At 40.8% G+C, this 288,358-nt stretch overlaps 1 protein-coding gene, 1 long non-coding RNA gene and 1 pseudogene across 3 annotated transcripts; 1 reads left to right on the top strand and 2 right to left on the bottom strand.

The window, feature by feature from the left end:
* Positions 1 to 85,566: 85,566 nt before the first annotated feature.
* MME (membrane metalloendopeptidase) lies at positions 85,567 to 220,965 on the top strand. Of its 2 annotated transcripts, none has more exons than XM_036754638.1 (23): positions 85,567 to 85,760; positions 92,661 to 92,830; positions 93,896 to 93,931; positions 133,684 to 133,845; positions 135,761 to 135,841; positions 135,981 to 136,076; positions 136,194 to 136,312; positions 139,193 to 139,258; positions 150,723 to 150,857; positions 154,556 to 154,657; positions 158,969 to 159,105; positions 159,216 to 159,309; positions 161,319 to 161,447; positions 164,310 to 164,408; positions 168,522 to 168,602; positions 173,521 to 173,624; positions 189,278 to 189,336; positions 205,718 to 205,837; positions 208,299 to 208,432; positions 208,549 to 208,614; positions 212,015 to 212,110; positions 212,645 to 212,721; positions 218,957 to 220,965. In XM_036754638.1, exons 2-23 carry the CDS (start codon positions 92,671 to 92,673, stop codon positions 219,054 to 219,056), a joined length of 2,253 nt encoding a protein of 750 aa, XP_036610533.1. In that variant the 5' UTR covers positions 85,567 to 85,760; positions 92,661 to 92,670; the 3' UTR covers positions 219,057 to 220,965. The 2 variants fall into 2 exon arrangements, with proteins under 2 accessions (XP_036610533.1, XP_036610534.1); XM_036754639.1 differs by lacking the exon at positions 85,567 to 85,760 and adding an exon at positions 92,325 to 92,417.
* LOC118846284 lies at positions 198,758 to 199,514 on the bottom strand (annotated as a pseudogene).
* LOC118846285 lies at positions 219,042 to 228,053 on the bottom strand. Its single transcript, XR_005010184.1, has 3 exons — positions 228,027 to 228,053; positions 221,696 to 221,771; positions 219,042 to 219,123 (listed from the first exon to the last, which is right to left on the bottom strand). It is a non-coding gene; the product is annotated as an uncharacterized LOC118846285 (long non-coding RNA).
* Between the last annotated feature and the right edge of the window lie 60,305 nt (positions 228,054 to 288,358).

A 288,358-nucleotide genomic window follows, 5' to 3' on the forward strand; every position in this document is an offset into this window, starting at 1 on the left:
GTAATCTCTTTGCTAGTATTTTATTGAAATTGATCTATAATTTTCTTTCTGTTTTGACTCTTCCTGGTTTGAATATATGTACCGTATTCATGTCATAAAGTGAATTTGGTACGACTCTTTCACCTATTTTTCCAAAGAGTTTATATAGCACTAGCATTAATTATTCTTTAAATGTTTGGCAGAATTTGCTTGTGAATCCATCTGGTCCTGGAGATTGTTTTTAGGAAGTTCATTGATGGCTTATTCAATTTCTTTTTCTGAGATTGGGTTATTTAAATATTTTTTGTCTTCTGTTAATCTGGGTAGTATATATTTTTGTAGATATTCATCCATTTCATTTACATTTACATTCAAATTTATTGGCATATAATTGGGCAAACTAGCTCCTAATAATTGTCTTAATTTCCTCTTCATTGGTGGTGAATTCACCCGTTTTATTTTTGGTACTAGTAATTTGGTTTTCTTCTTTCATTTTTTAATCAAATTAATAAATGGCTTATCTATTTTATTATATTTTTCATAAAACCAGATTTTAGTTTTATTTATTAGTTCAATGGCTTTATTACTTCTGATTTCATTGAAGAAAATGACAACAATGAAACAACATAAAATTTATGAGATGCATCCAAAGCAGTACTTGGTTGAAAGTTTGTACCTCTAATTGCTTACATCAATAAAATAAAGAAAAAGCAGATCAACGAATTGGACATGCAACATGAGTGAGTACCTCTACCTCGATTGTTAAGAGTTACAAATATTACCTTGCCATATAGAAATATAAGCAGTTTAACCTTATTGAATTTCTTATGTTCTCTATTTCTTGTTTCTTTTTTACCTTTTTATGTTCCCCTTGAATCTCGTATCTGGAGGTATTCAGCTTTGGTCTTTTAAAGTCCTTGAAAGTTCTCTATTTCATTAAATTTGATAAATTATATTCAGTTTTGCTAAGTAGATAATTCTTACTTGTAATCCTAACTCCTTTGTTTTCTGGTGTATCATATTCCAAGCCCTCCAATTCTTTAATGTGGAAGGTGCCAAATCTTGTGTAATCCTGACTGTAGTTCCACGATATCTGAATTGATTCTTTTTGGCTACTTGCAATACTTCCCCCTTGATCTGTTTGGTTATGATATTCCTAGGGGTTTTCATTTGGGGATCTCTTTCAGGTGGTGATGGCTGGATTCTTTCCATTTCTATGATAATTTCTTGAAAGATGTTGTCCAGGCCTCTTTTTATCGTGCTTTCAGGCATTTCACAAATTCTCATATTATCTCTCCTAGATCTATTTTCTAGGTCAGTTGTTTGTTCCAATGAGAAATTTCACATTTTCTTCTTTTTTTTACTTTCTTGATTTTGTTTTATTGTATCTCAATGTCTCAAAGAGTCATTACTTTCCACTTGTTCAATTCTAATTTTTAAGGAATTATTTTCTTCAATGAGCTTTTGTACTTCCTTTTCCATTTGACCAATTCTATTCTTTAGGGAGTTATTTTCCTCTGTGATTTTTGTATCACTTTTCCTATTTATTATATCTTTTTTCATGATTCTCTTGTATTACTTTCATTTATTTTCCCAATTTTTCTTCTACTTCTCTAAATTGCATTTTTAAATCCTTTTAAAGTTCTTCCAGGAATTTTTGGGGGGCCTGAGATCAAATTACATTTTTCTTTGAGGCTCACATGTAGTCATTTTCACACTGTTGTCTTCTTCTAAGTTTACGCCTTGATCCTCCCTATCACTATAGTAACTTTCTATAGTCAAGTTCTTTTTTTGTTTTGTTTTTTGTTTGGTTGGTTTTTGCTCACTTTCTGCCTTTTTGTGACATGGTGTTTTTGTGTGAAAGTTGGTCTCTAGACCTACACTGTCCCAAGCTTTTTGTGCTAGTGCTCTGGGTCTTATGGCTGGCTTTCACTGGGCTTCAGGGCTCTGCTGTTGCTTTCTCTGGAGGGTAGGCTTCCCTTCGGGCTTGTATTTGGGAGCCTACTTCTTGTCCTCCCCTGGGTGTGGGAGTTAGCTGCTGGCCTGCTTCATGGGTGAAGCCTTGTTGCTGGGTTGTGATGGTAATAGAGTCTTTCTGGTAGCTCTCCCTGGAGGAAAAATTTTGTTGCTTGTCTGCCCCAGGGGTATGGCTTACTGATGGGTTGCTATGGAAACAGGGTTTTTTCTACTATTAGTCCCCAAGGGCAGGGTCTCACTGTTGGCTAGCCCTGGGACAGGGCTTGGTTATTGGTCAACAGTAGGGTCAAAGCCTTGCTGGTGGCTTGTGCTGGGGATAGGGTTGCTGGAAGGCCTTGCTGAGCTGCACAGGCTGCTCACTTGATTAGGGGGTTGCTGGTTTTCAGGAGGGTAAGGTCTTGCTGGTGAATTGCCCCAAGATTGGAACTTTACTGTAGTCCCCCTGCTTTGAGGCCAGCTGCTGCTGCTGCAGCACTCCCCTCACACCCCAGTGAGACCAACTTTTACTGTTGGACTAGTAAGCTGCTTCCCTATTCCTAGACCAATTTTGAGGAAATTTTCTAGTTGTTTGGAAGGGAATGTGGAAGGGCATCAGAGGCTTCCTTTCTCACTCTATCATCTTGGCACTGGAAGTCCATAAAGAAGTTTAAAAGATAGCCTTTTTAATTAGCCAATGTCCCATTTGAAAGGCATAATATCCCTGAATTTAACGAGAGAGTACATATCCAAAATTTCCTTTTCAGATAGGGATCCCAAAGAATCATGTCAGTAACAATGACTGGCTGTCTTTAGTGACATATGGAGAGGCAGCAGAGAAGGATGAGAGATGGGAGAACAAATCAATCCACAAAAGCAGTGAGTGCCTATGAAGGGCTAGATATCAATCAAAGCTGTGGATCTGAAGGACTTTATACTCTATAGTGTGGGTTATATAGAAAGGTAGATAGACAGATAGATAGATGACAGATAGATAGATAGTGAATGGATGGATGGATAATAAATACAAGATAAATTGAAGTAGAGGTACTCACAAATGGTAATATGAGTGAAGGTTTCATGTAGGAGGTAGGTTTCAAACTACATTATGAAGGAGATTATGGCTTCTAAGAAGCAGAGGTGAGAAGAGAGTGTATCCGAAGCATGGGACACAGCCTGCACAGTGACATGGAGATAGGAGACAGAATGACATGTGTGTGAAGGCCAGCAATGCTGTCCTTGTGCTAAGCACATCTACTTAGTACATATAAACATGTACTAAGGAGGCACAAGACCTAAGTCCAGGGCAGATGTTCCTGCCCCTCCCCGCCTCGTTGCTATGGGTTTATGGTTCGTTTATCCAACGTAGGAAAGACTGGAGACTTTGATGCCCTTTGCCACTATGTTTCTCCAAGACACTGAGAAGCTACACAAAGGGTTCTGTGAACAGGGTCCTGATCCCCCTGTGGTGACAGGAGAAAGAGGTTGCATAATGAGAAAACTGAAAAAATGAGATAAGAATGCCAAATAATCAGGAACAGATCATCTGAGGATTAGTAATTTTGATGCAACTCTGGTCCTGGTGGAGGAAGTCAAGAATGACTCATCCCCTTTTAGCTGGCAAAGGAAATCTGCGACCTATCTCAGAAAGATCATCTGTTTTCCTTCTTGCAACATGGATCTGACCCTTGCACCAGCCAAACCAAACAAACCTTCAACTTTGAACGTGACATCCTTTAGAGCAAAGGGTTGCCACTATATTTTTAGTGCCCACATTCCAACTTGGAGCATCTCTGAGAAATAACTTTTAAAAAACAGATCATTTCTGGATAACTATGGGAATGTAGGTATTGCTCATGACTTCCAGGCAGCCTTTTGTGGGTTCAGGTCTGTTCCTTTGTAGCATCTGTTTCTAGGAGGCAAGTGAAGAGCTTTTGTGGGGATCAGCTAACTTTTTCAGGCACCCATAGTCATCAACTAACCCCATCCACCCCTTATATTCTAAAAACCAAACAAACACCAGAGCAAGGCAGAAAGCTGACAATAACACAATGATCACCAGTGTCTGTTATTTGTTCTTATTTCAATCAGGCCCATATGTAGATGTGAGAGGGGGCTATGATACAGATACAGACACATCCAAAATTTGTACTGGTGGAGATACTAAGAATAGTTCTGATCAACCTTATAAATTCTACTGGACTGACTAACTGCCTGACTTGACCCTCAGGGCAATCAGGGGGAAGATTTGCTGTAGAACCCAGTAAGTTTTCCTTGTGGATGTTGGGCAAAGAATAACAGGACCATCTTGGAGAGCCAATGTGGGAGCATGGCTTTGGCAGTCATGCCACCATGCTGTTGCCCATCAACAGGCTGCATCTCCTTTCCAGCACCTTTCTCTGAAGGTCGAAAGGGGATTTATGAGCATTAATAACCCAGCACACAAGGCAGAGCGTAGATAGCTTTAGCCTTGTTTTTCAGCAAATGAGGACTTGCAAAGGTCATTCTGTAAGCTTGGCAGAACTGGAGGTGGGGGGAGACCTTTTTTTAGCTTCCAGATTAATGGTTTTTCACTAGACCATACTACCTGCCAGAGGCTTTGAGAAACAACCAAAAAAGAAATACAGTCTTGAAAACCGATGCTTGAGGGGGAGAAAGATTGTTTACATTGCAACTGATGCAAAGTCCACATCTGGGCTTTTAGGGGAGGGTCCTGGAGCCCAGGTGCCTTTTCACACAGCGTTGGAAAAGTAAACTGTATTTTACACCTCCGGATTTTACAAGCTCCCACATCCAGCAGCACACTGGACCAGCCCTGGAGACTAAGCAAACATGTGGCTTACCTCCCAAGGTCCTTCCCCTGCTTCTATTATCACTGGCAACTGGTATTGTAAGACCACGGAGAAGTGGGAAATTCTCACATGGGTTTGGCCTTTTTTCCCTTCCCCACTGTGTGAAACTGCTTATGTTGGGCTTTACTTCATGGCAAAAGTAATATTCAATAGCTGTTTGCAGATGCTTGTAACATCTGCACCCATTTTGGGTCAATCAGGAAAGAAAAGATCTGCTAGGAGAAATAAGCCGCCCGTGCAAAAATAAAAACAGGAAATACCAGCTGCATAACAAGCCGTTACTGAAGTCCCAGAAAGGCTGGGAGTTCTGGCAGAGGCTCAGATTGGACAGAGAGAGCCAAGAGAGGCAGGGGAAACTGAGGCCACTGTAGTGGTGGGCTTAGAATGAGCCTGAGGCTGGGGTCCCATGGGGAGGGCCCTCAAGGAGCAGAACTTCCACAAAGGCCATACCAGGTGATACCCAGGGAGAATATTTATATTTTCCATTGACTTGTGGGCTGAACATTTGTTGTTGTTGTCAAGTTGTTTCAGGCATGTCTGACTCTTTGTGACCCCATTTGGGCTTTTCTTGGCAAAGTTTTGAGTGGTTTGACATTTCCTCCTCCAGCTCATTTTACAGATGAGGAAACTGAGGTAAACAGAGTTAAGTGACTTGCCCAGAGTCACACAGCTAGTAAGTGTCTGAGGCCACATTTGAACTCAGGTCTTCCTATCTCCAGGACCAGTGCCCCATTAGCTGCCTCACCTTTTAAAGGAAGTTCAGATATCAGCAAGCAAGTAGAAGCTTTCCAAATGAACTTCAAAGTTCAGCTGAGGTACCAGATCTAATGGGTGTCCTTTCCTGGTTTCCCCGGTTCTTCTTCCTCTTCTTCCAACCCTCTAAAATTACTGCATGTCCACACGTATACACAAGTGTGGATATACGTGTGCTCAGATTGCTGCTCCTGCTTGTAGCACCATCCCTCCCGGCAAAATGGAAGCTCACTGAGGGCAGGCACTTTTTCCTTTGTAACACTGGTGCTTCCCACAATGTCTGGCATGTTCACTTTTTGGCAAGACTCAGATTTCATTGGTGGAGGAATTTCCAATTAGGAAAACCCATCTACCGGTGCAAACTGACACCTTCTTGGGGGCTTGTAGTCTTAGAGAATGGCTTAATCTGTGCTCAAGCAATGCTTGTGAAAAATGAATTGAATTGACTATGACCTTGGATCAGCTACTGGGCCTTGAATTCCTAACCTACAAAGTGAGGGCACTAGAAGTAAGGGGAAAGACTGTGAGATTGAGGGGCAGAGGATCTACCTTCAAATTCACTGTCTGGCCCTCACCAGCTGTGTCACCTTGGAAGAGTTATGTTCCCCTTCTCTGTGAAACTCCATGCCCATGAAGGTTACTCCCTTAAGGGGAAAGCTCAGTTCAAATGTTTCATTTCCTCACTGGCGGCATTACTTTGGAACTCCTCTGACTGACTTCTCCACCATGCCCCTGTATCGGGTACCTTCTCCCCCTACACACACACACACACACACACACACACACACACACACACGTCAACTTCCTTGTGTATGTAGTCTTCCCATATTAGATTATAAGCTCCTTGAGGGCAGGATTCTTTTTTCTTTCTTTTTCAAATTTGTATCCCCGGTGCCTGGCACATAGTAGGTACTTACTGAATGTCTTCTCACTATTGGATTTAAATCCACAATTCTCTGATCTCTATGTTCTCTCAGGCTGCAGCAATCTATATTCCTCCTTACAAAGGGTTTTATCATTAGGAAGTTCTTTATACATGCTAATGGAGTACTTTCCCTCCTCTCCACCCTGTCCCAGTAGATGTCTCGAAACAAGGTATCACAAATTTAACTGTGACTTTTTCCTCTCCTCAAGTTGCTTTTTGAAGGCTAGTCACAACTTCTCTCTCCCTGGCTATCTCTGTTCTAGAAGGTAAAATTTATTTTATTAACTCACTGACTTTTTTGCTGTTTGTAACATTCAGTCACACTTAATACCCAGGCATGAGACATTAAGAATATGTCTAACATCTGGATGAGCCAGGAGGCTCTTACAGCGGCTGCCCAGAGTCCCACACCAACACTTCCCCAAGAGTGAGAGCCTCAGCAAACAGCTCTATTCTCTCTTTTGATACACTCTTTAGCCATCACCAAACGTCATCTGAGCGACTTAGGCTCCTACTATTGGCTCTGGTCTTAGCAATTCCCCTTAGGACCCTGAGGGCTTCAGGCCCACATAAACTTAGCACCTAGTAGATAGGGGTTTGGACCTGGGGCTTTGCACCTAGTAAGGCTCAATCAAAGACATTTAATTATCATTCTAAAACAGTAAAAAAAAAGTCCCAATTTAATTGATATTACATCTTCGGGGACCTAACCAACACAGCATGTATAGGATTTGAAGGATCTTGGGATTGTAGATAACATGCTGATCAGTAAACCATGAACAAGAGCAGTGCATGAGTGGTCTATGAGAATTCACGTGTCTTTCTAACTGTCGCACTCTCTGGGAGTAGCCTAAAGAAACAGATACACCTGTTGAGATCTTAGGTCTTCAGACCTAAGAAGGTTATTCATGTCCTAAAAATAGCTTAGCAAATCTATTTTAATAAAATAGCTTGGTTGTTAACAGCTTGGTTAGTAAAAAATAGTGCTTTATAGATACAAAGCTCTTAGGCATTCATGATCTCTTGTGGTCCTTACAAGAGCAGCTTGGTATATAGAATATAAAATTGGTCTTTGAAGTCAGAAAGACTTGGCTTAAAGTAGCATCTCAGACACTACTGGTTTGTGTGACACTGGGCAAGTCACATTCTTTTAGACAACTCTCTATGAATATATGTGGGGGAGAGAGACAGAGAGAGAGAGAGAATCAGAGACAGAGAGAGAGACAGAGAGAGAGAGACAGAGAAAGGGAGAGACAGGGAGAAGAAGGGAGGGAGAGAGGTAGACAGAGAGAGACAGAGAGGAAGAGACAGAGAGACAAACAGAGACAGACAGAGGCAGAGAAAAGAAGAGAGAGAGACACACAGAGAGAGAGAGACAGACAGAAAGGGAGGGGGAGGCAGAGACAGAGAGAAGGAGGGAAGGAGAGAGAGAAACAGAGACAAAGAGGCAGAGAGACACTGAGTGAGAGTGAGAGAGAGAGAGAGAGAGAGAGAGAGAGAACATAGTAGAAAGAAAGTAGTCAGAGGATTTGAATCTTGGTTCTTCTAGTCACTGCTTTTGCTACCTGGGTGAACTAGAGCACCATTTCATCTTTTTTGAGGCATCAGCATCCTAATCTATAAAATGAGAGAGTCAGCAAATGACATCTGAGTGCCAAATCTGACCCACCATATGTTTTTGTACCCACAAACTAAGAATGGCTTTCAATTTTAAAAAAATATTTACTTTAAAAATGCAAAAACCCATTCTTAGTTCATGGGCATACAGAAACAGATGGGAACCAAATCTGCTGTAGTTTGCTGACTCCTGGACTAAATGCTCTTCAAAGCCCCTTGTAGACATAAATCCATTGTCCTATTGCCAACCCTGTGAGTCAGGTAGTGAAGGCACCATGATAGCCTTTTGAAAAGTGGGGCATCTGAGGCTCATAGACAGGTATTGAATGACCTGTTCAATGTCACACACTAATGAGTGGCCAAACCGAGATTCTAAACCAGATCTAAGTCAGGTCTCCTGACTCCAAACCCAGTATTCTTTCAATCTCACCAACCAAACTCTTACGCTCTTGTTTGAAAAATCTGGCTAGCAGCTTCTGTTGGGGTGTAAGATCCACCCACAGTCAGCACCCAGAAAGCTGCCAACAGCACAGGTTCTTTCGATCTGCTTAATTATGGAAAGCAAGATGAAGGGGTTGACAAGCTTACTTTTAATTCAGCATTCAAATATCATTCAGTTAGTTCAGGGGGAAAAAGCCAACACCCTAAACTTCAAAACAAAATGCAAACGAATTACAAACATCAACAGACTTTGTCTGATTCAAATCCCAACACATAGTTACCAGAGTTCAGCGGAGTCTCAGCATCCTGGTTTATAAGCTGGAGGGCTCCTTAGCTACAGCTGCCCAGAGTCTCCTCATCAACACCATCTCCAGAGCCCTGCACAAATGGCTCTGTCCTCCCTTTTTATAGGGCTTCAGACATCATCAAACTTCATCTGAATCACCAGAGGTCAAGCTCTGGTGATTGGTTCTTGAGTCGGCCCCTCCCCTTAGGACCCTGGGAGGTTCACATCCACATGGATTAGGTTAACACCTAATGGGGTTTGGGCCTGGGGCTTAGCACCTTGTAAAGCTCACTGAGATAAATTGAGTCACTCAAAGAAAACAAAGGCCATTCTGGTTACAGCTCTTCCTGAAATCTAAGAGCCTCCCAGGTTTGTAAGTAACAGTTAGTGCGTACACTTGGAGTCTCTTCATTCTTTTGGTCAACCTTTGGGAAACTGCAACATTTGACCACAAAATTCTCCTTGAAACAAAAGCTCGTGTTTCAAAACAAAGACCCAATATTTTTCTGTCATATGGCTTCAAATACTCCAAAATCTCCAAAGAATTAAAATGGAGGCTCATCCAAAAGGCAAAGGAGAAGTGCATTGTGTTTCTGAACAGTCTGCAACACATAATAATAAAATAAGGAATTGAAAAAGAGAAATGGGAAAAAAGGATGTCATTAAAAATAATGCAAGATGGGAAAAAATGAAGATAAGCTGGTTCTGTGGTAAAAGCAAGGGATAAATGATAAAAGTAGCCCATATGATCCATTGTCATTCTCATGTTGTTAAGAAAAAAAGGAGGGAGGGCCCTATCTATTTTAGTATCCTTCTGGAAGGACATGGGCAAGAGATTTCCAAGACAGTCAATAAACATTTAAAAAACACCTACAATGTACCAGACACTGTGCTAGACATTATTACCAAGGACTAGTGGATACTACTATGTGCTAGACATTGGGAATAGGTGGACATGTACGGGTTGTACCGAGTGTCATTGGAGGGAACATCCAGGTGGATGAGAGGACAGATCCTTTTGCTGATTTCAGTGCTGTAACAATGTCCTTTCACAACTTCTACCATTATCATCAGCTAATGTTGTAAAGGAAGAGCTTAATTCTGCCTATCAGACATCTGCTATTGAAGATGTCTGAAGTTCAAGGACACTGTGGCAGGCAAACCAACACAGCAGCCCTCTGTCTGGCCAGTATTCACATTCTGCCACATGGATGCCTCAAAGGACTTGCAGAGAACAACTTTCAACTTTTCTTTTATTCTTTTCAGATGTCAAAAAGAGTGAATGCATCTGTTGCCCAATAGTCTTGCCTCTGGCCAGGTCAGTAGGACCATGAACCTTATGAATAAAAAGGGCTTGAGAGTCAGCACTGACATGTGGTCTCCATCAAAAATGCTGATGACATTCCCAGACTTAAAACTTGACTTTTAAAAGGTGATTGGGGTCCCTGAGTCCTTTTAGTTGTCTTACAGATAAGCATCCCAAAACTTTCCCAAGGAGTGAAAATGACTGATCCTGGGAAGCTGCTAATAAGATCATAGGCCAACAGCATTGATAAGGCAATTGGCAGGATGGTTTTATTTTGTTTTGTTATGTTTTATAGGCTTTTAATAGAAGAGCAGCTGAAGCTACATTTAAGGGTATTTGGTACTTTGGGAAGGCAAGAGACAGAAAGCAAAGCTGGGCTCCTGCTCATTTCAACAATAGTTGTCAGAATTCACTTTCTTAAGGCATTAACATAATCTATTCCCAGAGACCTGTCCAATCTCTAGTCACTTTGGTAAATAAGATTTGGCAAAGATCCAACTTGTATATGGAGAAAATCCATCATCTCCTAATGAGACAAGAAAATTATAGTATTCAACATGATTGCGAAGATAATTCTTCAATGATCGTTGCAATTTTAGCGTCTGTAGAGGAAAGATCACCACACTGCAGGTTAAGAGACTGAGACTTAGTCCCAACTATTGCACAAGTCAGAGGTGTGAATTGGATGAGTCCTTCCCCCTTCAGGGTCTCAGTTTCCTCATCTGTCAAATAAGAGGATTGGACACTGTGAAGGTCCTTTCCAGATACGGTTTTTCATAAGAGAACAGATTAGCACTGCAACTTCGATGAGAAGATCTGGGTTCAAATCTTGACTCTGTCACTTATTTCCCATATAACCTTAGGCAAGCCATTTCCCTTTTCTGGGCCTCAGTATCTCTATCTGTAAGATAAGAGAATTGGAACCAAGTACAATGGGCTCAGTTTCAAATGGCACATCAGATCTTTTTATCTGTGTGACTAGACAAATTCCTTAATTTCCCTGGTCTCCTTATCATTATCTTTATCTGCAAAATAAGTAGGTTGAACCAAATAAATTTTGAGGTCTCGTCCAATTCTAAATCTCTGTCCCTAAGATCTAACTTTTCTTAAGCCTCCCCCCACAGCAGAACCCCCTCTTCCCAGCCTCTTAGCTGAGGACTCAGTTCAGAATTCACGAAAATCTCCCTCCTCCTCTTGAAACATCCCTCAGATGTCTTCCTTACCATCTCTTTCTTCACTTCCATCTTTGATGAAGAGGTGGCCCTTCTCTTTTCCAATAGCAACCCCTCTAGGTGAACCCCTAAACTCATTTTCTCATGTCTTTTGCAGCAAATTGCACCAACTCTCATCCCCATTTCTCACTTTAATCTTCCTGGCTCCTTCCCTACTGCTTCCCAACATGCCCACATCTCTTGATCCTTCAAAAACCCCACTTGATCTGACCACCCCTGATATCTATTCTCCCATATCTCTTCTCTCCTTGACTAATCTCTTTGAGAAGATAATCTATGCCAGGTACCTTCACATGCTCTCTTCTCACTTGTTTCTGAATCATCTGGTCTCCCTCCTCATCCTTCAACCGAAACTTCCATCTCCATAAATTATCAGTGACTTCTTTTTTAATTAATTAATTTTTTTTTAGCTTACAACACTCAGTTCCACAAGTTTTTGAGTTTCAAATTTTCTCCTCTTTCCTCTCCTTCCCCCTTACCCCCACAAGACAGCATGTAATCTGATACAGGTTCTGCATATACCTTCACATTAAATTTATTTTCCCAATAATAAAGTTATAAAGAAGAAGTATAACCAATGAAATGAACCATGAGAAAGATGTAACAAAACTGAAAAGGAAAGAAAAGAAAAGGATGTGAAAGGAAAAGAAAAGAAAACAAAACAAAACAAAAAGAAAAGAAAAAAGAAGAGAGAGCAAATAGTTTGCTTCAATCTGCATTCAGATTCCATAATTCTTTTTCTGGGTGTGGATAGCCTTTTCCATTATGAGTCTTTTGGAGCTATCTTAGAGTCTTGCATTTTTGAGAAGAGCTAAGTTTATCAAAGTTAGTCATCACAGAAGCAAACTGTCTGTGGTTGTGTACAATGTTCTCCTGGTTCTGCTCCCTTCACTCATCACCAGATCATATGAGACTCTCCAGGTTCTTCTGAAATCCATCTGCTCCTCATTTCTTATAGCACAATAATATTCCATTACATTCATATACCACAATTTGTTTAGCTTTTGCCTAATTGATGGGCATCCCCTTGATTTCAGATTCTTTGCTACCACAAAAAGAGCTGCCATAAATATTTTTGTACATATGGGTCCTTTTCCCCGTAGTAAGATCTCTTTGGGATACAGCCCTAGAAGTGGTATTGTTGGGTCAAAGGGTATGCATATTTTTATAGCCCTTTGGGCATAGTTCCAAATTGCTCTCTGGAATGGTAGGATCAGTTCACAACTCCATCAACAATGCAAAAGTCTTCCAATTTCCCCACATCTTCTCCAGCATTTATCATTTTCCTATTTTGGCATGTTAGCCAATCTGACAGGAGAGACGTGGTACCTGAGAGTTGTTTTGATTTGCATTTCTCTAATCAATAGTTACTTAGAGCATTTTTTCATATGACTATAGAAATCTTTAATTTCTTTCTCTGAAAACTGCCTGTGCATATCCTTTGGCCATCTATCAATTGGAGAATGACTGGTGTTCTTGTAAATTTGAGTCAGTTCCCTGTATATTTTAGAGATGGGGTCTTTGTCAGAGACACTGGTTATAAAAATTCTTCCCCAGTTTTCTGCTTCCCTCCTAATCTTGGTTGCATTGGCTTTGTTTGTACAAAAACTTTTCAATTGAATGTAATCAAAATTATCCATTTTGTATTTTGTAATGCTCTCTATCTCTTGTTTAGTCATAAATTTTTCCCTTCTCCATAAATCTGACAGGTAAACTATTACCTTCCCTCCCAAATGGCTTATAGTTTCAGCCTTTAAATCTAAGTTGTGAATGCATTTTGACTTTATTTTGGTATATGGAGTAAGATATTGGTCTATGCCCAATTTCTGCCATACTCTTTTCCAGTTTTCCTAGCAGTTTTTGTGAAATAATGAGTTCTTATCCCAGAAGCTGGATTCTTTGGGTTTCAGTGACTTCTTAAATGTAAAATTTAATGTCTTTGTCTATCTTGACCTTTCTTTGTCCTTTAACACTACTGATCACCATCTCAACGTTTCTTGCCCCTGGCTCTCTTCCTACCTGTCTGACTACTGTTTCTCAGTCTCCTTTTCTGGATTAAGCCCAGTAACCATAGGTCTGTTCCAAGCCTTTTTTTAAATTTTATTATTTCTTTATTATTTTATTTTGTTGTTTTATTAAATGTATGTGTGTATATGTATATGTGTGTATACATACATATACACATCAAGTTATTTGCATATTGTCTCCCCCATCGGATTGTAAGCTTCTTGAGGACCAAGATTAAGTTTTTTACTGGTCAGTAGTTAGCACAGTGCCTGGCACATAATGCTTCAAAAATCTTAAACAAGATGTCTCAAAAACGTTAATAAACTAAAATTTTTATAACTTAAAACTATGCCAAGACTTTTGGAAAACCCTGTATATCCTAGGGAAATTTTTTTAAAAGTTTTAAGATGCTTCTCTCCAGTCCAAATCCTAATTAAAAAAAAATAGCATAAACACTTGGTTTTTCTGCTTTCAACAATCAGTCAGAAAGCATGTTTTAAGTGCCTTCTAAGCCTTCCACCCTCATTCCATGCTCTGCGTTAGGCTCTGGGGACCCAAAGACAACAGTGAAAGAATCTGGGCTCCCAAAAGCTTACCTTGTATCATGGAAGACAACACGCTTTTAAATAAGCACAGACATGAGATATACAAAATAACAAAGCAAATTGGTGGGGATGGCGATGGGGTGGGAGTAGAGTGGGGGCATCTGGAAAGGCCTTGTGTAAGAGAGAATTGGCATTCTAAGAAGTAGAGGTACTAGGAAATGATCTGGAATTATAATAGATAACAGTTTCTAGAATTAAAATGAGGAAGAATGAGCTAAAATAATTATGTCAGTTCTGCTGGCTTTCATTAAAAAAAATCTTAACTGTTCTGTGAGCTGTGAGAGGGGGAGGAGAGTACAACCATTTATTAAGTGCCTACTATGTGTCCAACACTTCGCTAAGCACTTTCCAGATATTATTTCATTTGATGATGAGGAATGCATTGCAATAAACAGGGGCTACCACGAAACTCTACCAGGCTTGATAGGGAAATGTGGGCTGTTTTTCCTGCTCCCCGTTTCCCAGTGAAGCTCCCAGCTATCCTCTGCAAGGACACAGGTCAAGTACTTGGGATTTATCCCACTGACAATATTTCCTCATGAACCTTTCCCTTTTGGCGGTGAACTTGTACCTGCAAGACAAAATAACGAAAGTACAAACACTCACACCAGTTGGTTGGCTCATCTTGTCATTTCTGTTTCCAAAACATTTCCTTCATCCTTCCCTTTCCCTCCACCCACACACCCTCCATCCTTGTTCAGGGCTTTATCACCTCTCACTTACTACAAGAAGTTCCCCGTTGGGCTATTACAATAGGGCTTCCACTCTCTCCTTCTCCAAACCATCCTACACCCCCACCCACACAGCTGTCAAAGCGATTTTCCTAAAGTGAAGGTCTGTCTCATGTCATACCTCCACTTAATAAATCCCAATGGTTCCCAAGACCTCTGGGAGCAAACATGGTTTTTTTTCATTTAAAGACTTTCTTAAACTACATTACTCCATTCATGTACTCTGTAGTCACCAGGTCAAATCAAGCACTTAAGAACCTACTATGTGCCAGAAACTGGGGATATCAGGAGAGGAATAAAGAGTCCCCATGAGCTATTCAGACTGACCTTCTTCCTCTTCCTCAGCCAGCATGTTCCATTTACTGTCTCTATGCCTTAGATTCCTTAAAAATTGAATTCATGGAACAAATTCTACATGAAATCTTTCCAAATCCTTATAGTTACTAGTGCCCTTCCCCCACCAAATTGCCTCATATCTGCTCTGAATATATTTTCTATATACCCGTATTGTTGTTGCTGCTGTTTTCCAGTTTTTTTAAGTCATGTCTGACTCTCTGTGACTCCATTTGGGGCTTTCTTGGCAGAGAGACTGGAGGGGTTTGTCACTACCTTCTCCAGATCATTTTACAGAAGAAACTGAGGCAAACAGGGGGAATTGACTTGCCCAGGGTCACATAGCTAGAAGTGTCTGAGGCCAGATTTGAACTCAGGTCTTCCTGACTCCAGTGCTGGCACTTTGTGCATATTGGTGCCACCTAGCTCCCCTATATACCAATATATGTATCATTTTCTCCCTAAACTAAATTGTAAGTCTTGAGAGTTGGGAAAGTCCTTTCTTCTTGTTTTCTCACTTAGCACAGTGCTGGGCACAAAGGAAATGCTTATTGAGTACTTGCTGAATGATTGCTGTTACAAATAATGAACAATGACCGCTCACAGTCAGGAAACACACCACTGACCTTTCTTTTCTTCAAACAGAAGAATGATAATCTTGTTTCAGAACTCAACCAGAAACAAATCTTTTCAATCATATTTAGGCTTTTACTCTATGTCTAGTTTCCCAGCATGCTTCATTAAAAAAAGGATCTGCCTAAAACTTTGATGGTAGTAATAGCCGGATTAAATTCTTTCTCCACTTGGTAACGTTTCAGTGGAAAACACGTTATGTCTGCCATCAGAGGACTTAGGTTCAAATCATGCCCACTGTCTATCTTTTGTATAAACTTAAGCAAACCTTCACCTTAACTCCTCTGGGACTCAGTTTTCTTACCTCGAAAACTAATTTTTGACTTAGATGGTGTTCATGGTACTTTCCAGCTTTAAATTGGATGTATTTCTGAAGATCTGCTTTTTTGCCTTTGTCTGTATCCTCAATGCTTAGCACGGTGCCTGGCACATAGTAGGTGCTTAATTGATGCATAGCTTAATTTTACTGAACTGCATCTATGTACTATAATATTATCTCTCTTCTACCTCTTTATTTTTCCAGGAAAAGAATATTAGCTGCCCTGATAAATGTCATGCTAATGCTAATGAAATGAGCCACTGTACCTTCTCTCCATCATCCATTATCAACATCTTCTCCATCCTGAGCTAGAGTTCTAACCCTCCTTTCATCTTCTCCTTGAAAAGAGGATTTTAATCCTCTTTTCATTGGACTAAGTGACAAGCATAGAGTCAGGAAGACTTGAATTCAAATCTAGCCTCAGACACTGCCTAGATGTGTGACCTTGGCAAGTCAATTAACTGGTTTTTCCCTCAGTTTCCTTATCTGTGAAATGGGGATAATAATAATAGTAGAGCTCTCACGGTTGTTGTAAAGATGAAATGAGATAGAAAACAAATGCTAGGGAAGGAGGCCTAGCCATACCAGACATTAAACTGTACTATAAAGCAGCAGCAGTCATCAAAACTAGCTGGTACTGGCTAAGAAATAGAGTGCTGGATAAGTGGAATAGGTTAGGCACACAAGACGCAGTAGTCAATTAATACAGTAATCTACACTCTGATAAACCCAAAGACTCCAGCTTCTGGGATAAGAACTCACTATTTCACAAAAACTGGGGGGAAAGCTGGAAAATAATGTAGCAGAAACTGGGCATAGACCAATATCTTACCCCATATACCAAAATAAAGTCAAAATGCATTCACAACTTAGATTTAAAGACTGAAACTATAAGCCATTTGGAAGAAAAGAGTATAGTTTACCTGTCACACTTATGGAGAAAGGAAGAATTTATGACTAAACAAGAGATAGAGAGCATTACAAAATGCAAAATGGATAATTTTGATTACATTAAATTGGAAAGTTTTTGTACAAACGAAGCCAATGCAACCAAGCTTGGAGGGAACCAGAAAAATGGAGAAGAATTTTTATGACCAGTGTCTCTGACAAAGACCCCATCTCTAAAATATACAGGGAACTGAGTCAAATTTATAAGAATACCAGTCATTCCCCGATTGATAAATGGTCAAAGGATATGCACAGGCAGTTTTCAGAGAAAGAAATTAAAGATAACTATAGTCATATGAAAAAATGCTCTAAATAGCTATTGATTAGAGAAATGCACATCCAAACAACTCTCAGGTACTACATCTCTCCTGTCAGATTGGCTAACATGTCAAAACAGGAAAATGATAAATGCTGGAGAAGATGTGGGGAAATTGGAACACTATTGCATTGTTGATAGAGTTGTGAACTGACCCAACCATTCTGGAGAGCAATTTGGGACTATGCCCAGAAGGCTACAAAAATATGCATACCCTTTGACCCAGTAATACTACTTCTAGGGCTGTATCCCAAAGAGATTTTACAAGGGGGGAAAGGACCCATTCGTACAAAAATATTTATGGCAGCTCTTTTTGTGGTAGCAAAGAATTGGAAATCAAGGGGATGCCTATCAATTAAGGAATGGCTAAACAAATTGTGGTATATGAATGTAACGGAATACTATTGTGCTATAAGAAATGAGGAGCAGATGGGCTTCAGAGGAACCTGGAGAGACTTATATGATCTGATGATGAGTGAAGGGAGCAGAACCAGGAGAACATTGTATACGAACACAGATGCTTCTGTGATGAATAACTTTAATAGACTTTGCTCTTCTCAATAATGCAAGGTTCTAAGACAGCTCCAAAAGACTCATAATGGAAAAGGCTATCCACACCCAGAGAAAGAATTATGGAATCTGAATGCAGATTGAAGCAAACTATTTGCTCTCTCTTCTTTTTTTCTTTTCTTTTCTTTCATTTTTGGTTTTGTTACATCTTTCTCATGATTCATTTCATTAGTTATAATTCTTCTTTACAACTTGAATATTGCGAAAATAAGTTTAATGTGAAGGTATACATAGACCCTATATCAGATTATTTGCCATCTTGGGTGGGGCAGGGAGAGAGGGGGAGAAAATCTGGAACTCAAAACTTAAGGAACTGAGAGTTGTAAACTAAAAAAAAAAACTAATTAATTAATTCTTAAAAGATGAGATGAGATAATTAAAAAGTGCTTAGCACACTTCCTGCCATATACATGTTGTTGTAGTTATTATTATTATATATAGTTCAAGCCCCAGATTTTACAGATGAACAATTTGAGGTCCAATAAAGAAGTCAATGATTACAGAAATTCCCACAGATAGGAAGTCAGGACCACTGGCTTCTAGGTCAGAATTTCTATTTATTAGTTACAGGCAAGTCACTTTCTTTTCTCCCATATAACCGTGAACTCCTTTTCTACTAGATTTAGTTCCTCCCTAATCTCAGCTCATCCTGTGGTCGTGCCCTGACAATATTCATTTGTCATCATCTTCTATAACCTACCCATCTCTCTTCTTCTGCATTTGTCTTTAAAAAAACCCTATGTTCATCAATGAGTTTCCTGTACATTAGATGAGATTTTTGGTCAGTTTCCTCTCTTCCTCATTGGAACTGATTCTTTTTTTTCTTCAAAATGTTACTCCTAAGGGTTTCCCCATGCTTAGTAACCTGAATTGCCCTGTTGAATTTTAGTCGATGGGATCCTCCCACCTATCTTTTATCTGGACCCTTTGAAACCAGCTCTCTCCAATTTTGGAGCTGCTCTCAGACTGTCCTGGGTTTTTTTCACCATCTATATTAAAAACTCTAAGACAAAATGATCTCTTCTCTCCCCAAACTGCATTTCAAAGCCAAAATTCACTTCTTGCATAAGCTAGTTCATCACACTAGCCATTTTCACCATCCAAAGCTACTCCTCTAGTTTTCCCTTCCTCCTCTCTTTTGAAGAGAGAAAGGATGTTCTGAGGGAGAAAAATCAGAAGAAATTCAACTTTGGGAAGAGGACAAATATAAGTTAGTAAGTCTGTCAGTGAGCATTTATTAAGTGCCTACTATGTGCCAAACACTATGCTATGCACTGGGTCGTGAAGCAATCAATGAATCGACATTTATTGAAAACTTACTATGTGCCAGGCACTGAGCATCGGAGATGCAAAAAGAGGCAAAAGATAGTCCCTGCCTTCCAGGAGCTTACAGTCTAAGGGGGAAGGCAACATGTAAATGAATATTTACAAAGCAAGCTATCTATAGGATAAATAGAAAACAACAAAGGGGAAACACTAGAATCAAGATGGGTTGGGAAAGGCTTCCTGTAAAAGGTGAGATTTTAGCTGGAACTTAAAGGAAGCCAGGAAGGTCAGGAGGTAGAGTTGAGGAAGGACTATGGTTGATCCAGGGATGGAGATAGTCAAGAGATCAAAATGTCCTTAACTGTTGCAATCCTGTGTGTCTTCAAAGGCACTCTATGTCTTGCCCTTTTCCTAAACTCATCTTCTCCTGGGTATTTGGGAATTCCAGAATTACCTCATGGGATGAGGGAAGGATGAGAAGTGCCACTCAACCTGTGGGCTCTGGCCAGAGGCCCTGTTGTTGCTTCCTCTCTTTAGTTGAGTTCTTCTCTCTCCAGTGCACCATCCTCTGGCCCAGATGCCCAGCTGATGATCTTTCCTCTGACGCCACAGCCACAGTTGGGATGACCCGGTGAGAATTCTTCAGTCCTCATTATCTCTGCAGTTCCCCTTGGCCTTTTGAAAGCTCATTTGCCCAAGAAGACGGTGGGTGCTCACTGTGGCTCAAATGGCACAGTTATTTCCTAGCACCTCTTGAGAATGAGAGTTCAGCAGGTGCTATAGAAATGCACAGTGGGACACTCAACAGGAGATCGCTGCCCTGCTGCTGCTGAGGGAGCCACCTGGCCAGGAGTATCCTAGATAATGCAGGAGGTCACTGGGGAAGCTGGCTGCCTCACCATCCAAGCACATGCTTAGGGATCAGAGGGGCTGTAGGCACTGCTTTGGTAAGTGCTTAATAACCAGGAAAAAATAAATCGTATTTCACTTGAACAAATTAAGAGCTGATTTTGAAGAAGGGAGAAAAGGGTGATTTATATTCTGAGACAGAAGTATTGAAATGAAGACACAGTGAGAGACCAAACTAATAGATGTTATGGATGGTATGTGAAATGCTTTTCATATAGCACATTCTTTAGGATTATACATTTAGTACTGAGGAGGATTGTAGAGGCTGCCTAGTCCAACCCCTTCACTTTACAGACCCAGAGAGATGGAGAGATTTGCATAAGGTCAGGAGCAGAGGTAAGATTCAGTCACATGTCCTCTTACTCAAAATTTAGTCCGTTCCCACTATTAGGATGTGGCTTCTCTTTGAGAAAGGTGCTGTCATTAATCCCATTTTACATGTGATAAAATTTATGGGGAGAGAAGGTAAAGGACTTGCTTAGAAACACAGAGATAGTAAGTAGCTGAAGCAGGATTCAAGCCATTCTTAGTTCTGGACCATTATTTTATCCATTAGGCTAAAAGTTCTTAATCTTTGCGTGTGTGTGTATGTGTGTGTGTGTGTGTGTGTGTTTTGTGGGTCCCTCTGGCCATCTGGGAAACTCTATGGATGCTTCAAAATAAATGTCTTTAATGCACAAAATAAAGTATATAGAATTACAAAAGGAACCAAAGGTCAGTGAAAAGGAAGATGGAATTGTTCTTCCCATCCAAGCTCACAGACCTGCAGCACTCTGTGTTTTCTCTGTAAAAATGAACATAAACTCTATGTACTTACAATGACCAATGTGAGCCCCAAAGATGACATGAGAAAACTTGCCTTTTCCCCCTTTCTTTGAAACATGAAAGAGTATAACTGCAGAACATCGCCTGTGTTACCAGTCATGTGACTGCCTTTTAATTTTTTTTAATTCTCTATGCCCTGAAAAGGAGGGAGATACTCAAAAATGAAAGTAGTGTAAAAACAAAATATATAAATAAAAGTTTTAATTTAAAAAAATACTGAGAAGAAATTTGTTTTCGGTAATCTTCTTTACAGAGACTTCCCAACATCAATGAGGTTCCTGGATAAGGAATTAAAAGACAGCGAGCACATAAGAAATAATGAACTCCAAAACTCCCATGGGGCTGTGGATAGAACACACTGCCCATGTGCGGTAACTGCATGCTCCCTTCCCAGTACTAACGCCAAGAATGCCATTGACATTCAGTTAACCTCAGCTACTAAATGAATCTTCTGCATTATAAAGACTCAATACAATTTCATTTTGAATACTCACAAAATAAATGATTAGAGGCCCCTGATTCCAATTAAGGATAATAATTTGCAGAAGTCTTTCCTAAGATTTCCACTTTGGTAATAGTTTATCTCACATGAACATGTGGCCTATTCTTTTATGTCTTCTCTCCTAGGCCCAAAAAAGGGTTGGAAGGGGAAAGTAAAAATGCTCATTGCTTGTGGAATTTGGCAGAATCAGAAAGTGAGGCTTCTTTTATTTTGGGGTGCTCCTACAGAACCTGACCTCCTAGCAAAAGGCCTACGTAAAGACTAGATATTGTTGATCTGAAGGCATTAGGGGGTCATATGTGCCCCTGGGAAAGACCATGGAAACCACCTTTTCCTAGAATGTGCCAAACACAACCTAGGCACTGTGACCCCCTCCCCAAGCATCCCTTCATTATTCTCTTGCATTTCTACTTCCACCTCCTGACCGTCATAAGCCCACTCATTCATCTTTCAAATGGAAACCTCCATATCTCATCTTCTGGATTCAGTTGCGTATTCCACTTGAGACAAGATCATTCCTTTAAGTCTTATTTCTAAAAGTAGCTAGTGCCATAGTGCACAGGGCACTGGACCTGAGTTCAAATCCAGCCTCATACTCTTACTAACCTTGGGACCCTGACGAAGTCACTTAACCTCTGTTTGCCTCAATTTCTGCAGCTGTAAGATGGAGATAGTAACAGCATCTACCTCGAGGGGCTGTGGTGAGGATCATGTGAGATAATATTTACAAAAGGAGCTTAGCAAAGTACCTAACACATAGTAGGTGCTATATAAATGATTATTCTTTTCCCTTTTTGCTTGTCCTTAGAATGATTCTGTCCTTGTTTGCACAAGAAATAAAAATATTTTTGCTGAACAAGTCTGGCCCTAAAGAAGAGACATGAGAAGAAATTGCACCCCTTCCCCTCCTTTGCAGAGGTGAGGGGGTCAATGGATGAGGAAAACTGCATATATTTTCAGACTTCCCTTTTTGATGTATTTATTGGTTTCACTGATTTTCCCCTTTTTCTTAAAAAAAAAAAATCTTTGTTATGTGGGCTGGTTTTCTGAGAGGGAAGAGGAAGACAGATTAGAGAGGGAAAATATAGGCTTTTGCTTTTAAAAATAAAATATGACAATAAAAATGTATTTTATAGCAGTGTTTTGGCTAAGCCAGAGAAATGCCAAGTACTGAGCCAGTGTTCCAGCAAAATGAAAGTCTTTGAAAAATGGTCTCAGCATTAGTTGATCTTATCTCAGGGGCAATTAGTCTAGTGCCTGTCTAATGATTAGCAGACCAGTGGTCATTTTAGCAATAAAATACGGGTGTGCCTTTTGACAGATAGGTAGTACACTGTTGATGTGGAATGAGGAAAAAATTGTAAGGAATGGGCAAGGTGTTGAATTGTTTAGCTTGGCTGTACTACGCTGGTAGGAAGGGTCTTTGGGGGAAAGTGACAATGATGTAAAGTAAGTCAATAAAAACATTTTAAAGCAAAGTTAGACATGCTCTGTTTGATTCCAGAGTCCAGAACTAGGATTAAAAACTGAATCCAAATCCAGTTTATGGTGTGTCAGACACAAAAGCTAATGAGCCTTGGGGGGGGGGGGCAATAGAAGAAGTATTGTACAGTAACCTGGCTCACACCAGGACTGGGCTTTTTTGCATTCTTTGTAGGCATGACCGTAAATTGCTAAAAAGAACATTGACTATGGAGGAATGCCTAAAGGTGCAGTTGGTTCTTGAGCTTTGGAGAGATGAGACATTCTTCAATCAGTCAGCCAGTACACATTTATGAGTGTCTACTATCGTCCAGGTACTGGGACAAACGCTGAAGATATAAATATGGAAAGAAAGACAGTCCCTGCCCTCACAGAGCTCAGAGGAAAGAACACACATAGACACACAAACACAAACACACAAAAGGTATCTGGTGAATGGAGAAGTCCAAGGGAAGATGGCCAAAAGGAAGAGACTCATGGAGGAGAGACAAATTTTGGAAATTGCAGATGTGCAGGCTTTTCAACATGCCCTGTGTTTCCAGCTTCCTTCCCTAGATACTTCTAAGAATTTCCCTTGACTGAGATAGAGGCCCCTCTCTTGTTCGAGCTAAGATCTCATGTCACTCCCATTTAAAGGGCTCATTCATTCTATGTATTTTCTAGTATGTCCTAATCTGTATAACTTCTCCACCTTCTGTTTGCAGTTCACTTGGATCAACGGGTTTAATTATTCACTACTTTTTGATGATCTGTCATGTAACCAGTATTCTGTATTAAATCTACAGGTATTAAATTGGAGTAACCCTCCCGTTAAGAGCAATAAGGGAAGTTGCTTTTTTAAACCAAAATTGCATCCTCATACCAACAATATTTAAGGAAACAGGTATTATTCTAATCTACTATCCCCCTCAGAGCCTGGAGATCAAAGCTTCAAAACCTGAGTTCTTTCTCCTTCCCTCAAGTCAGAAGTCACAGTCTGCCTTGGGGAGAGAGAGGCAAGATTCTGGAGATACATATTGATGTCTATCATGAGTTACACTTAGAAAACCCATGTGAACATGCATCCTTACTTGGGCAGCACTTATCTTAAGTGATCTGGTATTAGGAAGGTGATGGTGCTACAGTGCTATGTCCTGGTTATCTGGAATATTGTGTTCAGTTTGGGTAGCCACTATTAAAGGGCATTCATAAGCCAAAGAGTGTTCTGAGGCAGGCAATCAGTCAAGCAAAGTCCTTGAGTTCATGTCACATGAGAACTGGTTGAAAAGAAAAATTGCTATATTTAGTCTGGAGATGAGAAGACGTGGGGGGTTAGGGTGGGGTGAGGGGGAGAAGTCAAAGTATGATAGCTTTCGCCAAACATTTGAAAGGCTATCTCATGGAAGAAGCGTAATAGTTTTGTTCTACTATGCCCCAAAAGGCAATGGAGCAGTGGATGGAATTTGCAAAAGGATAACTAGAGGCTTGATGTCAGAAACAGCTTCCTCGAAATAAGAATTGTCTGTAAGGCAGAGGAACCGCTGGGGAAGGGAATTGATTCACTGGGGAGCTTCAAGGAAAGACTGGATGAACACATAGTGGAGGATGGTTGTTCAGATGGGGGAGTGGATTAGAGAGTCTCACAGGCCCAGGGTTACTCTGAGAAACTGAGCTATGATGTGATTTTCTGGAGATGACTGGAGGCAATTTCCAAGGTTGTTTGTAATTAAATGATCCTTGGTCTCCCTGCTTGAGAAGAACAGGAAAGGATTTGATGAAAGTTTTTCTACAATTCGGCTTAATAGCAAGGATGAAGAGTTCCTAGGAAGTCAAGACAGAAGAAAGAATCTAAGGGGGAGGAGGGAAGCAAAAAAAAAAAAACAACCAACTGATTTTAAGGAGGTAGAGGGGAAAAAATGTCCATATCAAGAGGTTTGAATATGGAAGAAGCATAGAATGTTAGGCTCTGTGGAACACAAAAAACGAAGGTGGGAGGGGAAGAGAAGAAACTAAATCATGGCAGCTATTCCACAGCCTCTTCCTTCCCTTTAAAAGCTCATCTGTACATTCTGAGGAAGAAACAGCATCTCATGCTTCATGACATAACCAGACAGGATCCACAGGTAACAGCAGGTGTAAAGGGATTTGTGATTGGCCCTCAGAGAAAAATACTTCTTTTAGAAAACTAATTCCATTAAAAGCCAAATATCTGGGAAATTCTCAAATTGCCTTGTTAGTGATACTGATTGTTTTATGTTACCAAAGAACAACAGAGAACTGTTACTCTGGACCCAACTATAACCAATGGGAAAATTGGCCACTTGGCTGGTGAAGTGAAAGACATGTGAACTTGGTAAAAACATACTTGCATCAATTTAGAGTTCACAGGATTGAAGAAAGGGAACAATGTGTATCTTCAGAATGAACCCTAGGCTATTGGAAACCAAATTTCTAAAGTTCAGAGAATGGATAAGGATGATCTGATAACAGAAAGCTCTAAAAGGGACAATGACTCAATAGGAATAGAATCGTTTTAAAAATGAAATGATGACACTATACTTGCAAATTTTAAAAAGAATTGAAAGAAGAAAGTTGTAAGCATCAGAAAGCAACCTGGGTTAACTAAAAAATCATAATCAAAATAACCTCTTTTTTCTTTTTTGATCTTGTTACCAGCCAGCCAGATATCATAGAATCACACAATCTGAGAGAAGAAAAAGACCTCAAAAGCAATCTGGTGGAACTCATATATTGGCATTTGAACAAATATCACCTCAACACAATCTAATGCGGGAGATCCCACTTCTTTCCAAGACAGTTCATTTCACTTTTGGGAAGTTCAAATTTTTATTAAGGTTTTCCTTGTCTACATCCAAAATTGGACTTTCTACACCTACTATTTCTAGTACTAGGCTCTGTGGACAAGTGGAAAAAATCTCAACCCTCTTTCACATGTTAGGCCTTGGAATATTCAAAGTGCTATCAGGTCCCCCCCTCATTCTTCTCCCTTTCAGGTTCAAACTCCTCTTTGTATGGCATGAACTCAAGCTCCTACAGCACTCTTGTCACCCTTCTCCAGGAGAAGGAGATATTAGAGTATTTCCTAAACTATAGAACCTGAAATTAAATACAATATTCCAGATATGGTCAAACCAAGGCAGAGTACATCAAGATTGTACCTCCTTTCTGTAGGCTGATTGTATTTGCTTTTTTGGCTGCCATATTATACCACTTACTCATATTGAGCTTACAGTACACTAAAATCTACATTGGTTACCCATGCCTGTGGAATTGGCTTTTTGAGACTGAGGCTAAGACTTTATGTCTATTAATCTTCCTCTTCTTAATTTCAGCCCAGTACTCTAACCTGTTGAGCTCCTTCTGGACTCAGACTTTATTTTCCGCAGCATTAGCTATTCTTCCTTCCCAACATTATGCCATTTACACATTTGATAACCATGCTCTCTACGCCTGGATCTTGAGAACTGATAAAAAAAAATTAAGTGTCATAGAACGAAGGACAAATTCCTAGCACTTGGGAGTTCTTGGCAATTTGAAGTTGATCTATTAATCAATTTCTTTGGAGTCTGCTCATTCAATTAGTTCCAAATCCACTGAATGTACTGTGATCCAACCCACATCTTTCCATTTTGTCTATATGGAGAGCACAAGAGATTTTGTCAGCTGGAAACTAGGTATACACTATCTACCACGTTTCTCGGATCTATGAATTTAGCAACCCTGTCAAAAAAGAATGAAGTTTAGTTTGGCATCAATTGTTGTTGATGGAACCATGTTGGCTCTTAGTGACTACCATTTCTCTTTCTAAATGCTCGCAGCTTTCCCATTAATAATATGTTCTAGAATTGTGCCAAGAATCAAAGTCAAGCTTACTGGCCTATATTTTGCAGGATCTACTCCATTCCTTTTATTTTTTCTTTAATCTAGATAACTAACAATTGACCTTTGACAGGTCAGTAGCACCTCTCTTGGGGTGCTCAGGGAGGACTAACATCATTGGTGTGAGGGCTTGCTGAGCCCTTTTCAGAGCTGCTCATCTACCTTTGGTGTCCACCTTTCAGCCATCTCTCATCTGTGGCTCCAAGAAGCCAAGCATGTGCAGCAGCCACACCCTACTAAGACTATCTAAGTAGACAGGCTAAACCAGGTTTCAGGGGTGGGGAAACTGAAGCCTCGAGGCCACATGTGGCCTTCTGGGTCCTCAAGTGTGGCCTTTTGAATCAGTCCAAGTTTTTTTGTTTGTTTTTTGTTTGTTTGTTTTTTTACAGAACAAGTGCTTTTATTAAGGGGATTTGTTCTGTGAAGTTCAAATTAAGTCAGAGGGCTACACCTGAAGACCTAGAGGGCCACATGTGGCCTCCAGGCCACAGATTTACTGCCCCTGGATCCAACAAGCCTCAAATCCATGGGTGAGTTATGGGAATGGGTAGATGAGAACAATTTGTTCCAATAGCCATGAAGGCAACTGAAACAGGTGCTGTGGAACACTTAGAGCTCAAAGACGCCAAGGTGATCCACTGCATCTGGGGTCATCACCAGTCATTCTGACTTTTGTCTTGCCACTAGACTTCAGTTACTCAGGAAGTGAGAGTGAAGCTGATAACTTTGTGCAACTCTGACTCACTTAAACTCAATTTACATGAGAGTCAAGTCATCACCCCATGATGTCATCGGTCTTATTCAAAAACAAAGGAAGAACAACAATACCTCTCCTATTCTCCTATCATCTTTTTGAAGATCACTGACTGCCAGCAATCACACTTGCCAGATCTTTGAATGGTTTGGGATAAATTAAACAGGTGACTTGAACTCCTTGAGGGCAGCTAGGTGTCCTCTTCATTTCTCTTGGGTTCCAATTTCTTATTAACCACATTTATTCTAGCCTTTCCTGTCCAAAAATCATTCTCTTTAACAGAGACCATTAGGAAGCAATAAGATAAGATGAAGGAATGATGTGGGAATAGTGTACCTGGACTTCAGCAAAGAATTGAATGACCTTTACTATATCATTGTGGCTAAGCTTCAGGAAATTACATGGATTTATGACTGGTTGAATGCCTATCCCCCTGGACTGATGCCATCTTTGAGTGAAGTCTGTAGTATCCACAACAAAATTCTGTGTTTGGCACTATCCTGTCCAATGTTTCTTTTTTTAATCAATAACTTGGGTGAAGATATAAATGATGTCCTTATCAAATTTTGGGGGGGCATGAAGCAGGGAAGGATAACTAAAACCCTCAATAACAGACTCATAGAGCAAGGAGAAATGACAAACTGGAACAAAATTTATTAAGGATGAACATAAAGACCTGTTATTAGACAGAAAAAATCCTCTATCTGATTCTAATTTAGAGGAGGGAAAGTTTAGAAGAAGTTCATGTGAAGATTTTATGGGTTTGATAGATGCAATAGAATTTTTTAATGTAGCATAGCTACCCCCTCAAAAAAAATTGAAACTTAATTCAACCATTGGGGGGGCAGGACTAGATCTATGGTTTCATTAGTGTACAGAACTCCAAGGAAGGATTCTCTCTGTATTAGTGCATGGCAATACCTGCTCAGCTACTTGTTATCTTAGAAATTGCCTTGGGGCACTTCTTGAGGTCCAGTGGCCTGAGTTGACACAGTCAGCATGTGTCACAGACAAGACCTGAATTGTAGTCTTCCTGACTGCAAGTCCATTTTCCATGCAACATTGTCTCTCAAACACAGGCTAAATGAATAGAATTATAGGGTCACAACTGAGAAATTATTTTTGTTTGTTCATTCTGGTAGGATTGTTGGGCTCTGGGAGTCACACCCTAGCAGGAGCATTGAAAAACTGGAGTTCATTCATGAGAGGGTGGCAATACCTGCTCAGCTACTTGTTATCTTAGAAATTGCCTTGGGGTACTTCTTGAGGTCCAGTGGCCTGAGTTGACACAGTTAGCATGTGTCACAGACAAGACCTGAATTGTAGTCTTCCTGACTGCATTTTCCATGCAACATTGTCTCTCAAACACAGGCTAAATGAATAGAATTATAGGGTCACAACTGAGAAATTATTTTTGTTTGTTCGTTCTAGTAGGACTGTTGGGCTCTGGGAGTCACACCCTAGCAGGAGCATTGAAAAACCGAAGTTCATTCATGAGAGGGTGGCCAGGATGATGGGAGACTAGAAATTATACAATATAAAGAACTGGGAATGCTTAGATTGGACAAGAGAACTAATGAGGACATACATGATTGCTTTCTTCAATTATGTGAAGGGTTCTCATCCAACTTCCAATTCAACAATAGGGAGTTTACTGAATTCTTTTGAAGTGAGAGGATTTAATTCTAAAAGGGGCCTTCAATTCTTGTTTTCCTTCTTAAGCTTGGAGGGAGAAGAAAGAAATTTGGGAGATGATCCAAAGTGAAAATGATGTAAGGAAAATGTTAAGATGGAATTCAAGATTTGTTGTGGAAAAGGCCAATATAGCTTATTTTGATGTTGATAAGCAAGGAGTAAACCTATTTCTCATCTTTTTTCCTGTTCTCTGCAGTGCTGCTATGAGTTCAAAGCTTCCCTCTGAAGTCAATTAGAGTTATTCAGTTGGATCAGCTCCACAGGACACAAAGAAAAGTAATGGACCTTTAGCATACCTCAAGAAAACAGTGGGAGGAAAAAAACATACCTATGTGCTTAATCCTTTATAACTTGGGTCAAAGGCATATTTCCTATACATTTTTCATTGGAAAAGAATTTGTGATGTTTAAACAAAGACAGTCTGATAACATATTGTAAAAGTCTGGTTGTTACTACTAATTTATAAGTCCTTATAAGTTCCTTGCTCTTTCTCATTTAGCCAAGAAAAGCAGGCTTAACATGTCCTGAGCTTCCTCCGTGGTGCCATGATTTTTCTGAAACAAAAATATGGACTTTCTGCTTTTCCCTAAACTCACCTTAATAAACTCCCCACTCTTGGAATTGCTATGTAATAGGATATACTCATTAATCACATAATTGGTTGAAAAGAGTTACCACATAAACCAAAAAAGGAACAGGGATTTTTACTGAGAACAAAATTAAAACACAGTGAACACAAGTGCTATCCTTCGATGATCCAGTTGAGCAATGATCTTGCCAGTGTGGGTAAGCTCTCAATCTATATATCTCATTCCATATGATTGCCACCCCTGCCCCCATCTTTCTGAGAAGCTTTCTTCCCACCCACTCACTTCTCAGCCCTTTACAATATGGCTTCCAGTCAGTCCTGCCATGTTGTTGAAACTGTTCTCATTGGTCAACAGTGGCCTACGAATTCAATGGCCTTTTCTCAGTCCATCATTGACATTGACCCTTCTGTCGATGTTGAGACTGTTCTATGTGTCCTCCTCCTAAAGTCCAGCTCCTTTATTTTTACTTCTTGACAGCCATGACTGTTTGGTTTCCTTCAGTATTTCAACATACTCCTACTACTCTCTAAGTGTGACTAAGGCAGGGGTTCTTAACTTGAGTGCCATGATCTTTTTTTTTTAATTTTTGATGATGTTTCAATATAATTGGTTTTCTTTTTAAATCTATAAATTTTATTTAGTGTATTTAAAAGCATTAGTCTGAGAACGATCCATAGGATTCATCAGACTGCCCAATAGGAGTTCAGGCCACAAAAAAAGGTTAAGAAGTCCTGCCTTAAAGCATCAAGCATTTTTACTTGGTCTGCTTTTCTGCCCCCACTCTCTCAGTGATTTTGTCCCATGGACTCTATTGTGACTTCCATGCAAACCACTCCCTTTGATGTCTCATGGTCAGGATGTCTAAGAGTGGACTCATAAATGCCTCCCACCCCTTGTCTTCACTAATTTTATTGACAGAAAAGCCATAGTCATCTTTGACTTTTCCTATTCCCTTATTTTCCACATGCAATCAGTTATCAATTTCTTCCACAAACCTCATATTGTAGCCAAAATGGACCATAAGCTTCTTATCCACAATGCCATTTCCCACTTCTGCATCTTTGCAAAGACTATTTCTCCTCCCTGGCATGCACTCCCTTCTTGGCCCCACCCATTGTATCCTTCTTTACTGCCAAGGACCAGCTCAGGGGCCATCAGGTCCATGAAGCCTTCCTTGATTCTCGCCTGCCCCCTGCCCATTCTCCCTGTGTCCAAATAAAGCATCCTCCATCTCATTTCAGTTTCTCCAGATGGCCTTTTACATCCCTCTCCCTTGCCCTTGTATTGTATTTATTTGGATCCACATCAGATACCTCCAAGTAGGCAACAGGCTTCTCAAGGGCAAATCCCACCATTTTTCATTTTGGTATTCCCAGGATCTAGCACAGGGTCTTTGAACAGAGCAGGCCCTTTTCTGAATGTTTATAATGGAATTTTGTTGAACCAAACATCCATCCAATGAGCCGAAATCCTTTCTCTTGCTCTTTTAATATTCAATCAATACTAGTGAAGCACAGATCTGTCCTGAACCTAATTAATCTTTCTTTGATGAGTCAAAGGCACTTCAGAACCTCACAGTGAAGTAGGAATATCACAGAGTCATACATCAGACCTGGCAGAGTCTTTGGAGACTAATCCTAGCCCAACCTTCTCATTTTGCAGACAAGGACTCTGAAGCCCAAAGAGTCCAGTGACCTCCCAAGGTTACACAGTTTGAGTGGCAGAGCCAGAAGAAGCCAGGCCTCCCAAATCTCACATATGTATTCTTTCCCTTCTGCCAGGCTGCTTCTTGTTGTTTTTGTACTGTTGCTCAGTTCACAGAATCACCAAAGCTTGGAGCTAGAAGGGGAATGCTAGAAATCAGATGGCAGATTCCTATTTAGGAATGCCATCAGGGTTGTCCCAGTAGATATTTGACAACCATTTAATACACATCATTTGTATGAAGAGGCAAGAGGCCTAGTCAAAGTTTCTCTTCCATGAGTTTGAAAATAAAATAACTGTGAACATAGAGAATCCTCACTTTTTATTATGTTCTTTGGGATGTGTACTTGCTTTTTTTGATTACCAGGGAATGTATCCTTCTCCAATGATTTAAAAACTGTGTGCATGGATATAAATTTTACAGGAGGAAATTAATAGGTTAAATTTTGTTGTCACTAAACCTTGAAATACTGTACTGAAACTAAAGAAAAAGCACTCTGTGTGTGTGTGTATGTGTGTGTATGTCTTTAACAGCCATAATGTATTTCTTGACATGGAGTTATCCATGTATATGTGGCTATGCAGGTTGGCTTACTATGCCTCCAAAAAAGAAGGCATCACTTCCCAAACAGAAAATGATTGGGGGTGGGGGGAGGGCGGTAGTTCTGTGTTGGTGCTAGTATCTTTAGATTACAGTACCAGCAATGTGACTCCAATAGTCTATGAGTACCACAGGAAATGAAGGTTATGACCAGACAACAGAAGGAATGCAAACTTTCTCTTGGTTCTAGGAATGGAGAAGAGCAGGCCCTGAGGCAGGAGCCCCATGTTCTGCTAACAGTTCTGCCAGTCATTACGTCAGCAGGGGATAGGGAAAAGAACACTAGCGTAGTGCAAAGATGCACTGGCAAATGTTTAAATACCAGCTCTTGGTGCAGGGGGTGGGGGCGCAGGGGGAGGACAGAGGAGGCAGGATACGCAGTTTAAGTTTAACCTGCATTATGGACACCTTTTCCGTCACTTTTTGAGTCTAGACAATAAACAAAAAAATAACTCAAGCCCTAATTTGTAGCATTGGCCAATATCTGAGGTATAAAAGCTCACACTGAAAATGGAACAACCAGTTCTTATCAGCAGTATGAGCCAGCACCACCACGCCTCTGGTAGGAGTCAGGCAAATGGAGGTTTAAAGCTTGCCTCCGAAGCTTACTAGCTATGGGCTCATGGATAATCTGTCTAAGGCCCCACCTTCTTCATCTCTAAAGTAAGCATGAATAATGCCTGTGATGTCTATCCTGCCAGACTGTTGTGAGGTTCATATGAGGTAATGTAGGAAGAAAAGTTTTATAAGCTTAAAGCATTCTGTAAATGCCAGTTATTATGATTACACATAATATATCATATTATTTTAAAATTCGATAATAATAACCTAATTCCAACATCCCGTGGTTCAATACATCACATGCTTATTCAATCAGTATCAATCCATAAACATTCACGAAGCACCTAATATGCACCAGGCAAAAGAGGCCAAAGACAGTCCCTGCCCTCAAGAAGTTTGCAGTCTAAGGGGGTAGACAACATGCAAACAAAACTATACAAAGCAAGCTATATACAGGATAAAGAGGAAAAAAATTAACAGAGAGAAAGCACTGGTATTAAGGGGAGGATGGGAAAGGCTTCCTATAAAAGGTGGGGTTTTTTATTGGGACTTGAGAGAATCCATTAGGTGGAGTTGAGGATTCATATCATTTATTTGATATAAGTCATATAAGAATTACTTCACATTTTTCCTGGTCACTGAGGTTTTCTATTGCTTTGGGTAGATGAAAGCTTCCTTCAGTGAGCCCTGATAGAAAGGGAATGACAAGGACTCCCCTGCACACAGCTTGACAACATTCCCCTTCTATCCACAGCCACAAAGTGACAGCAGCAGCAACGGAGTGGCCTGACGTGGACCAGAGTGCCAAGCTCTCTACGGAGAGAAGAATCGATACCCAGAAGCCCCAGCATTCACTGGGAAAGTCACCTCAAAGAGAGCGGGCCCAGGGTGGAATGGGACTGAGGTCAAATCTGTGATAATTTGGCTCAGCCTGACATGGTCAGAAGCGTCTTCTTTGCCTGCTTTTGATAATGACATGAAACACATAGTAGCAGTGTACTGAGCTCAGACTGGCAGCCTGGATTCATGTCTTGCCTTGAATTTCACTATCAATCTAACTTTCTAGATGGACCTGGAGTCAGAAAAACCTGAGTTCAAATCCAGCCTCAGACACTTACTAGTAGTTGTGTGACCTTAGCTGGGCGGGTCACTTAGCTTCTACCTCTGTTTCCCCATCTGTAAAATGGAGATAATAGCACCTGCCTCTCAGGGTTGTCGTGAAGATCAAATGAGATAACCATTGTGAAGAGCTTAGAACACCCTGCCTGGCCCAGAGGAAGTGCTATATACATGTTAACTCTTAAGTTATCTACCTGCTTACCTACCCGTCTGTCTATCTATCCATTTATCATCTATTTCTATCAATCTGCCTCTGTCTATCTGCTTCTATCTACCTACTTATCTCTATCCATCTATCACATACATATCTGAAATGACGTATTTGATGTAAATGATGAGGACCTTACAGGTATACACAAATGGGAGCTTTCTTATATCTACAAACACACACACACACACACACACACACACACATACACACACACACACACACACACACACACACACGTATATGAACAAACCCCAAGCAGTAAGGATGATGCAGTGGGTAGCGCTCTGGAGTTGGAAGCAGAAAGACAGGGATTGAGATCCCTCTTTAACATCCTCTCCCTGTGGATGGAACCGTAGGGAAGTGATTCAATCTCTCAGCTGTAGGCAACTCTATGAGTTTTATCTATGAAGGTTAGATGGACCCTGATCTGCATCGGTGGGGGGATTTCTCACCCCTACAAATAAGAAAGACCTCTCAGCATCTCACAAGAAAACATGAGTAAAATGTTGGCAAATCTGCCAGTCTTCCTCATCCCAAGTCTGAATTCTTTGTCATTTTATTTCATAACACAGGAATGGCATATATATGATCTGCATGACTCATTTAGCCTCTCTGAGCCTCATCTTTTTTATCTGTAAAATGGGCACATAAGTGGTCAGTCGGTCAATAAACAATTATCTATAATCTAACCTAATAAATGTAGTATAATGAGAGCTATAAATAGCTCACCGGGGTTTAAAACCTCTCTCAGACACTTACTTACTTTGAGTAGGTCACAACATTTATTTGCCTCAATTTTCTCATCTTTAAAATAAGAATAATAATAACACTTCTGTTCCAGGGCTGTCATAAGGGTCACAAGAGATAACAGGTGTAAAGTGCTTGGCCAGCCTCAAAGTGAGACATACAAATGAGCTCTGATCCTTAACCCATTTTGTGTATAATTGCTGCTGTTTTCAGGGTCCCTTTCCTAATTTCCTTAAGCCCGATCAGTCTCCAAATGCTTCCAAGTTCCTAGTGCCCCTACCCAAACTGAAATGAGTCTCTTTCTTTCTTACTGTCTCAGCAAAGGTCCTGGCTTTCCAAAGATAACTTTTGCAGAGTCCGTTCAGGTTTGGCACACAAGGATGGTAATTTGGGATGCATTCTTGTTCCCAAGCAGGCATCCTCTTCGGGAGAGGCCTCAGCCCTCCTATTTCTACTCTGGCTCTGGTTCTGCAGCTTTCATTTTGACCGAAGCCCGTCCTTGTAAGAAAGCCTGGATTAAATGGAGAGACTCGATCTAATTAGCCAGGCCTGTACCCCTCGCCCCCCCATACCTCTCAGCAACTTCTCACACAAAGGATCCCAATCATGGCATTGTATCGCAGGCAGGGAGCAGAAAGCAGAGTGGTTTTCACTGCATTCATTTGTGCAATGAAAAAATGGTGCTTTAATAAGAGCAATGAAGCTGTTTCTGTAGGGAGAAATGAGTCCCATTGTCTGGGGCAGGCACCAGACGCCCAGTACAGTAGAAACAGACAAAGCTCCAAGGGAAACCACCCAGATTGAGAGCAACTACTCCAATAGGGTTCACTGCTCCTTTTCTGTCTGTTAGTGGAAATGATTCCAAACCAATGGGGCGCGAAACCAAACACAACTCCCAAACAAATGGTAGGAGTATGTCATCCTTGGAGTAATTGAAATAAAATGGCAAATAATCCAGACTCTGGAGGAGGGACATTAGTGGACGGGCTTTAATTTTATTTGTTTTCTTTTGAGATGCTGGGAGATTTTATTGAATCTTCTCCCTCTCTCTCTCTCTCTCTCTCTCTCTCTCTCTCTCTCTCTCTCCTTCCCTCCCTCCCCCCCCCCACTCTGTTTCTCCTCCTTCACCTGCTCTCTCCTCCTCCTTTTCTTCCTCTTTTTTCCTTCATGCCCTCCACCCTCACCCCACAAAAGCAACATATATATAGTGGATAAGAATTCAGAATCAGGAAGATCTGCATTCAAATTCTATTTCTGGCATATACTGGCTTTGTGATCCTGGGCAAATGGCTTAGCCTTCAATGCTCCCCAAATCTCTCTAAGACTGTAAGTAGCAGAGTAGGAACCACCTTATACCTATAATGTTACAAGTCTGGAACAAAACATATACATATGTGTACACATGCACATACACTATATATCTATATATAAATATATACACATATGTATACATATATGGATCATGTGGATGTGTATCTACCTCTGTGTGGAGATAATATATTATGTGTATACATACACCTGTTCATGTGTATCTCCATGTATGTTGTACATGTGTACATATGTATAAGGTATGTATATGCATAATATATACACAAACACAAATGAGACAATGCAGTATGATGACTGGAATTTTGGATTTGGAGTTGGCAATATTTGGGTTTAAAGCATTTATTAAGTGCCTATTGTGTACCAGGCATGCTGCTAAGCACAGGAAATACAAAGAAAGGTAAAAGACACTCTCTGCTCTCAAAGAGCTCAGTCTAATGATGGAAACAACATGCAAACAAGTATGAAAAGATAAGATATAGGCAGGATAAATTGGAAGTAATCAACATACTGGAAGTAAGGAGAATCAGGAAAACTTCCTGTAGAAAGTGGGACTTTAGTTGAGACTTGAAGGAAACCAGTGAAGCTAGGAAGTGGAGATGAGAGGAAGAAACATCCTAGGCATAGGGGAAAGGCAGAGAGAATGCCTGGAATTAGGAGATGGGGTGCCTTATATAAGGGATAGCAAGGAGGCCAGGGTACATAGCAGAGTACATAAAGGGGAGGAAAGTGAAAGAAGATTATAAGGGTAGGAAGGGGCCAGGTTTTGAAGGGATTTAGAAGCCTATCAGAAGATTTTATATTTAATCCTGGAGGTGATAGGGAGCTAGCGGAGTTAATCCAATTGCGGTGGACTGTGACATGGTCAGGCCTGCACTTTAGGAAGATCAATCTGACAATTAAATGCAGGATGGACTGGAATGGGGAGAGACATGAGACAGGCAGACCCCTCCCCCAGCAGCTATTGCAATAGTCCAACTGTGAGGTGATGGGGGACTGCACCAGTATGGGGGCAGTGTCAGAGGAGAGAAGGGGGTGTATTGCAGAGATGTGCAGAGGTGAAAGCCACAAGAGATGTTGCACAGGTGAAATCCGCAAGAGATGCTGCACAGATGAAATCCACAAGAGAGGTCACACAGGTGAAATCCACAAGAGAGGTCCCACAGGTGAAATCCAGAAGAGATGGCACAGAGGTAAAATCCACAAGAGATGTTGCACAGATGAAATCCACAAGAGAGGTCACACAGGTGAAATCCACAAGAGAGGTCCCACAGGTGAAATCCACAAAAGATGTTGCACAGGTGAAATCAACAAGCCTTGGCAACAGCTTGGATATTGGGAGTAAGAGATAGTGAGGAGTCCAAGATGACTCCTAGGATGTAAGTTTGGGGAACTGAGAGTTTGACATTACTCCCTACAGTAATCAGGAAGGTAGGAGTTTAAGGGAATGATTTGAGGGAAATATGAATTCTATTTTGGACATGCTGAGTTTAAGATGTCTAAAAGACATCCAGTTCTAGATAACCAATAGGTAGCTGGACATGGGAGACTAAAAATCAGCAGAATTTAAAGCTGAACAATAGATCTGAGAATGATCTGCAAAAGAAATGTGAGCTGAATCCACGAGGTCTACATGTAAAATCTCTTCAAGGGAGTCCCTATAGCCTATATAGAAGCACTATTATTGACCCATTGCTCAGATGCCCAGTATAACACTCTTCTGCTCTGGGAAGTTGTATCAAAGGATATTGAATTCTGTGTGTCTGTCTGTATGTCTGACTGTTTCTCTGTTTCTGTCTCTGTCTGTCATCCTGCCTGTGAGCTTACTCTATTATTTTTCATCCTATCTCATCACTCCCTTTCTAATTCATTCAAGAGACCTGTTCACAACTTGTAAAGGACTGACTGAGCCTGGCTGAAGCTTTGCAATATCCATTAACACTTTGTTAATAGCCCCTTTTCTGTGATTAGGCTCAGGGCTTTCAAGGACCAACTACTTTATGGGTGTTATGTGACTATAGAAAAGTTCATTTTAGCTCCCTGAAACAGACAATCCTCCAAGAATTATCTCCTAAATCTGTAGGTGGGTAACGGTTTGCATTGGAGGTACATTCTATGTGCAATGCAATTTGCTAACCTTAGCGTGCTATATAAAGGTTAGTTATTATTACTATAGGGACCCCACATCTATGATATAGCAGCTCCTTGATTTATTCAGGCAAATATATGTAATTTTAATGTCAGACATCCATGATGTGAAGAGGCCATGTTATTTTATGGGCATGTCACTTTTATTGGCATGAGCCTTGACTCAAAAGCCTTAGAAAATGAGCTGACATAAACTCTTGTGCTTTTATAGTAACTTTGTTCATAGGCAGCTGGATGGTACAGCAGAGAGAGCAGTGGATCTGAATTCAGGAAGATCTGAGTTCAAATATGGCCCCAGAAACTTACTAGGTGTGTGACCCTGGGCAAGTCACTCAGCTTCTGTCTTTCTCCATTTTCTCATCTGTAAAATGTCTGATAGCACATCCCTCTCAGGGTTGTTGTGAAATTAAAAGGAGATGACATTATAAAGTGCTTAGTAAACCTTAAAGCAGCTATCATTATTCTTTACTCCTTTCGTGTATTTGTGTGCACGTCTTCTCCCACTCACTGGGACATAAGCCTTATTCCCCTTTGTATCGCTATTAGTGTCCACCACAGTGCGTTTGCTTGTTTAATAAATAATTGTTCAATGAATAAAAGAACAATGAATGATGAAAACATTCCAAATTCAGGCAGAACATTTTTCTCTGAAAGAATTAAAAAGCTCTTCAATCGTTGGAATAAGTGTGTCAGGATGACATTGAAAAATAGCCTATGTTTATGTTTTTGTAATAAACTATTTTGATGCTGTGCTTGAATTCATATTATTTATTGACTCACACTTGATTTATTGATTCATTGTCAAGATGATGCTGAGTTTATTTTTTCATACATATTTTCCCTCCAATAACCATCATAGTGACAGTGCACTCTATCCCATCCACTGCCAATCCTTCTCATGTCTGTCTCCTCTACAATCCATCTCTCACACAGCTACCAAAATAATCATTCTAAGTCATGGGTCCAACCAGGCTACTCTCCTGTTCAGAAGTATCTAGGCCAGGGCTCCTCAGATTATGAATTGGAGGCATTTTCAGGGAGAACAGAAAAGACCTGGTTGATGTCTCTGTGGAATGGTTTAGGTGTTCTTCAAGAGAAGAGGAGAGAAAGACTGCAGGTTGAGCATGGTGGAAGCCCAGACCCAGGGCAGGAAGCTCAGTCCCAAGGTGAAATTGAGGAGTTAAGGCATTCCTAAGTGCAGGAGAGGGCCCTAGGGTGATCAAAGAGGAAGCCAGATAATTCTAATGGGCAGTGAGGTCAGGGAAAAACAAATGGGTGAGGCCTCCAAGTCAAGTGATGGGGAGGAGGTAGCATCCGTAGCAGTCCTAGGGATAAGGGAATGGAATAGAGGTTCTGGGTAGGAAATGGACTCTCAAGATGAAACAGAGTAGGGTATGGAATGCAAGGATGGTCTCTGAGAATAGCAAGCATTTCTGCGGGATATTGTGACAATCCCATGGGCAGCTGCCTTGATGTTATAAATGTTATTGCAATATATCTTCACACAGCAACTTTCTGCAAGTGATTACCTCTGAAAACTGACATTTATATAATGCTTTGTGCATTCATGTTCACTGTCTCATTTGATGCTCACGACAACCTTGTGAGACATTATTATCCCTATTTTTCATATGAGAAAACCTCATCTCAGAAAGCTCAAGTGACTTTCCCAAAGTCATACAGTTATTAAGCCAGCTCTGACACTTATTATTTGTGTGACCTTGGGAATGTCACTTGACCTTGGTGGACCTCAGTTCTCTAACCTTTAAAATGAAGAAGGAAGACTAGAAGAAGTCCAAGGTCCCTTGCAGCTCTAAATCTATGGTCCTATGATCTTTAGAGTTGGAATTTTAAACCCAGATCTTCTGTCTCCCACTTCGGTGTGCTTCCCACTATACCAAGGTATCAATTTCCATATATGTATAGATGGAATACAGAGAAATTCATATGTATGTCAAAATTTACCACATAGATATATGGATTTCATTTTATATAGAATAAAGTTTTACAAGGAGACATCATTTTTTTCTAATATCTTGTCTCAGGCACTATTATGGTTTTGAATCTACTAGCTTTTTCTGACTATATTTTTTTCTTCATCAAAAGAGTCATTATACCTAAAATTTATATAACAGTTTAAGGTTTACTCAACACTTGACGTATATTGCGTCATTTGATCCTTATACAACCTTGTGACGTACGTACTACTTTTGTCCTATTTCACAGATGAGGAAACTGAGGCTAAGTGATTTGCGCAGTCACAGAGTGAGTAATAAGTCTGATTTAGGATTTAAACCCAGATCTGCCTAACTCCAAAGTCCCACATTCTATCCATAGACACATACCACAGAACATTTTACATTTGGGGACAGGATGGGGGGAGAGATGCCTTGCAGTTGAAGACAATTTAAGACAGAAATTTAGCATTTGTCTCTTACACAACTTTTGTTGTAGATGTCACAACAGGCAATGACTTCTTCAGGACTTCAGGATTTAAAAAGCAACCAACATAAAGAGAAGCAAGATTACTGCTAATAGCACACGATGAGAAAATATCCCCATGTTTCCATGGAGGAGTTAATCAATCAGGGGTCAGCAACCACTAAGAAGCTAATTAAAAATGTTAATGAAAAATCCCACATAATCTTTTTCCCCTCAGAGTCAGAGTAAATGAGGGAAAATGGAGGTGAGTTATGTGTATCCAAAGGCAGAAAAAGCCAGCAGATGCAAAACCAGAGTAATGAAGAAAATAAGACATCCAAAAATTAGTGTCTCCTGTCAGAATGACTTTATTCTATGTAAAATGACATTCAGTAGGAAAACCAGAACCTCTCTTAAACCCTTTTATAGACATGCTTTCTGAGAAACAGGTCTCTCTCTCTCTCTCTCTCTCTCTCTCTCTCTCTCTCTCTCTCTCTCTCTCTCTCTCTCTTTCTCTCTCTCTCTCTCTCTCTCTCTCTCTCTCTCTCTCTCTCTCTCTCAAATAAGGTTAAAATTGAAATGGATCAAGAAGTTTTTTGGAGGAGGATACAGTTGGAAACACTTTATGCGTCTAGAGGGCAAGAGAGAAATGTGATCCGAGTTCATAAAGAGGATTTGGTAACTGTGCTCCCTTACCCATAACTGGCAAGGAATTAAAACAGTTCCAGGCACATCTGTAGAATGTAGTCAGTTTAAGGGATCTGTTTTCTCCTCTGGGTGCCTATGTCTCCCCCTTTCCTCTCCCCATGATAATCCCTACTTGATTAGAAGTATTTTAGGAATTAGCTAAAGTGCCCCTGCAGGTAGGATGGTAGGTGGTAGAGATGAGAATCTCTGTTTACCCTGACTGACTTTTACAGGTAACAAGAACTTTCCCTAAAAATATTCTTGTAACCAAAAAGCAGGCTGGCAGGTAGTGTTTGTATTCTCTTGTGGTTACCTGGACTTTAGTAGGTATCCAGAAGGAGCATGGATCCAATAAATTGGGTCCTGAAAAGGGCAGATAAGGAGACCTGGGAGTTTTACTCCAGGTCTGGTCTCCAGCATCTTCATGAAATATGCAACACTCCTCATCAGCCACACCATCTGCTTCTTCTGCACTTTCTTTGCAAAAGTTTGAAAGGGTTTAAAAGTATGTAATCAATCTTCATTCTATTCTGGTGGAGGTTTCCTTGGTTCTGAGTCAGTAGGGAAATTTATCCTCAGAGATAAAGCAGCAATCAGAGTCCATAGAGCATAGACCTTCTGAGAAGTGACAAAGACAGTAAAATTGGTGCATATTTTAAAGAGGGAAGAAAATGAAGGCTCTGGACAGGAAAAGAGAAACTTATGGCGTAGGGGGAGAGAAGGGAGGGACAAAGGACACATAATGCCTCCAGATGAAAATCACTTGACTGTGCTAAGTTATTCCAGGAGAGAAATATCATCACGGAACAGGTAGTTCCCCATGCAATTGTACTAAATTATGGTTCAGCAGTTTCATTAGTTAACTAGTAAAAGAGACTAGATTTTCCCCACCAACTCAAAGAATGAGAGACAAAAGAAGGAGTAGATTTTGATCCCTGTGTGCTAACAGAACCAGAGCTAGACCTTTGGCTCCTTAAAGGTGGACCTCTGAAAATAATAATAATCATGGCTAACATTTATATAGGACCTAGTAACAAAATTCATCTAGAAGAACAAAAAGTCCAGAATATCAAGGAAATTAATGAAAAGAAATGCTAGGGAAGGTGGCCTAGCCATACCAGATATCAAACTGTACTGTAAAGCAGCAGTCATCAAAACTACCTGGCACTGGCTAAGAAACAGTGGTAGATAAGTGGAATAGATTAGGTACGCAAGACGTGGAAGTCAACGACTATAGCAATCTACTCTTTGATAAACCCAAAGAATCCAGCTTCTGGGCTAAGAATTCACTATTCCACAAAAACTGCTGGGAAAATTGGAAAATGGTATGGCAGAAATTGGGCATTGACCAATATCTTACGCCGTATACCAAAATAAAGTCAAAATGGGCTCATGACTTAGGAATAAAGGCTGATACTATAAGCAATTTGGGAGAGCATGGAATAGTTTACGTATTAGATCTATGGGAAAGGGAAGAATTCATGACGCAACAAGAGTTAGACAGCATTACAAAATGCAAAATGGATAACTTTGATTATGTTAAACTAAAAATTTTTTTTTAATAAAGCCAATGCAACAAAGATTAGGAGGGAAGCAGAAAACTGGGAGAAAATCTTTACAATCAATGTCTCTGATAAAGGCCTCATATCTAAAATATACAGGGAACTGAGCCAAATTTGTAGGAATAAAAGCCATTCCCCAATTGAGAAATGGTCAAGGGATACGAACAGGTAGTTTTCAAAGGAAGAAATAAAAGATATCTATAGGTATATGCAAAAATGCTCTAAATCACTATTGATTAGGGAAATGCAAATCAAAACAACTCTTAGGTGCCACATCTCTCCTGTCAGATTGGCTAACATGACAAAACAGGAAAATGATAAATGCTGGAGAGGATCTGGGAAAATTGGAACATTAATACATTGTTGGTGGAGTTGTGAACAGATCCAGCCATTTTGGAGAGCAATTTGGAACTATGCCCAAGGGGCTATAAAAATGGGCATACCCTTTGACCCAGCAATACCATTCCCAGGGCTATATCCCAAAGAGATCACACAAGTGGGAAAGGGACCTGTATGTACAAAAATATTTATAGCAGTTCTTTTTGTGGTAGCAAAGAATTGGAAATCAAGGGGATGCCCATCAATTGGGGAATGGCTGAACAAGTTGTGATATATGAATGTAATGGAATACTATTGTGCTATAAGAAATGGGGAAGATACAGACTTCATAATAACCTGGAAAGTCCTACATGATATGATGCTGAGTGAGAGGAGCAGAACCAGGAGAACATTGTACACAACCACAGACACATTGATTCTGTGATGACTAATTTTGACAGACTTGGCTCTTCTCAGCAATACAAGACTCAAAGACAGCTCCAAAGGACTCATGATGGAGAGAGCTAGCTACATCCAGGGGAAGAACTGTGAAGTCTGAATGCAGATTGAGGCAACTTTTTCTCTTCCTTTTTGGTTTTGTTTCTTCTCTGTCATGACTCATTCCATTGGTCATAATTCTTCTTTGCAACTTGACTATTTTGTAAATAAGTTTAATGTGAAGGTTTATGTAGAATCTGTATTGGACTCCATGCTGTCTTGGGGGGAAGGGGGAGGGGAGGGAAGGGAAGAAAATGTGAAACTCAAGGACATGTAGAACTAAGCATTGTAAACTAAAAATAAAAAATCTAATTAAAAAAACATTTATATAAGACCTACTATGTGCCAGGCACTGTGTTAAGTGCTTTATAAATATTAACTCTTTTGATCCTCACAACAACCCTGGGAGGTAGGTGTGATTATCACCCTCATTTTACAAATGAAGAAACTGAGGCAGGCAAACATTAAGTGACTTACCCAGGCTCACACAGCTAGCATGTGCCTGAGGCTAGATTTGAACTCAAGCCTTCCTAAGTCTGGACCCCACACTCTATCCACTGCACCCCTAATTGCCTCTAAAGACAAAAGTGTTGGTGACTGTAGCCAGAAAAAGAATGCCCACTTTGCTGCTAAGTGCCAGTCAGAATTGACCAAATCTTTGAAATGACCTAGAATCTAAAAAGCACCTGGAAAAGGACAGTCCTCCAACACCCATCTGTTACTGGAAACTTTCCCGAGCTCCTCTTAATTCTAGTACTGTCTCCATTAATCATTTTCTATTTATCCTAGACATAGCTTATTTTGCATATATTTGTTTGCAGGTCCTCTCTCCCTTTATAGTGTAAGCTCCTTGAGATCAGGAACTGTCTTTTTCTTTTTTTTTTTTTTTTTTTGTATGCCTGGGTTTAGCATAATAGGTACTTATGCTGATTAATTGATTGTTTGAGATAACTTGCTCCCAGTGCGAGAACTCATTAGCTCTGTATGTCATATGGTATATTCAAATCTGTATAACTTCTCTGGAGTAGCCTAAGGGAGAAAGGCCTCCCTTCAGAACGGGATCAACTAGAGGTAATTTTGGGCTATAGATTCAACTACCACGCTCCATCCACTTTCCTTGACCTAGTATTCATTCTTGGTCTTTTACACACTTTCTTTTTTCTTTCTCTTCCCCACCCCCCCCCCAGGCAGTTGGAGTTAAGTGACTTGCCCACAGTCACACAGCTAATAAGTGTCTAGTATCTGAGGTCACATTTGAATTCAGGTCCTCCTGACTCCAGGGCTGGTGCTCTGTCCACTGCACCACCTAGCTGCCCTATACATTTTCCTGAACAGAAAAATCTGAAAGAGAATTTAAAGTTTATTTCTTAATATTTTCAGTTGAACTAAAGAGGTTTTCATATTCTTCCACAGTTATCTGGACAAGTGTGGACATGTATGTACAGACACATATGTACTCATATATATATATACATAATATATACCCACACACATATACATATATACAGACACATACAAATATAGATACATACATATTTGGAGCATGGGATAGAGCACTAGGCTTGGAGTCAGGAAGATCTGAGTTCAGCTATGACCTCAGACACTTCAAATCACTTAACCTCTGTTTGCCTGTTTCCTCATCAAACAGGGATAATAAGCTTACCTACCTCCCTGGGTTGTTGTGAGGATGAAATGAGATAATAATTACAAAATGTTCAGCACAGTGCCTGGCATACAGTAAGTGCCACATAAATGTTAGCTATTGTTGTTATTAAAATATAAATATATATATACATAACATATGTATCAACCAATCGATACACATATATCGTGCTTCTATATATGCATATATATCCACATGCATACATACATATTCAAACACATTGATACAACCAGATACTAATATTTGTGTACTAGAAACATATATGTATGTGTGAGTATATTCCAGTATCCACAAAGCAAACATTTCCCTGCATCACTGGAAAGAATTTAGGAAATTTCTCAACATATGCATCATCTTACAGTTATGATATCTTGGGTCTAGACTAAAATCAAAAACCAAAAATCCTCTCCCCTACAAATCTCAGGCATCAATAGATGTTATCTACACATGTAGACAGATGTGTCTGTAAACCTCTGTGTGCACACATGGTAACTTACGGGACCATGTCTGGGTTTGAATATGTGTATGTGTCTATTATCCTAAATGGGCAGTTGTTGGGATGGGATGAGTCCAGACTTGTGATTTCATCAGTGTAGGGAACTCCAGATGTGGAGCCCTTCCATTGATGCTGCTGCCAATGTCTGCTGCATGTCTGTAGCTGACAGTGTTTCATTGTTGTTTAAGGGAACTGAGAATTGAAGCCACTTGACCAGGGTCATACAACCAATATGCAACAGAGGGAGGATTCAAATCCAGGTCTTCCAGGCTCCCAGGTCATGCTCTAGATTTTATACTACCCTACCATATGTGTATTCCTACCTCTACCCACCCCTCAGCCCCTCAACACACCTAAGAATAAAATTAACAGATGAAGGTGTGAGAACTGTATGAAGTAACATTTCCTTCAAAGTTTTTTTTTAAAAATTACAAGGCTCCACATTCTGGATTTTCTAGGTCTTGATTTGCCCAGCTTTGGCTTTCTGCTCCCCAAATTAAGATGACATAATATTCATCAGGAATGCAGATTTTCACTTATCAAATGTTCAATATCTAAATTTTTGAATTGGAATGAACTCCTAAAACAAAGGATTTTACTTTAGTGTAAATAAATCCAATATTAAAGAATCATCTCAGTAGATCAAAGAATTGATTTTTATGTTGTCAATATCGGAAGGTCCTGCAGGCAGGGAGAAACACTTTTCTGGATGTGTAAGGTTATGTATGGCCTCTTCCCTAAGCAGTTGCAGAAACTGTGTTAGATTCTGGAGTTTTGGCTCCAACAGAGAAGAAGGCAGTGCCTAGGAAATGTATGAGTCTGAAAAGAGGAAATGGGTGGCAGAGAAAGAAGCCCAATTATAATGGCAGAGATACTGCAGGGAAGAAGGGAAAAGTTGTGAAGAGTATTCATTCTCGAAGTATTCAGGGCTTAATAGTTGAAGCTCCGGTGTAAATTTAAGAAGCTAAGAGACCTGGTCACTATATCCTGAAGGAGAAAGAAGATTGACAGGACCATTGGACATGTCTTCAATCAGGGAGAGATGAAATGAGGAATCTGTGAGACAGGCTGCCAGAGCCAGGAGGTAGCTAAACTTGTAATTTCAATTTTATTTTATTTGCCTAAAATGGAAGTTGACCGGCATGTTAAATGAATTCTGCTATCCCTGGAAGATTATTTTAACAAGAGGAATTTCCATTCAGTGTACTAGACAAACTAGTCAAACAGGTTTAGCTATCTGTTCGTGCCCTTCCAGATGACAATTCTGGCTAGCATCACTCGAAATTGACTTCCACTGACATGATAGACAGGCAAGCCCCAAACCATGAGAATGACAGAACCCCCTTCTCAACCTGACCCAGGCATTCTTCATCCAAGGAGGTAGCCCTGTAAAGAAGGGCTCCACAATCTTCATCACCACCACCTCTGGCTGCTGGCCAACTCCTTCCATAGGCAAGGCAAAGTAAGAAATACGCATTAAGTGCATACTATGTGACAGGCACTGTGCCAAGCACTGAAGATACAAGGAAGAAGAAAGAAGGAAGAAGGAAGGGAGGAAGGGAGGAAGGGAGGAAGGGAGGAAGGGAGGAAGGGAGGAAGGGAGGAAGGGAGGAAGGGAGGAAGGGGAAGGGGAAGGGGAAGGAGAAGGAGAAGGAGAAGGAGAAGAAGAAGAAGAAGAAGAAGAAGAAGAAGAAGAAGAAGAAGAAGAAGAAGAAGAAGAAGAAGAACTCACCAGTGGAGAAAAGAACTAGAACAGCAAAAGGGTGTTCCAGGATGAGAGGTCCCAGATGCTGAGGGAGGTTCCAAGGGGAAACTGCTGTTTAAATGTGATATTGAAGACTGGAAAATAGGAAACATAGGAGAATAAGTAAGCCAAACTAGCTGACAGAAAGGAAGATATAGGAGGTAGCATGTGCCAAGTTGGGGCAAACTGCTAATCTCTTTTGACTACCATATCCTCTTTAGACCATGGCAGAGAAAGTCCAGGAACAATCCAAGAGCTTCTGGAATTGCGATGCCTTCACCCCCAGACCTCTAGTCCTATTTCCAACCTGTCACTCACAGCTATAATCAAAGCAAGCAATCTTTAAAGAGAAGTATTCCTCCATCTCTCCCTTCCCCATCCCACCCCCCAACTCCTTCAAATAGGCAAGTCAGTGAAAGAGCCCTGAGAAAAGCGGGGCATCTTGAATTTTTGTTTGTTTTTAATTTTTTAAACTTTTATTTTAACTAACAGAAATCTATTTTTCCACTCCCACCTCCACCTCTCTCTCTCTCTCTCTCTCTCATGCACACACACACTCACATACTTACATACACATTCTCTCTCTCTCTGCATGTGTGTATATATCTATATCTATGTATGTGCATGTATTCTTTGTAAAAAAATATGTATAGTTAAGTAAAATAAATTCCCTCCCCATTGTGTTCCAAAAACACGTGTGCCAAATTGTACCCTGAATCAATCCCCTCTCAGTCCAGATAGCATCTGGATAGCTGGTTTCATCATCTGTCCTCTGGAATCATTGATGGTCATTGCGTTGATTAGAGTTCTTAAGATTCTCAGGGCTATTTGGTTTTACTTTGTTGCTATTATCACATAAACTATCCTCCTGACTGAGCATTTCCCTCTTAATAAGTTTATAAAAGTGTTTAAATGTTTCAACATAAATTGTTCATCTGGTCTGCTCCTTGTGTTTCTGTATCAGTTCATGCAAGTCTTTCCATGTCTCTTTGAAATCTATTTGCTCATTTCTTACAGCACCATAATATTCCACCATAATTATAGTACCGTAATATTCCATCATAATTACAGTACCATAATATTCCATCATATTTACATGCCACAGTTTGTTTAGCTGTTTCCCAATTTATGGGCATCCTCTTAATTTTCAGGTTTTCGCTACCACAAAGAGCTGCTCTAAATGTTTGTACGTCTGGGGCTTTTCCTCTTTCTTTGATCTCTTTCGGTCAAGGCATGAAGCCAGGTATTTTAAGAAGTTGGATTTAGGAAGGAGGATATTCTAGACAAGGGAGAATGAAAGGATATACGAAGGCATGGGGGTGAAATATGTAATGGTGGGTGTAAGAGTAGGCTACTTGGGCAAGAGCATAGAACATCTAAAGGTAAAATAGCAATAGAGTAGTCGTAGCTTGAATGAGCTTTAAATGCCAGACTAAGGATTTTGTATTCTAACCTACAGGTAACAGGGAAACACTGAAGATTTCTGAGAGGAAGAATGATAGGGTTGTGCTGTGAGAATGTTATTTAAGCAGCAGTGTGAAGAGGAGAGAGACAGAGATCCAATTTTTTCTTTTGTTTTCTATTCTGTTGTGATGGTGGTGAGAGGTCAAGAGAGGATAATAATAAGGTAAACAAAAAGAAAATGGAGACATCAAGACATCTTTTTAAAAAAAAAATTAGATTAGAGGACAGAAGGGAAGGCAGAAAGAAGCACAGATAAACAGGTTGGTTACGAAACCTACAAGTTGGACCTCTTAGAGACTTAAAAAGAAAAGCAAGCTGTACATAACAGAAATCTGCAATTTCATATAAATTCCTCTTTCTATGTTCTACTGTATATTAAGTGCCTATTTTATCTGGTGTTAAAATTCAGAATTTTTTAGAAAAAAAATAATAATCAAGAATTGTCAATTGATTAAGAATGAAGGTAGGCTGGAGAGAAGGAGGAAGAAGTTAAATGTGACCCAGAAGTTATAAATCTGCTCCTCCAGTTGTAAGTATCCCCCCTTCCTCAAATGATAAAGAAATTCATGTGTCTGCCTATGTACAATTACTGTATAAGGCCCTCTCTGGGTCCACTTCACTGCCAGCTGGGTCCCCAGAGGACTGGATGCTATTCTTGGCATTCTAGAGGTAACTATTTATTCAAATGGAATCACAAGAGGGGTAGTTACAACCCATTTTCCTTAAACCTAGGACGCAGTCTCCCTCAAATACACAGAGTCCAGGGGCAGGTTGGGGAGGGAGTGGGTATGCACTTAAAATACAATGGGCACATACTTTAAGTACCCACACAGTGAATACACATGGCCAAGGCAATGCACAACTCCAGGCACAGTTAAAAGAGATGAGTCTTCCTGCTGCCCAGCTGGACTTGTTCCTTGCCGGATGTGGCATTTTGGCCAGGCGGGCCCATCTGCTGCTGGGCTGGGTCAAGCAGAATGCTCAGCTGCTGAGCTGACTTCTCACTAGCCTTGGCTGATTCTAAACTGTACCAAGCAGCTCACTTAGGCACTGGGAAGCTGCTGCTGAACTGGACCAGTCAGACCACTCTGACACTGGACAGCTACTACCAGACAGGGCCAGGAATGGAATTACAGATATAGAATTAGAATAATGATAACAACCTTAAATAGCACTTCCATAATAACCCTTTCAGTCTGCAAATACTTTGTACATGTTATTTTATATGTAAAGGGAACTTAGAAGCCTTGGAGTTCAATTCCCACATTTCACAGATGAGGAAAATTTGTGTCAAGGTTTGAAGCAGGATTCGAGCTCAAGTTTGATTCCAAGTCAGGTACTATATTCAATATAAATCTCAATGATCATCTGCTGGGCTATGGCTGACCTGGCTAGGCCAACGAGGTTGTTTAGCCATGGGCTCTTCACTGGGTACAGGGTCTGTGCCAGATGGGGCAATCTACTTGACTTTCTGGGTTTGCTCTTTGATGGGCAGCGATACTCTCTTACCGTCTTCACTGGCTCAGCTGGGTGGTACTCTTTTCTCTTCACCTGGAAAGTTAGTGTTCTCCTCAGTTGGTGCATCATAGAATTCTTCTAGCCAGTATAACAACTCTCAGCAGCTTCCAGAGATTTGGTGTACAGTACTACATTTGCTCGTCTGGGTCAGAACACTTGCAAACACCAAGACTGGTTCAATGAAAATTATGGGGAAATTCAGAAATTGCTAAGTGAAAAACAAGGATTTCACAGGACTTACCAGAAGGATAGCTTATCTGTCTCTAAGAAGGCAGCATTTAATTTCATCAAAAGTAAAGTACAAGCAAAGCTTAGAGAGATGCAAGATTCTTGGCTCAGTAAGAAGGCAGATGACATTCAGTTTTATGCTGATAGTAATAATCCAAAACGCTTTTATGATGACCTATGATGCATCTCAACTATCGAGTGCTGATGGAGCCACATCGATTAGTGATATGGACAAGATCCTGGAGAAATGGGCTGAACACTTTCATAGTTTTCTCAGCAAACCATCATCAATTAATGCTGAAGCCATTGACTGTTTGCCTCAGGTTGAAGTCAATCCCTCCCTAGTTGAAGCTCCAACTGAAGAAGAAGTTTTGAGCACCATTAGGCTCCTTTCATGTGGTAAAGCACCTGGTGCTGATTCTATTCCAGCTGAGATTTACAAGGAAGGGGGTCCATTGCTCATACAAAAGGTGACTGAAATTTTCCAGGTTATATGGCAAGAGATTATATGCCTGTTTAGAACTAGTGACTCTGTGTTTTTTATTTCTCTGTACAGGATTAAGTTGGGATCGATGGACAATCTGGGCTCTCACTGCTTCCAGTTTCACCCGGCTGGTGAAACTGGGGCTTCATGGAATCCACAACACAGTTTTGGGGAGGGAAGATAACCACAGAATCTTCAAATTCCTCAGCCCAGTGCTTATCCTTTGTAGATAGGATCTGAAAGCAAGCAGAGGTGACTATTGCTAACGAAACTCATCTCCTGGTTCCATATTAGTTTTCTCTACTAGCCAGTGTCTGACCAGTTTGACCAGAAGTCTGTTAATTCTTACTGATGTGCCATGCTGTGGTTGCTTAAAGACATTTAGATTTTGAATGTGAGTAATCCTGCTGTAAATATGTATCTTGGCCATTCACAAGGAAAATATGGGTCATAAATTTATACTAATAAGAGCAGGTATGTGAAGCAGTAGGTAGAGTGCTGGGCCTGGAGTCAGGAAGACTTAAGTTCAAATACGGCTTCAGATGCTGCTTAGCTGGATTACCCTAGGTAAGTCACTTAATTCAGTTTCCTCATCTGTAAAATGAACTGGAGAAGGAAATGACAAACCACTCTGGTATCTTTGCCAAGGAAACCCCAAATGGAGTTACAAAGATTGGGACCTGACTGAAATGACTGAACAACAACAAAGACAACTCCTTTATTTAACAGCTGAGGAAACTGAGGCCAAGAGAGGTGAGATGGATTCCCCAAGGTTAGACAAGTAGTAAATGATAGAGTAGAGTCCATATCCAAATCTGGTAACTCTGACTCCAAAATCTGTGCTCCTTCCATCACGCCACACTGCCTCTCAGGGAGCGCTGGTGACAGGCAAGCTGCTGTTGCTGTCCTGGCAGCAAACATATATATATATATTTGTGTGTGTGTATGTATGTATATATATATGTATGTGTGTGTATACATATATATGTATGTATATATAATATATGTGTGTATGTATATATATAGTGTGTATATATAATATATATGTGTGTATATATACATGTATATACAAAAATACATATGTACTCACACATAAATGTTTCCAAACAAATCTCTTTTAAGAGGCAATTTATTCTCTGATTGGCAGAAACCAACAATCATGATTTTTCTCTGTAAACTGAACGACAAACCACAACTACTTAAGTCACTTGATGCAGCCAAATCAATCACGATGGGCAAAGGATCAATTTGTCCTGCTTGAAAAATAAACATCTCAGTCTGATTTAATGTTCAACTCTCCTTTCCAAAGGCTTTCAGCCTTTATCAGCCCTATATGAAAGGCTCTTGGGAGGATGGAGGAACAGTATAGGGAAAAGCTTAATAAGAGACAGTCAGGGTGGCAAAGGTTCACGTTGCTCATTTCATGTTACCTTGGGTTAACCATTGTTCCTGTCTCCTCCCCCTCAATCAACCCTGCTGCCATGTTCTCAAAGGCAGCTTACATGTCATGTTGGGCACATGTGCCATAGGCCAACCACCTGATGGCATCAGGCTCTAAAATACTGCTCCAGCTCAGCTCTCTTTGGTTTGGCTCAAAAGCCTAGATGATGCCTGGAAGCCTGTTGGGATAAGTGCCCAAAGGACCCATGATGATCTCTATAGAGGAGACACTTTTCACAGTCACCTGCACCTGGAGGAAATGGGGGAGTTGGATGTAGAGAATGGGGTTGTCATCTGGAAGAAGGATCCTTCTTGTCCTATTTGACTACAGAAGACAGAACAAGAAGTGATGAATGGGTGGAAGTCATTGAGGCTAGTTTGGACTAGAGCTTTGGACCATAGCCAGAGCTGGAAGAGTCTTTCTATCTAGGCTTTTCATTTAGGTCTGGTATCAAACTCAGGGCTTGATGAAACAATGACTTCCTCTTCTCTGCTCCCACACCACCGTCACCTGTGCTGGCCCCAGTCATCATTGCTCTGATGCTTCTCAGTTTTCCCTGTATTTTATTCTTGTATCCATCTCCTGCCCCTCCTACATACACCCCCAAAGCCTGGAAGTGCTTTGAAGACAAGATTGTTTTATCTTTTCTTGGCATCCCCAGTCCCAAGTATACATCTTGCACCTAGGGGACACCAAATGAATATTTATCAAATAAACCTGAATCTAATTGGAATTTCTGCTGCCCTTACTGGACCAGGGAGGGCTTAGATAGGTTCATGAGTGTCTGGGGGATGGTTGGGTAAACTCCCAACCTGGGAAGTCTATTTAAGATCAAGGATTTAGAGCCAGAAAGGACCCTAGAGACCACCTGGACTCTTTCCTCCTCAAAATTTATTCTTTCCATGATCCTAGTCTAGCCTAATTTCACAGAGGAAAAAACTCAAATATTGAGAAGGAAAAGGATTTGCTTGGGGCTTATGACATCATCATCATCATCACCATCACCATCACCACCATCACCACCATCACCACCATCACCACCATCACCACCATCACCACCATCACCACCATCACCACCATCACCACCATCACCACCATCACCACCATCATCATCATCGCTAACATTTGTGTAGTGATTAAGTGCTTTCCAGTTATCTCATTTGATCCTCAAAACAACCCTGGAAGGGAGTCAAAATTTGCCAGTGTCACATAGCTAGTGTCTAAGGCTGTATTTGAACTCAAATATTTCTGACTCCAGACTTGGCCCTCTAGCCACTGTATCCCCCAGCCCTCCACATAATAGAAAGAGCACTGGATTTGAAGCTAGAGGACCTGAGTTCAAACTGGAGCTCTGTCGATTATTACTCATGGGACTTGGGTCCAGTCTTTCCCCACTTTGGGCCGCAGTTTCCTCATCTGACAAAGGAAGGAGTTGTACTTGACCTTTAGATTCCTTTCCATCTCTAAATCCTATGATGTCAATGTCACACCTACAGTAAATAGCAAATGTAACATTTGAACCCAGGACCCTTCCTTCTGCTACCAGAGCTCCTCCTAATGGCACCGACTTCCCACTTGTGGAAGGCTAACACCACCCTTTTCTTCAAGGTTTGTTGTTCAGTTGTTTTTATAGTCAAGTCTGACTCTGTATGACTGCATTTTGGGGTTTCTCAGCAAAGATACTGGAGTGGTTTTTCATTTCCTTCTCCAGCTCATTTGCCAGATGAAGAAACTGAGGCAGACAGGTTAAGTGACTTGCCCAGGGTCACACAGCTAGTAAGTGTCTGAGGTCACATTTGAACTCAGGTCTTCTTGACTCCAGTCCTAGCACTCTGTGCACTATGGCACCACCTAGCTGCCCTAAGTAATCAAGAGGACAGTTTCTAACCTTTGTAGTATCTTATAAGTTCCAGAGTGTTTCTCTACCCTGCTTCATTCAATCCTCTTTCACAGTGGACAGGGCAGAGAGAAGAGAATGGCGGACTTGGAACCAAGAAGCCCTACTTCTAAAATTTGCTTGCTGTGATACCCTGAGCAAGTCCTTTAACCTCTCTCAGACTCAGTTTCCTCATCTGTAAAGTGGGGATGATAGTGGTAGTATTACTATCACGACAGGCTTGTCGTGAGGCTCAAGTGAGAGAGGACTTTGCTTGGGATAGTGGCTAGGATACTGACTTTGGGATCAGGAAGCTATGGGTTCAAATCCTGTCTCTGTCATTTGCTAATTTTGTGACTATGGTCAAGTCACTTATTCTCTTAGTTTCCTTATCTGTAAAATGGTAATGATAGAGCCTGTAATATCTGTAGTAATGTGGCGAGGATAAAGATGGAACTGCCGTAAAGCTTAAATGAGGCCACATCTGTAAAGTGCTTTGCAAACCTTAAATTAGAATCCACATGTGTGTTGTTATTATTATGACTTCACCAATTAGGGTGTAGTCATAAGCTAAGGACAAATGGAAATGGAACACCCTCGTGGAGGAACTTCAGAGTGGATCTGCCTTACTCTGAATTCTGCTGGCGCCACAGAATGCCCCCACCCCCCCGCCCCAACCAGGTTCTTTCAGAGTAAGAACTGTGGGCTCACAAGAAGCCAGGTCCAATCCTGACCCCAACCCCCAATCCCCCCACCCCCCCACCCCCGCCAAATCCCTACCCCAGAGGATCATGGTCTCTTTTTAGCTCATTGTCCACATACCAGAATAAAACTCACAGGAAATATGAATGAGGTATGACTTGTGTCTTGTTTTTGCCAAAAGAGGGAATAGCATCCTCAGGCCTGTGTAAGTTCTCCATCTGCAATATGAGTGCTAGGTATGAGACAGCCTTCTTTTCACCCACCACAGAACACACCTATGATGCAAAGGATTCACCAAAACCCATGAACAAATAGGTAACTATAAAGTACTCAGCCCACTAGATGTAGCTGAGAGAATACTCCTCCATCCGTCTCAGGTCTGTACCATCCAAGCAGCTCAAAGCAACGTAATAGAAGATTTGCAAGATCCAGAACTCCTGCCCTCTGGGTCGCATGGTTTTAGTCCTGTTCAGTTCAGGGACATGAAGAAGAGGAAGAAGAGAAAGAGGAGGAGGAAGAGGAGGAAGAAGAAGAGGAGGAAAAGGAAGAGGTGGAAGAGAAGGAGGAGAAAGAGAAGGAGGAAAGGGGGAGCAATTAGCTTTAAGGTTTGCAAGAGGCTTTACAAATATTATTTCATTTTATCCTTACAACAACCCTAGGAGGCAAGTGCTATCATTATCCCCATTTTACAGATAAGGGAACAGATGAGCTCTTCTGGTGAGCTTCCTCTTCCTTCTCCAATTGGCTCATGGTTAAGGAAATCTCTTCTGAGAGGCTGAGCCTGACTTTCAAACTTCACATCTTTCCCTCTCTTAACGTTTTTATGTCTCTTGGAAATTCTAGAACTAAAGACTCTCTGGGAGGTAATTTGCAAAGCTGGAAATATCTGTCTTCATGCTACCTAATCTCTGACCAATGTTCAGAAAAGGAAATAGAAAGGAGAGGCCAGGAACTGGAGGGACACAAACTCCCTCTTAGGTTCACCTAAGGAAGTACAGCCCATCTGCTTCACCTATAAATTGCTATTTTATGCTGGGGTGGGGTAGGGTGGTGGTGGCGGCTCAAGAAATCTCTTTACTCCTTCCCATCCCCTTGCCCTAGTCCAGTTTACAAGTCCCAGGGAGAGAAAGCATGAAAAAAAGGAGTAGGAATGGGACATTTCACAGCTCACTGTTTCAGAAGGTCACATGCTTCTCTGACATTAAGTCCATCCTCCTGAGCTGGAGTCAAGTCTAAAGCCCCAGACTCATGCAGCAAGGTCCATAGCTTGTAATATGATGAAGCTGATTTAGAGAGACACATGGAATTGATGAGGGACCTCCCTTGGTGAGACTCTTCCACTGATCTAGGATGGGCTGTTTTGTTCATTCATTCAACAGCTCCCCTAGAGCTAGCTGCTCTATACAAAAAATGGCATGTATGTAAAGGTGCAGGGATGGGGAGATACAAAGAGGAATGATACAAAGAGGGAAATAATAGAAGTAATAATAGCTAACCTTATAAAGCCTTAAGGTTTGCAAATCATTTTATCCACACAACAACCCTGTGAGGTAATGATGGGGTTTAGACTGTGGAGCCCCCTTGAACTCCCCTTGAATCTTCCCACTAGGTGAGGCCTTTGCCTGAGGCCATAAGCCTTTCATTATTGCTAGGCCCAAATCTCTAGGCTAGGTTACTCTTAACCTAGTCTAGACCTCCATTGTCTGGCTAGTTTCCACCCTTGATCTTGTCAAAGTGACTATGCCCAAATCTGTTACTCTTAAACTAGCCTACCCCTACATTGTCCCGTTATCTCCAGGTAGCCTCCAGCTACTTCCCACTCTTAATCTCATTCCCTTAGTTCCTGGAGTCTGATCTCATCCCAGTCCCATCAAGCTCCTCCTCAAGACCCTCCCTAAACCCCTCCTCCCATCACCCCAGGACCACCCTAGATCCCTCCCACAATCTTTCTGTATCTAAGTTTCATCTTGCCTCCATGAAGATGCTCAGATTCCACCTACCTCAGATGGAATCCGGCCCCCTTGTGAAAATGAGCATCACGAAGGGTAAGATTTCTTAAGATGACCCAATATGGTGAACCTGTAATAAACTTTGTCTCTCTTTGGCTGTGAGAAGGCTTGAGTCGAATTCTTTCGAGCAGGACCTGGCATTTTGGGGTCTCGAGCACCCCTGAAAGCATATAGTTCCCTGACTTCTTCAGTAGGTGCTATTATTATCCCCATTTTACAGGTGAGGAAACTGAGGTCCCAATCACATAGTTAACCCAAGTCTTACTGGCCCCAAGTCCAACACTGACTCAATCCCCCCAAAGGGCACTGACTCTGAAGTCAGAAGAACTTACTTGAAATCACAGCTCTAACTACTCCTGAATGTGACCAGTCCCTTCCTCACTATGGGCTTCAGTTTCCTCCTCCAACTGATAAAAAGTTTGGGCTCCATGACTTCCAAAGTCTCTTCTAGCTTTAAATTTTATGATGCTCCCTTCATGGAGCTTACTGGCACTTGGCCCCAGCTGAATCATAACTGGAGTATTGTATTGTGTTGAGGGGTGGGGGGAATTGATAGGGAGACTCCAGGTTGTTATCCCCCTGATGAGATTCAAATAGAGTGGTCCATGAGAAGGCCATTATCTCAAGTACCACTTAAAGCCATTTTAGGACACAATGAGATTCAAGTACGCTGATCAACTCTTGATTCCTGGAGTCTGACTTCACCCAGGACCCCCCTAGGTCCCTCCCACAATTTTTCTGTTTATAAATTTCATCTTGCCTCCATAAAGGTGCTCAGATTCAAGCTACCTCAGATTGAATCTGGCCCACAGATGGTGAAATTTCTTAAGACTATCCATTATGGTGAGTCTGTAATAAACTTTGTTTTTCTTTGGCTGTGAGAAGGCTTGAGTTGAATTCATTCGAGCAGAACCCAGCGTACTGGTATTTTGGTTTCTCAAGCACCCCTAAAGAAACATGGCTCCCTGATCTCATCAGAAAGATGTGCTTAATACTTTATTACCCTTTTACTAAGGAGTGAAAAAAGTTCTTCACATCAAATTTGATAGAATTAAAGGGCACCTAGCTATTTGCTGGTTGAAAATCTAAAGGCCATGGGGCAGCTAGATGGTGCAGTGAGTAGAGCACCGGCCCTGGAGTCAGGAGGACCTGAGTTGAAATCCGGTCTCAGACATTTGACACATGTACTAGCTGTGTGACCTTGGGCAAGTCACTTAACCCCAATTGCCCTGACCCAAAAAAAAAATCTAAAGGCCAGTCAGGGGGCCTTAGGCTTCTTTCCTGTGGCAAAGCACCCGGTGCTGATTCTATTGCAGCTGAGATTTATGAGGTAGGGGGTCCGTTGCTCATACGAAAGGTGACTGAAATTTCCCAGGTTACATGGCAAGAGGAGGTTATCCCCCAGGAGTTCAAGGATGCCTCCATTGTCCATCTCTATAAAGGTAAAGGAAATAAATTGCCCTGTGACAATCACAGAGGAGTCTCTCTGTTAGTCATTGCTCACAAGATTCTTGCCAGAGTACTCCTTAATAGGCTGATCCTTCACCTGGAAGATGGTCATTTACCTGAGAGCCAATGTGGCTTCAGAAAGGGCCGAGGAACAGCTGATAAGGTGTTTGATGCCCAACAACTCCAAGAAAAATGCCAGGAGCAGAACAAAGGTCTGTATACAACATTTGTATGGATGAAGTATGGGTCAGTTCTCTGCTGCTTGTGCTAATTTTGGCCTAACAATTAACACTAAGAAAACACAGGTACTCCATCAGCCACTACCACACCACCCATATGTGGAACCATCAGTTACAGGAGAAGCTTTGAAAGCTGTGGATAAGTTCACTTACCTTGGCAGTGTACTTTCCAGGGATGCACACATTGATAATGAGATTGATACATGCATTGACAGAGCTAGCTCAGTGTTTGGGAGGCTCTGAAGTAAAGTATGGGAGAGAAGAGGTATTAGACTGATTACCAAACTGAAAGTCTATAGAGCTGTGGTGCTGACCTCATTCTTGCATGCCTATGAAACCTGGACAGTCTGTTAGCTCCATGCCAGGAAACTGAATCGTTTCCATTTGGATTGTATTAGGAAGATTCTGAAGATCACCTGGCAGAATAAAGTGCCAGACACTGAGGTCCTTACTTGAACTAAACTGCCAAGCTTTCAAACTCTGCTTCAGCGAGTGCAACTCCAATGGACTGGCCACATTGTTTGAACGCAAATGCAAAAAAAATATTTTATGGAGAACTCACACAGAGCAAGCGTTCACATGGCGGTCAGAGGAAGTGATACAAGGACACTCTCAAGGTCTCTCTCAAGAACTTTGGAATTGATTGTGTGACATGGGAGACATTGGCACAGGATCGCTTGCCATGGCATGCCCACATCAGAGAAGGTGCTATGCTCTATGAGCAAAGCAGAATTGAAACAGCTCAAAGGAAACGCAGGATGTGCAAGTTTGGAGTATCCACCCCAAATGTTCACAGACTATTTGTGCCCAGCCTGTGGTAGAGCATTCCGAGTTCATATTGACCTGATCAGCCACAGTCGGACACATTGAATCTTGACTCAAGCATTGTGATATCATTCTGGTCCTCTTTGAGAATGAAGGACAACAACCAACCATAACAACTCTCAGCCTAGGACTGGCCACAGCTTCATTTATTTGACTTCTAGAGAGCCCTGGCTCTGAGGTTTGTTAACTGCAGGCAGAATGTAGGAGAGGCCCAGCTTTCTTCAATTCCACAACCTTTCCTGATTCAAAGCAAGTTCCCTAAGTAAGAGTCTCTACCTCTGCTTATGGTGATCAGTTTTGATTCAGCTAATTAATCTCCCTATGCTCCAGTTTCAGTCAAGCGTATGAATAGTTAGATGACAGATAAGAACTCACTGTGTGCCCTACAAGCAAGTACCTTGTCTTGTTCTTTTCAGATATAATGGACCCAATAAGGTCTCAGACCTTTTGTAGGCATGACATTCTATACCTGAAAGGACTTTCCATTTACATTTCAAAGTGTATTTTGGCCCACTTCTGATCTTATCCTCACAGCTGAATGTAAGCACCTTGAGGGGAGACTCTTAATTTCTGTCCTGGAATCCCTGTAGCTAATACACGTAATCATGTAGTAAAGTGCTTAAAGATTGTTTAAATGAAAAGGAAAATAACCCTATGTAAATATTAAGGTTCTCTTTGCACTGGAGAGGGGAGGGTAAAAAAAAAGGGAAGAGGAAAAGAATTTGACAACATTAAATTTGACTATTAGGCATTCATTTCCAAAGATGCCCTCACCTTTGTTTCCATGACAGATACAGCAAGAAAGAGAATTTACTGCACTTGCTCATGTGTGCATTCTAATTTATAGCTCAGAGTTTTATTAGATTTCTAGCTAACTGAACATTAAATCAGACTGAGATGTTTATTCTTCAAGCAGGACAAATTGATCCTTTGCCCATCGTGATTGATTTGGCTGCATCAAGTGACTTAAGTAGTTGTTGTGGTTTGTCATTCAGTTTACAGAGAAAAATCATGATTGTTGGTTTCTGCCAATCAGAGAATAAACTGCCTCTTAAAATAGATTTGTTTGGAAACATTTATGTGTGTGAGTACATGTGTATTTTTGTATATACATGTATATACACCCACATATATATTATATATATGTACACTATATATATACATAGACACATACACACACATGTATATATACACATACACACACACACACGCAAATATATATATATATACACGTTTGCTGCCAGGACAGCAACAGCAGCTTGCCTGTCACCAGAGCTCCCTGAGAGGCAGTGTGGTGTGATGGAAGGAGCACAGATTTTGGAGTCAGAGTTACCAGGTTTGGATATGGACTCTATCACTTACTACTTGTCTAACCTTGGGGAATCCATCTCACCTCTCTTGGACTCAGTTTCCTCAGCTGTTAAATAAAGGAGTTGTCTTTGTTGTTGTTCAGTCATTTCAGTCAAGTCCCAATCTTTGTAACTCCATTGGGGGTTTCCTTGGCAAAGATACCAGAGTGGTTTGTCATTTCCTTCTCCAGTTCATTTTACAGATGAGGAAACTGAGGCAAACAGAATTAAGTGACTTACCTAGGGTAATCCAGCTAAGCAGCATCTGAAGCCGTATTTGAACTTAAGTCTTCCTGACTCCAGACCCAGCACTCTACCTACTGCTTCACCTACCTGCCCTTATTAGTATAAATTTACGACCCATATTTTCCTTGTGAATGGCCAAGATACATATTTACAACAGGATTACTCACATTCAAAATCTAAATGTCTTTAAGCAACCACAGCATGGCACATCAGTAAGAATTAACAGACTTCTGGTCAAACTGGTCAGACACTGGCTAGTAGAGAAGACTAATATGGAACCAGGAGATGAGTTTCGTTAGCAATAGTCACCTCTGCTTGCTTTCAGATCCTATCTACAAAGGATAAGCATTAGGCTGAGGAATTTGAAGATTCTGTGGTTATCTTCCCTCCCCAAAACTGTGTTGTGGATTACATGAAGCCCCAGTTTCGCCAGCCGGGTAAAACTGGAAGCAGCGGGAGCCCAGATTGTCCATCGATCCCAACTTAATCCTGTACAGAGAAATAAAAAACGCAGAGTCACTAGTTCTAAAGAATAATATATTGAAAAGAACACTGAACCAGAAGTTGAGAGATTTCAGATTGTGTCCATGTTATAATCTAGCTGTAAGACTCTAGGCAAGGCACTCAATGCCTCTGTTTTATCATTTATCCAATGGGGATATTAATATTGTTCTATTTAACATGAAGTCAGTGATAGTAAAGCTTTTTGTAAACTAGAAACTACTCATTGTGAACTCACACTCTATTAACACCATCATTGCTACAACTGCTATTATTATAGTTTTTGGGGACCTTCAGGGCATTGGATCACAAAGGACTCATGCCATGTTAGGGGCCTTGGGCAGGGCCATAAAAGATTCTCCAAGTTGCTTACCAAGACTTCCTTAATGAAGGTGCCCAGTCTTGAAGCAAAAGACCCTCTTTGCTTGGCACAAACATCAATACCTTAATAGTGACCTAGGTAGGAGGGGAAGGGCCAATGGGTCATGCAGGCACATTGGGGCACATAAGGCCTAGGCTCTATGGTTTATACTGACCATGAATAGAAAAGATGGTTCAGTTTATTGGACTGTACAATGAGAATCCGAGAAGGGGAAGAGTTCCTCTCACGTCATAGGACCATTGAATTTTGGGTGTGGAAAAAGAATCGATGAGCGATAAGAATGGAAAGATCGTTCAGTGTCAGACTACGAAGGATTTCTAATACCAATTTTATCCTAACAGGTAGACATTGAAGCTTTGTGAGCAAGGATATGACATGGTTAGCCACTCTAAGTGGAGAAAAGGCTATTGTAAATGTCCAGAAGGCCAGAACTAGGATGATTCTGTTTGTTTGTTTTTTGCAAGGGGGAAGGCAGGGAAGTTGGGGTTAAGTGACTTGCCCAATGTCACACAGCTAGTGTGTCAAATATCTGAGGCCGGATTTGAACTCAGGTCCTCCTGATTCCAGGAGGATTCACTGCGCCACCCAGCTGCCCCCAACTAAGATGATTTTGAAGTCTAGAAAATCAAGAATAGGATCAAGAGGAGAATGAAGACAGGCTGGCCTGGGCCCTTCATGAAATGAAGGTTTCAAGAGAAAATGAACAATAGGAGGAGACTGTAAAGAGATATTCCATATTGAGCAGAGTGCAGTGGTGGTAGAATGTTCTGGGGCAAAGAGGCTCCCGGTGATGAAGTTAATTCCAGGATAAGACAGCAGTAGAGGAATGATTCTGAAGTCCAGCGAGTCAGGAACAGGGCCAGAAAGATGATACTTGGAAACTGGTTGGATATAGAGGGAATGAGGTAGAGGGAAGAGTCAGGGATCGCTCAGAGGTAGCAAACCTGGGTAACTAAAAGGATGATAGTGACCTCAGTGGAAGTAGGGAAGTAAGGAAGACAAGGAAAAGCCATTGCAAACAATGAGTTTGAGATGCCTTGAGGACATCCACATGGGATATGGGACTGGGGTTCAGGAAACAGAGTTAAGTCTAGACAGAGTCAACTAGGTAGATAGTAGATAGAGACTGGGCTTGGAGTTAGGAAGACCTGAATTCAAATCCTGTGTGATCCTAAACAAGTCACTTAACCATTGACACTGTATAAATCTTCATGGTTGTTTTCATGTTGTCTCCTCCATTAGAATGTGTATGTGAACTGCTTTTGCTTTTTTTGTGTCCCAAATGCCTATATAGCTCAGTGCCTGGCACATAGTAGGCACTTCATAGATGGTTATCATATCGCATCATATCATATTGTGTGCATATATGTGTGTGTGTCTGGGAGTCATGTGCATGGATATAATATTTGAGCCCATGGTGGCGGAGAAGATCACCAAGGAAGGCTGAGCAAAGGTCAAAGGTCAAAGCAAAGATAACTGAAATAGCAATTTAGACTTGGTTGGATGAAATGATGGTAACTGGAGAGAAAAAAGAGGCAGAGAAGCATATGGCTCTTATCCTACTTCCATTTTTGCTACCAAAGAGAATTATTAAAGGACAGGACTATAAGAAAAGGACTATAAAAATAGTTATTAGAGAGTTGATATTTCAGATAAGTAATGAGATAGGAAGGGAATCCATAAGTGTTCTTAGGAAGCTCAAGGTCACAGAGAACTAGAGAGGTGCCTACAGGAACCTAAACAGGAGCCTAAAGAAGTGCAAATGCTCCAATTTTCAAAAAGAAGGGAGGAGGCCGGTGAACTTGACTTTGACTCCTGGAAAAACACTAGAACTTGTTTAATACACTGTTAGCAATATCTAGAGAAGGCCAAGCCATTTTCAGTTGTGTCTGACTTCCCCTGACTCCATTTGGGTTTTCTTGGCGGTGATACTGGAATGGCTTGTCATTTCCTTCTCCACTTCATTTTGCAGATGAAGAACCTGAGACAAACAGGGTGAAGTGACTTGCCCAGGGTCACATGGCTAGTAGCGGCTATTGTTTGTCCGTCATTCTCGAAGGGCACCGTGAAATCAGGAGTGTCTGAACCCACATTTGGACTCATGAAGTTGAATCTTCTTGACTTCAGGCCCAGAACTCTATCCACTGTGCCACCTAGCTGCCCATCTAGAGAAGGCAGAATGTTCACAAAGAGCCAGCATGACTTCATCAAGAATGGATCATGCCAGATAAGTGGTCTTTCCTTTTTTGGTAGGATAGACCAGGAGAATTCTGCAGATTTAGTTTGCATAGATTTTAACAAACTACTTTAAATGTCTTTTACCTTCTTTTTTTTTTTTTTGAAAGATGGGGAAACGTAGAGTAGAAATTAGATCTATTTATAACTGGTTCAATAGTGAGACTCAAGAACTTGATGGTTCAATATCTATTTTGAAGGTGGTCTCTGTCAGAGTGCCACGAGAATCTCTGTTTGGTCCTTTGTAGTTGAACAATTTTACCAATAATTCAAACCAAGGTAGAGATTATATCTTTACCCAACTTGCAGATGAAATGCCTTCAGAAGGGATAGAAAGCACCCTGGATGGCAGAATCAGAGTTTAATCAGGTCTTGGCAGGCAGAAGCACTAGACTGAGCCCAGGAAGTAAAACTGAATAGGGATCAATATAAAGAGCTGTATTCAAAAGTCAACCTTCCAGATCCAAGAAGGGAGAGGTCTGATGAGGCCATGAGCATGCTGTGGTGGGTAATGAATAATAAGCGAGGAAACAATCTGAGCTATACGATTCATTAGCGAAATAGGCCTAATAAATGTGTTAATGGACTTCCCAGTCAGTCTAAATGAAAGTGATTCAGATTTTTATGTATTAAAAACAATTAAATAAGACCAATTAATTAAAAAAACAATTAACTAGGACACAAAATTAGGTAATGGGATTTCTAACTGAAGAAAAAGGACTTTCCAAGTTGGGAGCAAATAGGTACAATTCTCTGAAATCAGAAAAACAAAGATACCCTCCTCTCCCTCCTCCCCATTTGATCAAAAGAACATGGAAACAATAGCTGATTAAACAGTATAGGGTCAGTTTTCAGATAAGATATATGGGTTGCTCAAGATATATAATTGTGAGAAAACTTCTTGCATCAATCTTCAGATCTGACTATATTTCTGGTCTGAATAACCTACGTCCTCAGTTAAGGGTCTGAGTAGAAGTAAGAATTCCTATCAGATATTAAGAAAATGCTTCCATACGACAAACTCCAAGAGCCAGAGTAGAAAAGGATGGTGGAGGGCATTTGGTTAAGGGAGAAATAGAAGTGGTATTGTTATCAGAATATACTACAGACCACCTAGGCAGAAAGGAGAAATAGATGAGTAGTTCAGTAAACCAATAAGTAACCTGGCATAGAGTATGGTGTAGTAATTATGGGAGGTTTGAGTTACCTCCTGCAACCTTCTTTCTGTTAAAAGATTCACAATTAATAATTTATTTGCTAGTCCTAATGATAACTTTATCCTTCTCAAGGTGGAGAATCCCAAAAGGGATAAATTTGTTCTGAATAAGATTCTTACCAATAACAATGAATTTGTTCCAGGGGTGGGATAATGCAAGTCTTGTTGGGGGTGAACTAGCCACTCCATCTTAAAATCTGTGTTAGAGAGGGAGAGGAAAGCCAAGCATGGTCTGCCATGTACCTTAGATTTTAGGAAAACAATTTCAAAGGGTTTCCAGGAAGGACAGGTAGGATCCATTGGATTAAAATTCTGTGTAGGAAGTCTACACAAGAGGCAACTTTGGTTTGAAAAATGAAATTCTGAAGATAATAAAAAACAATTTCTGATGAAGAGGAAAAAAATCAATTCAACCCAACTCAGCAAGTATTTAGTGACTATTATTTGCAAAGCCCTGTTCTAGGGACCAGGGATACAAAGCCAAATGCTTAGGCAATGTTAAATCTCTATATAAATGCTAATTACTACGTCTTCTTTATGGTATATAGCATAACCATAGCTGTAAGTGGTTCTCTCCCTCCCCTTTCATTTTGATTAGATTTGCTAAACTATAGGCAAATTCATTCTTATCAGTCCTCATTAAGGGTCTGTCATTCTTATATTTTAAACTATAATACAGAAACCCAAATCTTATTGCCTGAGATCATGTTTTTAACCATCATATTCACTTCTCAAAACTGCATTTCCATTCTGAAATCTTTATCTTGTATAGGTGACATTGGGGAATAACCCAGAGGTGCTCAGTTTGTTGCCTAAGACTCTCTCATCTTTAAATGATGCTTTCTAGGTTCCTTTTTGGCATTTAGCATTTGCGCCCATATGAATCATCTGAAGTCAAGTTAGTCATCTACTACTTGTTTAGAAGTTGGAAAACTCTTGGGATGTTCTCTAGCATGTCTTGGATAGGACCTAGGAAAGATAGATGACTTTTCTATTGCTATTATCATATTTACAGAGAGCTGTGTCAGTCTCTGTGAGGGAGCCTTCAACCATCAACATACATTTCTCTCATCTTACCCTTACTGGATGGATTAGCCCTCATTTGAGGGGATCTTATCACCATTTGTTAAAGAAAAAAGCATTATCTTTCCCCGAATGCATTCCTTCTTCACATTTGCCTCTTAGAAACCCTTGTTTCCTTCAAAACTTGGATCAGATGTCACCTTCTACATGAAGCCTTTCCTTATATCCCTCACCGCAATTGTCAGTGCCCTCCTCACCCCCCAAAAAGTCATCGAATTATTTTGGAGATATTCTGATTATGTATACATATTAGATACGTACATACATACACATGTCAGTATGTATGTATGCATATATGTATGTCCATGTTGTCTTCCATCTTAGAATGTAACATCTCTGAAAATGTAGGCTTTGCCTGTATCCCAGCACCATGTTTAGCACATAGTAGGCACTTCAATGTTCATTCATTAATGATTCATTCCCCCTCTGGGAAATCTTACATCTGCTACTTAGCTCTAAGTGTTCAGTAGTCCTTCCCATTACTCTACCTGCCCTATGAGATCATTGAATATCAGTAACCATAGGAGGGCAAGAGTAGGTTTTGCTCAGTCAGCAAAGAATGAATTCAAATGCCCCGTGGTTTGGAGTGAAGTATGTATCATTCAATGAAGGAGCCCAAAGGGGAAATTCTGAGAAAGGGAAAACAAATAACACCCACTTTAAACCAATCAAAGGCTTTATTTTTGTGAAAGACACATAAATATAGTAGGCTACGCCTCCAAGAAATCTCTAACATAGTCACTCACATAGTCAGGCATCTACCCTGGCCCTCTGCTCTCTCCAAACTGGATACCCTGTATCTATCTCATGATAGTTCTAGGACACCTTTCATCACTCCCTCAAGAAAAGAACTGAGCTGCCTCCACTTCTCTTCTCAATTGGTTTTACCTTAATTTACATACAGTACTTATCAGTTCATTAGCTAATAATCTCTGGGACTGGGTTGCTCTGAGCAACACTTAGAAACTGAATTCTTTAGAAAGTTCCTTCAAACAGAAAGTTTAAAGTGGTTGTAACTCACAATAGAATATCAAAGCACTCCGAAAATGAAACAGAGAAATTGGCTTCATCACAGACACTTTTGCTTCCCGGAACACATTTCGGTTAACAGTGAAATGAGGACAGTTCTTTACCAAAATATGAGGTGAGAACAAAATGGTGGTGGGGGGGTGGAGCGTTCTCTAGCATGTCTTGGGTACACACCTAAGAAAGATAGATGATTTTTCTATTGCTATTTTCCTATTTTCCCCATTCCCACACCTTGCCTCTGGCACCCCTACCACACCAGCTTGGATTTTCTTCTTTTCATTTTTTTTTTCTGAAAAAATATTATCTGAACCTTCCTCTCAGAGAAATTTTAGAATAATATTATAGGTCCTAAGAAATCCCTGTTGGAATATGAAACCAGATCATGATAAGAAACATGGGAAGAAATAATTTGGGCTGTATGGCTATTTGGGTTATCATCTACTTTAAAGGACTATTAGAAGAGATAATAAGATGCTGCTCCAAAGTTTTCTGCAGAAAAGGGCTGCAAATGGGAACTCTCATGAGATTCACACAATGAGAGCCAGGTCCATTACTTTCCGTTATTTCATTATTACTGCTCCTCTCTTCACTTGACAGAAGTCAGGCAGAGCAAATTCCTTTTATTCCTTCTCTCAGACATTCCTAGCAGAAGCAGCTTGCCAGAACTTGTCACCCAGTCAGGCACCAGAACCAGCAGGGAGTGAGCAAAGCCCAGAGAGAGGAAGAAGCAGCTGTTTTCCCTTGGAATTTAAACTATTACCACCACCTGAGAGGGGCAGCTAGGTGCCACAGTGAATAGAGCACTGAACTTGGAATCAGGAAGACTCAGTTTCATGAGTTCAAATGTGGCCTCACACTCACTAGCTGTGTGACCCTGGGCAAGTCATTGAGTCTGTTTGCCTCAGTTTCCTCATCTGTAAAATGAGCTAGAGAAGGAAATAACAAACCATTCCAGTATGTTTGCCAAGACAACCCCAAACAGGGTCACAAAGAGTCTGAAAAGCAACAATTGATTATTGACACTAGAGTCATTTCATGCTTGTCTGCCTCAGTTTCCCCATTCCTAAAATGGGGATAATTGCATCTAACAAAGGGGGCTTTTGTAAGGATCAAATGAGATAATATATGCAAAGTGCTCTGCAAACCTTGAAATGCTCTATAAATTTTAGTTATTATTATTATACATCCATTTTAGTGAGGCTGCAGTCTCATTTCATTATGCTCTGAATACTTATTCTTACATTAAAAAACACTTTGTAAAAGTGAAATATTACTCCTAGAAGCAAGATACACATAGGTTCCCTTTACATCTTGTCATTTAGATATTGCTGAATTTCAGTGTATCATTCTCAACCCATTTTAATGAAATAAAAATTACAAGTTAACATGCAAATAAATAGCAGCAATGGAGGGAATTTTTCAAGATTGCACAGTTCTCCAAGACATCTAACTTAGACAATATGTGCAGAAGGTATAAAAGAAAAAATCTGAAAACATTTAGAATTTATAATTATGTCTGGTGCAAGAATGTGTCTCTGTCAGCAAAAAGGAATGGAACTGCTGTAGTTGAGCATATGTCTTAGTTTTACAAATCAAATCATGAGATTTTTTTGATAGCAATGAAATATTAGAGACAATGTCAAGCAAGAAATTTCCATTGCACTTTGGTAATGTTTCTAGAGAAGTTTTGAAGACCACATTTGAGGCAGTTTTTGGTTGGTTATTCTAGGGCAAAATAGAAACTAACTACTGTCTAAGCTATTTGAACCCTTCTTATTTATTCTCCCCTCCCCGCCTCCAACTCTGCCCAGCTTTTGGCCACTTTACTGTTAACCATACCCCTTATTAGAAGTCAGACTGGGGGGCAGCTAGGTGGTGCAGTGAGTAGAGCACTGGCTCTGAAGTCAGGAGGACCTCAGTTCAAATCCAGCCTCAGACACTTGACACACTTACTAGCTGTGTGACCTTGGGCAAGTCACTTAACCCCAATTGCCCTTTCTTCCCCCCCCCCAAAAAAAAAGCCCTAGAAATTATTTGGGGCAGCTAGGTGGTGCAGTGAGTAGAGCACTGGCCCTGGAGTCAGGAGGACCTGAGTTCAAATCCAGCCTCAGACACCTGACACTTGTAGTAGCTGTGTGACCTTGGGCAAGTCACTTAACCCCAATTGCCCTGCCAAAAAGCAAAAAAAAAAACAAAAAAAGAAGTCAGACTGGGAAAGGAGCAGTCTATGTGTTAGGCTCTTTGCTAGATGCAGGGGAAGTTGTGTAGATAATCGTTTCTCACAACAACCTAGGGAGATAGGTGTCATTATTTTCTCCATTTTCAGATGTGGAAACTGAGGCAGAAGGCACTTACGTCTGAGGGTGAATTTGAACTCAAGTCTTCCTAAGTGCAGGCCCAGTTCTCTATCCACTGAACCACCCAGTTGTAGTATGTTCAATTTCAATTGTGTTTATAAGAAGAAACATGATTTCTGGGAGATGGAGAGTAGATTCCATTGAGATTTTTTAAAAATTACTTTTAAAAAAGTCAGTTGGATTCCCTCAAACAATTAGTTAAAATCCACTTAGTTGAATGGTTGTTCTCAAAATAGCCATTTGGTGATTCTTGAAGCTTTTCTTTATAGCTTGAGTCCGAAGTTGTGTGCCTTGATAAAGCCTCACACTCCATTTGAGAGGTAAAGGGTTTTGGGGGGTTCCAAGGTCAAGGTCTTGGTACTCTCCAAGGTCAAGGTCTTGGTACTCCTGCTGTGAAGCTTAAGGTTCTTATGTCTCATGTCCTGTCAATCCTACCTCTGAAAATGCTCTTGACTCTTTTCCATCCTTATTATGCCCTTCCTGGTTCTGGCTCCACTTGTAGTGGACAACCTGCCTCCTGTCTACCCCTCCTCCGAATCACCCTTCATGTGGCCCAATTATTTTTTTTGAAATCCTGTGCTTTCAATAGAAATGCTTCTATTGAAAAAACCTTCAGTGGGTTTCCATTACCTGCCAAATAGCATGTAAACTCATGGAGGATCATGAGATTTAGCATTGGAGGAGATATCTTATAGGTCATCTGATCCAACTACATCATTTCAAGGATGAGAAAGAGAAGTAAAGGGACTTTCTTCAAGTCACACAGGCAGGAAGTTAAGACCAAAGCTGGAAATCAAATGCAAGGTCTCTGAATCCAATTTAATGTTCTTTCCACTATACTACTACTGTCTTCCTCATTCTGGAAATCAAAGCATATACAATCTGACTCCAGTCAACCTCTCCAGGCTTAATAGATGAAGAGGAAGACTTTGGTTCAAATACTGCCTTAGAAACTTACTAAATGTATAACCCTAAGCAAGTCATTCAACTTTTCTGGGCATCAGTTTCCCTATCTGTAAAATGAAGGTGCTGGCCATAATGACCTCTGAGGCTAGCTCTAAATTGATGGCCCCTTGGTCCAGTGATCCTATTTCCCTTCATTAACTCCAAGTTAAAGGCAATCTGGACTACTCAACAGAGACTCTTCTCATCCTGTTATCTTCTCTCTCATTGGCTTTGTTCACTCTGCAATTCTCTCCTCCATGCCTAGAATGCATGTCTGATACCTACTCCCACCCATCTCCATTTCCTTTCTTTTCAAGCCCCACTCAGGTATCACCCATTCCACAACCCTTCAGTGACCTCTCCACTCTCAAATGTCTCCGAGGATTTTGCATAGAACACCCCTCTTCATATTTCTTTATACCATTAGTTTTGGAACTCCAAATTGAGGCTTAGCTGTCCTGACTGATGAATGACGGAGATGAAACTAAACTGAGCCACTGTAGATAGTCAGCCCCAGACCATGCTTAATTTCTCATCTAGTCATCTTGCCATCTGCCCTCCTACCATGGACATCTTCCCTTCTCCCCACTTCTTTATGTGGACACAAATAAAATCAATACAGCAGTAATTAAATTAAGAACCCCATAGCCCCTGGAATTGTTGACTGGCTCATTCACCTTGCCATCCCTATGGATCCTCAGACCAAAACTCCATTGCATGGTCACCACTCCCCTAGTATAGGATATATGGATAAAGTCATCTTCCTGAGTTCAAATCTAGCCTGAGACACTTCCTAGCAATGTGACTCTGGGCAAGTCACTTAATCCTGTTTGCCTCTGTTTTCTCATCTACAAAATGAATTGGAGAAGGAATGGCAAACCACTCCAGTACCTTTGCTGAGTCAGACACTACTGAAATGACTGAACAAGAAGAGGTGTTATAAAAGCTTTCTGCAATGAATTGAGGTTGCCTAAAACAAACCCTGAAAAGCACGTTAAGCAGGATTTCTAGTACTTCCATTTGTATATGAAATGTATTGAGGACAAAGGAAATAGAAATGGAGTTAAGAAATAAGTGGTGCTTTTATCATATTTAAAGGTAATCATTCCCAGGAGAGTGGCCCAACTAACATTTGCTTTCATTTAAAATGAATATTATGTTTATTAATGTCCTTACTGGACAGAGGATAATCAGATCACCCTCTATAGGAAGCAGACCTTTTTAAAGGTTTTCATTTCACAGAGGAAATTTCTGTCTTTCCTTCCAAACTCATCTATTGGCGGGAAGATGGTTGATCTGACAGAAGAATATTTTAGTAACTAGAATTACAGAATTTAGGACCTGAAAGTAGTTTTGGAAGATGCCCATCACAATCACTAAAGGTCCTGAGTATGCTTAGTCTGGAGAAGAGGAGGGTCACTTTTATAGGACAGTTGGACTCAATCATCTGAAGAATTATGAGGTAGAATCCAAAGGGTGCTGGAGTCTACGCTTATAGACTTTTGAGCTGATTATTAAATGTTCAGTGTGAGCATTTGTACCTTGGAAACAACCAAACCCTAGAAATTAGGGCTTGATTTATAACAATAAATCAGAACATTGTTTGTGTGTTTATAACATAAAACAGAACACTGTTGATTATCAGACTTAAGAAAGTGATAGATAAAGTGTTTAATAATAGAGATTAAATTTAAAAGTGTATCCTGTTCTTCAGAAAGCCAGTTGTTAAACAGATTATCTAAGTGCCTAATCACGAATTCCCATGTGCTGCAAAATTAATGTAGAGACTGTAATTTGTAGCTAATTACACTCAACTTTTAAAAATCTTAAAAAGTGCTATGTAAATGTTAAGTTGTTATTATGCCTTATTTTAAGACCTTCATTATAGCCTATATTGACTTTCATTTTTCCTTTCTCATAAAAATTAGAAGTTACATTTCAACATTTCCTAGCCAGTGATTGTGTCTTGCTCTTAACTCACATAGAATTTTATTCCACTCTTTCGACACTTGCCAAATTCTGCTTTATATTACTTTTTTTAAATTATTTTTACCTCAAACATAACAAACACCCAACAAAGTGGATATTTCTATATACGTAGCAGAGCAGAAGGAGGATTGTACATGGAATTGCTTATCTCTAGTACCAACTAGCTTTCCTTTCTAAGTATGTAAGTTCTGCCTTCCAAAGCCATCCTGTATGTTTCTGTCTCTTTCTGGTCACCCTTCTATTGTCTTCCCTGCATTAAAAAATTGCCTCTAACTATGTTTTCATTTTTTTTCTGTCTTATTTCTATCCTTCATTGCCCTCTTATCTCCTATTCCTTCAGAAAAAAAAAAAAAACAAAGCCGAGCCAAAGAGCTGAGCAAAACAAATTTCTACATTAGCTATATCTGAAAAAGTATGCCTTATTCTACGTCTTCAGTCTTATATTAATTTTTACTTCCTTTCTTCCCAGGATGTACCATGTGCCTTACACATAATAAACACTTGTTAAATGTTCAATAAATTGAATTTCATAGCAGATTGAAGGCATGTTGAGGACAGAGATGTCTCTCTATCTCTGTGTCTTCTACAGCGTCTAGTAGAAAGGCTTGGACATCGAAATTAAATGTGTGGTGAATAAAGCTGCAACAAAGGCAGTTTTCTCCAGGGCAAGATTTCATTTTTAATAAGAGTAGTGTGTATAGTATTAGAAAAAATGGGTTCTGCTGGCCCCTCAAAAAGCCTGGGACCTGAGCATGGTCAATTTACTGGTTAGGCTACCAGAAACAAAGACATTGTGTTCAGGGCCTCTCTAGATAACCAAAAACCTGAGGGAGGTATGGATAATAATGCCCCTTTCTGACTTTTAAGGAATGCTAGTTGCTTTATGAGACCCAGCTGCCTCTGGCAATCTTGGCTAGCAAAACAAAAACCACCTCAATCAGGTTCCCTTGTTTGGCATCCCCCTTGGAGACCCTAACTTTAATGAGATAAAGCAAAGACAGGACAGTTGACTCTGGGTAAGGGCCCAGTCCTAACTGGTTAAAGAGCTGATGCCCAGGGGGGTGGGGTAGGACTGACTACATTCCTCAACCAGGCCTTAGTTCTGACTTTGAGAGGTTTCTTTGACTAAGGGGATGTGAGGTGTTGACAAAATAGGGAAAGGGATGGATTACGGGGTAATATTAATTATGAAATGATATTCGTTTTCTTCAAAAAGAAAATTTGTTGAACAAAGCACTTCAGTGGATTATATATGCTGGGCCCTTGAGTATCTCATAAACGTTTAAACATTTTCCTAAACTACTTTGGACAACAGGTGGTATCTACTGTGTGCATAAATCTGTACTACACGTGGGGAAGGGAAGAGCACACAGTCTCTTTGCAGCAAAATTCTAAAATAACTCCACAATTCCTTCCATTCTTACTGCATTGTTTGATCTGTATCTCCTAGACATTTTTTTTCTATTCTGGTGACTTACTATATATGGCCCCAGAGGGCAGAATTGGTAATAATGACTTCAAATTACAGAGAAGAAGAGAGGGAAAACCTGCTCACAATTAGAATTATCCCATAGTGGAATTGTCAGCCTCAGGAAATGGTGGCCTGCTTCTCACAGAATGTTTTTCAGAAAACTTTGGGCAAGCATTTGTTGCTGTTGGAAGGGGAATCTGAGGTCAGGTATGGGTTAAAATAGATGGTCACCTAGGGCCCTTTCAACTCTGAGTCACTGTAGTGACAAAAAATAGACCACTCTACAAGCAGTTATTGAGTAACTACTGTGTGCCAGGTACTGAGCTAGGTACAGAAGATAGTAAGACAAAAGCAAAGCATACCCTGGCTTAATGAAGCTTGCATTTCAGAAAGGCAGCACACACACAAAGAAGGATGCGCAAAATGTAGGCAAAGCAGATAGAAGGGAACCTTTAAGGGGAAAGGTACAAGTCACTAGGAGAACCAGGGGAGGCCCCAGGCAGAAAGTGGTCCTCGAGCTGAACATCCAATCAAGCAAGCAATGAATAAGTATGACTTTACCATCAATTCAGAAACCATGTGGGCCCCTGGAATTCAAATACAAGGAATGAGCCAATCCTTATTCACTAGGAGGTTACATTCTACTGAGGAAGACAAGTGTGTATGTGTGTGTATATATGTACCTATATACACATAAATGTATATATGAAAATATATACACACATACATACATATATACACACATATACATACATACAGCCTAAAGTTAGCAAATACAAATATAGACACAGTCATCAAACACAAAGATTATGTAGGGAAGGGCACTAGCTGTTATGGGACCCACAAAGGAAGCTCATGATGTGCAGGCAAGGAAGGGGAGCGTTCTAGGCCTGGGGGTGCTCAGAAGTCAGAAAGACTTGAGATGAAGCTGCATGTGTGAGAAACAACCAGAAGGCCAATACGGCTTGGTTGTGGCTGGACATGAAAGAATGTTAGAAAAACTTGGAAAGGGTAAGACAAGAGCAGAATTTAAAGGATTTTAAACAGCCAACTGGAGTTTGTTATTGGGAGCCATTAGCTATTTAGTGGAGGCAGCTGGGTGGTGCAGTGGATAGAGTGTCAGGTTTGGAATCAGAAAGACTCCTCTTCCCAATTTCAAATCCAGCCTCCAACACTTAGCAGCAAATGGGGAGGGGGGTGTGACTTGGTCAGACCCAAACTTCAGGAGAGAGACACACAGAGACAGAGATATTGTGTGATGGAAGAAGGAAGTCCTCAGGATCTGTACCCCGTACTTGGAAACTGCTCTCCTTCATAGTCCTTCAAAGTAAATTTAGCAGGTCCTAAGGAATCTTGGCACTAGGTGGCACAGGGGAGAGACGACGGTGCTAGACTTCAGATCAGGAAGACCCAACTTCAAATTCTGCTCACTTACTATGGGACCCTAAGCAAGTCAATCAATCTTTCTCTGTCTCAGTTTCCTCATCCCTAAAGTGGGAATAATAACAGTATTCACTTACCAGGGTTGTTGTAAACCTTGAAGGGCCAGATCAACACTAGCTGTTTTTAGGGTTATTTTATCAAATCTCTGCCTGAGCAATGGAAACACCAATATTAGTGATGGAATGAGGTCTGGCAGATGCCCAGACCCCCTCCCCCCCGCCCGAGATGGTGTTATCCATGTGAAAGACACAAGCTGCTGCTTAGAGGAGTCTGGAGCCTGTGTGGACATTCTGGGGTGGCCAACCCCAATTTGGGAGGGGCCCTGGCTGCGTAGCCAAGTCATCCTCTTCAAGGGGTCTGATTCGGCATCAGCTGCGCCTTTCAGATGACTCCTTTCTCCATAACCAGCTGCACAGTAAAGGGGAGGGGAAGGGGGGCACCTCCTTCCCCACTCTTAGGTCACTACCCCCACCCCTAGTTACAGCCTGGGTCTTTGATCTTTCCAGCCTTCTTTACCAGGGGCAAGGAGTGCAAGACCTGATGGTCCAGGAATCCAGAAATCCAGGAATGCCAAGTACCACAGTTAGTGGATGTGACCTTGGTGGAACCGATGCTCTGTAAGAACCAAGCTGACTTCTGAACCAATTTGCCTATCTGCAAAACGTGCACTGCCTGCCTCCCTCTGTCACAGGCGGTGTGTGTTTTGTTGCCAAATGCATAAGTAGGGGAAGGAAAGGTAGTGAGCATTTATATAGTGCCTACTGTGTGCCAGGCACTGAGTTAAGCACTCAAATATTATTTCATTCGATCCCTTACAACAACCCTGCAGGCTAGTAGCTATTATTATCTCCATTTTACAGCAGAGGAAACTGAGGCAAATAGGGCAGTGACTTGCCCAGGGTCACACAGATAGTGTTTACATAAATGGAAATTATTGTTCATGACTCACAGAGATGTCCCAAGGATAAAATGAAACAAGTCTCTGGCTGTCCCCCCATGCCTGGAATACTCTCCCTCCTCTGCTCCATCTCTGGATCTCCCTGGCTTCTTTTAAATCCCAACTATATCCCTCCTTTCACTGGAAACCTTCTCCAATCCCTTTTAATGCCTGTTGTTGCTGTTGTTAGTGTTGAGTTGTGTCTAACTCTTTGTGACCCCATTTGGGCTTCTCTTGGCAAAGATACTGGAGTAGTTTACCATTTTCTTCTCCAGTTTATTTTTACAGATGAGGAAACTGAGGCAAACAGGATTAAGTGACTTGCCCAGGGTCACACAGCTAGCAAGTGTCTGAGGCCAGATTTGAACCCAGGAAGATGAGTTTTCCTGACTTCAGGGCTGGCATTCTATCCACTGTGCCACCTAGTTCTCTCTGCTATTTCCTATTTATCCTGTATATAACTTGCTTTGTATATATTTTGCTTGTATGTTGTCTCCCCCATTAGATTATAAACTCCTTGAGGTCAAGGATTGTCTTTTGACTCTTTTTGTATCTCTAGCCCTTAACACAATGCCTTCCACATAGTTGTTGATTAATACATGTTTACTGATCGATTGATTGATTTCAAGCATAGATCACAGATCTCAGTGCTAGAAGGTACCAAAGGAATATCTAGTCCAACCTCAACCTGATCAAGAATCCCTACTCCACAACATGCTTGACAACTTTATCCCTTGTTTGAAAGCATTTTACTAATTTATTTCAATTCGATAAGCACTTAGCATGCACCTACTATGTGCAAAACTAACTGTCAGGCATACAAAGATAAAAGCTAGATAGTTTCTGTCCTCAAGCAATGCACAGCATCCCTGCTATTACAATCTAATTGAAAATGTTGATGAATACTAGTGTCAAATCTGCCAAACAAGCCACTAATCTCCCAGCCTCGGTTTCCACAACTCTAAAATAAGAAGCCTAGGCTAGAAGCTTCCTTCTAGCCTCCAAGTGACAGTATTTTACCCACGTGTACTCAATTTCACTCTTTTATTGATTTTTTTTCCTCTGTGTGTGGCCTCAGAATTGGAACAAAATGTTGATGCCACCTAAGGTCTAAAAATTGTACTCCTTATGCTTGACTCTTCAGTAAAGGCTTTATTTCTTTAAGATGGGCAAATTGGTATCCCCCAATGTCCCTGTGTACCAGAGAGAGCCACATTTTCTAGAACTGAAGATATACGCATCTATACAAGGCACTCTGTTGAAGTCCCACTCCTTAGTGCAGAAGGGAAGTGACTCTGGACCTCGTGGCAGATAACACTTTGAGTATGAGTCAGTGGCAAGATGTCAGCTGAAGATGAGTCCAGGTTCAGAAATGTTTAATACCAAAGGGCTAGCCAGCTGGGGATGAGATTGACTTTTTTCAGCCACATCTTCTGAAATCAGTCTACAAGGCATAAAGGGTCTGTGATGTCTGCAAATAGAATGTCCTTTGTCCTGTTCACCCTATGGGCTGGGTTCTGGATGGCTATCTTGCCTCCCCACTTGTTCTTCCAGAGGTCGTCCTGGTCAAGGATCCCCCGACCCACCCCATATTCAGAGTCATCACACACACACACACACACACACACACACACACACACACACCCCATACCAGAGTAAATATTTATTAAGGAATAATGTAAGAGGTGTTCCAGGCAAAGGGAACAGCATGTGCAAAGACCTGAAAATGGGAAATAAGAGGGTATTTTCAAAGAGTACACTAATTTGAATTGAGGCTAGATTATGAGGAGGGGAGATATAAGAGATAAAGCTGGGGAAGGAAAATGGCACAAGATTATGGAGCATCTCGACTGGTAAAGGACAATGACATTTACTTCATTGTATGGAGGCTTGCAAGTTATCTAGTCCAAGCTTCTCATTTTGTGGCTGAGGAAAATAATGCCCAGAGATGTACTAGCTGCAAAAGTCTGTACAAGTACTAAGCAGCAGAGGCAGAATTTAAACCCAGAACCTTCCAACTGCAAATGTCGCAATTTCTAACCACACCAATTCAATTCATTTCAGCAAACATTTATTAAGCACCTATTGTAAGGGGATTTATGATTCTCATATTATTGATATGATACATGTAATAATTATGTTAACTATATGGATATCTTAGAATTCCCATTTTCCCCAGGAGATTCTTGCCTGGGAGTCAGAAAGACGCTGCAGCTTAAAGCGACCAATCAAGAAGTTTTGACAGGCTCACAATTTCTGCATTCCTATGCTTGTGAACGTTAAGTGAACTGAATCAGAGACAGTAAAACCCGTTCCCATCACAGAACTCTCATTCTGTACCCCACTGTACTCTATGACCACCAAGACTTGAGACAATCAAGTTAAGAACTGTCCCGAAGGCCCTGAAGACACCTGCATTGTCCCTAGAATGCCTATAGGTGAGAAGTTCCATGAGAATTGTTTCAAAAATGATTATGTCATGGTCCAGCTTTTGTGATTTTCATGCATATAAGCTCTGCCTTTGTCCTAGGCAAAGAGACCCCTCCCTAGGAGGACTTAAGGTTTTGCCTTCTTCACTCTGAAATTACTTAAACTGCTACTTGATTCCTGGCATACCTGCCTCTGGCCAGCTCTGCTCACCTCCAGCCATTCACACATTAGATATTGGTCCAATCTGGGCTGCATTTAAAATTCTATTAACACTATTATGTTCCAGGCACTGGGGATACACACCACACTCAATTCACTAGGCAAATGCGAGCCACTGAGGCTTTGGAGGTATTATTAATTTTAGGAGAGGGATTAGAAGTAGCAGAGACAGGACCAACTAGGAGGAAGCCATTGTAACTATCTGGGTGGATAGTAATGGACACCTGTATAAAGATGGTGGCTTTGAGAAAGAGAGAAGGGGAGCAGAAGGTAGGGAAGAATCAATGTAAAAATATTGTAAGGGGAAAATCAAGAGGGCTTGCTAACCAGCTGGATAGAAGAAGTACAGGATGGGCAAGAATAAAAGGAAGGCCACAAATATGGAACATGGAAGACTAGGGTGAGTGCAGTTTGGGACGGCATATTAGGAGGGCAGAGTTTATAATCTCAAAGAGGATCATATATATGTCTGAAAGGTTTGGAACCACCGGATATAAGAAACTCTCAAAGTAGGAGGCAGAAGAATCAAAGCATATATTTAGGCTCCACAGTAACCAACCCATGAACCAGCATCCCCATTTTGACATATTGATCAAAAGCTTCCAGGCCCAATAAGTACGCCTTACAAGAGTAACCAGGAGGCTATAGAGAAGCATGATGGTGTAAAACAAAATCATGCTTCCCCCTCTATGGTAAAAAGATTACCCACTGGCTTCAAGTCCTTGTTCAGCTTCCTCCCGTAGGTCAGCTCTGCTACTGGCAGCTCCTGCTTCAGCTTCGGCTGTGGCTGTAGCAGTGTCTGGAGCCAACGGAAGCTGCTTTTAACCATCCGGCTTCTGCGGGGGGTGTAAGGTACGCCGAGGAAAGCACAGGTTCTTTCAATCTGCTTAAGCAAGGTGAAGGGGTTGACCAGGAAAGCACAGGTTCTTTCCATCAGCTTAAGCAAGGGAAGCAAGGTGAAGGGGCCGACAAGCTTACTCCAGTCCAACATACAAACAGCATTCAGTTCAGGGGAAAAAGCCAAACTAGTCAAGGGCACTTGTTGACTAAGTGCTAAGGAGCCCATTTTTGGTTGCCAACACAGATGGGAGTTCGAAATGTCAATAATACCTTCCAGTTGATATGCTCTGGAGGCAACAGCGTATCGACAAAGGCTTTGCACTCAGAAGACAAGCCAAGGCAGGAGAAAGAGATTTGGGAGTCATCTAATAGAGATTGGTACCAAAGCCGGTAGAGTAAATGACCTCACAAGGTGGAAGACTAAGAGAAGAAGGCTGAGAAGAAAGCCTCCTTAATGGGTTGGAGATGGATATAAAAATGATGAAGGTGACCAAATCATTCACTCAACCAACAAGCACTAGTTAAGCCAGACCAGGCACTGCAATGGTTTTTAGCAATATAAAGACAAAGGCAAAATAGCATCTGCCTTCAAGGAGCTTATATTCTAATGAGAGAGATAACTCAGAAGCATACAGGGACATACAAACCAGTTACAAAGTAGGAGAGGGGCACAAGCACCCTGTGGGAGGGCGAGGTGATGGGACCTGGAAAGGTCTTCAGCCAAAAGAGACTCTTGATCTGAGTCTTGAAGGAAAACAGGGATTCCAGGAGCCAGAGTCATAAGAAAGATAAGTTATTGATAGACAAGCAGGAGAAGAATCAGCAAAACATGTGCCCTTTGTGATGACAAGGGAAGATACAGTATCAGGAAGGAGACCCAGAGAAAGTCCACTGAATTTGGCAATTCTGAGGTCATTGCTGATCAAGGAGAAAAATGATCATCATAAAAAGGAAGGAATTACATGCTTAATAGCATGTGGCACTGTACAGACTTAGGAATTGACTCTGGAATGAAAAGATTTCTTTTTTATCCATTTTAATTCGTTTTAAATTATAACGCAGTGAAATAACATTTTTGGTAATTTAGCTGAGAGATAACATTAGCCAGGAAATTACACCCTGGATGTAGAGAGTATTGACTCTTTTGTTGGGTGAATTCATCAGCTTCTTTTTTATTCCTCAGTTTCTTCATCTGTAAAATGAGGAGAATTGTGTTACTCCCTCTTTAGCTGCCTAAAATATTGTTAGATTATATCTAACCTAAAAAGTCTATAAAGACAAACTTGTATAAATCTTGAAAAGATTCATTAGTAGTTTCCCTACCAAATTTGCACTTCTAGCTACTTTAGACCTTAATAAGCAGTATTCAATAAACAGACCTTTGAGCCTGCATTGCTAACTCATTCGACTTTCCTCACCATCTTGTAGAAACCTCTTCATCTTGAAAGCTCTCTCGCTCCTGGTGTCCTCCACCCCTGCAGCCCTGCCATCTGATTGGCTGGTCCTCCCAGAACCAGAACCTTTATTTTAAGAAGACCGAGCTTGCCCCCCTAACTCCTTCTTCTTTTTTCCTCTCAGCTTTTCAGCTTCCTCTTCCATATTGTCTTCCGTATTAGAATGTAAGGTCCTTGAGGGCAGGAACTGTTGCTCTTCCCGCTTATACTTGTAATTCCAGCAGTTAGGACAGTGCCTGTCAAATAGAAAATGCATAATAAATGCTTATTGACTTGACTTAAAACTCCCAGTCTCTCCTCTGCCTTTCAGAAGTCTCTCCTAAAAAAGGCATGTGAAACCTCTCAATTAAAAAGGAATACATTAAGATAATCATTGCCTGTTGTTATTGTTCAGTCATGTTCAACTCTTCATGATTCCAGTTGAGGTTTTCTTGGCAAAGATGCTAAAGTGGTTTGCCATTTCCTTCTCCAGCTCATTTTAGAGATGAGGAAACTGAGGCAAACAGGATTAAGTGAATTCCCCAGGGTCACACAGCTAGCAAATGTCAGAGGCCAGATTTGACTCTTCCTGACTCCTGGCCCTGCACTCTATCCACTGCACCCCCTACTTGCCCACTCACTGCTTGGGCAATGACTAAATAGGTATTGGTACATTAACATAATTATCACAAGGATTTGTATAATGCTTTAAGGTTCACAAAGCACACTCCCATGAGCTCGGTACTATTATCTCCATTTTGTAGATGGAGTAACTAAAGCTGACTAAGGTTTAGCAACTTGCCCTGGGTTGCATTGAACTCAGGTCCTCCTACCTCTGAGACCAAGGCTCTATATCCCATCCCTCCTGCCTGCAAAAGGTAACTGAACTGTAAGAAAAAAATGAACTTGATGACTACAGAGAGAAGCATGGGGAGATCATCTGAACTGATGCAAAGGAAAAGGAAATATATATACAAACACATGTACATATATAGATATACACACCATAAATGGAAGGAACAATGTCAAAATAATTGGAACAGAATGCTATGAAATTATAACAACTAAGCTTGGTCCCAAAGAAGAGATATTATTAGGAGGCATTGCTGGCAAATTTCTTAGAACTTTTCAAGCTTCTTTAATGAGATTCGGGACCACAGAAATGGAGCACTGTACATAACAGACTTTTCTGATATGTTGGTTAATTTTGCTAAACTGCTTTTTTTTAAACCTCTTTTTTAGTTCTTTGGAACCAGGGATTTCTGGAAGAAAGGAGAGATACATTGGGAAAGGCAGGCAATGTAAAAACAAAAGCTATAAATAACAATTTATGTTTTAAACAAAGAAATGCCTAGGGTACTAGATCTAGAACTGCTGGTGGCTATAAAGACTATCTAGTCTCATTTTTCAGATGAAGAAACTGAGGGCAAAGGAGGTTAAGTGACTTGTCCAACACCACATAGGTAATACATGTCACATTTGAACCCAAGTCTTCAGACTCAAAACCAGGGCCCTTTGGACTACCACATCTTTTAAGCAAAATATTGTTTTACTTTGATAAGCAAAATATTGTTTTACTTTGATCATGCAATTTAGAGGACAGTCCTATGTCTTTCAGCTTGAATTCCCTAAAAGATTTACCGTGGTGTAGTGGAAAGAACCATCCACCAGGTGGGCTTCATTTCTCTGGTCCTTACTTTCCTTATTTATAAAATCCAGGCCTTAGATGAACTCTAAGTCGATGACCTAGGAATTTCTCTACCGCAACTTTCAAACATATCCTACTCAGGTAAGGAGAGATGTTGCTACTGCATTGAAGCCAGCGGAGTCCCTACCTATGAAATAATGGATCCTGCTGGCTCTGGGGTGAGAAGACACAAGCTTCAAGTTCCAGATACGACACTAAGTGTGACTTCACCTCTCTGTCTTAGCTTCTCATTTATGAAAATGAGGGGGGTGATTCAATAAGTATTTATTCAGCACCTACTATGTGTCAAGCATTGTGCTAAATACTAGGCATATAAGGAAAGGCAAAGGGGAAGACAACGTGTAAACAACTCCGTATAAACCAGCTCTCTACAGGATAAATGGGAAATACACAGTCGAGTGTGTTTGTCACGAGCCCCTTTGACAGGCTGTTGAAGACTATCTGACCCCTTCCCAGAATAATTTTAGTTGCTTGCATTTCACAATTGAAGGAAAAATTCAATTTCTGTTAAAGGTTAGTGCAAATAAAGATGTATTTTTTGCCCATCCAAGTTCAAAGACACCCTGAAATCTACCCACAGACCCCTGCTGTCCCCAGATTAAGGACCTTTGGTTTAGAATAGCCTTTAGGGTTGCCTTATAGGATACCCTACAGGTCCAAAGCCTACAGCAAGTAGAAGCAGTTGAAATGACTTAAAGACTTAAAAGTAAAATCCATTTAAATACACGAATTCTGGATCTCCGAGGCAAAAGAAAACCTTTGGAATTGCAAATCCTCGGAGATCCGTGAAAAAGTCCTGCTGTTAGAGCCAACTTGGATACAAGAACCCACCTCAGGGCAAATAGATATAGATATATAGATATATCTATATCTATAATCCCTCTATATCTATATATCTATGTATTTCCTTGTTTTTAATCTGGCCAGAGAAGAAATCTGCAATGGCTTACTTAGCGCAAATTCCGGGCTGCGGGACTGTGCGGGTAAGCGGCCAGGGTTTGGAAGATGTTCTGTAAGTTTTACGTGCTGCCCACGAACTCTCGGCACCTTCCTGAACTGCCCCAAGCACCTTGCCTTCCACCCTGGCTGTGATACTGCCGGCAGCCTTTGGGCAGAGCGTGCGGTGACTCAAGGCTGTCTGGGACTCTAGTAGGTGCTGGAGACCGCGGGCCGTCCCTCATGCCTACTCCAGGATGGGACGGAGCAGGACCTCCACTCCGCCAAGGGCGGTCGGGAGTCCGCTCAGGTGGGAAGGGACGCCAGGGTTCCTGGCAAACCCTTAATTCGCCATTCCAAGAATGTTTGGTCAAGCCCTCGGAGGTGGGGGGTGGGGGAGAGAGGTGAGGGCCAGCCTTTTCTCTCTCCGCCTCTGGAAACCAACACTAGGTCCTCAGGTGCCCACTGGAGAGACGGCCACCTAAGGTCAACATAGAGGGGGTGGGGGGGGACCTTAAGGTCAACTCCCTCCTCCCCTTCCATCCCTATAGCTGCTCTCTCTCAGCCCAGCAGCCGCGTTGGCGGGTCTCGAGCGGGACGGGAGCGGACTGCAAGGAGGTGGTAGAGAGCCGAGGAGGGCAAGAGTGAGGAGGAGGGGGAAAGGTGCCGAAAGGGATGCGGAGCTGGGCAGAATCGCGACTGGAGCTGGAACGTAACTCACGTTACTGGAGCTGTAACCGTGTGTCAGGAGTTGCTAGGACAGCGGGGGCCAATCTCGGGGGTGGGTGTTTGGGGGATGCCTGAGCTCCTAGCGCCTGCGGGGTCGTAGCCGTAGCCGAGGAGCAGGAAGAGGAGGAAGAAGAGGAAGAAGAGGAAGAGGAGGAAGAGGAGGAGGGCCCTGGTATCCTCCTTTGGAGCGCTGCCTCTGCAGCCGCAAATCATCTTCTCCTCCTCTTCCTCCACCTCCTCCTCCTCCTCCTCCCACCCTCCTTTTCCCCTCCCCCTCCTTGCCTTCCCCCTCTTCTACCCTCCCCAGTCCTTCTCCTCCTCCTTTTCTGCCCCCGCCACCGCCGCCGCTGCCGTTGCTACCGCCGCCGCCACTGCCTCCGAGACTAGCTAGTGCTCGGCGCTTCCCCCAGCTGCCCGCTGCTGCCAACGTGCGCGCGGCTTGGGGCTCCCGGGGCAGCCCTCGGTCTCCGCGATCTCATTGGTTGGGCATGTGTCTATTTACATCATCCACGAACTTCTCCCAGATCCGACTGGTGAGTCCCGGGAGAGGGAGACGGCCCCAGGGACTTGGGGTGGGGGGCGGGGGGCGCCAGGGAAAGGCACCGGCAGAAGCGAGCCCGGGGGTTGCTGGTGGGAGAGAGACTACGGGGACGAGCAGCGAGCAAACGGATGGGGGACCTGCGCTGGGGCTTCGGGACCAGGTGCAGGGCGGCGGAGCTGGAGAGACTGGAGACCTGGGAGCTGGAGCTGGAGCTGGAGCTGGAGCTGGACAGCGGGGCCCCGGAGCGAGCAAGGGGGCGCTGGATCCTGGGAGAAACATTGGGAAGGGAGGGCAGAGGCTGGGGACTGGAGACCAGAAGAGGGTGGGGTGGGACGGGACAGGCTGGGCAGCACGTGGGACCCTCAAATAAGGAACCGGATGAGCAGGAGAAAGACCAGAGAGACGGGTGCGTTTGGCTTTCCCGCTTACGATCCCATCGTGCTCGGTAACCTCTCTCCTCGAGTTTTACTTGGTGGGTAGTGGTATCTTGGGGACCCAGTTCCGCGGCGGATTTGGGCTGGAGAATGTCGTTGCCATGTTGCTGGAGGGACAGGACGGCTTTTGAAACCTTGTTTCTGTCCTCACCGTGGTGTCCAAATCCTGTTGCCCTCTCGCGCCTCAGAAAATGCCATCGTCGCTTTTCCCTCCGCTGCCCCGAAGGTATGGAGCAGCCAGTACCTCGTCTTTTCCTCCTCTTCATCTTCCTTTCAGCCTGGGTGAGCTCAGTTCTGATTGCATGATTGTCTCCAGCATCCGGGCGAAGCGCAGCCCGGTTGTTCCTCCCCACGTCTATATAAAAGTTTACAAAACCCTCCTGTGATTTGCAACCTAAATTGACACAGAGATGCCGCTTTGCAATTACGGGAGAGGAACAGCACGCCCTCAAGCCCTCTGTTGATAAAGTCCTGACAGTGAGCACTCTCTGATCCAGTTCTTAATTAAAAAGGGCAATTTTCTTCAACAGCAGAAAGTAGCCACTGGTTTGCAGCGTAAGCATTGCGGAGCTGTCTAATCAGCTCCGAGAGCAGTTACATGCCATGCCTTGGACTGCTGGGATATATTTTTCGACGTCTGCTAAAGTTTCTAGATCTGGTGCGGTTTCATAGGCTTGTGCAGTTAGGCAGGCGATGCGGTTGAAACTTTGTAGCCAGAATCTCTTCCATTCCGGCTCCTAGCAGCGGGTCATTTATTAACTACATACTGGGAAGATAAATTCCCTTAGTGAGCTGCTCACTGGCTTAGGCCATAGGCTGAAGAGTGGAATCTGTCTCGACCTCCTCCTGTGCCTCCATTTCCACACCTGTTAAAGTGGTATAATAATACACATTGTAATTACATATCACAACCGCAGGGGCTGGAAGGAATAAGTTAATGTGAGTGGAGTGCTTTGAAGATGAAAATTGCAAAGTACGTGTATCCTCTGAACACACCGGTTTTCCTCCGTCCCTTCAATTTGTCCATCTGATATATAGATAGGATTATACTCACTTATCTGGAGGATTGCCTCTTTCAATCACTTTGAAGTATAATGGTATCGGGGCAAAAATAATCAGTCATCCTTTGATCTTAATTAGTCATTTCAATGAGTGGTCCAGAGCCATAACTGATAGTTATTAAGTGGAAGATTGGCAACCCTGCTTGGGATTAATCCTTCTATTTGTGACCGTCTTCCTTCCTCCCCCGCCCCTTCACGCACACTGTGTTTAAGAGGCTGCGTGGGGTAGTGGATGGAGGGATGAGCTTGGCTTCTGGAATACCTGCCCATGTTAATATCTGGATCACCTTGAACAAGTCTCAATGCTCCCAGCAACTCTAAAACTAAGGGACTGATTTGCGACTGTTGGAAGGAACTTAACCGTCCTCCCTACCCCTCAAAAGTACAAATACCTGTCCTTAGAGTCTCGGACTTTCAAAAACGTAGTACTTCCGGTGGAAACAGTGAGTCGATACAGGTGCATTTTTTCCTTAGCCTGCTGGTATAGGAGGGAAGATAACCACTACTCGGGTTAACCGGATCTATTGAATTACTCCTCCCACCCAAACTTTTAACCTCTAAAAAGATCAGAGAGGAGGCAGCTTGAAGTCACCTGAGTGACACACAGCCCGCTCTAAGGATTAAAATTCAAAACTCTCCCACCTCCGCACGCACGACCTCGTCCCCAAATTACTTAAGAGAATTTAGCTACATGGCAATTTGGGTAGTTATGGGTGCTAGAATTCCTAATATTTTCCTTTGGCAACTTAAGTTCCTTAAAAAAATTGCTTAGAACAATCCCATGAGAAAAGTAGTGAGGCCTGCAAAGAAAAAGACAATTTGCAAAAGAATATAAAAGGTGGTATAAACACTAAGAATTCCCTTTCCTTAAAGGAAATGGGTCCTAAGGAGTATCTTTGGTAGAGAGGAAGGCAGCTGGTGCCACTCTAGGTCAGTGTTAAGCCTGCCCTTGCCTACCTCCCTAGGATGGCTGAGTACCTTGGGAGCCAGATGGCCCAGCCTCCACCCTGGAGGAATTGAAACGGAAACAGTTAAAGGGAGGAAGATGCCAGGCAGTGTGCTACTAAAAGAGGAGTCGGTATTAACTTGCTACTTTTGCTACTGCTGTCTAAGCAAACAGACACTTATTTTGTTTAAACCTTTGGCTGTCTTGGTGAGGACTAAGTAAATTCAGCTTTAACAAATTTAGTCGGGTAATTGTTGTTTCAGTGAAGAGAAAAACATGGGGAAGAATTTGGGAAAACTTTTTCTTGATTTTTCTGAGTGTGGAGAAAAAAGTTCTGGATTTGAGTCAGGACTGCAGTTTCTACCCCATCTGCCACGATTCTGTGTGAATTTGGGCAGGATATTCCCACCTCTTTGGGCCTCGAATTGCTCATCTATAAAATGAGAGGGGTCTGGGACCAGGTGACTTCGGTGGTCCTTTATAGCACTAACTTTCTGATCCTTTGATAAATTATTGTGGCAGAAATACCTGGGGGAGAGGGGAGAAATACTTAAGTAAACATTTTGGGGAAATGTAGAGAAGCCTCTAAAACCTCCTTAGGGCTTAATGAGACCTTTGAAGTTGGGGGTGAGCATACCAGAGAAAAGGGAGCTGACTTTATCTAAGATCTAAGTCAGATTTATGCCTCTGTACCCAGAACCAAATGGCTCATCCAGCTAATTAGTTTCCAGTGGCGCCTTGCCCACTGTAAATGAAAATGTCTGTTTTGGTCTAAGCTTCTGTTATAAACAATGGCCTGGGTACTAAATGAAATAAAAAGGAAACAAAGTTTGAATCTATTTAAATTATTCTTGGGTCCTATTGAGACTGCAATTTAAATGTAAAAGGACTAAGTATTTTTGAGGCTGCTTTTGTCAGTTTCCCAGCCCACTAAGTTAAGATCAAATCAGCAGGGTTTAGGTAAGCACCAAGCTCCTCCAGTAATAGAAAATTGTGTGTGTGTGTGTGTGTGTGTGTGTGTGTGTGTGTGTGTGTGTGTGAGAGAGAGAGAGAGAGAGAGGGAGAACTCTTTTCAAATAAGTAGGTAGGAGCACATTAGGATACCTAAGATACAGTTTTTTTTTATGTCTTCTAACAGCATAGATTTTTATGTGACATGTAACCCTATATAGTTATGTTCAATATTGCATTTCTAAAAGTATCAAAATAATTGCAGAATAAAAGGGCTCCCTTCATCCTAGGAATGTCCGATTGTGTTCTCCTAATGGGGGAGGGTGGAGTCTCTACGCTGGATATCAATAAAATAGATTTCTCTACATCCCCAGAGCTTAGTATAGAGCCTGGCACATAGTAGGCATTTAATAAATGCTTATTGACTGAATGACTGGATTCCTTCTGTTTTATTTTTCTTGAATAATACTAGACAGTAGAGGTATATTTATGTATACACATATGGTTTGATTTTGGTTCTTTGAACCAGCCCTGTGATTTCATTGATAGAGGCAGTGATTCTTTCCTTCCGGAAATCCTCTCATGCAATGGTGTGGTTGGGGACACTTGAGGATATCAGAGACCCTTTCAGGGATCCTGGGAGGTAGAAACGATTTTCAAAATAACATTGAGTTGTTTTCTTCTCTAATATGATAATATTGATAGATATAGTCCACATAAACAGCAGCTCTTTGTGGGGAGGGTAGGGGAATCTTCAGTAATTTTTCAGTGTATAAAGTGGTCCTGAAACCAAAAAGTTTGAGAACCACTGGTATGAGGAGCTCCTAGTGAAGAGATCCTTCATTGGCACCTTTACTCAAACCAGATTTTGACAGAGTTGCCTGGCACACTCAGAGTTTAAGTAACTTGGCCCAGGTCATGCAGCTCTTGGGAGTTTCTCTCATATTAATATTAGGGAAAGGGACAAGACTTGTGGGATTTCGCTAGTGCAGGAAATTCTCAGAGGAAGAATTTTTTCCTTTTTCCTTTTTCCAATGCTGGTCAGCATTTTTGTAACTTTGAGTCTTAGACAATTGTCTGGAGACAGTATGTGTCTGAGGTAGGGTTTGAACCTGAGTTTTCCTGGTTCCTCTAGCCACTATACTACACTGCCTTTCAATGAAAATCATATTTAATAGGAATTGAAGAGGTTAAATCAAAATGATGATAGATAAGGGAACCATGTTTCTAGGGGTGCTTATGACCCCAAAATACCGACACGCTAGGTCCTGCCGAAAGAATTCGACTCAAGGCTTCTCAGCCAAGGGAAAAGACAAAGTTTATTAGGGATTCACCATAATGGGTTGTCTAAGAATCCCACCTTTTGTGACACCTGTTTTCACAAGCGGGCCAGATTCAATCTGCTAGATTGAATCCGAGCTGAGCTAGATTGAACCTGAGTGCCTTCATGGAGGCAAGATGGAGATTATATACACAAAAATTGTAGGAGGGATTGAGGGGTGGTCTGGGGTGACTAAAGGAGGCCCTTAGGGAGGGTCTTGAGGAGGAGTCTAAGGAGGACAAGATGAGGTCAGACTCCAGCAACCAAGAGAATGAGATTAAGGGTGGGAAGTAGCTGAAGGCATGGATATCAATAGTATCAAGGCTGGGAAGCAGCAGGACAATAAAGGGTGAGGCTAAGTAGAGATTTGGGCCTGATGATAATGTAAGGCTTGTGGCCCTGGGGGAAGGCCAGATCTAGTTGGAAGATTCAAGGACAGTTCAAGGGGGCTCCCAGAGACTATATTCCAGATTCAAGGGGGTTCCCAGAGACTGTGCCCTCATCAGGAATCATAATCAATATCAGTCATACACACATTTATATGGAATGGTCTGGACCAGAGGTTCCCAAACTTATTTGGCCTACTTCCCCCTTTAAAAAAATGTACTCAGTGCCCACCTGGAAATCTACTTAGTCTTTTAACATTTTTTTTAAGTTGCATCATTTCAAAAAAATATATAATATTTTTTTATATATATAAAATATTTTTAAGTGGCACATCTTAAATTTAATAATTTAACGTAAATTTGTGGGGTTTTCATGCATTGAAATTTTGATGATGAAATATTGTATCATGTAACCATATCGTGTCATATTATAAACAAGTCATTACATGCACATATTCCTGCTGACACATGCTGGATTTCCCAACAATGCTCAACATGCTTTCCTGCCAACACTTGCTTGTTAAGACCTGTAGGTGGACTTGACCACTGGTGTGTTATAACCTACATTTTATGTGTTTATTTGGAAAATAATGTAATCACTACGACTTTAACTCTGTTACACAACAGATGAAACATGTATGAATGGTATTTTCAGTGCTTCCAGTTGCACCCGAGGCTACTGTCATCCCCCCTGGATTGTTTTAGCCCTTCCCAGGGGATGGTATCGCTCACCTTAAGAACCTATGGTAGACGGTAGACACATATATGAAGACTTGTAAGGCAGCTAGGTGGCGTGCATAGAGCGCTGAGCAAATCAGGAAGACTCCTTTTCATGAGTTCAAATGCAGCCTGAAGTATTTACTAGCTATGTGACCCTGGGCAAGTCACTTCACCCTGGTTACCTCAGTTCCTCATCTCTAAAATGAGCTAGAGAAGGAAATGGCAAAACTACTTGAGTATCTTTGCCAAAAAAAAAAAAAAAACAACTTAAATGGAGGTACAGAGAGTCAGACACAACTGAGATGACTCAACAACAATAAAAATGATTATTTGTGTACAATGCACACAAACATACGTACACAAATATTCTCATATACACATACACACGTATACAGGCATATAGCCTGCCAAAATTGAAGCTGTTGACTTTTGGCCCATTGAGTAAATAAGTGACAGTTTTCACATGTATTCCCCAGGCAGGGCAGAAGTTCAGAGCTGATGACCAGCACTGTCAGAATTGCTGAGCTAGAAGGAAGCTATTTTTAAAAATTAAGAAATCAGAAACTTCCCCAAAGGTGTGTGCATGTGCCTGGGATGTGTTTGTCCATTCCTGGAGGAGACTTTGTTTTGGAAACTGTCATTTCAATCATTATCTTAACCAAAACCTCGAGGTATTTATTAGTCATTGATTTCTGGGATTATAAAGAGAGCCACGAGATAGAAAAGTAAACTTTGGCGTCAGTTCAGAGATCAAGAGGAGGGTTAAAAGTGATTCTTAATGACTGTACAGAAATTATTTGCTTCTGAACTTCTGAGGAGCAGAACCCTGAGTGAGTATTTGTCTAAATCTAAGCCTCTTGGACTCTCTTTGGCCATTCCATGGACATCAAGAGCCTATGAAACTTTGAGAGATAGATCCCTACCTCTGGGCTTCTAGCATGTTCATTTCAGGGCAAAGATTTTTAATAGCCTTTGAACAAACCATTTTCTAACCTACTTTCATTGTTCAATGTGTATAAAGGTCAGGCATCTAATAACTACTGAGGTATGTGCCATTTTCTCTGTCTTTTCAGACCTTAGGTTATGGGCAGATCAGAAAGCCAGATGGATATAACTGAAATCAGCAGCCCTAAGCCAAAGGCAAAACAACGATGGACTGCCCTGGAGCTGAGTCTTTCTGTTCTTGTTCTTCTACTCACCATCATAGCGATCACAATGATAGTTCTGTATGCCACTCATGACGGTGAGTCGAGAGACACTTCATGGGTCTAAAGTAGAAAATGAAATCATTGTCATGTGCTATAAGAGCTAACTAGTACTAATGGAAATTGTGGTTGGTATACACTGAGAGTTTAAGGTCATGCAGATAGCTAATTACATACACACACATATCTATATGCACATAGCCATCTCTATAGATAGATCTATGTCTATCTTCCTGTCTATCTGTATCTATTTCTGTACCTAGCTATCTGTGTGACCTTGCATAGTTCATGTCCTTTCTCAGGGTCAAATTTCTCTTATCTATATGATGAAAACTTCTAAGTTCTTTTTTCAGTTCTAACAGTCTCATGGGAAGAAAGATTCAAAGTTTTAGAATGTACTTAGCATGAAACATGGAATACAAAATATGTCATGCACTATATCTAGAAATCACTCAGGGCCCTAAAATAAGGTGTTCGAAGTTTGAGCTGAGCTTTTAATTACTTAGCCTACTTAGTTCATGTGCTTTTTTTGTCACAAGAGTCATGAAGTTTGGAATATTGGAGTTGGAAGGGGCCTCCCAAATCTTGGACTTTATAGGGCAAGAAAGGGGAAACCAGTTCCCCCCAAGAATACAAAATGTGTTAGTCACTGATCCAAGTGCAAATAATTTTATCTAAATCAAGGGTATAGGATTTCCTGGCAGAACTGGTAGGAGCTCCCTGCTCTTGACTCATTGACATTCAATAGGGCTTCCTTGGAATTTAGGAGGCCTAATTTGGGGCTGAGGAGTTTTCATAGGAAGGATTAGTTCCTTAATGGGAAAAGTGATTAGCAGGCCCAAACAGCTTAGCAGATATGATTCTCTCCCTCTAATACAAATCTCACTGAACACATAGATTTGTCTTTATCATCTAAATGTAGCATGCCTTTTTTATTGTATTGTTTCCCTCTGACTCGTGGAGATATATCATACTTGGGCTTCTATTATTTATTGTTAATGAACCATCCATTAAAATGACAATCTTAAATAGAACAAAAAATGGGGCAAAAGCTGCTAGTAAGTACATATTGTACATTGTTATCTCTGCTCCCTTTTTTTCAGATGGAATTTGCAAGTCAGCAGATTGCATAAAAACGGGTAAGAGGATGAATTTGAAATAAAATGAATAATTGTTTCCTTATTTCTTTCTTTCCTTCCACCTCCTCCTTCTTCCCATTGTATTATCTAAATGCTATTATGTTTACTTTTGCATCAGCCTCATTTACAATCCTCCTGATTTATTGATCCATCCCGTGGGTTCATGTTCAAGGAAAGTCAAATACATTGAAATTGATTAAGTACTTTGGTTTAGTCTCAAGAAAAGCCTACTCTTTTTGAAACAAAAAGTTCACTCTAGTTAAAAATTAACTCTAAATCCACTTAAATTCCAACTTGGAACAAAAGGATTTTCTCTGTGGGAAGCATTTGAAATGGAGCTCCGTTTTGTTTCTGTGCATGTGACATGTCCAAAGCCCAGATGCTGGCTAATGTCTTAGTGAGGAAGTGCCCTTAAGAAATTAATCAATTGAGATTCTGCATAGGTGACTGTTTTTAAGGCTTTTGGCTTACTTGTGTAATTAAGAAGAATCATCTTCCTTAATGATAGGATCAAGATATATTGATGAAAGCTCTCTAGTTTTCAAGCACACTTTGTTTGAATGTCACAAGTTTTAAATTTTATACCAAGGAGTCAGCCTCATCCCATATTGTTATACAACTACAGCCTAATAAAGATAGAAAGCCATAGCTGGCCAAATGATTCATCATGAGAAATCTGCTTATTGTTTTTCACTCATCTTAAACATTGACTGTTGCTTTTTAAGCCTTATATGTGTGTACAAAAGAGCCAAGTTAACTTCAGTCAATGAAAGAACAAAGACCTTAGTAAAGAGCAGGGTGATTCATCATCATCCATCATGGCCAATATTTCTGGCCTGGATGTGAAGAGGTTTAATCAAAATGATGATTGTTAGTGAACCATAGTGAACCATTCTGCTGAGCTCCATTGAATCTGAGCCCCTTCAGATTATATACACAAAGATTGTAGGAGGGATTGAGGGGTGGTCTGGGGTAACTAGAGGAGGACTTTAGGGAGGGTCTTGAGGAGGAGTCTAAGGAGGACCAGATGAGGTCAGAGTCCAGGAACCAAGAGAATGGGATTAAGGGTGGGAAGTAGCTGAAGGCATGGATATTGATAATATCAGGGTTGGGAAGTAACTGAAGGCATGCATATGATAGTAACAATAGAGGGCAAGGCTTAGGTAGAGATTTGGGCCTCATGATCACGTGAGGCTATAGTCTCCAGGGAAGGCCAGATCTAGTTGGAAGATTCAAGGAGAATTCAAGGAGGCTCCCAAAGACTGTATTCCAGATTCAAGGGGGTTCCCAGAGACTGTGCCCTCATCAATACCAGCATATAGTTAGTGTTTAGTGAATATTTACTGATTGATGAAGTAAAAAGAAGACCTAAGAGTCAGGAAAGCTTTGTGGAGAATGTACAACTTGAACTGGATCTTTGAGTAAGAGTCAGTAGAATTTGGAGACTTGGATGGAGACAATCCATGAGAGGGAAACTGCCTGAATGAGGCAGAGGCATGTGCTGGGGCATAGTGCCGATTGGAGGTAGCCAGCTTGTGGACAGTGTCCCTAGTTCAGAGAAGGAGGATTTAGATAACAGAGCCACTGAAGGTTTTTTAAGAGATCAATGGTGTGTTGAAAGTTCATGGCTTGTTCATCTGGAAGAGCTGTGGAGGGAAGGAGGGAGGAGAGTGAAGGGAGAGATTAGGAGTTCAGGAAGCCAGAGAGGGAGATGTAAGGAGGGTGGTAATGGGAACAGAGGTGAAGGAGCAGATATCAAAGACATTTCCAAAGACTTAATGAGTTACTGGATGTGGAGGATAAGGAAAAGGGTAGATCCTATATGAATTCAAGGTTTGTAGCCTGCCTGAGCTGAGGGGACAATGGGAATAAAGGAGTTAGGTGGGGAACCAATTTAGGAGAGAGAAGCCTCCTAACCAGGAGAGCTGGCCCCCTCCATTGGGCTGCCCCCTCAGGGGCTGGTCCCCTTCACAGGAAGCAGAAGCTGAAGGATCACTTACTTGTCAGGATTTTGTCTAGAAGCCAAAGGTCCTTACCCATTTTGGTGTCACCAGCCCCTTGGTGTTGAAATGCATGTCATCAATATAGAAGGAATATTTGAAGCAGTGAAAATGATGACTCTCCTAAGCAAAGAGAAATGAAAGGAGAGTTTGGAGGAATCTCTCCAGAATTAGGGGAACCAGAGAAGGAAAGAAGAGAGTAGACGGCATGTACAGTGGTCCCAGAAGACAAGGAAAAAGGAGGTTTCTAGCAGAGAGTGTTGGACAGTGCAAAGAGGTCAAGAAAAAAGAGACCTGAGGAGAGACCACTGGATGTGGTGCTTTGCTGTTGTTGTTAAATTAGGGTAAAGAGGCAGTGTGTCTTTGAAAGCAAATGGAAAGAAATCAGAGAGGTTGATGATGCCAGAGACAAAGTATATGTGGGAGCAAGGTAAGAGGCATTGTGGTATTCACTCATTTCAGTCGTGTCTAATGCTTCCTGACCCCATTTAGGGTTTTCTTGGCAGAGAAATTGGAATGGATTGCCATCTCTTTCTCCAGCTCATTTGCAGATGAGGAAACTGAGGCAACCAGGGTTAAGTGACTTGCCCAAGGTTGCACAGCTAGTGTCTGAGGCCAGATTTTAACTCAGGAAGATAGCACTCCATCCACTGTGCCATCTTGCTGCCCTAGAGGCCTCATAGTACAAAGGAAATGACATCAGGTTTAGATTCAGAAGACATCGGGCAAGCTATTTAATGTCTCTGGACCTAGGGCTCCTCATCTGTAAAATAAGGGTGTTGGACTCAATGGCCTTTGATGACCCATCCAGCTATAAGTCTTTGATCATATGATCTCTCAAGAATGACCAGATGGCTGGACCATGGATAATTGAGAATTAACTTGACATTTGCAGTTATGGATGTCACTTTTGGAGTGTGACACTAGGTATGTCTCACCTAAACAACCTGCCATCCCAGCCTCCTAGACTCTGCTCCCCAGAAACACAGTGCTGGCAAACAGCTTCTTGATGACGCTATATTTCTCCATTGCAGGGGATCCTCTCATTTTGAAAATGAAGACTAGGTAAAAAAAAAAACAACAAACCCTTGCATTCCTAAGGCTGTTAGCGAGGTTGATGGAAAAATAAGGTAATTTGGACAGGTCTATGCTGTTATAGAGCTAAGTCTGAGTGGTGGCAGGCTCAAGGCTCTAGGGCTTGATTGACCCATCTGCACAGTAGACACCTTTCATTTTTGACAGTCAATGTTGGGACGCGATGTTAGCAGCTTTTGAGAGATGCAATCAGGCACAACCCAGGGTAAATCCTAGAATCAGAAGGGTTTACTTAACTTGGTGGAAGAAGTTTGCTTGAACCCAAAAGGCATTAACCACCTCAACACTCGCTTTGGGATATTCATTTTTAAAAAATCACTGGCAAAGACGCCAGCTCATTAAGATATCTTCATCCTAAATCCTTTATCCCATCCTATCTTTATCTCATCCTACTCCTTTCTTCATGACCTAGAAGGCATCCTAAAATGGAAAATTCTCAGAATAGGGCTTTGACAGAAAATGTCTAAAGTAGAGCCTCTCTCTTTTCCAAATATGCCTGCTAAAAATCCATCTATTTCCTCCTCATGTCCCTAATGTATCATCAGTGTGCCAGTTGTGAGAATATTAGAAAACCTTCACATTAAATGTTACTGGCCTTCCTGGGAAAATTGAGCAGATAAGGATGTATCAAAGCTCCTCTTCAGTCCAGAAAAATCTAATTTTCTGCCACAGAGAAAAGAGAACTATTTTTGAAGGCTGCTAAATATTATTACCTGCTGTGTAAATTAGGAGAACTCAAGGGAAATCCTGAAAAGAAGAAGCCATTAGAAGAGGAAGAAAACTGCCAGGAATGCTTTAGAACCCCTTAAGAGACTCAGGAGAGTTAAAACTCATATAAAGAAATCTTTGAAGAGTGAAAAAGTAGACAGTGACACCCGTGCTGCCAAACTCATAAGTGAAAATGGCTTACAAATGATGCTGGCTCAGTGTGGAAGAGTATGGTAAGACAGGAATGCTTGCCTCTTGGGTCCTGTAAAGTCAGAGAAGAGAGGGAAAAGTGCCATGAAGAGAAAAGAAAAGAAAATATTGCTAAAGGTGGAAGCCACAGGGCCCAGAAGAGAAAAGATCACTGATTCTGGAGTCAGGAGGGCCTGCTGAGCCTGAACATTTCACCCCTAACTCTTAACTAGTGCTGCATGAGTGGGTAGGGCCGCATGGCTTCTGAGGACTCTCCCAGCCCCAGTTCTATGATTTACAACCCATTCATATGAAGGATTCTGGACTTAAGAGTCAGAAGATTTGAATTTAAACAACCTAATCCTAAGCCAAGGCTTACTGTCTGTGAGATCTTGGGCAAGTCACAACCTCTCTGGGCCTCAGTTTCCTCCACGGTCAAATGAGGCTCTAAGTCAATGATCTTATGGTCTTATATACACTTTTTGAAATGTTTAGTTATCTTAAAGGTGTGAAGTTATTCATCCAGGGAATTTCCACTGAGAAAAAAATCTCTCTACCAGTAGATCAGCAAGTGATAGTCCTCAAGAGATTCTTGGCACTGGGTGATTGTTTGTGTGGCTTGCCCAGGGTCTCCCAGACAAAATGAGGCTGGCTGAGCATGTTATCCTGGGGGCTAATTTGTGTATGGGTTTGTCTAGATGGCTGTTGACATCCCTTCCAAATCTCAAATTCTGTGAAACAGAATTCTCACATGCATCTAGGGCATCGTGACCAAGGCTGTCATGGAGTTAGAATCAGGAAGACCTGAATTCATGTTCTGCTGGAGGCACTTAGCGGAGTGACCCTCAGCAAGGCACTTCCCCTTACTCACCCTCAATCTACCTTATCTATAAAATGGGGACAAAGATAGCATCTCCCTCCCAGGGTCCTTGGGAAGGTCAGATGAGATAACAGGTAAAATGCTTTATGAACCTCAAAACTCAGCATAAATTCTAGTTATTATTAGTAGCTTGTCTTTGTTTCATCTTAACTTTCATAGTAAATCCTGAAATTTGTGTCTATTGTATGATACCATCAGACCCACAGACTCAAGCCAGTTAGTCATTTGATTCAAAATTGCTTTGGAAGGGACATCCAAGTCCTTTGACCCAACCATAATTTTATTTTTTTTTAAGGAGGATTTTGAACATTTCTATTTTTCTGAGGCAATCAGGGTTAAGTGACACAACTACTAAGTGTCAAGTATCTGACGTCAGATTTGAACTCAGGTCCTCCTGATTCCAGGGCCCATGCTCTATGCACTTCCCCACCTACCTACCCCTGAACATTTCTAGAAAGAAAGAATGATCCTTGAGATGTTATTGTGTCATGTCTAGATGAAGTATTTCTTGGGCCTTCAAAAGGCAGAGTCCCATGTCCTAAACATAGAAGAGGGACACCTAGAAGTTTAATTTGGGGGCTGCTGTCTTGTAATGTTCTCTCAGTATAGATTCAAAGAAGTTATCATGCAATTAAGTTTGAAACCAAACCTATAGGCGACACACAAAGCCTACTTCTTAATGGAAGGACGATGGAGTTGTAACTTGTTTAATTTCAACCTAGCATGTAGCCCTTGGTTTTGGATGATTCCTTCTCAAGTCAAGTATGTGGCAGTACCCTAAGACTGCATCAACTCAGATGAGAACCATTTAACCCAAAGCTGTTTTCTCAGAAGGGGAATAAAGTGGATGCCAATCAGGAGACTTGGAAGCTCTCACCCAAGAGATCTATCTGAAACTAAATGGCAGTAGGGTGCCATTGTTCTGTTAATGTGGCTTTATATTAGTGTTAAGGATTAAAAGCAATAAGCAAGAATGGTGAGCTGGGGCCATGCTATGCTAGATATGATGACTCAGATAATGGAGGCCACCAGTTTTTTTTAAATATTTTTAGTTTTCAGCATTGATTTCCACAAAATTTTGAATTGCGAATTTTCTCCCCATTTCTACCCTCCCCCCACTCCAAGATGGCATATATTCTGATTGTCCTGTTCCCCAGTCAGCCCTCCCTTCTGTCACCCCACCCCCCTCATCCCCTTTTCCCTTACTTTCTTGTAGGCAAGACAGATTTCTATGCCCCATTGCCTGTATATTTTATTTCCCAGTTGCATGCAAAAACAACTTTTTTTTTAACATCTGCTTTTAAAACTTTGAGTTCCAAATTCTCTTCCTTCTTCCCTCACCACCCACCCTCCCTAAAAAGACAAGCAATTCAACATAGGCTACATGAGTATAATTATGCAAAACCCTTCCACAATATTCATGTTGTGAAAGACTAACTATATTTTGCTCCCTCCCATCCAGTCACCCTTTATTCAATTTTCTCCTTTGACCCTGTCCCTTTTCAAAAGTGTTTGCTTTTGATTACCTCTCCACCCCCATGTGCCCTCCCTTCTATCATCTCCCCTTTTTTATCCCCTTCCTCCTTCTTTCCTGTGGGGTAAGATACCCAATTGAGTGTATATGTTATTCCCTCCTCAAGTTCAATCTGATGAGAGCAAGATTCACTCATTCCCCCTCACCTGCCCCCTCTTCCCTTCCAACAAACTGCTTTTTCTTGCCACTTTTATGTGAGATAATTTACCCCATTCTATCTCTTCCTTTCCCCCTCTCTCAATATTCCTCTCTCATCCCTTAATTTGATTTTATTTTTTTAGATATCATCCCTTCATATTCAACTCACCCTGTGCCCTCTGTCTATATATGTATGTATATTCCCTTCAGCTACCCTAATACTGAGGTCTCATGAATTACACACATCATCTTTCCATGTAGGAATGTAAACAAAACAGTTCCACTTTAGTAAGTCCCTTATGATTTCCCTTTCTTGTTTACCTTTTCATGCTTCTCTTGATTCTTGTGTTTGAAAGTTAAATTTTCTGTTCAGCTCTGGTCCTTTCACTGAGAATGCTTTAAAGTCCTCTATTTTATTGAAATTCCATATTTTGCCTTGGAGCATGATACTCAGTTTTGCTAGTTAGGTGATTCTTGGTTTTAATCCTAGCTCCATTGATCTCCGGAATATCGTATTCCAAGCCCTTCTGTCCCTTAATGTAGAAGCTGCTAGATCTTGTGTTATCCTGATTGTGTTTCCACCATACTCAAATTGTTTCTTTCTGGCTCCTTGCAGTATTTTCTCCTTGATCTGGGAGCTCTGGAATTTGGTGACAATATTCCTAGGAGTTTCCTTTTTGGGATCTTTTTCAGGAAGCGATTGGTGGATTCTTTCAATTTCTATCTTACCCTCTGGCTCTAGAATATCAGGGCAGTTCTCCTTGATAATTTCTTGAAAGATATATCTAGGCTCTTTTTTTGATCATGGTTTTCAGGTAGTCCAATAATTTTTAAATTATCTCTCCTGGATCTATTTTCCAGGTCAGTGGTTTTTCCAATGAGATATGTCCCATTGTCTTCCACTTTTTCATTCCTTTGGTTCTGTTTTATACTATCTTGATTTCTCATAAAGTCACTAGCTTCCACTTGCTCCAATCTAATTTTTAAGGTAGTATTTTCTTAAGTGGTCTTTTGGACCTCCTTTTCCATTTGGCTAATTCTGCCTTTCAAGGCATTCTTCTCCTCATTGGCTTTTTAGAGCTCTTTTGCCATTTGAGTTAGTCTATTTTTTAAAGTGTTATTATCTTCAGTATTTTTTTGGGTCTCCTTTAGCAGTTTAGCAGTTTTCTCGCATCCTTCTCATTTCTCTTCCCAATTTTTCCTCTACTTCTCTAACTTGGCTTTTCTAAATCCTTTTTGAGCTCTTCCATGGCCTGGGACCAGTTCCTGTTTTTCTTGGAGGCTTTTGATGTAGGCTCTTTGACTTTGTTGACTTCTTCTGGCTGTATGTTTTGGTCTTCTTTGTCACCAAAAAAAGATTCCAATGTCTGAGTCTGAATCTGAGTCTGTTTTCACTGCCTGTTCATGTTCCCAGCCAACTACTTGACCCTTGAGCTTTCTGTCAGGGTACAACTGCTTGTAGAGTAGAGAGTACTTTGTCCCAAGCTTGAGGGGCTGTGCTGCTATTTTCAGAGCTACTTCTACACAGCAAGCTCTGCCATACCAGTGCTCCTTCTTCCCCAAGAACTGCCATCCGGGATCGTGGCCCAGATCCAAGCAGGGCAAAGCAGGCTTTACACTCCTGCTCTAATCTGCCACTTAATTCCTCCCACCCAGTGGGCCTGGGGCCAGAAACAACTGTAGCTGTAGCCCTGGAAGCAGCCTCAGAGCTATACCACCTCCGCTGCCCCCAGGGTGGTGGCCAAAATGGGAACTCCTTTCACTCTGTTCCAGCAGCTTTTCCCACTAACCTTCTCTGTTGTCTTTGGCGTTTGTGGGTTGAGAAGTCTGGTAACTGCCACAGCTCACTGATTCAGGGCCTGTTCCACCCGGCTCCCAGTCTGGTTGGTTCTAGGGTGGCCCACCCTGGGCTGTGCTCCTCTCCACTCCCCGCTCCATGCAATAGACCCTTTCCAGTGACCATGCAGGCAGTCCTGGGCTGGAGCCTTGCTTCGCTCTGCTATTTCGTGGGGTCTGCTGCTCTAGAATTTGTTCAGAGCCCTTTTTATAGGTGTTTGGAGGGACCAGGGGGAGGGAGCTTAAGCAAGTCCCTGCTTTCCAGCCTCCATCTTGGCTCTGCACCACCCTGTTTTAACAATCCGGCTGGCAGCTTCTGTGGGGGTATAAGATTCACCCACAGCCAGCACCCAGAAAGCTGCCAACAGCACAGGTTCTTCTGATCTGCTTAATTAGGGAAAGCAAGGTGAAGGGGTTGATGAGCTTACTTTTAATTCAGCATTCAAATATCACTCAGTTAGTTCAGGGGAAAAAGCCAGCAACCTGAACTTCAAAACAAAATGCAAACAAATTACAAACATCAACAGACTTTGTCTGATTCAAATCCCAATACATAGTTACCAGAGTTCAACAAAGTTTCAACATCCGGGTTTACAAGCTGGATGGCTCCTTAGGTACAGCTTCCCAGAGTCTCCTCATCAACACCATCTGGGGAGCCCTGCACAAATGGCTCTGTCCTCCCTTCTCACAGGACTTCAGACATCATCAAACATCATCTGAATCACCAGAGCTCAGGCTCTGGCGATTGGTTCTTGAGTTGGCCCCTCCCCTTAGAACCCTGGGAGGTTCACATCCACATAGATTAGGTTAACACCTAATGGGGTTTGGGCCTGGGGCTTAGCACCTAGTAAAGCTCACTGAGATAAATTGAGTCACTCAAAGAAAACAAAGGCCATTCTGGTTACACCCTGTCCCCCCCCCCCAAGGCCACCAGTCTTAAGGAAATAAGATCAAACATCATTCAAAATGAATATCCAAATAAAAAAGAAAGCTAAAAATGATAAGACTGTCAAAGACATCACTCCAGGCTCTGATGTTTTGAGTCCTAATAGCGGGTGGAAGGAGACAGAGCAGTTTAGGTGTGGAGGTTTTTGCATTTTTTTATCTTTTGCTCAGACACATTGAGAACTAAAACAAGTGACCTATTGGTCAAACTCCCACAAGCCCAACTATTTCACACCTTGCTAAAGCACATTGGCCCCAAAGTATTTTATATTGTTGCTGTAGTGATTAAAAATAAATCTCTTGACTTAGGTTTTCTTGACCCTGAACCATTAGAGGTGATTTTCAAGGCACTAAAACATTTCTCCATAGCTTCCCCCCCTTTCACAATTGGAAAAATGATTGGTCTTATTTTGAGCCTGAGAGCATGTGCTATCTGGTGGCATGAATAGTTTCTCAGGAACTAGATAGGAATTAAGTCTAATCAACTGGAAATTTAACATTTCTCAGGTTTTAAGGTTCGGAGTCATCAATTTCTCATCTGTGTGGCCAGATTTTCCCATTCCAAAAGAGTTGGGTGATAATGGTGATTGTCAGATGTACCCAATCCTTCTTCAGAGCCCTGAGCCAGTGCCAAATTCCCATGTTTCCCATAGCTGCGTGCCCCTAGGAGGAGAGAGGTTATTAAGTCAAGAGCATTGTTTCAAAGAGATACAAGATTTATCATGTGGGTCTAGCATATGCCCAGATGAGCAAAGATCTATTTATACGGTTTGACTTTTGCATTGCTGTGCGAATGAATTATTACGGATAAGCCATAACATAACTAGAATATAATCATGACATTTTCTCAAATTTATATAGTGCTTCTTTTGCAATAACTTTCCTATTCATTAGCTTATTACCATATATAGTACTTTGTTTTTTCTTACATTGTACCCCATTTGAAACATCGAGTGTTATCCACATTTTATAGGACAAGAAATAATGCTACCGTGGACTTAGTGGACAGGGTGCTGGGTTTGCCTTGAAGAAGATCAGGGTTCAGATCTTACCCCTGATTCCAGACACTGCCACTGATCCTTCCTAACTTCAGGAAGTCACTTAATGTCCATGTCCTTCAGGCAAGTCCCTAGAATTTATTGACTAAGGAATGATGGAAAAAGCCCTTGCATTAGATTCAAACCCACTGTCTGTGACTTTGTCTCAGTTACCTGATACAGTGAAGTGGGAATGGGGCTTAGGAGAGCTTCATGATGTCTTCCAGCTTTAAATGTTATTGTCTGTATGTGAACTACAAGAAATAGAAGGACCACAATTTACAACTCTACCCCTAGTTGGGGGTTCTGCTTTGCTGAGGAAAAGCCAGATTCTTTGCATATTTCCTTATATTTGAGAAAACAGACACTGAGTAATCAGGTTCTAATTAAGCATCTTACAGCATGCTGAACTGAGCACCTGGAAGTCCCAGGTTCAGTTGATAGAACTCCAAACAGAGCCCCCATTTGCCCTCAAACTTGTCTCTTTTTTTGAGACTTGCCCAAACTGGAAGTGCAGTGGCCAGTGATGAGCCCAAGCTCCTTGTTGATTTGCACAGAGGCTTTGACCTTCTCTGTTTCTTACCCAGAAACTGTCATTGCTCCTTAGGCAGCCTGGTATCATCTACCCCTTGCTCTCTCCATACACTATCCCCCGGACTTCTGGGGGTTCGTCATATTGGTTCTGAACTCAGTGTAGACATCCACTTAGCCTTAGCTCTCCTGCAGTTCAGAATGCCCCTAATTCAAGCCATTCGCCAGCCTCAGTCTCCCAGAATAGCCGGGATTACAGGTGTGTGCTGTCCTGCTCACCTTCTAGTATCCGTTTTGATCAGATGTGCTCTTGACAATCCAGTGGCAGCCAAAGGTTACTGCTATTACAACACTGTCTCCAAGACCACTTTCTGCTCTATCTCCCTTTGCTCTTGGCAGCAATTTCTGCATGTTGAGAAATCCAATAGCTTAATTTGCCCATTGTTAGTAAGCCAGCATAATCATAATGCCTTCTCTCTAATCGCTTATTGCCCACACAGATAAACAAGCAAATATATGATTCAAGTGGCCCAACTTCGCTTTCCACGAGAGAAAGTTCCTCTCTAGAAAATCCTGAAGACTTCATGTCCTGAGTTAACAGCTGGCAGGCTCTTGACAGGTATCATAAAAAAGTCATAAAATCAGAGCTCTGCTTGTTAGCTTTATACTTATCCCTAAATGGACATTTTTCTCCAAGCCAGACCCATATGCCGTAAGTCACATAACACTCAGTGGATTCCTAGAGACTCATTGTCGGTCCGACCCATCGCTCAGATCCCCAGTGAGTTCTGTGCTGACAGGACTGAGGTGGAGGAGGAAAATGAGCCAATGGTTAACCCCAGGCTAGGCAGTGGAATGCTTCCATAGAGAAGCCCTGTGGTACAGTGGAGTCCGAGGGTCACCTGGGTTACCTTAGGTCAGAGACAGAACTTCTCTGAGCATCTCCTTCTAATCTGTAAAAGGAAGGGGTTGGTCTAACTCTACCTTTTTTGCATAGAATCAATGATACAGAGTTGAAAAGGACTACAGGCAACATCTCCTAGGTTCCTTCCTTTTTATAGATCAAGAAATGGAGACTCAGGGAGGAAAGTGGTGTGCCCAAGGTCACCCAGGGAATGCAAAAGGCAGGATTTGAACCAAGATCGTTTAACTTCAAGATCTTTTTTAGCTCTTAATCTATGATTCTAGGAAATGCAATGAGGATACTTTTTTAGGAATGAAAATGAAATAAATTAGTAACTTGAATCCATGTCAGCAAGAAGAAGCATACCTAGAGTATGCAGTATGGTGACGACAGGAGCTGAGCATCGTTTTAATAGACTGAATCTGTGTAGAGTATCTGTGATACTCCTCTCAGTGAAATATTGAAGGAATTACTCACCTACTTAGTCAGAGGTGGTGTGACTAGCCCTTAGAGAATGACTAGTTTTATGTCTGTGAATAATAGTATTTAATAGTATATATTAGAAATGTATATTAGTAGCATATATTAGTATATTGGTAGTATATGTAATATACTAATACCAAATAGTAGTCTATATAATATACTAATATGTTAATAGTATATGTAATAGTAAAAATACTATTAATAACCTAAATAATAATGCCTTTGTATGGCATCTTAAAGTTTGTACTTTCTGACCTTTAGGTAATATCTGAAGGTTCATAAAGCACTTTTACATATATCTTCTCATTTGAAGTACTATAGTACTAGAGGTTTATTTTGTTCCCATTTTATAGATGAGGAAAGTCAAGTCAGCAAGTGTTAATTAAACATTGTGTTTCAGGCACTGTACTGGAGAAGCTTACATTCTGATTGGTGAGAAAACATAAGCAACTAGGTACATACAAGATGTATATAGAATAAATGGGGGGTTCTGAGTAGGCAAGGCATTAGAATACAGTGGCTTTGAAGAGTCAGATGCTTTCCCTATTATTGTAGAAAGACATTGTTAGAGCCCCAGGTTTTATCTCAGTCCAGGACTTGTCCTTGTTCTCATGTATCAACCATTTGGTCTAAATATTCACGACTTAAAGCATTGATGAGGATAATAAAATCACTTTTCCCTGACTATCCAAATAACTAATGGAAAATTTATCTGTCTTATATTAATTCTGAGTTGTTTTGCCCTTCCCTCCATGTACAACAGTGTGTATAGTAAGCTGGACCAGCAGGAGGAAATCTGGGTTCCATGTACTATTGGACATTGGTGGTCATCTGGCCTGATATGCATGAACTGATGTCCTTAATTTATTCATGCAAAATCTTACATGGAGCAGGTGACAATGTCTATGCATATAGGTTTGTCCACAACAGTTACAAAGTAGATATAATTTAAATTTTTAGGAGCAATTCTCAAGATGAGGTCTAGAAACTCATGAGGAACCATGGGACCATTTTAGGGAGTCCTAAAGACCCTTCTCTGGGGTATCTGCAAGGTCAGAATTATTTTCATAATAATACCAAAATGTTTTTAATTTCTAATATAGTAGGTATTGCTAGGTCTAACTCATGATAATAAAAGCTGTTTGGAGGGATCCTTGATTCTTTTTAAGGGAGAGACCAAGAGAACCACTTCTTTAGGGGTCACTAGGAGCTGGAGGCGCCCAGAAAGGCTTCATGCAGAAGGCATTGCTTTGATCTGAATCTTGATGAAAACCAGGAAATCAAGAGATAGAGGGGATGAGGGAGGGTATTCCAGGCAAGAGAGACAGCAGATGGGAGGGGCATGTTATGTGAGAAATAGGCGGTAGATCAATATGACATGACTGTAAAGTATGTGGACATGTGAAATCCTTTGGAAGGTTGGGAGGGCATAAGGGGACAGGGGAAGAGCTTTGAATGCCAAACAGAGCAACCATGGCATTAAACCTGCTTAAATCCATTTTCTTCTTTCTTATTTTCCCTCTCTGCAAAACGAGAATCAAAAGTTTCTCATCTTCCAGGAAAAATGGCAAAAACTAATGACAGTCTATTTCATACTTTGTATGCCTCAGAGAAATGCACTGTAAATAATACATACTATTATGGCATGAAAATTACCAGTGCATTATTAGAAACCTTTAATGAAGAACAAAGTAGAGGTAATATGTTTTTGAAGAATTCTGGAGACAGTTTGGCAGAAAGACTGATAGGGATTGAGAAAGATGGTGCCGAATAAAACTGTGATTGGCATTTGCGACTTGCTTTGACAGCAAGGTTCATAGATGCCATTTGGTATTACCTCCACCATCTATGATCTGAGTTCTGGATCAGCTAGAAACAAATATAGACTAGCCACATGACCATGCAGATAATTATCTTGGAGCCAGTGTTCCTTGTAACTTGCAAGTGTTCCGTGATGACCCACTTGTTGGCCAGACGCTATTAAAGTGCCTCCAAGCAGTTTCTGTTTTCTGTGCTGCATATGGTTCACACTGGATCCATCCAGGCAAGGCCCTGTGAGGTGTTTTTTTTTTTTTTCTCCTATTTCACTAAAGAGCTTATTTCCTGGAGCAGGTTAGGAAAGGAGGAGCAAGGAACAGAGATCCCCTCCAAGGGCTGAAATTGAGGAGATAGTTTCTCTACAAATGGAGAGACGTTGTCCAATGATGAGTGGAACAAGTTTATACCACCCCTTCCCAAGCATACCTTCCCCAAACCCCTCCCTAGCCACTCTAGACTCTCCAGAGGAAATAATAAGGTAGGCAGGTACTGAGACTCTGCTCACTTAGATGGTATTTTTTTGAGGGGGAGACACACGGTTTGGCAAGATTTCTAAGTTTGTCTTTCATGTTCTTTTATCATCCCATACCCCTCTGTCACCTGCCAATATCTGATTTCTCTTAGCCCCATTGGCCCTAGTGTTCTCAAACCCTTCAACTGACTGCCCAAAGATCACTACAGCACCAGATCGAGTCTTTTTTCTTCCATCACGTGTACCCCATAACTTATAGAAGTAATCTGCAAATAGTTTGGGAACCCATTTCACCCTGAAATATCTCTAGGATCAATCAATTCAAGTACCTGAAGTTCTTGGCTAATCGATTCCTTTCTAGAAACCCTTTCTTTCCCTTGGTCCTTTTTTTTAAATGCCAATATTCCCAAAAGAGTAGCCACATTTAGTCATTGGCATCTTACAGTGAATTAGTTTAATCAGAACCTTTCAGTTTTATCAGAACATTTCCTTCTGCTAAGAACTTGGTATCAAGAGAGCATAGTCACCTTGGGAAATGGGGAGCAGGTGGTGCAAGGGGAGAGAGTGACTTTCTCCTGAGACCTCACATAGCACTTAGTTATACCCATTTCTCATGTGTGCATCATCTTCTGACATATTCTCGTCCTCTGTACCAGACTTCATCTTCATGAGGCTGGGAAGTACTTTATCTGATTTTGTATTTCCCCCCAATGCCTTCGGGAGGCCCCTCTGAATACACAAAGTACCTACAAATATTTGTTGAATTGAAATGAGGAAAATGAGAGGCAGAACGTACACTTCTGTGATTTCTACAGTTTTGCTTAGGGCTGGCCCACAGCAAGATCAGGTGTACCTGCTATATTAATGAAAAGGCCTAAAGACTCAAGGACTGTTAGAGTAACCACTGACCTTCCCGGTTATCTTGTGTAACCCCTTTATTCGAGATTAAGGCACTTGTCATAAATCACACAGGTCTTATTTGCCAGGGTATGAATTGTATGTGAATGGATGAAATACCTTGTTAAATGCTTTTAGGAAAGATTTTGACATTAAATTTGAATGGAGGATCCTGGAGTGCAGTGCCTTTCTTCCTTCTTTCCCTTCTCTTCCCTCCTTCCCTTCCCTCCCTCCTTTTCTCCCCTTCCTTCTTTCCCTCCTGCCATTCCTTCTTTCCTTCTTTCCTTCCTTCATTCCCTCCTTCTTTCCTCCCCCTCTTTCCTACATCTCTTCCCTCCTTCCCTCCTACTTTCCTACCTCCTTCTCTTCCTTCCTTTCTTCTTTCCTCCTCTCCCTCTCTCTTCCCTCTCTCCTTCCTTCTTTCTTCCCTTCCTCCTACCCTTCATTTCTTCCTTTTCCTTCCCTTCCTCTCTTCCTTTCCTTCCCTCCTTCCTTGTTCTTTTCTCTTCCATTCTTCCTCCCTTCCTACCAAGGTGACAGCTTCTAGCACATAGTAGGTACTTAATAAGTGCTTGTTGAATTGAATCTAATGCTTTTTGGCTTCTGAACCAATACAGATTTTGAATAATAGTACAATGATGGTGATACTAGAGAATACCAAGTTATATGTTGATGGGTGGAGCCAGACATAAGGAATTACAGAATTTATTGCAAATCATGCCTGGCCTGAGGCCATTAAATTTTGTGGAAACTAGGTCATGTGTTAATAACAGAACATTCAGTCTGTCAATCTCCATAAACTTTTACAGCAAGTCTGTAGAAGGCAATATTTACAATATTCCTGCTACAAAGTTCCTATTTCTCTGATAGCAATCAATGTTTTCCGAAACAAGTAAGATTTCTGTGTCTACAAGGATCATATGATGATTTCTTGATTAGCAAACTGTCTCATGTAGCTTATCTGTTTGACGTGTTGTCATAGTTACTCTCATCTCGATAATAAGAAGTAGAGAAGGAGGGGAGCCATCTGCCAGGGATATTAGAAAAAAAGACTTGGATTAGGTGGAACAGCTAACCAAATGACCCATCAGATTCCTTCCATTTCTAATTTGTTAGACATGCGCTGGCGATAAATCAGAATGCAAAAGGCTTATTTGGGCTTGTTAATAGATTTTTAAAAATCCATTAATGGCTTGCCAGCAGGTACATAATCTAGTGTCTAGAATGCTTTGCTTTGACTCAGGAAGACCTGAGTTCAAATTCTGCCACTATCACATACTAGAAGTTGCCAAAAATGTTCTTCTAGCAAAATGGAGTCATGGCTTCATAGATTTTGAACTAGCCATAGATAATCTAATCCAGTTGCCTTGCTTGGCTGATGCAGACTCTGAGTCCCAGGAAAGAAGAACTTTGCCTGTGATCATACAGTGATCAGACCACATTTCCAAATCCATCTTCGATATTTACTAGCTGTATGACCATAGGCAAGGAAATCTTTGAACTTTTCTTAGCCTTGGTTTCTTCATCTGTAAAGTAAGGTTGACTCCTTGACCTCTAGGGTCCTAACCAGCTCTGAATGTATGATTTTGTCTCCCTGTTTGGGACCAACTTAGACTTCACCCTCTCCCAGAGAGCTGAATGAGGCAAAGTCACACAGAAAGGAAGAGTCAGACCTTGACCTTGAAGCCAGGTCTCCTGACATGCTAGACAATGGTCTGGTCACCGCACTGTTTCGTTCCCAATAGATTAGAGCCCTGAAGACTTTCAGTGGGCATGGGGATTCAGTAGGTAGTAAAAGAAAGTATGGAGGTGGAGAGGAGGGAATTTGGGGAAAACCTTTGTTCTCTCTGAACTGGTAGAATGGGAAATCTTTGGATTTTCTCAATGCAGTTTGAAACCTAAAGGTAAAATGAAGTCATCTTTTCAGAATGCACACGTATCTGGCTTCCTCCATCATCACTATCCTCACTAACCCAGATAAAGAAATCAAGACTCAGATACGTTAAGGGGCTTGCCCAGGGTCACACATTAGGGAGATGTCTAAGATGACATTTGAAGCTTAGACCTGCCGACTCCAGGCCTAGTACCTAACCCTACAGCCTACCCTGAAAAGAGGAGGGAAACTCTGTCCTGGTGACCATCAATATGATGTGCTCCCAAACTGGTAAAATTCTGAATACAGCTTTGAATCCCCTTCATCACGCACCTATAAAAAGATAAGAGTTAAAGGACTATAAGAGGGAGGAAACAAGCATTTATTAAGCACCTGTGTGCCCAGGCACTGTGCTAAGCACTTTACCAATAATATCTTATTTGATCATTGGAATAATCCTGGGAGGTAGGTGCTATCATTATTCCTATTTTACAATTTGGAAAACTGAGGCAGACAGAGGTTATGGGACTTGCCCAAGGTCACACAGCTAGTAAGTGTATCTGAGGTCAGATTTGAACTTGGGAAGATGAGTCTTCCTGATTCCAGGTCTGGCATTCCATCCACTGTGCCTCCCGGATGCCCTTCAGTTCCTTATAGCAGTGAATTAGAGGTCCAGTCTGGATATCTCCATTCCCCCATTTGCTCAAAAGAGCTCTAGCCTGAGTCTGAAACTGAAAAATCTCACGTCCTTGTTGCCAAACATTCCACTGCCTCTTCCTCCAATCATCAAGTACCATTGTCTACTGGGAAAATTCCTTACATGTGAGGAGGAGCCCATGTAAAAGCAAGGAAATTGGCCTGAAAATGAAAAGCCCCTGGTTCTGCAGATGCTTGATTTGAAATCCCTGAAACACAAATCAGTTTTCCAGCCAATCACATTTGCGAAAAGAATGAAAAGAATTTCAGTATTCTCAGGTATGAGGTTAAAAAAAATTGTCAGCCTCAGGAATTCACTCTGAGAAGACTGATGATTAAGAGAAAGAAGAATCGGTTTGAATTGCTATTCTATGAAATTTATGATGGAGGCCTAAATGGAAATAATAACTTGGCTCCCTTTAATGGTATTACAGAAGAATCAGTTTCACCTCCATCCCACCCCCACCTTCTATGTAGGAAAATAATGGGGAGGATGATGGCAGCATGTTGAATTCCTTGGAGGAAAAACTATATATAATTTGTGTTGTTTTGTCAAGAATAACATAATTATTACTGACGATGATAATTACCATTGTCAGCATTTTCAATGGGTTACCTGACAAAAAAGAATGAATCAAAGTTGGTTTTACATTTCACTTGTTCCCATGAAGACATATTACTTGGTCAAATGGTTGCTTACAAGGGGCACAACACTGGTCCAGATTTCTCCCTTACAGTGAAGCTCATGTTAACCCTATCATATCATGAAATTTAATTCAAGTAACCAAATTTAGAGTCTCCTTCACTAATTTCACCTTATTTCAAACTTCAAGACTTTTCACAAAACTCAAGATTCTAGTCTGGCCCCGTTACTTAATGGGACATGTGCCTTTGGTCCAGTCACTGAACTTTGCTGACCTTCTGTATCCTTATCTGATTGATGAGTGCCTCAGTTAGCCCACTATATCTAGGCTACCTCCGGCCATGCTTTGCTTGACTCCTCAACTAGTTTCTCACCTGCTGACTGGCTATACATACATACCTTCTTTTCCTTTTCCACCCACCCTTTAGTTATGGAATGAGAGATTACAGTCATTGTTTCTAGAAAGCATGCACAGTCTGCTTTCATCATTCATCATCCCTATAAATTTCCAGATGATAATATTGCTGCCTGACCACCATTCTCTAATATGTGTTGTCTTCTTCTCTTAGAATGTTAGCTTCTTAAGGGCAGGGACTGTCATCGCTTTTACATTTGTATCCCCAGTGTATAGTAAGTGCTTAATGAATGTTTCTCAATTCATTCATTTAACAAAAGGAAAAAAGTGGTTTGTGTTGGATAATTTCTACGACTCTTCACTTTTCTTGTATTTTGTGATCCTAAACTTTGCCATGTGCTTAGTATGGCTTTCTCTGGCCTCCCTGATAATCTTCTCTCATTCAGAGAGTGTATAAATCTCTTTTCCCCCCACAACACTAACTTTTGTGTTAGAGCATGGGAATAGCCACTGAGAAATACCTCTAAAACAACGTATTTGGGTCACCAGAGCAGGTCACACTGCTACCCCTTCAAATATCTGAAGAGTTGTCATAGGGAGATGGACAGATGATGTAGCCAGAGTGAGGGATTGCCAGTGCATAGCCTACATGTCCTGTTAGGATCCATGGACTATCAAGAGAACTAAAGAAAGGCCCTCAGTACATTGTGTGGACATCAGTGAAGGCATCTGGCAGGTCAGAGACAACATTTCCATTGAAGGAGAAGTCATGATGGGTTGCAAATTGTGGTGTTGGGAAGAATACTCACATCCATCGTACCTCTGTTTTACCTCTATTTTGAAGGCATGTGAAAAAGACACAGGAGGGGTTTGCCATTTCCTTCTTGAGCTCATTTTATAGATGAGGAAGTTGAGGCAAACAGGGTGAAGGGACTTGCTACTGAGGCCAGATTTGAATTGGGGAAGATGAGTCTTCCTGACTCCAGGCCGGGCATTCTATTCACTGCACTACCTTATTCCCCATATTAAAGATCACTTGTCCTGAGAGCCAAACTGTTTGGTGTAAGAGGGATGATTGATGAAGGTGAAAATTGTATACTGATACCCAAGTATAGCCACAAGGAACTGGGAGCAATTTTCCCTATTATAAACTAGATGTCTATCTTATAAGTTTGGGATTCAAGTCTCTTCCCTGCTTAAGTCCCTACCTCCCTCATCATCTGAAGAGCTATTATTTCCTCCCTAGTTCCCAAGTTCCTCTTTTCATCCTTCTAATCTAGCCCAAATATTATCTCTCAGCCACTGAGGAAACAGTCCTTTTGGCTTCTCCTCTATCTTGTTATTCAAACAATTTCTACCTAAGACAGAATGGATTTCCAAACTCCTAGTTTATTTTTTGTCTCTAAGGCAAAGCTTAATTAGTGTAATGTCTACTCCTCCCCCCGCCCAAGACTAAAAGCTCTATCTCTGACTTCTTTTTTCTCACCTGGCATCTCCTCTCTCAAACTCATTGCTCCTCTTTTTTATACAAAAGTCTCCTCTCTCCCTGGACATTCAGGTCCCAGATTTTATCCATGGTTTAGTAGAGCATTGGAGTCCATTATTTAAAGACTCTATCTCCTCTGTTATGAATTCACGGATAACACTTAACTTTTATTTAATTAACACACAAAGCATGGGTGTTGGCTTAGACTACAGTAGGTGACAGATGAGAAAAAAAAAACCTTGCAGTAGTGGGTTTTTAATAAATGTAATCAATAACTGATAAGAGAGAAGTAAGAGCTATGCAATTCTATTTTGTTGCTGTTTTCTCTGCCAAGATGAATGACCTTTGGACAGCAAAGGAATGAATCTAGAAAAAAACCTTGTAGTAGTGGGTTTTTAATAAATGTAATCAATAACTGATAAGAGAGAAGTAAGAGCTATTCAATTCTATTTTGTTGCTGTTTTCTCTGCCAAGATGAATGACCTTTGGACAGCAAAGGAATGAATACAAATGGCCACTAGGAGGGTGTCACCCAAGTAAGGAGACAGCAAGAGATGACTTGGCTGCCCTGTATGATCGAGTCCTCAGAGACCTTGTGGATATGATTACCAAGCTTGCTGGTGATAATTGAAAGGTCATGGAGAATGAGAGACCCAAGGAATGGAGAAGGACACATGTCCTGATTTTCAAAAAAGGAAAGAGAATGAAGTCTGCTAATGATAAACCCATGAGTCTGACTTTGACTCCTGGGGAAATTCTAGAATGGGTTACTCATCACAAGGATCCCACGCGGCTTCATCAGGTTCACATCATGCCAGACTAACATTATTTTGTTTGCTGTAGAAGACACTAATCTAGATTTTTAGCAAAGTGTTTGATAAAGTAGCTCATGCTCTTCTTGGAGAGATGGGCCAGTCTAGATAATAATACGATTAGATGGGTGCAGAACTGGTTGAATAGTGATTAACAATTTGACGTTAATTTGGCTAGATGCCTCTAAAGGAGTGCCCTCTGGATCTAGCAGTGCTTGGCCTCCTGTTGTTTAGGTGTGCAGATAAAGATATCCAATTTTCAGATGACATGAAGATGGGAGGAGAAGCTAACACGATGAAGTGTAGATCTAAAAAGAACCTAGCCAACTAGGGCATTGGACAGAATCTAACAAGATGAAACCTCATAGGGATAAATGTCATTAAAGCTTTATACTTGGTTTCAAAAAGATGGAAATTTCGAAATTCGAGAGGCATAATTAGACAGCAGTTTGTCTAGAAAGGATCTGGGGTGGGGAGGGGTGTTAATGGGATGTGCAAGTCTGACTTGATGGTCAGAGAAGTTCACATGACCTTTGGCTTCGTTCAGAGAGGCCTAGCTTCCAGAAATAAAGGGGTTGTAGTCCCACATTACTGTGTCCTGCAAAGATTCTATCTTGAGATCAGATCCTGTAGAGAGGACTAAGTTCAGTTCTAGGCCCCACGATTAGGAAAGGACACTGATAAGGTGCAGCCATTCCAGAGGAAGGCAACCAGAATGGTGAGAGGTGGTGCCACATGAGGCCTGGTCAGAGCAACTGGTGACCTTTATCTGGGGAAGAGAAGACTCAGAGTGACATTAGATTTCTCTCAACAGAAGAAGGTTAAGACTTGTCACATTTGGTCTCAAGGAGCAAAATCAGAAGGAATGGGCAGAAGGTACAGATGCCAATGATGGTAGGGAAGGCTTCCTAACCATTAGAGCATGTCTGAGCAGAAGGGGCTGCTCTGGGAGGTGTTTTCTCCGTTACTGGAGGTCTTCGAGCAGAAGGAAACTATTCCTTGTCAGACACATTGTGGTAGCGATTTTTTCTCAGTTATGGATTGAACTAGGCCTCTGATGTCTCTTCTAGCTGTGTATCCTTAGCAGAGTGCCTGGCACATAGTAGGTGCTTCATCAATTTGTATTGATTGATTATTCTACAACAATTGCCACCATTGTAACAACAGTTAACACCTATTGAGCCCATATTAATAACTAGAAGTTTCCTCAGAGGTCATCATTTTAAAGTTGAAGGAAACTGAGGCTCCTGGATATTTAAGTAGCTTGTTAGAAGCCACACTACTAGTAAATGGAAAAAGCAGGATTTGAATTCAGGTCCTCTAGCTTCAACCCTAGCACTTGTTTCCTCTTCTGTTACTCTCCTAACAACAACTCTGTAAAGAGAATAGTACAAGTAAAATATCCATTTTACAGATGAGCAAAGGAAGCCTTAGAGAGTGCCCTAAGGATAAAAATAAAAATAAGAAATGGAATCAATCTGTAAAACACCCCTAGGCCAGGCGTGATTCAAGCAACCTACAAATACATTGAAAGGTGAAGAAATTACTTTTTTTCTAAATCTTCAGAGATTTCAAAAAATAAAGTTTTTGAAGGTGGGAAACGTGCTTGTAGCCATCCTCTGGGTAGAAGGAAGGTACCATCTTTGGCTCATGCCATCCCCGCTCTCTGAAAACTCTTTGACAATACTTGGTGAATGATGAGATTTCAGATGAGAAAATATTTTAATAGCATCAGCTGGAGTGGTTGACCACACTGCCCCTTCTTTAGTTGGGGGCCGGGGATAATCTATTTCTGGGTTTTCTATTTTTAATCAGTACTTGAAACTTAAAGTAAAAGAAGTCAAGAAATGACGAGAAGTAAGGATGCCTCTTCACAACCTTTGCAATAACCTTCCCTTAAAAAGAGAACATTATCCTTCATTAACATCATAATCAACATGCAGCCTCCAATAACTTATTTTAAGTGATATATGGGATTTAAATTACATTGTGTTCCTTAATAGCTTGTGCTAGGAAAAAAAGTCTTTCATGATTCAATATGCAAATCAGACTTGAAAAGAGAAATTGCTTTCAGATTTATGGCACTTTGCCACCTCCGTAGCATAACGATAAAGGGCTTTGGTTTATAACAGGAAATGTGGCTGGTTTGTCTGTTTTGCAAAAGTCACCACTAGAGATTTATCAACAGATGTGGTCTGTGAAATGAGGCAAGACAATACAATTCAGTCATTTGGACTCGACTAATTCGTGTGTCCATTATAGATAGATAGATAGATAGACAGATACATAGATAGATAGATTGGCGGGAGCAAAATACTTGTGTATTTCTGTGATGATCTCAGTGACTTTGTCATGAGCAAGACTAGATAAGGTGAGAGAACAAGTCTAGCACCATTCACCACTAAAGCTCAATTAAGTACATAATTGGTTAAGTGGTGGATGATAAGAGCTGAGTTTAGAATCAGAAGAACCAAGTGCAGATCCCTTCTGCTGTATTCTATCTAGAAGAGTCTTTTAACTTCTGGCTGTCTTGGGGCAGGACTAGATGACCTCTGAGCGCCCTTCCAAGAGAACTATATGGCACAAAGAATGACAATTCAGGTTTGCAAAGTGCTTGACAAACATCTGATTTAAGCTTCACGACCACCCTGTGATGTCAGCACCACAGGTGTGATCTTCATTTTAAAATGAAGAAACAGAGTCGTCAAGTGTTGTGACCTTGGTCACAAAGCTAGTTAAGTGTTGGAGATTGGATTTGAACCCAGAAGAAACTGATTCTGGGTCTAATATTCTATCCATGGTACCTCTTCACTATAAATTTTAGGCCCAGTATAAATTAGGGAATTTAGCACTGGTCCCAAAGGAGTTACACTGGATTGAGATTAAAAAAAATAAACAAAAACCCTGCAGTTAGCTTCTCTTGGTCTGTAGGGAAACAGGGGGTGTATCAGTTCACATAATGAAATGACTGGGTTATTCATCAGTCTTTCCAGCCCTACCTGCATGTCTGATATATATGGTCAATAGTTTCCTCTTTCAGTATCAATGACTTTGCATTTCCCGTGCCTGATAGACTTCTGTGCCTGGTTAGCCCCCTAGCCTCTAAAACTCAACATGGTTTGCTTATTCCCTTCCCTCCCCTTCCCACAACCAGCCTGTCACCACATACTGTTAATTCTACCCCTAGAACATGCCTGGCATGGCTTCCTCCTCTTCATTCCAACTGCTCAACACCTTAATCCAGGCCCTCTTTACCTTCTGTATGAACTGTGCTATAGCCTCTTAATTGGTTCGAACCATCCAGTCTCTCTCCTCTCCAACCCATCCTGTTAGCTTCCAGTGTAATTTTCCAAATGCCATTTCCTTTCTTTAAAAAAAAAAAAAAAAAAAGGAAAAAATCTTGCTTAGCTTCCCATTGTCTACAGGATAGAAAAAAAGTTCATTCTCTCAGAATGCATCCATCTTGCCTCTCCAGATTTATTCTCCTTCAGATGATCTCTTTACCAGAGCCTAGCACTATGCCGAGCAAGGAGTAGATGTCTAATAAACTCTTGTCAAAAGTACTGGATTCTTACCTGCTCCATGACCTCTCACCTGCTCATAGATGTAGGCGAAGCTCTCTCCCCTGGCTGGAGGGTACTTCCCCCACAGCCTGGCCTATTGGCCCTTGCTCTCCCTCTTTTCAAAGCCCAGTTCAGGCACAGTGTCTCTGAGCAGCCTGCCCTGATCGGTCCCTGGCTGGAAACTCTCCCTTCCTCCCCAAGTCCTCATCTTTGATCTTTTCTATTCACTTCTATCTCTTCCTAACCTGAAGTGGAGTGATTTAAGGACATGCCTTCATGGATTCCTCGAGGACAGGGGCTAGGTCTTTCTCTTCTTTCTCATTTCTGCATTTCCAGTGCAGAGCACAGCACTTTTGATATAATAGATAAGATAAACGTGCGATAGATTGAACTGAATGGTTAGGCATTTAAATTCAGGCCTGAAATTGCACAGTAGTCACAGGGCACACATACGCTTACTCCATGGGCTATTCATGTTTTCATGTGTAGTCTCATTTTACAGTCATGCCTGCATTCTACATTCTTGATGAGTGAATCCTCTGCCACAGTTCGCCTTCTTCTCCATTCCACAATCTCCTTGACAGCTTTTCCAGTGGTGTCCTAGCTCTTAGAATAACTGACAGGCACTGACAGGTTCATGGAGCTGGGCATACTTTAGGGATTGCCTCAGACTTCCCTCTTTGTCCTGATTTCCTTCAGGTCTCAGCTAAAACCCTACCTTTCTGCAAGAAGCCTTTCCGGGTCTCCACTCTGAAGTTATCTTCAATTTATCCTGTTTATGTCTTGTATGGACGTAGTTGTTGGCACGTTGTAACCCTCATTAGGATGTGAGGTCCTTGAAGGCGGGGGTGGGTTTTGCCTGGCATACCCAGCACCTCAGCATAGTACCTGGCACTTGACTTAGTTGATGTGACTAGAGAAATGTACTCATGGTAGGTGTAAGAATGGTCAAACATTAGTCATGATGGCCTCAGGCCAGTGGCCTTCTTTGGAATTGGGGATGTGAAGAAGGGAGAAGACTGAGCCAAATGTGTTTTCAGGACTTAAGAATCTGCCATGCAAAAGGCACCTGCTCTTCTTGCTTCCAGTCTATCATCGAAACTATCTCCAAGGAGGATGGGCTGGAGGGAAGCCACGTGTTGTATGGAAAGAACATCAGCTTTCAGAGCCAGAGGGGCTGGGGTGGAATGCCAGCTCTGCTTCTCGCTTCCTCCATGACCTTGAGCAGCTACCTCAAAGGTCTGTGGTGAGAAACAAGTGAGGACATATTTGCAAAGCACTCAGCCCGATGCCTGAAACACAGAAAGCTCATGTAAATGTTAGTTAGCATTATCATTAGTAATAATAAATCATTTAATTTCTCCTGATTTCAGCTACCTTATCTATCAAATGGTGGTCATGATGGGCAGGGAATGGAGGGGGATCTTAGAGGCTCTTTCTAGAGTCTATAATCTTTAACCTTGCTCTGAAATGAATGAAGCTGAGTCAAAGTGCTCATGGTTGGTCAGGGGTTCTTAACCTTTCTTTTGGTGTGTCGGTCAATTGTGTGCCTGCAGCTGTGATAAGTTCTAGAGATAAAGAATGCTAAAAAATAGTCATTTTGGATACTTCTCAGGATCATGTTTTGTTTTTTAAAAAGGAAGTGCTAAATTTCAACTAGAGTTTATTGAAAATAAAGATTATTTTTTTCCCATCCAAGTCCAGAGACCCCCTAAAATTTATCCCCAGACTCCTTAGTCTTACACAGACTGCAGGTTCTGAGCCTCTTTGGTAGGTCTATGTGGTTCACATTAGCATGAAATCCCTTGAATTTAGTAATCTTGACAACTGTCAAGGGTCATAAAGTTGTAGATTTAGAACTGGACAGGAACATTACAGGTTGTCCAGTTCAAATGGCCCCTTACAGATGAGAGAACCAAGGCCACAGAGGTTAGTGAAGCAGCCTGCCTAAACTGACAGAGAAAGAGAATGGTAGAAGTAGGATTTGAACCCAGCTCTTCTTACTCCCAATTTGGCCCCACCACACCTAGTTGGTAAGGTGTGGCTTCTCCTTCTATATCCTGGGTGAAGTGCCAATGACCTGGTGCATCATTCCTGTATTCTTACAAAGTATCTTGACTTCGCTTTTGTCCACGTTTGGACATGCTCTGACCTCAACCAATGGGGGTTAAGGGGGTGAAAGAGGGAGTGTTAACTAAAACCTTCCAACTGTCTGAGTTCTGACCCCACAGGAGATATGGGAGGTTAAAACAGGTAATCAGGGTCAGGACCAAACATTTCTACTGAGAAGTAAAGGGAGCAGAAAGATCTTGGCCTTGGCACAAAGTCCCAAATGAAGAACTCCGGCCAGAGATCTGAGTAAATAGAAGAAAGCATTAGGAAGAAAAATATGATAGGTCAAGAGAAGCTCAAATCCAGAAGAAGAGAAAATGGCTGCACAGCAAGGAGTGCTTCAGAGAGAGGGGGAGAAATTGCTTCACCATAAGGACTATGAGAGACCTGAAAGAAGCAAAATAGAACATGTTTAAATGATATTATAAGTGAAATAAGAGCATTGAGGGGGAAAGAATTAGGAAGAGAATAAATAGCTTAGTTTCTGTACAACACAAGGTAGAAAACTATCCAAGTGTGATGGGAGAAATAGCTTAACTGTCTACCCCTGGCAAGTTAGCTAAGATTTTCATTATATCAGCTAGTATTTCTTGAGTACTTTAAGGTTTGTGGAAACAGACATGTGCTATTGCATTTGATCCTTACAACAGCTCTAGGAAGTAGGTGCTTTTATTGTCCCCATTTTACAGAGGAGGACATTGACCCTGAGAAGGGTTAAGTGCCCAGAGTCACACAGCCAAAAGGCAAAAAAAAAAAAAGGGCTTATAACTTTTTTTAAAAAATCACCTCGGAACACTGAGTATAATTATATGGAGGGGAAAAATAGACCTTTATTTGAACAGAGAACTTTCAAGCATTCCTTTTGAAAAGAGCAAAAATGAGTAGAAATTTTGGTATACAAACACAGGAATTGAGAGAAACCAGTAGGTGGGGGTGAGGCTCCAAATACATTTGAGTGATTTAAAGGGGCTAAACAGTGATGAAGTGATTATATTCTAATAATGAGAGAAGACGCCTTTGTCCTTAAGATTCCTAATATCACTGTTCTGTTGATAAGAAAGAAATGAAAATGAAATGGGGAATAAATACATGGGGGAAGAAATGAAGGAAATGGACAAGGCTAAGCAAGTCAACTAGCATTTCTTAAGCACTTAACTATGTGTCAAGCACTGTACTAACTACTGGGTATATAAATACTGCTTGCAGTCAGGAAAACCTGGGTTCAAATCCTGCCTCTGACTCTTAATAGCTGTGATATTGTACAAGTCACTTAATGTACCCAGACCTCATTTTCTTCGATTATAAAATGAGAAAGTTGAAGTGAGTGACCTATAAGGTCTCTTTCAGCTCTGAATTTGGGATACTAACAAAATAGCAATTACTATAATGGTAATTCAAGTGAAAATGGAATTATTTAATCCCAAAGAATTGATGGGTTAAAGAACAAATCTTACCAACAATCAATGATTTCATTTTTAAAATTATAGCAAGGAGACAAAATACCAAAATTTTTGGCATATAACCAAAACGGTCCTTGAGGATAATCAACATCCATCAACAAAAGAAAAGAGGAAAAAATTGAATATTACATTTGGTATACAAAAACAACAAAAACTAGAAAAGCAACAAGTCAAAAAAAAAAAAAAGACCAACCAATTGCCAGAATAGAAATTCTAAAAATTGAAGGAGAGATTAACAAAATTGAAAGCAAAACAAAATAAAGTTATTGAACTGACAAAAAAGAGCTTTATAAAATACTAAAATAGATACCAATCTGATATTTTAATAAATGAGAAGGGAAAATAAAATTGCCAATATGAAAAAATGAAAAAAGAGGGGAAAAGAAAATCATCAGAAATCTTTTAAAATTATGAAATGAATGAATATTTACAGTAAAATGAAATATCCAGATTTATCAGATAAGAAATGAATAATTTAAATGCCCTAAAACCAGACAACAAACTTGATCCAGTCATAGATGTGAAGTCATAAATTTAAAAGCAGCTGGTGTTTTACTGGGCCTAGAGTCAGGAAGACCTGAATTCAAATCTAGCCTCAGATATTTACTGCTATATGACCTTGGGCAAGTCACTTAACCTTTTTGACTCAGTTTTCTCAATAGTAAAATGGGAATAATAATAGCATCTCCTTCATAGGGTTATTCTGAGGATCAAATGGAATATTTGTCAAAAAATGTTTAGCGCAGTGCCTGGCATATTAGTAGGTGCTATATAAATGCTTACTCCCTTTGCCTGCCCCTTCTCCAAAAATGAACTCCTAAGGACAAAAAGTCAGGATAAGATTGATTTATATATGTCAGACATCCAAAGAACAATCAATTCAGATATTACATAAACTCTTTGCAAAAATAGAGAAAATTCTACCAAATTCTTTCTATGATATAAATATGTTCCTCATCTCTAAACCGAGGGTAGAAGCAGAGAGTAGAGAAAAATAATAATAAAATAATATACAAAAGTATTAAATAAAATATTAGTAAAGAGGCTACAGCAACACATTAAAATTATACTCTGGGGCTATTATGGATTTATACCAGTAATGTAGTCATTATAATTATTAGAAAAACCATGAACATAAATCATATTAATATAAAAAAAATTTAAAATCACCTGATCATAGTGTTAGATATAGTAAAAGGTTTTGACAAACACTATTCCCATTTCTATTTAAACAAACAAATGAACATCAGTTATCAAAGGAATAAATGGGCCCTCCTTAATAGGGTAAATAGTATCTACCTAAAACCAAGAGCCAAAATTATAGGTGATGGAGAAACAGTAGAGCTTTTTCCAATAAAATCAGAAGCAAAATAAAGCTGTCATTTTATATTATATATTATATGATATACTTCTAGAAATGCCAGCTATAGCTATAAGATATGTAAGAAGCATTGAAGGAAGAAGCATAGGCAAAGAAGAAACAATTAATACTACTTGTTGATATGACTGTCTATGCAAAAGATTAAAATTTCAAATAAAAATTGAAACAAGAACTTCAAAAAACTTGCAAGATATGAAACCCATGTCAACCATAAGCATTTCTATATATTACTACTAAAACCCAGCAGGAAGAGAGAGAAAGAAAGTACACCTCAAATAACTACAGAATATATAAAAATTTTGAGTGTTCCCTTACCAAAACATGCACAGAAATCATAAGAATACAGTTAGCAAATATTCTTTGCAGAGACTCATATCATTGGAGAGATATTAATTGCTTCACTGTGTTAGTTGTGTTTGCTGTGTCAGTATAAATATGACAATATTACTTAATTGACATATTCAGTGCCTAACTATTCAAACCACCAAAGAGTTACTTTAGAGTACTAGAAAAAAAAATAATAACATTTATTTGGAGGAACAAAAAGTTGAGAATGTCAAAGGAAATAAGAGACAGAGAGACAGAGAGAGACAGAGAGAAAGAGACAGAGACAGAGAGAGACAGAGAGAAGGGATTTAGTAGAACCAGATCTCCAACTATACTACAGAGTAGGAATTATTAAAACTATTTGGTACTGGTTAAGAAATAAGATAACAGTAATAACAGCTAACATTTATAGAGTGCTTACCAAGTGCCAGGCACTATACTAAATTCTTTTTAATTATTATCTTATTTGACTCTCACAAGAGCCTTAGGAAATAGGTGTTATTATTATCCCTATTTTACAGATGAAGAAACTGAGGCAAACAAAGAGCAACTGACTTGCTCCTCTAATGAGCATCTGAATCTAGATTCAAACTCAGGTCCTTCTGACTCCAGGCCCAGTGCTTTATCCACTGCACCACCTAGCTCCCTGGAAAGATAGTTAGCTGATCAGTAGAACATTAGGTATAGAATATATAGAAGCAAATGACCATAGACATATAGTGTTTAACCTACCTACAGGCATCCACTGCTGATGTAATAATTCATTATTTGACAAAAACTGCTAGGAAAACTGGAAAGTAGCATGACAGAATTAGTTTTAGGTAAACATGTCACACCATATATAACAGTAAATTCCAAATGGATATAGGACCTATAGATATACAAGATCCAAATCATAAACCAATTAGTAGAGTAGGGAAGGAGATAGCTTTCATCATTCTGGACAGGGAAAGATCAAAGAAAATAAATTGGATAATTTATTTAAAACAAGCTACAAATAGCCAAATGGGGAAAAATGCTCTAATTCACCACAACAAGATATATGCAAATTCTAACAAGTAAAGTTTTACCTCAGCCACCAGATTGATAAATACGTCATTGATCTAGTTAGCCACTGTGAAAAGTAACTTGAAATAATACCTGCAAAGTCACCATAGCGTAATGCCTACTCTTCTGCTCAGCAATGCTATTGCTAAGCACATAACCCAAGGACATAAAAGAAAGACGGAAAGGATCCATATATGCAGAAGTATTTACAGCATCACTTCTTGTTATAGCATAGTCCTGTTAGCACAGAACTGGTAACTAAAAGAGCCCCCATCAGATATGGAATGGCAGAATGAATTATACATCAAGTGAGGGATGGATTCAGAGGAACCTTTGAAGACTTGTATGAATTGATGCAGAGTGAAGTCAGCAGTTGCTCTAGGAGAACAATTTATACGGTAGCTAAAAGATTGTGAAGAAAAATTACTTTCAAAAACTTACTAACTCTGACCAATATCCTGCCTAATCATGACTCCTTAGCTGCATGAAGGCTGTTACCCTCTCCTACCAGAGCACTACACATTCAAAATTCATAATTAGTCATAGATTTTTCATATATCCAAAGTGTGGATTTGTTTTGTTTGACTATGCTCATTTGTTAAAGGAAGGTATCTTTGTGTAGGGGAGGAAGTGAATTGGATAGGGAGAGAATGCTGAGTACTAGTGATGTGGGGAGGTGAGGGAGAGGAGATAAAAGAGTGTCATTGAAGCATTTTTAAAATGCACTAAAGAGAACAAAAGGAAATTCAGAGGGAGAGACAAACAGATCAGTTTTGAAAGTAATATACTTCACAAAATCAGCTATTAACAGGATAATTAACATAGATTTATATTTTGTCCATAGTTTCATAGTTTATCCTCTTTTTTGAAATGTGTAAATATTCATGTTGTCAAGTTCAGATTAAAATTGAAAATTAATTCAGAGGCAGGAAATCCAATAATTCTGTTACTCAGGGAGGCAGAAAAACAAGGATAAAGTCTGGCACCAGGAGCCTCCTCAGAAGTATTCTGTAGAAGAAATAAAACCATTTGTTCCCCTATCAAACTTTTTGGTATATTTGTAAATAAGCAGATAAAGTGAGTTGGATTACATTAAATAAATAGTAACTTGGCCTCTGGTCCTTGAGAGAAGAGGTCTGGAAATTACTAGTTATGAATATTCACAGAACCTTAGATCTAAAGTCAGAACTTACCTAACCCCTCTTTTTTAAAGATGAGGAAATGAAGCCAAGAAATGTTAAATACTGATAAGTGTGGCCTCGCCTTAGGTTAATAGTGGCAGGTCCTTATTTACCAGAAGCCTGGAAGGTCTTGCCTGGAATTGGGGGGCGGGGTGTAGGTTATAAGATGGATGAGAAAGAAGGGAAAGAAAAATACCTGTAACTTAAGGGCTAATGAGCCTGCCCTGCAACAGTATTCAAAGTAGGCATTTGTTCTGCTTAAATAAAGTTCCCATTTCCAGCCTATGTTTAGCCAGCCTTCTGGGCTTTCCTCACAATTTTCTAAAGGAGCCAAAACAAAAAGTGACAGAAAAACATATTTTGTAATTCCCATCAATCACTGAAAATGCCCGCTCCTATAATCGCAGAACAAAAATGTTGTCCAAATCCAATAAAATGAAACCTATAAGCAAAGAGCAACTGCCAGAATTTTAAAGTATTCATTTGTTAATCACAATATTTGTTCATTTCATTTGTCTTTTTCCCTTGAGTTTTCTACTAAAAGGAAAGGTCACCCTCCTATGGTATATTGCAACATTGTTTCCAAAATCTTTTTCCAAAATGGAACTCTTCTGTGTGTTTTAAATCGAAACTAGCTAAGAGCAACCCCATTCAATGATACAAATGCATAAACATAGTAATAGTATGCAACATTTTTTAAAAAGTGATCATTACCCTACCTTGAGGTGTAAATCCCTTTCCCTGGCCTTTGCAGGTTCCTGTCTGTTGCTTGTCAAGGCTTTACGTGTTGACAGCAAGACTGTGCCTTCCCCTCAGAACGAGATGGCAACACCTACAGGGAGAAAGAGTAGTAGCTTGAATTGTCCTGGAAACCTACTGTGCATTTTCTCAGTCACCGTGAAAAGGCTGTGGACATTTGGTGTTCTGTCTTGGAGGATTTTTGTAGTGTATAGAAACCAACTCTGAGGACAAATAGATCCTTCCCAGTCAGTAAACTACTGGGCCTTTCGAAGAGCCTATCTCACCCTAGCAGTGTTTGAGGATAGCATATCCAGACCAAATTGCTCCCATAAGAGCTTTCCTTTAAAAAAAATGGACTTTCTGGTTTCTAGGATGACACAATTTTCAAAGATCCTTTCAGATCAGTAAAACTTACTTGGTCTTTGAAACAAAAGATAAAATGATAAGACAGTTACCTAGAAAATCTTTCCTAGTGTTATTTGTTAGCACTAAGAAGCATTTGGAATTGGTGCTAGCAAAAAATTAACCATATTCTTCACGCAAAGTGTGATTGCATGTATTTGTATGTGAATTGTGTATTAAAGTGAGAATTGTTTTTAAAAATCATTTTGAGAAACATGAGACCAAATAACAGTCAGCCAGCTGAGGCAGCCAGGTAGGTGTGGCTGTGGAGAAAGGTTGTAGAAATTCAAAACAAAGTACAAAACATCATTACAAAACAAAACAATTATGACCAGTTGGCTAGTTGAATGGCTTCTTCCTACTGCCCTCCTCCAAACACCCGGGCACCCCCAGACTTCAAAGCCAAGTCAGCCCAGAGGAGGGCCAGAGGATGAGGTGCAAAATGAGAATCAAACCCGTGATCAGAGATTAAAGGGAGGTTGATCAAAGAAACTACATAAAAGTACTGAGGGCCCATTTCTTGCCTTGGCCCATGCCCCAAATGTTCATCAGAACAGAGCTTCCTTTGAAGTCTTTGGAAGCTCCGTGCTTAGATGAGCTCTGAGGTCATGGGGAAATAGGAAAAGTCACCGGGAACTGAACTGTGGATGAAGCAGCCCAAGGGTTTCTTTCACCGAGTCTTTCTTCAGGAAGTATGTTTGCCTGATTGCTTTGGTATGGGATTCACAAACGGCAAACAGCTTAAACACACCAGATGTCAGATGGGCATATTCGATGTTCCAAAAGAAATGGAGATTTGTGCTTCCTCATGAAATATGGAGGCCATGTCAGTGTGGCAGTGAGACGAGAATGGGAAATTCCATTCATCTTTTTTATTTGGATGTTTTACCTGGTGGCATAGAGTGTTTTAAAAAGGAAGGCAGGCTTCCCAAAGAGGCAATAAAACATGTGCATCAGCATTCTATTATATCAGAGAGGGCTCATGACAGACGCCAGCCAGCTTCCCAAAGAAGATAGACAATGAAATCAGAGCAGAAATGGATGCAGCCCCTCCAATATTCAATTTAAGCAACAGAGGCATTTTCCGAGAGACTTTGCCTCAGATGGGCTCCTAAAAGATTTTTGCTTAGCACTCTTCCCAGGTTTGAATTTCCTGGCAATTTGCATTAAATGTTAGCTTCATATGTTTTTAGGGGCTTTTCTTAATCTTAGAGTTTTCCGTGATTTCTGCCTTCTTGTAGCTTTGTTCCTTTATCTCATCCCAAATTCAAGGTTCCTGGCTTAGTTTATTTCCCTTCCTAATTGTGGGACTTTTCATTGCATGACCCTGGTATACCTCACCTCTCTAGGAATAGATATAGATACAGATATATTGATAAAGATGTGTGTATGTATATATATGTAGTGTGTATGTGTGTTTATGTATGTATCTATGTATACACCCCATAGTTTCTTTATACATAGAAAGAGATTAAATGAGGTAAACTCTATGGTCTCTTCAGAAATCCATTTGTCTGATGGGCATGTTCGATGTGAAGCAAACTTTTGTTGTCTCAAGAAGCTTAATATTCCGCCTAGGAAAGATGAATAGAACGAATAGAGCATGTACCAAGGAGGGAACAGGGAAAAAAGGCCTACCTTCCTCTGCACTCAGCCCAGGATCCTGCATTGGATGTTTACTGCCCTTTGGGCCTTGGACAAGGCATTTAACCTTTGCAGCCATCTTCTGAACAGCTTTGACCACCTGCTCTTGCCCAGCCCAAAATTCATGTCCTTTCATCTCCAGCACTTCTGCCCTGGGGCCCCACTGTCCTGATTGGTGACTGACTCCCCGGCCCAGCCCCCTCTTTCAGTAAGACCAAAGCAATGCTTCACTGCCCTCTCCTGCTCCCAGCCCAGCCATCTTTGAAATGGCCTCATCAATTACCTTGCTGTTTTGAGCTCCACTCATCCATCTCCTGCCCTCCAGTCCTGGAACCTGGATAGAATCTGGTCTGCTGTTGTTCTTGGAAGGTATATATCCATCTATTCCCCCGTGGATCCCCTCACCATTCCTGGAACTTTTGGGACCAAAGTGCACTCTGGCTATCGCTCCCCAGGTATTTCGCATTAGAATATAAATTTTTTAAGTTCAGGAATTGTCCCCAGGGTATGTCACAGTACTTGGCACATGATAAGGGCTTAATACTTTTTCATTCACTTGGGTCTTCATTTTCTTATATTCAGAATGGGTTGTTGAACCAGATTGCCCAGAGGCAGCTAGGTGATGCCACATATAGAGCACTGGGTCTGAGTCAAGGAAGCAGGTTCAAATCCTTCCTCAGACCCGACTAGCTGTGTGATGCTGGGCAACTCCTTTACTCTCTTTTTGCTTCAGTTTCATCAACTGTAAAATAATAATAATAAATATGATAATAATAGCACCTGCCTCCCGGGGTTGTTGTAAGGATCAAAGAAGATCAGATTGTAAAGCACTTAGGACAGTGCCAGGTACCTGGAAGGGACCTCATCAAGGCTTAGTCCCCTCCTTCCTCCTGAAGCCTCTTTTACCCTGAGTTTAATGATTCTCGAAGTTAGAACCCAAGTCTCTTGCCTCATATGCCCCAGAAAACTTGTCTCAGGGGCTTGCCTTTTTTTGGTGCCAGTAAGAACATATATGGATTTGATTTGGGTTTTTTCCCCTTAAGAGTTCCTGGGGACTGTTGAATGAGCAGAAGAATTGAAAAAACAAACAAAAAACCATCATGTAAATTATTTATGTTGATAAACAATATATGTAAGCTCAGACAAATCAATGAACATAAACTGTATGTTGTAGCCATTTTTAAACCCAGCCCTATAAACAAAAATTAGCTTAGAGGATTCAACCAAGTGAGGAAATCTAAGAACAGCTCTCAGCCCAACTGGGTTTCAAAGTCACTCAAAGGCCATTCAAAAGGTGAAATTTCTTCACTTCCTGGTGTTCAGGTTGCTTTAAGCTGTAATCTGAGATTCATCTAGCTCATACTCAAGACATGCACTCTCCTCATTTCTTCTGAGAGAGACAGATCAGTGTAGTGGAAGAAGCTTTAAACTTACCCTCAGGAGACCTGTGTTGGAATCTTGCCACCAACATTTACCAGCTATCTTAACACAGGCAAGTCCTACTGCCCAGCTGAGACTCAGTGTTCTTATCTGTAAAGTGTAGGTGATGGCACTAGAACTTCCTGGTATGGATGTAGAGTTGCCAGTACTTTGTTAACCTTGAAGTATTATAGAAATGTGAATTGAGTGACATAGTGCAAAGACTACTGGCAGTGGAGTCAGGCAGACCTTATTTGAAGTCCTGCCTCTGATACCTACTAACCCTATGACTGTGGTCAAGTCAGATGTCCTCCCAGTGCATAGGTCATCTCTCAAGGACTTTAAAGGACAGATGAGTTGGCAATCTGCATCTGTGGTGGGAGTTTCCATACTGAGAGTTCCCTACTAGATTAAATCACAGACTAGGTGAGAGGAGCAGGAAGGAAAATATGACTTATCCTGGGGCAGAAAGAAGCCAGCAAGGAGTGTTATGAGCTAATTAGACAACATTTATTAAATACTTACTATGTGCTAACTGCTGGATGTCAGATCTTAGCTATAGAGCTGGTAGGGACATTGGCAACCATTTAGTCTAACTCACTCCTATTTGACAGGTGAGGAAACAGGGACTCAAAGAGGTTAATTAACTTGCCCATTTGTATAGGGGTGGTAAGTAATAGAGGCAGGATCTGAACCCTGGTCCTCTAATCCAACACAAGTGGCATTTCCAATATACTCTGCTGCCTTTCCAAGATCAAATGATGTCTGCTGGTCCTTCTAGCTCCGATAGTCTATGATTCCTGGCTGCTGAGGAAATCTGTTTCTTATGACTAAATATTTGCAGTTAGGTTTTTTTTTTCTTGCTTTCTCAATTTATGGAAGAGGAAAGGGAGAAAATTTGGAACTGAAAACAAAATACAATTGAATTTTTTAAAAAGTATGTGATTCCCATCTAGGTTTGAGGGACACTCAAGGACAAATCAAGCAAACCTATTTAAGCAGAACATAAACACAATAGCATGATATGGTAGCCAAAAATTAATTTCAACTTGAGCTACAATAAGGTAAACATATAAATATTCCAGAAATGAAGAGGTGATGGTCTCTGTGTACTGTGTCTTGTTTGGACCTCATCTGGAGTATTGAGTTCAGTTCTGGACACCTCATTTTAGGAAAGGCATTGGCAAGCTAGAGAGCTTCCAAAGGAATGCAAACAAGATGGCAACAAGCTTCAAGTTTATGCATACAAGAATTGGTTGAAGGGCAATTTCAGTGAAACCTGAGAATATTTTTATCAACTGATGCAGAATGAAGTGAGCAGAACCAGAATCACATATACAATACAACATTATAAAGACTAAAGGCTTTAAAACTCTGATCAATGCAGACCATAAGACTGATGATGAAAAATGTTACCTGCCTATCTCTTGACAAATGGGCAGGTGATGGAACCAAGGTGGAGAGTGAGACATTTTTCTATGAGGAAAATGTGTGAATTTGTTTTGCTCTATTTTGCTTATTTGTTACAAGGATAGTGTTTTTCTCTTTTTAAGGGGGACGGGAAGTCAGGGGAGTGATATTAGAGCTAGAGATAGCCCTCCAAAAAGAAACAAAAGTTCATTGAAACATTTTCAAAACAGAAGAGGACAGAAGGAGGCTTAGAAGGAAACATAGAAAAGCAGGACAGCTTTGAAAGTAGCAGCTTGAATTTACTTTATGTACATATTTGTATATCTATATTTAAAGCAAGCTGTATATAATAGAGATTCCTCACTGTGCATAAAAATCTTTTTTTCTTGTTCTGTTCTATATATAGAAACATTCTCTCTTTGTTTCCTAAACTCAGAATTTTAAAAATTGAATAAAAAGAGGAAAAAATAATGCATTGAAGACATTAAAGTGTTTTTAAAAACTAACTAAAGGAACTAAGATTGTTTAGAGTGGAGAAGGGAAGATTCCAGGGGAAGATGAGAGTTGTCACCAGATATTTGAAAAGTTTTTCAGTACAAGAGAGATAATGGAAAGGAAAACAACTTGGAATGCCATCAGAGATCTGCTCATCATGGTGATCAATCTCAGGTTCAGAACATTGATAGTGAAGCATTCCTTCCTCTTCTCTGAAGAGTTTAGGTGCAAAATGAGGCTGGCATTAAAGAACTTGACTGTTGTTCCCGTTGGTTTTGGCTACTTTATTACAAAAGAGGATTCTGGTGCAAGAAGTTGGGGAGATCATGGGGAAGTAATAAATAAACAAACAAATGAATGAATGAATAAGTAAAAAATTAAATATAAACAAATAAACATACATATTTAAATACCATAAAACATTTATTTAATAGGGAGATAAGACTTACTTCCCTTATTTATCCTTAGAGGTCAGAACTAGGACCAGTATGTGAACATTGGAAAGAGGAGATTTTGTCTGGATGTCAGGAAAAACTTCCAAGCAATTAGCGCTATCCCACAGAGAAATGGGCTGTACACCTCTGGAAAGTCGTGGGTTTCCCCTCATTGGAAAGGATCATACTTCCCAGAACTGTCTGTTGAGTACTCAGTAAAAAAGATCATTCCTTGAGTGGACACATCTAGGTGCCTGCTGAGATTATCAGTCCTGAGGCTGAATCCTTGAGGGCGGTTTTTATGTTGTCCTTATATCCTGTTTCTATCATGGAGTCACATGTAGGCACTTTACACAGACTCATTGGATTAGAGAGAAGGGACTGCCTGATCAGCACATACACATAATTTGTACAATTTCATAGGATAAGAGGAATAAAAGGATCTGCAATAAATAGAGCTATGAGGGACTCAGCACTTATGTAATCTAACTCCCTCTCCCATTTTGCAGATTAGAACACTGAGGCCCAGGTTGAGTGACTCGCTCAAGGTCACAGATAGCAAGGAGCTGAGTTCAGATTTGAATCCAGGATTTCTCTGAGCAGAAAGAATACTTATACCACTTCTCTACCTTGATGCTAATATCTGATCTGCACAACTGGTCTAGGCACAGGTTCAGGGTCTCTTTTCTCTCTACAATCTCCCTTCCCCCACCCCCACCCCCGACATGATGCCCAGAAACCTATGTAGCATCTGTTTTTCTAGTAAATGTTTATACGCAAATGTTTGTTTCCCTTGTGTTTTAGCGGCTCGGCTGATTCAGAACATGGATGATACCGTCAACCCTTGTACAGACTTTTTCAAATATGCCTGCGGAGGCTGGTTAAAGCGGAACGTCATTCCAGAGACCAGTTCACGTTACAGTACCTTTGACATTTTACGAGATGAGCTAGAAGTCATTCTGAAAGGTCAGTGGATTTGTCTCTGGGTACCAAATGGCTTCCTTTTTGGCACATAATTTTTTAAAGGCAGCAGTTAGAGAGCAAATTGCAAAGATTTATTTCAGCAGCCAACCCAGGCCACTGGAGAATAGCCTGAGATGGGCAAAATTTGGATGGATCCTTTCCGTTGGAAGACAAATAGTGATGGAGGCATAGTAACTGCATAGGCTCATCAGATCATAGATCTAGAGGCCAACGATTTCAACTGTAACCTCATTTTATGAAGGAGAAAACTGAGACCCATAGAGGTTAATTTTTTTGTCCAAGGTCTTACAAAGAATAAGCATTATTTGGGATTTGAATCTAAGTCTTCTGACTGTAGAGCCAATGAACTTTCTGCTTCTTGAGTATCCACTCAAGGAGATGGACGGAGCTATGTGTGGATAAGAGCATATGCTTAAGCTATCATAACAGTAAAGAGTAAAGAAAGTTAAGCTGAGTGACCATTTTGTACTTTTCCAAGAGTAATTCCATAATTCCAGTCAGCCTTTTAGTAAGGAAGCAGTAAAAGAGGTCATTTCCCAGATCAATCCCAGAAAACCCCCAGCATGAATACACAACTTCATAGTATGTCTTTTCTGCTTGGTTGTAAGCTTTTGTAGGTGAGCAGTTAAGCGAGAACCACATTGTTACAGACATATCGATCATTACATCATAGCTCAGAGGACATCTAATCTGGCATCTTCACGTTACAGATGAGGAAATAGAGTCCCAGGGAAATTAAGTGACATTTCTAAGGTCACATGGGCAGTGAGCATTGAAGGCTGAATTTGAACCCCAGATCCTCTGACTGCAGAAAGAGGTTCCTTTCCATTATACCACAATTTGGCATGTCCTTGGGCCACTATTTTTATTATTATTATAACACATGATATATAATATAATAATTTATAATTATAACATACAATATAATAATTTATAATTATTATAATATAAATGAATATATTATATATATTCTAAAGATAATCCATCTTTAAATAATTTTCTTTGGTCCAGACCCATGATTTTATCAGTGTGGGTGAGTCCTAATGTGTAAACTCAACTCAACCCCACAAATTAGTGTCTTAAAGAGTCCCTGCGGCATTAGGATCTTGCTTAGGGTCAGACTGCCAGTAAGTGCTTGAACCTAGGTCTTCCTGACTCCATCCACTCAAACACACTATTCCTCAGTCCCCTCAGAGAAGGTTAGCTCCTTGAGAATGTGGACTATCTGCATTTTTGTATTGGTTTTCTTGGCTACAGGTGCTTCATAAATAAATCCTTCATAATTGATTGACTGATTCCAAGTCTCCTGAGGCATAAATCCACTTGATATTCAGGGATTCTTTCCATTTTTCTTTTGGGTTTTTTTGAGCATCTTCATTGGAAACAACTGTCATCAAATCAGATTAAAATGCAGTGAATGTGTTTCTATACATACACACATGGTCACCTGAGCCAAAAAAGAACAGATCTGCGTCTAGAAAGACAAAGTTTATATTGAACCTGTGGAGAAAGTTAATTAAAGTTGTAAAGCTGAGTTCACCAATTGAAATAGAATTTATTTTGTCCCTACAAGGTGCACTATTCAGTAGGTTTGGTCCAGATTATATAAATAGAAAAATAGTCCCTGACCCCAAGGAGCTTACCTTCTACTGGTTGGAAACATGTACAGACACAAGTAATGCCAAATAGATACAAAACGAATACAAAATAGTATCTGGGAGTGCTAACTCACTGGGAGAACAAGGAAAGGCCTCTTAGAAGACATGGCCTTTGAGCTGAACTTTGAAGGGAGCTAGGGAATCTAGGAGGCAGAGGTGAAGAATCATGGCAACAGCCTGTGCAAATGCACGGAGGTTGGAGATCAGTGTTAACGCCTATTTTAAATGCCTTATTTCAGGTGTTCTTGAGGAGCCAAAACCCGAAGATGTAGTAGCAGTACAGAAAGCCAAAACACTGTACAGATCCTGCTTAAATGAATGTAAGTGTCCTTCACGTGGCTGTTAGTCCTTGGATTTTTATCAATAGCTGCACTTTGGTACATTGGCACAGCGTATATTAGCACAAAACTATTCCCAGACTTCCCATTGAATCCTTTCTTTCTTCCCTGTTTCCCAAAGCTATAGTCGAGAGTAGAGGTGGTGAACCTTTGCTAAAACTCTTACCAGAAATCAATGAATGGCCAGTCACAGTGGACAACTGGGAAACAGTATACGGTAAGGCAGTTGGCACATAGTGTATGTTTGTTACCAAATTCAAAAAGAGTTTCACATTAATTTCTACTTTGCACATACATGTCTTTAAAAGCCTGACTTTGCCTTTTATCACCTTAGGTACTTCTTGGACAGCTGAAAAATCCATTGCAGAGTTGAACTCAAAATTTGGGAAAAAAGTCGTGATCAATCTTTTCATTGGCACAGATGATAAGAATTCCATGAATCATATCATTCATGTAAGTTTCCCCTTACTGTCATGGCTGAAAGCTTTCTTGAAAATGCAATAAAGCTTACGTACTCATTCATCTCATTACTCTAGAAATACACTATTTGCTCATTTGAATTTTGTGAGCAATAAATCCATTTCTGTCAAGGATGTATGGGATTCTCATGAGAAAAAGGTTTCTTTAATCATTTATTTTGTAAACATTTCCTCTTTGCCCTCCCTCCCCAATGGTTATAATTTCACTTTCACAGAAAGTGAAAGAATGCTGGACTGGAAAGAATGGAGAAATAAGGTGACTTACCATTATGCTCATGAAGTGAATACAAGCTCCTTTGCATAAATAAAACAGAAGAAGACAATGACAGGTTCTCCACAAAGAGATTTGAGACCCAATTTTTCCTCACTCCACAGAAAACGTTGCAGTGTCCTTTGAATCATGTAACCAAAATTTCATTCTGCAGCTGCTATAAATGATTCAATTTTGCACCCTGGTCTGCTGCTGTTGAAAATCATGAATCTGATATAAGATGAGAAACATTCACTTCTGGAGAACTTTTTAGGTCAAGTCTAGAAACTTCAGAAAGGGTTTTGTATTAAAAATCTATAAACAAAGCAAAAGAAAGTGTTCTGGAGTCATGGTTGAAAGGCCTTTAGAGTCTTTGCCAGGCTAATTATACATTATATCTTAACCTTCCTGCAGTGTCCACAACAGCCAGATTGGCCTACTGCCTGATTCCCATACACGATGTTAGCTCTTCCACCTTTAGGCCTTTGCATCAAACTCCATGAACTTGCTCGACTTCAGATGGGTAGAGTGAGGTTAAATATCTTTGCTCTATTAAAGGGTGAACTTCTTGAGATCAGAAATCTGCTATGTCGTTTTGGTATTTGTGTGTCTAGCACCTTAATACTTGGTATTTAGTAGGTGCTCAAACACTTGTGGGTAGAATTCATTCTAGCTTCTTGATCCTTTTTCCAGTTCTGTAGTTCTTACATGCTTATATATAATTGACTTCATAGATATTGGTGGTTCCCAATTCTCTCTGTGTGGCAATTCTTCGTTGTTATAGAATAGACAGCATCAGTGTTTGATTCCTGGCAGTGGTCCTCCTTGGCAACAGATAGGAGAGTGGCAGAATGACCTGGAGTCAGGTCTGGATTCAGAGGATGTGGGTTCGAATTCTGTCTCTGCCACTCACTGACTTGCTCTGGAAACGTCTTCCCTTCTGGTTATGAATTTTCTTATTAGTAAAATGGGTTAGAGAAGGAGAATTGGACTCAACGATATCTAAGGTTACTTTCAGCTCTAAATTTGATGAACCTATGATATTTTCCTCAACAACCCCCTCTCCCAAATACTCTTTTTTGTTTTGGAGGCAAAGCCCTGCATGAGCTTTTCGAGAGGGTGGGCATATTGGACATTTGGTGGGTGAGATTTGGAAAATCTCATGTGGGCAGGCCCTCTACCAGTCTCCTACCCGTCTTGTCCCCACTGTTACTTCTGCCTAGGAAATATAGGCTCTAGGCCCTGTGTGGTTGCAGTGATCATGAAAATTGTAGCTAGATCACATAAATGGGCTTGTTTTTTTCTAGTTCTATACTTTACCATAAAGAGACAGGTCAAAGGTAGCATCATTGACACATTTCATAATTGACACTACATCAGACTATGAGAACAGCACTTAGCTTGTGAGTAATTCGGGATCATCCAGGTTAGTGCCAAATGGGAGGTTAACTGCATCCTCCACTCTCCTGTTGGGCCACCACAGTCTGGCCCTAGTAATGATGGCTATAAAAGAGAAAAGCAATTTCCATTCCTTCCTTTTTGCCATAGAAGTAAACCTAGAGGGATCCCACCCAAGGATTTCCATTGAGATTACCACCAAAAATCTCAACCTTCCACTCCAAAAAGTGCTAGAGGTAACCATGTTTAACTCTTCAGACAATCTAAGGTAGCTTTCCTTCTCTGTGCTCCAAAAGATACCTGTAGCATAATTCGTAAATGGTGGGGGGGAGGTGTGATGGCAGTCTTCTGATATTTAAATGGCTCTCAAGCCATTAGTTTTATTAGCAATAGACTTGTTCTGCTTGGCCCCAAAGGGTAGAATTAGAAGTAATGTGGGGTGGAAGCCACAGAGAGATGGACAGCCAACAGTTTCCTAAGCATTTGAGTTCTTCAAAGGCAGAACAGGCTGCTTTGGGAGGTACTGGGCTTTCCATCACTAGAGGACTTCAAATGAAAACTGGATAGTGGTAATTCGATGTGATTCAGCACAGATGCTTTCTCAGGCATAGGTTGTATTAGTGGTCTCTATGGTACCTTCCAATGTTGAGAGTCTGTGAGTCTGTTATTGACTGCCTTGATCTATTCCAGTGCCACATTAATATAGAATCATTGAATTTTAAAGTAGGAAGGAACCTCAGAAATGGAATATCTGATCCAACTTCTGCATGAAAAACAAAATGTCCTGAGAAACATGCCTAAGAAGTAAACATGAGTGAACAGGAACTCTATACCTCATGAGGTTATCCATTATATCTTGAGGCAGCTTGGGAAAATGAGCTGGATTTGGAGTGAGAAGATGTGTTCAGATCCTAGCTCAGCCTCTTACTAGTTGTGTGACCTTGGGCAATCATGCAATCTCTATGGGCTTCAGTTTACTCATCTCTAAAGTGGAAGGATTGAACTAAATGACCTCTAAAGTCTTTTCCAACCCCAAATCTATGGTCCTATAATATCAAGCCAATATTTGCCTCTTGGTAATGTCTACCCAATGCTCTTAATATGGAAAGAAAGACCTAAGACAGCTCACATATAGGCAAGAATGTTTTTTGTCAAAATGTGGTGTCCAATAGTATTTGAATGGTTTGTTTTTATGTATTTTAATAGATTGATCAGCCTCGACTTGGCCTTCCATCACGTGACTACTATGAATGCACTGGCATATATAAAGAGGTAAATATATATACATTGATTTTTACATAAAATGAATCATGTATGACTGTGGCAGCTAGGGTGGCATAGTGGATGGAATTCTGGGAAGACCTGAGTAAAAATTTTGCCTCACTTACTACCTGTGTGATCCTTGGCAAATCATTTAACCTTTGTCTGCCTCAATTTCTTCATCTGTAAAATGGGAGTAGCTAAGTGGCACAGTTGGTATTGTATTCCTCATTTGTAAAATGAATTATAGAAGAAAATGACTAACCACTCCAATACCTCTGCCAAGATAACCACAAATGGGGTCACAAAGAGTCCTACCCAACTGAAACAACAAAATGTGATGAAAAAAGCATCTACTTCCCAGGGCTGTGAAGGTGATATGAGACAAGACATGTGAAGTGCTTTGCAAACTTTAGAAATACTTATATAAAAGCTATTATTTTAATCCACATTGGAAAAATTGGGCTCAGATTACTGTTTTCTCCTTGTGTGCTGATTTTCCAGTGAATTCTATGGTATAGACAGCAGAGATGTTTAACAGCCAGCACATTCATGGGGTGCCCTCAATCATCAGTCTCAAAGAACTCAAGCTTTCTCATTTCCGTTATGGTAATTGGCATTTAAATTAAAAGCACAATTTTGTTGTTATTGTTGTTTTAAAAAATCATTTTCCAATGGTAACTTCAAGTAGAAACTGGCATGATTGACAAACAGATCAGCCATGAAATAAAAGCCAAGGATAAAGAGTGGACCTAATCAAGACCAGCTAACGGGATAATGAGATGTTGAGCCAATTCTGCTTCTCCCATTTCCCTACTGATGTGGTTTGCTTAGAACGCTATCAATAGGAAACTGTGAGGCTTTTTCTACATGGATGGTGGCAGAGGCATTCCAGAATTGTCTAATTAAAGAGATTCTCCATTCATGTGACCATGAAGCCAGCTGATGGATCAGATGTGGCCATCAGGGAAGCTCCTTCTGCCTCCTGCTGGAGGGAGGTCTTGTGGGAGCATGCTTCATGTCCACTCTTGCAGTGATAGGAGGGATAATTTTATTCACTTCAATTAAGTTCTGACTCTGTACCAGGCACTGCACTAGACTTTGAGCAATGGGAGGAGGTTTGTATGGATAGCAGGGAAAGAGGGAATATAAGTAGTTTTCTGTTCCAATTAGACTCACTCTTTCACAATTATTTAAGTCTGAAGGAGGTTCTATTTAAATCAGTAACTATTTGTTAAATGGCTGCTCTGTCCAAGGTCTGTGATAGATGTTGGGAGTATAAATATTTGGAGATGCATAGGACAAGCCTTGCCTTCAGGGAGCTTACTAAAGGGTTTGGGGGAAGGTAAAACACTCTATTCACAGATAAGTAAATTCTGAAGGAAATATTGCAATGTCGAGAGTGAGAGACTACTAGATGAATCAGTAAGGATCTCATGTAGGAAGGAGGTGGCCCCTGATTTACAGGTAGGGCTGAGGGGGGAGGATGCCTTAGAGGCTGTTGTGTATAGAGGATGTTGTGTATAGAGAATGGAATGTTGTGTATAGAGGACAGTAAGCAGGCCTGTTTGGCTGACATGCAGTCAGAGAAGCCACATAATATGTAAGAAGAATGTTAAGATAGGTGGGAGCCAGGTTGTGAAAGCTTTTAAATAACAGGCTGAGCATGTTATCCCATGAGGCTACAGCTACTAGACAGCATACTGTCTAGTAGAATGTTATTCTAGGGGAATGGCAGAGCTGGGTTTGTGTTTTAGGAATCTCGATTTAGCAGTTCCATGGGAAATAAATTTGAAGAGTGAAGAGATAGGAATTGGGGAGACCAGGCACTTCAGGATGTAAGCTTTGCATACAAATTGATTCACTGTTGGGTTAACAGACCACCAGGAGAGTTAATAAACCAACCCAACTGAGCTCTTCCTTGGAGAGGTTCATAGAATGTTGAATGTCTTCCTTAAGCATGTAAAGTTGTTCCCTGACACCCCCACATTCTTTCCTTATAATATAATCCAGCTAGGATTAAACTCTCTTAACTTTAAGACAGAATTGCTTCACAAAGATGCAGCTAGCCTTAAGATATTCACGGTAAATAAACAGTGAAGGCAATTCTAATATACCACTTATCTGTTACCCTGTTGGATATATTTCAATAGACTGTTTATCTATTGCCTTATCTAATGGATTTCCAATTGAAAACCCTGTATGCCCAAATAGAGCATGAGGGATGCCACACTAATCGTATTCCAACCCTCAGATTGTTGACCACTCTGTGCTTGTTGAGGAATGTGGTCTTTGTCCTACTTCATGCATAAATCCATTACTAGCAAAAATGACTTGTAGAATGGTCAAACCTGTGATATTAATAGTAATATTTTATATTTATGCTTGGGTTTTATTCTTCAGATATTAGAGTTTGTGGGTTTTTATGTGGGTTTTTATTCAATTTTTATAAAGGTTTTATACTTACATATAGATTTTTACTTTTTGAAAAACTTTTATCTCCATTTTCTAATTTGAGCCTCATGACAGCCCTGTGAGGTAGACAGAGGCAAGTATTATGACATGAAGTGACACCAACAAGTCACCTCGAGAGCCAAGACTCACTCTAAGTCACCTATATCCTAACATCCAAGACAATGACCTTACCGTTAGAACTGGTTGTTGTGTTTGTCCTTAGTTCTTGATATCAGAGAGATGATGACATGACTTGCAGTTGGCTTTGATTTGAGTGAGGGAGGGCTGTGTAAGGCCACCAGCCTTATGAGCCACCTGGGTCCAGGGGCCAGATATTCATCAAGACGACTGGAGATGGGCAAGGAAAGCTGCCTAGTTAACTTGGGGTTTACTGGCTAGATCTCTTTCTCAAAGACCATTAGAACTATTGCTTACTTAGCTGATTGAAGAACCAGAAACTTTTATATAATCATTAGGTTGATGTTAACTAACACTAGTTCAACTCAATGTCACTCAAGATACTTCCACTTTCAATTTAATCCAAAAATCAGTTCAACATTTATTAAACACCAACCGTGTTATGCCCCCCAAAGAGCTGACATCCTATAATGGTTATCAAAGTGCTGGTATCCTGACATGGTCAACAAAATGTTCTCACCAAAAAGGAAACCCTGGTCTTGCTATGGAGGTGACAATCGAGTTTTCTCTGTCCTCATTGCCTTGAGGCCCTTCTTCTACCCTGGCCCCTGTCACAGGCAAAGTACCAAAATGAAAGCAATTAAGCTGTGTCATATAATCCGCGGAATAGAGCATGAATGCTGTCAAACACCAGCTAATCCTTTCAGGATGTGAACAGATAACAATGCTGAATAATAGGAATGGATTTTATAGGAGAAAAATTAAATTGCATGTTTCAATAAGGAAGGAGGAAGACAGCACTGGCAAATGAAATGAGCCAGATTTGTTTTTTTACCTAGCTGGGTGTCTCCATGAAGTACTTTATGCTAGCTTGAATGCTATGGGAAGGTCAGGACCAAAAGATCTCATTGTGAAACAGGCTGATGCCAAAAACAACGAAGAGACCCATAAAACAATCACAACAGAAACACCCAGGCCCCTGGGAACACCTGCCCTAAGGAGGAGAGCGTTCTGCTCCATCACTACACAGGTCACTAGAGGCCCTCTGAGTTAAGCTGATGCTGATTACAATCTGAAAGAATGGGCCAGTTCTCTTTTAAGACAACTCAAGGAATTTTATGTATCATTGCCTTGTCCTCATAAAGTCTCTCTGAAAGGACAGGAGGAAGGGTAACTTGTAATCCTCCTTGATCAGAGACAGAGAAGGATAAGATCAAAATATTTAGAACTGGATATTTAGAACATCTCGTCTAGACTCCTTGTTTTACAGATGAAGAAACTAAGAGAAGCTCAGTGACTTTGATAAGGTCACAGAGATAATACACACCATGGCCTGGATTTGAACTGTTTTTTCCTCTTTGTCCTCCTCCTCATTGTCATTATTATTGTTGCTGTCTTTTTACATTATAGTGATTTCTGAATATATTTCTATTCCCACCTTATCCAGAAACCACATCTTATAACACAGATTTGAAAAGGAGAGAGAAAAGCCATTAAATTGGGCCAATAAATACATAAAGCCCCTCTGGAAGTACATGAAGTATTCACACCCGTGGTACCCTCCACCTTTGCAAAAGAGAGGAGAAAAACTGAGACAAGCAGAGAGAAGTTAAGAGATTTAACCAAGGTCACACAACTATTAACTGTCTCAGGCCAAATTTGAATGTAGGTCTTCTTGACTCCAGGTCTACCATTGTCCCCTTTTCCACTTCATTCTAGGAAATGCAAGGTTGGGAAAAGGAGTGGGCATGAGGAGAAAATTGTGGACCAGAATTCTACATTTATCCGGAAGGGACCTTTAAAGGTCATTTAGTTCAGCCTCTTTTTGGGGGTTGAGGAAACAGGCCCTGAAAGAGTCAATGCAAGAGGAGGATCTCATACAAGTAAGGCAGCAGGGTCTGGTTTCAAACCCAAACCCCAGCCCCAAATCCAGGGCTTTGTACTGCACAGATGGCAACTTTGGAAGTCCTTTACAACTCAGAGGTTCTCTGCATCCATGATTTCTGGTGTCCCAGCTCATCAGGCTACATGCATCATCCCAATCCCTTGTGAATCTTGTGTGACAAGAAGGGTACTGATAGATAACTACAGTTAAGAAAGATTCTCTATCATTTATGTTGTCAACAAAGCTCTCCTCCCCCTAATAAAGGTATGTATAAAACAGAAAAATCCCTGTGAATTGACATTGGGCAATTCCAGTGACCACTTCTTCAAAATCTTTAGTATCTCTAGCTGAAGATAAAAGGGTTTATATACTTTGGGACATAGGTATTCAAAGGACTGAGCATTTATAACTTGAAACATGTGGTCCATGAAACTCAGAGACATTTATTTTCTTGAAGGAAATTAGTTGCTCTGATTACCTGTCACTAAGGGGAAAAAAAGAGAGTATGTATGAAGTCATCCTTTCCTTCCTGTGACCTTCCTCAGAAAGTGTTTGCCACTGGATCACATACTCACACATACACACACACACACAGAGACAGAGACAGAGAGATTCAGACAGGGAGACAGAGACAGACAGACAGACAGAGAGAGGTTTCTGCCTGGCAACAGTTAAGATGACAACAGACAATTTAAACGTGAAGGCTTAGATGCCACCTTGGTCTCCCTATCTCTCCCTTGGATGGCAGAGGGGCATGAAAGAGGAGGACCTACTGCTCTGAACAACTGTTGATTTAACATTTGCCAAAGAGCAGCAAGACTTCTGAAGGAAGCTTCCCAAGGTCCTCCTAGCTTTTAAAGCTCAAGCTTTTCTGCAGAAGATTTAGTCTTTTCACAGCCTCTAGCCTAACTCTCAAGAAACCTAAACATTCATGAGCATAGATTTAGAGGTTGGAGGCGCCATCGAGGTCATCTCCCATCTCCCATCATTTTACAGATGAAGAAACTGAAACCAGAAGAAACTGAAGCCAGAGAGCCTAAATGATTTGCCCAAGATTTCTTAGATAGCAAGATACACGATTTGAACTCAGGTCTTAGGACTTCCAATCTAGTGCTCCTCTTACTGAATTCCACTGGTTCTTCCTCATGACTCTATGTCAGATGGCAGCAAATTCTTCCTTCTGAATTTCAGTCAAATGACTTTGAGATTTAACATTTTTCTGAGGAATTAAGAGGAAAAGAAAAAATAGAGCAAAATTCTGAGCCAGAACATAGAAATATTTATTTAGAAGGTTATTACAGTAGTCTTTGTTTCATTATCAATAAGACTGATACTATTTCTGGAGGCAAAATACTCCACCATCACTGGTTCTATCCAATATTTAAGCCTAAATCAAACTTCCTTATTTTTTTTTACTTCAATTCAATGTAAGTCAAGTTACTAAACCCCGACATTGTGCAGAGAATTGTGCCAGCCACTTGAAGCAGAGGTGAAATTTTAGATGAAAGCTGATCGCTGACCTCATGGAGCTGATTGTCTAGTTGGGAAATAAGACATTTACATGCATGATAACAAATATGTGCAAAGCAAGAGAAACAGGAAAATATTATGGATTTTAAAGGATGAGTGGGATTTAACAGGAAATGTGCAGGAGAGAAGGTGGAGGATGAGAGAAGGGAGGTATTCATGGAAGAGTGACCCAAACATAGCCAACAGTGTGGGTAAAAGGTGCAGAAGTCTCTCACTGCATTGGGCCATCTCTGGTCATCTTGATGTATATCTTGCCACTGGATCCAGATGGTTCCAGAGGAGAAAGTGAGGCTAGTAACTTTGCACAGCCCTCCCTCACTTACATCCAATTCACTCGCATGTCATGGCACCACCTCCATGATATCATGGTCGTCTTCAAGAACGAAAGACAAAAAACAAAGGTGCACAAGACAATGATGAGTCAAATTTGGCTACTATGTAAAGTGCAAGAAGGGAAACAGTATGCAATAAAACTAGAAAGTAAGAATGGCACCAGATTGTGGAGGACCTTGAAGGCTAGGCAGAATTAGTGTACAGGCAGGAGTACAGTTTAAAGGGCTTATTACCTTATGGGACATAAGTGATGAGGGTAAAGGAGAGGAAGAGAAATACTCAAGAATAACACCAAGATGTTTTAACAGAGCAGGCTGAACAACTGATGGAGGCATTGATGGAAAAGGAGTCAAAAGTAAGAGCACATAGTAATCTGAGGAAAAATAGCTCTTCGTTTTTCTGATATAATGGTTTGGACCCACTGACATTGGGACCTTCAAGGCTCACCCTGCTGCCATGCTTTCTGTTTTGCAAGTGATCCTGGGCAAGGCATTTCACCTATGTTTTCCTATAAAACTAATTCAATGGACTCCAAGAGTCCTTTCTGTTCTAAATCTATGCTCCTCTGAACATCATCAGCACCAATTACAAAATTGTAACTTCAAAATCCTTCCCATCCTCTGTTCACTTGGAGAACCAGAATATTAGCTACAAGCCAGGTCCAACTTGAAGTCTTCCTAATGGCCCAGGACCCTTCACTGCATTCATAAGTTGGTGACCATTGCCTTAGGTTCATGGCCCATCCCAAACCCTATTTTACAGTTTTTACAATCCCACAGATGCATTTCTTTTTTTAATAGTATTTTTCCAATTACATATAAAGGTAGTTTTCAACATTCATTTTTATAAGATTTTGAGTTCGAAATTTTTCTCCTCCCTCCTTTCCCTCCCCCCCTTCAAGATGGCAAGCAATCTGGTATAGCTTAGATGTGTGCAATCATGGAAACATACTTCTACATTAGTCATGTCGCGAAAGAACAAACAAACAAAAGGGAAAAGCCACAAAAAAAGAAAAGTGAAAATAATCTGCTTTGATCTGCATTCAGACTCCAGTTAGTTCTCTGGATGCGGATGCATTTTCTGTCATGAATCTTTTGGAATTATCTTGGCCATTGTATTGCTGAGAAGAGCTAAGTCAATCACAGTTGATCATTGCAATGGTACGGTTACCCACAGATGCATTTCAAGTATAATAACATATAATTTTCATCTCCACAACAGGGGGAGAAGCCTTTGTTTCAGGCCATTTCTGAAATTTTTGCTTGAGTGCCCAGAATTTTATGTCTACAACACTATTCAGTATCATTTACTTTAAACTTAAATGCTTAAATCCTAAATTAACAAGGTATTCTGTGCTTTGCTTATGTAATTAGCAGGGAAATATTTCTTTGATCTCTCCCCACTGGCTCTTAGTGTTAACCTAATTAAACAATTCAATAAAAATATTAAATGTTCCACATTCATAGGAAATTTAAACCAAGCTCTCACTCATTTCACTTCATAAGAATAAACAGATGAATAAATATATTTTTCCTAAGCCTTGTTAATAATGGAAAATGAACAGTGGTTCACATTCCTAGAAAACACCTACATTCTTTTCCCTTGCAGAGGCTGGCTTCCTAATGCCAGTTAAAAGTGGCACACTTTAATTTTTTAATTGTTTACATTAAAACTAAAACCCAGTGGGTAGGACATGGGCAATGACCCAGCAAGGAAGTCCTCTTAAAAGGAACAATCACACAGCTGTAGAAGAAAAGATAGTTTCGTAAAACCCAATGAGGAGAAGGTATCTGGGTAGAGGGAGTAGCCAACAATGCTACAGATGACAAAGGATGAGACCTGAGAAAAGGACATTGGATTTAACATTTAAAAGATTGCACAGGGTAGGCTTGGGGAGGAGGGGGAGTTACTGTAAAGGCAACAATTTCAGTTCAGTGGTAGAGATGGAAACTAGAATACAGGGCTTTGAGAGATGAGTTGGAGAAGAAGGAGTGGAGACAAGGAAGGCAGGTGGCTTTTTTTAAGTCCGGCAGTCAAAGAGGGGAGAGATGCAGAATCAGGACTTGAGGGGATGGCAGGATCTAGGAGAGGTTTGTTTGTTTAAACTGGTTGTTAATCTATTTTTTGTGTCATGGATCCCTGTGATAATCTAGTGCTCAGAATAATGACTTTAAATGATTAAAGGAAATAATTCCAGCTAGCAGTTAGTTAAAATAAGGATATAGACATAGATAGATATAAATGTGTATATATACATATACGTGTATATGTGTGTATGTATACATACATATCTATATATCTATATCTGTATGCATCTATATCTATATCTGTACACACACACACACACACACACACACATACATTATCATCTAAGTTCACAGACCCAAATTGAAATTTATCTATGCTTCCTGTGGGGGACCATGGACTCCATGTTAATAACGCTTGATTTAAATGAGGGTGGCAATCTGTGTAGGTAAGAGGCAAGGAGCCAGTGGATAAAAAGAGATTGAGGATGGGGGGATGATGATCAAAGGGGCAAGTTCATAGAGGAGAGCAGAAAAGATGAGATCAAGGACATGAGTGGGAGGGTTGGCCTTGGCAAGGGGAAGGGCTTCCTCTTCCTCTAAGACTGGATAAGAGGGAATTGAGGGATAATTTTGAGGACATTTGAAGCTCAGAGTTTGGGAAAAGAGCAAACTTGCTTACAATGAATCACCTCTATTTTCTCACATCAAGTACAAAGTTAGTCCTCCATCTGAGGAGAATGGGGAGAAAGTGGTGTAAGTGGCTTAATGAAAGAGAAGGTTTGTAATAGTCACAGTTGGAGAACAACAAAGTAGTCAATTAGAGAAGAACTATAAGAAATGCTATATGGCAGATTGCATAGCATAAACTTTTAGTAGAACCATTTAACACAGTGGTGTGGTGTGTTTAGCAACCACAAATGGGGGGCAGAGAAGTCAGATGATTGGAGTAACTTGAGACTGGACTTTACAAGGCACAGTGGAGTTAGGACATGCAGATGAGGCAGGTGAGGGCCAATTTAAAGTGAAACTGATTAACTATAGAATCAATATAGATTCCAAAAGGAAGAAAGAAAGTGAAGCCATGGCTGGTGTGATGGATTGAGGAAGAATGAAGGGGTAAAAGGACCAAGTGACATGGCAAGGATGAAGAAGAGGTTTAGGAGACATGGAAGGCTTAAAAGTTTAAGTTAGAGAAAGGAATTTCAGAGTTCATGAGTCTTGAAATTGGGAGATTTATGGGTGAGATAAAAGCTGTGGCCATTCCTGTATGTGGCCAGGGTAGAGCAGAAAAGGACTGAGAAAAAGCCTTTGGATCTAGCAGTCAAGAGATGATTGGTAACTTTGAAGAGCATTGTTTCAACAAAGCTTGCTTCCAACTCAAAGATTATGACTCAGTGACCTTCTAGGTCCCTTCTGGCTCTACATTCTAGAAGCCTGCTGTACAAAAATAAGTTTCTCCTTATGGTTCAGTAATATTAAGGGTTTTTCATTATGGACCTATTCCAATAGAGACCTGTCTCCAAAGGGATTTAGATTAGTTATTGAAAGAGTTCACATTAACACAACCTCGCTTTATGTGTAGAGATTGTCAAAATATTTTGGTGCTTCCTTGAGGTGAAAAACTCCACCATCACTGGTTCTATCCAACATTTAAGCCTAAATCAAACTTCCATATTTTCTTGGCTTCAATTCAATGTAACTAAAATTACTAAACCTTGATGTTGTGCTAAGAATTGTGCCAGTCACTTGAGGCAGGGGTAGAATTTTAGATAAAAAGTGCCCTGAACTTGGCATAACAACAATAACCTCGAGCCTAGTGTGTAGAAAAGCACTGCCTGTACCACAACATGTTAAGCTTTCCTACTCAGGACTTCTACTTGCAAGTGTTTTCCTCACTCTGAAACCAATTAAACCACAACTTGATTCCTAACACACCTGCCTCTGGCCTGCTCAATTTAGGCCCCAGCCATTCCTAGACTAAAGACCAGTGTAGTCTGGACTCCATTCAAAATTCTGTTGACAAGATAGAAAAATATTCGAATGTTATGAGCTAATTTCAGCAATACTGCTTGCACCTGAGCACAGTAAAAACACATGAAAGTGAATAAACTTGGTGAGTCAAGGTAACCCAAATTGCTTGGTGGAAAATATTGAGGTAGGGATTCTCTTCTATGAAACATTTGTATAAGACAGTATTGGATTTGAGTATCACTGCATACCAATGAGGATCCTAATTCACCAAGCATGTATTGTTCAGTCACATCTGACTCTTTGTGATTGTATTTGAGATTTTCTTGGCAATGATTCTGGAGTGGTTTGCCATTTCCTTCCCCACTAGATTAAGGCAAATAGAGGTTAAGTGACTTGCTCACAGTCACAGAGCTAATGGGTGTCTGAGGCCAGATTTGAACTCAGGTCCTTCTGACTCCAGACCCAACACTCTATCCACTGAGCCACCCAGCTGCCTCGAGGATGTATTAGGCCCCTACTATATGCAAAGCACAGGGATAAAAGGAAAAGCTGTCCCTGCTACCTTAAAGGAACCTGCATTTTAGTCAGTGAATACCATATTTAAACATTCGTACCATAGTATTTGAAATGAGACTATGAGTAGCCATTATGGGAATCAGGTAAGAATTCTGGGAGGAGGTGATTCCTGAGTTCAACACTGAAGGATGATAAAGACAACAGACCTTTGTTAGTGGAAAGAGTCTAGGACACAGGCAGAAATTGATGAATGCCATTTGATCTTAAGTAAGTCAGTTCCCCACTTAGAGCTTGCTTCCTCAGGATGTATGGAAACTACTTTTGTAAGTATTAAAATACTAAATAAGTTATTATTGTCCCATTTTATGGATGGAGAAACAGACACAAGGTTCCATTTTATTTCTCCAATGGAATTCTCTAATGATATGATTTGTCTGGTTCTTGACTCTTGGTTATTCATTTCTTTTAAGGGGTCTTCATGAAGAAATTTTCTGATTTATCATGTTTTGTTTTTGTTTTTCTGTTACCAAAAATAGAAGTTGATTAAAAGAAAATAAATTAGAAATACCTTAAGTGTTTTATGACCAGCATGTAGAAAACCCTCAATTGTTTTCCCCCACAGGCTTGCCTAGCGTACGTGAATTTCATGATCTCTGTGGCTAAACTGATCCGCCAGGATAAAGGACTGTCTGTCAACGAGACCCAGATTGCCCTGGAAATGAATCGAGTTATGGAGTTGGAAAAAGAGATTGCCAACGTAAAGCATCTTGTCTGCATTTCTCTGAGTACCATTCAGCTTCATTTCTAGGCCCTTCTCCTTCCAAAATTGTTTTTGGTGGCAAAAAGACCAATTTTGTGCTAAGTGGTACAAAGTCAGGGCTGTATAACTGAAAATTCTCAGCCTCTGAAACGAAAGAATCCCACTGCTTTTCAAAACCTCATTGGGCTATTTTATTCATGCACAGTATTGTTTCAGCAGCAAAAGCATAAGAACTTAAAAATGAACCGAATATTGATAACATTGGGCATGAAAGGGCTAGTCTTCCTTAATGATTACAGGAATTAGTGGAAAGAAAGATGCCCTTGGGATTTAGGGCATCCCTCTGATAGGGGAGTCAGAAGTTATTTCAGGTTTTTTTGGTTTTTCTTGCATAAAGTTTTATGTATTTAGTACAAGGTCACTGTTGGTGCTGACCTTTGCCCTGATAATGAAATTAAATTGAACAGACATTTATGAAGTACCTTTTACATGCAAGACACTGTGGTAGGAGACAAAGGAGAATAAAGAGATGAATAAGATGTGGTCCCTTCCTTCAAGGGGCTTATTATCTAATGAGGGGAGCACGTAGAGATAGATGTAAATTAAGATGTCTCTTATTACAATGTGCTTTAAGAACATTTGGAGAGGGAGAATTCATTTTCAGCCAGAAGGAATAAAGGAAGGCTTTTGATTAGAGATGGCAGCTAGAGGAAAAGACTATACCAGATACTCCCTGGAATCCCTCCCATTTCCCACATTCTGTGATACCATGGAGAAAGCAAGAGTGAATGTGTCCTATGCATGGGAGGTGGCTTGAATGGATGTATAAATGCCCCAAATAGCTCTGGGAACAGTGTGTGGTCCAATCTGGCCAGAATGTAAAGTGTGTAAAAGAGAGTGATAAAACAAAACAGGAGGGGCAAATTGAAGCCAGATTGTAAAAAGCTGTGAGAGTTAGTCATTTCTGGGTAACTTCTGTCTAAAGATTTTTTTTCCTAAAGAATTCCTGAAATAATTATAAAAGCTGCTTAGACACATGTTATACCTGAGTTCAGGTATCAGAATCTTTCTCTAAGAGTCTGATAGAGAATGGCAAGTTATCTCTGGACTTGGCATCAAGAAGTACTGAGTTCAGGTGTTGACTCAGACTATTAATAGGTATATGACTTTGGACAAGCCATTTTCCCTCAGTGGGCTTCAGGTATAAGGTCAGGAGGTTGCAATTGAGCACCTTTAAGCCTCTTTCTGTGATTGGATGAATTTATTTTGCAGCTTTCAAAGACATTCTTTAGAAATTTGGCAGAGAGGCTAAATACCATGGATTTGGAGCTGGAAGGAACCTCTGAAGCCATCTAGGCTAATCTCCCTTATTTGTTAGAGGATCAACCTATCAAGTTAAACCACTTGGCCAAAGTCACATGGAAAATAAGAATAGAGGAGGGTTTTGAATTAAAATCCCGACTCCCAATCCCAAACCAGGCCTTATCGCCTCTGTAGAAATTGGAGGTGACATTTCCCTTTCTCATCTGTCTCTGATGGAGGCAGACATCCAGACTGTGTGCTTGGATGAGGGTTCCATAGACAGAGCTCTAAGAAGGGAGCCCTTCAGTCTAGAACCTCTCTGCTCATGTGCTTCCCATGCCCTACAAGATGAGGATGAGATGAGGAGAGATGGTGATAAGATTGGCATAGCATGTATTCTATTGCATCCCATTCTGCCCTGACTGTAGTCTCATGGATAAAGGCAGTTTGCCATGGCTATGGCAGTATGAGGAAATGCTGGAGACTGCCGTTTGCAGAAAGAGAGTAAAGTACATCACAGGTGATTTCAAGGACCCCCTTACTCTTGAGTTTTATCCAGTTCTTGCTGAACTCCAGGGCTTTGGATGAGGATCTTTTCAGGCTCAGATTTCTCAGGAGGAATTACTCTAGATTCTACAGTCTGGAGTGTTCAGCCTTGCCCTAGGCTCTCCCCAGACTCAGGGAGATTATCTCCATATTCCTCATTGGGCTATACATCAGTTTCAGTCCAGGATTTACCATAACTCTCTCAATCACTCTAAACAACTCAGCCCCTGGTCATCACTCCCTATCATTAGCAGAAAGGTCCTAGAAACCAAAGGTTTAGGGGAGATAATCTAGCTTCCCCAGAAGACACCTAGTCCAGAGGATTTTTTCTACCCAGATTGTCCTCATGGACATTTAGAGTAAGCACTTAATCAGTATTGATTGGCTGACCAGCTATTGCTTGATTTGCTGCCTCTGACTCTACATTGGTCAGCATAATCCAGAAAAAGGAGCAGGCATATTTTTCTTCCTTCCAAGCCCAGACTCTCAGAGCTTGTTTACTCTTGTACCTACCAAGAACTAAGTTCGTTATAATGGCTAAATGCCTTCCATGCCAGGGTCTTACTTTCAGGAACTTTTCCAATAAAACTTCTCAATTTATTTTCAGTTCCAAATGGGAAAGATCTTCTTGAGCTTATTCAAAACTTAATCAGGCAAGCAAGTTAATATGCATCTATTGTGTACTAGGCAGTGGGCACACAGAGACAAAGGCCAAACAATCCCTGTCTTCAAGGACTTTACAGTCTAATGGAGACAATACATATGTGTGTATATTTAAAACATATAGAAAGGAAATCCAAGCCAACAACCCAAGAACGAGAAGTTCTTTGTCTGAGGCCTGAAGAAAATCACAGATTATAAAAGATGGAAGTCATGGGGGAAGAACATTCCAGGCATGGGAGACAATTCAAAGAAGGGCACAGAAATAGGAAACTGAGTCTTCTGCAAAAAAAAAAAAATGAAAATAAAAAGTAAGCTAGTATGGCTGGACCATAGAGTGGAGGAGGACCATAGAGTGGAGGGAAGTAATTGGTAAGAAGACTGGAAAGGTCAATAAATCCATATAAATGTAAATGAGCACCTGATAAGTGTAGAGTATAGAACTAGATGTAATGAGGGGAGTTACTAAAGAAGGAGGAAAAGCTATCATTGCCCTCAGGGGTCTTTCAATTTGACCAGGTTGCTGACCTATCCCTCTTCCTGTTCTGTCTACAGCAAATATACACATATTTTTATTGACAGTTAATAACTTTTATTACTATGCTTTAAGTGGCACATGGTGCCCCAGAGTGTTCTTAGGGGATTAATGACGGAATATGTAAAGCTGTGAGTGTCTAAGAAGGCTGTTTTAATAAGAAGCAGTTGGAGGAATGACTGAGATTCCAAGTCATGATCATTTTCTCAACGTTTAGCAGATAAGGCCAGATACTGCTAAGAAAAATAGACACCAAAGCCACATCATGAGCGTTCTTATTCAAATTTGTTATTGAAGGTATATTCAGCCAAAAGCTCATCTACGCCAATATGTCTTTTTTTTTCCTGGTTACCATTATTGTCTACAATCCTACTAAAGAGTTCTTAGCCTGGGGTCTGCAAACACACAGGTCTGTGATCAGATTTCAAGTAGTCCATGGATTTGGCTTGGGAAAAGATTATATCTTTAATTTTCACAGATCTCTAACTGAATCCTAACATTTTCTCCAGTTATTTAAAAGCATGGTTTCAGAGAGGGTCCATAGACTTGACCAGAATGACAGGACACAACAAGGTTAGTTAGGTAGGGTGCCCTGTGCTAAAGAATCTCTTCTTATTCAGTTATTAATAACTCCCTGCAATTACTTCTGTAGGCTACAGCTAAATCTGAAGACCGGAATGATCCAGTTGTCCTCTATAATAAAATGACCCTAGCCCAGATCCAAGAGAACTTTCCATTAGAGATTAATGGACGGGTGAGTATTGCTTCTTTTCAAATTTCTTTTATTAAACTATTTCTTGAAAACAATAACTTTAAGATGAGCTATTTTCTTTAAGAAAAAGCATATTCCTTCCTCAATAAATGAAAAGTGTTGAGCTTCAAAATGGATTTAAGCGATGCTAGAGTTCATTAGCTACATAATCATATGTAAAACCTCATTTGAAATCATTACTTTGGTCTTAACTTGGGTTAAATGCAGAGGGAGGAAAGTTAACAGGCCAACTATGGGATGATCTGAGAAACCATCCTGGAAAAATCCTAGGACTCAAAGTTCTCAGAGCCTTTCATATGTCTAGCCACTCTCAATAGGAGACCAGTAGCAGAAGAGCCCAAGGAAATTTTTCATTTTTTTTAAAGGGCCTTTGCATGAAATGTTATCTGTTCACGAGTGGCTTCTCAGATGTGTCCCTTGTGTCTGGGTGGAAATTTACTTATCTTAGAAATTTCTGTACCCTTCCCATGGTTACAGACAATGGATTAGAATGGAGTGGAATGGAGTAGAATAGAAGAGACAGAGGAGAGGCAACATCATGTATCTGGAGATTGAGGACCTGGGGTCAAACCCTAATTCTGCCATTTGGATCTGTGGGACTTGGAAGAAGCGCTCTGCTGTGCTGGGCTTTAATTTCCTCAGATGCAAATTGATGGGAGGAGGGGAACCAGATGTCCTCTAATGTCTCTTCCAGTTCTAAATATATGGCCAGAATGAAAAAGCAAACATGCACAGGTACACACAACTTGAAAGGAATGAGACATGAGAGACCACATGGTGAAGTTGAGAGACAGCTGGCCCCAGAGCTAAAAAAAAAAAAAAAGCCTGAGTTCAGGACCTGCCCCTGGTGTGTGCTGACTGTGTGTCCCTGGGCAAGTCACTTAAACTGCCTGGTATCCTATACAACTCTCTAATACTGTGTCTTGCAGAGAAGATGCTGCCCTGCATTGTTAAAGGGAGTTCTTCATATTAATGAATCACAGTCCTTATCCTGTAAAAGGAAAAAGTGAGGAAATATGCAGAATTTGACCAGCAGGTATCAGTTGGCCAGTCAGCATTACAAATTCCACTCCTGATAGTCCATGGACGCTTGTCATTTAGCTGGAAGCCACATCTCTATAACTAATGTTCCCTATCTCCTCTTCTGAAGGGGTGGAATTTGTTTCTTTTAAAAGAATGACAGTGAATCATCAGCAAATGAAGTAGCTCCTAGTTTTTCCCTGAGGAAAGGCCACAAAGTCCCCAAAGAAGGTTCAGAAGCATCAGCTTTTGAAAAAGTTTTCAGCAGCTGACTTGGAAGGGATGCTTGTTTTGGATGCTTGCTTGAACTCAATCTTTTCTAACAGTCATCATTCTAGCTTCCATACACAGCTCAAAAGCACTTGGCATAGATTTTTCTCCTTTGATATTCACTATTCTGCAAGTCAGGGAGCCATCAGTATTATTATCCCCATTTTACAGATGAGGAAATAAAGGCTCAAAGGAGATTAAGTGACATAATCAAAGGTGTAATAATAGAGAGGATCTTTATGGCATGTTAATGTTTGCCAGGAACTTTATATCTTGTCTCATATGTGTCACAGTTGGGGAATGGGACCTGCGGGTAGAGCCTGAATAAACCCAAGCCTTCTCAGGCTTTCTCCACTCCACCCCAGGCTGCATTTTTCTGAGAAGATACTGTTGGGTTGAGCACACGATATTAAATAACCAGAGGGATCTGAGCCACTTAGCAAAAGTAAGCCTCACCTTCAAATTTTTACTATGTTCTTAAGTGGACTCTAATCTTAAAGCTTCACCAAGATTTCCACAGTCTCCTTTGGCTGACTTCACCAACTCCTGATAAATGAATAACCAGTCTCCTTTATCAAGTCCCATAGAAAACAATTCACAATCACAGCACTGAGTCTAGATTCTTAGAATAGGAATGGGCAGGAAGAATCACAGTAGGCATAACATTGGTGGATTAAATCCATGTCTAATACATGTATATGCATGAATGTGCTACAAGTGCGCATGTATTTTTCATATTCATTTTCTTTTAACTGTCTTTGTGTGTGATTCTATTCATGAGTTTATATTTTTTCTGTCATAAAATTAAGATCTTATTTCCTCTTGGTGTTGAAATAAGGTGTTGTTGACTTCAACTCGACATGCTTGGTCATCAGTATCTGCTTTTTACATAGAAGCGTTTAATAGAAAACATCAGTCCATTTCACTAAACTGTAATAGGATCCATAGGTTTTTTTTTAAAAAAATGATTTTTGTGTTGGTAGAAACTGGCTACTAAGAGTTGAATTTCAGACAAATTTCTGTTTGTGGATTCCCTACCCTTAGAAATAACAAAATGATCTCTTAATGTGTTTTTTCTGTCAAAATATTTACATCCACAAGCCTTATTTTCATTCTCAGAAAATGTTTTTAAAAGACTGTATTAATTCTGGGAGCCAAATTTTAGGAATATAATCAGGAGAGGATCCAGGGGACAGGTTCCAGAAAAATTAATGGCCTCAAGGTCATGCCATATGAGGATAGGCTAATGCAACTGGAGATGTTGCACTTGAAGGAAAAAAATCTTAGGGTGAGAGAGGAGCTTTATAACTCTTCAAGAATTTGAAGAGCTGTGATCTTAAATAACCATTAGACTTATTCTTATTGGCTCCGGAGACAAGATATAGGAAAAAATTGGTAAAAGTTGCAAGAAGGTGAATTTAGGCATGATGTGAGGAAAAATTCCCTAACGATTACAAGCATCCTAATGTGGAATGGGTGCCTTGGGAAGTAGTGGGCTCCTCCTCACTGAAGGAGGAAAGGTGGAATGGCCACTTGTTTCATATGTTGTAGAGGTCGTACTTTTTCATTTGTGAATTGGACTAGATGGCCACTGAAATCCTATTCAATTGTACAAACCCTCATCCAATAAAAAGGTATTTATTAAGTGCCTACTGTGTACCTAGTATTGCCCTAGGGTCTGGAGATCCAAAGACAAAGATGTTTAGGTCCTTGTCCTCATGGAATTTACATTCTCTTTGGGGAGGAGGGAACAACATGAATATACATAAGTATATACAAAATGTGTCCAGAATATTTGAATATAATTTAATCTGGGAATCATTTCAAGCCCCCAAATTCTTTGTTGCTGTGATTATATATCTAGCCCCAGCCTCTCTTCTGATTTCCTGTTCTATATCACCAAATACCAACTAGACATTTCAGAGTATGTTTCCCATAGGCATCTCATATACAACGTGGCCAAAAGAAAACTCAACATTTTTGTTTAAAAAAAACCGTCCCTTCTTTGGAACTTTATTATTTCTGTAAAAGGCACCATTTCCTTTCAGTCATGTGGCTAATTATCATCTTCTACTCCTTACCCTTACTCACCCCACTTATCTAATCCATTTCTAATTCTTTTCTCTGCAATATCTCTTCCATCTCTCCCCTCCTTCATACTCACAGAGCTATCACTGCTTCAGGCCCTCATCATCTCCCACTTAGACCATCACAATAGCCTCCTAACTGGTCTCACTGCCTCAAATCTCTTCCCCACTCCAATCCATATTTCACATACTTCCCTGACCATGTTACTCCCTTATTGAGTAAACCCCAATGGTTCCCCATTATCTCTAGTGTCCAATATAATCTCTTCTGTTTGGTACATGAAATTTTTCACAACCTGGCCCCTAGTTACCTGCTCAGCCTTATTATACATTGTTACCCTTCATAAACAATGATAATTCATTCAAACTATCTTTTGTATTGTTTCTCCTACATGATATTCTATCTCTTATCTGTGTGCCTATGCACTGGTAAAAGTGGGAAATGCCCCCATGCCTGAAATATCCTGCCTCCTCACCTCTGCCACCGAGAATCCCTAGTTTCTTTCAAGACCCAGCTTCTGCTTCCCCTTCTACATATAGCATTCTATGACCTCCCCCTCTAGCTGAAGTGCCTAACCCCCAAATTGCCTTCTATCTGCTCTGTATATATCTATATACATCCAACTTGTTTCCCCTTGTATAGATTGTGTACTACTTGAAAGCAGGAACTGTTACACTTAAAAAAAAACCAGTTCCTAGCACAATGCTTGGCACACAGTAGATACCTAATAAATGCTGATTGAGTAGATAAGGAAAAAAAATTCTCAGATAAGTGTCACCATTATCATCATGGGTTTAGTCCACTAGTGATAAAACCAGCCTCTGTGTATTTCACCCTAGTATTTCATACTAGAATCTTTGGACCACATAGTGCAATTAACAGACTACTAAACACATGATGCCTGTTTTTTTCTAGCCATTCAACTGGGCAAATTTCACAAATACAATCATGTCAACTGTGAAAATTAGTGTTGCAAATGAGGAAGATGTGATTGTGTATGCTCCTGAATATTTAACCAAACTTAAGCCCATTCTTACAAAATATTCTCCCAGGTAGGTGCCTGTCTGTCCTTTCATGAGTCACACTTTAATGTCACTATGCTCTCTAGAAGCCTTGCAGCCTCATCTTTCTTGTTGCCGGGTGGTGGTGTTTTTTTATACAGAGATCTTCAAAATTTAATGTCCTGGCGGCTCATTATGGATCTCGTAAGCAGCCTCAGCCGAACCTACAAGGAGTCAAGAAATGCTTTCCGGAAGGTGAAGAAAAAATCTCTCTCTTCTTAAGACTTAAGCTTAAAGAGATCCAGAGTTGGGGACCTTGCTGCGTCCACCACGCAAAAGTGGTGAACTTGGCAAGGGGGAAAAATGTCAAAGTGCTAGCTGGCTAGCTCATGTTTAAATATGTCACCTAGAAAAATACCCTGCTGCTCTGAGGATAGTCATCCTGCATGGCCTGAAGTGTGGGAAGACACTGAATGCAAAGCAGTTCGTAAGTGCCTGTTATGTGCCAGGCGCTGTCCGAGGTGCTAGCTAAAAGACTTGCTCTCGGTATTCATTATCTTCAGGAAATCTCTTTTATAAGAAAGATGGCGACTTCATTGGTGTCACCGCTAGAATTTTAATCAACAAGGTAATTGACTTCCATGTCAAGAGTGTATAATGTAAAGGAAATGCAGAGACATTTGATCATACTATAACCTCATCAGATGCAGAGTTAGAGGCAGCTTTAGTCATACTTCTACAGCAGAGATTCTCAGCCTAGGACCCATGGATTTTAAAAAATGGTTTCCTTTATAAGCCTGTCTTTTACTCAATTAACTTAAATAAATTGTTCTGAGAAGGGGTCCCTAGGGTTTTCTAGAGTGCCAAAGTGGTAGATGATGCAAAAAAATGTTCAGAACCCTGAATTTAGACCAACCCTGTACAGATAGGTCTTGGAAATTCATAGGGTCCTTGGTCTACAATTGGAGTCAGAATTTTTTGTTTCTAGGTGAAAAAAGGGAGGGCCAGAGACTTTAAATAATTCACTAACGATCATGCGGGTAGCCAAGTTTTCTGTCTTCAAAGCAAATTCTCTATCCATTATATCATGCTGCCTCTCTGAAATGATCTGTCCAAAGTCACAGAGGTAGGAAATAACAGAGCTGGGATTCAAACCCAGATCCTCTAACTTCAAATTCAGGGTTCTTACCACGGAGTACTAGAATGTCAGGGCTAGAGCCTTTTGGGATCATAATTAATGTGTCATACATACTTTCTAATAACAAGTACTTTTCAGATATCTATGCAAATGAACTATGTAATATAATAGTAATAGTATCTATATAGTGCCTTAAAGTTGCGAAGTTCTTTTGAGGTATTCTCTCATTTGATCATCATAACAACCCTTCGAGTGGATGTCATTATTATCACCATATTATAAATAAGAAAACTTCTCCAGAGTTACACAGTTAGTAAGTGTCTGAAGCAAGATTTGAACCCAGACCTTCCTGGAATTTTATATACTAGACTATCTAGCCCTGAAAAGCCTATTATATGCCTGAAGAAAACCTAAAAGGCATACCTTGAGCCATATTTAAAACAACAGTTATTCAGAGAGTGCCATAGGGAAAGTGATGTTCTGTGGAGACGTGGAACCATTTCATTCATCAAACTGTTTTGCTTTTGACTATTTGCTAAGTGCCATGGAGATCACTTAATATCAGGAGATTCTCAAACAGGACAGTTTCAGTGCTGTAGTTTCTTGTGCTTAGTGAAATCTCTCTGTTGGTATTTGAATGGATGCCTACTTAGTGCTTCTAGTTGTGAGAATTTAGACTGAAATATTTAAAGGCAAGAATATTTTTCTGTTTAAGGGAGAGTGACCTGAAATCCTACCCTTTTCACAGATGGAATAATGTACGTACATCTGTTGAACATTAATTCTCATTTATACAGCATAGTTGATGACCCAGTATTATATTTCACACCAGTCCTGAAAAATATTAGCATGTAGCCACAAGCAGACGGTTGTAAAGAGGCATTTGAACAATGTTCTACATTTCTTAAAAAATCATTTAGATAAATAATTTAATTGAATGGTGTTTTTCCCTACATTAGGAATGTGTACCCATTGAGTGAGGTCTCTGAATAGGACTTAAAGACCTTCGAGTCTCTGCTGGGACTTAGAGATTTTTGAAAGCATAGAATGCCATAAAGTTTGAACTTGAAGCCCTGGACTCCGGGACAAACCACCACAAATTCTATTTTGTATTTCCCCTCAACAGGCTCTTTATGGCACAACATCTGAAACAGCCACTTGGCGACGTTGTGCTAATTATGTCAATGGGAACATGGAAAATGCCGTTGGACGTCTTTACGTAGAAGCAGCATTTGCTGGCAACAGTAAACACAAGGTAATGTTTTTGGCACAATTAACTCTGTTATTTATTTGTGCTTAACAATATAAGCCAGTAGTCAGAAATTTAGTTAAGCATCTTATTTATAGTATGAAGTCTGTAATTTTTGGTTTGTTCTCCCTATAAATCTCATCATTAATAGGTTCTTTTTTATTTTTTAAATCAACATAAAGCTCATGTAACTTTTCAATTCCTAATGCTTTTTTAAAGCATTTAAAACATGAAAAACTTATCAGGAGAAATGAATTACATAAAGAAATACATAAAGAAAAAGTGTAGAAATACTACTTCTGGATAGCATTTCAGCCTCGCCTGGTCATGTCTTCATAACTTTAAGGTGGCAATGCTTGAAAGAATAGCAAGCAAAGATACACAGTCTCCATAGCATCCCTGGTTTTTCAGGAAGCTGGAAACCTGTCAGAGGCCACCAACATGCCTCATTCAATTTAGGTATTTTCCAGATTAATTCAAAGTAGCCCCAGTTACTCCAGGATTCTGTCTGCATAAAGGACTGTATGAATTACTTGGGACAAATTAAAATAAATGAAATAAGTATGTTTATTTTAAAATAATGTAAGATAATGAATTGAATTTATCAATATTTTAACAATAAACATTCATATTTTATATCTTTATAGAACATTTTAAATGTGCAATCCATCTGCCTTTTGCTACATTCACTTGTTTTACATAATTTGGCATTAAATTCCAAGGATGTCGACAAATATATTCCTTGATTCTTCATCATAAAGCCATACTTTTATTACTTTAGATATCTTTGACAAAGAGTCCATTTTTCTAAGTCTAGCCCACAGGTGTTCAATGGGGTTTAAATTGATAGATCTCACTGAAGTATTTTATCTCCATCTGTTGGTTAAGCTTTAACTTTTGTGAGACATGGTGCAAAACTGTATTGCAGTATTTTAGCACAATTTGGGAATTCCTGTCCCTTTCCTCCTCAATATGTTAACAAGTTTATCAGAAGCCATCATTCCCTCAATGGAGAAAAGATTTGTAGCTAACTAAAGGAAGGAAAAACAAAACAAAACAGAAACAAAAACATGTTTCTGGGTGGATGTTTAAAGTGTGATGAACATATATGACAAGCTTATTTGCATTCCTAAAGTATCAGGAGCTCCTATATGCTCCAAGTCAGTTGCATCAGTAAAAAATACTATTTTCAAAGGTTTTATATTGGAGGGGAAGAGGTGAAAGGGAATGAGTGAACCTTACTCTCATCAGATTTGGCTTAAGGAGAGAATAACATACACACTCAATTGGGTATGGAAATCTGTCTTACTGTACAGGAAAGTAGGGGGGAAGGGGCTGGGGGGGTGCTAGAAAGGAGGCAGATTGGTGGAGGGGGTAATCAGAAGCAAACCCTTTGAGGAGAGACAGGGCCAAAGAAGAGAATAGAATAAATGAGGGTTGGGATAGGATGGAGGGAAATATAGTTAAACTGTATGTTTATATAGTTTATATAGTTAACTATATATAGTTAAACAACGTGACTTATGGAAGTTTTTTGCATGACTACACATGTATAACTTATATTGAATTGCTTGCCTTTTCAATGAGGGTGGGTGGAGAGGGAAGAAGGGAGAGAATTTGGAATTCAGAGTTTTAAAAACAAGTTGTTTTTACATGAAACCGGGAAATAAGATATACAGGTAATGGGGTATAGACATCTCTCTTGCCCTACAGGAAAACAGAAAGGAAGGGGATAAGAGAAAGGGGTAGTGTGATAGAAGGGAGGGCAGATTTGGGGAAGGGGTAATCAGAATGCATGCTGTCTTGGGGTTGGGGAGAGGAGAGATGGAGAGAAAATTTGGAACTCAAAATCGTGTGGAAGTGGAGGTCGAAAATTAAAAATAAATTAATTTTAAAAATACTATTTACAAAGTCTTCTGCACACTAGCTTTTATATAGGGCAGATAGGTAGCAGAGGGGATAGAACACCAGGCCTGAAGTTCAAAGACCTAAGTTCAAATCTGGCCTCAGACACTAGTTAGCTGTGTGACCCTGGGCAAGTCACTTAAACCTGTTTGTCTCAGTTTTCTCATCTGTAAAATGTGCTGGAGAAGAAAAGGGAAAACCCCAAAAGGAATCACAAAGAGTCTGACACAACTGAAATGATTGGACAACAACTCATGACTGGGGCTTTTTTTTCTTCCTAGCAATTTTTTTACTGATTTTCCCCGTTTTCTTCCAACTTCAGGAATCAGTAACAGCCCTTCTGGTTGCCACATCACTCTGAACATCTTTGCTATTTTCTAAGGACTGTGTAGATTGTTTTGCAGCAATAATATGACACTATGGCTCACAGAATAATAGATCTGGAGCTGGAAGAAGTGACCTGAGAGCCCACCTTGTCCACTTACATCATTTTACAAATAAAAGAGCTGGGGTCCAGGGCGATCCAATTACTTGCCACAGTCAGCTCTTAACAGGTTTTTTGTTTGTTAATTCATCTTTGAGCATTTTCTTTTGCATAATCATTGACGCGTGCGCAGGGTCTTCCCTATGCTGATGCTGATGAAATCACGGATCTGGGCCCCCATCCCTGCAAAAAAACAAACAAACTAAAAGTTTGAAGCATAGTGTCATCCACAGTCTTGAGGAAAGCTCTGCCATCCTCAGTCCTAAGCACATTTTTATTTCTGTACATCTGCCATGATGCTAGTAGAAACTGCCATAAACTGCCTTGCAAAAGGAGATTTTCATTTTCACACTTTCTTTAGATGGCGTCATTCTGCTGCAAAGTTAAGCATGGAGTTACTATATATCCCGCTGAGCTCCTGACTCTCTTTAAAGAATGAACTGACCCTCTTACTTTGCCTTGCATTCGGTTTGTTTCAGGTGGAAGATCTGATCTCACAGATTCGGGAAGTTTTCATTGAGACTTTAGATGATCTCACTTGGATGGATGCTGAGACTAAAAAGAAAGCCGAAGATAAGGTGCAGACAAAATCAGGGGTTTCCCACCAAAGGAGGGAATGCTTTCATGGGAGGTAGGGGCAGGGGCATAAAGCAAGAAGAAAAGCATCACAGTCAAGGATCAGAGCATGAAAACGTAGCATTCCTGCAAATGCTAGCCTGCCTACACTTTTCCTATGGGCCTCATACTTTTTTGTGATTTTTTTGTCACTGAAATCATTGTGCAGTCATAGACTCTTCCAAGAATTTATCTTTAAACTTCTCATACACTTGTTTCTATTCAATGTAAGTAAAATGTAGGAAAGGCATAATTGTATAAAGCGAAGCTCAGGATGTGAAGCCCGTGGAGCCGATCATAATTGATTTGGTCCCTTGCAACCCATCTAGAAACTTCAATCCATGCACACAGCTTGGATGTTCTATGTCAGTCCTCAAATGGACCACAAACCTCCAAGGAGAGGGTGAAAAGCCATGAGCACATGAGCCTCGTATCATGTCTTAGCAAAGGAATATTAAGTTCTAGTTTTTAAAACCATGAAATGTGTGGTTAAAAATCACATCACTTCTCTGGGCCTCAGTTTCTTCACCAGTAAAATGGGTATGTCATCACCTACCTCAGGCAGATATTGGAAGCAAAGTGATTTGTAAGCTTTAAAGCATGGCATGCATCGGTTATTGCTGGATTATTGTGGTTATTGCTATTATTATGTTGTATACATAACCTAGCACAGTGGATAGAGGGCTAACTTTGTTGTGGTCCTCCCCGTGGGATCACAGGAACATAGACATAAAACCTAGATATTCCCACCCCTTTACCTTACAGATGAGGAAACTGAGGGCCAGGGAGTTTAAGTGATTTACCCAAGGCCATAGAGGGAATAAGCCCCCTAATAAGGTAGGATTTGAACCCAGATCCTCTAACCCTTAAGCTTGTTCTTTTTCACTGTACCACATTGCCTCTCTGGGGCAGCAATGTGGTGCTACAGTGGATAGAGGGCCAAACCTAGAGTCAGGAGTACCTGAGTTCAAATCTGGCCTCAGACACTTCCTAGCTGTGTGACTCTGGGTAAGTTGCTTCACCCTGTTTGCCTCAGTTTCCTCATCTGTAAAACAAGCTGGAGAAGGAAATGGCAACCACTCCAGTATCTTTGCCAAGAAAAACAAATGGGATCAGGAAGAGTCAGATACAGCTGAAAAATGACCAACTGAATATCCCCTCTCTCCTAGCCGGCCTCCCTCACTTTACACATGAGCAAACAGCACAGAGAGGTTAGACTTGTCCCAGGGCAAGAGCCAGGGTGTGAGCTCAGGTGCTCTCATGATGAATCTATCTCTCTTTCTCCCATACCATGTCACCTTCTAACCTCTCAGGACCTAAGGCACATTTCTCAGCCCACAAGTTATACATAAATTGCCAGTCTTCGTTAGTGGAGGGAGCTTTCACACTAGGAATTCTTTACATTGATGAAACCATAGGTCTGAACCATATAGCAATCAATCATTGCATCAAAAAGCATTTATTAAGCACCTGCTGTTTGCCACTCACTACACTAGGCACTGAGGTCACAAATGAAAAAGTGAGACAACACATATACATATATTAATGCATACAATATATGTACATGTATTATATACTTAACTACACACATCATAAACATATATATTACATATATGCATTATACATAAGGTAAAAACAAATATATGTGATACGTATATATGTATAGAGTGCACTATGTACATGTATTATACACTTAACTGTGTACCTATTTATCAAATATAAATATACATTATATATAAGGTATATACATATATGATACGTGTGTGCGTATATATGTGTGGGTGTGTGTATATATAGTTGTAGAATTGGATAAGGAGATGGACTTCAGATTCCACGTCCACATAGTCAGCTTGCCCATTGTCTACGTAATTCACTATAAATGAATGGGACCCATTTGAAAGTAGCCCTGACTCCTTCAGACCAATTTTCTAAGTGGCAAGTTAATAAACAAAGTCACTATCACCTGTTGATCTCTATTTGTGTTCCCTTGGACTGGGACATTTTGGAGCAAGAGTAATAGTTAATGTTGATAAGAAATAGTTTCAATTGGCCGAATCTGTATCAAAGATCAATTCTGTTCTGAATTATGAGGAATGCCAAACTAGTGGTATTTCCTTTTATGACCCAAGGGAGAGAAGGAAAGTGCTGTAGAAATAATTGGCCTGGATTTCAGTAAAGCTTGACTATGTCTCTCACATTCTTGTAAACGAGATGGAAAGATGGAGGCTTGGGCTTTTTTTAATGGTCAGGCCCAAAGAGTTTGCTTTTTGGTTTCATTCAGTCATGGTTTGCTGCCACTCTGGAAGGAGGTCTCCAGTGCAGGCTCTCTGATGCAATAATGTTTTAGTTCCCAGACTGAGAACACATCCAAAGGGGTGACTGAGCAATGAGGTCGTCTCTACAGATTCAATCTGGAGCTGTGGCAGACTCTCAGCTCTCAAGAGCAGATTCTTAGCAACAGCCACAGGACAGAACATACTGGCCCATTTGCTTGTGTTCATGTGTCATGTCATTTCCCAACTTGATGTCTTCTATCTAGCTCTCCTTCCTGTCCTTTGCTTCTTAGAAGCTTTGGCTTCCTTTAAGACTCAGATCAAGCACAGGAGGCTTTATTACAGCCTTCTATCTACTCTGTAGTTTTTATGTACTTCTTTGTCTCTCCCAATAGTATATAAGCTCCCTGAGGGCAGGCACTGTTTTGGCTTTTCTTTGGATCCTTGGCATTTAGTACAATGCCTGGTACATTTGGTTGTTCAGTCATTTTTCAGGCATGTTCAATTCTTCATTACCCCATTTGGGGTTTTCTTGGCAAAAATACCAGAGTGGGTTGCCATTTCCTTCTCCAGCTCATTTTATAGATGAAAAAACTGAGGCAACCAGGGTGGAGTGACTTGACTAGGGTCACACAGATAGTAAGTGTCTAGGGCCAGACTTGAACTCAAATATGAGGCTTCCTGACTCCAAGCCCAGCATTCTACCCACTGTGCCACCTAGCTTTCTACCTGGTACATAGTAGGCACTAATAAGTTCTTGTTGACTGACTGATGGTACGTTACAGTCTGGATAGTGGCAAACCATCTGTTTGTAATATCTGTCATAGAGACAGACAATCAGACACTGTGTCCCTTTGAAGCATCTTGGTCTAGGGTGTGCCAAAGATTGTATGGAAAGGAGCTTCCTGCGGGCCAGGCAATAACAACCCTCACCATCATTCTGTGCAGTTTCTCTACTGTTCAGTGTAGACAGGCACATTTCAAAGGTACCTTCCTCATCCTACCACTGGGAAATAGCTCAGCTTCCCAAAATACAGGTTGTCGCAGCTGCCATTGTACTCACCTCTCCATGCAAATTCTGTGTGCTCCCCACAATTGTTTTCAGTAAAGGCGTACATGTTTAATATGGAGTAAAGGTGAGCCGGCAAGCATACTGAAAGACCATTTGTCTTTCCCATTCAGTTGAACAGTGTTATTCCATTGACCCTGAAGGGCCTGAGGCCACATAATCTACAATGATTGCCTTGAAAAATAACTGGGTTGATGATATAAAACCTGCAAAGTCGGTATGGTGCCCCTAACATTGTACTGAGAGCATCTGCCCTAAGCCTGCAAACACTATCTGCTTTCTCAACCAGATTAATGTAGTGGAAAGATGATTATGGGCGGCTGGAATGGCAGCCAATGCCATCAGCCCTCACATAATATGTAAGCGAAACCTTTCTTTAGAAAAACAGTTTCATAAAACACAGACACATACAGGCAGCAGTGCCTTGTCAATTTTCATTTGGGGTAGGTTTCTTGGGAAAGTTGCACCAAATGAGAATGGCCTTGTAAAAATTAAGCACCAGTCTTGTTTTAGCACACTTTGGATTTTTTGAAAATGGGATTTTTTTAGTGCACCCTGGGAACCTACTATTGACAAGGCTCCTTCTTACTTGAGGGTACATAGATAACAGGAGTTTTTTTGTTGTTCTCTTATTTTGTTTTTGTAAATGAAATTTCTCAGGTTCTTTGTGAAATGTGATTTTTATTTCAGATTTTTCCAGTCAATTTCCAAATTCAATCTTCTCATTTTTCTAGGCCATGGCAATTAAGGAAAGGATTGGCTATCCTGATGATATCATTACAAATAATGAGAAACTGAACAAAGAGTACAGTGGGGTAAGTCTCTAACGGAATGGGGCACATGATGCTCAGGACTGGTTGAACTGCATTTATTGCGGGATTGTGGGGTGTATTGACATCATGCAAATTATATGTTGTATTGTTCTATTTTAAATATGTTTTCTTCCTGCTTTTAACACATTGACTTGTTGAGCCTGGTCATCTGACTTCTCAGGGCCCCAAGAAGGTACAATACAGTGTCCTGATCTCCATTCTTAAAGAGGGTTTCCTCACTGGCTATCCCTAGACCAATGAAATCACACATCCATATACTTTTTTTAAAATGTTTAATTCAAGTCAACAAACATTTAATAAGCATCTATTATGGCCTGCTGGAGAAGGAAATAGCAAGCCACTCCAGTATCTTTGCCAAGAAAAGCCCAAATGGGTCACAAAGAGTTGGACATGACTGAAACAACTCAACAAAAACACTGTGGCCTAGGCACTATACTAAAGTCTAAGGATACAGAGGCAAAAAGGAAACAATCCTGATTTCTACAAGTTTATATTCTTCTGTAAGTATAGACAGCAGGGGTGGGGGGAGAGGGAGAGAAGAGGGAGGGGGGAGAGAGAGAGGGAGAAAGACAGATAGGAATGAGAATGAGAATATTATGAACTGGGAAGGCATCTAAGAGATGTGTTTTGCCTGACCAGAACAGTAAAGGATTCTGAATCAGAGGTGTGGAGGCCTTGTATTCCAGAAAGGGTTGGGTGTCCTATGCAAATAGACAGAAGCAGGCAGAAGTGGGAGGTTGGGTACTCCAGAATGACTAAAACCTAGACTGTGTCCTAGGAATTAATATGAGAAAGGGCTCTGAAGGACCTGGATTGTGAAGTGTCTTAAACACTAAGCTGTGACATTTGTACTTTATTTTAGGGGCAATAGGAAGCCATTTGAGTAAGACAGTGGCATGGTCAGACTTGTTTCTCTGAAAGATTATTTTGGCAGCTCTGTGGACATGGATCAGAGGGGTAAAGTAGAGCAGGAAGACCAATTACATCAGTCGAGACTGAGGTGATGAGCTGAATTAGGGCTGTGGCCAAAGAGGAGAGAGAATTAACCCACAATCACCAGACTCACCTTTAGAAACTAATGATACTGAGTGGAAAGCTGTGTCTGAGAGTCTTCTTCATTGCTTCAGGCTGAGATGCTACAGGCACTGGTTTTAGCCCCAGTCGTGTTTAACCTTATTTTAGCATCTAACCAGATCGGTAACCAAAGATTAGTCAGAAAAAAAGAAGAGAATTTGAAAGAGCTGAGAGGTTCCAGATCAGGAGCAGGGAGTTTTGCACCATGTGTGGCCCTCCAGTTCATGGCCATTGTGCCTAAGGCCCCTGGGATCCCTTCCTCCCCTGTCTCCTGCCTCAGATGGCTTATGTCAGGGTGTATTACTTATTCTTCCAAATACATTTTTGGAGCTCATTTCCTCTCCCACAAACATTCCATTTCCCAAGCCTCCTCTCATCTTTTGAGGGTGTTTTTTAGGTTCTATCTTCAATAGAGTCTACACACACACACACACACACACACACACACACACACACACACGCACACACACACGCAAGCACACGCACACACACACACACATATTTACACTGTCCCCCACTGAGTGAGGATGAATGAAAATACATTAACTCCACAGGGAATTTAAGAAATTTCTGAGGGGAACGGACACATATGTAGACTGCCGTTGCTTAAAATGTCTGTTCTTCCACAACACTGAAGCCCAAAATGAGGGAGCAAAGAATCCAGAATAAGAATTCTGGTCAATTGTGAACAGAATTCCCAATCCTAGGGTGAAAACATCTATAAGTGTAATCAAACCAGTCTGTACACTCATACTTAATCAGTGAAAACAAGCCCCTGGTCAGTGATTTTATTTTTCCCTTTTTTTGGAAGGGAGAGAGAGAAAATAAATAATGCTTAAATGCTTGTTTGTTGAAAAAATACTTTAATGAAATTTAAAAACAAACACAAAACCAAGGACTATCCTTCTTGGGTCCTGGTTGGCTTTTCTAATGCAATTCAATACAACAATCATTTATTAAATGTCAATTATGGGACTGAAACTACGCTGGGACAAGGTACAAAGACAAAGAATGAAACCATTCCTGCCCTCAAGGAGTTTAAGGTCTTTTCATCTAGGAAAGTTTCCCCTGGCTGTCTCCCTCCCCTCCCCACCTCTTCTCTCCCTATTTCTCTCTCTCTCTCCTCCTCTCTTCCTCTTTTTTCCCTTTCCCCTCCTTCTCTTTCATCTTTCTCTTGCCTTCTCTTTTCCTTTCTCTCTCCCTCTCCTATTTCTCCCTCTCATTTTCTCTCTCTGCTCTTTGCTATTTCTTTCTCTCCTTTCTTTCTCCTCTTTACTCTTTCTTCTCTCTCTTTCTCTCTCTTCTTCTTCTCCTCCTCTTCTTCCTCCTCCTCCTCTTCCTCCTCCTCCTCCTCCTCCCTCTTCTTCTTCTTCTTCTTCTTCTTCTTCTTCTTCTTCTTCTTCTTCTTCTTCTTCTTCTTCTTCTTCTTCTTCTTCTTCTTCTTTCTCTCTCTCTCTCTCTCTCTCTCATACTCTTTCTCTTTCCTCTTTCTCCCTCTCCCTTCTCCCTTCCCTTTCTTTCCTTTCCCTCCCCCCACCCCATCACTTGCATTTTTGATGGCTAAATTAACAAGAGAGAAGAAAGGAAAGGCAAAGATGGGGAGAAGTAGGGGGTGGTCCTTTTTACTTCCCAGGCCAGAACACAGACCTTTCCTCCACTGTGGTCACCCCCACTCTTGCTGTGACTGGCCACCCCAAAGTGATTCTCACCCTAGAGTCAGAAGATAAGCCTGTGATCCTGAAGGCTTTTCCATCTCAGCTTACCATTCCACATCCTTGACTCAAAATTATTAAGGCTTATAAAAGCCCAGTATTTCCTAAATTTATCCAGTTCTATGTCCTTATGGCATCTTTTAACTTTCTCATTGCCAATGCCTAGAGGGTATTTTTAGGGACAGCTATGTGATACCATAGGGCACAGAGTGCTGGTATTGGAGTTAAGAAGACATCCTTGTGAGTTCAAATCTGGCCTCAGACATTTACCAGCTGTTTGACCTTAGGCAAGTCACTTCACTCTATTGGCCTCAGTTTCCTCATCTGGAAAATGAGCTGAAGAAGGAAATTGCAAACCCCTCCAGTATCTTTGCCAAGAAAAAACCAAATGGAGTTACCGAGAGTCAGACATGACTAAGAATAAAGAACAGGATATTTTACTGAAAAGATCTTTAAAAGGGTATATTGAAACAGATCTATCCAAGTAAATGAAAATATTGGGTCCTTCATCTATTTCTGCTTGGACATGCATGCAGATATTTTTAAACAATTAAAGGTTATTACTGCTTAGTTTCGTTGCTGATAAACAGAGGTAAATCCCCAAATCTCTTTTAGCTCATGTATAATTAGAAACTGGATTTATAGCTTTTAAATTGATCACAGTAGAAAAAAACATTTCCCACCATGGAGGACAGATATTTCCTTGCAAATGAGTTGCTTCTGTTTTGTTTTTTGGTAGACAGATGGAATGGAAGGTGGAGGTTGTAGGGTCACAGTAGCTGTCAGATTGGGGTGGTAGGAAAACAGAATGAAGGAAATTCAAGAACCACTTGTTTGAGCCAAAACCCAGATAGTGGAGAGAATTTCAAAGCATTAAAAGAATGCAAAACACAGTTTGGCAGCACTGTGTATACTGAGAACAGCATCATTATTAAGGAAATAAATTAATTTCTTACAGCAAAACGAGGATTTTAGACCAACTTTCCATATCTTATGTAGCACACTGAGACATGGTATATGGAAATTCATTTGAATGATAGATGGTGACAAAACATGTGTGAAGCATGCATTGAAGATGACGTTTTTTTTTTACAGTTGCTATAATGATTTGCCTAAATGCAAAGAAATACTTTAGATCATTCAAAATTATTAGAGTTAGGTGCAAGATCAACTATGCCCTGTTGAGCTGAAATTGTCTCTTGGAGCTTTCACTACCTTGCTAATAAATGAGCATTGGGTTAGATGACCTCTGAGGTCTCTCCTAGCTCCGAGCCTGTGAACCTCTGCACCCAGGAATTCTTCAAGGTCACAGTCACCATCTTGAACATCTTACAGATATCTCCTAGTACATTTCATTCTTTGGCTTCCATGGCTCTCACTGCTTTAAGTGTGTTGATATTTCAGTTGGGTTGAATCATCCTTAAAATGTTTGGCAGGATGGATGAGCCCATTTGGAAATGAACTAGTCTACCCCAAAATGAGAGTGTCACCTCACATAAGCCACAATCTATGAACTACACTCACAACATTCAAAACATAAAAATTATGGCATAGTATCATCTTTCTGATATTTTTGTACATTTAACTAATTGCATAGTTATGGAATTAATGATTCTCAATCAATTGCCTCATTACTCTCAATCATCATTTTCTCTGCCTTCCCTCTCAGAAATACACTTCCCATATCACTCACTACTCCCATAAATGAATTGTCTCCCCTGTTAGAAAGTAAGTTCTGATGAAGTAGAAGCTTCTAGGTCTTGCTTGATTGCACGTGTATCCTCAGTACTTAGAGTAATGCCTGGTGTATAGTACGTCCTTAATAAATGCTTTTTCTTTTATTCTGTCATTCATTCACATCTAATCAACCAGTGATTCTTCTATGACGAGTATATGTGACATCTCTGTGTGATTTGGACAAAACCAAGTCCTACTTTGGTCATTTTAAATAGAAATTTAATAAGTTTATTGGCAGTTCATAGAATTTGAGAAAACATTCCCCCTTTCCTACAAAAGATGCATGTATGACTTGATAATATATGCGGATAACTTAAAAGCAAGATATTGCTGTTGTATTTTCTAACCAAAAGCAACATTTTCTGTAATTTATTTAGTTGAATTACAAAGAGGAAGAATACTTTGAGAATATCCTGAAAAACCTGGAGTTTAGCCAAAATAAACAGCTAAAGAAGCTCCGAGAAAAAGTGGACAAGGAAGAGTATGTATATTCCCACTTTTGTTGGGCTTTGTTCTGAACTGTTCTTGATCCCTTCTGTGTTTGCATGCCCTAAGTCCTCAGATCTGTGCCTTCTCAAGGAGACATCCCTTGTAACAAAGAATGAAAAAAAGAAAGGGAAAAACGAAGAACTCTGCTGAAATGCCTAAATCTAACCCTTGTTTGGTTAAGAATTGTACCCTGTTCCATGCCAAAAGGCCACCACCTCCTCAAAGAAGGGCAAAAGGCCCTAAAAAGGTCCCCAGTCTTCTGTTGAGCTAAGGCTGGTCACTAGAAGTACACAGCATTGTTTTGTTTTTTGTTCTCTCCAATTATGTTGTTGTAGTCATTGTGTGTATACATGTCTGGGTACCCATGTGTATATATACATACATGTACACACACATTTGTATATATGTGTGTGTATACATGTGTGTATGTGTGTGCGTCCAGCCTCATAAACTTACTAGCTGGGTAATCCTGGGCAAATCACTTAAATCTCTGTCTGCCTCAGTTTCCTCATCTTTAAACTAAGAATCATAATAGCACATACCAATTGTAAAGTGCTTAACACAATGCACATAGTAAGCTCTATGTAAATGTTAGCTATCATTATCATTGTTATTCCAGATTGCTTTCACAAATCACCAAACAAATTCAGAACTCTAACAACAAGTTAGTATTGTACCTTTCTTTTCCCCAGCCCCTCTTAGAAAGACCAATGTCATCTTTTGTCATATATACCCAACTCTTGGGTGTAAGGCGAGACCTTGATTTTTGTTGTTATTCAGTCATTTCAGTCATGCCCAACTCTTTGTGACCCCACTTGTGGTTTTCTTGGCAAAGATACTAGAGTGGTTTGCCATTTCCTTTTCCAGCTCATTTTATAGATGAGGAACTGAGACAAAGTTAAGTGACTTGCCCAGGGTCACACAGCTAATAAGCATCCGAAACAAGATTTAAACTCAGAAAGATGGGTCTTCCTTTCTCTAGGCCCAGCACTCTATCCACTGTACCACCTAGATGCTCACAGACTTGGAGCTAGGAGGGACCTAAGAGGTTATCTAATCCAATGCTGATTAATTAGCAAGGTAGTGTGAGGTTATGATTTTACTTTTTTCTCAATATTGAGGATTCAGAACAATCTTTCATTCAGTCATTAATAGTTAACAATTCTTTTTCTGAAAACTGTTCATACCCTTCGATTACTAAAACCATTGCCAAATGTCTCTTGCTCTTATATATGTGTATTAATTCCCTGTATATCTTGGATATCAGACACTTAGTAGAAGTATTTGAAGCAAAGATTTTTCCCCTCCCCCATTTTCAGCTTCCCTTATGTTAGCTGCATTGATTTTGTTTATGCAAGCTTTTTTTACAATTGCCTGCTATTGAAATGATAGATTTCATCTTCTGCAATCTCCTCAATCCTTTGTTTAGTTAAGACTTCTCTCCTAGGCAAAATTATGAAAGGTACTCTTCTAATTATTTTATCTTATAAACTTGAATAATCAGGTAATGTCATCATTTTGAGCTTATTGCTTTGCAAAGATATTGAGCTAACTCTAATTTCTGTCAAACAGATTTCCAGCAGTTGTTGTCAGATAGGGAGTTCTTCCCCCAGGCATATTGACATTTATAATACATTCATATAATATTTTATTTCATTGTAATATTTTGTTCCCTTTCCATCTCCTGAAGTGAAATATCTTTCTTTCTCAATACAGAGCATACATTCTCAGTACAGGCATACAACTCCATAAGGTCACAACAACCCCAGTATGCTCCCTGATCTTTAGGACTAGACAGCTATTTATGGTTATACTATTCCTCTAAGAACTTGCCTCCATTTTGACATTCATAACTGAAGACCTAAGCTATGTCATTTCTTCATTCTCTCATTTCTTCATTTATCCCTGCTTGATCCCCCACCTTTTCTCAGAGAGATCCAGTGCCCCTTTGGCCCAATCCATTGATGACTTCCTACTATTCTGATCTCACTGGAATTTCATACATGATCTTCAACCTTGCTATAATCATTCAGTTGGGTCTCAAAAATCCATTGCCTTTGTGAATTGGCAGTATAGATTTATAGAGCACTAAAAAGTAGTCTGTGCAGAGGCAATACTTCCCCCAAATGCACCATTACCTATTAGCTACCATACTGGATGTGGAGTCATGAAGACTCAGGTTCAAATCCCACCTCAAATGAACTCTTCAACCTAGGCAAGTAACTTAATCTGCATGAACTTCATGGAAAATGAGGTTACCAAGAGGACCTACCTCACAGTGTTATTGAATGTGTTAAAGTATTATATGAAGGCAAACAATTAACTAAATTTTAAGGCTCTGGGAGTTCTTCATCCACTTATGCCCAAATAAACTTCTGCATTATTTGCAAATAATAAATAGTTCATTTAGCTAGTGGTGACAGGTGGCTTGATGAAGTAGAAGGAGGAAGAGGGAGAACAAGCATTTGGTGACCACTTAAAATGTGCCAGGCCCTGCGCTAAGCACTTTTTTTTTTTTTACAAATATTCCATTCGAGCCTCACAACAATCCTGGGACAAGAAGAGGATACCGAAGCAGGCAGTGGACAGGGTCACATAGCTAATAAGTATCTGAGGCCTGATTTGCATTTGTCTTCCTGACTCCAGACTCAGTGCTCTAGACACCCAGCATTGCTGGGAACTGTCATAGCGAATTAAAAAGGAAACCTTTCCGGGCTTTTCTCCATCCTTTCTTATTTCTCCCTCTCATCTACCAAACTATGATGCTCAGAATAACTGAATGTTAGAGGAGCTCAGAATTCAGCTCCCTAATTTTGTAAATTTGAAGGCTAAAGGTCAGAGGGGGAAGTACATGGCTTAAGACAGTCAGCTAGTTGGGGTCCTGACTCCCAGGCCAGCCCTTTACCACCCTGCTATCTTCCCACCAATCAGCCTCCATTTTTAGTAGAACTGGACAGATGGGGATGCCACCATAAAGAGAAAGACTGCTGTGTTTGAACTCAGGAGGCTTATGTTCAAATTCCTCCTCAAACATTTAATAGAATGTGTGCTCATGGGAAAACCAACTGACTTTTCAGAGTCTCCATTTCTTCTTCTATAAAATGGGTCTGATAGTAAGCACATAATCTAACTCCATGGACAATAGATCTAGACATGGAAAGTCTGGCCTCTCTCTTTTTACAAAGGAGGAAACAGAACCAAGTGATTTGCCCGAGGTTACACACAGATAGTAAGCATCAGGAGGTAGGATTTGAACCTGGTCCTCTGGGTCCAGAGGACAGAGATTCCTCCACTGTACCATGTTGTCTCCCAAGGAAAGAGCTTTGCAGGTTTTTAGGGTCCTTGAAAATGTGAGTAAAGAGCTATCTCCATATATGTAGATAAATTAACTGGCTTATTCATCTACATCTTTGCCTGTCTCTTAAGTGCAGGCCCCTGTAGGCCAGGGGCTAGGAGAATTCACATCCTTGACCATCCTTGCACACCCAGGACAGCATCATGCTGAAGCAGGCAGATCCATAAATTCTTTCCGTGTTGCCCTGTACTCAGTACCAGGAGTAAGTACACACTGAAATTTGACCTGGGTCCCTCCATGGCTTTGCTGACAGATACACTGAGACAGCAGCAGAATGTTCTGAGCCCTTGCAATGCCAGGATGCTTTTAAACACAGGCTGACTTCAGGGCAAGGGATGGAGCCAGCAATCAACTGGTCTGAAAGAAGTTGGAACTAATCACACCATTTCTGAGCTAAATGTTGAGAATCCCGGCTGCAAAAAGAGAAAGGTCAGGGGATAAATACACTTAAATCTACAGCTACTACATCCTGCATCTGGAGGCCCTAAAATACTCATTAAAAAGATCATCCTGTCAATCTGAAAAAGAAAATCACCTTTTTATGTAGTAGTTTTTTTTTTCAATTTTGAAAATGTCTTTCATCCACCAGAACACATTTCATGTCTTTAAAATACTCAGAATTTAGATTGAAAATCTGTGCTATGTAGATCTCATCAGGCAAAGTTGAGAGACAGAATAGGGTGTTGGGTAATGGGTTCCCAAGGGAACCCATCATGGCATTTGATTGGAGGAGGGAAAAGGGCAGGTTACATAAGTAAAAGCAATGAAACCTAGAGATCTGAAGGAAAGAATACTCAGTTAATCCATAAAGCTAGTGAAGTCAACAAGGCTTTATTAAGAGCCTATTATATGCTCATAAGTCATCACAGAATCATAGAGTTGGGAGAACCTCAGTAACCATCTAGTCCGAGCCAGATTTGAAAGGCACCCAAACAGTAGCATAGACAACAAGTGGTCATCCAACCTCTGCTTGAGGAAATCCAAGAAGAGTCTTCCAAGTATCATTTAGCCCCAGGGAATATCAGAGGTGGTCACTGCCTTGCCTCAGTGAATCCCTGATGGATCACTTAGTCTGTCTGTGGTGCAGCTGACCCAAAGTCAAGGAACTGAGGGAATCAGAACGTCTGCCTATTTTTGCCTGTACTTGGCTGTGCTTTCTGCTCTTTGGATAAAGAAGGATGAATCACAAAAAGACACAAAGAGGGGAAAAAGGTTTTGTGTTTACATAGTCTCAGGGTGATCAATACCAAATTTCAGAATTATTTCAAACATCTTGACAATTAGAATCTTGTGTTCAGCATTGTCATAGTTTAGGAAGGGCACTCACAGGTTGTGTGGTTTGTCCTTCATTCTCGAAGAGAATCATGACATCAGAAAGATGAAACTGGCAACTATCCAGATGAGGACAACCAAGATGGTGGAAGGTCTCAAGTTCATGACCCATGAGGATCAGTTGAAGGATTTGGGGTTGTACCTGGAGAAAAGAAGACTTGGAAAGGGATCCTTGATAGATGCTTTAAGTATTTGAAGTTATCCTCATGAAAGATGGTAAAGACATTCTCATTTGTCCCAGGGGGCTGAACTAGAAGCAACAGGTAGACATAAAAAAGAGGCAAATTTTAGCTTGCTTTCAGGAAAAAAACTTAATGGTAGTTAGATTTGATCCGCATTGGAGGTCTTCAGGCAAAGTCTAAAAGACCACTGTTCAGGTATTTTGTAAAGGTTTTTCTTCTAGGCATCATTTGGACTCAGTAGCTGAAAACCTTTTGCTCTGGTTTTCAGATCTGTTATATTCATAAGAGAATCACATTCATATTCTTTGTGTGTTAATGAATTGGTAGTATCTCTAAACATGACATTGTTCTGGTACATGAGCTATAAATTTAAACTCCTTTTTGAACAGACAGGAGGCCCCATTAAGAAAAAAAACAAACCTGGGCAGCCCTCCATCATTTCTATCTCTGTTTCCCAACTTCAGATTATCCTTGGGATTCCTCAGAGCAGAACGTTCTATAATCTTAACCATGATGCATGGTGCCAATACTTGTATATCATGCTTTGCAGAGCAATTGAGTTACCTTTCATAAACCACAGTGAGTTTTTTCAATACCAGGCCCCTGAGTTCTAATGCATCAAAACCATGGAACTAAAATGGCAAAACTCAGGCCTAAACTCATTGCTTTACTGTAATGAAAGTCTTCAGGCAGCAGTAAAACACAATACGCAGATAAATCCCAGGCATAGAAATAATTATTTATGTGAGCAGAGCACATCCAAGTTCAGTGCCTTGTATGTGAACTGCTCTGGGGTTGGCTGACATTTCTACACTTAGATGGGAGTAGAATCATGGAAGTCAAGGTAGCCACAGTCAACACAAGGCCCTAAGTGCCCCCTGAAATGGTTGTTGGGAGGCGGTATAGTGTAATGGAAAGAGCCTTGGATGTGGGGTCAGGACATCTCAGTTAGGATTCAAACTCAGCAGCTTACTAGCTTTGTGACATTGGAGAGGTCAGGTCAATTCAGTGAATTTTTATTAAGTGCTTTCTCTGTGCCAGGCTCTGTGCTAGGTGCTAGGAATGGAAAGATAAATGTAATGACTCAGTCCTTAAGGATTTACATTCTATTGGTAGAGACAGAGTAATTTGGGGGAAAGTACTGACTAAGTCTCAGGAAGGCCCTCCTATACTTGAGTTGAGTTTTTTAAGGCAACTAAGGATCAAGTTGCTTCAGTTTCTCAAATGGGCCTCAGTTTCCTAAAAAGATGTTGTTGGACTAGATGATCTTAAGGCCTCTCTAAAGCTCCAACAGTTTATATTGCATGAACATTCAGAATCAGGTCTGAAAGTGTCCTTGACTCTTTTCCATCTGTCCAGTTATACCAGAAACGGAGACTGAGTGGTGGGAAGATGGCCAGGGCAGGGCAGCAAAGGGCTGGCCTGGGAGTCAGGACCCCAACTAGCTCACTATCATAAGCCATATACTTCCCCCTCTGACCTTTAGCCTTCAAATTTACAAAGTTATAGAGTTCAATTCTAAGCTCCCCTCCATGTCCAACATTCAGTTATTCTGAGTATCATAGTTTGGGAGATGAGAGGGAGAAATAAGAAAGAGTGGAGAAAAGCCTGGAAAGATTTCCTTTTTAATTCCCTATAACAGTTCCCAGAAATGCTGCAAAGGGAACAAAGAAGAAAAGTGTGAGAAAGTCTCTTGTTCTAGGGAAGTATTGACCCAACCGCTTTCCTTTTTTATTTAATTTTTAAGGATCTTTTGTTTTTCAAATAAAGTCTCTCCTTCTCATATAGAGGGTCATCCCTTGGTTAGTTCTGATCATCAAGAAATTTTTCCTTACACGATTTATGACAATAACTTGCTGAGGCTGGAAGACTGAACAAGAGACAAGCAGCTCTGATGCCAGATATCTAAAATCACTCTTTGCCATCGGGTCAGAGGTGAACATTTCAGATAATCTCCCCAGCACACCCAGCCAAAGCAACACAAATCAGCTTTTACCATTTCCCTGGCTGCATTTTTGTTGGATGTGGAAAGTTTTCATCAGCTAAAAGCTCCTTTTAATTAATGCTCAAGGATGCCATTGGGGAGGGAGGATTAACAAGTTCAAGGTTGACTTTTATACATTATTGTACATGGATCATGTTCAAAAGACATTATCAACAGTCGCTCTGAGTACATTCCAACTCTGTAAAGGAAGCTCCCAAGGGCTCCTTGAGAAACGTGAAAAGAGAGTGATGCTTCTCAAGGAATTCAGCTGGACCAAAATACTCAGTGGAATCTCATGATCCCTGTTTGGGATTTATCATGGTATTCTTCATCTTTTCCGCTTCTCATGCTACACTCTGAGGCTTTTCTTCCCTCCGTCATTTCAGACAAATGTTTCCCTATGTAACTGCCTGGATAACTTATGAAGATTCTCTCCTAACTTGTAGAGTGGTTAAAGTTTGTGCCTCTGTTATATAACATACTGAAGGATCCATACTTGATGACATCACACAGACTTGGATTGAGCCACTGATTTTGTTGTTAGAGGATCTGGGTTCAAATACCAGCTCTGAGATTTACTGCCTGTGTCAATTTGGGCAAGTCACTTTCCTTGTGAAAATTGGATTATATGACAAGCACTTCCAGCTTGGGATCTAGGATCTTCTGAGGGAAGATGATTTGTCAGTATTAGATAAAGCAGAAAAAGAAAGGGGTCTATACTATTTTGTCTTCTTATAAAGAGTGATCAAAGGTAGAACCACTTCCATAGTTTTCTATATTTTGCTGACTGAATGGGAACTACATGCCAGCTGGGCCCACAACACGAGGGAGAACAAGAGAAATATTATGGAGAAGTCCAAACAAAATTCTACTAGAAAAAGGGTGTAGTTTCAAACCTTTAATAATATGCATTATAGTCTCCAAGAATGAGACATTAATAGTGGTTTGGGTCTACAAGAACTTATGATCAATCAGTAAATGTTTATTAAATATCTACTATATGCCAGGTACTGTACTAAACATTGAGGACACAAAACAGAAGCTAAAGACAGTCCTTGCCTTCAAAGAGTTTACAGTCTAATGGGAGAATAAAGTACCTACTGTGTCTAGGCATTGGCTTTCCTGGATTTGGGTCCTTGGCCAGATCCAAAGTTCTAGAGGCACTTCAGTTCAGAGGCAATTGAGATCGGATTTGGGATTATCCCTGGGTTATTAGCTATTTGAGCCTTCAAATAGTACACTTGGTGAGGAGGGCAGGGGTTGAAAAATAAAAAAAATCCTGCGTACTTCTGAAACATGAACTGACAGTTGCCTAACCCCTCAGTATCTTACATGGTTTCCCATTTGTTCAGTGGGAACCCCAGTTGTGAAGATCCACTATTTGCAAAAAGCACAGTATACAGACCGAGAAATAGAAATAATGGGAGAGATTTTCTTATAAAAAGTGGAGAAAATATTTAGCATTATCTTTTTGGTGGGCTTTCCCTGTCCTCCACAGAGTTTTTATTCCCAAGCAGGAGTTAAAACAGACACCTTAGGGCAATACTCTAAAGGGAGCTTGCAGTAGTGTCATGGCATTCAGCTCTGATCTGTTCATCAGGAATACTCGAAAGTCCTTAGTTTCATTGAATATCCATTTTTTTTTCTCCTGAAGGGTTATACTCAGTTTTTCTGGGTAGGTGATTCTTGGTTGTAATCCTGACTCCTTCTGGAATATCATATTCCAAACCCTCTGGTCCTTTCATGTAAAAGCTGTTAAATCCTGTGTAATCCTGGAGGTAGCTCCACAGTATTTGAATTCTTTCTTTCTGGCTATGTGCAATATTTTCTCCTTGACCTGAAACCTCTGGAATTTGGCAATAATATTTCTGGGGGTTTTCATTTTGGGTGGTCTCTTTCAGGAAGTGATCAGTAGATTCTTTCTGTTTCTATTTTTCCTTCTGATTCTAGAATGTCAGTTCAGTTTTCCTTGTCAATCTCTTGAAATATGATTTTTAGGCTTTTTTTCATGACTTTCAGGTAGTCCAATAATTCTTAAATTATCTCTCCTCACTCTATTTTCTAAGTCAGTTGTTTCTCCAATGAGATATTTCACATTTTCTTCTTTTTTTTCTATTTTTAAAATATTGTTTTACTGTTTCTCCATGTCTCTGGAGTCATCAGCTTCCATTTGCCCAACTCTAATTTTTAAGGAATTATTTTCTTCAGTGAGCTTTTGTACCTCCTTTTCCATTTGTCCAATTCTGTTGTTTAAGAAGTTCTTCTCTTCAGTAGATTTTTGTGCCTCTTTTAACATTTGGCCTATGCTGTTTTTTAAGGTATTATTTTCTTCAGGTTTTTTTTTTGCCTTCTTTACCAAGCTGTTGATTCTTATGGTCTTCTTGTATCATCCTCAGTTCTTTTCCCAATTTTTCCTTTATCTCTCTTACTTGAATTTTCTCTTCAGAAATTTCTTTTTTTTTTTTTTGAGACTGAGACCAATTTAGTTTTCTTTCAGGCTTTGAATGTAGCTTTTTTGACTTCACTTTCTTTTTCTGAGTTTCTGTTTTAATCTTCTCTGTCACCATAATAACTCTCTATGGTCAGCTTATTTTCTTCTGTTGTTGTTTGCTCATTTTCTCAGCCTATTTCTTGACTTTTAACTTCATGCTAAAGTTGGTCTCTGTTCCTGGGATGAAGGGGACACTGTCCCAAGCTTTAGGTGTTCATGCTACTGTTTTACATGTATTTCTGGGGGTCTGTGAATTTTCAGTTCTTCCAAGGTGGTATAATCGAAGCAGATGTGTGGTCACTGCTTTCCTGGCCTGTGCTGTGGTGTGTAAGTGACCACAAGTACTCTTTTCTACCCTAGAACTATGATCAGGGTTACCCCTCAGCGGTGGCCTCATTGTCTAGTGTGCTAGTGCTCTCCTTGCCCTGGTTCTATGACTTGGGATCTCATATAGGCAATGCAACAAAGTTCTGCTCCAAGTGCCAGCAAAGAGTCCACTGTAATTTCCTTCTTATTAGTTGTCAGATCCCTGACTATTTGGGGGCTAAGACCTCTGGAAGACATTGCCGCCAATTCACTTGTCCCTGATGCCTTCTGCTGACTTGCACCCACTTTTGCCTACTACTGGCTGCCTGGTGTATGGGAGACAGGTACTTGTTGCTGGCTTGTCTGCTGAGGGTGGACTGTGTTGGACTGTACTCCACTCTCACCTCAGTGACACATATCTTTCCTGCTGACCTTCTACACTGTCTAGGACTGGAAAATTGTTTCACCCTGTCCTTTTGTTGCTTCTGTTGCTCCAGAATTCATTTTGAGGAGTTATTTTAAAGTTGTTGGGGGGGAACTTGGGAGTGTTCAGGTGAGTTCCTGCCTTTACTTCACCATCTTGACTTGATTTTCTAAAACAATATGCATCCCACAAGGATCTTTATTTATAGTTAAGGATATATGGTTCCTATTCCTAAGGGAGTTTGATACCACTACATTGGGGTATTAGAAGCAGGGAATTTCTATTTTTGGACCTCAGTTTTGACACCCGTGAAATAGGGGTAGCACATACTGCCATCTTCTTTTTTAAGATGGTCAAAAGTGAAATGAAGATGTATAAAAAAGGTTTTAGAGGGTTTTTTGTGAGAACTATGCAGACTGAATGCAAGGCATTATGAGAATTATTGGAATGAAATGATAAGAATCCTTTTCCACTAGGGATACCTGGAGAGGAAGAAAAAAAGGATTCTGATGCATTAGTTATTTTGCAGAGTTGTTTTGAGACAATTAGATAAAAAGAAATCGAACACCTCCTGCAAGGAAGGGACATGTGCCAATATGTTGTTTGGGCTTTTAAAGTCACACTCGAGTGGGTAAAAGAAAAACTTTATTGCAGGCTTTTTATGATCTATGGGTTTATTATCATCAAAAGTCTGCAGCATGACACAGTCTGTGACTGCTTTCCTTGCCTGCTGTAAAACAAAAGGTCCTCTGTGTTCTCATTTCACCATCATTTAAACCCTTCTGGGTAATAAGAGTTAGAAGAGAAACACCTGGTCCCTCTCTTCAGGCTTAAACATTGAAGTTTCTCATTTAGATGGCTAGTTCTGGTTTGAGAGACGTATTGTCCATGCATCCCTTCCCCACTGGGTTGTTGAATACCCCTAATGTGACAGACTACCCTGAGATGCCATAACTGTATCCTGCTTATATGTGTTCTTGGTTATTATTAGCATTCTTTTCTTTTCTCTCCTCCTCCAGGTCCCTTCTTCTGTATAATGAACACACATGCAAACTTGCTAAGTAAGCCAGCCCAGAGAGAAGCCATCTTCTGCCTCTCTGGCTGATGGTTATGTCCCCAGGACAGTGTGCTTCCATCTCCAAATCTATCTCTCTTCCTATTTCTCGTGCTGCCTCCTTAAACACCTGTCCCCAGGTCATTTCTTTGCCTGGATTTGGCTTCCAAGGAAATTGGGCCATTGTCCTTTTCCCTGATGCAGCACTGGAAAGTTTCCAGTTCTTTTGAAATGACAGCATCTTCCTCAAGTTGGTACCTCATACCTATTACTTTTGTGAGGTACACATTGACCAGAGTCAATCAGTTTTCCAATGTCTGCTACACAGACTACCTATTGTAACTTATAGCCTTTTCTTCATTGGTATTTGAGTAACAAAATAATTTATTGGTGTTGCTATCTCTGCATCTGGGAAGCTAGGTGGTGGAGAGGGTATTGTACTGAGCCTGGAATCAGCAATACCTGAGTTCAAATGTGGGCTCAGACATCTACTGTGCAAGCCTGAGTGAGTCACTTAACTGCTATCTGCCTCAGTTTCCCCATCTGCAAAATAGGGATTGTAATATTACCTTGCAGGTTCAATGTGAGGATTAAGTGAAATATTTGTAAAGCAGTTAAAAGGGGCAGCGAGGTGGCATAGTGGACAGAGCACTGGGCTACGATTCAGGAAGGTGCACCTTCCCGAGTTCAAATCCAGCCTCAGATACTTACTAGCTATGCGACCCTGGGCACATCACTTAACACTTTGTCTCAGTTTCCTCATGTGTAAAATGAGCTGGAGAAGGAAATAGCAAACCACTTCAGTATCTTTGCCAAGAAAACCCCAAATGGGGTAACAAAGAGTCAGACAGCTGAAATGCCTCAAAAGGAAGTACTTAACACAGCACCTAGCACAGAGAAGATGCTTAATAAACACATGAAAGCTGTACTTGCTAAGTTAGAAATACTAATAAAAATGTGAGTCCATCCAAATGGAAGCAGAACATTAAGAGGACAGAACTTGGTCAAAATCCCCAAGAATGAGTTTTTCCCAAAATGCAAGAGATCCGAGAAGAGCAGTTCTATAGAAACTTAATTTATCTGTGTCCTCCTGCATTTAAAAAGTGTGATCATTCATTAGCTAACACTTGAGGGTCATCCATCCTGAGTTTCCTTTTCTTTATCACATTTAGGGAAAACAGGTTTCAAAACGAGCTGCCATTCCCATTAGTCTTTTTGACTGGCTCAACAATCTCCCATAATTTATGCAAACCATTCAAATGTAATGAGCCATTAAACACACTCCGATATCTATTCTAGCAAGCTTGCGAGGCAACCGTCTAAAATCAGGATCTCAAAAGTTGTGAAACTTGTATACCATGAAAATATCTGGTGGGGGTAGGAAGTAGAGGAGGGCATTTCAATAAAGGCTGAATCATCATAGGATACTTAGGAAATACTTGCTTTCATTGCCTGAATATTTCTTTCATCTGTATCAGTCATGTATTAAGAGTTAGAGATAATGGTAGGAGAGTCCATACGCTACACTGGTATCTGTTCTACATCAAGAGAACACGAGGCAAAAACACATGAATATAGGTGCGGCTGTGTATGGAGCACTGGACCCAGAGTCAGGCAGAACTGAGTTCAAATCTGGTCTCAGACACTTGTTAGTTGTGTGACCTCAGTTTACTCCCCTTGTATATAGAGGAGATAGTAGTACCTACCTCCCAGTGTTGTTGTGAGGATGACACAGTGCTTTGCAATGCTCTATAAATGCTAGTTCTTATTAATTATTATTATTATTATAAATCATGGAGGAGTTGAAATCTGTAACAGCACAGGAAATGCTCACAACATTGAGATTACAGATTTATTTTAACATTAGAGATCTATTTGAAGGAATATGAATTACTAATGGGTGGACATGGTCAATACAATAAAAATGAGGATATTTTCTGATAAGGGTGAAGTCTGAGGGCTGCCTTCCTGGCCTGGGTTCTCCAAGTTCCTCACTTGGGTTTCAGTGTGAACAACACAACTCTGGCCTTAACTCTTGGTGGAGTTCCAGGATACTGCTGCTGGATTCAGCCACTGCCAGCCAGCAGGATAGCTCAGCAGCTTCAGACTGACAGAATATCAGGCTCCCCTTTGGTATGTGCTTCCTATCATGTTAGTTTCAGACTAAATTTGAGACCCCACTCTGCTCCTGGGGTTAGAGCCACAAAACTGTTGCTTATTTCTTTACTTGTTCATATATTGCTTAATATGCTACCAAAGGCCCAACATTATTCCTTGCCCTGGACTGTCCTATTACCCTCTCTTAACCTACCTCCTCTGGCATATTTTCCCTGCACAATCTGCACTGGATCTTTATCTCAGCAGCCAGTAATGAGTGGCAGAACCTCCAGTTGGCATCTGTTCTTGCTCCATGCACAAAGTCAAATCTCTTTGTGCTAGATCTGGGACTTTTTTCCTGGTGCTCAACTCTGGGTGGGCCTTCATTCCATCCCTATGGCTCTCCCTGCTAACCTGGGCTAGAAAAAAAAATCACTTTTTTTCCTTGAGTTTTCCAATAAGGACTCCACCTGATATGTTTTCTAGGACTTTTTGAACTAGTTGTAGGGAAGGGCTTAGCTGTATTATATTATTTCCTTCTACTCCACCATCTTGGCTAGTCTCTCTTTAGAGAGTAATCTTAAAATTGACAAGGCCATGTGACCTCCTAACAGAGGTTAAAGAGCAGAACTTGAAACCTTAGCCTACTTGGGTTTGAGTCCCACATCTGACACTGTGTACAGAAGAAAAAAAATGGATCTCTCAATGATTAAAGCAGAATATCCTTTCCAAAGGAAACCCTAGAGAAAACTCTTTAACAACTTAACTTTAAGGATTTCTGTGCTATTCTGTAGAACAATCTGTAATAGTAAGAGCTAAGATAGCATGGTAGAATGGAAAATTAGCAACAGACTAGCTGTTATGCAACAGTGCCTGAAACAACTGTGAGCCAAAGACAAGTAGCTAGCTAGAGGTCAAACTGTTTATTTTATAACAAGGCCTTTGGTAGCAATATGTGCTGCTTCATCAAGATGGGACATTTAGCCACCTCAATCGATTTAAAAGTCTTGAAGAGCAGTCATGGTGGAAGCCAACTCATCAGCATGTCTACTCAGTAGGTGAAGAATTCCTTTTCCTTTCTCATGCTTAACAGGACCAAGTGATTAGATTGGGGGTGGGGGAGGAGAGGAGTTGCCATCCTTTGCAGACATTTATTTGGATAGCCTGTAGCTGCCCTCCTACCCTGAGAAAACCTGGCTTTTTGTTGAATTTTCTCTTTCATAAAAACATCTAACATGTCACCTCCTAAGGGACTGTATTCTTACACTAGACTTAGGAATAGATAATGAAAACTATTTCCATCCACCTGGAAGAGAAGCAAGGTCAGTTTCTTCATCCCTAGATCTACAATCCTTCTATCATATGACTTTGAGTAAAGAATGTTGCAAGCATTGTCAGAGGTCTTTTCATTATTTGTTTTTGATTAACTATTCTCCTTTGTTACAAGGGAAGGTTCAGTTGTGGGGTAGGAGCGGGGAACAGTATACCTAGAAATTATTGTGGTATTAAAAGGAATCAATGAAACTTGTTATTTTTAATAAAAAGAAAAAATGTGTCAATCCTTTGGATCCAGAGCATAAGGCACCTGGAACCTATCATCTGAGTCACTTCAGTACTGTGTCATCTGGTGAAGACTCTTTGGTGGTTACCCATCATGCCGGGCGCTAGAGTACTGTGTCATCTAATGAAGACTTTTTGGTGGTTACCCATCATGCCAGGCGCTAGAGTACTGTGTCATCTAATGGAGACTCTTGGTGGTTACCCATCATGCCAGGTGCTAGAGTACTGTGTCATCTAGTGGAGACTCTTGGTGGTTAACCAGCAACATGAAAAATGGCAGCACCAAATCAAAAAAGAAAAGGCCTATGACAAGGCAATATACACTGTTATGAGGCACAGTAAATAGTGCCATATTATAAGCCCTTGTAAGAGACAGATCTTTTCCAAGAAAGTGCAATGAGGGGGTTCATCTGAAAGCTTTCCCCTTCCTGATCATATTTCACATGCTGAAAGTAAAGCTAAAAGTTTGGGAGAGCGCTATTCTGTTGAGCTAGCTTGGCAGAGGGGACAGAAAGTTAATTCAGAATCAGGAGAGCCTAAATTCTAGTTGCACCTGTCAAGACCCCTGAGCAAAGCACTTTAAACTATTTTGGCCCCAGGCATAAGTAGCACAGTTGCTTTCTCCATTAAGGGAGTTTCCTTTCCAGTAGTTTTCCACAGGAATAAAGTCATGGCAGGGAGGTGGGGTGGGAGAGAGATACACAGTGTGTCCCCAAAGTCTTAGGGAAGTTTTAAGCTTTAATTGCGTGGATATACATGTGTGTTTTTGCATACATATGTATGCATATATGTGCATGCATGTCTACATCTTGTCTGTCTCTATTGAGTGTTTGCAACAAATTTTTTCTCTTTTTACACAGGTGGATAAGTGGGGCAGCAGTGGTCAATGCATTTTATTCTTCCGGCAGAAACCAGATCGGTAAGGCTCTTTCTTTGACTTACCAGATGGTTGCTTAACTGTCTGTGACTTTCTCCCATGCCCTTCCTACTCTATCCACAAACAGTTCAAAACAGAAACACTGATTTTGTTTCTTGAACATGAATGCTATTCAGTGTTTTCTCAGCTTAACTTTGCTGTTTAGGGAGGGCTAGACTTGGGACTAACCTAGTATTGGGAGTGGTTTCTACTGATGCACATCAGTGGGTCTCCTGAAGCTTATAGTCTGAGAAATTCCCTGGGATACAACCATACCTCCTTATCATAGAGTCTTTGGGAATTAAATGGGATATTAACCCAGCCAGCCAGTACATGGAAGAGCAGAAACTTGAACCCAGACCTTCCTGGCCCCAGGCCTTCCTGACCCCAAGGTGAGCTCTCTAACCACTAAACTGTGGTGTTTATCAATGGCAAAACTATGTTCATAGGATTATAGGGTCATCAATTTAGAACCAAAAGGGATTGTTAGAGGTGATCTCAGCCAAATCCTTAATTTTACCAGTAAGAGATTTTAGACCCAGAAAGTCACCTGACTTGTCTTGGGTTAGTCAGGTTCCAAAGCCAGAATTTGAACCCATATCCTTCAAATCAAAATCCAGCATCACATGTTCTCCTTTTCCAGGGTGGTACTACACATTAATGCAAATCGCTTTAAACAGCTCTTGTCCTTACAGGTGGTAGTTGAGATCATTGGCCTTAATTCTGAGTTTCTCTTGGCTAGGATATTTTCCTCATTGTATCCATCAAGTCATATTTATTCTCAAGACCATCTCAGTACTAGCTTACAAGAGTTTCCAAACTCCCTTGAAGGGGTTTAAAGTGGTTTCAAGTCCCAGGAGCCAACTTAACTGCCATTGCAGCACATTGGGCTCTCTGTGGATACCCAGGAGTTTATGCTGGTGGGGTTGGACCAATCCCAGATCATCACTATTCCAGAAAACTCTCAAGGTATTGGGAGAGTTATAAGGTCACTTAAAATATCATACAAATGACAAATACTACATATCTGATGAGTGAATGAATTGGCGAATGAATATCGCCCAGAGGTATGGGTCTCCTACCTGAGCAGATCTGAGGAGCTTGACCTAACCCTGTCAAGACAATCAGTAGCTGAAAAATCTCCCAGTAACCCAAGTCTAATCACTTTACTTCTTGATCGGGAACCTCTGGGGCTCCCTAATGCCAAAATCGAAACTCCTCAGCCGGACAGTTAAAGTCCTTCATGAGCAACCTGTAGAATCATTTCCCATTGTTCCCTTCATACACTCCCTACCGGCCTGTTGACTATTTCCCAAAGTCTCCCACCCCCATTGGTTTGCCCAGGATGTCCCCCAAGCCTGGAATGCATCTATTCCCTCTTTGCCTCTACTCCTAAGGGTTTCTTCAAGTTTTAGTTTATAGGCCACCTTGTCTAAGAACTCTTTTTCTCATGCCTCTTGTTGTTAATATTCTCTTCCTTCTCAGAGTCATGAAGATACTTAACTGTTATATATAAGAACAGCTTTGGTGGCCCATTGGTATCTTCAAAATTCTAAAAGAATGCAAGAAATCACAGAAATTTGGCGTGGGGGTGCACTTCAAGCAATGGTATGGGAAGGCATAGACAAGGATTGTATAGGACAAAGTAGGGGGGTCTGGTATTATCTTTATCAGTGGAGAAAGTACACATAGCAGTGAGAGCAAAGATGCATTTGGGGCTTCCATGTTTTCAATTATTTTTCACTTGTACAACTCATCATGACCCCCCTTGGGGTTTTCTTAGCAAAGATACTGGAGTAGTTTGCCACTTCGTTCTCCAGCTCATTTTACAGGTGAGGAAACTGAGGCAAACATGGTTAAGTAACTTGCCCAGGGTCACACAGCTAGTAAGTGTCTGAGGCCAGATTTGAACTCAGGAAGATTTCCTGACTCCAGGCCCAATACTCTGTCTCCTGCATTCACCTAGCTGCCCCCATTAGAGTATCCTTGCCTATTTTCATGTCTTATTTCCCTAATAGAATGTGCCTTCTTTATGGGCAGGGACTATTTTAAGTTTTATCTTTGTAATCACAAGTAGCTAAAACAATGCCTGACACATAGTTGGCATTTACATACTTACTGCATTGGATTGCTTGACTTGGACACCCTTACCCCCTCTTCCTACCCAATGAACCAGTCTCCTAAAGGCCTCCTAGTTATGCAAAGTGAACAGGGTGCTAGGCCAGGAGACCTGGGTTCAAACCCATCCTCAGTCACTTAGCAACTTTGACATTGGGCTACTTGCCTCAATTTCCCCAAACATAAAATGAGGATAATAATACCACCTCCCTCCTAGGGTTCTTGTGAGGATCAAATGAGATATTTGTAAAATGTTTAGAATAGTTTCAAGCACTTAGAAGGTGCTTAATAAATGTGTGATTCCTGCCTTCCTAATAGGGTCAGTCTTACCAGGATCAGGATTAGTCTAGACAAGAATGGGGCAAATTTCTCACCGCAGATCAGTTCTGTATACCTGGAACCATCCCATTCCTGGAACCAAACCAGAGAATTGAGACTGATATGAGGATATGTTCACTGAAAGGCTGCCCTTGAAATCTCATAATCTCTCAAATTTCATTTTTATTGAATCTCATTACTTTCTAACAGAAATAAGGTCATCCATATAATTATCAATAATTAAGAAAAGCTCCCTATTAACTGACAGTTTCTTCTTGAATAACTAAAAGTTATCATTATGACCTCTAAAAGTCAGGAACCTATAAATAGGCCATAAGTCACGTTCACCTGAGCTTAAGGAAAAAGCCTACAATCTTGACTGGAAGGTTTTATTGCAGTAGACTTGACACTTGAAATTTCATTTTTAGGTTTCAGAGGCTGTTCAGTGGAACTATAATGTTCCTTCTTTGCAATATTCCTTGAAGTCTTTCAGGCCAGTGTATCAAGCCCTGGTCAAAATTATCTCTGGTGTGAGTCCGGTGTAAAGGTGCATTCTTTAGAGCCAATGTCTGTCTAAATGGAATTCCTTTCTCATCCTGGGCTTGTGCCTGACATGGAATGGACATAAGAGGTCGGAGAAGAAGGAATTACCCTGACCACGTGTCCCTTATGTGTATGCCTTACTACCAGGGTACTCTTAGTTTATGCCCCTCTTCCCACAGATGTTGTATCTATTTATGGGAAAGTGCACCCCAGATTTATGGGGGAGGAATGATTGATAGCTATGGTTCTTATAATAGCCTCTCAGTCTGTGCCTTTGTATTGAACTAATTGCATCTGCTAGCTGATTATTAAAGGTAGGCTCACAAGTGCTAGGGTTGTAGGAGCATGGACAAGGATACCTTTGAACCTAGGGGCAGTGGCCTCCATCTAGAGCAATAGTCCAGAGCAGGGTTGTATTCATTTAAATTTGTTAGTTTATGCTGTTTCTTTAGGGACTGTTTCATTATTGGTTTTGTATCTCCAACAACTGGTGCAGCATCTGGCCTATGTGCACCCATATTCAATCAATGTTTATTAAGCACCTCCATGCATCAGGCACTGTGCGAAGCATGGGGGATAAAAAAAAGGCAAAAGACAGTCCCTGCTTAGAATTTAAGAGGGGAGAAAACATGCAAACAAATATGCACAAAGCAAGTTTACGTAGGACAAGTAGGAAATCATGAACAAAGGGAAAGCACTGGAGTTCACAGGGATTAGGGAAGGCTTTCTGCAAAAGATGGAATTTTAATTGGGACTCCAGGAAGGTCAGTGAGCATAGTGGAGGAGGGAGAGCATTCCAGACATAGGGACAACCAGAGGAAATGCTGGGAGCTGAGAGGTGAAGGGTCTTGCTTGTGGAACAACCAAGAGGTCAGTCAGGGTCATGAATAGTAAATACTTTTTGAGTGAGTGGACAAACCTGGTTCCATTCCTATTTCAGACAGTCCCTAGCTGTATCTTTCTAAGCATCAGCTTCCCTGTCTGTAAAATGGGGATAATAGTAGCATCTAACCTTTCAGTTACTTATATTCCCTTCAGGAAAAATATGTGGGTCACATGTGTAACCAATGACTCAATGAACCTAAAAAGGTGTTTGGTTGTTTTTTTTGCTTTGTTTTGTTGGGTTTTGTTTGACTTTCCAAATTTTGGGAAGATGCCCTGTAGTTGTAAAGATTAAATGATCACATGTATATAAAGTGCTTTAAGGACCTCTCTAAATATGAATTACATGAACTGTTAGGAAGGGGAGAAACAAGTAGAGAAATTATCCTTTTTTAACTCATAATTTTTTTCCAATTACATGTAAAAACAATTTTTAATATTTTTTTTAAATTTTGAGCTTCAGATTTTCTCCCTTCCCTCCCCCGCCCCGCCCCAGACAGTAAGCAATTTGATACAGTGCAATATATATGTGTAGTCATGCAAAATATATTTCCATATTGGTCATGTCATGAAAGAAAACACAGACCAAGGGGAAAAAAACTCAGAAAAGAATAAAGTGAAAAATAGTCTGCTTCACACTGCATTCAGATTCCATCAGTTCTTTCTCTGGAGGTGGATAGCATTTTTTATTGTGAGTCCTTTGGTATTGTCTTGGATCATTATATAAGAAGAGAAATGATCAAAATCAGGAAGCAATAAAAGGGGCCTCGAATAGCCACACAGCAAAGAATTAGTCCCTGAATTAGCAGAAGCACCTCCAAAGATCTTTGCAGAGATGCATGCAGACCCTCTCTTACCCACGTCAGGCCCATCTTCCCCAGTGGAAATGAAGAAGGATAAAGATAGAACCGTAGGTTCTTTTCAGATTCTTGACTGCTCAGAAAAGCAGTTTAGAGAAAAGAATGTCATGCAAGGGGAAGGTCTTTGACATTTTTCTTTCTACTTCTTTTGGAAGCTTCATTTAAATCTTAAGTGGAGATTTGTCTTGACTAAAAATAACAGAAGGTTTCTGAAATTTCAGTCACTTTCCTTGACAGCAGCCTCGGGGTTGCGCCAGTTCAGCCTAAAGAAGTGTTAGGTCCAAGGGAGAGATAAAGACAGAAGAATATTGTTGCATGTACCTCTCACTGAAGATGGAGAAATTCGATCAAGATAACCTAACAGTTAGACTGTTACTGAATACAAAAATTGTCAGCAAGTTTAGGCATCTTGTGCATACTGCCTCAAATTGTTTATCTGTCTATCCACAAGCATTAATTGAACACCAACTATATGCCGGGCACTATTCTAGTCCCTAGAGATACTGTCCCCACCCTAAAGGAGCTTACATCCTATCCCAGGAAATAAAGCTTTTCTATATACCTGTATTTGAGCGTCTATTTCCCCTGGCTAGACTGGAAGCTCCCTGGGGGCCAGAACTATTTCCAACTTTGTCTTTGTGTCTCCAGCTCCCACCACAAATTTACAGTGGATACTTAATAAATGTCTGTTAATTGACATTGACATTTAAGTAGACACAAAATAAATGCAAGGGTAATTTGGTGGGAGAGCAGCTGTGTGCTGGGTGATAAGAAAAAGCCAGTGTTTGAGGGAGGTGGTGATTGAGCTCAGATGTCAAGAAAGCTAAAGCCTCTGAGAGCCCGAGATAAAAAAGGAATGGATTCCAGACATTCGGGATGGCCAATGCAAAATGCTTAAAAATGACTTCATCACTGACTCTGTGTAATGACTCTTGGTAATAGACTCAAGATAGATTGATTAAAAAAAGGAAAATCTAGTTAGTTATGTGGCATCAACAAGCCTTTACATGAACAAGAAATTGTGTGTGTGTGTGTATGGTGTGGGGTCACCTATTTGTATTGAAAATATTTGCTTTGATAGCCCCACCCCCTTGACATATTTCCATACACCAATTTTCTTTATAAAAGGACTTGAGATGCCAGTTTTTGGTGGGAATGGCCATTTTTTTAAATATTGTCAGCCCTATGAATAAAGTTCCATCATCTGGCCTGGTTTCAAAGAAAAGATGAAAGCACGTGCCTCTTTCCCTTCAGAGGTGGGGGAGTATGTGTGTAGAACATTGCCTGTATTGCCCGGTTCCTCTGGTGTGTTTATTCATTTTGCTGAACTGCTTTTCCCCCCATTCTTCACTGTTTTTTTTGTTGTTACAGGACATGGCTCTCTAGGTAGTAGAAGTGGGAAGGACAGATTTGGAAATTCAAGTGGCATAAAAACAAAGTAACCGTGAAATTTTATTTTTAAGTTTCAAGTCAGGTAGCCAGATTAATGGCAAGTATGGATGCAGAGGAGTTGTATCCCAGAAAGGAAGTGAATCATAGGACAAGAGAATGAGAAGTGGGAGTGATCTTAGGGTTTATTTAGACCAACCCTTTCTGTTTTTTTGGAGAAGAGGGAAACTGAGTCTCAGAGGGGTAAAGTGATTTATCCAAGACCCCATGGACAGTAAGTGGCAAAGCTGAGAATTGAACCCGAGGCTTCTCGTACCACATATGGCACCATACTTTCTGTTGCTGCCAGAGCCTAAGAAGGTGTGGTTTGTTTTACTTTTTAACTGTTTGGAGGTCACTGTATAGAAATAATGTCTAGTGCCTTAGTTTAATTACGTGAGCTTTTCAAACACCTCCTTATGTACCAGAAAAATTCATGTGCTTTTGATCTAACACATATCCTTGGTAAAGATAACAGTTTCCATTCTTCTGACCCAGGAATGGTTCAGGCAACGTGGGATTGTAGTAATGGTTCAGAATGCCTGGACCTCGATTCAGGAACCTCACTTCTACTACAGCTGAATAACTGTAGGCACCTGGGTGGCGCCACAGTGCACAGAGCTCCAGGCCTGGAATCAGGGAGACTCACCCTCCTGAGTTCAAATCTGGCCTCAGACACTGGCTGTGTGACCCAGGGCAAATCACTTAACCTTGTTTGCCTCAGTTTTCTCATCTGTAAAATAAGCTGGAGAAGAAAATGGCAAACCACCCCAGCATCTTGGCCAAGAAAACTCCAGATAGGGTCACAGAGAGATGGACATAACTGAATAACACCAACTTTGAGTGAGTCACTTGTGTCTGAGTCTCAAAGTGAGGTGAAAGTCTCAAAGCGAAGTTTTAGTCACTAATTCCCTTCTAGTTTTAAACTTTCTATGATCAAAGATCTCTCTTTGTGGATGGGAAAACAGACCCCAAAGTGGTTATGAGATTCACCCCAGTGACAAATAGTCAGCAGAGTCTGCATTTGAACCCAAGCCCAGCATTCTTTCTAGTCTGCCAGATTGCTTTGACAGAAGCAGCTCACAGATAAGGGATGACTCCTGAAGATACCCCAGTTGTGACAGTGATGGCCCTAAAGGGACCTTGTAAAACGTCCAGGCAAAATAGGAATTGGCTTCCAGAGCTTTGGCCACAAGAGAAGCAGCGTGGTAATCGTCATTTGTAAGGCTGAGCTTGATCACTAGGGTTTAATGTGAACCATGAAATCTTAGCTTGTGCCTGAACTGTGGCGTATCAGGGTATAATTAAAGCAGCAGGGACTTTGGTAGTTAATGATCAGCCTTGATAGAACATTTCATAAGAACAGTTTATGTAATGAGTGGATTTTAACCAGAGTGCAGAGTGTGGGAGACGGAGCTTGCCTTCGCTTAATAAATGGGCCACATATTATTTGGATGTTTAAAAAGAGCCCATTGGTGATGCTAACTTAGCAAGGCTGAGCCTTTGCCATGGGGCTGTGCCAGCATTCAGGGCCTGCCTGGGGCTGGTAAGCTCTTAAGGTATCTTCCACAGCTGAGGGTCTCATCACAGCCATCACCTTGTTCTCATTTGTAACCCTTCTCTAGAACGTTTCATCTTAGAGCCTTTTCTAGGGAAAAGAAAGGGTTAAGTTGCTTAGCCATTTTGTGTGTCAGAGGTAGAACATATGTGTCTATGTGTGCACACATACATGTCTGTCTAGGTATGTATCTATCTTGATATGTGTGTGTATATAAGGTGTGATAGGTGTCTATATGGATGTAATATATACAGAAACACACAAAAAATTACAAAGACAGTTTTGGAGAGAGAAGCACTGGCATGTTGGATGAGGGCAGGAGATTACTGCACCCAGGGGAAGCTGTATGCAGGAGGAGATAGCCTTCGAGCTGAATTTTGAAGGAAAGCAGGAATGTTTAAAAACAGAGGTTTGGATAGAGTGCGTTCCATGCATGAAGAGCCAGCCAGCACAAAAGCACAAATGTGCAAAGTGGAGGGATGTCTGTGAGGAACACTTAGGAGGCCACTTTAGCTAGGCCTTAGAGTACAAAAAAGAATAATATGTAATAAGAAGGTAAGTTAGGACCAGATTGTGAAGAGCTTCAAATGCCAAAAAGAGGATAGATGGAGAGAGAGAGACAGAGAGAGAAAGACATGGAGAGAGGGAGACAGAGACAGAGAGAGAATGGAAATGTAATTCTCGAAGCAATAGGGAGCACCACCTGGGCAGAGAATTGATGTCATTAATGTGCTTTAGGAAAATCCCTTTGTTAGTGTGGTATAATTCAGTTCAAGTGGGGAGAAACATGTGACAGAGCAGTTTTTGGAGGCTATTGTAGTAGTCCAGATAAGAGGTGTTAAGAGACTGAACAAAGATGGTGGCTATGTGAGAAGCCATCCTTGGAAAAAGGTTTTCATCTCTCTGGGCCTCCGTTTCCTCACTCGTAAAGTGAGATCCTCATGCCAGCCTCTGAGGACCCTTCCAGCCCTAAATCTTGTGACTTAGTTTGAAGTCCCTAATTCTACCACTTACTAACTCTAACCCAGAACAAGTCACCTCTCGCTATGAGCCTCAGTTTACTCATCTGTAAATCTTTACTCATCTGAGATCTCTAAGGCCCACTTCAGCTATAAAGTCTTCTGAGTTTGAGGTTCCCCACACCTAATTATGGATGGCAAAATATCTTTTTCCAGCTCTAGACATCAGCAGGAGGAGTGACCTGAGGAGCATGGAGAAGTCATTTTAAAAAATTCTATATTTTAAGAAATAAGGACCTTTGTTAAATTTTTTTTTAACACTTATCCATTTAATTCCCCATTACATGCTCTAAAACAAGCCACAGGAGGCACCTGCAGCCCAAGACGTCAGGAATGAGAGCAGCTGTGGCCTTATGGCTCAGGCTCCAGCCCTCTACAGGAATTCTTCATGCACACACACATACATACAAGTACCTGGCAGAACACTATATGTGCACACACATGGCCACAGAACATTAGGAGTAAACAGCCAGAACACTGGAGGTGTAAGGTGAGGTAGGGTAGAGAAGGCAAGGGCTTGAAGAGAACAAAAGCAGTAACTTTATGACAATCATTGTAGGAGGGAGAAGGGAAGAGAGAAGGATGGATGCAGGAAGAGCTTCGGGGGGAAGCAGCTGACGAGTGGGAGGTTTCTTTTTTATTAGGAAGTTAGGACAGATGAACTGCACCTCCATCAGATATGAACATTAGATGGCTGGAACCCAACTTCTCCAGGTCCTGGCCGCACTCAGGCTGAAGGGAGAGAAATACATTGCTTTCTTCCCTCCGTGTGTCAGGTCTTTGAAGAATTTCCCCAAATGCCTTGGATGTCCGTGATCCCACAGAGTCAGGCTTGGGAATAGGACAAGTTCGGAGGGAATCAGTAGCTCTTTTTGGTGGAGCCAAAGCCAGAGAAGCCCATAACAGCTGCCATCTCATCATCCTCCTCAAATGTCAAGTCCTCCTCCGCCCTTTGCTTCTTCTCCTTCTGTTTCTCCTTGTAGGCTTTGGCCTTCTCTTCCTCCTCTCTGAGCTCTTTCATCCTCTCCTCAAAGTCGTAGTCCTTTTGTTTTTCCTCCATCTTCTTCTTGTTCACTTCAAAGCGTTTCTTCACCTGATCCAAGGTGGAACGCTCCACTCGCATTGACATGCCCAGATTCCGCTGATATTTCTTTCCATTGATGTGATCCAAGAAGTTGATGGAGTCTTTCACTACACAGTCACAGAATTGCAGTAATACCCTCCCATTTCAGACTGTGGGGTGGTCTTGGTGATAACAATGGTCTTTCCCAGCTTGGACTCCAAGTCAACCTTGTAGTCTCTGTGTCGTAAGAGCTCCCGCTTGACAGGCTGCACTGGTTTTCCATCTTTTTTCTCTCTTTCTTCATTAAGCCGCTTCTCTGCAAGTTTCTCATATTCGTCTTTGTCCCACTTTCAGCGGAAATCCAGGTTTTTAGTCCCGCTGCCAGACGCCATCTTCGTGGCCCCTTTGTTAAATTTTAAAAAACCACAGACTGTTAAAATTTTTCATGGATCTTAAGAAATAATAGCCAGGATTTAGGAAACACTATGTTAGTTGATTTCTAGGGTATCTTGTAATGCCAAGATTCTAGGATTCTAAATTAATAGAGCTTTTAAAATGGCAGGAACCTTAGAGGTCTACCTATCTCTTCATTTTACAAACAAAGAAATTGAGACTGCAGGTCATACAGAGAGTGAACGGTGAAGCCAGGACTCAAATTCCCAATCCAGGGTCCTTGTTTGCTACCCCATAACTAAGCTAGATGGCTTCTAAGGTTCATTCTGACTCTATGATTTTCTGATTCCTATATTGTTCCAGTTTAAAAAAAAGGAACAACTGATCAGGTCCAGCCTGATTTCAGCTTCTATTTAATTTCTGCCCAACACGATGCCTTGCATGTACCACTTAATATTGCTGAGGTGACTGCTCTCCTCATCTACCACGCTCATGACCTTTAGCATCATACCATAGCAGATCCTGACAAAATAGGAACTTAGAACCAATACACACCTTTACTTACAGCAAACCATTCAAATAATAATCAGTCTGTTTGTTATCAGCAGTAACCTTTGTTGAATTTGATATGGAATGATCCACTTCATTTCCCTGAGACACCCTTTCATGGCAGCTTATCTCATTATGTACAAGCACGGTTCCCATTTGAATGAGTTTTCTAGCAAGGCCAGCCAATGTGTGAAGTCTACCTCCTATGAAGCTGATCCCAATAACCCAGATAACGGTAGGCTTCTAGATAATCTTGTGAATAGAAAATTAGACGACATCATCCAGTACCATTCCCTTTGGATTTTAGCCATGACATTGTTTTATCTATCCTTGTTACTAACACTTGACTTTGTGTGTCTTTCAATAATCATTTGACTTCGTAAAAAAGTTTCAATCCAGTCTCCCCGTTAAAGGTAGTGTGCTCAGTACTTTCTGGGTGGGGATATATATAGAGAACACAAACGTGAATCGATTTCCCTACAAGCACACAGTAAATCTTATGGGGCCTTTCACACTGAATTTCCAGCTAACAGCAGCAGAGCAGAAAGAGAAGGCAGGGTTTCTGTATTGATTTCTCTGTTTACTAAGATAATAATCACCATCACTCACACTTACATAAGAGCCATAATAATAACTCACATTTATATATAGCTTTGAGGTTTATAAAGTGCTTTCCCACTTGGAAATGTTATGGTTCCTGAGCAGCATATGTAGATATCCGAAGAGGAATTTGAAATGTTTGTTTTTGTTATTTCTGATTCTAAGAGATAATGGAGCAAGACTATTTTTATTACAAGTAAAATGTATTGTCTCCTGTGTTAAAATGTTGAGGTTGTAGGAAACAACTCTGAGAACATTTTTTTTCCTGCAAAGAACAAAAGCAAGCAAATGCAGCTGCATACTCTTGGATCCCCATAGTCTTGCTTAATCAATCAACAAGCATTTGTGAAGCTCCTATTATGTCCCAAGAACAGCGCTAGGACCCGGAGATAACCTGTACAAACAATCTCTTTTCAAGTTTACATTCTTATGCAGTTCTGCTTGGAAAGGATCAAAAAGCCAGCCTCCAAAGACGGGAGAATCCAAACCAGAATATGCTTATGAGGCCTCTTGAGAGATTAGTGTAATAGCAGTGTTTCAAAAATTAGGGTTAGGCAATATCATCAAAAATAATGCTTAATAAAAAACTCAAAATCGTATACTTTAAAAAAAAACAATTACCTTCAAAGAATTTTTACAAAAGTTAAGAGTAGATTTAGCAAAGGGTCCAATCCTCAGATCCTCCTTCTCATAGTGCCACGGAGATGATTCTGAGCTTTCAAAGTCAATAATAGAATCAGGAGTTTCCATATTGGAAAAGGCTGCAAAGATGGGTCTGCTCAGGGACCAGGTCTTTCATGTAAGGAATAGCAGAAGGATGAAGAGGCTCATCACCAGCCTGACCACATTCGGAAAGACAGCAGCTCTTGAAGACTGTTCTACTACAGCATAGAAGGCTGAGGTCTGCGTGTGTGGAGGGAAAACCTACATAGATGAAAAATTGTGGGTTCTTGAAATATTGAGATCTAAATTTATTAAGGCTTAAGTACCTCAAAGTGGGGCCATGGTCACATCATTGGCATTGTTTAAGGGGAGAAGAAAAGTTAAGAAAATCATGTGAGTGACAATAATATTGTGAAGTAGATGAATGGATGGATGGATGGATGGATGGATGAAAAATCATTTATTGAGCAGGGCACAGTGTTAAGCATTTGGGGATACAAAAACAAAAGCAATGGTAGTCCTTATCATTGAGGCATTTACATTTAAGGGGGAAGACAATATATATAAAGGAGTGGTAGCCAGGGAGGGCTGCTTTGGTCTAGAAAGTTACAGGGATGGTCAATGAAACCACAAGGGAGAATAATGATACTCTTCCTAGTAACAGTGAATTGGATTGACTTGGTTAAGGCTCCAGAACTCGAAGGTGAGAAGAGGGGAAGGAGTAGAGGGGAACAATGACTGGGGAGTCAAGTAAAGGATGACTAGAGGAGCCTAATATGGGGGGCCACATGTGTGGTACTCACCAACAAGTGCCTAGGGGCCCCAGGGCAGGATTTCTTGAATTGAAAGGATTAAAAATACCTAGGACCAGGTTTCTGGTCAAGACACAAGGTAGCTGGAAAGAAGATGTCAGGGAAATGTCGAAATTAACATTGCATTTGTGGTTAAAACATGGAATTGGGGCCATATTCTGCCATTTACTAGACATAGAAGGGGCAACTAGGTTGGTCTTGGAGTCCAGAAGACCTTAGTTCAAATCCAACCTTAGACACTCAACCCTGGGCTGTTTACCCCAGTTTCCTCATCTATAAAAAGGGCTGTTAAGGAAATGACAAACCACTCCAGTTTTTTGGCCAAGAAAACCCAAAATGGGGTCATGAAAAGTCAGACTGAAACTACTGAACAACCACAAAACGTTAGGTAAGTCTCTTCAGCTAGAGAGAGTGCTGGGGTCAAGTCAGTAAGATCTGAGTCCAAATGCAACATCAGACACTCTTTGGTAAGTCATTTTAACCATTTCTGAGCCTCAGTTTTCTCATGTGTGAAATGGGAAGAATAACAACAGGGTTGTTCTGAGGATCAGTGGACTTTGCTCTCAATTAATGTCCAATTGTAATCTCATTGATCTGAGATAATGAATGTAAAACACTTAGACAATTTTAGAGCATTGTAAAATGAGCTATTGTCATTCATCTCTGAACCTCAGTTTTGCCATCTATAAAAAGGAAAGTAACAGAATTCCCAGGAGGATTGCTAAATAAACATAAGCTGTTTTTAGCGCTAGTCTGCAAATAGGCTTTTGTCATGTATAATTTAGATTTTCTTATCAAGTTTGACTTTACAATCTAATCTCTGCATGCATGTCAATGCTGTATCTCATTTATAATTTCTGCTTACCATGTGATTCTTAGTCTTATTTCTTCAAAATTACTGTAAAGTCATATAACTCTAATCACAGAGGTACTTAACTGGTGATCCATGAACTTAGTTTTGTTTTTTTTTTACATGTATTTTGATAACTATTTGAATATGATTGTTTTCCCATGCATTTATTTTATACACTTAAAAGTCGTTCTGATAAAGGGTCCCTAGGCTGTGCCTGACTGCCAAAGGGGTCCATGACCCAAGAAAGATTAAATTCCCCTGCTCCATTGGACTCCAATAGCCCCTGACATCCTCCCACCAATAAGATTCAACCTGAAGACTAAGCGTTTTGCATATGGTAGTTACTCAGCATTTATTATTGACTTCCACTCCCCAATATCTAATGACCAGGCTCTGTACTAGTTTTATCATATGCGTACAGGAATATGCATGCAAGCACAGCACCAGACACAAGATGATGCTATCACAGCTAAATGCATGGTGCTAGCAAGACAGGCCAAATGAGGGATACCGGGGCAAACTCATGAGATCAGGCAAAGGCTGGGAGTCTGTTCTCCATGGTCATACGAGGGCCTAATTCATAAAGCAGCAGCGAAATCTGATCACTCCAAGAGAAAAAGTCCTCTAGATGGAACATGGTGTACCTTTAGCCAAAGTCTAAACTGAATCCAAAATAGGGGTGTTGACCCTATCAGTGACAGGGGTCAGGCAAGCAGTAGAGGAATAAGGGTAAAGAAAGGAACCCTCTAGCAGGGAGTTGTGGCAGTAAGTGTCTGGGACTCCTCACTCTGGCCCTAGCCATCTTATTTTGTTCTGTTCCCCTCCATACTAGGCTCCATCCAAATGAGGCTATCTACCATACTTACCATCCCTTTCCTGCCCCCTCACATACCATTCCTCATGCTGCTCACTGTGTTTGTCATATCTTCCCCCAACCCTCTTTTGAATTCATATGCATCCTGAAAAGTCAACTTCAATGTCACCTCCTCCAGGAAATCTTCAGTGATCTCCAAATCAGTCAGTAATGACCTTTCTCCCAACCTCCCTCTTCGAACGCACATAGCACTTTGCTTGTCTCTCTCTTATACACTTGTCAGGTATTAATTTTGAATTCTAGTTGTTTATTATGTATGTGTTGAGAAAGCCTGGTGTCTAGTGGATAGAGAGCAAGCCTTGGAATCATAAAGACCGTGCCTCTGCCATAAGGTACTGGCTATGTGACTCTGGGCAAGTCAGTTAATCTCTCAATGCCTTAATTGAGCTGCAGTGCCAGAGGAAATTCCTTACCTGAAGCTTCCTACCCTGATAAAAATTACAGATGGGGCAAAAAAGGAAAAAAAAAAGAGTCAGTGTGACATAATCATAACAGATAGAAATTTGACGAGGCCAGACACTGGGTCTCATCTAAGCTTCCTATCTCCCCCAGGGCTTAAGTTTGAGTTCTCTACTGAGGGGAGAGTTACTAAAAGTTTATTGGATGGCCTCTTTTTGTATCGCCAGCATTTAGCACAGTGCCTGGCACGTAGTAGGCACTTAATGAATTTTTATTGAATGATATACTGAACTGAAACAAAAGGAAATTCAGCTACTGGGAGAGGGGGATAAAGGAAATAAATCCACCAGAAAGCTTTGATGAAGTGCCTGTAATTTACCAGGCACCTCTCTGGGCATGGGGATACAAAATCAAAATGGAACAGTCCCTGCCCTCAAGAAGCTTGGATTCTTTTGGGTTAGACATCCTATAGCTCAGTAGAGGAATAGCAACTGGACCTGCGCATCTTTGTAGGGAAGCTCCCGATGGGGAATCCAGCAATGCAGCACCTGCTTCACACCCCATGACCTTGGAGTGTTGCCTAGAGCAGGAAGGGAGAAGCATACATCACTTGCCTAGGGTCAAACAGACGTTATGTGTCAGAGGCAAACTGAACCCAGGTCTTCCCGGCCTTCACAGTTGGCTTAATAAATACAAGATAGAAAGCTAACCATTAAAACAGGGATGCGAAGCAATATATGGTCACCAAGGAGAGCAGTCCAGGAAGGAAAGCTGGTCACCAGGGCCATGGGGAACCCAGGTCAGAACAAGATGGGCTTACTGTGTGCTGCCAGCATGGAACTCCTCTTAGCTTTTCTGCTCAGGACCAAGACTGAGCTCCCAGCTGAGCTTTCATTATAAGGACCAGATTGAGTAGACTTGGATTGCTTGTCTTCTTAATGCCTCTGGGGCAATGATGCATTCAAATGTGTTTTACTAAAAAGATGCCAATAGAACAAAAAGAGTAATATTGGGGTGAGAATGGTATCAACTGCTTCTCCTCACATTCCTGGATGGGGAGGGGGGCAAAAATCTGCAGGGGACAGTAACTGTGACTTAAGCCAATGAATGTACCCCAAAAGGATGGTAGATTACAGCCATGGAGTCTCAGATTGTTGAGCTGAAAAGGACCTCGAAGGTCATTTAGACCATTCCCCTCATTTTATAGACAAAGAAATTGAAGTTCAGAGAAGGCAAGAGATTGTCCAAGGTCACACGGGTAGCATATAGCAGTTGGGATTCAAAGCCAGCTCCTCTGACTCCCAAGGGAGCATTCTTCCCACTGATGGTTGAGCAGAATACCTTGTTGGCTTCTATACTTCTAGAAAAACAGCACAGCAGGCAAAGTCTGCCTTCAGGCCTGTGGTTCAAGGAACAAAGCAAGATTTGAACTCCTGCCTTCTGTCTTTGTAGTGTTCCCAGCTGGCATCCTGCAGCCTCCATTCTTCAGTGCAAACCAGCCCAGCTCCTTGAATTATGGCGGCATTGGCATGGTCATAGGACATGAAATCACCCATGGCTTTGATGACAATGGTGAGCTCATCGCTATTCTGTTCACTTTTCCCTGAGACTAAATATATTCCATGAAAATTACAAGCATAAAGATATCTTTCTCTTCCCTCTCCTTCACTTCACATATACACTCATTTTCCAAGAGTTGTCAGGTCTACAACACACACACACACACACACACACACACACACCTCTGGCATCTTTCCCCTTCTGTCCATTTACACAGGCATCCTACTAACTTAGGCTCTCCTTGCCTCTCTCACCTAGACGGCTATGATAGCCTCTAAATTGGCCTCCCTGCCTCCATGCCTGTCCTCTCCAATCTCCCCTCCACACAACTGCCAAGTTGATATTCCTAAAGTACAGGCCTGATCTGGTCACCCCCCACACTCAGTAAACTCCAGTGCCTCCCCTTTTTCCCCTAACAGAAAATACAGTCCTCTGTATTTGGAGCCCCAGTAGTCTGGCTCACATCTGCTTTTCAGGCTGATTCCTTTCTGCATCACTCCCCATCATACACTCTATGCTCCAGGCTCACTGGCTTTTTTGCTGTTCCTAACAGCAACCTTCTGCCTTTGGCAAAGCTGCTGTACTCTGTGCCTGGAATGCTCTCTATCCCCATCTCCATCTCGTGGGATTCCTGGTTTCCTTCAAGTCTCAGCTGAAGAATGTACTTCTACTAGACCTTTCCTCATTTCTCCAATTGTTCATTCAGCTTCTCCCTGCTGCCTCCACCCAGTGATTCTGTACTTATCCTTTAAGTGACCATGGTTTCCCAAGGTAGAATGCAAGCTCCTTGAGGGCAGGGAATGTGGTTTGGTTTTGTCTTTGTCTCCCCTGAACCTTCTCACTGGCTATAAATGGGATGGAATGGAATGGAAAGTGATAGAATGTGAACTCCATGAAGGCATCATCACAAAGTTGAACTTTGTCAGATTCAGCTGAGAGGTTGGTTTTTCTGTATTTAGAGCTAGAAGAGCCCTCAGAGTTTTACTTATTTTAAGGGAACTGAAACATGAGTGGGCTTGGGAATGCCCTCGAGGCAGCTGAAAATGTGGCCCTGCAGCTCAGTGGAGGGGTCTGAGCTGGAGACATGAACTTGGGAGTTAGCCTAAGCATAGAGATGATAACCAAAGCAGTGAGACAGGACCAGGTCACTGAGGAAATAACACAGCAAGGAGCCAGTTCTCACATGGAAAAGGTACAAAGAAGAGGAAGGGAGACAGGGGAGTGATTTCAACAATATTTACCAAGGGTCTACCACGTGCTTGGCATAGTTCTAGGGACTATGGGGGATTATGCTGGAGAAGCATCATTAAAGAATTTACAACCTAATTAGGCAAACAAGATTTTTATACTCAAGGCTAATAAGCAATAATATGAGACAGAAAGTAAAATGTCAAAATGTGAAAGTGAGCGAGTCCTGGGCTGGTGATCAGGACAAACTGCATGCACGAGGCAACACTTGAGGTGGATAAAAACTCGGTATGCATGGGTTAAAGTCCAGACATCAGCCTCTTTGGCTCCCTCGGAATGTTTTGCTTATAATGGAGCAAGAACAGAGATTTGGATCTTTCAGAGTCTTAAGATTTTAAGCCAAGAGGTCTTGATTCACTTAAAAAAATCTGTTCAACTAAACCAAGGCCCAATTGCTTTTGTCAGTGATGATTTCAGTTCAGTGCAACAAGCATATATTAAGGCCCTACTATGTGCCAGTGACCATGGGAGATGCTAGGGCTACAAAAGCAAAAGCGAAAGCATCCCCGCCCTTTGGAAGCTTCCGTTCCACTGGGGAAAAACAATTTAAGCACAGATAAAAATAATTCCCAAAGCCAAAGAACAGTACTAACTGGGGTGGGGGAGGAGAAGGGGACTGGGAAGGCCATCTGTAGGAAGCGGCAGGTAGCAACTGGATGAGGCAGAGAAAAGGGAGTGTGCCCCATAATAGGGGGCCACTTGGACAAAGGCAAAGAGATTGGACCTGAAATGTCATGTACAGGGAAAAATGGAGCCAATTGGTTTGACAGGAACAGAGTTTTATAGGTAGAATAATGTGGTATCAGTGAGGAAAGATGGACTGGGGCTCAAATAAGAAGGACTTCCAGTGCCAAGCAGTGCTTGATCCTAGAAGAAATAGGACAGTGAAGCGTCTTAAGTGGGGACAGACATGATTAGCCCTGTACTTGGTAATTATCGATGTAGCAGCGTAATGGAGGTTGGATTGGACCAGGGAGCAACCAGAAGCAGCCTTACTCAGGGGCAGAAGTTTAGATGTCAGGAATTCAAGATGAGAAACAACAAAACAGAGACCCGTTGTTGAAAAAGATATACAAAACTTAATATTTTGTCAATTCTGCGTAGAGAAAAAAGATTTAGTCGCTTCTGTTCGATTTTGTTTTCTCGATCAATTTTTTATACTTTGAAATGGGAAGCTAACTTCTTGTAAATCACTGTTGTAAACACTCTCTTTCTCTCTCTCCAGGTAGAAACTTCAACAAAGATGGGGATCTCATTGATTGGTGGACTCAAGAATCTGCTAAAAATTTCAAAGAACAGTCTCAATGTATGGTACACCAATATGGAAACTTCTCGTGGGCTTTAGCAGGTGGCCAACATGTACGTCATCAGCACCTTCAGGCTAAATTCTCTTCACTTTTAAAACTCTGGATGTTTTTCTGCTTTTCTTTCCATTGAAACTTAATACATTTCAGGGTGTGTGTGTTTTTTGACAGCTCAATGGAATCAACACTCTGGGTGAAAACATTGCTGACAACGGAGGTATTGGACAAGCATACAGGGTGAGCAGAATTCATTTTCTTCATGGGTTAGGAATTCAGGGCAAAATTTAGGGAACAGAGACAAATACTGACCAAGTATTTTTCATTTTAAAGAACTTGTCTTCAAGTGAAAATTCATATTTATATGAGTAATTGTCTTCAAAATTCAAATTTATAAGGATGCATTTTAATGTAATGACTTCTAATCAACTCTTCTTAAAAAGAAATTTATTTTTGGTTTCATTTCTTATTTGATTTTTAAGTATACTTACTAAGACTAGACCTGCTAAATCTATTAGATGTTTGTCTATTTTTACATATTTATTCTTGATAAATGAGCAATTTTCTAAAAAGAGAGAGAGAAAGGGAAAGGGAGCAAGAAGGGGTAAAGAGAGGGAGATAGAGACACAGACAGAGACAGAGACAGCAAGAGACAGAGAGAATGAGAGAGAGTGCTTTGGTAACCACACAGACAGACTTGGCTGGATGACCCCAGACAAATCACTTAACCTCTAACAAAACATTCTGAGACTATGAGAGTCAGGTAGGGTGACTCAGTGGATAGAGTGCTAGACCTGGACTTGGGAAGACCTGAGGTCAAATCTGGCCACATACACTAACTAGCTCTGTGACCCTGAGCAAGTAACTTAACCTTTGTTTGTTGCAGTTTCCCCGTCTGCAAAACTGGCATAATCATAGCACTTATATCCCAGGGTAGTTGTAAGGATCAAACAAGATAGTATTTATAAAGTGCTTTGCAAACCGTAAAGCATTATAGGATGCTAGGTGGTGGTGGTAGTGGTGGTGGTGGTGGTGGTGGCAGCAGCCGCAGCAGTAGGGAGGAGAGGAGGAGGAGGAGAAGGAGAAGAAAAGGATCTGTTCTACTCTGGAAATTTCCTTTATCAATGAAAGCACAGGTCCAGTCCAAACTAGACTTTAAGCCATTTGAGGACAGGGCTCAAGACTTAGGCCTCTGTATTGTCACCACCTACCACACAGTCCTATATATAACTGAAAATTAACAAATGTATGTTGTTTGTTGCTATTAATGACACTGATGATGCTATGCACCCTCTTCTTTTATACCAACAAACCATCCCAGAAATTTGCTGTCTATCCTTTACTTTAAAATATCCTGGGAAGGAGATGTTGTAGTCCTTGATAATATGCTCTAGTGTCCTTTTAGACATACATGTCAAAACATTCCTCCTAAGAATCCAGGATCAGATCTCAAGTCCCTTCCCCCTAATGCTACTGAACAATGTGCACATTCCCTCCAGTAACACAAACTGTAACTCACTCATGCCTTTTCATGCTATAAAACTTTTATCCACGTCCTCCTGCATTCAATAAGTCAGCAAGCTTTGTTAAGTAATTGCTTTGTGTGAGGCCTACATGAAGCAGCCTGGGGAAGCAAATAGACAGCTGTCCTTGGAGCCAGGAAAACTGAAGTCCAAAGCTCCCCTCTGAAACATTCTGCCTGCGTGACTTTGAACAGTTCACTTAACCTTTCCTGCTCTAGGCAGCTCTCTAAGATTTTATGGTAGAGAAGGTGAGGACATGTACTGGTAAGAGTTCCTTATACGAACGAAATCTCAGACGTAGTCCCCATCCCTACTTACCAAGTACAGTGTTGGACACTGGGGATGAGAGGGAAGAAAAATGAAAAGTTCTCTGCCCTCAAGAATCTTCTATTATATAGGAGAAGATACTGTGTGCAGCTGCTACGTGTAGAACATATAAGCACACATGCCCCCACTCAGTAAACTCCAATGTCTCCTTATCACCTCCAAGATCCGATACAAAAAGCTCTATTTGGCATTCAAAACCCCTCATGACCAGGCCTCCTCCTACCTTCCCAGTCTTCTTGCACCTTATTCTGCCACGCGGATTCTTCGTTCCAGTGACACAGACCTCCATGAAGACCCTCCATCTCTTGGCTCAAGGCATACTCTCTGGCTGTCCCCCCAAGCCTGCAATACTCTCCTTCCTTTGTTGTCACTACAGACCTTTCTGGCTTCCTTTAGTCTCACCTAAACTCCCACCTTCTGCAGGAAGCCCTCCCCTTAATTCTAGTGACTTCTCTATTTCTTCTGTATTCATAATCATTTGCTTTTTGTCTCTCCCGTTAGATTGTACGCTCCTTGAGGACAGGGTCTGTCTTTTGTCTCTTTTTGTACCCCAAGAACCTAGAGCAGTGGCTGGCCCATAGTAGGAGCTTGATCAATGCTTCTTGACTGATTGAGTGACTGATAGAACTGTCCATGATCTAGGCAGATCCCCCACAGGGGGTCCCCCTAGCATTCTAGAAACCCCCTAATTTTCTTCATTGTAACAGCAATAATAGCAACAGTAATAATAATACTGATTTAAGGTTTGCCAGAAAGTGCTTTACAAGTAAATCATTTTATTCCTTTGATAATCTTGGAAGGCGAGTGCTATTATGACCCCCATTTTACAGATGAGCATGGGAAGTAGACTGGAGTTAAATGACTCTCTCAGGAGCACACAGTAAGTGTCTAAGGCCAGATTTGAACTCAGGTCTTCCCAACCCCAGGCCCATCTGCACCATTTCAGGGCATACACAAGCTCTCTTCCATGGCTCTCATCTTTTCCTGTTCATCCATTTCTCTGATGACATCTCCTGCCCCTCTTTTCCTACACAATTCATCATTTGTGAGGAGGGTCAGACTGCTGTTCTCACCTGTCCTGAGCCTCTCTCGCCCTTTGTGCATCCTCAACCAGCTGTTTGACCTTGGGCAAGTCTCTTGACCTCTCAGAGGCCTCTGTTTGCTCATCTGTAAAATAGGACAAGAGACTAGAAGCCCTCTAAGGTCTGTCTGGCTCTAAACCTATATTCTCAGGAATTCTAATTCTTTGGATAATCTGATTGATGTTTCATAACTTGAAGCCTCCTAACATCCTTAGACGAATATTGGTGTCAAGGGACTGCTATCAAAACTACAAGTACCAGCCAGGCCTGGCAGCACACACCTATGATCCCAGCTAACAGAAGACTGAGGCTGGCAGATTGCTTGACCCTGGAGGGTCTGGGCTACAGTGGGCCATGCCGATCGGGGGTCTGCACTGATTGGCATCAAACAGAGAGCCCCTAGGAGCAGGGGACCACCAGGTGGTCTAAGGAAGGTGGAACTGGCCCAGGTCAGAAACTCCATAGTAGGAACATGGCCCTACGCTTCCAGTCTGGGCAGGATAGGGAGACCCAATCCTTCCAAAAAATAAATCAAGACCTGAGATATGTTTAAGCTTTAATAGTTTGAACCCTCACTAAGACTTTCGGGATACCCTGCATATAAAATGCTTTGTCAAATTTAAAACACTATGAAAGTTTGAGCTGTTACTACTGCTGTTGTTGGTAAGAATTGAAAACATGCCATTTCTATGTCTTTCCGCTTCACAGGCCTATCAGAACTTTGTGAAAAAGAATGGGAAAGAGAAGCTACTTCCTGGCCTTAAGCTCAACCACAAACAGCTGTTCTTCTTGAACTTTGCTCAGGTATTGTGTACAAATGCTTGATGGGTGTAGAAGACAATCTTAGGAATTGTGGTTTTTTTTTTTCCTTATTTTTTTGGAGGGAGGGAAGGCAGGGCAATTGGGGTTAAGTGACTTGCCCAAGGTCACACAGCTAGTAAGTGTGTCAAGTGTCTGAGACTGGATTTGAACTCAGGTCCTCCTGACTCCAGGGCCGGTGCTCTACTCACTGCACCACCCAGGTGCCCCGGAATTGTGGTTTCTTAATGACTCAGCCAGTGTTCACCCAGTGTGACAGTATCCATCTTGGCCACCTTTCAACATATGAAGCCGCTGGTCCCTTGGGGTTAAAGCTAGATAGTGATGTGTCCTCTGTTCCCCTGTAAGTTCCTCACTGACAATTACTTCGGGAGCTCTGGGAAGGTTTCTCGTCTAGCGCCTACCTGACAATCCTACCCTCTTAAAACCTAAATAAATATGCCAGCATCTTCTGTTCCAGAACAATCTTCTGAAGGGATCTGTTTTTTTATGCTATGTTCCTTCTATTTGTGTTCCTAGGTATGGTGTGGGACATATAGGCCAGAATATGCTGTCAACTCCATCAAAACCGATGTTCACAGTCCAGGCAGTTTCAGGTAGGCATTGAACTGAATGGCCAGACCCAAAGAGTGGTCATTAGTGATCCAGTAATGTGCAGTTATCTTTTATTGCTATTCCAAATTTAAGCTCCATTGCTTCTGTTAGGAAATCCATACTCCCCTTGCATTCAAATCAAACCATTCTCTCCACAAGCTGGTCCTGACCCATGAAAAAATCTCACCACATTAAGTGTGAACTCAGTTTTGGCCTCAAATGTAAAACTAGCAGGTTAATATTTCAGAGATAGAGAATGAAGAACCTGATTTTCATGGCATTCTTGTCTTGACCTCCAAGATGATCTGTCCCAGAGGCTTAGACACACTTTAATTCTGATAGTAAAGATGTGCCATTTCAAAAGAGAGGTTGATAGAGCCAGGAGATTCCATGGTTAGAAGCTCATAAAGAAGGGATCAAATATGTAACCAGACTAAGTCCCATTGGGGGAAGATGCAAAAGACACAAATTTCCTTTGAATATGAGGGAAGAGCTTAACAAATAGACCTGTGCCATGATAGAACAGGACACTGAAGACTATTGTCTGGCTCCCATTCCACTGGAGGCCCTTGAGTATTGGCTGGATAAACATCTGCCATCATTAGTAAGTCGAAGTTGGACCCAATGCTAAGAGCTTATGTTTCTAAGAGAACAAAAGACTACAGATTGTTCATTTCATCCACCTCCTATACTTGGAATCCCATGACATTTAACATTTGTATTTGGGGATGGTGGAAAAGTCTGAACCTGGGATTTCATAAGTGTGGGAAACATCCAATGTAGAAACTCACTCCACAAGTGCAGATCTACCATTCATCTGTCACTGACGTGATGAAGAGCCACTTAAGGTAGCTGTCCAAGGTTACGCAGCTTGTATGTGCCAGAGGCGTGATGTAAACCCAGCTCATCTTGACTCTAAGACCAGCCTTGCATCCAGTGTACTTCCATGCTACTTTTATAAACATTTGCATAGCAGGGAGTCCAGCAGCTCAGTCTTATTGCTCTCTCAAAGAGGTATTTTAGGCAGAGTCTAAAAAGCAATTTTTAAAAAAAGAGCTAACGACCTGCCTTCCATGGGCTAACATAAAAACTCTACTTAATATATGGATCATCTCCTCCAGTAACTCACTCCTGGAGAGAAGTTACATCATGGAGAAACCCAGGCAAAAAGAGTATGAAACAGTTAAAGGAGAATATATTACATGGCAGGAATCATGGGCAGTTTTGTTCAGGGTAAATGAACACATTAATAAATAGATAAAAGCTTTTCAGGGCCTTTTCTTTTCTTACATTGTCCTGCAATGACCTGAAAGTGCCCCTTTCAACATTTGGTCACCCAACCAATGCTTATTGTTTCTTTCTTGTGGACGTCAGGGTTAGTCCTCAATGGTGACTAGCACTTTCATTGTGGTTCAGTTAATACCAATTAAAATAGCTTGACCTTGTTCATGTTATGATTTTCCAAAGGCATTTTTCCCATTCAACAAAGAGTAGAGTCCTATTGAGACTTAGTGGGATAAAATGTATAATAGGAATGGATCTTTGGAAAGAAATATCTCAAAAGAAACAGGATCACTAAAGGTAATAGTGGAATAGTGTTGTATATTTACAAAGATATACTGAAATGAGGAAACTCAGAAAGCAAATTGTAGATGCAAGCATGGTGGCAAGCATTTGGGTGAAGAGCAATGAAGGGAGAAACAGAAGCTGGTTTGGCACTACAGTGTACAACAGACTATCTGGACGGAGGGAGGATATAGATGAGGATTTCAGGAAACAGATCACATCCTTGGCACAGTCAATCATACCATTAGCAGTGTTGGGGATCTTTAGTTCTCCTGGCAGATGTTGGAACTCTGTCTACCAAAAAGGAATGCAATGACTTACTTCCCCAATTTTCTTGATGAGAAAGGGTAGAAGAAACAGTAAGATTAGCTTGTATTCTACTTTGTTCTCATGAACAAATACTAAGAATTGGTTGCTTGGGGTGGAAGTGATGGGAACCTTTGAATGAAGAATTGACTCCGTTTTATAATTTTTGGCAAAGCAGATGAAAGTTAGTCATAATCCAACATGCACCTTCATTTTTGGGAGAGATTTCAAATAAGCTAGAGAAGGGATGGGTAGGACCTTATGTGCTAAAATTCTAAGCGGGGAGTCCATGCAGGGAAATGAGAAAGTCTCAGGAATTAAATTCTGACAACACAAAAGGAAATAATTCCACAGAAGGTCAATAGAGATGTGCCATGATAGAACAGGTCAGTGCCAGTGGTGATATTCTGCAGCCTGTTTATGCCTACCATGCATCTCTCTCTTACCATGACTCACCATTATGGTTTTTTAAATTTATATTCCTGTCAAAATACAGGTGAATTACAGTGATGTTTCCCTATCATTGTTAAGGAAGGAGTGATTCTTTATAACAGTAAACAAATTTTTTCCCAAAAAATAGACCTTTTCTCACTGAGCACCAAAATTGCTTTTTATCTGGGCCATTTGTGATGGAAAAGTTTTGGATTACATACTTCTCTGCCTTAGTAAACAGAGCATATTAGACAAAACTTTTTCTTGAAGACTGAGAATCAATACATTGTCAATGATTGTAGCCTGCCATAATGGTGCTACTTATCGGCTTTCAAGTCCGATCAAGTCAACAAGCATTTATTAAGTGTCTACTAGCTCTGTGCTAAGTTCTGGGGATAACGAGGGAGAAAACATGCAAATAACTATGTATGTACAAGAAATAAACAGCACTGGGAGAGGAGGGGAGAAGAGAAGTCATCAGGAAAAGGCTTCTTGCAGGTGAGATTTAAGCTGAACCTTAAAAGAAACCAGGAGGTAGACATAAACCGTCCCATGCATGAGCAACAGTCAGTGAAAAGGCATGAGTTAGAGAGATGGAGTGTCCTCTGTGCAAGGAAGACAAGTGTCACTGGTTTGGAGGGCACATAGAAGCAAGTAAGGAGATTGGGAAGTAGGAAAGTAGGAAGGCGCTGGGCTGGGAAGGTCTTTATAAGCCAAACAGAGCATGTTATATTTGATCCTGGAGGTAATAGGGCACCTACTATATGACCTGAGATGCCTATGTTTACTTTCACTTCTTATTTGTTCATTTTATAATTTTTCTGCCTTATTCCTTGATGTTAGGGTATCAGCTACCATTTAACCCTGTGTAGACTCTTGGCCCCCTCCTAATTTCCTGGTTCTAATTCACTACAGGCTAGGAAAACAGAGAACCCAGCTCATTAGAATCATATGTAAAGTAAGGGAAGGTAGGTGCTGAGTGAGGGGAACAAGGTTCTTCTTTGAGCAAAATGTATGAACTTTAGGACATGGCCTTTATACCATCTCTTGTGACAACTCAGAGGCCTTTGTGTTGTTCCTGTGTTTCCTGTTCTTGGATGGGTTCCAAATGGTTGAGGTTGCCAGATGAATGACCTCTGAACAAATGAGGTGTTGCTGTATATACACTTTGTATTTTAAAAACTCCTTTTTTTTAAACTCTGAAGGCATCATTTTATTATTTTGTTGGAAAGTTATTTCCCTTGGGCCTGACCCTGCATGTTCCTCTCTGTGAATATTTCCCATTCACTTCAGAAATGGGTTGTATTTTTTTAAAGCGTAAATGGAATGCCAAACTTTTGCCAAGGAAATCATTATTTTCTCTAGAGGTAAAACGATTTCCTTGGCAAAAGGTTGAGGTTCCATTTAGTTTTGGAAATGGGTTGCTTCCTGGTTCTACCCATTTTTAAAAATACCATGTTTTAAAGGCCCAGAAGAAGTTTCAGACACTGAGTCTGTGTTCAGAAGAAATACATTAGTGATCGATGGGAAAATATTTCTCAAACACATGGAAGACTTTTATAAGTCTAGGCAGTAATTGTAGTTGACACTATTTTCAAAAATAAAGGAGAAATGTGTTTGGCATCAGACTGGAAATATTGCTAAATCATTTTTTCCAGATGCGGCCTATGACTAGTTAATTTATTATAGGGTCCTAGCTTTACCCCCTGAAAAAGACCATTTAGCTTCATTTTGTAGAGAAGTGACTTATCCCAAGGTCACATGGGTAGGACATAGGAGAGCTGGGCTTCAGTGATATGGCTTCCATGATTAGAGGTTTTTAAGGTCCGCAAAGTACATTACATCCTGGGTGCGTTCTGGAAAGATGGTAGAAAAGGTCAGAAGTTTCTAGGCTCTCCAGACAGACAGAACATTGCCATGAAATGAATGCAGAACAGCAAAAATAAAGGAATAAAGCAGTTGTCCTTCTAAGACAACTTGAGAAACCTCAAGAAAACCAGAAATACATCCTTATTTCATGTGATTCTTGAAACAAGCCTCAAAGGTAGGTCCTGTTATTTTCCACGTGTGATAGGCTCTCTAAGAGTTCAGTGACTTGTCCAGGTCCTGTTTATTGTTAGTGTTGGAGGTAGGATTCAAACCCAGGGCTTCTGACACCACTCAGTGTTCTTTGGCTGGCCTCTGCAGAGGCCTACATGGCCACTCCCAGTGATATGAGATAAAAGAGCTGGTGGTTCTCCGATGCTCTAATTTCAAAGGGATTCTGTCTATGATGGGGTTCCAACCCACATAGTCAAATGCCTATTTATCCCAAATCCCCCACCTGAACAGCTTGGCCATTCTTCTCCTTTCTCAGGAAAAGAAGATTCTAGAAAATCCAAAATATTAAATACATTCCCTGGATTTACTAAGAGATGACCCCATACTTCAAATATTAGCTTCTTTCTGGAAATGGCTTCTTTCCCAAAGTGAATGTTTGTTGACCATCTGAAATCAGTTTAAGTAGCTGCTATCTATTGTGCTAATACTTGTCATAATCTGACAAATTATTTGGAGTTTATTACTGTTAATTCATATGAAATATTGACCATTGTTTTTCTCCTAATAAGTCTAAGTAGATATAACTGATATGGATGCTGGGAAAGAAAAAAACACTTTATTTTCCCTTCAGGATATCTACCCCTTCAATGGCTAAATCATTTTCTAGTAATTTAATAAATCAGAATTTTTAGGAAACAAAACCATCTTTCTATTTAAATTTTAGTTTCTAGCTCTCTAAGTCAGATACCTATTAAAGCATTGACTTCTCGCCATAGTATGACTCAGTTGACTTTGTCAGGTGGTGTGTGGTTTCTGTGCTTTGCTTTATGAGAGACTTTGCTTGCTCGGGGAAATCCTTCCCTGAAGCAACTTCTACTGGGGACCACCCTGAGCTGCTGATTTAACTACTACTACTTCTGCTACTGCTACTGCTACTACAACTAATAATCACAACCATAAAGATAATAATAATTTTACAGATATACCTAGCAATCGTATAGCGCTCTAAGGTTTACAGAGAGCACTTCTGATTTGTTATTTCACGAGATCAGCACAACAACCCTGTGAGGTAGATGTTATTGTCGCTTTACAGATGAGGGAACTGAGCCCAAGAGCTTTAAGTGGCTCACTCAGGATCACAAAGCTATCAAGGCTCTGAAACAGCACTGGAGCTCAAAGTTCAGTGCTACCCACTGTGCCACCCAGCTAACTCTATTGGCGTGAGACTGTATTTTACTTATAAATAACATTTTGGGCTTTGGTTAATCTCATAGATGCCATGATAATTACTGTTCACATTTACTTAGCACCTGTTTTGATTCCTTTGAGACTTTGAATAGCACAAATGTTGCAGTCTTCTTCCAAGGATGCCCTGATGCCTCCCTATGACATGGGGGTGGCCCAAGGTCTGGAGAGCTATATTTCAAGGGAGCACAAGTTCAGCCAGGTACTATCAGGCTGAAAAGTTTCAAGTACAGGCTCAGTCTGTTAACTAGGTCCCTGCCTGGCTAAGGTCAGAGAAGTTAATTGTCAAAACAAGGTTGGTCCTATCAGGAGATGAGTTGTTTTTTGGGTTTTGGACATAACACTTCTTGAAAACTTTCTGCCAAACAAGAAAGGAGGGATGGTAATCTGTGCTAGTGAACAGCATACCTATAACCATGGAATCAGAGATCCCTGAACTATTTGGGCATTGAAGTAAATTCTATATGAACGATGTTGCTGTGTTTGGGTACTTAAATCTAGAAGGCTCTTGAATAAATAGATCAGACCAGCCAAGGCAATATACCTTTTTTATTTTAAGGAAGACTCCATTGAAGACCCATTGATACCCAAACTAATTCTATTAGGTTTGGACACATCAGTGACAGTGACCTCTGTTTTGTTTTAAAGGATCATAGGAACTTTGCAGAACTCCCCAGAGTTTTCAGAAGTCTTTAAGTGCCGCAAGAATGATTATATGAATCCACAAAAGAAGTGTCGGGTGTGGTGATTCTAGAAAGAAGTAACGAAGGCCAAGGACAGACTGACTTCCGTGGACAGCAGAAATCTGGAACTTTCTATGGGAGAACAAAAAACTGTGCACAAAACTCACTGTAATTACAAGAGGGTGATTAACTGAGGAGGGGGTAGTGCTTCAAGATTTTAATTTCAGGTTAAAAAAAAGTGACAGTGCAGCTGAAATTGGATGTGAGCTGCTCATAAAAGAATGAAGGACTATCCGCTAAACCTGTGACAACTGTGTACATAATGCTTTACTCTGGAATAGTGGTTGCCAGTTAATGTCTGTTTCCCATTTGGTCAACAGAATGAATATTCTCACTTGGAAACAGGGTTAGTTGCCTATGAATGTAGACGGGTATTTTTAATCAAAGGAGGAAGAAAATGTCAAAGAATATGGCAGGATAACAGCTGTCTAATGAGGACACAATAGTTGGAAACCAGAGAAATAGGCCCTGCCACCTCTTTAAATGTAGAGGATTGGATTTTTCCTCCTGATTTTATCAATGCCCTCACCCAAACCACTTCAAAGAATTCTTAGAAAGAGTGGGGATTTGGGGCTTAAAGTACTTTTGAAAAGTCATTATTCCTGTAATCATTTTTTTTATTCCAAGGCAACTAACTTGCCATAATCATATTCAATTAAGAAAAGAAAATATAGACTACATCTCTCTCTTTGATCCCCCACTGACAGATATTGAGAATCCCCAAGCTCTCTTGTAATTTTCTAAATAATTTCTTGTTCTCTCTAGACTCGGTCTTTTTAAAAGATTTGTAGTAATGTATAAATCATAATTTTTATATTTAATTATTAACTATGTGTATGAAAAAGTAACTGTTATATCTATATATACACCTATATAGAGAGATGGATGTGATTCCTGATCCATAATTGGGGATTGGCATTTCAGGTTGAGATATGAAACATTCTTTACATTAAGGAAACATCTGCAAACCAACATCTGTAAAGTATTGTACAGATTAAAATTTGAGACTTTTTTTAAAATATAACTCATATTTGCAAAAAAGCTTTAAGCCAGAACTTTTGTGTAAGACAAACTTTCAGATTAATTTCTCAGAGGCCTGACTGATGTCTCTATTTTAGAAGCAATCAGAAATTTCCAAAAATCAATAGTTGAGTCCTGTGATTTGTACTGCAATGGGTAAAAGCTGCTTCTCTGTGATTCCATGTAGGAATGGAATTCCCCTGGGGCATTAGGGTGCACAGCCTCACTGAGGCAAGTCGGGGCCTCAGCTGGATCCCCTCTAAGCAATTTCGAGGTAACAAGGCACACTGTTGCTATAGTCTAAGGATTCCTTACTATTAAGTCCATAACATCAGTGGGCACTGGTGTTTATGAGAGCATCAATGGAAGGGAGATGAAAGGTCCAAAGGCCTTCAGAGTGCTCCTGTCTGTTGTCATTGGTTGATTGAATGATCATTTTGCATTATAGCATTATAGAATCTTAATTTGAGTGCTAAAGGGGCCTCAGAGGTCATCGAATTCAAATCTTTCATTTTCCAGAAGAGAACTGCAGGTCCAGGAAAGTATAATGGCCCGTCCAGTCTAGTGATTGCTAGACCTCAGCTTTGACCTGCGGACCTCTGACTCCTAATGCCAGTCAGAAATGATGTGGTAACCAATGAACACCATTGCGGGCTGACTAAGCTAATGGCAATCATTAGCGCAGGCAGCCAGTGACATGAGTAGAAATTCCAGAGGGAGCAGTCTCTGCCTCCCACATTTTTCCCTGGTCTGTAACTATTTCTGGGATTCCATGATAAAGAAATAATTTCCTGCATATGGCCCTGATTCCATGTTATGGTTATTTTATCTTTCAATGTCACCTGATGAAAATTTTTTTTATAATAAACAAATTGTGAGACTGATTCTCACCAAGCTTCTAGTGCCAACACTGTCTTTTATGAATCAGGGTATCTGAAGAAGTTGGATGGAAAATATTGGAATGTCTTAAATCATGCACTCTTTGTCACATTAGCTCTGAGGTTTCTAACTGGGAGGAAGCTCTAGAATGGGAGGAATCTAACATTCAACAGAAATGAAGTCAACTCTCAGTTATCTGGTTTGTAAATAATTCAGGGTATTCCTCTTCTTTTCCTTGCCATTAGGATCAATAAAAGAGTTGACATTAAATTTTTGCATCTGTGTATGTGAACAGATGGACAGATAGACAAACAGTCTAGAACTTTAATTTCACCACCAAAAGGAAACCTCAAGTTCTATACCAATGAACACTTGCAAGGAAACTGTAATGTACAGTCTTAGAGACTTGCTAAGGTCACTGAGGGCTTAAGTGATTCATCCATACTCACATAGTCACTATATGCCAGGGCAAGGATTGTAAAGCCTTCCCTCTATAGCCACACAACTAAATAAGAATTTGTAGTAACCATGTATCATTCTCTTCCCTTATAGCTACTGCTCATTGAAAGTTGACAGTAAGTCACACTCTGGCATGTGTGCTATGTGCTAGCAATGTCTTTAGCTGTTGGTTGTCCATAGCCAGGAGCAAGAGCGTGTAGGGGTGATGAATTCTTCTGGTGGCAGAGCAACTCCCACCTAAGCTTCCAGAGTGGGGAATGGGGTGGAAAGAATTGCTGAACCTTACCTGCCAAAATGAGTGTCTTTTAAGGTTTTCTGCACATCAAAATTCAGTCCTCTATTGCTCTTCCCAGTGCTCCAACCTATTTTATATGGCAAGGATGTGGGAGAAGGTGGGGGAAGGAAAGGGAGTGAGAAGAATGAGAATGGAAGGGAAGGAAGAAGGACATAGAACCCCTCCCCCAGTACAGGCTGCTAAGAACATCCATAATTACAAAGGACAAGCTTGGCCCCAAAGAAGAACCATGAAAAGACACGTCCCCCTAGTCCTTGGAAGAGATGGGGAATCCATTGCAGAGATAGCCAGATTTTTTTTCAATGCATCTGTCAGTTTTGTTGATTCTCTTCCTTTTCTCTAAAAAAATTTCTTTGTTATAATGGATGGCTATCTAGGAAGGAAAGGGGGAGGGGTACTGGAGGAAATTTGGATGACATAAAAATACAAGATATCAATAAAAACATTTTAAAAAATTAAAATTATCAAACAGAGGCTAGAGGAGTTTCCTTTCCCTGTCTGACCACTGAGGATCCTTTGAGTTCCAAAAGTTTAGGATTTTGTGAAAAAAATGTCTCTCCAGGGGTGGAGCTGAAGCAGGTATTTCTGAGCATATCCATATCCCATGGCCTGGACCCCTGTCTTACAAATCCATAGCTCATTTGTAGCAACAAACATCAATGTAGAGCTGGGAGGAATCTTAAAATATCTTTAGTCCAACTGAGGTCCAACTTGGTAAATGAACTTGCCCAAAGTCCCCAGGTAATGAATAATAGGCAGGATTTGAACACAGGTCTTCTGGGTCCACATTCAGTGTTTGTTCCCCTATTCTGTGCTTCCTGGTAAAAGCTGAGGTTCTGGTAAAAGGAGACAGAGTGTGGTATCAATAGCTCTGGTTGCAGGGAGCCAGAAAACCAGTCAATATAGTAAGATTAGGTTCTGGGAACCTTTTCCACTGCTATTATAAGCACATTTTGAGCAAAAAAGACAGGATGTAATGTTGTCCAGGTATGCTCTGTATTATTATCTAACACCCCTGGGAGACTAGCACTAATATGCGAAAGCCCATTATAATTCTTAACAACTTCCAATGGAGAAGTCTCAAAATGGAAGAAATTTGTCAACTTCGGGGGAAAATGAGACTTTGAGCCTAATGTTCAGACAAATTCATCCAGCTCCCATATCAACCAGAAAATCATTTTCCAAGTGCTCCAAAGTGGTCCTTTGTACCTCCCTACTCAAGCATTTTTCCATTTCTTCCTCTTGAAATGGCCCCATCCTGGGAAAGTGTAAGGGAGAAAAAAACTCCTCCCCAAATATCTCATCCCTCTCCCAATGTCTGCAAAATCAACTTACTTAAATGTGTCCTATTGCTTTTGGGAAGGGGGAAAGTTCTTCTAAGTTTGATCCCAAACTTCTTGAAACAACAGTCTCTCTATAGCACCCATGTTGTATCAGAGATAAATTTTTCACCTTTAGGTCACAAAACACCAGAATGTCCCAAGAATTGAAAGTGAAAATCATTCAAAAGACAACAGAGATTCACCTGTAGTGGGGGTGAGTAAGCTATAACACATTACAGATAAGGAATTATGAAGGAGATTTGTTTGAAGACTGTCATCCCAAGAATGCTTGACCAATGATAGGTTACTGATGTGAAGAGAATAAGGACTAGGCAATGGAGAGAAAGCCTGTTCCACTGGATTCTCAGGATATCATGGGAAATGAGGACAGCCCTCTGTGCCTCAGTTGAATTCCTGACAGAAAATTTATGGGCAGACATTGAGAAAAGTAACACAGGATGGGAGGGCATGGGTAGGCCACAATCTGTATGGTTGGAGGAAATATTCACAATGATGAGATCACAAATCAAATGAAAATATTTTTGGTATTTTTACAGAAAATTTCCATTTTCTCCCCTCCACAATGCCAAAAAAACTTCTGACTTGATTGCTCTTAGGAAGTCACAGAAGTGACCCACACAAGAAGCTACGAGTGGTAACAAGACATAGGGAGAAAGAGACCCTTTGAGAATTGTCTTTGACTGTGTTATGCTCAGTAGACAGCATCTGACTGGCCCATCTTACCATATGTGTGCTGAAATTTTCTTTACACCTGTGATTTGAGTTCATTGCACCATGGATTTAGAGCCAAGAAGAGTGTTAGAGATTGTCTAGTGCAAACCCTCTTCATTGGATAGGAAAGAATGGAGCCCAAGAGAACCTAAGTGACATTTTAAGGAAACAAAAGTGATAAATAGGCAAAGTAGGATTTGAATCCAGGTCCTCTCCATCCTAATCCAGTCCTCTTTTCACTGTACTAGCGTTGGTTTGAAAAAAGATAACTCTAGAGCTGGAGTAGAGGGGTGGGGGAGAGGGGAAGCTACTGTCATTGTTTTAGGTGGCATAGCTGAAATACTGTCCTTCCAAATTATTGTTTTACAAAACAAATCCTCTGGGTTTTGTAATGGAAGCCTGGCAGAAAACGACCATGGAATCATTCCACAAATAATGATGGGTTATCTACCATAGCAGTGAAGAAAGAATAGGAAGACTAGTAATTATGATTCACTTATTTTTATGTTTCTGAATTTCCGCTTTACTAAGAAACTTAACGATAGTTTTGTTCTGTTGTTTATCAGACACCGTTAACTCCATACAGCCCTGAGGGGGAACGTGGATAGTCTTAGAGTCAGAAAGACCTGAGTCTGAGTTTTGCCTCTGACGGGCATATGTTTCTCTCCCCCCAACCCAGGCAACTCACCCCAAGAGCATAAAGTACAGATAAGTCGATTGTGTACATCATTGGATGTAGTTTTTAAATCATAGTTCTCCACACCAGTGAAATCAGAAGGCTCCATCTTTATTTGGACCCTGTGATTTCACTGATATAGGGAACTCCCAATGAGGTGAGACAGTTCGCCGTATTAACATGGCTAGGCATGTTCTCCACAATTTAGGATCTTAGAGAATTTTGTAGGAAGAATGAGAGATCCAGTGACTCATAAAGCCAGTATGTATGAGAGGCCATCCTCCTGACAGAAGCTAGCTCTTCATTAGATACTTCTACCTTGGCTATGCATGTATGCTCACTGCCCACCCCCCTTTCTCTCCCTTTGTAAATGTGAGTGTGTGTTTGACCTCTCTCTCTTTCTCTCTTCCTCTCTCTCAGTCTCTGTACCTCTGTCTCCTTCTTTATCTCTCTCTCTGCCTCCTTCTACTTATCTCTCTCCCCATTCCTTCTTCCAACTCCCACTATACATAGATATATAAATATATACACATATGTGTATACATAAATACATATATAACTTAGGATATAATATATGCTTGTATATCATGTGTATATTATATACATGAGTATTTATATATAAAATATATAATTTAGTTTATATCATATGTATATTACATATTTGACTATTTCTATATAATATATAACAGTATATATGATGTGTGCTTATATATCATGTGTTTATTATATACTTGAGCATATATACATGTATATGTGTACATGTACATATAAAATTTATTTGGTGTATATATGTATGTAAGTGAGACTTTCTGAGGTCTCTGAACTTAGCACCTGGGGCTCCCTACTGAATGAAAACCATTTAGTTTGGCCTCAGGGGCCAGGCTATGGATCCTCTATATTTTCATTTAGTTTGGAGCTTGGCAGCATTTCCAAAGATGCCACCGCTTTCCCTTGGCTTCTGTATGTTCTGCTTAACTCCCTTCTGTGGGCCCTGGCCAGAATCCATTTAAGTCACTTCTCAAAGAGACCACAGAACTGCATCAATATGATTAGTGTCTGGGCTCTGAGGGAGTCTTCACCCACCCAACCTTCCATCCCTCCTGGGAGCAGGAAAGGCTCTGTCTCCATCCTCCTCCAGTCCAGCTACAGGTATCTGAGAAGCCAGGGGCTGAGGTTCAGGAAATGGCCATTGCCTGTGGAAGGGGAAGCCAGCTAGCAGACTACATGGGAATGTGACCTTGACCTCGGAGCACCTGGGTCTAACCAGCAGAACTAACTGGAGATTCACATGGAGGGGATGGGAGAGCCCTGGGGCTCCTTGGTGCACTGAAGACATTATCTTTTCTGTTGATTTCCTACTCTTAGCACTGGTGCTGGATGTGTTTCTGAAAAGCACTCAGGCCCACTCCCTGAGGACTTGCAGCCTCTGTAAATGTCTGAGGCACATTGACTTGCATTTTAATTTTCGTTTGACCATCCTGGGGAACTCATCCATAGTAAATGTTGTTCCAACAATGTAAAAATACCGCCTGCCAGTTCCAGCACCGATCTTATCACATCATGATGGAACATGTTTATATGGATCTACAACAACTTCATTACCTGCTAATGGCTGGCAATTTCTGAAACACACATTGTTACCAGCACCTGTACTATAGACAGCAATACATAGCACACTTTCTTGAGTTGCTCCATACTCGGTGGAAACAATCACTCCTTGGCCATTTCTTTTTTAGAAGAAACTGCAGGATTTTAAATGATCGACAGCAATGAAATGCAACTCAACCAGCTTCTATGAAGCCAGTAGTGTGCATTGTGCTGGGTTTTAGGGATACAGCCACAAAAACAACATATTCCCTGCCCTCAGGGAGCTTATACTCTATTCAAGAAGAAAAAGGGAAAAGCAACATAAACATCTTTAGACTCTGAATTGGTTTGTCCATGGTGTTCATTTATTTATCACTACCACAGGAAAAAATGGACAGAGGAGAGAAGAATTGAAAGTGTGGGCATGGCTAACCTGAGCACTTCCTTAAATCAAGATTCTGGGAAGAAACACAAAGCTGAGAAAGGGGCCTCTGAGGTGGAAGGATCTTCCAGGGTGAGAAGACGAGAGCAGAGGAGTTTTCCTGGGTGAAAATGCTGCTGGGGCATGATGGTAAAAGAAGTCTTGAAGAGTCAGGAGTGAGTGCAGCCCAGGAAAGAATAAAGGAATGAACCCATGGTCATAGTTCTCTCTAGAAAAGACTTTTGGTGACTTCTCCTTTCCATTTTCTAGGTATCTAAATATCACCACTTAATTCATTTTTCACAAGCTGCTCCTTACCTCTTCTCTTTACTCTTCTCCTCCCTACCTAAAATATCCTCATTAAAAGCAGAATGCCTGGTACATAATAGGTAGGCACCTAACAAATACATATCAATAGATTAATATATTCCATCATTACTAAACATATATCAACAGACATCTCAAAATTACCCAAAACCATCATTTTAAAATATTTAATATTTCAACAGTCAAATCAACAGGCATTTCTTAAGCACCTAGTGTGTGCCAGGCATTGTGGGAATACAAAGAAAAGCATGAAATTGTCCCTGCTCACAAGGAGCTAAGCATCTAATGAGGGAGACGACCGTAAATATCTTTGTACCATCAAAATAAAAATGGGACAGATTGGGAAAAAGGTCAGAGGAAAAACTCTAAAATAAAGGAAAATTGAAAAGGCTTCTTGACAAAGATGACACTAGCTGAGATATGAAGGATGCTTCCTTTACTAGGAGATAAAAATGAGGAAGGAGGCGGGAGGAGAGCCAGTGAAAACACTTGATGGGTGCCTTGTGTGAGGAAGAGGAGCAAGGAAGCCGATGTCACTGGACAAGAGAGTATAGAGAAGGAAGGAAAAAAGTAGGTGATATTTTATCCCAATTTTACAGTTGAAGACTGAGGCTAACATGTTAGGTAACTTGCCTGGGGTCACACAGCTAGTAAGTATGAACTCTGCTCTTCTTGACTCCAAAATCCAACACTCTTATCCACTGCACAGCCACCAAACTGCTTCATCTCTGCTCTCTTTGTCACTCTCATTATCTTTGCCTTATTCCAGGCTTCACTTGGGTTTTGCACAAGTCACAGTTTGTGGAGGAGAGAGTGTGATGGTCTCTATCCAGACCAGATTTAATAATGTCTCACTGCCACAGAAGACTCATTCCTCTCCCGAATTCCCACTCAAGCCACACCGGGTATTTTGAACGTATTTCTCATGGCTACAGACAGAACCACATAGGGCCTCCCAGCTCCAGCCCTTCTAGACTATATTCTTACATCAGGCTTCAAACATTAACCTTTGGTCAGCTCATTCCCATCCATGTATTTGATATTTTAGCATTTGCTAACTTGTCTGGGACACACCAGACCCAAAGAACTAAGTGGTCTTCAAGACAAGCGAGGCTTTCCCAGAAGCTCTCACTCCTCATTACATGGGCCATCACTAATTCTGACGGACCCTCCAATCAGAAATCAATCCTGTGGTAGCATGTTTTTCTAACCTACTTCTTGACTTTGAACTTTATATTAAAATTGGGTTCTGCTTACCTTTTGATGCTTCGGTTTTCAGAGTTAGTTCTGGTGGTCTAGAAGGTTTTGGTGCTTCCAAGGTGGTGTAATCCTGGATGAGGTGTGGTTACTGCTCTCCTGGTCTGTGCGATGGTCTTTACCCAGAAGAGTTGCTGATCTCCAGAAGTAACAAGCACTCTTTGCTTTGGAACTGTGACAAAAGCTTCTGCTCCTTTGTCATCCACCTCCAAAGCTCCTCTTCACACTGGAACTAGGACCCCGGACTACATTTGGGCAAAAGATTTGCCAATCAGCATCAGCTGTACCCAGTGACAACAAAGGGTACCCTGTAATCTCTTTATAAGCCATTGTCTGACCCTCTTCCTATCTCTGGGCCGAGAGCTCCCAAAGCTATTGCTACTGTTGCTGCCAACTGCCACATATGTGGGCCCTGAACAGACTTCCATCAGAGCTCTACTCTGGTGTCACAGACCTCTCCTGCTGACCCTTCCTTGGGCCAGAAAAAAATATCTCACCCAAACTTTTTGTTGTTGACTCTGCAGCTCCAAAATTTGATTTGAGACATTATTTTAAAATCGTTTGGAAGGAATGTTGGGAGAGAAAAGTAATATTTTTAAAAAAGATGAAACTGCAAATAACATTTCTCTCACTCAAATGTTTCAAATATTTATTAGACAACCCCCTAGAAATGATTTGAATTCCTTAAAGACAGGTGCTATAGACACTCCAGATGTCATCTCACAGCAAAAATAAAATACAAATCTACATCAGCATTCATAATCTTGAGTATTCTGTGTTGAAAGTTTATAAAAATACATCCCATGAATATTGACTATTTTTCTCACAACTCTTTGTAAGCAGCCATGATATATGCATTGCCTCGATCTGAAAGAACTCCCCATAGATTGCCAGAGAAGCCAAGTTTTTTATTTCCACCTGTGATGAATAATTAGATTTGATCTACTAATGCAAAGACAAAATGTTGGCCTTTATAAAAGAAACATCACACTCATCATTCAGAGGTGAAATATTCAACATCTCCCAAGTGTTGCCAATCACCCACTTTTCATCTCAGCTTGCAAACTAATTAAAACAGTGAAGATTTTCCTTGTACACCCACTAATATGTCAGGAAAATATTTATGACTGTATCATTTAATGTCTCTCAAATATAAATTGTTTGCCTTATGTTTTTGGTGGGGAGGGGAGAGCGTGGGGACATGACAAAGCTATAGAAGTGTTTTCATATGGTAGCATCTAAATTTTGATCAATGTATTTAATCTGCTAAATATTTCATTTTCTTGGGGATTTTATGGGCAATATTTTAACTGCTGCAAGTATGTTTTAGGTTGTTACTCTATAACCTTGCCAATGGTGCAGCACAGAGTTCCAAAACACAGCCAGTCGGATCTATTAAACAATATTATCTCATTAAAGTGAAAAAAAGGAACTGGTCCTTTTGGAAAGAAACTAACTGGAGTGTGTTGTTAGTGACACTGGCTGTGCTAGTACCTTGGAGAACCACTTTTTTGAGCCACAAAAACCTCTGAGAATCAGATTTACAGTTCACGGAGCACTATTAATATTTTCCCAGGTTCTCGTCTTCTAGAGTTAAACTCTCCCTCCATCCTGACCTCCATAATTCCCTGCTTAAAATGGAATTACAATAACTTAAAGCTAAAGACCTTTGGATGCAGGAATATCTAGCAATCTGTAAAAGATACCCAAAGAAATGATATTGTAAGGTCTTCAGAATTTTCACCCCATACCGGAGACTACCGCGTTGATTCTTAGATGTCAAAGAGCACAGTGTGAAGAACTTGGGGTGAAAAAGATGAGTTTGAACCCTGCCTCACACACTAGCTTTCTAAAATGAGGTAGGTCATTTGATCTATCTCAAAGTCTTTCCTCATCTATAAAATGGGAATAATTCTAACACTATTGTCACAAGTTTGTTTTGAGGTTCAAATGAGATGATAAATCTAAAACAATTTTTAAACCTTGAAACTCTATATAAATATTAGATTTATTATTTTTATTATTTTTACCCCTTCTCTTTCTCCCAGCTATTCTAGGACCTCGTCATTCCTCACCTGGATTAGAATAATAGCTGTCTGCATCCAGCTTATCCCCTCTCCAATCCATTCTCTCTAGATGCCAAATTAATATTCCTAAAACATAGGTTTAACTCTGACACTGCCCTAATCACAAATCTTCAGTTATTGCTTTTAGGATAAAATACAAACTATTCAGTCACAACCTGACTTTCACTGACCTTTGTGGACTGGTGTTAATAACTCCCCTTCATGCATTTTGCCTTCCAGTCAAATTGCCTGACTAGCTATTCCCCCAGATTAATGTGTATCTTCTACCACCCACCCCCCAATTTGACACATGCTGGAAAGACATTCCCTCCTGTGATGCCAATCAGTGATTAAAAATCTTTCCTGCCCATTCAATAGGCTTCAGGTGGGGCTAGTTAAGGGGAGGCTTGATTAGTGTTAAGCCCCAGGCCTACATCCTTTTTCTGACTGGGTGTGAGGCCCTTGGGCCCTAAGAAGAGTTTACATACCAAGAAGGTAGCCATTAAGGTCAGAATTCAGCCCAAGGAGAAGAACTCCAAGATGACAGAGCTGAGAATCTGCAGACTAGCAAGCTACAGAACTCAGAGAGCTATGGAGAAAGTGCAGAGCAGAGAGTGGAAACCAGAGAGTTGCAGAGACCAGAGAACTGACGGGGGAGACAATGCAGGCAAGCAGACAGTTGGGATTCATGAGTGTTTATGGGAAGGCCACCGCAGGGAGGAAGGTTACAGGATGACTTGGTTCTTTGCCATAATACTGTGTTATAATTTCCTTGTTGTCACATTGAGGAAGACTTACTGGCTTTGGGATACAACTGTTGTTATGTCAGGTTGGAGTTATTGGTTCTGGAATTTAATTCTCAGGCATCTAAACAAATGTTATACTTCCCCTGCCTTCTACCTAGAGAATCTCTTCTACTTTGCAATTCCGAACTATACAGGCATGTCCATGGTCATCTTCGAGGTCATGAATCTTGCCTTACTCATACACCTCCTCAACTCTGACTCCTAATCACAACACTTCCTTCAGGAAGTCATCCCTGATTCCCCCCAGAATTATTCCTCTCTCCTTCTACAAATTAGCTTGAGTGTACTTATCTTTTTACATATTCTAAAGGCACCTCCCTCTCACCCACCACCAAGAAAGTAAACTCCTTGAAGGCAGGACAATTTTGTTTTGGTGCCCCCCCACCCCCAACTAGCACAATGACTTACACTTAAAGGGCAATTTAATAAATGCCTGTTGAACTGAAGAGTCAGGTTTCTAGCTCAGCCATTTACTGTAGGCTATATGATCAGAGGATGAACTCTCCAGTAGGATCTCTTTCTGTTTTCCCATGACTGATAAACTGGAGCAGGGCTTTGAATTTAGGGTTGGTGATCTTTTTTTTTCAATATTATGATGATTGTATTTCAACAGAATTAGTTTACTCTGTAATCCTGTGTTTATTTTATCTCTAGGGCAAATGACTCTCAGATGTACTTGTCCATTGCTGACTTCTCACCCAACCTCTAATCTCCTATCTCCACCTGACTATTAAACATCTGAACAGGATGTCTCATGGAAATCTTAAACTCAGTATATGTTCAAAACTGAACTCATCCCCCAACCCCCAACCCTCCCTTTTCCTAACTTCCCCATCATGTTGCAGGTAACACCATTGTCTCAGTCACTCAGGCTTGAAACCTAAGTGACATTTTCCACTCCTCATTCTCTCTCACCTTCCATATCCAATCAGGTTTCAATCCTGTTGTTTCTATCTTTGTATTAGCCCCTTTTCTCCCTTGGCATTAATACCACCCTGGTGGAAGTCCTCTGCAGCCCAGGTTTGGACTATTGCAATAACCTGCTGGTGGGTCTCTGCATCCCAAGTCTCTGCACTCCAGGTATCAGTGATGTGCCTGAAGCAAAGGTCTGATCATGTTCTCTCCCTATTCAATTAACTCCAGTGTTCCCAATTGCCTCTAGGATCAAATATGAAACCCTCTGGTTTTTAAAGCCCTTCATAATTGACTATTCCTGCTTTTCCAGTCTTCCTACACCTTTGCATCCCCACATATTTGGTGATTCAGTGATACTGGCTTCCTTGATGTTCCTCACCTAGGACAATCTGTTTCCCAACTCCACAAATTGTCCCTTGCTGCCTACCATCCCTGGAATATTTTCCTTCCTCATCTCTACTTCCTTGGCTTCTTTCAAGTCTCAGCTAAAATGCCACCTTCTGCAAGAAAACTTTCCTGATCTTCCTTAATGCTAATGTCTTCACTCTGCGATTATCTCCAGTTTAGTTTTTTTCCTTCCTACCTTCCTTCCTCTCTCTCTCTCTCTCCCTCTTCCTCTCCCTCTCTCTCCCTCCCTCCCTCCCCCTTTCTCTCTATAGATACAGATAGATATATATGTATACATGTATGTATATATATATATATATATTTATATATCTTGTTTGTACATACTTGTTTGCATGTTGTCATGCTAGACCATATGCTCCTTTAGAGCAATGACTATTTTTGCTCTTTTTTGTATCCTTTGAATTTAGCACAGGGTCTAGCACATAGTAGGTGCTTAATAAATTCTAGTTGACTGAGTTCTGTATTTAGAAATATGACTCTGAGAAGGAGCCATATGGCTCACCAGACTGCCAAAGGAGTCCAGGACACAAAAAAAATCAAGAACACTTTGGACTCAGAGCCCTTGGATCCAATGAAATCATATTTCTAAAACCTAGCACAATAACTAGTATATAATAGGCTCTATACTACTACCACTACTACTACTACCACCACTACCACTACCACTACCACTACCACTACTACTACTACTACTACTACTACTATATCACTTCTCTCTGAAAATTTACATACAGGTTGAAGAATGCTGTTGATCAAGGAGACATGCAAATCTGTCCAAGATCTTTGGCTGTCTATGTAAAAGATAATTAGTCAGACTTTGCCCCGAGATGGTGAATTTGCTGTTGTCTTGTCATTGTCGATGTTGTCTTAATCATAAGCACTGCTTCTTCTCATCAGCCGAAAGAGAAGTCTTGTACCTGCGTTGCTCTTGAAGGCTATGGTAGGTGAGAAGAGTTCTTCACCTGATAAGTGAATTCCAAAGGAATAGATTTGCTTGTTTGGAGAGTAACCTTTATTTTTACTTAAAGCAATGAAAAATGGGCCCATTATTAAATAATAATAGTTCATTTCAATTCAACAAGAATTTTTTAGAAGAGCACCAAAGATGATTAGGAAAAAAGGAATAGAAACTATATCCTTTAAAATGGTTCTATCAGCTCTCTTTGTGGGAGCAAAGAACTGGAAATTGCAGGGATGATTGTCAACTGAAGAATGGCTGAACAAGTTGTGGTATATGACTGTGACGGAACACTACTGTGCTATGAGAAATGATGAACTCAGTGATCTTAGAAAAACATGGAAAAACTTGTGTGAAATAATGAAGAAGGAAAAGAGCAGAACCAAGAGACTGTTGTATATAGTAACAGCAATATTGAGTGATTAAGTCATCTTGATTATTATTATTAACACTCAAATTAACTACAAAGGCCGTATGAAGGAAGACACTATTTGCATCCAGAGAAAGGACTATAAATAGAAGCAGGTAGAGCATGATTTTTCATCTATACATCTATATACACATACATACATAGATACACACGTACATATTTATGTCTAGTAGTAGCCATCTCTAGGATGGGGTGGGGAGGGAAAAAGAAAAAAAAAAGAAATTTACATGATAACTTTATTATATGTTTAAATGGAATAGCAAGTTGTACATGACAGATTTGCAGTTTCATGCACAATCCTTGTTTTTACATTATTCTATATAATGGAATGCTTGTTTTGTTTCATAAATTAAGAATAAAATAAATAAAAATTTTAAAAAGAAGAAGAGCAAATGTCATGTGTCAGGCATTGTGCTGAGGACAAAATGACAAAGCAAACAAAAAACAGTCCTAACCCTCACAGATTACAATGTGCGAGTAACAACAGCTCATTGGAATAATGGATAGAATGCTAGACATCAGAAGAGACCAAAGCACTGTCTTTGTCATATGCTAGCTGACTCTGAGCAAGTCACTTCCCTTTTATGTACCTCGGATAATCCTCTAGGACTCATCCACTAGGTCATGGACCTTTCTCATCTCTTCCAGTGCGATGAGGCCACCACACCAACACATCCTCCAGGTATATAGGATTTCATGTACCACAGGGTTTTCCCCTTTGATTAGAATTCACTACTTCCTCACCTCTGTCTCTCAGAATCCCTGGCCATTTAAGAATCAGTTTAAGTACCACCTTCTACATGAGGACTTTCCTGATCTCCCCCCCCCTCCCTGCCAAGCTGCTAGTGCCCCCAAAAATTGACTTTGTAGTTATTTTGTATAGGCTATATGTAAAGTCTTCTCTTACAGAAAGTAAACTCTTTAAGAGCAGTTCAGAAGTTAAGAATAAAAACCATTAGAGTTCTCAGCCAGCCTTCCATGGAAAAGAGGAAAATAATATCCATGGTTATTATACAAACATTTCTCTCATGGTTTCTTTCTTCAAGCTGCCCTGTACCATTAGGTCTTAGCTCATGTCTCCCCAGTGGCTGGCACATAGTAGGTGTTTAATGAACGTTTATTGATTGATTGTTTGATCACTCCCTTAGAATCAGGCACAACTCCGTGTCTTCATAGTTACTGAAGTTCAGGGTGAAAGAGTACAGCTCATTTCTTTTTTTTAATCTAAGAACAGCATTGAAAAGACCATACCAGCAGCACTGGAGTCCACAGGGTGCCTGAGGAAAGGAAAGACTCCTCTCCCCTGGAAATCTGTATTTAGCAAGGTGTGAGGGGAACCAGGGAATTAAAATTTAAACTCTGCTGGAGTTAGCCCCTCAACCAAAACACACACATCAAAATAACCTCAGTACAATGTTGCAATGCTAACCATATGCTACCTCTGTGCTCTTATTTTCTAAATAAATGTATCTCCCTTCCCTTGTTAAAATATCATACCAGACTGGAATGTCAGGAGCCAGAACTAATGACAACCAGAAGGAAACTTAAGTGGAATAGAGAAGAGAGAAGGAACAATAAGAATTTCCTTTTGTTAAATTGGAAAGTTTAGAAACTCAACATGTCCACTTTGGTCATCCATCAGGACCAGGAATGGGCAGATTTCGTGACATGAAAGCCATCTGGGAGATGGCATGGCATTTAGAGCTTATTCAGAAAGCAAGAGTCACACAGGTTTTTGTGAAGGGGAAGCACCTTCCATTCCCAAAAGTATGTCTCTGAGCAGAATGGCAGGACTCGAAAAGGAGTCTTTAATGGTTCCATATCAGCTTGAGGGACTGAAGTGAATTGAATTGTGCTTGACTCTTGTCTGACTTTCATTTTTATCAATGACTTTGATGGAGTCCTATGCAGCATTTTTAGGAAGAACATTAATAAACTGGAGAGTATGTGGAAAGAGATGACCAAAATGGTAAAGGGTCTTGACTTCAGATCGTAGTAGGATGGTTGAAGGAATGGATATTTAGCCTAGAGTAGTTAATATTTGGTGGGGGAGGGGAGCAGGGAATGATGCCTGTTTTCAAATACTTAAAGGGTTGGTCCCTGGAAGAAGGATTGGATTTGTTCTTCCTAGCCCTGGGGAGCAGAATTAAGAGCAATAGGGGGATGGGGGAAGTTTCAAAGATGCAAATTTATAATTGATGTTAATTGAAAAAAATTATAATTTATGTTATGAAAGTTCTAATTGATGTTAAAAATATAATTGATGTTAATTGAAAAAATCATTAATGAACCAAGCCATGCAAAAGTGGATTGAGCTAGCTCTGGAGGGATTGGGTTTCCCATCACTGGAAGTCTTTAAGCAAAGGTTGGATGGGCACTGGTCAGGGCTGGTATAGAGAGTTTTCTCGTGTAGGTGAAAGGTGGACTGCATGAGCTCTGAGATCTTTTCCAAGTCTGACATTCTGTAATGTGAAGAGAAGTACTAGCAATAATCTCTACTTCCTCAATGGCATTCACTGGAAGAAAACCCGGTGTGGGGAGTAGCAGGCACCACTGGATCTGTCAAAGACTTCCTAATGCTTAATAAAAGGGCTCTATCTAATTACCAGAATCCACTGACCAGGGCTTATTGATGGGTGCATTCTAATAACCCTACTTTTATCATCATAATAGGTTCCATTTCTAAAGCGCTTCTGGTTTACAAAGCACTTTGCTCATAACAAACCAATGAAGTTAAGCGGTCCAACTCATGTTATCTTACAGGGAGAGGAAACCAGGACTCAGAACAAGTTACCTGACTCAGTCATGCTTACCTGACAGGTCAGTATCAGAGCTGAGGCTCAAGTCCAAATTTACAAGTCAAACAGCGGCCTGATCTAGTCTCGAGGATATTCATTTCACCATATAAACACAAGCCTATATTTTGATCCAGATCTATAATTATAAGGATATGGGGAACTTTCAGTGAGAGAACTCTTTATACCAACGCATGTAGGAACTTTTCAGCAACTCATGGATTTAGAAAGTTGCCTAGAATATTGAGAGATTTCCCCAGACAGTACATGTCTGAAGACAGGACCTGAGCTCAGGTCCTATCTTCAGACACACATTGTCCTCGACACTAGATCAGGCTGTTGTTTGACTTGCAAATTTGGACTTGAGCTTCAGCTCTGATACTGACCTGTCAAGTAAGTATGGCTGAGTCAGGTAACTTGTTTTGAGTCCTGGTTTCCTCTCCCTGTAAGATAACATGACTTGGACTGCTTAACTTCATTGGTTTGCTGTGAGGAAAGTGCTTTGTAAACCAGAAGGGCTTTGGAAATGGAACCTATTATGATGATAAAAGTAGGGTTATTAGAATGCACCCATCAATAAGTCCTGGTCAGTGGATTCTGGTAATTTGATAGAGCCCTTTTATTAAGCATTGGGAAGTCCTTGACAGATCCAGTGGTGCCTGTCACTCCTGACACTAAGTTGGACACTGACCCTCTATCCATTACACCATGTTGCCTCTCAAAATAAACATGTCTTGATAGACCAATAGAATGACAAATATGACCAGAGTTAGATGGACAGACAATGGATAGATGTAGATAGATGGATAGATGATAAATGGATAGGTATTCCTAGATAGAGGATATATAAATAAAGATATATAAATACCTAGATCAATTTGTCTGTGTGTGTGTGTGTATGTGAGAGAGAGACAGACAGACAGACAGACAGAGAGAGAGAGAGATCATTGTATAGAAAGATATGTGTATGCATTTCAAGATGGAATACATCCAAAAGTGGGACCTTCTGAAATACAGAGCCCATTGTTCCATGTCAAGGAGCAATGTGGGCCTTTATCAGATTTCTGCACATTTGAAATTCTCTCAGACAGCCTGAAAGTCATCATCTCTATTCATAGTGGAAGTGTTCTCAACAGAGAATGAGAGGCTGTAGCAATCTTAAGTCCTGTAAGCAAATTCATAAAGCTCCATAAAAATGTGTGTATAGACAAGAGGCATTGTGTGCTTATTTATCCAAGAAAGGAGAGACAGTCAAGAAAGATAAGAGAGGTGGGAGAGTTATGCCACCACCCCCAGTCCAATTGTTTCATTTGATTCCACAAGCCTACTATATCCTAGGCACCATACTAGGTCCCAAGAATACAAGGACACTGCAGTTCAGGGCCCCTCCCACAAGAAAAGGTGACTCCTGACCACCTTCCCCCACTGTGGAGTCCCTAAAATAACTTGGAAATTGTCATTTAAGGGGGGCACTTGTAATTCCCCCACAATCCTGTTTCCCTAATTTTAGGTGTTTTAAATTGGTCTCTCCTTGGTCCCTATGAGTCCATATTCTCAGATGAGGTCATAACAAACAAATGTTACCTTTTTTATTTGTTCTTGAAACTCTTGAAGGTTAGTCCATGTTTATTTAGAGCTGTTGATGGGAAGATGTAAACCACCCTCTGCAGCAGTCTCGTCCCTGTCTTAGAGCCCTGCCAGGCCAATCTTAACTTGTGCCTAGATCTCAATAGATCATGCTCTGTCTGAAATCCCCAGGAGCCCTTGCTGTCAGAGGCCAGCTGGTTATGGGGCAAGGTCAAAGTCACAACCACCAAAGTATGAACCATCACCTTTACCCTACTGACTGGCCTGAGGGGAGGAATCACTCCTTTTTCATGTGGGTCGAGCTGAAATAAAGCCCATTTCATTCTTGATGCTAATGAAACAACTACTTCCTAGATGCCAGCTTTGAGAAGGCAGAGAAAGTTCACAGAAGGTCCCTTTGTTTGAATGCCAGTGGTTTATGAACCTCCAAGAGCAGCTTGCAAACATTTGGCAACCCAGTTGTTGATCATGAGCAGATAACATTGCACTATGAAACTCAACTCTGCCGAAAGGTTGGCTTGTCAGGGCACTGGTTAAAATGGGTTGAGCAATTTCTGGAGCCAGGGCTGTTGAGTACTCATCTAACTCATCTAACCAGTGCATTTCTGTTTTATAATTTGGAATTAAGCCAGGTTATTAAAACAGTCTGTGTTAAATGTTTCAGGATAAGACTTAGAGGACACGATAAAAAATCAGGTTAGCCCCCAAATGAATGGTTTCCTAACACACCTGTACTTAATTTAAAAAATGAATAATTCATGTGGCTTAAATGATTGGAGAATATAATGATAGAACCACCTTAAGTTGGATATTGGGGGGGAATAGGGCAAAAGTACAGAATAAAGAAGGACCTCCATCTTCCAACAAATTAATAAAAGCTGTTTCAGGCCAACAGGGTTTAAATCATAGAGGAATTTCAGACTCAATTGTTTAGTGTTGCTGAAATTTTGAAGAAGGTATTATATAATTTATGTGGGTCTATTTACCATTAAGAGCATGGCAGATTTTATCAGTACCTATATTTATTGATGCAAACCCACTTACCAGCCCCCGGCAAGGCACCAAAGTTTCCCAAGAGCTTACTATGTGGTTGGGTCAAGGATCTTCCTGAATTCCAATTTCTTTTTTTTTTTTTTTGGTTTTTGGCAGGGCAATCGGGGTTAAGTGACTTGCCCAAGGTCACACAGCTAGTACATGTGTCAAGTGTCTGAGGCCGGATTTGAACTCAGGTCCTCCTGACTCCAGGGCCGGTGCTCTACTCACTGTGCCACCTAGCTGCCCTCTGAATTCCAATTTCAAAACAATAACTCCCAATTAGAAATGATAGCCAAAAAAAAATGGCAGACCTTTGCCATTAACAATTTTCCTATAGCCCTGCAGCTGATAAATCGAATTGATTCACTACTCAAGTAAATCAATCCATGTAAATGAAGTGTTCTAGGTCAGAAAGACACTAAGGGGTCTGCGTGCCTGGAAATGGAAGGACACACACATGTTCTTGTGACATGGACAGAGGAAAATGGGTGGGGCAAGAAATAAAAGTGGGGGGGATTAGAATCATAACATCATAGGCTTTAAAGGTCACCTAGTCTTTGAATTATGAGAGCACACATTTAAAGCTAGAATGAAATTTAGGATCATAGACTTAGAGCTGAAGCAGATCTCAGAGGTTATTGAGTCCAACGCTCTCATTTTACAGATAAGGAAGCACGCTGAGGGAGACTAAGGGATTTTCCCAGGGTGATACACCTAAGGGGGTCTGAGGCTGAATTTGAATTCAGATCTCCCAGACTCCAAGCCCAGCATTCAATCCACTGTGCTACTTAGTTTTACAAATACAGAAACTGAGGCCCAGAGAGATGAAGTGACTTGGCCATGGTCATACAGGCAATAAAGGTTTGCAAAGCGCTTAAATCAAGCAAGCATTTACTTCATATATTTGGATCTTCATAATAACGTAGCTAGGAAGGTACGATTATCTCCATTGGAGATGTGGAAATTGAGATTCAGCAAGGCCACGGTCACACAGCTAGTAAATGTCCTAGAGAAGAGACAAATATATTTTTCTCCTGACTCCAAGTCTTCTTCTGTCTTTCTCTGGAGGAGAATCTAAGAAAAAGAGGTTAAAATAAAATAAAAATAGAAATATCCTTCTGTCCAGCCTGACTCTCTAATGTCCCAAAGGATTAATTTAAAGTAAATTTCAGAGGACAGGACAGAACTGGGCCCACCAAGCTTTATCCTGTGCATCTTCTGTTATGGTATTGTCTCTTGTTTCAATGAACTTTTCAAAATTAGATCAATAGATATTTTTTCCAGACTGCACTTGCACTTCTCAATGGTGGAGGGAATAAGCATTTCTTAAGCACCTACTTAAGTACTTTATAAATATTACCTCAATTGATCCTTACAACAGTCCTGAGGTAGGTACGATGATGATCCTCATTTTACAGCTGAAGAAACTGAGGCAGACAGAGGTTAAGTGACTTTTTCTGGGTCACATAGCTAGTAAGTGTCTGAGTCTGGATTTGAACTCAGGTCCTCCTGATGCCTTGCTCAGTGTTCTATGCACTGCACTGCTTAGCTGCCTCCCTGTTCTTAAAAGAGTTGTTGATGGGAAGATGCAAACCACTCCCTGCAGTGGTCTCATCCCTGTCTTAGAGCCCTGCCAGGCTAATCTTAACTTGTGCCTAGATCTGAATAGATCATGCTCTGTCTGAAATCCCCAAGAGCCCTTGCTGTCAGAGGCCAGCTGCTTATGGGGCAATGTCAAAGTTCTGCCACCCACTCATGAGTAGTGAATTTCTTTTAGGTTTCTGCCCCAATATTTTGGATTGTTGAAAGTAAAAAATAAAATTAGAAAGAATTTTGTTTAACATCAAGCACATGTAGTATGGTAATTCTAGTATTCTAAAATCAACATAGCATGCCTCTAACTCAATCTTAACCTCAATATACATCACGCCTTGAATTTGCAAAAAGAAAAAAAAAAGAAATCCAAAAGAATGCAAATCTAACTTTTCCATATCATTGCCAATTTGGTGCTCAGCATGCTGGGATTTTGAATCCTACTTCAGACCCTTACTGGATCTATGACCCTGGACAAGTCTATTTGTCTCTCTGAGCATCAATCTCCTCATATGTAAAATGAGGGTGTTGGACTCAGTGGCCTCTATGGTCCTTTTCAGCTCTCCTATGATCTCCACAAGTAAAAAATTTGAGAACTATTTACAGAAACAAAGAAACTTGAAGAAAAGGAACTAAAAACTACTGCTTTGTTGGCATTATGTCATGGAAGACAGTGCCTGGGACATTGCAGATTCTTACAAAATGTTTCTTGAATTTATTTTATTTGATGCTTTTTACTGATTTATGTCACTTCTCTTGATCCCAAGAGTCAGATCCTCTATTATGAAAAATGAGATGTTCCAGGAGTCAACGGTGCATAACAAGAAAAGCAGGAAGAGGATTTGGAGCCAGAGGATCTGGGTTTGAATTCCAGTTCTGCCAATTATTCCCTGGGTAATCTTAGGCAAATCACTTAAGTTCTCTGGGCCTCAGTTTCCTTATCTATAAAATGAGTGAGTTGAACTATATGACGCATAAGGTTCCTTCTAGCTATAAGCCCACGACCCCTGAGATCAGCTTGAGAATGGGGCTCCTGGGGAAGACAGATTGAATTAGGAACACAAACTTTCCTGGGCATGAACTCAAGAGGAGCAAGCAGAAAGCCCTGAGGGCCTCCAGTAACTTGTTTCCTTACCACGAAGTCTGCACACACAATAGCTAATGAATTCAAAGATATGAAGCCTATTCATATTTCTATAATAGGAAAAAAATCCTTTCATGCCTTGTAGGCAACATGGCTGCCTCCACCATATTATGTAAGCACTGCTAATGGTTTTTCAAATGAAGCTTTATTGTATATGGATCCTTCATGAGTCCTGAGAAGTTCAGACTTGCCTTATCACAGTGATGGCTTCATAAGAAGTTGGATAAGGTCATCTCTAAAATATACAGGGAACTGAGCCAAATTTATAGGAATACAAGTCATTCCCCAATTGAAAAATGGTCAAAGGATATGAACAGGCAGTTTTCAGAGGAAGAAATTAAAGATATCTATAGGCATATGAAAAAATGCTCTAAATCACTACTGATTAGAGAAATGCAAATCAAAACAATTCTTAGTTACCACATCTCTCCTGTCAGATTGGCTCAAATGACAAAACAGGAAAATGATAAATCCTGGAGAGGATGTGGGAAAATTGGAAGATTGTTACATTGCTGGTGGAGTTGTGAACTGATCCAGCCATTCTGGAGAGCAATTTGGAACTATGCCCAAAGGACTATAAAAATGTTCATACCCTTTGACCCAGCAATACCACTTCTAGGGTTGTATCCCAAAGAGATCACACAAGTGGGAAAAGGACCCATGTGTACAAAAGTATTCATAGCGGCTCTTTTTGTAGTAGCAAAGAAGTGGAAATCAAGGGGATGCCCATCAATTGGGGAATGGCTGAACAAGTTGTGGTATATGAAGGTAATGGAATACTATTGTGCTATAAGAAATGGGGATGATACAGACTTCATAACAACCTGGAAAAACCTACACGATATAATGGCGAGTGAGCAGAGCAGAGCCAGGAGAACATTATACACAACCACAGATATATGGATTCTGTGATGACTAATCCTGATAGACTTTGTTCTTCTCAGCAATACAAGGTGCAAAGACAACTCCAAAGGACTCACGATGGAGAACGCTATCTACAGCCAGAGAAAGAACCATGGAGTCTGAATGCAAATTGAGGCACACTTTATGCTCACCTTTTTTTCTCTTTTTTTCTCTTTTGTTTTTGTTTTTGGGGTTTTTTTTGGGTTGTTTCCTCTTTCTCATAATTCATTCCAATGGTCATAATTCTTCTTCACAACTTGACTAGTGTGTTATACATTGAAGATATATCGGATTCCATGCTGTGTGGAGAGGGGAAGAAAACCTGGAACTCAAAATTATGCAGAACTGAGTATTGTAAACTGAAAATAAAAACTCTCAAAAAAAGAAGTTGGATAAAGGGGTTTTTAATTCCTCAATCAGGCCCAGCCCTATGACCAAGCCATCTATAGTCAAAAAGGTGAAATTTACCTTTCCATCAATATCCTCCACTTTTTTCAGCAGCCTATCCCCTGCCCATATACCTAGTGACTTCATCCAGCTAGAGGCCCCTACCAAGGTTTTCTACATGCCATATGGCAGACCTTTCTAGACTCATCAAAATCTACTGTACTGCCATCCCCTCAAGGTCCTGTTTCCCAAGGTTCTAGTGAAGGAGTTCATCTGTTAAATTCATCCTGCTAATATCATTTTTTTTGCATGGGGAGGGATAAGGAGGAGGGATAAAGATATGATTCATCAGTGTAAGGGACTTCCAGTTTGAAACACCCTCCACCTATGCAGATGAACAATTCACTGCAATTTAGAGTCTAAGAAAATGCCTTGGTCCCTTAAAGGCTGGGCAAATGGGTGGTAAAATAGCCAGTATATTTCAGAGCCAGAATTTGAACTTAGGTTCTTCTGACTCCAAGGCTCGACTTGTTACCTTTCCTTGATGTCTTAATGGCTGCTAATAAGGTGAGACATTTTAGTTTTAAAGGGAGTCTTCTGGAGATTCAGTCCTTTGAGCTAAAATGATCAGTCTCAGGGTGAGAATTTCAGATGTTTTAACAAGCCATAAATATCCTGAGATGGGTCTTCTGGGAAGGGGAAGAAGGGAAGGATCTTGAATCATGGGATTTAGAAATAGAAAGAACTTGGAAGGTCATCTGGTCCAAGCCTCTCATTTTATAGATAAGGAAAACAAGTCCCCAAAAAATTAAGTAATGAGTTATCCCATGTTACACACAGGACAAAGACCAGAACTGATTGTACCTTTCAGTTCCCAATTCAATGGACTTTCCAACAACTCATGGCACCTTTCCCCAGGATTATACCATATCAGCAGGCACCTTATACCGATGGCTGATACTGTCTTCAATTAGCCCTTGGAAATGTGTGTGTAGATTCATATAAGGGGAGATTCTGTCATTTTGTCACTCTCAGAAAAATCATTGTTTTGGACGGCTAGCAACTTGAGCGAAGGAGTAACCTTCATTATATGTGCTCAGCTAACAACCTGAGTGGCAAGCAAGGAGATAACGATAAAATCTGATGTTCCCTCATTCCAGAAAGTGCTTCAACTGTGTCTCCCAGGCCTTGTCTCTTTGTTCCCAGAGGCCAGGCAGGAAACATTGACAACTGCACAGCTCATATTTTCCAGGAAACAAGATTTTGGGTTCAGATTGGCTTGAAGCCCCAAATGTCTAACCAGGAACCAGCAATTCCACAAACTCAAATCCTAAATATGCCCACAAGCAAACAGATGCACATTGTGTAATCCTCAATTTTTTAGTAAATAAAAAATGCAAAATGCAAAAGAAACCTGATATTTGATTTGTAAATGATTTATTCTGTCTCTTTTACTACAGTACTTGGAAAATGAGATCAGCAGATGTAACTAAGCACTTTAATTACATTAATTGCTCATAAAATAAATGTATTTAGCCTGACAAGTCATTGTAATGCAACCCAGTGCACTCCCAGATCACTGCGTGCATCAGTGACACATTTGTTTTCAGTTCTCAAATAAAATCGACATTGCCCAGAAATTGGCAGATGACGAAGTACTGAAACTCAGTCACAAGATGCATCCAATTCATTTGGAATGGGAAGGCGCCTTAGAGGCCATTGAGTCTTGCACTCCTTTTACAGATAGGGAAACAGAGGCACAGAGAAGTTCAATCTCACATGGCTAGTTAAGTGTCTAAGGGCAATATTTGAATTCAGATCTTAGTGACTACATTCAGTGTCCTAAGCCTTACTCCCCATTGCCTCAAAATTGAGATTTAGTGTTCAGAGATCTGTTCTACTGGGGACCTAGAGAAAGAATCATGGCACCACCAAGAATCCTTATTCTATCTATCTGTCGCCCTCCCTATGTCTTACACTTTCAGGCAGATTTTCAAGGAAGCCACTAAAAGGCCTTTACTATATGCAACCCTTCTGCTTTTGCACAGACAAAATCAAAAGCTAGCAATTTAGGCATGGGAAATGAATGTACAGAGAAATGAATTATTCATCTGCAAATATTGAAATATGGCTTGGGGCTGGTTTGAAAATCTAGGAAGGAAGGTCACTAAATACGGTACAGGAATTATGGGGTGGTCACCAATGGGGCCAGTTGTATCAGATGAGAGGAAGTCTGGTAAGCATGTGCTATGCACATGGTAGATAAGAACACCTGGTCACTTTCTACAGCTCTGTTTTTCCTCATCCCTTTGTCTTCACCCTTTCTAATAAACACTTGCCAGCCCCCCCTCAATCACCAAACTTCATTCTGGTAGGCAGACTAGTCTGGCTACATTGTGAGATTTTGTTCAACTATTCAACTGTAAGCTCCTCCATTAGATTGTAAGCTCCTTGAGGGCAAGAACTGTCTTTTGCCTCTTTTTGTGTCCCCAGAACTTAGCACAGTGCCTGGCACATAGAAGTCACTTGATAAATATTGATTGATAGATTGAACCAACCTCTCTGGGCCTCAGTATCTTTGACTATTAAAAAAAGAAGAAAGGTTGAATAAATGTACACACATATATGGCATCTCTCTATACACTATGCCTTATCATGTTGATAGTTTCTATAGCAAGTGGAAAAATACTGACGCACACAAGCCCCACACAAATAGGCCATGAAGTTGAAACAGTCAAATGGTAAGCATCAACAATACCCCTGCATTGGGAAATGCCCTAAGGAAATCAATGGTGGCCCAAAGCCAAGTTCAACTAGCCTAGTCTTATTTGACAGCTGCAAGAGAAATACCATGAAGGTGCCAACGCATGGTAAACAAAGCTTGCCTCTTCCTTACCAAAGCATCCATGGAAGGGAGGGAGTATGGGGAGGGGAGGATAGAACATAGGAGAGGAGAGAAAAGAAGGAAGGACAGAAAAGAGAAAGAAAAGGAGGGGAAGAGAGAGAAGAGGAGAGGAGGAGGACAGGGAGACAGAAAACTCTGAGCCAAAAAAATAGGAGCTGTAAACCCCAAATGGAAACAGGAAAAGTATATTCAAAAACCCTGAGAACCCCAGAACTGAGCAGGAGAAGAAAGTGAGGTAAGGCAAAGGCTGAAAATGAGGATTTGGTGTGACTGAACAACAGGCAATTCATCGCCTGCTTCCAAGGTGCCAGTAGTCTAGAAGACTCTACAACAAGAGCAGCAAGAAGAGAATTGAAACTTGAAAGAGCCTTTCTTAAGCATTCACTTTGTGCTGAACTAAGCACTGAGAATGTGAATGTGAAAGCACACAGTCCCTACCCTCAAAGAGCTTACAGTCTAATAGGAGGAGACATGTTTGGGGGAATGGTGGCCTGGGAGAGACACTCTAGTCTACAAAGTTCCAAGTATAGTGTGCAGGGGAGCAGATTGATACATCTCTTCCCAAAACAATGGGGAGAGTTGATTTCATAATGGGGGTGGAGTGGGGAAAGGTGCAGGATGTGGTGAGGCAGTTGCTGAGGCTGTTAAGAAGATGGTGGCCAGGGAGTAGGGAATGAAGTGAAGCTTGTCTGGAGCCATCACTTTATATCCAATCCTCTGTGCAGTGATGGGAGCGAGACCATCAGCCTAGCACTTCAAGTCTTTACCACTACGGAGGATCACTGGGTAGGAAATCATCTAAAATTCTGGAGATTTCTGGGCTTGAGTCCAGACTTGGATACTTAGCTGTGTGACCCAGAGCAAGCCATTTAAATTGGCTGAGCCTTTCAATTGCTTCATCTGTCCAAAGGAGATGGTAATATGGTGCTCTGTGCCTGGTAGGTGAGGGGGAGGGATGAGGAAAATCCCTTATAAATGCCAAACCTGCCTGAGAAATGGGATGAGCAGCAGCTGCTGGTGGTTGACTGACTGGTGTCCACTGGAGAAAGGCTGTGCCTTCAAGGATCTCACCCAGGGAGGGGCCAAAAGTGCCAAATGGTAGACACACAGGTGGAGTCACTTGCCAAAGGCAGGCAGTCCAGTGGAAATCGGTCAGAAGCAGCCTAAGCAGGGGTCCAAGATGAGTCAATGGACATCACACAGGGTGTACACACAAGTACTCATTGTTTCTTTGCAGAACCATGCATTACCCTTGATTCTCAGTCATGTGAAACCACTGAGCCTTGGAGCTTCCTGGGTAAGAGCTACAGCTGGACCAATCCCACTGCCAACCAGGACATTGCTTTGTATGCAACTGGAACAGCCAAGTTTACCAGCATTTGACCGGATCTTCCTAAGAAACTTGAACTGGGCATGACCCCAGTGGGTGTCCACATTGTCTGGCACCAATATGGAGGCCTCCAGAAGAGGGGGGCAACGAGATTGTCCAACAAGAGACAAACCATCCCAGGTTAGAAAAATGGAGCAGATCAACATTGGGATTAGGCTGAGGCTGGTGAGTGGCTACTGCAATCACAAGAACCCTCCATTTGACCACTCCATGCCTTAACATTGACTGTCCACCATGCCTGAAATGTTATCCCTCCTCATCTCTGTCTACTAGATTCCCCAGCTTCCTGCAAGGCTCTGATCCTCAAATTCCATCTTCTGCAAGAGGCCTCTCCCAGTCTCCCTCCATTCTAATGTCTTCCCTCTGAAATGACCCCTCAATTAGCTCTGTACATAATCTTGAAATACAAGTTGCTTGTACATTTATCTACCCAATTAGAATGTGGGTTCCTTGAGGACAGAGATGGCAGTTTTGCCTTTCTTTGTATCCCAAGCACTTTGCACAATGCCTGGACATGAGGACTGAGAAAAGGCCATCAGATTTGGTTGGTGACCTTGGAGAGGGCAGGTTTAGGGGAGGGAGGAGGTTGGGAACCCCACTGTTAGGCAATACTTAATAAATACTCATCAAGTTGAATTATGTTGACTTCATTAAATGTCCAAGCCCTTGGCTCTTCCCTCTAGGCAGAGATATATAATACTTTTACCAACAAAAAGGGATTTATACGAGCCCTGACCATATTTGCCAGGACTATAGAATCCCAAGAACCACAAAGTAGAATTGATGGTTTCAGCCCTCAAGGAGTTTATGATACTGTTTCCCAAGCAGGAAACATGCTGAGGGCCTTCTTATTCGCTCACACTGTTTGCACCTCCCACAATGCTTTCCCTGCCCATTCCTCTTGCCAAAATCCAACCCATACAGGCCTTGCTCAAATACCACATCCTCAATAAAGCCTTCTGTGATCCTCTCGGCTGGAAGTGATCTATCAATCCTCTGAGCTCCCATGATACCGAGGACAATGGCTCAGACAATGGCTTTTTGAAGCCATTTCTTTAGCTAACCCTCTCAGCTGCTAACTCCAAGGTATTTTAAACTTAGAAGAAAATAAATATACTCAGATAAATGTAATACAAGGCAGAACTTAAGTGCCATGGATAGGTACAAGAAAAGTATTAACTGAGATTAAGGGGCTTGCCCAGTGACATACAGTTAGTAAGTATCTGAGGCAGGATTTGATCTCAGGTCTTTCTGATTCCAATGCCAGAATTGTGCCACTAATTAGACCACCATCACTGCAGCATTATGCAGGGTCAGAAGAATTGAATGGGCCTCAATACCCCCATATGTAAAATTAGGGGGTTAGACTAGATTTCCTCTAAGATCCCCTCCATCTCTAAATTTATGACGCTATGTCCTCCCCTCTCCACAGAGGTGCACCCAAGGCTTTGTCCTGCGTGGGCCCTCTTGTCTTTTTTATCTACAATCTCTTTTGGCAATCCCATGAGCTCTGATGGGCTAGATTATCATTTTTACACAGATGACTTCCAGATCTGTATTTCCAGCCTTATTTTCTCATGAGCACTGATCCCTCCTCACAACCCATCATTTGGATGTCTCCATCTAGATGTTAATAGGCATCTTAAACTCAATATTTGAGAGGGAGTTTGGTGTGGAAAAAAGGTGTCGTACTCACAGAATGGGGCCATTAAATCATATATAAGGATCTTTGTGGGCCACATTATTGACTTAGAAAATTTCCTTGAAACTATGTTTTATTGTATCTTATTTATATTAGTAAATATTTCCCAATTAATTTTAATCTGGCTTGGGCCCCATTCAGGAGTTTTGTGGGCTGCTCTCTTGTATAGAGGATAGATCACTTAGTCTGGAATCAGGAAGACTGAGGTTTGATTCTCACTTTGGACACTTAGAAGCTGTGTGGCCCTGAGCAAAGCACTCTATCCCTCAGGGCCTCAGTGTCCTCATCTGCAAAGTAAGGGGTTTGGTTCCAAGTCTAAATCCTTAATCCTATAATTCCTATATACCCAGAACAGAAGTCATCCCCCCACACCCTTCTTCCAAATTTCCTACCTGAAGTACCACCATCCTTCTAGTAGCCCAAGTTCACAACCCTGGATTGTGCTCAGTTCTTATACATATTTGCTTCTCCCCACTTAAATTTTCCACACTAATTTCAAACCTTATCTTCTCTCTTATACATGATTGCAACAGCCACATAATTGACTTGTAGTTTCATGGCTCTGCCTTCTCCATTTTGTCCTCAACACAGCTGCCAAAATAATCTTCTGAAAGCATGTCTGACCATATCATTCACCTGCTCAAGAATCCTCAATGACTCCCCATTGTCCAGCAGGGCTTCTTCAATTTTTTCCACTCTCAACCCCTTATCTCAGCAGTGGTCATTGGCATTGCATGGCCCAAGGGCATGTGCAGTGCAAAGTGTGCATGCTTTGTGTTCAGAATCAAGGCTGCACCAGAAACACCTCAGATTCATTATGCATTTGATTTTGAATTAATTTTTGGTCGTTGCATTTTCAGAAACCTTTGGGTCATGACCCACAGTTTGAGAAGCCCTGTAGAGGACAAGAGACAAACACCTTGGCCAAGCATTTAGAGCCTTTCATAGTCAACGTATGCCTTCCTCCCCCTACCCCCACCCTGTTCAGGGGGGCTCCCCTCCATGTTCTACACGGTGTAGCCCAAATCACTTACTTGCTATTCCTGAAGTTCATTGTTGCATGTCCATCAATCAGTAAGCATTAATTATATGCCTAGTGTATGTTGGCCACTGTTAGGTGCTTGGAATACAAAGAGAAAACTGAAACAGTCCTTGGAGATGACATGTAGACATAGTAACACATACAAAACATGTAAAATCAATACAGCTTCATTTGACATAGTAAGACTCCGAAGAACAGAAAAGGCTTCAATAGATTGTAAGCTCCTTGAGGGCAGGGACTGTCTTTCCTTTTAATATTTGTATCCCCAGTCTTGGCACAGTGCCTGTCTCAGAGTAGGAGCTTAGCAAATATTCATTGATTGATTGAAGTAGAAGGTGGCATTTGAACTGAGTTTTAAAGGAAAATAGGGATTCCTAGAAGCTGAGACACAGAGAGAATTGTTCCAAGTGTGGGGAACAGCTAATGCAATGACACAGAGACCAGAGACAGAGTGTTATGTGAGATGAACAGTGAACCAATAAATATTTACTAAGTACCAACTGTATGCCATGCACTGTGCCAAGTGCTAGTGATACAAAGAGAAGGAAAAGACAGTCCGTGCCCTCGAGGAGCTCACAATTTAATGGGGGAGACAACAAGCAAACACATGTGGACAAACAAGCTAGTACAGGATAAACAGGAAATAGGAAAAACAAAGGCATTAGAATAGAGAGATGTTTGCAAAGGCTTCCTGGGTAAGTAGGAACAGTACAGAGGGCAGTTTGACTGGACCATGAAGTGTGTAAAGGGAAGTAATGCATTACAAGTCAGGAAAGGTAGGTTAGGACCAGCTTATGAAGGGCTTTGAAAGAGCAAAAAGGAATTTCTATTTGATTCTAAAGGTAATAGAGGCCATTGGAATTTACTGACTAGGGGACTTTTCAGCTCAGATCTGTGCTCGAGGAAGATCACTTTAGCACCTGTGTGAGAATGGATTGAAATGGGGAGAGACTTGAGGCTGGAAAACCATTCTTCTAACTCTTTGACTTTTCAGAATGCTCTCCTTTTTTTTATCTCTGCCTCCCAGCTTCCCTGGCTTACTCTAAATCCCAACTAAAATGCCATTTCTTACTGGAAGCATTTCGCAACTCCTTTTAGTTCTAGTGCCCTCCCTCTTTTAATTATTTCCAATTTATCCTGCATTTGTATTTCTTCATTTGTTTGTACTTATTTATTAATTGTCTCCCTCATTCAGTTGTAACCTCCTTGAGGGCAAGGACTGTCTTTTGCTTCTTTTAGTATCACTAACACTTAGAACAGTGCTTAGCACATCATAGGCACTTAATAGTTATTGACTGACTTTTCATATTCTGTACAAAATGCGCACCCTCCTCACTTCTGCCTCTTAGACTCTGGTTTCCTCAAGGAACAGATCACGTGGTCATTGCTCCAAAAAGCCTTTCCTGGCCTCCCATTCAATTTTTGGTGATGACTCCCTTATCAAGTCATCACATATCAATCAATCCATTAGTCTTTACTAAGTGCTTACTCTGTGCCAGGCATTTGTTTAGGGAGACAAAACCAGAAATGAAACATTCTCTGCTTATATCCTAACATACACTTATCTGTTTTCATGTTTATTCTCTATTCTTCAGAGAATAAGCTCTTTGAGGGCAGAGACTGGTTTTAGCTTTATCCTTGAATCCCCAGCGTCTATCACAGTACCTGGCATATAGCTGGTGCTTTACAAAGGCTAGGTAGATTGAGTTGATAGTATATTGAGATGAAGGAAACCCACACCAAGCCCTATTGGTTTGGGGAATTCTACTGGGCTGTCATGAACACCCTGTTGAAATGGCCATTTCTGCTGCTCTGAAGTCTCTGGGCAAGTAGAGGATATTGAGTAAGTTGGAAAGGAATAAGGACAATACAGATGCTCCCTTTGTGAGTTTTCTGAAGGTTAAAAATCCCCTAGACACATACTGGGGTGAGAACGAGGACAAGGGATACTTGGAAAGTAATCATTAATCTCTCCACATCGGATCTGAATTCTTGAAAATTCTCTTTCCTATAGAAGACAGAGAGAATTATGTCAGATCTGATATGACTATTTTTGTACATATGGATCCTTTTCCTCCCTCCTTGGGTATAAGCCTAATGATACATAAGCCTTGGAGTATCAGTCCATTCCTAGTATTGCTGCTGGGTCAAAGGATGTGGGCAGTTTAGTGACTTTGGGGGCAGAGTTTCAAATTGCTTTGCAGAACCACTGTACCAATTCAACAATAGTGAATTAGTGTGCCAGTTCCCCCCACAGCCCCTCCAACTTTGGTAGCTTTCCTTGTTTGCCATCTTTGCCAATCTGATGGGTGTGAGGTGGAACCTCAGAGTTGTTTTGATTTGAATTTCTCTAATTATTGGTGATTTGGAGCATTTTTCATATGGCTGTTGATAGCTTGTGTTTCTTTCTTTAAAAACTTCCGATTCATAACCTTTCACCATTTACCTACTGGGAAATGTTTCTAAGTCTTATACATTTCAATCAATTACTTGAATTAATTACTTATCTTGGATATGAGACTTTTGTCAGAAAAGAGTTGCAAAATTTTTTTCTGCAATTATCTGTTTCCTTCCTAATTTTAACCACATTAGGTTTTTTGTGCAAAAGATTTTTAATTTTCTACAATTGAAATTGTCCATTTTATCTTCTCTGTCCCTTGTTTGGTCCTGAACTCTTCTCCTATCCGTAAACCTAACAGGTAATTTCTTCCTTGCTCATCTAATTTGCTTAAGATGTCACCTTTTATGTCTACCTAGCTATATTAGATACTGAAAATCTTTCAGAGTGAGAGGGACCCTCCAGCCCTGAATGTAGCCATGTCCCCAGAAGCATGGGTTCGAGTCCTCGGGCCAGCACAGAGCTGTCTCTACACAGAACTGTTCCCTGAGTGGATCCCCTGTGAGAAGCTGCCATCAACTGCAGAAAATGCTGTAGCCCTTGAGGGAAAGGAGAAATCTGAACTCTGGTCTGCACATGTTTTCAAACTCCTCCAAGAGTGGCAGGTGTCAGATGCAGAAAAGAGAAGACAACTGGAAGAGATACTAAGAGGGGAGCATTTGATAGCGGCATATGTTAATGATGGAAAATCCATCTGTTAGAGCCAGAATGCTTGAGGGCACTGGATAATCAGTTAGTGGGAGGGAGGCTGCCTGCTAAGGACTTTTATGTCAGGCTCCTAACTAGAGCCCAAGAGGAGATGGAAAAGATTCAAGCTGCAGAAAGGGCTTGGAAAAGACAATGGAGAAAGTGGCAAATAAAAATCCAGGAACCTTCAAAATGCATTGACCATCAGGGAACTTGACAAGATGTATAGTTATTGTTGAAACTGTACCTGTGCATGAAGTGGAACCAGCCTCCTAGTTATTCATTGGATTGATCAGAGAAGAAGGGGAAAAAAGACAAGCCAATTAAGAGAAATGTTAGAAGAGCTAGACCTTAGCTAAATAATAATAACTCAGTTACCTGGCATTTTAAAGAGTGCCAAGCACTTTCCACACATCTAGTTCAACCTTCACAATGACCTTTTGATGAAAGAGCTGTTATTAATCCCATTTTACAGATGAGATGTTAGGCAACTTGCCCAGGATCATACAACCAGGAAGTGTTTGAGGTAGGAGACAAACCTAGATCATAGCAGTCCAAGTCCAGGGCCCTAGACACCATGGTAGGCTGCCTCAAAAGAAGCCCCAGTAGCACATTCCCAAGTACTGGCAAGAAATATGAAGGAGAATTTATTCAAATTAGTCCAGATGTGGTGAGAGAAGGGACTGTACCCCAGGATACCATTCAGCCTCAGAGATTAGGGTGATCAGAGAATAGAAAGGTTCTAAGACACATCACTCAGCTGTCAGAGTGCTTTTCCTAAACACAAGTGTAACTGTGTCATTCAATAAACTCCAGTGGTTCCCTATTGCCTATACTTCTAAAGCACCAAATATAAAATTCTCTGGTTTTCAAAGCCTAACTTTGTCCCTTCCCACCATTAGACTCTTCATATACCTTACTCCCCTCCACGTACTCTTCAATCATGTGACACCAGCCCTCTTGCTCTTCCTCACACATAAAACTCCATCCTTCTTGATTCTGGGCATTTCCATTGGCAGTCCCCATGCCTGGAACTCTCACCTTCATGTTCTCCTCCAGCTAGGCTTCTTGGGCTTCCTTCAAGTCTCAGTTAAAATCCCACTGTATAAATCCTAGTTCTCCTTAACTCAGTGCAGGTGTGAGAAACCTGTGGCCTCAAGGTTACATGTAGCCTTCTAGATCCTTGGATGCATTCTTTTGCCTCAGTCTAAGTTTTACAGAACAACTCCTTTTATTAAGGGGATTTGTTCTGTGAAGTTTGGATTCAGTCAAAGGACTGCACTTGAGGACCTAGAAGGCCACATGTGGCCTCGAGACCACAGGTTCCCCACACCTGACTTACTACCTTCTCTTCCAAGATTCTCTTCCAAGATTGCCTGTACACATTTGTTTGCATGTTGACTCCTCCATTAGACTATTAGTTCCTTGACAATAGGAACAATTTTTTGCCTTTCTTTGTATCCTTGGTACACAATGTGTAGTAGGTCCTTAATAGTATTGGGGCATATGGAGTGTTTAGGAAGGACTAACACCTCTGGTGTGAGGGCTTTGCTGAGCCATTTTCAGGGCTGCTCATCCACCTTCGATAGCCACCTTTCAACCAACCCTCATCTGTAGCTTCAAGAACCTGTAGCATGTGCAGCAGCCACACCCCAGTAAAAATTCTTGGCAAATGGGGCAAACCAGGTTGATGGTAACCAACAAAACCCAAGTATATGAAGATTTCCCCTGGCAGAATGGGTAGATGAGAACAATTTGTTCCAACAGTCATGAAGGCAGCTCAAGCAGGCACTGTGGAGCACTTAGAACTTGCTCAGACATCTAAGACATCAAGATCATCTACTGCATCCCAGGCCATCACCAGTCTTCCTGACTTTTGTCCTCCCACCGGACTTAGATGACTCCAGAAGAGAGAGCGAGGCTGACAACTTTGTGCACTCTGCCTCACTTAGATTCAATTCATGTACAAGTGGAGACATCACCTTGTGATGTCATTGGTCTTCTTCAAAAAGGAAAGACAAACAACCCTGATAACAACAATAGTATTGGTTAGCATGTTGACTTCACAAGACAGGATTAGTAAGTCTTAATACAAGGGATGAGAAGTACAGGCACCTGTAGGCTGGGTGCCCCTAAAACAAAAAAGTATCCATGCTATACCAGAAATTATAATATGGTGGACAGATATCAGGAATTGGTGGAGAAACAAGGAACTGAACAGAAGTGCTACATTATCCACTACTCATCACTAGATCCATTCCTCTGGTTCTCATGCTGTAGGATTATGCACTGAAATAACTTTAAGATTGAGCAGATACAGAGTTCAGCTATATTTGATAACAGGTTGCAGGTAGTTGTCACATCTGCATCATTCTATGAGCAAAACATGAGATGTTGAACTCAGAGGACCTCCTTCAAATCTCAGCTAAAGGTTTGCCTTCTACAAGAAACCTTTCCCAGTTCTCCTTACTGTTAGGACCTTCCTTCTGAGATTACCTCCAGTTTATCCTGTATATATCTTATGTGTACATCATTGTTTGCTACAACATTTATACAACATCATGCATGTTGTTTCCCCCATTAGTTTGTGAGCTCCTTGAGGGCAGAGACTGTCTTTTGCCTTTCTCTGTATCCCCAGTGTGTAGCATAGTACCAGGCACAGAGTAAGCAAAACGGTTGTTATTGACTATGGCAGTAGTAAATCAGGAAAGCAAAAACAGTCATGAAGGGCTTTTTAGACTGGACCATGTGAAGACTGATTTGAGGTACTGAGGATCTTTAGCCTTGAAAAGAGAAGAGAGTGGGGGAGAGGGAAAGAATACATTTGTCATCTTTAAGTATTTTAAGGATTCAGGGGGAATAGGGATCAGGCTCGTTCTGTGTAGCTTTGGAAGGTGAGACCAAGAGCAATGGGTAGAAGTTGCAGAGGCACATTTAAACTTGCCATCAGGAAACACTTCCTAACCATTGGATCTGTTCCTCAGTGGAATGGTCTTCCTTGGGAGACGCTGGGCTCCCCTTCATTGGAAGTATTCAAGCAAAGGTTGGACGGTCACCTTAGCTTCTCTGGCTCTGTCTCCTCATTTATATGTAACAAGGGGCTCAAGTCTAGGCATTTACATTTCACTCTCCTCAATGATGGAAGATATGATTGATTACTCATGGCTCCATGCCTTGGTGAGGCATGTCCAAGCTGTCACAACAGCTTGGAAGAAGAGAGTTTTTTCATCAGGCTTTCTCTTTGAGATAGGACACACAAACTTCCAAGCTCACTTCAAGGAGAATGCCCTGGAAGGAGAGAAAAATTCTAGGTATTGTATCCTTCGTTTTTGAGGAAGACCAATAACTTCGCTGGTGATATTGACTTGCAAGTGAAATGGATTTAAGTGAGATGGAGTTGAGCGTACATGTAGAGCAGCCAGATCCTCAAGCATGTCCCTATTTTCAGCTTTCTATGCTAGAAACTTTAGAGACTTTCCCCTACGGTGACATCAGGGATTCTCTCTGTCAGCTGGGCTAAGATATCTCACTCTCAAAGAGAAAACTCATTCACTCTGTGTATTTTCTGGTATATTCTAATGGGCATAATGTCTCTGATTTCTCTTTGCAATTTGTTCTGACGAGTGGGTTTATTCACCATTCACTATTGTGATCATCTTTCTGTAACTAGAATTTGGTAGAAGGGAGTCATGCCTTCAGATGTAGCTTGGGGCACTCCCTCCCCATTAAGAGATATTGACCAGAAAAAGCAATTTGAACCTAAAAATTATTTTTCCTAGACTAACATATTTAGAAAAGCAGGTAGATGTAATTCTGGTCCAGTATCCCTGCTCTGAGGACAGCAGAGAAGGTTAGGCTTGTGCTCCCCTTCCCCCCAGTTCCTACTCTGCTCCATGCAGGAATCCAAATCTCTCTTGGTAAGGGGTATGGGAGATTACAGAGAGATTTGTTCATGCCTCCCTAAAAACTCAATTTAGACAAACCCATGGCAATATTCACATAGCTCATCTAGGTCACACACACACACATACACACACACACATCCCTTATGTATAAAATGAAGAATTACTTTAATGATCTCTAGGGTTCCTTCCATCTGTAACATCCTACTGCTTTCATGACTTTCATGATTCCATGATTTTAAAAATTCCTTCCAGATTATTCATAACTAGATGACCTCTACAGTCTCTCCCAGCTCCTTGGTACAATGGAAAAAGCATTGCCTCTAGAATAGAAGAAACTCCAATCTCCAATCTCCCTCATGATATGCAGCATCTTTGTAACATTGGAAAAGTCTCTTACCTCCATAGTTACCTGTTTTCTCTCTGAAATGCCTTCTGATGATAGATCTCAAAGCCCTTGACCTATGATTCCATGAATCCTATCTTCTCCAAGCCCTTCTCCAAAGACCCTTTGTCATCACCTGACATCAGGAAAGAATTGGTTTCTCTGCTCTGAGGAGGTAATCAAACCCAACCAACAGATAATCTCAGTTCAACCCAATTAGGTACATATTTAGTGGCAAGATAATAGAACATGCTACTGGAAAAAATCACGGCAAGAAAATCTTATGACCATGACTCTTCTCTCTTTTGCACATCTCAGGGGAAGATTCTGGTGGTGTGTTTGATTTGAGAGTTCACAAATATTACACTTGTACTCCTAACATGAAGCTGCCTCAGAGGGCAGAGAAGCCACTTTTCTCCCTTTGGATACTTAGATAAAGACCTAAAAGAAAATTCTTTTGTCAAACTCTTGACATATATTTGGTCTCTCCCTATTGGTCCAGGAAAAGACCTTGGCCCCTTCTGGAGTATCAGGTCATTAAAATCAAGAACTGTAGTTTATTTTTTCTTCATCAAGGCAAGTAGCCTGCCATGCCATTTTCAATGCAGGTTTAATATAATTTAAGATCATTTTTACATGGTATATATCATCATCAAGTTACACACGATCAAACATTCCTCAGGCAGCAACAACACAAATCAGGGAAATAAAGGTACATTTAAAATTGTGTGTGTGTGTGTGTGTGTGTGTGTGTGCACACGTAAAATGAATGTAACAAAGATATCTTGAGCAATTTTGGGCCATGTTTGTTTCTTCTCCGCTTCAGGTACTCATCAGGTAACTTTAGATCATATGCAAAGGAAGCCAGGACAGTAGGCTCCAAGTATTGCCAAACAGGGATGAGTAACCTGTGGCCTCGAGGCCACAAGTGGCCCTCTAGGTCCTTGAGTGCAGCCCTTTGAATCCAAACTGCTCTGTAAAGTTTGGATTCAGTCAAAGAGTTGCATTTGAGGACCTAGAGGGCCACATGTGGCTACGAAGCCCCAAGTTTCCCATCCCTGGATACCATTATACCAGGGGAAGGTAGAATTTTGGTATCACAATCCCCAGTGCCGATTGCCCCTACTTTCATTGCTTGTGGTCTCTGAGTCAGAATAGTCAAGCCAATTCTCATGCATTTCTCTATCATGTACTCTTCACTATTCAAGGCTCCAAGACCAAACATCCATGTTGCATCCCTCCAATGGCTGGAGTCACCTTTATCATTCAGCTGTCTACATGGCCAAAATTAAATCAGATTAGTTAAGCATGTGCTCCTTTAAACTTTCACTGTCCCCACCTACAAGGCCTAAACATTGATTGCAATGTGAAAAATTCCTTCAACAAGAGTTGAAGGTTGTCCTATGACAATCACAGGGGAATCTCTCTCTTAATCATTGCCAGTGGGATTCTTCCTAGAGTCCTCTTTAATTGGATGATTCTTCACCTGGACATTGGTCATCTATGTGACAGCCTGTGCGACTTCAGAAAGGGCCAAGAAATGATCAACATGCTGTTTGCTACCCGACAACCCCAGGAGAAATGCCAGGACAGAACAGAGGTCCATACACAACATTCATTGATATGACTAAGGGCTTTGATACCATCAGTTGTGAGGGCTTATGGAAAATTACATCAAAATTCTGTTGCCTGGAGAAGTTCATCAGTATTGTACATCAGTTTCACAACAGCAGGCTTACACAGGTTCTGGATAATGGACAAGGCTCTCGCACTTTCCCAGCCACCAGTGGAGTGAAGCAGGGCTACGTGCTTGCTCACAAGCTTTTTAGAATGATGTTTTCAGAGATATTGTCAGACCTCTTCAGTGAGGATGAAAATGGTACCAAGGTCAGCTACCACATGGACAATAAGTTATTTAATTTAAAAAGGCTACAAGTCAAGACTAAGGTGGAGGGAGAGTTGGTGTGTGACTTTTTGTTCACAATCACTCATTGCAGCCTCTGAGACTAAGATGCAACAGAGTATGGATTAATTTTCTGCCAGTTGTGCTAGTTTTGGCCTGACAGCACCAGGAAAGCAGGTTCTCCACCAGCCAGCACCATACCATCCGAATGTGGAACCATCAGTTACAACAAATGGAGAAATTATGAATTCTGCGTATAAGTTCACTTACCTTGACAGTATAATTCCAGGGATTTCCACAAAGATGATGAGGTTGCCAGAACTAGCTCAGTGTTTGGGAGGCTCCAAAGGAAAGTATGGAAGAGAAGAAGTACTAGGCTGCCTACCAAAATGAAGGTCTACAGAGCCATTGTGCTGACCTCATTGTGGCATACCTGTGAAATCTAGACAGTATACCAGTGCCATGCCAGGAAACTGAATCACTTCCACTGGAATTGTCTTAGGAAAATTCTGAAAATCACCTGGCAAGACACTGAGGTACTTTCTTGAGCTGAAACACCAAGCATTCAAACCCTACTGCAGAGAGTTCAATTCTGATGGGCTGGCCACATTCGAATACCAAACATAAGCTTGCCTAAAAGACTACAGTTATCCCTTCTACATCACAACTTTCCCCTTTGTGGTTTTGATATATCACAGGTCAGCATAAGGAATTAAATGTGAATTTCGGGGGAGCTTTGGGAACCTGGAGACAACATGCAAAGGCCAGTAGATAACACAGAAAAAGTTTAAAAACACAGAAATGCATAAATATATGTATAGTATTGTAATATGGCAACATATTTTATCTTTTAATACCATAATAGTTCAGACTTATTCCCTGTTATGAAAAGAGGGCCAAAAAATATTATGTGGATTTTCCAGATGCCACATCCCATGATGCAGAAGGGATAACTGTGTTTTATGGAGAACTTACACAAGGCAATGCTCACAGAGAAGTCAGAAGAAGCAATACAAGGACACTCTGAAGGTCTCTCTGAAGAACTTTGGAATTGATTGTGAGACATGGGAGAAATTGGCACAAGATCGCCCATCATGGCATGCCCTCATCAGAGAAGGGGCTGTGCTTTCTGAGTGAAGCAGAATCACAGTACCACAAAGGAAACATGAGATGCATAGATTTAGAGACATCTCCACTCCAAATGTTCATGTGGACTATTTGTATCTGACTTGTGGTAGAGCCTTCTGAGCTCATATTGGTCTGATCAGTCACAGTCAGACACACTGTACCTTGACTCCAACATAATGATGTCATTTTGGTCCTCTTCCAGCATGAAGGACAATCACCATTATTCAGCCATCTATGCTGGCACAGTTAAACCAGATTAGTTAATCATGTGTTCCTTTAAACTTCCACCACTTCCACCCCCACCACCTGAACACTGATTGCAATATTAAAAGTTTCTTGAACAAGAGATATCTGAGAGTTACCAAATAGCAGCTAGTTCCAATGGACAGTAGACAAAGCCCCATTCCCTAAGGGCCATAGAGTCAGGTGGAGTCAGGAAAAATAACTGAGTGTCCTGTAAAGTAGAAGTCTTGGTATGAGAAGCAAAGCTTATCATTACAGATGAACAAGGGAATAGAATGAGCACAAGTCTGTAAGCCAGTTCTATCCCTGATGCTTCCAAGTCAAGTGCCTAAGAGCTCTACTTGGTAGAAATCAACAAGAGAAATGCTTGACTTCATGAATATCGAATAACTTTTCTAAGGACAAGTGATTCAGAAATGAATTGAAAACATGTGGTTCACACTTTCTTTGTCATAAAAAAGCCTTGAAAAATAAAGAAGGAAAACTACAAGGAAGAAGTGTGTTTGCTAAGCAGGGTCTTTTTCAGTCATGCAATCCTTATTTGCTTAAAAAAGATTAAATTCAAGGAGTCTAAAGTTGGAAACCACCCAACAATATCAAATGTAGACATCATACCCCATATGCAGAAACATACCCATGTGTTTGTAGGACTGCCTGTCTTCAAGGACTTCAAATGATCCCTTCCTAAATCATTCCCAATGAAAATCATTGGGACCATTAGCTTAGACTTGAACTGAGTGTAAGAACAAACCTCTGTCTCAAAGAAAATTAGTTCAGTTAATTTCTTATGCCTTTGCTAGTCATAAGACAATGTTTTTCAATGTGTGTTGACAACCCGATTGGTTCAGAACAGCCCTACACTTGGGCACAGCCCATTTGGCTATTCAAGACAGGCAAACATATTGCTCTTGGTGAGGTTTTCCCATATACATATACCACCATGTAAATTATTTGTTTCATCTATACATTCTGCCTACACTATTGACTCTACAATGCTACCCTTGCCTTTGAGCTTGGCTCAGGACTATCCATCTCTTAATTGTACTATAACTGATGGGATTGATGTATGGACACACCCTTGCTTCAGATAAAGCAAGGAACCAGATTGTGACCTAGCTAGATTGGTCTAGACAGAGCCTAGGTGTTAATTTTACCATCTTTTTAAGGGCATTCAAGATGGGGACCATGATTGTAAGACCAGCTGCCGTGTGTACTCATTGGAAGTTGGGGAGGTAGACCCTGCCAAGATGTACCTAAGACTTCTGGATACAAAGTTTAATCAATGGGATACTCCCAGAGAGCATGAAGCTGTTCAAGAAGACTGTTCCTCAACTAATAAGCATCTACTTGCTGTCCAGTTATTTCTATTACAAAAAAGTGCTGCTATCAATATTTTGCTGTACATGGCATCTCTCTCTCTTTGACCTCTCTGGGATATATGGCTAGCAATGGGCCCTGTGGATCAAAGGGTATAAACATTTTAGTGACTTTACCTGCCAATTTTAATCAATTATTCTTGCTATCTAGGTGCTAAGCAGTTCTTTCTCTGGATGTAGATAGCATTTTCCATTATGAGTCTTTTGGAATTGTCTTAAATCCTTCTTTGCTGAGAAAAGTTAAGTCTAACAAAGTAATCACACAATGTTGCTGTTACTGTGTACATACAATGTTTGCCTGATTCTGCTTACTTCACTCAGCCTCAGTTCACATGTCTTTCCAGGTTTTTGTGAAGTCTGCCTGTTCACCATTTCGTATGGAACAATAGTATTCCATTACATCCATATACCACAACTTGTTTAGCCATTCACCAATTGATGGGTATCCCCTCAATTTCTAATTCTTAGCCACCACAAAAAAAAGCTGCTATAAATATTTTTGCACATACAGATACTTTTCCTTTCTCTTGGATGTCTTTGGAACACAGAACTAGTAGTGACTAGTAGTAGTATTTCTGGGTCAAAGGGAGTGCATAGTTTCATAGCCCTTTGGTGCGTTCCAAATTTCTCTCCAGAATGGTTGGATCATTTCACAACTCCACCAACAGTTAGTTACTGTCCCAATTTTACCATATTTCCTCTACTATTTGCCATTTTCCTTTTCTGTCATATTAGCCAATCTGCCAGCTGTGAGGTGGTATCAGAGTTATTTTAGTTTACATTTCTCTAATAAAAAGTGATTTAGAGCATTTTTATGTGACTATAGATAGCTTTGACTTGTTCTGAAAACTTATTTTCCAATCCTTTAACCATTTGTCAATTGGATAATGACTCATAGTTTTTATAAATTTGGCTCAGTTCTCTATATATTCGAGAAAAGAGGCCTTCATCAGAGAAACTTGCTGTAAATCCCTACCCCGCCCCTGCCTTCCATTTCCTATTTTTCTTCTAATTTTGGCTCATTGGTTTTGTTTATGCAAAAACATTTTGATTTAATGTAATGAAAACTATCCATTTTACTTCCTACGATCATCTCTATCTCTTGTTTAGTCATAAATTCTTCCCTTATCAATAGATCTGACAGGTATTGCCCCTAATTTGCTTAGATATCACCCTTTATGTCTAAATCATGTGGCCATTTTGACCTTTCTAGTGCATTTCCATTTAGACAACCATTAACCTCCTGAAGGCACAGGGGTCGGGCACGGAGTGGGAATCACCTGGGCCTGCTAGTGGGTTCTCACTAAAATTTCTCCACAACTTGGATAAGCAGTGAAATAAACACCCAGTAAACCAGAGGAAGGAGAGGCCTTGGACTCTCTGAGGGGGTTTATTTTCTTGTAGTTTCAGTATACACTGTAGACCAAAGAGTAAAATCAATTTTAAAGTAATTAGAATCATGTCCTTAGGGGAAGATAGGCGATATATTGGTTAGAGGGCCAGGGCTGGAGTCAGGGAGATCTGAGTTCAGATCTGGCCTCAGACATTTACTATATGTGTGACCCTAGGCAAGTCACTTAACCCTGTTTCCCTCAATTTCTCCAGCTCTGAAATGGGAATGATAATAGCACCTACCCCATAGGGTTGTTGTAAGGATCAAAGGAGATGATATTTGTAAAGAGTTTACCTCAGTGCCTGGCATACAGTAGTTAATTAATAAAAGCTTATCCTCTCCCCCTTAGAGCACTAATCGAGTGCTTCATTCCTTAATTCAGTGCTTTCTCATTTGATTACTGCTGAATCAAATGGGTTTCCAGAGCTGGCTGTGTTGCAGAGTGAGTTTCCCACAGTCCATTATCCCTTGCTAGATATCTGGATTTAGATCCTGTCACTCAGCCCCTACCTTAGGTCCTGATATTTGTTTGTTCTGCCCACTTCAGGTCAGTCGCTCAATAAACAATTTTAAATGCCTACTATGTGCCATGCACTGTGCTAAGTGAAGATGATACAAATAAGAAAAAAAGAAATAGTCCCTGCCCTTAAGGAGCTTGCAATCTAATGGGGGAAGAGATCACACAAAAAGAAGCTGAAAAGAGATGGGGGTGGGGAGGCAGTGCGGGAAGAAGGTACCAGCAGGGGCATGATGGAGTCTAGCCCAAGGAATACAGCTAATGGGAAATGAACAAAGATTTTGAAAGCATTGGTCCTAAGAGAGCAAAGATGCATTAGAGAAAGATGCAAAGAGAGCATATCTTTCCTGTCTGCCCCTCACTCACAAGAATGCCGGAAATCCTTAAGAAAAATAAACCAAATGGGACAACAAGGGAAAAGTGCTTTGCAAACCTTAAAGCATTACATATGCTAGGGATAATGATAATAATAATGGTGATAATGATAGCTGGCATTTATGTAGCATGTTAAGGTTTGCAAAACACTTTTTGAATGTTAACTAGTTACGTCCTAACAACAGCCATTAGAGGTAGGTGCTATCATCATCATCATCGTCATCAAGCTCTATTCTACAGATGAAGACACTGAGGCAGACAACGATTAGTGACTTGTCTAGAGTAAATGTCTGAGACTGGATTTGAATTTAGGTCTTTCTGATTCCAGGTCCAGCTTTCTGTGTACTATGGTGCCCCCTAGCTGCTACTACTGATGTCAAGACACTTAGAATATTGGTGGGGACAAGACAGTGGAGAACAAATCATTTATTTGCACACCCAAGGTTTTTGTGGTAGTAATAATGTATGCATAGTCTGGGATTGGGCACAATCCTATATCCCACCTTTTCAAAGAACCTTCTACTATGTCCCTGCCAAGCCCCTGTGCCTTCCCTTTGTCTAATATGTCATTTATACCCAAGGCATTAATTCCCTGTGTTATCTTTCTCAGGGACATTTTCATAGTAATCCTAAGCTGTATGAAAGGCTTTGTGACCCCTTATAGGAATTTCAGGAATCGAGAAGGAGGTAAGATTCCATTACAGGAGAAAAAGTCCTTTTTTAAACCTGGAACACATACCAAATATACTCAGTTGGGCTCTTCATCTGCAAGTGGCTGAGCTATTGACCTTTATACACACACACACACACACACACACACACACACATACATACATGCACACACACACACACACACACACACACACACACGGGTGTTTGTGTATATATGTGTATATATATTGGGATTTTATCAATATATTTTCCACAAAGTCCCAGTTTGATGTTTCATCAGGTATAAAAGTGATCCTGGGTTCTTAAACCCAGTAGAAGGAAAGCGTTGGCAAATTCTGCCATGTGAGAAAGGCTCCAGACGGATCTTTGATTCAACCTAGCTAAATACCAGAGATTCATGGTCAGTAGGGTGGCCAATGGGTCTTGAATTCTTTGATCAAGGCAACCCATGAAACAAACATACCAAATGACCCTGACTCTTCCATGGTAGTGATGGTAGAACATAGGTAGAAATGAAGGCATAGGGTACTGAGAATCACACAGTTTTCAGGCCATCCACAAACATTACCATAAGTGTTGATCCTCTAAATGTGAGATCCTTGTCCAATGACCAATGAATGAGTAGACATAGCCCCAGAGGTCCTGAAGCATATTAATCTTTTTTCCATCATAAATAAAACCAAGAGACAAAGGGATGTTGCTTCTAAATGAACAATGAATCACAGGTTCCTCCTTGGACAGACAAATAGAGGAAATGACGGTTGGTTTTATTTTGTACCCAAAGGCAAGAAACATAATTTCGTGAGACATTTAGTCATCCCATATTGCAGTACTCAAGATAAATATTTGCAAAAAAGTCTGCCATGGAAATAATTGCAGCTTATGCTAGTACATCTCTATTGCAGAGGATTAGGAGGGAGAGACATTCTACAAAGAATTTACTAAGATCCTACAAATTAAATCAGCATATACTTTACTAAGTGGGCATAAGGAAGATCACAAAATAATATGTTGGAAAATCTGGCTTAGGAATAAGAAACAAGATGCCACGAGACAAATATATAATCAGAAAGAAACAAAACACATGCACTAGTCACATGTCAATAGTACAGATTAGCCAACAGCTTGGGTGCTCCATTGCTCATCCCTGAAATGTCAAGGGGTCTAGAGGAAGGACCCCAGTGTGTTACTGGTCCTCCTTCGGCATATCTATGGAAAGAAATGAACAAAATTCTCACAGGGCAGGCAGTAATGGGTGGGCTGCCATAGCTTTAGAGAAAGCATCCCTATCCTTGAGATCACAGATATCTTGGAGCTTAGGAGTATTAGATTTATGATTCTGAAGGCTTGAACACTACCTCCAAGTAAACAGAACACGACCAAAAACTCTAGACTTAATAGATCATCAGAGAGCCCACTGAGGCTCGGAGACATTAATATACTTTTGTATGGTCATGCTAGCTAGTAAGTGAACTTGAACCTAGGGCTTCCCCAACTCCAAGCCCTTTACTCCATCCACTGCACCACCCTGCCTCTCAAATACCTCTCCCCTCCAAAAAAAATAACCATAATGAACATGAAGATAGGGTTTCAAAGGGAGGATTTGTAGACTGCAATTAATCCATTTGTAAAATTCTGGAAATGTAACACTGGCGGGGAAAGCCCTAAGGAAATTTAGGATCTAGGAAAAATCCCCCTTTCCTGCCTCCCTAGGACACACCACAACACTTTTCAATCCAGTTGGTGTTCTTTGCCAGTTTCAAGAGAATGAATCGACAAAGAGTATATACGGGACTCAAAGAAAAATAGCCAAATGAACTTGGAAAAACAGACTTAGCAATTCAGAATTTTTCTCAATAGATAGGAGGAAAAGAATTTAAATCATGAAGCCAGAGGCATCAGCTAATCTGGCTCATGGCTTTTCATTGCACATGTGTTTAACCAAAGCAACATAAATCATTCTTGTAGAATTATAGACATGGAAAGGAATTTTAACATTCTCTGTCTACTCTAATTACCTACTCAATATAGTAGTTGGAGGAAAAGAACTGTAAGAGATGTTTAGAAGTCCCCATGTACTCATAAATTCATGTAGTTGGTTCTCAAATTGTAGTCTAAGGACTTCAAGGGTCTCTGAGGCCCTTTCGTGGAGGCCAGGGGGTCAAAGCTCTTTTATAAGAATACTAAAATATTTCAATTTCCAATACAATAATTATTAATGAATATAACCTATGTAAACAAAATTTGGAGGGGCAACGGGTGCAAAGTTTGAAATCCAATTCTCTAGTCCAAACTCCTCATGCTATAGATGAATAAACTGAAGCCCTGAACCGTGACTTGTGCTAGTAGACACAGGATTCAAATCCAGAGCCTGTTTACTCCAAATCCAGGAATCCATTGCTCTCCCTCTCTGATGACAGATGACATTCTGGATAAGGAGTCCTCCAGCTTCTGATTGTACATGTCCAATGCCAGGGACCTCCCTATTTCACAAAATATCTCATTCTATTTTCAGGGAACTCCCATTTTCAAGAAGAGGGAACTTACATTGAGCTAAAATCTACTTTCCTGTAACCTTCACCCATTATTCTTAGCTCTAAAACTTAGAAAAACTAGTTTAATCTCTCTCCTATGTGATAAGCCTTTCCTGGGACTTCCCCTCCTCAAGTCTCCTCTCCTCCAGGCTTAAAGGTCATTCATTCTAGATCTTTCATCAAGCTACTAGACTGTCAATTCCTTGGGGGCAAGGACTGCTTTTTGCCTTTCTTCGTATGCTTAGCTTAGTAGAGTGCCTAGTACACAGTAGGCACCTAATAAATGTTTATTGACTTGACTCGTCCTCCCACTCTGGACACCCCCCAGTATGACAATGGCATTCTTTAAACACAGTGCTGGGAACTGAGTACAAGACTCAAGATCTGATCAGAACAGAGTTCAGGGAAATAATTACATCTCTTGAACTGGATCCTGTATTTATGGGAATGCAATCTAAATCCTCATGAGATTCTTGGCAGCCTCATCATACTCTTGATCTGTCTTCAATTTGCAATCTCCTAATGCTCCTGGGTCTTTTTCACAACCACAACTATTGTATAATCCTGTCTCTCCTCCCATACATTTGTGCCATTGAGATCTTTTCAGATTCTAATTCGGCCATCCAACCAACTAATGAGCCCTCCCAACTTCATAGTCTCTGAAATTTTGATGCCATACAATGCAATGAAGTGGAAATAGCAGCATCGGTGGCATAAGAAAGCCTGGATCTGACTGGGAATGAGGCATCTCAGCTTTCTGAGCCCCAATTCCCTCATCTGTAAAATGGAAGCTCCTTCAGGTCAGGGTCTGTTTGATTTCCATTTTTGTATTCCTAGGACAGAGTAGTAATCCCTGTAGTACTGACCTCATAGGACTTCAGGGAGGACCAAATGAGGTGATGATGATGTTAGCATTTATATATTGCTTTGAGCTTTACAAAGTTGTTTACCTATATTATCTCATTTGACCCTTACTACAACCCTTTGTGGAAGGTGCTAGTTTTATCCCCATTTCATAGTTGAGGAAACTGAGGTTAAGAGTGGTTAAGTGGCTTTTCCAGGGTCACACAACCAGTAAGTATCTGAAGAAGATTTTGAACTCAGGTCTTCTTGGCTCTGGACTCTATCTTCTGCATCACCTAGATGATATATGTAATAAGTACCTGTAAAAGCTTGACATGCTATATTAACATGCCTTGTGTAATCTTTTTTCTCACAAAGCTGCTATGAACAAAGCATTTTGTGAAGCATGGTATAAATATGAACTGTTGTTTTATTTTTTAATTGTCTTTTAATATATTAATATTAATATATTATCACAAGCCCTCCCTTATAACAGATTTTTTAAAGAGAAAAAAAAGGAGTTCAAAACAACAAGCAATCCACTGGCTCTGTGTAACGGTATATGCAACATTCCTCACCTCCAGTCCCTCACCTCTTCCATGAAGAGAGACAAGAGGTGCATTTTCTTAATCCTTGTCTGGGTCAAAGCTTGTTGACATTTTATTTTAAACAGGAGCCTACCACCAATATCTCTCTCCAGAGAACTGATAAAAATGTTGAAGGGCATTGTATCATTTCTCCTGGGATATTTCCAGAGACACAACACAGCCCACATCAATAGCCCTTCATAAAATTTTACCACGCTAATGTCAAGAAATTCTTGTTTGTATCCAGATAAAATCATTCTTAGTTTCTTTTAAACCCATTTGATCTTGCTCAGGGTATAAACATGGAGGATCAGTATCTCCCTGAGAAAAATCCTTCACAACAACGACTCATTTATTCCAAGGTAATAAAGGTACTCGGGTTGCTTGTTGGCCTTCTTTTCTCCAGGCTAAATTCTTCACTGAACTTGGATAAGACTTATTCCTGGCCCCCTCCATGAAGGTCCTCCTTTCATTTATATTTATTGATACTCTTCATCATGAAGCACCATGGAGCCTACCTTGGATTCAAGAGAAGGTTAGGCTTAGGTTAGGAGTACATAAGCAGGTCCCACCGAGTTGAAGTGGCTACAGGAATAGGCTTGGGGACATGTCCTCATCCCAAAATCAACCTAGTTAATTTTGAAGAGAACCCTCGCTATGCCAGGCACAAGCTGATTAAAATTTTCAGACATCAACTCCCCAAGACCATCTACAATAGTCATTTTGGTGGATGGTAACTGTGGGGGTGGATAAGAGGTTAAAATGGACAAGAGAAAGAGAGGTGGGGGTCAGGGAAGGACGTAGTAGCTGGCCCAGGTCTGAGTCTAAGGTTGGGGATCTAGAAACTAACTTTGCTATCTCGAGTTTTGAGTAGCTAGGTGGTGCAGTAGATAGAATGCCAGGCTCAGAGTCAGGAAAGGCTTACCTCCCTGAGTTCAAGTATGGCCTCAGATACTTATTTACTAGTGGTATGACCCTGGAAAAGTCACTTAACCCTGTTTGCTTCAGTTTCTTCATCTGTAAAATGAACTGTAGAAGAAAATAGAAAACCACTCAAATATCTTTGCCAAGAAAATCCCAGTGGGGTCACAGACATGACTGAACAACAAAAGCTCTAGTTTATGTCCAGATGCTAATTATTTTGTGCTTAAACAATCAACAGTGAGTGACCAAGCACCACCTAGGTGCCAAACACTGAGAATACAAAGACAGAAATGGAATAGCACCTGGCCTCGAAGAGCTTACATTCTTAGAGGTTACATGTCCTCCATGATTAGAATATTCTGCCTCCTCACCTCCGACTCCTGGCTTCCCTGACTTCAAATCCCACGTTAAATAGGAGGCCTTCCCCTTTCATCCTCCCCCCAGAGGTCCTCTCTGAGCCCACCCTCCTAGAGGTCAGAAATGAGAGGATCATGAATTTAGGTCTGGAAGTGGCCTTAGAGGCCATGAAGTCCAACCCCCTCACTTTGAAGATTAGGAAACTGAGATCCAGAGAGGTAGACTTCCCCAGGATCACATGGTGCAAAAACTTCTTCTACTGAAAGTAATCAATGACTCATCTGTCACTGAGTCTCAGAGAGTTATCTGGGGCACTGGGAAATTAAGGATCTTTTCCATGATCATAGAGCTAGTCTGGATCAAAGATAGAACTTGAACCTATGTCATCTCAGCTCCAAGACAATCTCTATATCAGAGCAGAACAGTGGGAACAGTGCTGGAATCAGCATGCTGAGGACCTATGTTCAAATCCTGCCTCTTCAATTTGCCATATACTTGACCTTGGGCAAGTAATTTAACCTCTGTTGGCCTTCATTCCTCATCCTAAAATGAGTAGGTTGGATGGGATGGCCTCTCAGGTCTCTTTCAGCTCTAAATTCATGTTCCTATGAACACTTAACATGGGGAAAATCCGTCTTCTGCTAATGCATTCCAACATCGTCATTTTTGGATACAGCTAATTCTCCATCTTCTATTGCCAGGTCTGGCAGACATACACAAAATCCACAGGTAATCCCAAAGTCTCATTTGAGCCAAGAGTTTGCAACCTCCTTTCTCATTAGATACCTATTACCAGGCCTCCTAATGCATTGTGGAAATCTCCAACTGCCTGGGATTTTCTCTGCTTCCTCTTCCCTATTTATTAAGTGGGTTACTGAGCAGAGGAATGATGGGAGGCAAATATTAGGAGGGAAAGCTAGCTAAGGGCCTGCCTCAGCCAGCTGCAGAACCAGCTTGAGAATAATGAAGAGCCAAGAGGAACCCTGCTGCAGAATGGCTTACACCTGGATGTTTCTTAGCCAGGCCAGAGCAGATTAACTCAGGAAGGGACCTTGGCCTTTCTATCTACCTAGTTGGCATTGTTTCTCTGTACCTTAAGATGTCAAGGTCATTTTGACATCCAGCCATCCCTTCAAAGGACATCTTGTACAACTTCCTTGGTGTAGCAAAGTAGGTGGTATCAGGGATGCCATGAAGCAATTTCCTGGAGGCTGACAGCTGGTGGACTCTAACACCCCACCCCCTGACAAGGGCCCAGAGGGTGGCAGGTGGACTCCAGAACCCTATCCCACGAGGGTCTGGAGGGTGCCAAGTGGACTCCAGAACCCTATCCCCACAAGGTTTCCCACAGGACAGAGAAAGTACCAATTGACAGGTATCAGGAGTCACCCTCCTAGAAATGGCTCCTCTTTAGGCTCAGAGCATGCAGAGCAGGCAGGTACCTCAGAGATCATTTAAACCAACACCTCATTTTACTATTTGCCTGGATGTCCCTAGGGGTACTGGGAGAAAACTGAAAGCCTGAGAGATTAATCAATTTGGCCAAAGTCAGACACATAGTAAGCAGCAGAGTCAGGTTTGGAACTTGGGTTCTCTGTAACTAAATTCAATGGATTTTTTTTCAAATCCCTCTTTTATTTTTATTAGTTTTTGTAATTAGTAAAAATCTATTTTCTTTTTCTCCCACCTCATGCCCCATTAAAAAAAGACAAAAAAATCTATGCAAAAAATATTCATAGCCAAGAAAAACAAATTTAATATATTTTCTGTTACAAGTTAGGTGGTACTGTGGATGGAACAGTGGCCTTGGGGTCAGGAAGATCTGAGTTCAAATCCTGCTTCAGACATATATTAGCTGTGTGACCCTAGATTAACCACTTAACCTCACTGGGTCTGTTTCCTATTCTTTGAAACAAGGCAGTTAAACTTGGTGGCCATGAAGGTCCCTTCAAGCTCTAAAGTCATGATCTGATACCTCTCTCTTCTTCAAGGCAGTAGCCTATGAATGTACGTATCACCGTCACAAATACTCCTGAAGCTCCTTGGCTGACCTCTCCTTTGAACTCTTCACTCTCTCCCCTGTATTAGACTTATCAGTGCTCATGTTGTATCAGTAGAATGTAAGTAGAATGTAAGCTCCTTGAGGGCAGGGACTGTTTAATAGCTGTCTCAGCTGTCCACTTCCTCCAACTGTTAGAGCACTCCCCCCCCCCAAGAATTTAGATTTAACACTGGGTAGATTTTGTGTGTATTGACTTTATACTTTTGCTGCATATACACACACACACAAATATGTATGTGCATATTATGTGTGTGTGTATGTGTGTGTGTGTATGTGTGTGTGTAGTTATCTCCTCTTTTAGACTGTAAGTTCCATGGGAGTGAGGGTTTCATTCTTTGTACTTGTATTCCTCATGATTACTACAGTGCCTGGCATGTTCAGTATGTTCAGCACTTCACATAGTGTCAACATTCCATAATTGTGTGTGGAATTACATTTGCTGAATTGAACAATGGTAGGATTAGAATTGTCATGGTGGCAAAAGCTAACTCTGGATCCAAGGTCAGGGGGCCATTTTCAGTGCACAAAAGGAGAATATAGGACTCAGTCTTCAGGGCTTACGCCAGATTTATTGTTCAGTCATTTTGGTCATGTCCGACTCTCCATGACCCCATTTGAGATTTTCATGGCAAAGATACTATAGTGGTTTTCCAATTCCTTTTCCAGCTCATTTTACAGATGAGGAAACTGAGGCAAACAGGGTTAAGTGAACTACCCAGGATCACACAACTAGTAAGTGTCTGAGATCAGATTAAAACTCAGAGGAGGAGTCTCCCTGATTCCATGCCTAGTACTCTATCTACTGCCCAAACTAGCTATGCCAGAGTAGAGGGAGCCAGAATGATAGAGGGATATCTTGGGACTTGGTATAAGTGAATAGATCAGCTAAATCTGGAATCCCTCATTTTATAAACAAGGAAACCAAGCCTTCAAGAGAACAAGGGACTTGCTCAGGGTCCCAGAGCTAATATTTTGCAGAAGCAGAATTGGATTTGGGGAATTCCTTTACCACGAATGAAATCATAGATCCAGTCTAAAAACAAAATACAAATAACATACGTTTAAAACAGCTTTCTCTGATTTCTCTTATTCCTCTCCCACACCCCAATGTGCAATCAGTTACTGAGTTTTCTATTTCCACTCTGTATCTGGCAAGCATCCTCTCCTTTTCCCCTCCACTGCTAATTCAAGTCTTCATTAATGGCCTCCTAACTGGTCACCCCTATCTCTGGTCTCTCTTTTTCTAACCTGTCCTAAATACTATTACCAGATTCATCTTGAGAATCCATAACTCTGTTATCTATTCTGATGGTTCCCCAAGGCTTACACGATTAAAATTCAAAATTCTTTGCCTGGCATTCAAGGCACTTGACATCTGGACCCAACCTGCCTTTCAAACCTCTCCTCATATCTTCTCCTTCATGAAATCTTTGGTTCAACCAAACTGCATCAATTACTGGTCTCTAAATGCATCTCTCATTTCCCATCTCTGTACCTATGCTTGGAATTGCCTTCCCCAACTCCTTAAAAACTTCCATCTCTTATAATTCCACTGGCACATCAAAACCCAAGTCAAAAACTATCTCCCTCTTCATGAAGCCTTCCTTGATCTCTTTGGCTGGAAATTGTTGCTTTTTCCTCTTAAGTCTCATAATACTCTGCTTATACTTCTCTTATTTGGTAAATAAACACAGAATGCTTACTATCTGCCAAACCATGGGCACTGGAAGGGAGATGAAGGAGAAAGACACACTGCCTCACCTCACGGATCTCGCAATCTAATATGTTTGTCACACCTGACTTTGCATCATGTTCATATGGGTACATGTCATCTCCCCCAGCCCTTCACAAGCTGGCCCCAACATCAGCCAGCCTCAGTGAACATTATTTCCTCTCCTACAATCTTCTATCCAGCCAAACGGGCCTTTTCTGATCCTCACACACTATATTCCATCCTCTGTATCTCTGCTTTTTCCTTGGCAACCCCACTCAACTGGAAGATGCTTCCTCCTCACCTCCACTTCATAGAGTTACTCTCTTCGTTTCAGATATAATTCAGGCACCATCATCTGCGTGGAGCATTTCCTGATCCCTCCAACTGCTAGAGCACTCCCCGCCCCCAAGACTTTAGATTTAACACTTTGTAGATTTTGTGTGCATTGACTTTATGCTTATGCTGCATATACATGCATACACAAATATGTATGTGCATATTATATATGTGTGTGTGTGTGTGTGTGTAGTTATCTCCTCTTTTAGACTGTAAGTTCCATGGGAGTGGGGGTTTCATTCTTTGTACTTGTATTCCTCATGATTACTACAGTGCCTGGTACATCATCTGTGCATGATCGATTGATAGGTTGAAAGGAAATATCAATTATTTTTAATCATCCCTGATAATACCCAGCACGGTGCCTATACATATCAATCCATCAATCAGCAAGGATTTATTAAGTGTCGATGGTGTGTCAGGCACTGAGATACAGGTGGAGGGGAGGGCGGGGTACAGGAGCAAAGAATGAACAATGTCTACTGTCATTAAGCCAACATTCTATCAAGGGAGGCAACAAATGTAGCACCAACATAAAGAGAATGAATACTAAGTATTCAATGTCTCTGGAGAGACACTAAAGGAGAGAACATAGTAAGACTTCAGAAAGTACTTTTTAACAGATACATGGAAGGACGATGACTTTAAAGACCAGACAGAAAAGGCCTCAGAGATGCTGTGTGTGTATATATGTCTATATGTCTAGATATACATATGTATTTCACTGAAAACTTATTTGGTAATGTTAAGAATATTCTGGTTACACTTTGACTCCAGAACATAGCCTGGAAACTCTCCCTAAGCCTGCCCTGCTTTTCTCTAACTGTGTGTGAGGCTCTCACCACGGGTACCTTGGGGACTGATAATATTAACTCTGACTCATAGTTTTGTTTTCTGGGCTCAGAGATGAGGAGTCTGGCAAGAATCAAGCTCTGAGATTTTGCAACAGCTGTTCAAGGCACCATGAAGGACAGGAGCATGTATCAGGATCTCTCTTACCAGCTCCATGAGGCCAGGGCTTAAGTTGGCCAGAGGGCAGCTTTATTTATCTGGGAGAAAGCATGCTTACTCTCACATAAGATTATAGTATCATAGATCATAGGATGAGAGGCTTAGAGATAGAAGGAATCTTACAGGTCATCAAACCCTAACCTTCTCTAACAGATACTTACATCAAGAGATGTGTGCATGTGTGTGTGTGTGTGTGTGTGTGTGTGTGTGTGTGTATTCAAAGGGGTTGTAGGTAGGGGCACTACTAGTTCTGCTAGTTAGAATTTCTTAATGCATTTCAATCCAATTTAGGGAGCATTAATTTTGCACCTACTACACAGTGGGTATTATTCTAAGTGCCAAGGATAGAAGTACAAAACCTAATTTAAGGAGGATGTATTATACACCTACTATGTGGTATGCATTGCTCTAGGTGCCAAGGATACAAAGACAAAATCCAATTTACGGAGAACTTATTATGAACCTACTATGAGGTGGGTATTGATCTAGATTCCATGAATACGAGAAAAGGAAAAATGGTCCCTGTCCTCGAAGAGCTCATGTTCTAATGCCTCATACATATTAAGTGCTTATGAGATGAGAAAGTCACTGGGGACACTTCACTTACTTGGACGGACTCCAAGAGGCAGCAACCAGAGAGAACATTCCATTTTGAGTCAGAGGAAGGGGCTTCCAGTATGGCCCCTGCTATTACTACCTGGATAACTTTGGCTAAGCCACCTCACATTGCTGACCCTCAGCTCCCTCATCTATAAAATGAAGTTTGGACTAGATATTCCCCTAAAGTCCATTCCTATTCTAAATCTATGGCTTTATCATATAAAGGACCTGTTTCACTCCATCAGTGGCCAAGGAACTTCTTTCATTGGTTCTAAACCATTTCCTCTGCATCCAGCAAGTGGTATCTCCAGGCTCTGGGATGTAGGGAACCTTTGGCCAAGCTTCCCAAATGTTTGTCAATGTGTTTCATGAATGCTCGTGTGTCTGCTGAGATTTGATAGATTTGAGTCACATCCCTTTCCAGGCTAAAGTCTCTTAAATGTTATTCTCTTCTCCTTGAAAGGCATTCCATCCGACAGATTAGTTTTTTTGTCCTCCTCTGAACCTTTCCAAGGCCCATCACAGGGAGGAAAGGAGGGTCAAGGAGTCCTCTGGCAAGGGTCCATGGGAGCAAACACTGATTATGTGATGACTGCGGTCACTGCTTGTTCCCTCCAAAGAGAACACAGCAATCACCAACCACCAATGGACAAGGGATAGCTGCCTTCCTTCTGCTAGAAGCCTGTGCCAACATGCATTTAGTAGGAGAGAACAAGCTCACTCTTTCAACAGAGGTAGGAAAAGCATAGATAATTAATCAGGGGCTAACTCACCATCCACAGCATCTGAGGATAGAAAGGAGGTGATGAATCTCAGAAGTCAGAGCAGACAATGAGAAGCAAGTGATGAGGGACTTCTTTATTTGATAAGCCTCAAAATAACATATTTACTTACAAAGAAAACTGGAACGAACAAAGACATCCTTCAATGCTGGGCATTTGTGGGCAAGTTAGCAATACAGGGCAGAGAGAAATGAGGCACTTGGTTCAGGTCACTGTCTACAGATATTATCTGTCTGGCCTTCTCTAGACCTCAGCAATAGGAGTGGTCAGGCTTTATGTTATCTAGAACAGTTCTTCCCCTCCTTTTGTCATGGAAGGGCTGGTGAAGCCTAGTAACCCCTGCTCAAAATTATATTTTAATGGACTAAAATAAATAAGAAAATCAATGATACTGGAATTATATATGTATATATATATACATATATTTTAATTCACAGACTCTAGGTTAAGAACTTCTTATCTAGAACTAGGAGGAAACTTAGAAGTCATGTAGCCAAACCCCTCATTTTGAGAAGAGAAAATGGAGACTTAGTGTCAGTCATTTGCCCACTGAACCATGGAAGGATGAGAACCAAGGTCCCAAATTCTGTTCTCTTTTCATGGGCTCATGTTGCCTCCTGCTTCACAGTGTTATTACCAAGGGATATTAGTGCTTCCTACTCCTCTTTAAAAAAAGAAAGACTGAAATGACGCCCTGTGGCCCACTCTGGGAGAGAGGGGTTAACAGTGAGCCCAAGCAGATTAAGGAGGAAAGCAGACAGAGCAAGTCACAAGCTGCTTGTATTCACAGGTCTGTGTTTCTCAGACTTCAAGGAATCCTGAAATAGCCCTAATCTGTTATGACCATTATCATTTTAAATGGACCCTCTTTTGTTTGTTACTAGGCATTAAAAATAATAATTTTTAGAAAATATTACTACAAGACTTCTGGCAACATTTGTATAAACTGAGGAGTCCCACCACTGTGGGGCAGTTTGAGCACCACTGGCACAGGCCATGCCAGGACCCTAACTTTGAGCTAGAGATTTGCCAGCTGTCAGGACACAAGAAATCCAAAGCTCTGAGCTAACAGCAAGCTAGCTGATGATGCTCTTGTCTGCAACACAGAAGGACATGTGTTCCCGGGGAGGTGTTGGGCAGGGCGCACATTCTGAGAAGAGGGACTGGGAAGAAAGAATTGTGAGAGTAAAAAAATCATTCCACAGAATGCTCAGGACAATATGGACTCTGTGTGTGTGCGTGTGTGTGTGTGTGTGTGTGTGTGTGTGTGTGTGTGTGTGTGTAATGGGGGTAAAGGGTGTGTGCTAAAGGAAAAAGAGCCAGAAATCTCTTTCTGTTCATTTAATTGTTTTTTTTTCTAAACCAAGCCAGACTTTGTCCTTCATTTACAATGAGGGAACCCAACAAATGGCAGGGGGCACTTAATGAATGAATATTGGATTGAAAAAAATTGCCCAGCGTTATCCAGCGAAGTAGTGACTGAAGTAAGCTTTGAACCCATTTCTTCTTGTTTCCAGGTTCAGGAGTCTTTCTGACACTCCATGCTGCCTTTCTCTATTTGGAAAAAAAGTTAAGGTGACCTCCATGTGACATTTTGTTCTTTACTCTTAAGGTGTGTGGGGGGAAGGGGGAGTTGTTGATATCTTTAAACCAGCTAAAACATACAGCATGTACCAGAGAGAATGTTCATTTCGAGGAAACCTTTCATTCCATTGCAGTCAGCTCGAACAATCGTAGAGAGATGTGGATACTTCACCTATTACCATAACAACAGCCAGACTAAAAACCTTGCCCAAGCAAGGTACTGCTGAATGTTTCTACTGTGAAGAGGTGATAGATGCAAAGAGAATGCCATCTGGTGGCTGCATCCCTCCAATGGATAATAATGATGGAACCTTGGAACAAATGTGCGTCAGCAGCACCAAGGCAGGCTTGGGACCCCAGGTGAGGGCACTGATCTGCCAGACAATACCTAGAGGCCAAGGTCCATTCTCTCTGTCCTCAGGAAACCTGGGATGCTTCTAATGAGAGGAGAGGGGAGGAAGTGAACATTTACATAGCCCTTACTATGTGTCAGCCACTGCGAAAAATACTTTACAAATATTATCTCATTTTATCTTTAGAACAATCCTGTGACTTAAATAATGGAAGTACTATCATCTCTATCTTGAAGAAGAAACTAAGTCTCAACCAACAAAACATCCAAAAGCACTCAAAATTAATCGGAAAGAACTACAAAAGAGGACACAAACAGCACAGTCTTGTGACTACCATTTTATGTCATGGAACTGATTTTCCTATTTTATTACTAACTAATTATTCAATTAGAATTAAGGTTTTTTCTCTTTACTCCCTCATGCAGGGACCAGACCTTATAGGTCATTCAGCCAGTCTCTGAAGGACAAAGCCAGAGGAGATTACCCAAATCCTCGTGCTCCTCAATCTTACTTGGGACCCCATCCAACTAGGAGACCTGACTTCTGTTTAATCTAGGTGAATTCCAGCCCCAAAGCATTAAGCCCAAGACCTTGCAACCCTCCATTGGAGTTTAGGATGATTCAGCTCATGCAGGAGAAAACCAACCAGAGTAGTCTGTGTAGAGAAGGATTCCTTTGTCCAGATTGCTGGAGGTGGATAAGTCTCGTGATCAAGCTATGTTCTCAGGAGGAGAAGCTGAAGACTTTTAGCCCACCTCCTCATTTAAATGTCCACCCCCTCATTAATTATTCACCAATCAGAGTTGAGTACTCCTTGGAGGAGGAGGAAGGCTTCCTTTTCAAAAAATATTCAAGGCATTCAGTATGTCCATTAGGGGTTTTTGGTTGCCTCGAGAAACCACTGGCCATAAATTTATTATCAGCTAGCATAATTAATAATTTGATTATTAATTGCCCAGAAACTCTGTCTCTTGGGTTTTCATCTCAAAACTACATAAGATTCATGGTTTTACATACAATTTTCTTTTTTGCCCTTTGTATATTGAAATGTGTTGATTAAATTTATGATAAAAATAAATTTTAAAAATACAATACACATGGCCTCTGTCTCCAGCTCAAGGCAACAAACATTTTTCGTAAGTGTCAACTTTGTGCTTCAGAGTGATGGGAATATGAAGACAAAATCCTCCCCTCAAGTAGCTTACATGGCGGGGTGGGATGGGTAGAGATGGAAAAATATTACATGTACACAGATATCTGAATATAGCAAATGGAATCCAATGTGATTTCTAGAACAGCAGAACACTAATGCCTGGGAGGATCAGGAAGGACTTACTGTTGGAGGTGGTACCTGAGCTGTACTTTGAAGGAAGCTTGGGATGTGAAGAGGCTGAGGAATCTTAGATTTGCTCTTACCCAATGAACTCAATATTAATGCTAAGTGAGATCAGATGTGAAAAGACCAAAACAATTTCTACAACAGAGTCTGAAGCCACCATGAAACACTTCATAAAAGCCCAACACTTTTTGCTATGTGGTCTACCTGAATTCACAAGCCAGAAGTGGAAGCAACATTCTCACCTCCCTGTGCATTGCTTTTTCCAAGCTAATTTTGATGGTTATTTTTTAAAAATACCAAGTTTAATTCCAGCTATGATGATAATAAAATCATCGGAGCACAAAGCTTGGGACCTTTGCCAGCCTTCTCTAATTTCATGCTGAGCAGGGAATAAACTAATGTTCTAATGAAGTGTTGACCAAGCACTATTGAAATAAAAGTTGATTTTGTAAAACTACATAGAAAAAACCAAGTGTTTTATTATATGGAAGGAAGGAAGGAAGGAAGGAAGGAAGGAAGGAAGGAAGGAAGGGAGGGAGGGAGTGATGGAGGGAGGGAGAGAAAGGGAGGGAGGGAGAGGGAGAGACAGACAGAGACAGAGACATACAGAGAGACAGACAGAGAAAGTGCTTACTATGTATCAAACACTATACTAAACTGGAAATACAAATAAAATAATTATAGTCTCTGGTTGCAAAGGAATCCTGGTGATTATCAGTGGATTTCAGAATTAACAGAACTCTGCTACTGCTGTTACTACTATAATATCATATATTCTATTGAAAAAAAGTTCTTGGGGTCTTAGTGAACTGCAAGCTGTTGACTCAGTAGAGTCCGCTAAGACCTGATGATTATTTTCAAAGAAATGTATAACATTAATGCAGGACTTACCAGCTTCACTCAATGCTCTGCTATGGTAATCAAGAAAACTAATACCATCTTAGGTTACTTTAAGAGGGACATTGTGTCCTGGTCTTCTCTGACTTATTCAGGTCACATAAGGAGTATTCTATGCAATTTAAAATGCTACATGTTAGAAAGAGTAAGCTGAAGACCATTCCTATTGGGTCAGCCAAGATGGTGAAGAGCCTCTAGTTGATGCCACATGAAAATAAGAGAAATTGGGAAAGTTTAGTCTAGAGAAGAGATTCTTGAAGAGGTTGACATCATCCCAACTTCAAGTATTTGAAGGGCTGTCACATGGAAGAGAGATTAGACTTGTTCTACTGGGTTCCAGTTTTCAGGGCAGCACCTGGCACATAGTAGGAGCTTTGCTAGTTGACCGGCTGACTGAATTCTAGAAGGCAGACTTAGGAGTAGCTGCAAAGAGGGAAATTCGGGCTGTATGTCACAAAAAAAGAAGAAGAAAACCTTGATAAAAATAAGAGCAATCCCAGTGTGGAAGAGGCTACTCCAGGAGCTGGGAAGGCATCCCCTCATAAGGAATCTTCATCAAAAACTAGACAAAAACTTGTAAGATGTAGAACACTCTTTTTCAAGTGCCTTTGGTGACCCTTGGGGGCCTTTCCTGCTACGAAATCCTATGATTCTGTGAATCCCTGATACTCCAATGGGGACACACACACACACACACACACACACACACACACACACCACACCACACCACACCACACCACACCACACATAATGCTCTTTTCAGGAAGTTCACAGATAACCTTTTTGCTATATTTGGCCATATAAAGAGTGCACAAAGGTAATGAATTTGTGTGATTTTTAAGGCATATTTTTTCTCTTTGGTCTATTTTTCTCAGAATAGTAACATATACACAAACCTCATTGTCTCTGTTAAAAGACTAAAAAAAGTTTTTAGAAGAAAATATGTGTAAGGGGAAATCATACTGTCAAGAATTCCTGGAAAATGCTACTCAAAGCTTGAAACAAAGGGAATTTAGGAGGGTGGGTAGGTGAAGTGGTTTTCCTGACAACATTGACTTAAAAAATTGACCTACACCACTCCAAATGACGTCATTCAGGGACTGATTCATAGGACAGCCATCAGAGAAAGCATTGCTACCCCATTGCTGGTGAGAAGAGGAAGTAGAGCTCATGGGTCAGAGGATAGACATCGTAATCCAGGGGTAGTTTAGTCAGAACCCAATTGTATCAATGAAGATATGATGCATGAATGACGAAACAGGGCATAATCAACAGGTGATTCTGGGAGTTCATAGATTCATCATATATCAGTGTTGGAAGAGACTTCAATATACCTTTAGTCAAATCACCTGAAAGAGAAATCTTGCAATGATAAACCTGATAGGCATTTGTCCAAACTACTTGGAGATGGCCAATTAATTCGGGAGCCCACTTCTCCCTGAGGTAGACCTTTCTGCTTCGTGGTATCGCTCATTACTTGGACATTACTGGGAATTTATCCCTGACATCAGATCTGAATTTGCTCTTTTGCACCTTTACTTCTTTCTTGATGCTTGTCTTGGTTTTGGGGGCAAATGAGAAAGAGCTTAATTACCCTTCTATATAACAACCCTTCAGATACTTGAAGGCAGTCATCAGATCACCACCACTATCACTCTTCTTTCCCTGCTTTGCTCTGCTTTTTTATTGTGAATATACTAATAACCAACAAATCCAAACTTTCCGATAAACAAAGAGAAGAAAAGGGATTGTATAAGAAAGTGTGTCATTTGTCTTATTGCTATTTTATAAGAAATATAAACATGAAATTTGACAAAGTTGTAACAAAATTGTTCTATTAACTTGGGTTCCCTTTTGTACTTCTTTTGGTTTTTTCTATGAATTTAGAATGTTTTATTGATTTTTATATCTATGCCTACAATTCATCCTGTCAAATAGAAACCCTCCATTATATAAGTGAAATAGATGAACATACAAAAATACAAAAAACCAAGGTTAACAGCATGAAAAGCAAATAATTTAAGCAACCTGATCTTGGCAAGATAAATTAAATAAAACCTAAGTGAACTCAAGAAGAAAAAATAAATCCCAGTCCTGGATGATTTTACAAGTAAATTCGATCAAACAATTACCTCCAACTACTATATTAAACCCAATTAACTATATCATTGCAAAAACAGTCTTCTCGTCTCCAGGCTAAGTCTGCCCAGTGCCTCATATGAAATAGGCCCTTCACAACCCTGGCCGCCCTGTTTTGAACATTTTCTACCTTAGCAATGTCCTCCTTCCACTATGGTGCCCAGAATTGAACTCCATGCTCCATGTGTGGTAGGAGCACAGCAAGATCCAGAGGGGCCATAGCCTGCTTATTCTTAGCAGCCCAAGAGCCTAAGAGCATTCTTAGCAGCCACTTCTTTCTTCCTTCTATTCCCAGCTCTAGAGCCATGATCCTATCTTCCTTCTTTGCCAAGAAGTGCTCATATGTTAGCATGGCACAGTGAATTTTGAGTCAGAGCACCTGGGCTTGAATCTATTGCTCATTATCCATCAGAGACATAACTAGGAATTCTGGTGAGGGAGTGACTTGTGAGATACAGTAAGTGGAGGAAGGAGGAACACAGTAGCAGTGATTCCTCCTCACCCCCTCCCACCTCAGGTAGTAACAAAACTGTGCTTCATTTATGGTGGTGGGTCAGCAGGACTCAGGAAAGGGGTGTGATGCAATTTGGGGAAGTGATCCAGGGTTGGGGCAAAGGTGGGGAGCATTAGCACCAGAGATGTAGGGATCATCCCAAGACCATGAGGCATTGGGGTGACAGTCAGAAGGACCATGGGGGTGGTGCATCCTGAGGTCCTGGATAGAGCTCCCATCCCCCACCCTAGTTACTATCCTGAATCCTTTATGAACATGAGCAAATCACTGCAATTCTCTGGGCCTCCATTTCTTCGTCTGTGAAATAAGGGAGTTGGACTATTTAATCTACAAAGTCTTTTCCACCTCTGAATCCTATGAACCCTTTCCTCCTTCAAAGACAGCTAAATGGCATAGTGGATAAAATGCTGAGCTTTGAGTCAGAAAGACCCGAATTCAAATCCAGCCTCCGACACTAGCAGGGTGATCCTAGGCAAGTAATGTAACTTCTGTTTGCCTCAGTTTGCTCACCTGCTCACCCTCTCAGAGTTGATACATGGATTAAATGATATTACTTGTACAGTGCCCAGCATATAGTAGGCACTTAGTGAATGCTTATTTCCTTCCTTCTGATTGGTGAGTTCCTACCCTGAACTTCCATTTGAGAATATGTGCAAACCAACCATGCTCTGCTCCTGACTCTCTGGATATTTCTACCTTGCCCAGACGTAGGTATCTTCCCTCTCTGCCCCCTGCTTTCATCCTTCTTTCTGCTCCTGACTCTCTGGATATTTCTACCTTGCCCAGACATAGGTATCTTCCCTCTCTGCCCCCTGCTTTCATCCTTCTTTATGTGTTGCCTACCTCCATTAGAGCATAAGCTTCTTGAAAGTAAGACTGCCCTTCTTTTGTGCTTCTATTTGGATTTTCAGGGCTTTGCACAGTGCTTGGTACACAATAGGCACTTAATAAATGCTTTGTTTGTCTATCTCTCTCTTTCCTATGAATCCACCATCCAAATGGCAGGGAGATTCAGTTAACCTTCCCAGAACAAATTGAATAATCAGATCACCGTCCAGGGTATTTAGACCAAGCAGCCATAAGCCAAGTTTCATTAATACTTTAATGACTTAATGGCCTTTGTAGGGAGGTGGGGATGGGGAGAAACCATGGCTTAAACGTATAGCACAAAGAGACTTGAGGCCCTGAGTTCTAGGTACTTATCAAGAAACAAAATTCTTGAGCTGATGTCTGAGGGGGATGGGTTGGAACCTAAGGTTGCTGACCTTTGCTTAGGGCTCATCCTTGGTTTGAGTGAGTCAGTTCAGAGGCCTAATCACCAAGGCTTCTATGCTGCTCATTCATTCACATTATTTCTCTTTCTCGGACTCCACATGCCACCCAACCTGAGACAAGGAAGCTGAGGAGATGAATCAGCTGTTGTTATTTTTTTCCAAGATCTTGTGGCTTCCTGAATGAGAGTAACCACAGAATGAATGCAGATAATATCCACATTTTATCTTGTTTTCTGCACCAAGGAAAGAGTTCAAGTGAATGAAGGAAGAAAAAAAAAAAGAAAATGTAGCTTCTCTGTTTACTCTTGCATCATTTCTACAACACCAAACTGTCAACAAGTCATCTGAACTTTAAATAATTTTGGATTCAGAGATTTCCAGATTATTTCACAAGACTGTTCATGCTCAGGTCTTGGAATCTTCCACTACTTGTCACTTTTTAATTACTATTTTAATATTCTATCCCAGCTTCAGGAAATGCAAAAACAGACACCAAAAATTCCTTACCCTCGAGGGGCTTACATTCCACTGGGGAAAAACAATGTGCCCTTGGATGAGTAAATGCAAAATAAATACAATATAACTTTTGGCAGGTGGAGACCAGTGGGCAATAGTCCAGACAAGACATAATGAGGGCATGGACTAGCATAGTTAGTGGCTGTGTGTGTGGAGTGAGAAGGGGATTGTATATGAAATGTACTGTGAAAGTAGAAAGGACAACATTTGGCATTGGGTTGGATACGTAAGGTGATTGAGAGGGAGAAGTTAAGGATGACATCAAGGTTGCTGGCCTGGCTGATGCCTTTGACAGTGAGAATGAAGTTGGGGAGAGAGGTTTGTTTTGGGAGTTGGGTGGGGAAGATAACGAGTTTTATTTTGGATACACTGAGTTTGAGATGCCTATGGAATGGATATACAGTTCAAGGCAGTTTCAAATGTGTGATTATAACTCAGAAGAGAGACTAGGGCTAGATCTGTAGTGTGTGTGTGTGTGTGTGTGTGTGTGTGTGTGTGTGTGTGTATCTCTGGGAATCATCTGCACTGAGATCATAATGGAACCCATGGGTGTTGGTGAGGTCACCGAGAAAATATAGAATGAAAAGAAAAGGTACCCAAGGTTAGAGTTTCTGGGGATACTCAGAGAGTATGATCTGGATGAAGAATTAATTAGCAAAGGAGACAAGGAAGGAATGGTCAAACAGAAAGGAGGAGAACCAGGAGAGAGTAGTGTCTCTAAAAACCCTTCTCTAGCCAACCCCCATTCTATCTCAGTTACTGGCACAATTTCACAGGACAAGTGACCTGAACCAACTCAAAGCTGCATGAGTATGTGTGTGTTTCAGTTTCCTTCAGCAGAAAGAATACATTCAAGACTGAGATGATGTCTTCTAATGGAAGAGTGGAGATGGAGTGGATATCATGCTAAACAGATTTGAAGTCCAAGGACCTGCATTCAAATCCTCCCTCTTGGACAAGTCTCTTAATTTCTCTGGGCTTCAGTTTCCTTTGCTGTAAAATGAGCTGTTTGCACCAGATGTCCTCTAAAGACCCTTCCAGATCTATATCTAGGTGGTGGGATCGATAGAGACCTAGATTATTATCAGTAAGGCCTGTGTTCGAATTCTATTTTGGACACTTAGTAGCTGTGTAGCTCCTCACAAACAACTTAACCCCTCTCACCCTCTGTTTCCTCATCTATAATATGGGGATAAATATAGCACCTACTTCATAGGGTTGTTATAAAGACCAAATGAGATCATATATGGAAATCACTTTGAAAACCTTCAAGAGATATGTGCTGACTACTATTGGGTTTTTGTTGTTGTCCAGTTGTTTCAGTCATGACTGACTCTTTGTGACCCCATTTGGGATTCTCTTGGCAAAGACACTGGAGTGGTTTGCCATCTCCTTCTCCATTTCATTTTATAGATGAGGAAACTGAGGCAAACAGGATAAAGTGACTTGCCCTACAGCTAGGAAGTGTCTGTAGCTGCATTTGACCTCAGTTCTTCCTAACTTCAGGCCCAGTGCTCTAACTACTGCACCACCTAGCCACTAGTTAAAGCCATCTCAGCTTTACTAGTCAGAAATTCAGATCAAATTACCCAAAGCAAGAGCACAGAAATCTCCCATCCAGTTCATTCTCCTCTCCAGGGACCTGACAGCACTAAGTATTTCTTACTCTGGTCATTGAGTTCCTCTCCTTTAAAGAAATCCTAGAGAATCCATTTTTGTGCCTTCAGTATTCCATCCTCTTCCTCCAGGCCCCAGGCCTCCTTTCTCTATCCTCATCCAACTGCCCCTAAAAGAAGCCAATGTCAAGCCCAAATAAAGATTGCACATTATATAGGCAGAAAATAGTGTTTTCTCCACTAAATGTTTAAAAGGCACTAAAATGCACTTTATTGTTTCATTTAATCACAAAGACCTGAGATAGAGGCCTTATCTGAAAGTTTTATTGCTATTTGCCTAAATAGATTCCCTCCCTCTAGATCCAGGTTCTCACTGCTCTCAATCTCTCCTGAGAATTCTTCTGCCTACAATGGTCCCAGTGACTTAGGGGGAGTGTCTTTATATACATGAAAAGATTCATCTATATTCATCCATTTCTCTAGACACTGAGAAGAGACTTGTATAAAAACACGTTTTTGCCCATTTACATTCTAATATGTGATCTAAGTAAAGTTATCTATCTCATATCCTGTATGATTTTTGAGGATGGGTAGGAAGCACACAGCCTGGGCTTGGAAAAATGAAGTAGCATTCATCTTGTTTTGCAAAGTAAAAGAATTCAAGTTAGAGAATTTAGAAATGATCAAAAAAAATTGAAGGCATAGATTAAGGAGTTTGCAAAAATAACTGTTCAACTTACCTACAAGAGACCTGAGGTACGGATAGGAATCCTGGTACCAAGGGAGAATTTATCTGGGGATGGTTGAAGGGGAACTTCTCATTCCCCTTTCTCTGAGTTTGACCTCTGATCCTGCAAGGGGTGGAGGGAAGTATTTATGCCCTAAGAAATGGTCCAAATGAAGATAAAGAAAGTCATGGGGGGAGATGGGATGGTCTCCCTCTAGTCTCTAATCACACTGGGAGGGCCTCATCTTCTCTTCTCCTACAGGAGGGCAGAGGCAGGTAGGGAACTTCAAGGCATGGGGCTGGCCATCTCCAAACCTCAATGGGGAGCAAATACTCCCACTCTGCTGGACGCTAACCACCAGTCAGTTGAGGACTCCAACCTGGGTCAAAATTGTCAGCCTCGATGACAACAACTTCAGTAGTCCTAGCTATAAATATGGATACCGTGCATAAAATGATATTGTAAATAGATAGACTGGATCAATAAAATAAATCAGCCAATAAATATTTATTTAGTGCCTACTATGTGCTGAGCATCAGGTGGCACTGAGGGGTTAGTACAATCTCTACTCATGAGG

The sequence above is a fragment of the Trichosurus vulpecula genome, chromosome 4 (assembly GCF_011100635.1).
Source record: "Trichosurus vulpecula isolate mTriVul1 chromosome 4, mTriVul1.pri, whole genome shotgun sequence".
In the NCBI taxonomy this organism is placed as follows: Eukaryota; Metazoa; Chordata; class Mammalia; order Diprotodontia; family Phalangeridae; genus Trichosurus; species Trichosurus vulpecula.

Coding starts and splice junctions, on each gene's coding strand:
- MME (XM_036754638.1), top strand. CDS start 92,671: ATGGGCAGATCAGAAAGCCAGATGGATATAACTGAAATCAGCAGCCCT. Junction 161,448..164,309: donor CTGGCAACAGTAAACACAAG/GTAATGTTTTTG, acceptor GGTTTGTTTCAG/GTGGAAGATCTGATCTCACA. Junction 208,615..212,014: donor GTATTGGACAAGCATACAGG/GTGAGCAGAATT, acceptor TCCGCTTCACAG/GCCTATCAGAACTTTGTGAA.